This window comes from Larimichthys crocea, chromosome V, assembly GCF_000972845.2.
Source record: "Larimichthys crocea isolate SSNF chromosome V, L_crocea_2.0, whole genome shotgun sequence".
Taxonomy (NCBI): Eukaryota; Metazoa; Chordata; class Actinopteri; family Sciaenidae; genus Larimichthys; species Larimichthys crocea.
In genome coordinates this window covers 3462166-3732879 of record NC_040015.1, presented here as the reverse complement: position 1 = coordinate 3732879, position 270714 = coordinate 3462166, and the positions used below count along the sequence as shown (strand labels likewise).

The following is a 270714-nucleotide window of genomic DNA, read 5'->3' as shown; positions in this document are numbered from 1 at the left end:
ACCTTCAACCACACACTAATTGATGGGTGTGGTTTCTGTGGGGCCCACAAGAGAGTGGGGAGCTAATAGGGGACTAAAGGACCGCGGCGCAAGGGCAGACACTGGGTCCTAAATGAGTAGGGGCCTTGATAAAGAGATTTTATGGAAAGGGCAGAGCAGAATGGCCAACATGTATATGGACCGTTATCTACATCAAGCCTGCAACCTTTCCCCTCTGTACATCCATATACTAAGAAATAGACTGTCCACAGCACTTAGACGATGTTTGAAGCTCTTTATTAAAAACAGCACAGTCATATGATCTGTACCTGGATGCCCACGTTCCTAAGTAACTGTACTGGGTTTGTTTCTGTCTAATAACTATTTCCTTGTTTCATATTATGCTTATTTTCATTTTGCCTTTATAGCACAAAGGAAAGGCACCTTCTTCCCTAATTACTTCTTCCTCCTGAATTAAGAGCACTAGGTCAGTATGTGATTGGCTACAGTTATTAGTGTACAGAGTGGCACCAGTGTCAGGAGTAATAAAGAATTGGTTCACTTATTAGCTTAAAGCTTTAAAATCAAGCGGCTTCTGATGCAACACAATCCCTGGAGGTAAACCAAATCGTTTCCCTCCATTGCAAACGTCAGTCTGTTTCCAAGCATAGTGTCAATGACTGTTACACAGTACAACAGGGTCTTACTAAAAAAAATGAAAGAATACTATCTGTAACAAAACCTTTCCAGATAAAGGCCTATTTTCTCTGCAGTTGAGGTAAATAAAGGTCACAATCTGAGGATCAAAAGATCATAATAATCATTTCCAAAACCCACAACAATGTGTTTATCTAATTCAGATTAAAATATTACACACTGTATTAACAAGGCGGTCATAAAATATATAATATATTAATTCAAGAAATTAAAATTCAGATATTACTGTATTAGTGTATTTATAATATGTATGTTATGTTATTTCAGGGTGTGCAGAGTAATATTTTGGTGATGAGTCAGGTGTGCTGTCAGGCTGATTGTAGCACATTCAAACGTCTAGTTGACCATCAGATTCTTGTGGAATTACTTGTTGTATAAACACTAAAAATTCCCCCAGTGTGTGGGAATAACAAGACAACCATTCACCTCATTACAAACGATTTGAAGTCTGTTAGTTATGCCAGGTAAATGACACATTGTTCTCTTAAATCATTGCACATCGTCAGTTTTTCAGTTGATTTGGTGTGTTATTGTGACATGACAAATCTAAATCCCGTTCAATTGAATTATTCACATTATACCCACATGTACACTCTGTGAATTTCTTTTGCCCCTTCACTTGTACAGTATCTAATAATAGCTCGTAAATACAGTTGATCAGATGATGAGTACGCTTCTCTTCCACTCCCAACTCCACACCCCTTTCCCCACCACCTTCTTTATCATTCTCTCTCCCTCATTTACCCTTGTTTACCCTCTCCCTCTCTTCCTATCTCTCTCCTGCAGCCGTCAGAGTTATTTGTCTCCTGAGGAGAAGCCTCAGGGCGCGCTCTTTAGCCAGGTCCACAAGGCGGTGGCTGCATGACGGGAGACAGTGGCCGTCAAAGTCCAACACCCAAATCAGAGGCAGAGCTCCAAGGACATAATGGTGATGGAGGTGAGTCTGTCGTTTAAAATGTACACAGCTACACACACACACACACACACACACACACACACACACACACACACACCGAAGCCTGTAGATACGAATCAAGTCTAGGCAAAACCAAGTCATGAATTAGGACCTCCGACCACATCCGACTTGGACAGAGAAGACAAGAATTATGTTGTAAAGGTGAGAAATGTGAGAAAAAGGCATCAAATGTAACTCTGAGATTGTTGGTTGGGTCTATGTCAGGGGTCGGCAACCTCGGACCATGCGGCCTTTCATCCTTACATGCGGCGCTCGAGTGGCTTGGAAAATAAATTACTTTAAAAAATATTTACCGTATTTTCACGACCATAAGGCGCATATAAACGTCTTATATTTTTTACAAAATGTGCGCGCGCCCTTAGTGCAGGGCGCCCTATGTGTGTTGTTAAACTGTGTTGAGAACAACGTGCCCATCTACGCCGATGGTGAAAAAGAAGTGAAACAAATGAACGCTGCACTTGCTGTTATCCGGGAGGTCTGACAAAGGAACTCCGCTGGACATCGGTGTGAACCGGCCGTTCAAAGTAAGGCTGCGAGCGGCGGGGGAGCGATGGATGACCGATGGAGACCACAGTTTCACAAAGAGTGGCAGGCAGCGCCGGGCAATGTACCACACGGTTTGCGGATGGATTGTAGATGCGTGATAACGTGCTACTGGCACTGTTGTTCGAGCTTTCGCAAAAGCCGCATCATCGAGGGGCCGCACGGAAAGTGACTCTGACAGCGAAGAAAGTGGAACTGGCAATTTGATTAGCGCAGCTGTTTAACTCAGAAAGGAGGATGAGGACTTCGATGGGTTTGATTAATGAACGATTAATGCGGTAATGTGTATTTTGGTAATGTGTTAAAAGATGTTAGCATTTGTATACAAGACTTAAATAAAGCACAATCAAACCTCGTTTTGCTCGCCCTCTCTTATGCGTAAAATACGCACACTTGTATGCTTGTGTGTGTGTTTTGTTTAAGGCGTGCGCCATATGTGTGTGTAGGACTGCGCCTTTTCGTACGGTGCGCCTATGTCGTGAAAAGACGGTATGTGTTTTTTATTTTTGTGTTGTTATTGTTTTAGTGTTTTAGTTCTAAAGGGGAAGATCTTGATGCGATCTTGATATTAAATATTAAATATTAATAAAATAAGTATTTTATGTTTTTTGGCGCATCATAAACGTCATACGCACGAAGCCGGTATTCCCGCCCGAACGCATCCCAACTTTCAACCCCAACAAGGCCAGATATGAGAAATCTAAAAAGAAATATCAGAGGAAAATAGATCTTCATGATGTCTGGGCAGACTCATTTGCTTTTCAAGAACTCAGAATGTTCAAAATGTGTTCATTAGAATTAAATTTAATTTTCTCTGTAGCATCTTTGTGGATTTCATAAGTAACACTTTATAGCCCATCTTCAAAGGGTAGTCAAAGCACTAATAAGTGTATGTTTATTTTTTACTTTCTAATAAATGCGTTTTTTCTCCATTTTAGATCTCAAAAAGTATTTGCGGCTCTCAGTGTTTTTTTTTGTGGAAACCGGGTTCAAATGGCTCTTTTGGTGTTAAAGGTTGCCGACCCCTGGTCTAGAAGCTGTCAAGAGTTACTGATCAAACTGGTGTTAATCCTGAGCAGTGCCACTGACTAGCATCTAAGTTTTATTTAAAATGTAGGAGCAGGAAATCATGTGACATGTGACTGCGATCTGCAGCAGGGTTGTGCGGGGGGGGGGGGGGGGGGGGGGGCTGAGGTAGGCTGCTGGTGCTGCTGCTGTGTCTATATGTGCTGAATGTAACGGCTGTGAAACAATCAGGAAACAACTTTTTATTTCTCTGATTAATCCAAGCTTTATCGAGGCTGGCGCTCGCTCACTCTCATTCACTGTCTGTGTTGCGCAACCAAAGCGGTCTCTATTTCTCTCCCTCTTTCTCAAACCATCAGAAACGAACCAAATTAAACTTCTTCATGTCACTATTCCGCATCACTATTTAGAAGCTGGTACATGAAATAAACAAAATCAGAAGACAAGAGGAAGAGTATCAGAGATTGCTGATCTGTCTTTTAACCACACTGTGGTTTGATACAAAATCAAATCTGAACCTTTGCCGTCATCCAATATCCGAGGCATTGTTTAAGATGAACCTGAAGACCTCCTTTGCTTTGACAGACTGAGCTGTACTAACTATGACTGATAGTGCCTACTAGGTGCCTCTTCCATAGCTAATGACATACATCGACATACATATACATATACTGTCAGCCTTCAAGAGGAGGTCTATGTGCATGTCTGTTTTATTGTACTCGACAGCTAGGCTAGTTGTGATTTGTCACTTGAAGGTATTGGTGAGGGCGGTGCATTGGCTTTTCCCGGATTTTGCCTTCATGTGGTTGGTGGAGGAGGCCAAGAAGAACATGCCCCTGGAGCTCGACTTCCTTAATGAGGGACACAACGCTGAGAGGGTGGCCAAAATGTTGTCCCACTTCCCCTTCCTCAAGGTAAAATTTGTCTTTTCCTTCCCACTCTGCAGACTTCTTTTTGGACCCTGTTCTGGTCTCATGTGAGCACAGCTAGTAAAAATCTGAGGTGGTCTCTTTCAATTGAATATCCGAGCATTTAAAACTGTGCTCTGGTAATAGAGGTCACTGTTTCCACTGTGTGTGTGACAGCTTCCTCTGTGCTGCCTGTTGGCTCTTCCTAAAGTCTATCAGAGCAGCGTTAGCAGAACCCTGCAAATCATATTCTTGTTAGACAGAGTTGGACTTCATGTCCATTATCATTTAATTTCCTGGTGTCCTTTTTCTTAATACGTCTGTTTGAGAACTTTTATTAGCTCTGGTGAATGTGAATGAAACTACTTTTCCAAGCTGCCTGTCTTTGTTCGATGCTCAAACCCAGAGAGCTTAAACTTCTCTTGGTTTTGTGTTCTTTTGTGTCATTTGCTTCTCTCCATTCAGCATTTTTTAATTGTATAAGTTGGCATGTGATACAGACAGAAACATAAAACAGAATGAAAGATAATTGTGTGCAAACGCCATCCAATACATCCAGTGAAGCTTCAGTTGGCTAGAATGGTTTCTAAAATGAGCATAATAATTAAAAAGTCAAATTTCTAAAGTTTTGACAGGCCATAACTCCTGCTGGCAAAACCATATATTCCATATATTCTATTAGGATTTAATAAACTCAGATTTAGGGATGAGCAAGTGCACCATTATCTGTATCTGTCCAACCATCTAAATACTGTATGTGCTCATGTACTCTGAATCGGGGACTTGAACCACGCTTGTATGAAACTAACTATTGGTAATTCAAGCCTGAAATTTGACGGGATCATCAGAGGTTGCTTTATTTATTAGAAAATAATTTACAGGACAGTCTCTGAGGTGAGCTTCAAAGCATTGTTTTTTTCTCTTTATTTTCTATAAAAGTTGCTATATTCATTGTTTATTTGAAATCTATAGTCAAGTACCTGCTCAAGTAAACTGCAGTCAGGATCCTGTAACTTGCACTCCCTAGGCATGAGGGAGAATCCACCTGATAACTGTCAAAAGTAGCATACAAGAGACAGAAAGCTGTAAAATACTACAGTCAAATTAGTTCTATTTTATTTGGACCACTGGCTTTAGTTAAGTATTCAGCACTGGCATTATGGATGTTGCCATCTTGGTCTTTTGGAGCCAGACATGACCATATTTGGACAAGAGTGCAGAGCCAATGGGTGCGCTTAGCTTTCAAGCAAGAAAGAAGGGTTGCCTGAACATGAAAACATTTGTGCAGAGATATAGGAATAGAGTCTTGACATCATATTTGATCAGCACTGATCTGAGTTCCGTGAGCACAGTGTTGCACTCTCTGAGAATGACTAACCCAAACCTCTAAAGCTAACCCAGTCAAAAGTAGCTACGCTCTAATGCATACTCTGCTTTATCAGCTTTCTTACTCTGAATGGAACCATGATTTACAAGATGAACATCAGACTAAAATGAGACTTTGAGACCTTAAACTTACGAGGAAACTGTTCAGAGGTCATAAATTAACTGAGAAACAGGGTCTTTTTATTTTACATAACAATCAGACTTGTTTGCAGCCAAATGTACTGCCCCCTGCTGGCATTTAAAAAGAGGTTTCTGCACTGGCTTCACTTTTCAGACCTGGAATCTCTGTCCACTGGAATTAATCTTATTGTGTGACGAACACCGTTGATGTACTCCACAGACACTCAGCTCATCTGGAATGAACATTGTTGCAGGTCCTCTGAAAAATTACATCAGCTGTATTCTGCCATATTAAACAGGTGCATATGTGAAACTTTCATGCTTCAAGAGGTTCATTTATTTATTTGTCACAACACAAGTTTTCATTTTGAATGTTACACTCATCATGACTGTACATCCTATTGATGTACACACAGAGAAGAAGTAGCCTTGAAACCATAACACAAGACAAAATGCAGAGCTAAAATTAGAACGTGGAAGGCTTTGTTTTACACCAAAAGGAAATCTTGAATGCATGATAATCTGGCTGCTGCCACACACACATGCACACACACACACACACACAGTTATCTGAGAGTTGTGGATAAAAACTAATCAGAGTCCCAGAGAGAGAGGAGGATTGTCTGAAGGCCAGGACTCAGGTTATCTGACAGGCTTCTCCACAGGCTGCAGACATATTGATTTAAAGCACCTTCACTACATTTACATTTTACTCACAAGAAGTCACTGCGACATCATCTGCCTGGCCTGGGTGACTGATAAGTTATCATGGAGCCACTGTAGGTTTTCTTATATTGATACAAATGCAACATGTATTTCTAGAACTTTTCTGTTTACAATCTAATGAGGTCGGGTCTAATTTATAATATGATATAATAATTATCATTTTATTGAGTCAATACCTGTATCCACCTGTCAATCAAGAGACTGAAATGTGGTGGAAAAGCAGTGGACTCTCTGAAATTGTCAGCAGAGAGTCCAATAAAAATAAACACAAAACATATGGAGAGAACAACTATATTCTGGTCTCTGCCTTACCTTCTCTGTCCCTGTGTCTCTGCAGGTTCCCATCATCCACTGGCACCTGTCCACAAAGAGAATCCTGACCATGGAGTTTGCTGAGGGGGGCCAGGTCAACGACAGAGACTACATGAAGAAACACGGCATCAATGTCAACGAGGTACTGCCTGCTGCTCGGCCTGCTGCTCTGCAGGCTGTGGGTTACAGAAGCTAATAGTTTACTGACTGATAATCCAGGTGCTATCACACATGCATGAACAGCTTGTCTAGACAGGCCGTGTAGTGAAAGCAGCAGGTTAACTGCAGCAGCTTCAGTCCTCTCTCTGCACAAGATGCGTTTAGGTACAGCACTGAGTGTACAATACACTTAGACTGCTGGAATGAATTTCTGAAGTCAAATGTCAATGTTAGTTTATTGGTAAAAACTGCAATTCCTCAAACGTCCACTTGAGGCTGGCTCCAGAAGTGAGTCAGTCTCCATAAGTCCCTATGTTGAAATGTCCAACTTCACAGCAGAAATAAACATGTTTACAGCCTGGTACAAAAAACACATCAAAATGTCAAAATGAATCAGGAAACAAGACACACAGACAGAAATCTTGAGAATGTAGACTTTAGTGTTTTGTATCTCTAAACCACAATTTCTGAAGTTGTACTGGCCATGTTTCATTATGTAAAAATGTAGGTGAAGTAAATATTCCATGGCTGGATTTGGGATTTAGATTTGAAGAAGTTGCTAAACGATAATAGCACAAAAAAACATTTTTAAATGTTGACAACTGACTTAAGTAAACAAATTAGTTTGTTCTAAAAAAAAATCTGAAAATAGTACGGAAGAAAAAAGAGAATTTAAAAGAAGCTCATCACAATTTGATAGAGCCAAAGCCAACTGCATACTGATCTAAAATACTCTGATTGTTCATCATTATTTATTCATAAAACTGATGAACTTGTATAGTTGTTGACAAATGTGGTCATGGTCATCTGAAGATGGCTTGTTTTGCTAAAGTAGACTGTTCAAAGACAGTTTAAAGACCCAGCCAAGAACCAGGAACACACCACCAACAACGTATTTGGTGTGGTAGTTACTTTAAGAACACACACAATTGCATACACACACACACACGCACATAGAGAACAGATTGAGTAAATGATGACAAATACCCAACACACAATAAAAAAAGTATTGGGCTTTTCATGTGCACATGGACACATACTACCTGAGCATTAGTCAGTGACGATAAGTGTTATAAGACAGCTGATTAGATAGATAGAGGACATAATAAAACACGCACACAGAACGACAGGATGGATAGAATTATTAGGTGGCAGTAGTGCATGCTGGACTCTGGTGTCTGTGTGTAATCACAAGATGGATGAGGGCCTACATTGACTTTCCTCTGAGCTCGGCCCTTTGACGTGACCAGAATGGACGAATGCTTTGTTTTAAACACATTCTTTGAGCTGGTGGAAATATTTCTGTTGTGGTGTTAATGCAACAAATCACACTCCTTTTGTTTTTGAGTCAGCTACAAATAAAATCAACATGTTATGAGGTTATGGCTATATACCAACTTTTGTGGATCGATCTCAGTGATAACCACATTTCAGTGCTTCTACTGGTTTGTGAGGAGATAGTTCTGTTATTTTGCAAGCAAAGATGTTGATAGTGTACTTGTGGTATAGAATGGGGACCCAAGTGCAGAAACAGACAAGGTAGAATCTCTTTAAAGCATTACTTTGCTCAGTAGGAAGGAGGAATAAAAAAATACAGCAAAGGCAATCCAAGACAAAAACTCTAGCAGGCACTCTGTGTCAAAGTCATTACAGTCAAGCAGAGACTGAAGGAGAGAAGGGTCAGATAAACTCCCACTGGCTGATGAGCTGATTGAGCAGGGATGGGTGAGTAGCTGATTGCAGGTTGCTGCAAAGAGACAGTGACAGGAAGAGGCCTCTGGTGGATCTGGAAGATAGGTTTTTAGTACAAGCAGACATGTGAAAGACCATCTACCTGCGTGAAAGGATCTCTTAGGAACAACTCGTGACGTAATTCCTTGGTCGATCAGCAATGACTGGACATCTAGGAAAACCCTGACCATATAGGTATCAGAACCATCAACTAGACGAGGAGGTGGTGGCAGATGAGCAACAGGAGGAAAGGGGTTAATAACAACAGAGATGTGGAAGGTGGGGTGGACCTTAAGAGAATGAGGAAGTTGCGGGTGGACTGTTGAAGAGTCGATTATCTTTGACAGCAGGCTCAGCAGTCTCCTTGACAGAGAGCAACTTGGTTAGCACAACGCAATAGGCATACTTAGAAAACCAATAAACAATGGTTAGAATCGCAGTCTGACTGTCTGATAGAGGCAGGCAAGTCACCAAGTCCAATGATATGAGACGAAGGATGGTGTGGAACAGGTAGGGGAAGAAGAAGACTTGATAGGTTGTGTCTGGAGGTTTTACTTGGTTACTTGGCTGGTACAGGCAACGACCGAACTGAAGCCATGGATAAAACACAGCTAAAAGTTAGCAAAGCCCAGTAACTGTTGGAGCAGTTTGCGCAAACTGCTTTGACTGTGGCAGAATCCATCCGACACAGTAAAAATCAGGAAAGAGGGTGTGGAGACATGGATTGCACATTTCACACATCCAGCTGATTCTCTAATAATCTGACAAGCACCTACGTAGATGACATGATCCTGAGGAGATTTGGAGAAAATAAGGATTTCATCATAGACAATAGTAAAGTAGTTCAAGATGTCTCTCTGTACATAATTCACAGAAGCTTGCAAGACAGCTGGGACATTGAAAAGACCAAAAGGTGCTCACTCCCTCCAAATGCGTATGAAATGATAAGCATGCAGATTAAGTTTTTGACCTGGCCTTTCACCTGATTTAGAGTTCTTAAGCACAAGCATTTGAAGTATACCGAACCTTGAAGAATCTTGACCTGAGTGCTTTTGTGGGTTTTTGGGATGTGAGCACAGTTGCACCCTCTACTGTATTTGGGCAGTGATGGCAGAGTTGGAAAGTCATCTGGGTTGAGAATGTTGAAGGAAACGCTTAGCCCTCAATCATTGAGGTGCCCTTAAGCAAGGCCCTTAACCCAAGCTGCTCCAGTGCATATCCGACCCCTTTCTATGTACTGTACAGATATGTATGTATGTATGTATGTATATATGTTTAACCTGTGCTAACCAACATTCCAGATAAAAAGAAGACAATACATGTTGTGTTTGTGAAGCTGAGAGATGTTTGGAAAAACACATTTGTGAAGCAGACAAAATCAGGATACTGCAAATAAACGGGGAAATTAATGGCAGTGCTTCTCACTCGTTCCTTTGTTTGCAGTCCACCGTGTGTGTGTGTGTGTGTGTGTGTGTGTGTGTGTGTGTGTGTGAGAGAGAGAACACTTTCTAGTGACAATCTGAAGAGCTCTAATTAATGGCAATTAGTGTCTGCCTATTCCTCTCTGAAACAATTTGTTGGCTATTTGCTTTCTTGCAAAATAGATGTGTGAGTGTGGAAGGTTTGTATTGCTATCTCTGTGAAGACCAATTTACTCCTTACTACTGAAAGAACTGTTTGAACATTATAGGTTCTATTTACTGTCAGTCATAGATCGTAGATCAATTAAAACATCTCTCTGCAGACAGCTGCCTCAGAAGCACCTGATATTTGCCAGTCCTTCCTCAACTGGGGCAAAGGTTGCAACGTTGTTCTGTTTCACCTTGAGCTCAACGACATTCAGAGTTAACAGACCAATCTCTGAACTAGGCATAGCCAAGATCCATGAGAATCTGCGAGATGAGAAAGCAGAAAAACTCTGGGGAAGAAGTTAGTTAGTAGTGATGCCGTAAGTGTTTGGTTCTGCAAAGAATCATTTACCTCTTGGTTCTTCAAAGATCCAGTTGCTGCAAGAGAGACTTAAAGTCAATCAGTATAACAAAGAACAATGTAAAAGGAACAGCGATTATTAAACAAAAAGCGCTGCAACTGTCAGTTTTGAATGAAAAAAGAACCATAAACAGCAAGCATTCTTAAGGATGTAAATATTCACCAGTGAACACTGAAAATAGAGTTTGAACCTAAAGCGGTTCTTCATAGTGATGCCATAGGGGAACCTCTTTCAGTTCTCAAAAGAACCTTTTATTTACCGGCTCTTCAAAGAACCATTTATAATCAGAATCACTTTATTCTCCAGGTGTGTGTACACATACAAGGAATGTGACTCCGGTTACACTTTTCTCTCGTAGTACAAACAGATATAGACAACCTGTTACTAGAATTTGGTGTAAATAGTGTTTTTCCCAGAGTTAATTTAAAGTGCAATGTGTAAGAATTTGTATTCATTTATTCATGTATTTAAATTTAAATGCAACATCGGGTACATTGTTACCCAGCTGAACTTAGCATTTAGTGTTACAATCTCTAATGTGGCCACTGATATAGGATTATTTATTCTTTCTCATCCCACATCCCACAAACCACAAGCACATTCGGCACACGTCCAACACACTGGTCAGGGATCTGCACCAAGCTTAAAAAAAAAGCCCCAAATTCTGAGGGTTTTTAAGTGTACGTGTAAACGTTAGCTTTGGACTAGGACATTTTGTTAGTGTTGGCCATATTTAGGACTCTCTGCATTCAGCACTCATCCTTAATAAAGCAATATTGTCACCCTTTCTAAAGGAAAGCAATTAAAAGAACCATTCTAAATGTGTGGTGATATTTATATTTGTAAGCGCCTTCTAAATGTTCTTTTTTTTGTATTTACATGTACCCTGTTGTGTACTACACAGATCTCAGAGAACCTGGGTAAGATGTACAGTGAAATGATCTTCATCCACGGCTTTGTTCACTGCGACCCGCACCCGGGCAACGTGTTGGTCCGAAAGTGTCCCCAGAGCAACAAGACCGAGATTGTCCTGCTCGATCACGGCCTTTATCAGGTGGGACATCTCCAGGCTGCCCGCACACACAGAAAATACCATTTGTTCTAATATTGCAGTCCATTTTTCATGCGGAGGCTGAGGCCTTGAGTAAATAGGTAGAGCTGCAAACACACAGTCAAGATGCACATGAAAAAAACCATGGAAGCCACACACACACTCTCACAGGCAGACACACTTTTATTACAGCTACAGCAGGATAAAAGCTTTTTGATAAACAACTCATTTGATGCAGAGTGCAGTGTGCTTGGTTTGAATTAATGCATCGCAGCCTAAATCATATGTGCACTTTCATGTTTTTCACACACACACACACACACACACACACACACACACACACACACACACACACACACACACATACGCACTGTCTGATTGTTAACACACTCACTCCCACAAACACTGGCAGGCTGACGCAGACATCCACATGTCTGACATGACTTTGTTTACGGCTTGTTCCTGTAATTATGAAGAGAATTTAGTGATAACTCCTTCATCTTTCACACACACAAACACACACACACACACACACACACACACACAAACTTCCCTCAGACCATAATGGCACCAATTTATTCCTAATGAATCATATTGGAGTAGAATATTAACAGACTCCTCATATACACACATACACACACATTAACCTCACCGTCATTACCACTTGGTCATGTGTGTGTGTGTATTAAGAGCTGCATTTAGTCTGGGAATGCAGAGCAGCCCTTAGCCGAGGGACTGAGCGTGTCTGAAGTCTGAAATGTCAAAAGAGAAATGGCACACTGTTAAATAGTGATACATGCCCGGTGAAGAAATAATACATGAAAAGACTTTTTGGAAACATGCTTGTGCTTGCACTTAATTTGTACAGCAGGTATATGAATATGTATAACACTCAAAAGACACTTAACCATCCATTCTCCCCTGTAGACCCTGCAGCCAGACTTCAGGCTGGACTACTGTCGGCTGTGGCAGGCTCTCATTAAAGGCGACATGTCCGGGGTGGAGCGTTACAGCCGCAGACTGGGAGCTGGAGCTCTGTACCCGCTGTTTGCCTGCGTGCTCACCGCTCGCTCCTGGACCGCCGTCAACGCCGGTATCAGTTCTGTGCCTGTCACACAATCTGAGGTATAACCTCTGACACACACACACACATTTGCATCGTTATTCAAATGTGAGAATGATTAACTTAATTAATAGTTACCTTTTAAATATAACCAAGCAGTATAAAACTCCTCCAGTCAAATGATACCTGCTAAGGTAACTACAGCTAGCAGCTACATACAGTCTGTGGGGGTGGAGTCAAGCATGCAGCATTAGACAAATGTCAAGAGCCCAGAAATGTAGAGTCTGGAATGATAAAATAATATCTGAATGGATCAAAGAACAAACGATCGAGGTATTCGAGGTGTACTCTCATGATGGAACACGTCAGCAGCAGCACAGCTTTCAACACAGCGGATGTAGTTACAGTATGTGCACATGTTGCATGCAAACAGACTTGAAGAGTAAAAATACACTTTGCACTGCAGTTCCGCTCGCAAAGCAAAGTGACAGCTGTACGGATTCAAACTGAAGCGCTTCAGTTCGATCAGACACGCAGGAGATGACAACTGAAGCACAGGGGACGGGCTGTCTGCGGGAGGTTGACCAACGTCTGCGAGGAAAACTAAAATCTGCATGGCATGACAGCAAAGCACTATGGGAAAAACAAATATTTGTGTTTGAACATGTTGGCAGCTTAATGTGATCAGCAGCTGTGGCTGTACTTAGCTTTTATTAATTATTACATTTATTGATTTTATATTTTCAAACAAACAAACAAACAAAAATAAAACACAAAAATTACACACGTTAGTACATAAAAATTCAACCATACATGGGTCATTCCACAAAAGCGATATGATTTGGACCAACTTCCAGAAAAACATAAATTCCCATCTCAGGCATCAGATCTCTATTTTATTGGTCATTATTTTATGGTATGGGCACTATTAATTTTCAGTCCCGTTATGGTCACTAATGTAAGTATCTGAATATGATTCTAAAATGTATTTGTAATTAAACCAACATTTTTCTAATCAGATGTCCCTCACACTAATTCAGTAATGGCAGATATAAAGATGATGTCAAATCTCACACTTTTGCTTCATAGGAAACTGAAATGGGCATTTTTTGTGACAGCGACATCATCATTTTGATCATAGATGTGTTCTAACTTCAGAATTTGAACTAAACTGTATATTCTTATGATTGCTCTAAACATTTCAGACATTTCAACAAATATTAAGTTACTTTTTCATAAACCTAAAAAATAATTAATAAAAGTGTAGGTGTGAAGGGGTTGAGACTAGGGTAACTAGGGTATTAGCACATCGTTACGGACACATTACCTCCTGTATCTGTAAGCCTGTATCTTGTCAGTAACCTCCCACCTGCTTTCAAAGTCCCTGTTCTCAAAGTCAAGTCGACATTTTCTGGAGGACTTTAACGTCGCAGTGCATTCATCCGCTGATCAGTGTGTAAATAGACAACCAAAGCAGCAGGGGAAGGGGTGCACAGGTGACTTGACCAATGACAGCATCTTGACCTGCGTGGTGGCTGTTGCAGTGCATTGTGGGACTTGTAGTATGAGCAGTGGGAGTGTGATTTACCACCAGCAGGGCGCTGAGTTTGACATGTCTGGTATAAAGATCTTTAGCGGACCTGAGGCGGGCTGAATGACACCTGGGTGCTCAAATGAGCCATCTGTAACGACACCCACCTGTCAATCAAAGCATCCACGCTGTAATTCTGCATAACTTTAAGCCTTAATATAAACTTAATATAATTTGAACAGGTAAGTTAAAAAAAATCAGCAGGTTGGCACTTGTTGCTGACAAATTACCAACACACTAACATTCACATTTGGTGTAGACTGAGCAGTACCTCCCGTGGCTGTAAAGTGCCAGAAGCTGCAGTTCCTCAAACGTCCACTTGAGGCTGGCTCCAGAAGTGAGTCAGTCTCCATAAGTCCCCATGTAAAAACTTCACAGCAGAAATAAACATGTTTACAGCCTGGTACAAAAAACAGTTTCCCCATTCATGACAACTGTACTGAGTGTGAATTTATATACAACTCACTAAATTTTGTGCGTTGTCATCCAGTTACACCTGGAAATATAGAACCGAAACAGTTTTGGCTTTATTTTTTACACCTGGAAATATAGAACCGAAACAGTTTTGGCTTTATTTTTTTTCTCTCATACTGTATTAAACACATATAGTGGTGTGGATAGTGAATTCTTAAATCACATGAGGTTTACAGGTACTGTGTGGTGAGGTGAGGCAATTAAAAACACACTTTGGTCCACGCCCTTTAGTGTCCTTTTGGTTTGGTTATGTTTTTTCACAACTGTGAAGTGATTTTGGTGTACAGGCTGCACTCTGTAACTTCCATGTGATGCACACAGACCACAAAATTCCTCTTTCTTATGCAAATATAATCCACTCATTTGGAAAGTCTAGGTCTAAGAGCCATATGATTTAATTATTTTATCCCATTTATGTGTGCAAGGAGCCAACAGGAAGTTGGCCAACACAGCCAGTGTAAGTCTCAAACATGCACTCCCTCACGTGGCTCAGCTGGATAAGGACTCTCCTGAGCATGCTCTGTGGGTCCAAATAAGCGGAAGCAATCAGCTGGCAAATGCACCCACTGAACATTACAGTGTCCCTGTGCACACAGCTATGTCCGTAAAGAAATGTTTTCCCAGTTTGGTGTGGAAGAACTTAACAGATGTCCACTGACTGGGAGACAGAGCTGATCACATCAGTGTTGGACCTCACTAATGCTTTTGTGATTAAACATCTGGGGCAAAGACTGAAACCTGGAGAGTGGAAGCTGTCGTAGCAGCATGTAGCGGTGAGGGTTTGGAACGTCCACATATTTTTGGCCATGTACTTTTTTGTGCTTAAGTTATTTTAGCAAATATTCCCAACACTCATTAAATTTACTGTAATTGGGGTTATTAGGTTTTTTCTTCAAGATAAGATTGTTTTTAGAATCCACCAGCATAAAACTGGTTTATGTGTGTTTGTAAGTGTCCCATTACCCACAGGGGTTCCACAAAGCCATCTGTGCTCGAGGGAGTTTATTTATACCTCTCTTATGCAACATTTTGAAGCTGGCAAAAGTACTACACAACAGTCTGCTACAGTGTGCCACCCCCTCACACATGATGGGCAACACAGGACAGAGTTTAACAGGGAGCAATACACTAATAACTGCCTGTGTCTTATTTGGTATTTCTGAAAATGAAATATTTTTGGAGATTCTCTCAGATTGAATGTGTCTGAAACTGGCTCAGAATTCAACAGTAACCCATATAGTATCACACTTTGTAACCTAAGATGTAAATTCTAAATATGTACATGACTTCCAAGTTTAGCGTCCCCCTGCGGAACAAAGAACAGAATGATGTAGAGATTCTTCAGCCTGATTCAGAAAGCAAAAGTTTTTTTCCATCCATTTGAGTCAGGGTGTGTGTTTTGTCTGCAGCGGTTTGCCGGGAAAAAAAAAACAGCGATGTGCGGCGGAGATGTTGAGCCAGATTCAACTTTTGGAAAAACGCAACTTGATGTCACACTGTGGTGTCCAATCTGTAGATCAGATTATCAAATCCGCAACAGTCAGCCTGAAATGTGACTGAAGCTGAGGCTGTCCAGGTGGAATCATGGACTAAACTCTACCTGTTGTGTTCTGGCTTGGTTTATTTCACGTAGCCAGCTTTTCTGTCTGTGTCTGACTCACAGTCTGCGCTACAAAATAAAGAGCCAAAGAAGTTTTCTTTGGTTAAATGCAGAGAGAGTGAGCATTGGTGGAGCGATATTCACAGACAGTGAATGAGAGTGAGGGAGCACTGGTATCAAGAAAGGCCTGTTATTTTGGTTATGTTCAGCGCAAATAAACAAAACTCCCTAACCTCTCCACCACCACACACTGTGGTGATTCATTCACCGCAATCACTGATTTGCCGTATATTTCTGAGTATTATTATACATTAAATGTGAAGTTTGTCCTGAGGTCGTGGAGTCATCTTTTGGGGAGCAGGAATGTTCTCACCATTTTATGACTACCTGCCAATGACATTTGTTAGTTCTGTGTGACCAATGTTTTTTTTTTCATCTTCATGTCTGAAACCAAAGTGAAAAGTCAAGATGACAATCCGTGTTCTCTGAAGCATGACACTGCCATTATGTTCATGAAATTGAATTTGCAACTTTTCATAGCAGTATTGTGAGGACTAAGCACTCTTCATCACCCCACCAGGTATCAATAGCGAGGATGAATGATTAATGAGGACCCAAAGTGTGTCTTAGTTGATTAATGGGACTGCTCATTAAGCATGAAAGTGTATAGAAGTGCCTTCTATATTCTTTTGGTGTTGGCAATATACAGAGGACGTTTTTACGACTAGTCAGTCCATTGATGATCTCAATGAATTTTGCTGTGATTACTGTTGTGACTGGTTTTGCTTATTATTCACACGTTTTGTTTGATTGTTGATAAATTGTTATGACTAAAATTACGACTTCAAATTGCAAATCAGCAGGAAAAGTTTGTGACTCACAGACAAGATAAAGGACAAAGGATAAAGACACTACATTATATCAAAGAGTACCTGTCTCCAGACTAATCACTGCAGCAACTGCAGTATATTATACTATATTGATTTATATGAAAATAAGAATTGTCATGTTTTATTACCATAGAATGAGCCTTTTATATCTGTAAAGTTTGTGGATCCTTTTCCATGGAGTCCAGACAAATCAGCAGATGAATCAAACACTGGCTCCAGAGAGGACCTTTTGTATTTTTTGTGGGTTTTATGTCCACCTTAGCTTCTCCTTCATGCAGCCTCACCACTAGCTATTAATGGCATCTAGTGGTGAAGTTGCATGATTCTACACACGGCACTTTTCAAACAACTGACCATGAAGGTTCATCAGAATAATTGTGCTTTGTAACAGCTTTGGAGGGCTCTTATGAAGGATGTCCTCCTGCTGATGACACCAGATTAACAAAAACAGCTTAGCGTCGCTCTGAATCTCATGGACAAACCATTTCTTGGCCATTTTCAAGCTTTGTTTTGACAGAGACAGCTGGAGAGTGACAGGAATGTGGAGAGGTAGAGATGGGGAATGACATGCAGCAAAGGTCCACAGGTTGGAATCGAAACCTGGGCCGCTGCTGAGCCTTCGTATATGGGGCTGGTGCTCTACCAACTAAGCTAATCGACACCCCATGAAGTTCTATTTTTGTTGGTGAGTTTTTGAAGTAGAGCAAGGCTTGTAATGCCATGAACTCCATCTGTGCTATCTTACTTAGTTTTCTGCTATCGCAGACCTGGACCAAGATGATCTGCGGACAACAAATAAATGGACTGGATGGCACTTGTAAATCTAAACCAAGCCAATAAATTGAGGACTTATGAAGTTAGAGATGCCAGAAGGTTAAAATATACCCACCAAGATGAGCCACTATTGCAGTCATGACCACATAAACTGAGACTAAGTCATGACTGTGACCATCGAGACAAGACCAAGACTAAAGACCAAAGCACTGCAGGAACAAGTCAAGACCAGGAGCAGACAGTATATTCCCTACTTAGGTAGCTAATATGTAGCTAATATTTGCCAAATGTCTTTTTCTTTTGGACACCGTTTGGCAGATAGACTCTTTGGGGTTTAGGAAGACAAATTTTATGACAGGTGTGTCTGAAATCTTCTCACAAACAGCTTCTTCTAATGTCTCCCTCGTTCACTCTCCTGGAGTGCATGTGAACAGGTGTAGAGATGTCACAGCAGTGATGTTTAGGAATAAATCCAACAGCCAGTTTAGTGATATATTGAAATAAAGTGTCTTTGTCTGAGACCAAGACAAGGCCATTAAATTGTGGTCAATTCTGAGATGAGACCTTAAAACAGTGGATGTGAGAAAGCTCTTAAGACCAATCCAACTCCGAGATTAGCTGAACAACCACAGCCATTTAAGCTGTGCTATACCACTCAAAAGTTTTCCAAATGACGTCACATTGAGGGAGACAGACTTCTTCATGGAACACATCACTGAGTAAGTCTGTGGACTAATTGCTTTAGAGGATGGCATCAGGTGGAAAGAAGTTAGATCATGTCTTTGTAAAGGAGCGGGTTTGTTTTAAGGATTTAGATTGACGGTTAGGTTTGTGTTCATTTGGTCATTGATATTTAGGGGAACAGACTGAACTTGTGTGTGTATTTTTACACATTTTTGACCATAATTAGTGTGTGTGTGTGTGTGTCTAAGATGTGCTCTTCCACTTGAGATGAAAGCACTCCCTTCAATGTAGGACATCTGTCTTTGCCATTTCTATTCCGTTTCTAACACGCACACACACACACACACACACACACACACACACACACACACACACACACACACACACACACAGTAGCCAGACTCCACTCTAGTGTCCTCTACTTGAACACACTTGTCGATTGTGTAGCACTCCGGAGTTAAGAAGACATTTTGAGACATTTCTGCAGCAACGGTTACTCATCAGCTTTGCTTTGTCTTTGTTATCTGTGCTGACGTCTCCTCTCTCCTACCCTGTGTTGTTCTCTGTCTCCTCTTTCTTTCCTCCCCTCTCCATCCACTCTCTTATGCATGCATCATTTTTTAAGTCCTGCTTTTAACAACTGATGATGCATTCCATTAGTGTTAATGCAATCATATGCACGAAGAAAATTTTGAGTGCTTTTAGGGGCTGTGGCTTTTTGCTGCCTTTCTTTCACATGCAGGAATATTTATCTTTTTGAATGAATGTTTCTCTTGGAAACATTGAAAACAAAGTAATTATAGTCAAAAATAGAACCAGTTGGTGGTTCAACAAGTCAAGTATATTTTGTCATGTTTTTTTTTTCGCCCCGATGTGCTCATTTGTTGTGAATCCAAACTCAACAGTTCCTCCATGTTTACCTGTTGAATTGATAAATGTACATTTCCTCAGCACTAATCAGTTTAGTGTCATCAGCGCTCTGCTGATCTCTTTTCAGAACAAATACTCTTCTCATTCACAAATTCTAGTCACTGTTAAACTGCCATCAACACGAAATGACTGAGATTAATTACTGTCAGACTCAGTGTAGCACAGTGATGAGCAGACTGTACAGTACTGTTGGAGTTAATGCTGCATTCATGTCATGTCAGAGTTAGAGTAATGATCAGTTTCCAAAAGCAAAAGTGTAAATAATATTCTTGTCATGACGTGATAATGCTGGTAATACCAGTCTGCAAGCTGTCTTACTGTCTTTCTATACTACAGGTTGAGCTCAATAGAGTGAGTAACGCTGAAACCCCACTGGGCATGTCTCTGTCACATCACAACGGGATGCTATCATGGTCCATTCTGCACACGACTTCAAAATGCATCAGGAGTGTTTCAGAAGCATTTAGAAGCACCAGACTTTGTTGACTTGATCAAATTTAGTAATTTTCCTGGTTTATGTGCTTTTAAAAGTGTAAATATGCTACGTAGTTAGTTCATTTTGGATTCTCAGTGGAGCTTAATGAGCAGCGGGGTATCCTGTTGTTTAAGCTCTTGAATTTCCGGTAATTTATTTTATTGTGATATATGTAATTATCATGACATTGCATGTGTCATGACAAAAAATATCCAGATTGGCAACTACTGGGATGGTAAATGGTCAGAATTTTAGTCTTTAGTGTTTATGGAACACTTGAGTGTTTCTACTCTTTGATAAATGATTTCGTACAGAATGTGTTTGACCATGTCTGAAGGCCGTTCATATTCCTGCCCCAAAAGCCTCATGGCTGCATCCTGTGACTTCTGTGTGTCCTTGTAGTCTCAATTCAATAAACTCTGCAAATGTGGAGAATGGCGCACATTTTCAGAAAGTCTCCTTAAAAACCTGTTTGGTTTGACACACACAGATGTACACACAAAATGTAACACAAGTATCGTCTGATGAGTTTGTGATGAGTTCAACCCTGCCTACTGTCACACCTCCACCCACCTGGCCAATCACTGTGTAAATCACTTGCTGACATCATCTCACAGCATTTCTGATTGACGCAAATCCTCAAAATTGACTACTTAATGGTAAAAATTTTCATTTGTTCAGTATAACTCATTTACTGTACATCTGCATTTTCCTACTGTGCAGAGTAAAAACGGCGTTGGTAATAGCAGATCTTACAGTAGATTCTGACATTCTTCCTCTCTCCCTCTGTCGCTGCCCGCCATTTTCTAATGTCTGCTGTCTGAAATCATCCTGCCTACTCTCAAATACACTGGGCAAAAAAGAAAAATCACCGGCACAGATTCCACCTCCCCCCGACTACATTCCCTTTGCCTTTTGCACCGCTTATTATCGCACCACTCACAATACAATATGTCCTTATTGAAGCTTTCAGATGCAAATGAGAGCACTGTCGCCTTCTCTGTGTCCTGCTGACAGCTGTGAGGCCTGCTAACCAACCTCCTATAATTGCTACTAATTGTTATTCCCCAAGCAGGACTCAGCAGAGCACTTCAGAACACCCAGCCCCCTGTTATTTGGACTGGGGCGTTCTCGGGGGGTTTGTGATGGAGTATTATTTTGTGGGTTTATGTCTTTACTCTGGTGACTCTTGGATTAGATTTTTTCAGTAAATAAATAAGAAATGAAGAGGTGGAAAGTAATTGAAGTGGGAAGCTAGGAAGAGGTTGTAGTGATTCAGGGAAAATTAAGTTTGAAGAATTTATGCTACAACCCAACCTCGATGTTGTTCTGCATTAGTATTTTGTTCAATGGTCACTGTCACTACAGGAAGCAGGTTCACATCTGTACTGAGTAGTTTAGTGTGCCATTGACTCTGCCTTTAAAATCTTTTATATATACTTAGTACCGTGGTTGCCTTTAGTTCGCATGAGGAATCTGTTTCTCTGAAATATGCGTTCGATTGGCCAACGACCTCTAACCAGTAACTAACCAGATTCTTTTTTTTTTACAAAGAAAGCAAAATGAAGTGGACTATGAGAGGTGCTATTTACATAGTTTCAAACTATAACTAGGTTATCTCAGGACACTTTCTAGCAGGTCTAGGCCGTACTCTTTCGATTATTATTTACACAGACGCAACAAGTCCCACTCTGACACAGCATGCTAGTCTTAATCATTATCTGGTTGAAGGCCTTAAACCATATTCTCCTCACATTTAGCTAGTAGCTAAAGTTTCATTTGTGCTCTTCAACTTGTACTGCAGCTGTGTCTGTGAAGTGCTGATTCCACAACAGTAATGATACTGTACGTCAGCTCACCGTCACACAGTCGAAGTTTGCTGGTACACTACAAATGTACTAAATGCACTGAAAGCTTGTGTTGCACGTGGTTTGAGGTATGCCCGTTGTTTTAAATGGCCCAACACACAACAAAAGCATTAGGGCGCATTAATGACAAGCTAAGCAACGCACTGCTGTGGACAGGGACAGCAACAACATGTATTTTTGCTACATAAAAAATACACCACCAAAACCCCTTTTCCACACCTTTTGTACCTCAAATACTGTCCAATAATCATGTGACACGGAAACATAATAATACACTCCAATTTTCTTTAATTAGTGAATGCACTGCAGACTGAATATGGTGTAGATATTTAAACCATACTTCTTTGACAAAAACAGGAATGTTACCTGGTAGAACTTTTTGTTTTGTTTGTTAGATTGTGTGACTGTGATATTTTTTAACATGATAGTTCATATCAGAACTAATGTTAGTTGCTATGGTTTAATATGCTTACTATGAATAAGTACCTTATTTAATTCCACTTCAAAAAACAAAAAAAATCAGCCTTACAGACTGTGTAACAGGAATATTGGTACAAATGTCTGTTATATGATTCATCTGAAACCATTTATTAATGAAATCAGATGAAACCTATGGCTGCCTCAGAGACAGAGTCATAGATGAATGAAGCTTAAAAACAGTTGGTATTGACTTCTAGAATCCATATCAGCTGACTCATTCATACTTCCATGTTAATAAGTGATGTTATAAGTGTGTATCTTACAGTATGTCCTCATGAGAAACACATCCTTTGTCCTTTTTTTTTTTTAATCAAACCACAACACGGCCCCTTTGGGCCTCAATAGAGTGTGTGTGTGTGTGTGTGTGTGTGTGTGAGAATCTCTTTGTTTGCTGCATCAGTGTTGTTGTTCACATCACTTCCTGTGGACATGAGACAGAGACAGACGGACGCAGAGCAGAGACAGAGTTTATCCGTGTCAGAATGTTGACTAACTGTCTGTCTCTCTCTGTGCCTGTCAGCTGCCTGTTTATCTGCACTGACAGCTCTGACAACAGACGCTGTCCTAAACACACACACGCACACATCCACACGCACACACACAGGATTCATAATTCATATACAGTGCTGTCTTTGTACACCTCCTGTTTCCACACAGTTTACTGCATCACAAAATAAAATCATTGGATTTTCTAAATAAAATGACGTCTTTAGGGGCAAATGTATGTCATGACTGACCACTGACAGGTGAAGTGAATAACATTGATTAACTTGTTGTCATGGCACCTGTCAGTGGCGGGATATATAAGGCAGGAAGTCAACATTTTGTTCTCAAAGTTAATGTTTGAAGCAGGAAAAACAATCTGAGACACTTTAACATGGACCAAGGTGATGGCTAGACAGCTGAGTCAGAGCATCTCCAAAACTCCAGTTCTGGGCTGTTGCAGTCTGCAGTGATCAGTACCTATCAAAAGTGGTCCAAGGAAAAAGGTGTACCAGTGACGGGCTCATGGGCGGCCAAAGCTCATTGATGATGTGGGGAGAGAAGGCTGGCCTGTGTGGTCCAATCTGACAGAAGACAACAACTGCTGTAGCTCATATTGCTGAAACAGTTAATGCTGGTTCTGACAGAAAAGAGCAAAGTTCTGTTAGGCTGCCATTCATGTGGATACTACTTTGACATGTAACATCTACCTAAGCATTGTTGCAGACCAGGTACACCTGGATAATGCGCTCTGCCTATTGCAAATATGGTTCGGGAATGAGTTCAAGGTTGACCTGGCCTCTAAATTCCCCAGATCTCAGTCCAGTCAAGCAGGATGTGTTGGGCAAACAAGTCCGATCCATAGAGGTCCCACCTCGCAGCTTACAGAACTTAAGGGATCTGACGCTAGAGTCTTGGTGCCAGATGTGACAGCACTCCTTCAGAGGTGTAGAAGAGTCCGTACCTTGATGGGTCAGGGCTGTTTTGGAGGCAAAAGGGGGGGACCTAAACAATATTAGACAGGTGGTCTTAATGCTATAGCTGATCTATGTAAATTTAAATGTAATATTAATGTGAGCTGGAAACTAGCACACTGTGTTTACATTCAGGGCTTTGGATGATATTAAAGGGTGTTTCTTCACTTGTGTTTCTGATCAGCTTGTAAGTCACGATTATCCGGTCCACTGCTGTAACATCCTGTAGACACTGTGCAGCTCCTGATTTTACTTTGGCTCTAAAGAATGCTAAACAAGTGTTTGTAAGCTTGCAGTCCACTTTGTTCCATGACTAATAGTGTAATTTAGGCCCGATGATGTGCAGCAGAGAGGCGCCTTTGAAGTAGAGAAGAGCAGGACACTGACGCTCAAACAGTCGTCTTCACTATCAAAGAGAGCAAATGTCTCTCTCCTTCTTCTGTGCTCTGTCATTTACTGTATGTTGTCAGTTGTGCTGAGGACAATCTCTTTCGTCCCCTCATCCTTCCCTTCCATGTCTTTATTTGAGTTTTTTTCTCTCCCCACTCCCTCCCTTCACCTCTCCTTTCCATCCTGTTTGTGCTCAACCTTATCATTTCTTCTGTCTGTCTATGTATACTCTATGTATAATTCTCTCATTGTCTGTAATTAAAAGACACAAAAACAAAAATATTCTTCAGAAAGTATTTGTCCAAAACAACTTTTAAAGCTCCTTTAGTCCTCATCTCACCCTCCCCTCCAAATGTGTAGGAGAAACTAGGTTGCCAGCAAAACGTAATTAAGTCCTTATATAGAGACGGTGAGAGATAGTGTTTGGTTTGTCCATTCTGGGCTACTGTAGAAACATGGTGGACTCCGTGGAAGAGGACCCGGTTCCTCTCTAGACATAAAGGGTTCGATCTAAGGTCATTCTTATTTTCAGGTGATTATGCACTAATTAAAACAGAGTATTCAATTTCTGTCATATTCTGCCAATAAATAAAGCCTCAATCTTACACCGTCTGAAGACTGAACTGTCAGTAATGCTCCATCAACTCTGACCTGTTGATCTGTTATTCCTCCACCTGCGCTTATTTAGAGACTGACTAACATGCACAAGTGCTCAAATCCTGTGGCGTTATTCTCTGGACTGACCGTAGCCACACATTCACAGAGATAAACACTCCGATATCATTAGTTATCTCTCTGGTCCAAAACTGTGGTGGGAGTCTGGAGAGGAAGACTCACCCTCAGCACACTCACCACTTGGCACATTCTGGGACAAACCAAACTTAAGCTAAACAATGTCGGCACACAGTTTGACACTAATTATGATCCATTTTCTCATACAGTGAAACGGCAAGCTATCAGTTTAGCCAACTAGCATGCTGCCGCAGATACAACTGGTGTACTACCAAAATGTTCTGAGTCTCTAGAATTTCTGGCTCATGCGTGCGACTGTCTGTGTGTACACCTGGTTCTTCACGGTCATGCAACCTTTTTCAGTTCTGCTAGAGAAAATAAATGAATGTCAAAAACTATAATTTTACTGAAATTTTCAGTCAAGACTTTGCAGAGAAACTGTTATTTCTCAGATGTTTCTGGAAGCTCAAAATATGTGGTGCTGGTTGCTGCCTCTACCACCTCCCAGCTAAACTAAAATCCATTTCCATTTGACCTCTTTTCAGGTCAAATGTATGCATACAATTTGCTAGATGAGTAAACTCCTCATATACTAATAAAGATCATGGACTTAGTGAATCAAAACTAGTGAAAATATCACTGTTGCTGCACAGGCCATTTGACTTGTACATAAATTGACCAATAAAGACTTTTTTTTCTGTCTTGTCTCTCTTGGCAGGATGTTGAGATACGGACCAATGCAGCTCTCTATCTGCCCCAGATCAGCGAGCTGTTGAACCGAGTGCCCCGGCAGATGCTGCTGCTCCTGAAGACCAATGACTTGCTGAGGGGCATTGAAACCACCTTACAGACCAGAGCCTCCTCCTCATCCTTCATCAACATGTCTCGCTGCTGCATACGCGCCATGGCCAGGTCAGAAAGATTGTACACTTTCTGTCATAGTGTCTTTTAGGTCTAACTTCATAAGACAAATTTTTTAGTTTACAGTGAAAAGGCGGTGTGAGGAAAAACTACAGTATATATTTTTTTGTACTGTGGTAAATATGGACAGCTCTTCACGTGTGTTTGTTCTGATTACATTACGTATGATCAAAAACTAGCAAGTCGACAGCTTTGCTAACAGCCAAACATCAACCAGGTCACCAGCAGCAGCTGATATCACTGCCTAGTCCAGCAGCAGTCAGCCCAGCTCGGCGTCTGTCTTTCAGCCTTTTATTTCACCAAGCTCTCACCAACCACTAAAAGTCAGTCCTACATTTACTCTCTTTACTATTCAGTCCTCTTCAGTCTTTTAATCTCTGCTATGATCCGTAGAGTCTGCTGAGCCCGGTTACATTGTCAGCCTGCCGGCTCTGGTTCTGGCACCACGCTGGTACCGCAATTCCGGGCCTCAAAACCTCATCCTCCAAGTTATCCAACGTTTCCCAAGTGCTCTTAACAACAATCAACTTAACGCAACCCAGCAGCTTCCTCTGCCACCATTTCCACAATGCTGTTGGTCCCTCTACTTCCACTGCAAAGCTAAAGCTAGGCGACCATTGAGGGCAAAAAGTGTCCAGTGTTCCACACTCAACTTTTGACCGTTATGTGTGCACCATCCGTGAACTCACTGTACACATTTTGACCAGTGACAGTAACAGGAATGGATAGAGCACGAGTGACGTCACCCACAGGTTTTCAGAGCTGAAAATATGCAGTACCATGTTGGCCGTACTGCCTCTTCCGCTTCCCGGCTAATCGAAAAATCAGAAAAGATGTGGATCATCGGTGAACCTTTGAGGCAGGCCAAATGATGCCTAGGTGCTCAAACATATTACATCGGTAACAGCACCCACATGCAGTTTTTAGCACGTCCTCATTGGCTTCATTTCCCAGCCACGGCGGCCGACGCTTTATTTTGACATAATTGACAGTGTGTATGCACTTATGGACTCAAAATATCAAGTGTAAGTATGGAAGTATGCAAATTGGGTCACAGCAGTTAAGACACTTTACCCTTCATTCTATGTTTAGAATTTTAAAATGTCTCTAATAGGCAAATAACACAGGCACAGACAGGAATAAAGACAGTAGTTTTGTCTCAACATTCTCTTTGGACCATTGTCAGGTGATTATTCTCCTACAGTCAGAGACATTCCATCATGCCCCAGTAAATAAAATAAAAAATGACTATCAGTAAAACATGAAAACAGTACATGCGACTCCTCGAGTATCCGTGAATAATATCCTTCACTTTCTGAGATGTATACAAGTGGAATGGTGAGACAGGAAACGTGTCAGGACTAAAGACAAACTAAGCTGACAGGTAAGTGGCTTTGGAAGAGAAATTGAATTTTACCACTATAGTCTGGGAGAGGAGAGATGTGGGCTGTCACTTCAGCTCTCAGCTGATGGCTGAAGGACAGGAGTCTGGACACACTGGGTCTCTTGCCTTGCCTGGCGATGTACTGCGGACAGTGGTAGAGCTTGTCTGAATAAGCACATCTTATAAAATATTAACCAACTGTAGTAATGTAATACAGGTACCAGGGGGATCCTGCGGTGCCACCTCATTCCCACACCTCGACTCCAGCATTCTGTGCTCACAGCAGCTCTGTTACACTGTGTTCATGTGCTGTCAGCAGCCAAAACCAGCCCCTCTCAGGCATGTAGCCCACATTCCGAAATATGAAGGCATGCCTTCATATTTCTGAATACAAAATAAATAGATGAAGGTGGTTATCTGTGTGAATGGCTGGTGTGCACATGCTCATGGAGAATGCAGAATCTGCGGTGGGGTTAATGGTGTGTTTTGTGCCCCATCGCCTTGCTGAAATGAATAGGGTGTAAACTGTGGGAGAAAGAAAGCCCCTAAATAAGAAGAGAGCTTATGAGTGCTTGAGCAGAACTAGTGTACGTTTAAATGTATAGCAGAAAATGAGCTGCTGTAATGAAGATTATAACCAGCACCATCAATTTTGATGAGCTTCTCAACAGCTCCCCATGTACTCGTAGCATGGTTGCAAACTTGGCTACCTCTCTGGAGTCAGACTTTGATACCACCATGTGCATATATTTAGACTCAATTTCATGTTTAGTCTTTCTATTTAGACATTTCTGTTTATGTGCTCTGATGTGTGGTTTGATACTGAATCAATGAGGAATTAAAACATTGTGTGTGGCTCTCATAATTCTTTGACTTTTTTGTTTGTTTGTTTTTCTTTGTGTTTCTAATAATTTCATCCCATTATTTGCACCATTTTCCGGTTTGCTCATTATGGGGAATGGGTATGTTGGTAGCTGAAAAGTTAATGTTCAAGTTCTTGTTGTATGTCTTCTTCCTTTTTCTTTCTTGTGTATGAAATATAAGTTGCCCTTTCTTTCCCAAAGCACTGATGCCGACATTTCTGGGGAATCATTCAATTCAATGATTATCAACTCTCTAGAAAGGAAATTGCTACAGTCTTTGATTTAATTTTTAATTTTTAATTGATGAATCAACCCTTAAATGAAATAGAGCTGAGGAAATAAAGAACTTGAATATAGAATACTGCTATCTTGTAGATGAGATTGGCTGGAGGTGTATATTTGGCACATGTGTAACAATCAAACGGGTTTCATCATGGTTTGTGCAGTGCTTCTCTATGTGTGTACACTCCAGCCTGTTCACTGATTGGCACTCCTGCAGCCACTGAAGAGGAACTAATCAGCAGTTTCTCTTCAAGCTTTAACTTGTCAGAGCAGGAAAAGTGCAGGTGTAACCAATGACTTTGTCCATTTAGGTGTACAGTGGCAGACCTCTTCAACTGAAATACCTAAATGCATCGCAGCCTTCATTCCTGGTATTAGTTATAGTGTACCTCTACTGCACAGAAATAATCGCATGACGCATCAGTCCATGACATTATTTCATTATCTCTGCTGTTTTCTATTATTTTAATACATTGTCATGGAATTTTTGTGCATATGCATAATTGATTCATACTAGATGATGAAGGTCAACCCCGATCAGCATATCGGTCCATTAAAAGAGACAACTCAGTCAAAGTTCTTGTAAACTCAGGGCAATCACACACTTCTCTTGTATATCTAACCTCCTCCTCTATAGAGTGTTGATGTTGTACTGTCCAAAACTCTTTTTTTGTACCAGGCTGTAAACATGTTTATTTCTGTTATGAAGTTTGACATTTTAACATTGGGACTTGTAGGTGGGTTGTAATGTTCTGTAGCCCACCTTAAATGGCCGCTTATCTTAAAGGAACTGAATTTTTGGCACTTCCGCATTGGCTTGGAATCTCCAGCCACGGGGACTAGCTCTTGGTGTAGACTATAGAATTTGTTTTAGTCTAGTGAATGGAAAAGTCAGAAACATTTGTGCTGTAAGTGCTGTAAAACAAAAAGTACCTCATGCTTAGAGGTAAAAAGTTTGAAATTTCAACTGGGAAATTCCCACCTCCAACTATGACAGCTTCTGTGAGAACCCAAATGTGAAATCTGATGAAGAAACGTGTGGACCTAATGATGTCTCAACAATCAGAGCAAAGTTAGAGGACCACCAAAGTTTTTACAATTCATCCTGAGGGCAACATCAATGTCTGAACCAAATTTCATGACAAAGCAGTGTTTCTGGTAGCGCTGGAGGAGAAGCCAGTCCTCTGAGTTCAGCTTGAAATAAAGCCTTGCTGGAATCAATGAACTTCTCATGCTTTTGTCTTGTAGATAAAATTGCCAAAGAAGTGATTCTGTGGGTAACTGTTGCTGCCTGCTGATGTATTTCACCAGGCTCTATCAAAATAATCTGGCAGGCCAGATATTATTGCTGACTATTGCTGTAGGGGCTGTTAATGGAGCTTTATAGTTCTTTTTAAAATCGTGACACTACAAAAGTTTTCTCAGCTTTTCCATAATGATGAAAATGTCATTTGTTCAAACTCTTGGCTGACCATGCATCAATATTGTACTGTAGCTGAAGAACATTTGTAGAAATCTTGATGGTTGAACTCAATGCCTTCACTCTGTACCTGATACTGATTCTTTTCTTCTGCTGCTTCAGGCACAAGAGGAGTAAGGCTCAGTCCAGGAGGAGGCGTCTGCAGATCACACTGGCAGAGTCTCTCAGCCTGTGGAGACTCTCAATGTATGAGCTGCTCCTGTGGGCGAAGGGCTGCATGTTGGGACACTGGTTCACTGCTCTGCTGTCATTTCTGCACTGAGGCACATCTGGACATGACATACTGGAACATGAACGGCAGGCTGCAACTGTTGGCTCCTCGAAGGATTTATAAACCACTAACACATTTCGAATATGTGCTCAAACACACACATGAACAAGATACATACAAGGACACAAGATGTTGATGCCTTTGGATGCCAGGAGCGGATATGAGTGCTGATAATTTTATTGACCGGTTACCTCAAGATCACAACGTTTACTGTTTGTGAAGTTGGCAGTGCTGAAATGAACTGTTTGAAGTTTTTGTCAGATGAGTTCTCATAAACTTGAGATTGACCTAACCCACCATAACAGTAGTACCTACTGTTGGATTGTTTTTTTACTGACTAGGTGTACTGACTACTGATAGGCTAGCTGTTTCCTCAGCTGATCTCATCCCACTTTCAGGAAAAAATGTGCACAATTCCCCAAATCCTGAACTATGCCTCTTCAGCCCGCTCCCACTCATGAAATGATATGACATGTTTGAGATACAACCATCTTAAATTCAGTTATTTCTTCTTCTTCTTCTTCTTCTTATTATTATTACTACATGAGCTACAGGGTGTTTAAAAACAAGTATAAGCAAGTATCAGTTCTTTATGATGAAGTTATGGGAATCAGTAGTCCTGAACCTGGGGGTTCAGGAAGTTGCAGTACCAATCAAGTTTAAAAACACACTTCTCATTCAATGTTGAGTTCAGCATTGTAGATCAACACTGAAGACATCAAAAGCAAAAGATGATTCTTTTGATGATTTCCATTTGTGTTCCTTCATAGTTTTGATGTTTTCAGTATTTATGTACAATGTAGGAAGTCACAAAAAAATCAAAAAATAAAACACTTGTCTGGTACTGTATGTGTCCTCTAAAACATAATGCTATGTGCAATGCCAACATACAATTACAACCGAATACCAGATCAGATAGTAAACAGACATTTATAGCCAGACAGGTGAACTCACACACAAAGACAGGCATCCAGTCAAAGGGGCAGGTACGAGCACCCAACACATGCAGTTGGCCAAACCCACCTTCCCCTCCATCTCACAACCAAAGACTGACTCAAGCTCTCTACGTAAAAGGTGATGAATGCTGCCGAAACCCAGATCAGATCCTGCCCTCATATAAAGAAATATGGGAGGACGTTTTTAGTTACTGCAGAGATAATCTGTAGTGGAGTCCTGACTGTATTCTTGTCTTGATGATGATGATGATGGACTACGGATTCATTCCTCAACCACTTACCTCAGGACATGGTTTGTCTCAGTTAAATGTAAATGTGTTTGTTTGCATCATTTCAAAACTATGTCATAAGGCTTGTGGGGATGTTGACAGCCAAAAGTCTTTTTACAGTCATAGTAGGCAGCTCATGAAAACTTGAAGGGTTGATCACGGTGTGATGAATACAGCACAGCAAAGTGACTAATCCGCATGCAGCATTACATTGAAGTGTTCTTGTTTTCTCTGTGTAAAGCTGCCTCAAGTCCATTCCATCAGTCAGTTATGCCGTGCGCCTCGCCTCTAGACGGAAGCAGTGTTGTAGCAGTAATGTCAAAAGAATGTGCTGATGGGTCTAAATTCACTCTCTTTTTGCTCCCTGATGCCCCCCGCCATTTCATTTGTGCCATAAAGTGTATGCACTGTACAGTACAGTGCTTTACAAATCCCCACAAAGGAAGAGAACATGTGCGGCCCATAGCATTTACACACACAATCCCACAATGCAGCGCTTCACCTTCAATCCTAATCTATTGTTATGTGACTCCACACCTGTCTGCAATGGTGTAAAATGATTTATAGAGATGGAGTAAACTATTAAGTGTTAATTATGCAGGGCATTGAAATCAAGTGAACCAGGGAGCTATTTCAGATGCAGCACCAGAGTCTGTTTTAACCAAGCAGGCAGGATATGACAGAAGACTCTTCATCACTCCCCTTTAGCTTGGACACTTCTGTTTATTCAATGTTCTCTCTTTGAATTAGGTGTTCTGTGTGAAACACATTGAAGTACAATTATATTTCAGAATAAAAAGACAAAAAGAAGAGGGGCATTGTGGTTTGTCAGAAGTTCCATGTTGAAGCCGATTGTTGACCATCGTGTTGCATTTTTCTTCTGCTTCCAGTTTCTAGCCAAGCTGAGCTAAACACATTTTTTTGTGATTGTGTGCAATTCAAATACAAAACACACAACTGTTCTGATAGATGACATTGAAAATGAATGGTCGTACCTGATAGGTCAACACATCCACCTTACCTCTGAGGCCATATCTCAGTGATACCGCTGAACTATAAATGCTGTATGGGCTGTATCAATAGACATGCCCTGAAAGACTACCATGATATCAGTACTGAGTCAAATTTTTTATTTATTTTCTTTTTTCTGTTTTGTTTCTGTCACATGGTACTATTTCTTTTGTTATCATATTAGTGGCAGCAGAACCAGCCACTTCCTGTGAGTTGTAATAAGCAGGTAGAAATAAAAATATTTGGATGTTTCGTCATAATTAAAAAGAAGTAAAAATGTCACAAATTGTGTCATTTATTTTCCTCTGCAAACATGTAAGAAGGGTCAAAGGCACAATCACACTGCTGTTTCTAACATCCTATTTGTAATTAATGACAGTATGATGAATGGAAAGTGTATCCATAGATTACATCTACTGGTATGAAGCTTAAATTAAGAATGACGTCTCTGTGCTCAAAAAAACAGGCTGTAAACATCCAAAACACAATGATAAATAAAGAGATGAGTTGCATTCACTGGCCAACCAGGTGCTGCCAGTCCATGGAGCAGGTTTGACTGAATATATGTTTTAATGCTCTTCTTGTCATGCTCAGATCTTCCATTCCATTGAACTCATTTTCCCCCCTCCTACTTCAATCAATTCATACCATTAATTGCTACATTTGTATAATATTTATTGTATATCTGTTGTTAATAGAGCAGACTCTGAAATGCTTTCTTACAAAATTACAGACATACACTTTAAATTGAGTACCAGGCTGAACAGTCAAATAATCGGCTACTCAGAGTCACTTATCAAATATTTGGCTACTCACTCGGCAACTCGATGATACTTTTTTTGTTGCATTAAGTCATTCGAAAGGTTAGTGGCACCTATGACAGTGATGCCATGTATCATGATTAAAACAAGAAAGAAGCTGGAGATAGAAAGATAAAGAATAGATAAAGAATCTTAATTTTAATTAAGAAAAGATAAAAATTTGGATGATGGCATAAAGGAGAAAAATTATCACCAAAGTTTTTAAAAGTACTCTTTAGTAATGGTAAATGTTAATACCAAATGTATTGTTGAGAAGGCCTAAATTGTAGTTTTGTATAGTTTTTTTTTACTTACCACCTGGACAAGAAAGATGTGTATATGTGTGTCTTTTGCACACTGATTGTACTAAATGTCGTAGTGGGACATGGGACCAACTGACCGAAATCTCCATCCCAAGATTTTCCAAACTTTGACTGATTAAGAAGCTCAGGGATAGGCCAAGGTAGAACATGCCATCAGTTTGTCTCAACCTCTGCACAGTTCAAACATAGACAAAATAAAATAAATGGCTTTTAACCGCTTTTAATTTATTTTTTCTGAAATTCAGCCAAGACCAGGAATGCGCTTTCACTTCCAGTCTCACATGCTATAATCCCTGCAGCAGCCAATCTCACAGACACACTCGCTAGTGAGCCGGTTGATAATTTGCCTCTCTGTGCAGTTCATCCAGCCAGGGTGCATAATTGCAAAAATGTCCAAAAGGAGTAGTATTTCTCAACCCCAAGTTGCACGTCCAAGCCAGTATAATAGGTGTTTTAACAGGCTAGTGTCTGTGCTTATTTCCAATGCCCTGTCAGGTGAACTGAAATTAGTTTCACTTTTTTTGGCATATCATCAACATTTCAGAGACACATTTTCTATGGCCCTGCTGTGAATTTGGCAATCTGGATTTGACCACAGTCACACAGACTACATGTGCAACCACAATACACACTGTTGTCACACTGTTTACACCTGTTTTGGTGATAAAATGCACATTTCCACCATCATCAACACAACCTGCTTCCACTTTTTCCCAGAGTACTAAGTGTTTTCTCACCACAGTGTGTGTGTTTGTGTGTGTATCTGATAAACAGTGTAATAGCAGTAGATGTGTAGAAAAGTCTGGGTGTGTATGCCTGTGTGTGTGTGTATGTGTGTTAGCCACAGGAGGACCATCCATCTTTATCACACAGGGCCACCCAGGGCTGCCATGGCTAATAAGAGCAGCTCTCTCTTTCAGGCTCTCTCTCCTTCTCTCTGAGAAAGAGAACACGCCCTCTCTTCACCCCTCCCTCTGTGGAAGTGGTCTGGAGGAGGATGAAAGGTCACACACTCGCATGGTAAAGTCAAAGTATCCTCAGAAAATCTGTTATAGTCCCCGTATGCACAACAATGAGTTAAGTAAGTTGGACACTTACTATATGTCCAAACCAAACTATTGCCATTGATGGGCAGCTAATGCACAGAGTGGATTTATAATATACAACTGCCTCTCTCAGTTAATAAAGCCTATTCACTTGAACTAAAATGGCCAACAATAAATAATAAGTTGCAGGAAACATGCATTATTCTTATAAACTTCTCTGATCATGTTGCCTTGGTTGCCTGGTCGTGCCACTTCGCATTTCACACCGTAAGAGAAATCAGGCCTCTAGCTAAACGTACCCAACTCCTGATCCAGGCTGTGGTCATCTCACGACTAGATTACTCTAATGCCCATCTGACGGGCCTCCCATCCTACACAGTGAAAGCTTCTCAGATGATCCAGAACGCAGCGGCGTGCCTGGTTTTCAATCAACCCAAAAGGACACGTTACCCTGCTGCTCATCGAGCTCCATTGGCTACTTTTAGCAGTCCACAATAAATCAAATTGCTAATGCTTGCCCAGTCCTACTCGAATGCCCTCTCCTGTTAGACCATTGGTGGAACGTCCTACTAGTTCCTACCAGATCAGGGGCGTCCCTCTTTACCTTTAAAAACCTCCTGAAGACCTCCAGCTCTTCAGAGAGGACCTACTTATTGCTGCACTAACATGTTGATCGCACTGTAACTTGATTGTTTCCCTTGTAAGTAGTACTAATGTTACTGGAAGTAACATGGTTTCATAATGTAATAACGTGTCCATAGGAAACAATTCTAAATACTGAAGACACAAGCACTGTGGCCCAGTATCTCAACATGTTCACAATAAATTAGTTTAGTTAAAAAAAAAACAGCTAACAAGTCTATTTTTATAACGAACATTGAAACACTGTTGTGACGTTCAGGTAGTAGCTGGATAAATCTGGTTGTGGTGAAAGATGTGGTGAAAGTTCTAGTATGTTCAAAGTAAAAAATGAGGTGTCACAGTCGACTGGCCCACGTTGTTCACAACACAGCACGGACCACACTCTGCCTCACTCTGCGCTGAGCTGAGTACAGTGTAAATGTTTCCATCCCTCTTTTATTCTATCTCCCTTTGGCTTTCTCTGTTTTATTCACCGGACAGCCAGCTCACTCACTTAGGTCTTGATAATGTAATGTTTTCTTAGTTACACTGACGTTGATATTTTCCTCTAATTAAAAATCCAGTACTGCAGGCACTGTGGCCCGCCCACAGCGTGATAGATGTGATGCAGTTTGTTTGATTTGAAATTTATAGTAGAATTAATCAATAAGACACTTACTGTCTATCAGAGGAAGCTGGTTGAATTGATTCCAAAGCCACATTTCAGCACACTTATGTCTTCTCGTTTAAAATCCAAAGCTTTCATCAATGTTCATTACCGTTTGCCGTGCAAGCAGCAGTGTGTGTGGCTCCCTGTGTCTCTGTCCGTCCAACACTTTGCCCACAGCAAGAAAGCTTGCTGACCTGCCGACCTTTCCTCTGGCACCAGGTTAAAAACTTCTCTTCTCCAGCACTTTGGCCCATGACAGGCCATCTGTCATGCCTCGATTTAGATGAAAATCTCCTGTTAAGTTAAATGAAAAGTTCAAATGAACTGAAATTCACTATTTGCAAAAAATGTTAGTGTAATTTACTCAAATAAAATCTAAAAACTGTTGATAACTGTATGCAACAACTCCCTACAGTACTTTAAGTTCTGTAATTTGGAAAAGAAACTCACCATATCTAAAAAATATCCTTTAAACTGTCTTCACGTTTCAATATACGTGCTGACTTGCCTTGACTCGGTTGGACTCAGCATGTCAGCCCAGCGTGGCAGGGATTTGCATGTCTACTACATCAGGGATAGACAAGAAGGTTTGTATTTAACGACAGCCAAGTGTTAGGGAGAAGAACAAAAACACATCAAGCAAACAGAATTGTATAAACAGTTTCTCCATCCAATCATCATCATCCAGTTGCTCTTTTGACACAAACCTCCTGTAGTTTCTCTGTTCACTATTTGGGTTGATTGTTTGCTTTGTTCTGTTCCTACTGCACTGAATGTGATATTAATATTAATAATGATGTCAATAAAATATGTCACTTTACAGGAGTCGTCGGTTTAGTTAATCATAGAAAAGGCGTCCTGTGACACAAAAAAATTAAACCTTCAAAACCTTATTCCTCAATGAGGATAATAATAATAATAATAATAATAATAACTTTATTTATATAGCATGTTTTAAAAACAGTGTTTACAAAGTGCTTTGACAGACAAGCATGAACAAGATACTGCAGAAGAACCAACAACATTTAAAAGACAATCTCAAACTGTTTAAAAAAAATTTAAAAAGTTAAGTAATGCATAAAAAACATAATGATAAATGACATAAAACAACAGTAAAATATATAAAATATAAAATAAAATAAAATTAAATAATTAAAATTAAAACATTAAAAAGATGACGTCACATAAAAACAAGTCTATAAAAGAACTCAGGTAAGTTCCAAAGTGGAGAGGCCCTGATAGCAAACGCCCGGTCACCTTTAGTTTTGAGCCTTGACTTTGGAACAGCCAGAGGAGATCCACCTGAGGACCTAAGGCTGCGGGCCGGCTCATAAGGTGTCAACATGTGTGCTATCCAACATGGAGCCAGACCCTGACATGCTTTAAAAGTGATCAGTAAAATCTTAAAATCAATTCTAAACTGAACAGGGAGCCAGTGAAGAGAAGCTCAAATCTGTGTAATGTGCTGTCGCCTGTTAAAACCAGTAAGAAGCCTAGCTGCCGCATTTTGGACAAGTTGACGGCGAGAGAGTGAATGACGAGAGTGACCATGTTCCTGTTTTTGAACTGATATATAACTGATGATGGCCTGTGTGTGGTTGATTTGTCAGACAGTTGCTCTGTAGCACCTACCAGAGGGGAGAGGAACAGGTTTGGAACAGGTTGTTTCCAGGGTGTGACGTTTCCTGACTCTGGACAGGTACAGGTCCTGAATGGAGGGCAGGTGGGCACCAGTCCTGGGTGTCCGTTGTAGTCTGTTCTGTTTGGTGGCTGATCCAAACCAGACAGTGATGGATGAACAGAGAACTGGCTGGATTATTGCAGTGTAGAGAAGGCAGGTTAGAATTCCTGAAGTACATCCTCTGCTGGTTCTTTTTGATTATGGAGTCTACAGGAGCCTTGAAGAACCAACAGGTAAAAGGGTTCATGCAGAACCAAAAAAGCTTCCCCCATGGCATCACAACCACTTTAGGTTCTAACAGGAACCTTTATTTTTAGGCTGCAGAGGACCACCTCCCATTAGTATACAGACGCATCACTGCCTTGGATGAGGCAGTTGACTGTTGTGTCATCTGCAAACTTCAGGAGTGTAACAGATGTGTCTCCTGAAGTAGAATTGTTGGTGTAGAAGGAGGAGAGAGGTGGGGAAAGCACACATCCTTGGGGTTGTTGTATCCATGGTGACTGTCGGTGGTTTACCCCAGCCACACCTGGCAGGGCTCGCATCTGGTTGAGACATCAAACCGTGCTGTTGACTCAGTGTGGTCATTAAAGATTCCATTGCAGTTTCTGATGTCCTGGCAATATATTCAACCTGTCTCCTTCTGGCCACCTCATCATCCCTCAGTGTAATTGGCTTTGTTTCCATAATGGCTGCCACACATCACCCAGGTGGTTGGTGGTGGTTGAGCTGAGTTTTTCTTTATTCTGAAGCAATTTGAGTATCAATGACAAAACACTATAAAAATACAGTCCATCATTATTATTCTGATGTCTGAGTCAGTGCTGATGAGGCGTGTGAATGGCTTATCATCAAACCTACAGTAGAATAGATTGAGGTTGTTGGCCAGTTGATAGTTCTCAACAGTGTGGGGGTGGATGGACTGTCAACATGTGGAAATCTACCTTCATCATCTTTCTGAAAAGGTCAAAAGAACCAGCGAGAGCTTTTAATCATAGCTTGATGTTGCCATTGTGAGGGTCAGGGGTGGTGTTAGGGTTAACCTGCTCTGACCTCAGAGGAAAACTGGGTTGTGTTTAGGATCTATTCAATTTGAAAACCAACCCCCCCTTGCTGTGTAAACAAGCTTTGATTCTGGTTTTACATACAGTTCTTTAAAAGAAGTTATTTTATGTAAGTGTCGATAATGAATCAAGGAAAATGTCATTATACTTTAGTATAATTCCTTAATTGAAGGGAAAGAACTTTAAAAAGTCACGGACAAGTTGTAAAGTTGATTTTCCTCTGAGCAGGGTTGTTACAGCAGCAGCAGGGGAGTGTGCCGGGCCTCCTTCTGTGCCTCTTGACATTTTGAGGCTATCCATAAAAGAAGAATTTGTTCTAGAGCTTCAGAAGAAAAGAGAGGGTGAAAAAGCATTTCTCCAATCTGATCATGGAAAAAAATCACATTATTCTTTAAATTGCAGCTTTCAGCACAGTTTAAAATTACAGGGAATGCACCACAGGCTGAGAATGGTAGTGCTGTATATACATACTGTATGTACGCTATAAGGAGACACTGAAGCCTGAAACATTTCTCCACAGTCACTTTGGCCTTTTTGGCTCGACAACATAGGGTGAGCAGACTTAAAATCAAAATGAATCCACACTTAATGATTTCTAATGCTGCTTATTATCAAACTACAATAATACATCATACATATTGTGATTTTAGTTGCTTATCAGGATTCAAGCAATCAACGTTCTGATTAAAACAAGTATCTTGGCAAATTGATAAAAGATAATAATCCAACCTGAAGAATTTTAGATTTATTCAGACATGTCTGAAAACAGGCCCTGCTGAAATGTCATTGTATGCAGCTGATCACCAGTTGAACAAATACACAGGACATAGAAATAAAATTTAAAAAATGTAAAATCCTATTTTTATTATTATTGGTCCAAACACTTCACTGTTTTCTTTACAGGGAGTGTGTAACACCGATAAAGAATGTCTGTGAATAGATATGAGTTTATAATTAATTACAGTTCTTCCTCAGCTTTGAGGAGCTGTATAGCAGAGTCTCCCTGAGGACTGTATGGAGACTGTCCGTGTCTATTAATTTTGAAAGAGCGACGGCCAATAGGGAAACTCACTCAACACTTCAATAATGTTGTAACTTTATCATAAGAGACGGACAGACTTCCATGTTTAAAGGGCTGATCCCACTCTGCTGCGTCCAGCCTGAAATTGTGTCTGGATGTAATAAACTTGCAAATGTTGCCTGCTTAGCTGGGAGGTGTTATTAAAATGAACAATGTTCAATATACAGATATTTGCATTATTTCAGACCTCCCACACATTTATGATTCAGAAAAATGTCAAGGACCAATCAGATTTACAATAAGCGGTGATGGTCATGGTCATCACCGCTGGTGGTCAGGTCAGGTCTGGTCATGAATGAGCACTGGAACATCAACAGTAATGTTGAGCAAAGTGGATTGTGCCAGGTAAAGTGTTTTCAGACAGTATTCATTATTAAAATATCAAGGCAAACTTTGTATCATCAACAAACTATTCTATTTGCTATTTTTTGTCCATCACTTACCTGATCTACCTGTCACCTGTCTGTCGTCTGGGTAAGTGGCTGTGAGTGTGAGTTCATGTAATCTAGTTTGGTTGATCTGAGTCAACAGTTTCTTTTGGTTTTGGTTGGTAGAAATCTATCTGTGTGTCAGAATTCTGTAGGACCTTCCATGCCTATGTTGCATCAACATTCTAGAACCTTGTTAGAACGTTACATCACAGACTGCGCACAGCTTCAGAAGTGAAATGCAGTTGGACTGGACAGGACTCATTTAGAAGGAAATGACAGTCAGGGATTAACTAAGGATTACTTTCAAGGAGGAGAGGAGTGTTTGCTGTGAAATGGAGAGTAAACAATGAGACAAGAGACAAGCCCTCCAGAATCACTGGTAGGTTTTTGTTTATCAGAGTTTATTTTGTGGGATGTTTTTTTCCAGATGTTAAAAAATATTTAAGATTGGCATGAGTTGTGATCACATAGCAATTAACTCCATAACTCTATATTCATCCCATTACCACCAATATGACATATTTTTGGCAACAAACAGGATTTTGGTTTCGCTGTTGTCCCTAGATAAATGTAAGGACACCCTGTCCTCATTCAGTGTAACTTTATTGTCATTAATACAGTGTACAGGCGCGTTTCATGTTTGAGTGATGGACAGCAGCAGCACAGACATTTGTACAGTACGCTATTTTCAAATCATCCTGTCATATTTGTGGGTTCATTCATTGGTTTTAAGAAAGTAGTGTAATTTTAATCTACATTAAGTAAATAAATCCTGAAATTAAAAAAATCAAGCAATAATTACATAAATATGTAGCGCTCCCCTTAATAGATATATTGATTAGGGAAGGGCTTTTGGGTTCTTTATCAAATGTTGTTAACCCTGATTAACTCAGTTTTAATAATTATCTTGGATCTTGTTTTACATTAAACACATGAAATTATTTAAACTCACCTCTGATGAATTCACCTTTTAGAGCTTTAGTTTCAATACTGATTTTAAACCAAAGGTGTCTATGTATCTCTTTAAATATGAAATTATTCTCTACTATCAAGTAAATGCAATAAAATCACACCACTCAGATTTTAGAAAAATAATACTCAATTATTTACTTATCAAAAGGATGAGTTTTGGAAACAAAAACATTAAATAAAATTATAGGAATGTCTTTCAACCCTAAGTAGATTCAGTTATAAAACCTTAATTAACCCTCTTCTAGGCAAACATAAACACAACACACTCAGGTTCAGTGGGCCCACTCACACACACCTTAGCATAACTGTCCCCTCAAGCAAAACTCAGGTGACTTAAAACTAAATAAAACGTCGCAGGCCTGGATCGATGCTCGTGATCGTGGCAGCCCAAACAGAATGGCCGTTTCGCTCTCCAACGAGCAAAATAAAACCTTGGTACCTTAGCGATAACTCCTGGCTTGTCTGTGATCCAAACGGCACAGGTACAGGTTCAGCAGCAGGTCCAGGTCTCACCACAGTCACCTCAGCGTGTCTTTCCTCCTCGGCCGTCACCAAAAGCATGCACCGATGAAGTCCACGTCCAAGTCCAAGTCACTCTGTATCCGGGTATCGGGTCCGTCTTCAGGTCGAAAGCAGCCTTCCCGCTCTTAATCAGTTAAACTGGGTTAGTTAACTACATCTGGAGACATCGGTACACGGACTGAATAAAAGCTACTTCAGGTTAGCCTAGCCGCAGCACTAGCGATAGCATTAACATTAGCATTAGCACAAACATACACAGTCTCTAAACTTCGTGTCGAAATTTCTCCTGTGCTCTTAATGCAAACTTGTCCTTTCACACATCGACCGTTTGGCAAACAATCGAAGAAAAAACAAGCTTCACAAAGCTTTGTGCGCTCTACAGTTACTATTTAACTCGTTAGCCTGCTCCTCTGTTGCTTTCGGCTCGTGGCTCGTCTCTCACCAGCAAACACACCTTCACTGTCCGAGCTGAAAACCTGAGAACCTGAGAACACCTGACGCTCCTGCAGCGTGTTATTAACCCCATAACCGCTGGTCTAGACATTTGCCAGGAAAACATTGCATTTCCCATAACCGCTGGTCTAGACATTTGCCAGGAAAACATTGCATTTTTTCACAAACACCGAGCACATCATACATGTTAAATGCTTTTTATCCATTTTACAACTCTTCTTAAATGTTTTTTTAACCTTTTTTAAACTAAAACATATCTAAATGATTTTAATAGTATTTATACTACTATTTATTACATAGCTTCAACAACCTTTTACTGACAGTTTTAACCGGGTTACAAATAAATATATAATTTAGTCAGTATAGTAACATAGGTTGTTTTTAGCCAAAGTCTAAGCTGAGTCTGTCCCCAGGTTTTCCTGTTTTGAGTTTGCTGATGGACAAATAGCTTACTTGCTGCCAAAGTGACCAACTGCTGCTAATGGCAGCTGATGTTAGCTCAGCCCGATTCCATTGTCCGCTTGCTGGACTCCGAGTCAGGTGCCCATTTTAACAGCACTGACCACGAGTATTGCCCACTGGGTAACCCCCATCTCAGGCCTGAAAACCCAGCAATGAAAGCTTTAGTGTTCGAAACAAGGCCGGCGTCATGGGCGGGCTTTGGGGTGCCGTGCCCGCCCTCAGACTCACTTGTGCCCGCCCTGGAAATGAGCTCCAAGAACTCGATGGCATGAGAGCCTGTAGTGCAGAAGTGCGTGTTGAAGCAGTAGGCTTACTTCGGACCATATCTGAGCCCAGCTTTAGGTTCATCGCTGAGATGGTGCACAGAATACTGTCATACCTTGATCCCCCCAATACCATGCTACAGGCTGAGGACATTGATCTTTTCACTGGTGCACAACTCGTCAATTCTGCGTGTGCATGCATCGAAAACTTGCGCTCTGAGACAGAATTCATGACCCTCTTTGAGCGCTGCCAGGGAACAGAGCCCATAGCAAAAAGAAGGCGCACAATTAACTCCGCTTTTGCAATGTATGTTGTAGAAGGCAGAATTACACAAGATGACCCTAACAGCAAGACTGAACTGCGGAGGCTATACTTCAGTTGCATCGATGCTGTTTGTGGGGAAATTAGGGAGCGTTTCGGGGAGCGCAACTGCACACTGATGCATGCGCTCAAAGCTTTGGACCCGAATGATCCCGCTTTTCTTGATGTATCCAAAATACAACCCCTACTTCAGCTCACCAATACAACTGCTGTGGATACAGAGTACGCAGTAGCTCGACAGTTCTTACATGCTCGAATGAAAGATACGACTCCACCCGATGGGGGTGAATGGACAACAAGAAAAGTTCTACAGCATCTTCATCGACCCCTTGAGGCAATGCCAAGCGTAATAACTGCACTGAAACACGCATTGACCTTTGGCGCAAGCACTGCGCTCTGCGAGAACTCTTTTTCCACTTTGAAGAACGTTTTCACTGATCACCGACAAAGCATGTTGCACCAGCGTAAGGCCAATTTAATTAAGTTGGCATTTGAAAAGGACTTAACAAAAAAATTCAGAGAAGAGTGGAGGGACATGGTGTTGCGAAGATTTCACGTAGGCCTAGAGGGTAGACGTCGACTACCACTTTATTAATGGTGAGCATGAATTATTTTATTCTTGCTAGGCGCTCCAAGCGATGTGGTGAAAAATGCCAAATACAACAAAAATACAGTGTGGTGCTATAGCAGGCTATAATAACATATAGACTAATTCAAACACCTGTATGCACGTTACGTTATGAGTTCATTAAAAAAATGATTTTGTTATTCAGGGCTTTGTGTTGGAGGCTTAGTAGACCTATACAACTTTGCCGATATGTCGCGCCTGGTTTAATAGATGTGTTTGTTCTGTTAGCCTAAGCAATAGGCTACAACAGCATTTGTATCATTGTTATGGTATACACAATCGTTTTGTAGCTTTTTCTGTTGTAAATAAAACCAACAATTGCTGCAATGGTTACATGTCTATTCAGTGTTTATTTAAAAGAGACACCTATGTTGTTATACATAAATAGCTTATAAAATGTGTGCCCCCCCCAATCCAACGCAATGCCCGTCCGCAAATCCTTGTCTGGCGCCGGCTCTGGTTCGAAACACTCCCCTGGTGCTTAAAGTTGTTTTTTGTCTGGGAGAAGCAGACAGACGTTGATGAATTGAACTATCTGCTGGGGCTTACGTATGATTATACAGTGAATTCAAATGAAAAGCTGGATCACAGTTGTACCCCTTCTCTCCTATTTTCTGTCGATCTCCTCCTTCTTGTCATGTTAAGTGAAACCTCTAATACACCATTAGTTTAAACTGTGTTCCTGTTCTGTTAAAATCACTTTACTGCCAGTGTGCAGCTGTGCAACACACACACACACACACACACACACACACACACACACACAGTCCAGGTTCATACAGTGAATTGTTTGGAGTAAAACCGTTGTCCTCCTGATAAAACCTGAGCTCCATCAGAGCTATCTGAAAACATTTATTTCAGAGGCTAAAAGATTAATTCTGTTTCCTCTGGAGAGTTTCTTCTGTCTTGTCAACTTTAGCACTATAACAGTTTTTAGTTTTGCTGCTTAAATATTAACGAGATTTGCTGCTGTGACTCTCGCCAATGACTAAAAGTCAGTCCCAGATTCACTCTTACCCGGCAGCGTCTTGCTCGCTCACTCTCACCTTTTCTTCTTAGCTTCCTTCATAAACGTCCTCTATGCCATTTTGTCCATACATCATGCAGATCACATTTAGAACAGGACAATATACAGCAGGTGGTTGGACTGACTCATTCTCATTCCTTCGTGGGAAGTATTCTCGATCACCTCTCTGACTTTCAGTAGAGATTGTTGATATTATGGCTGTGTGGGCCATCTCTACCTCTCTGGCACAATAGACAATGTTTAATCAATATGCTGAGACAGCGGTCTTTGGCACAAAGACTGATAAAAGGGGACAAAAGAAAACGATCGAACCTGAAACTCTATCATCTCATTTGGTCTTCCTTTCTTTTTTCCCCCATTTTGAGTCCACCTCAGCTCACAGGCAGACAGACAATATCAAAATATCTCCTGCATGGCCCCTGCTAATTGTGAACAGGCCCGCTTCCAAAGTAGGTGTCAACGTTTACATCTTCGATGAGAGGATGAAGGATTAGGATGAGGATGAAGTAAAGTGGAACCCGCCACTAACTTCTTCATCTATAAAGTGTACTTCCTACATTTCCCTACATCAGCTGCTCAATCTCTTGACAACCATAGGAAGATACCAAACATATGAAAGACTACACCGGCATACTGGCCCCAAAGTGCTGTCAGACCTGGCAAGTTCAAAATTTAGAGAATCAAAGATGTCCTGATAAATTTCAGCAGACTATTGTCAGTCACCCTTGGGAAATGCTGGATGTAGACATTATGGGACCCTTCCCAAGGAGTTCAGCTGGCAACATCTACTTACTTCTTTTTGCAGACTACTGCTCTGACTGGGTGGAGTTTGCTTTATGCCAGGCTACTGCCAAATCTGTTCCCTGAGTGCCCAACAGCATTTGGGGAGTGCCAGACTACATTCTTCAGAGTAAGACTCCCAATTTGTCTTGCTTGTATTTGGAGAAACGTGCAAGAAGTAGAACTCAGGCCATGATTGTTTTGGACATGGACGACAAAAACCTGGGATAAGTAATTACCATGGTTTCAGTTTGCTCTCAACACAGCTGTCAATTAGTCCATAGGAATGACCCTGGCAGAACGCATTGTTAGTCTGATGCTTACGGGCCCAGTGGACGCCGAGCTGGAACCAAAGTGTATGCTGGATGGCATACAGACTCCGGCCTTCACTGGGCAGGCTCCCATCATTGTTTTGTAAAGCTCTGTTTACCCCATGTATACTGAAACACCAAGATAGCGTTTTAAGATTTACACACTCCAGAGGCCACTTTGGAAAAGCTTCATTTTGGGAAGGAAAATACTCGATAATGGGCTGAAATGGAAAGATAAAGATTTACAGTACTCAGTACTGTATGTCCTTTGATGAACACAACACTTAAATGCCCCAGATAAAGTTCTCACTCCCCACTGCAGAGAGACAGGAAAGAGTTTGTATTCTTATGGTTACACTACCAACTCCTATTGGTTAGTTTGTGTGTCTGCACACTGAGGTGCAAATTGAAGGAGGGAGCATAAACACAGAAACCAAAAGAGTACAGGTAACCACAGAGGGCAACACTAATGTGTATGCTTTGTCTCCAATTGAATTTTTACTGTTAAAATGATCCACACATAGAATCAAAGCACAAGTTATCAGCTTTATGTAGTCTATGACTTATTATCTTGGAAAAATCCTTCAGCTTAACAACCTCTTTCACTACTGGAATCCACTGATGGGTTCAGGCCCGCCAACCGTCTGAACAATTGAGACTTTGAACTTGCCCCAATCTGATTACAGCCGAGGATACATAAGAAATTCTTCCCGAGGTGGGAGTTAAGTGTCTCAGAGGGACAGAGGGCTTAGTTCTCTGTTTACCCTCACTACAGGTTTGGCTTCACCAGGATGCCTGGCAGTTTACCCTGCCACTTGATCCAACTTACTATCAGGTGACCATCAGATGACAGCTCTAGAACTCTCTACACCTGAGTGTTCAAAACATACAACAGCAGATATGAAGACAAAAAAATTGGTCATTGATCTTTGGCCCAAGGTGTTTTGGTACTGAACTTGATCATATAAATGTCAAATGAAAAAGCACCACTTATGTTCAGATTGGAGAGGTCCAATCAACCCTGCCATCATTCTCCCTGTTAGCGTTAAATTTCCCCCCAGAGAACTATAGAGTCTCTAGGTGGTATATCCAGCAGACCAGATACTCTGTTTTTTAGTACATAGACACAAACAACAGTTCATGAGTATCCACACCTGCAGACCCAGTGCTTGCATAGAAGTGAGGCTAACTATATCTAGTTAGTACACCTCCCACATTACCTCTTGTTCCTTCCAGAGGGGTAACACTCCACATCCCTAGAACAAGTTTGCAAGACCTGAGACCCTGGTCTTTGCCTGTGGCCTGGCTGGCAGCGACCCAGGTCCAATGTCCATCTCTGTGGGTGGTGAACCCATGCTTGATGGAACCAAACAGTTCTTTCCAGCTATGCTCAACCAAGGCCAGTAGATCAAGACCTGGCCAATAGAGGCTCACCTCCAAGGTATGCTCCAGCAGTGCCCCAGTTTTCCTGTTCCAGGCAAAATGCTACAGCTCTTTCTTAGATGATTCATGTGTGGTCTGTGTGATTCATAGTCTGCCCCTCACCTCGGTGTAATTTGTCTTAAGAGGTCCAGGAGCTATTTCCACACATGGTGATTCTCAGAGGTTTTATAGTTAACAATGGTAACTTACGGTTACCATAAGGTTATTTCTGTAACTAGGCTAAACATAACTTGTAAAGTGTTGTAACTTAATATGAACCCACGTGCTATACTTCATTATACTTACTGTCTGTATAGATCTCTTTGATGGAGCATGATGGATAATAGAGTAGTAATCCAGCTGCAGGTGTCTGCACTGCTTACCTCTCCTCAGAGTTCATCAACACACTGACACTGTGTCTTGTATAAAGAAATGCTCATTCTCAGCAGGGTTCAGTGTTTGTCTGACTTGAGTAAGCTCAGAGCCTTTGTAAGGTTGTGTGTGTGTCCAGGGTAACACTTAGTGTTGGACTTACTGGAGTGAATCAACATTGCTGCGTAATCACTCTGCATTATGGACTAGCTCAATAACTTGACACTGCAGGTCATTGGCATGTCAAGCTGCTTCTGTCGATATGTGCTTCAACACACACACACACACACACACACACACACACACACACACACACACACACACACACACAAGTAGCTGATACCCGTCGCAACACCCACACATCTAAACACACACTCTAATACTTCCTGCAGGCAGGCATGACTTATATACTCTGAGGTGGAGAAGATAACACAGTGATGTGATCAATAGCACTTTGGTGGCAAACACTCCCTGCCCCTGTGCCCTTAGGATATAATCTGTTTGAGGGCAGTAAAAATCCTAATGGATTCACCCACTCCCTTCCTCTCTCTTTATTTCACGTTATCTTTATTACCATCGCTGTCCCTCAGTGCTCCATCCCCTGCTGTAAAATATCTGTCTCTCTAAGGGCAACTATTCTTTAGCAAAGATGTTTCTATCCTCCAGAAAGATCCACTCAGAGCCCTGAGTTTATGTAACGGCTCAGTTTGTAGCTATAGATGTGTCAGCATGTAGATGTACAACATGTGGTTAGATAATTGAAATAGGAGATAGGACTGGAAAGGGAGTGAGAGAGAGAGAGACAAATCTATATGAAGACATTTTCACTGCAATAAATTGAATCAACTTAAACGTTTGCAGTAGGGTAGCACTTGAACAGCAGACTGAATCCATCATCTGTCCATTTTCACTATTCGCTCATTTCTATTCATGATTTATGTCCAGAAAACTTGAACAGGCTGTCAGTCCATCACAGGACTAAAACAAACATATTCACATTCTGTGTGTTGTGTTGGATGGAATAAACAATATTCTGGTCATTTTGCTACTCTAAGAGCCTCATGAGTAGCAATTCAGATCTTATATTTGTCCTGCCGGTGGTGCAAGTGGAAGGGGCACTGGGTCACAGAATAGCTTGTTCATCTACTGCGGCCGTGTTTGCTTACATTTAGCCATCATTATGAATATGAAGTGAGGAGAGACGACTGCCGAAAAGCTTGGAGCAAGGAACCACATATATACTGTATCTTACAAAGAAGTCTTTTGCTACCAGCCAATTATAACATTATTTAAAAGGCCAGTGACAACAGGAACAAATGAGTTTTTAAGTCTACCAGTCCATTGTCCAGATCAGGGGTCGGGAACCTTTTTTGGCTGAGAGAGCCATGAAAGCCACATATTTTAAAATGTATTTCCGTGAGAGCCATATAATATTTTTTAACACACTACAAATAATGCGTGCATTTTTAAGTAAGACCAACAATTTATGATAAGTATAATAAGTCTCTGAATGTATTCTTTTTTAATAATGTTGTTATACTGAAGCTAACCAATTATAAATAAAATACTTTTAGGCGGAACATTTAGGCGACTTCTGGTGCTGCGTGGTCCTGATCATGCACCCATCCACATAGCAACCGCTGTGTTTCGGATGTAGACGTGCATGCGCACTCACGTCCTGCTGAGTGAACTCTCCGGTCGTTAACTCATAAGCAGTTTCTTTTCCAAGCTTTCTGTATCGTTAAACACAATCTACTACTGATTTTACTTGAAATATTTTGCAACTAACGTAAAGACATTAAACGTGTGGTACAAGTGTCGCTGGGCACAGAGGAAACCACTGGGCTCTCTCTGAGGGGAGGAGGACAGAGGGAGATGCCCGGCCAAGGCTCCGTCCAGCACGGCCTAAAACACAGCACGGACAGTTCAGAAACTATTAGGAATCAGTTAAAAGGAATTTTTAAACAGACAAAGTAGTTTTCAAGACTGCATATTGCTTGCGGGTCTATTTTCTGACCCAGAGTGCGACCGTGACTGGTTCTGAATGAGGGCTTTATAGCAGGCAGTCGTTCTCCCATCTTCCTGGTACTGCATACTGCCACTGAATCTTTTAGTGGTACGCAGTACCGGACCGTACCGGCTTACTTTCTCCCCTGTCTGCGAGTTGCATGCAGTCATCAAAAGAGCCACATCTGGCTTGCGAACCATAGGTTGCAGACCCCTGGTCCAGATCATATCTGAGGCCCGATGTAAGCAACTTGATCCACACAAACAGGAGTTAGCTGGGCCAGACTAGACTGGGCCTTCTTCAAAGACCTCACCTTTCACAGCTATGAAAGGTCATCGAGGGTTGTGCCTTTAGTAATACGCTGTAAACTGTTCCTCTTTCTGAGGATGAGCACCTGTACCAGCTCACGAGGAATGTCAGGACTCATTGACACAGGAGCAAAACATTTTCATGAAGGCTTTTATTAAAAATACATGCCCTGATCTTATACACAACATCTATATGAATCTGGAGGTCAGCTTCAACATCACTGTACTGCTGCACAAACTCAACAACCTAATCATTAATCACAACAAGGGAGATGATCATAGGATTGTCTCTAAAAATCTATTGTCATCTCTTCATTTTGGACACATTAATGTCCAAGAAAGACATCTTGACCCCATACATCAATTCCACCACTAGAGTCATGATCAGGGTCATGAGAAGAAACACAATGACAGAATCGCTGTCGAACTTAAGAGTATAACAGTATAACACATGTTGGCTTTGGCACCATTAGTATATCAAATAGCTAAAAGAGGTGAGAGAATGCACCGTTGGGGTAATCCAGTGGAGAATAAAAGAACATCTGATAAAACTTCCTTCACACGTTGTGACCTTTCCGTGAGGAAGTCCATTAGCCAGCATATCAGACCAGGATCAATGTTGTGAATGCTCTCTCACCTGTCTGCTAAAATATGAGTCTGAATACAATAGGCTGAAGAAAAAAAAAAGTCTTACTGCCTTCTACATGCGCCAAAATTGTATTTAAAAGAGTGGCTGTTGGATCATCAAACCCCCTGCTTGAACTGTTAAGCAACTGAAGCAAGTCTATATTTGCCTGTGGCCAAAAACATCTGAAAAGATTTCATGATAGGAGAGTCAAACATCAGGCCTGTAGTCATTAAGTGACAGGAGATGTATTTTTTGGCACAGGTACAATTATGAAATCTTTCCAAAGACAAGGGACCCTATGGAGCTGTAGTGACCATGTGCAAATAATACAGAATATGTCTGACAACTGTTGAAGTATATGGCCTCCAATGTCATCAGGGCCAAGACTTTTACTTTCATTTACTCCCTGGCAAAGTTTGGCTATCTTGCTCAGTATCTGAATGTTCTATGAATTTTATATTTCAATTCTTTTTTTCTTTCTTCTTTTTTTAAGTTTGGTTAAATGTTTTATTAAATTAAACGTGTTCAATTTTGCAATACACAACACTGGAAAACAAGCACCTGGCTGGGCAGTCTAAAAATTTAATTTTTCCTCATATTCATGTGTTTACTTTTCATTTGTAGGATAGTGCGGTGGCTGGTAAGTACGAAACCAAATTACAAAAATTGAAACACTTTTACAAATGCTCAAACAAATTTACAATGCTATATATATGTGTGTGAGATAAATTACGTCTTTCTGTTTTTTTACTAAATAAACAAAGGATTGATGGTGCCACACAGAAAGGATTTAAAACCTTTAAGGGGGAAAACACTCCCATTATTTACAGACCCAGAAGTAGCAGGTGATCTGCTGAAACAAGCTGTGCAGGAAATGACGACATTTAATAAGGACATGGAATGGAAGGACCATACGTCCTTTTGTATCCTGACTGCTCGGAGGTGGTCCATGTTCCTGGGACAGAAAGGTCATTCAAACTGGCTGAATATAAAAAGAAAATTGGGAAGGCATATTCCAGGATCACATTTTTCCTTTGCCTAGAAACACACTTTAAAGGAGGTTCATGGATCTCATAATTCAATATTACAACACACACCAATGTAAACTGAGGTATAACCTGCAGCATTCCATTTTTTTCTCTGTACAATATTTATGGTGTTTAAATATTTTTTGTAAAAGTAGCAAATCCACTAATTAGGTCACTTTTTTTGTCATTACAGGGAGGAGATGAACATTACACTACCTGACATTATTGCCAACCTATCACATCCCATTGATCATGGAAGAGTTAGCAGGTTCAACATCTCAAGGGCTAATGTTTGGGATGGAGCAGTCAGAGGTTTTAAGTGTACAACTTAAACTCTGAAACCTGTGACATGCTGGTCAAATTTACTGATGATGCTGGTGTTTTAGAAGAAGGAATTGACACAGGTGGTCCAAGGCGAGAGTTTTTAACTCTGCAAATGAAACATCTGAAAGACCGGCCCATTTTTGATGGACCAGAAGGACATCGGTTCTTGGTCTACAATGCAACTGGTATCCAAAGGGTTAGATGTGTACTATACTAATCGTTAATTAACAATAACCATATATATCACATGACATATACTTTGTTGCTTTGTTGCAGATTTCAGGGCTCTGAAAAAAAAAACAAGAAGAAAAGAAAAGCCTCAATGTGGAAACACTTTGGCTACTAACCTTTTGATTGTTTTATAGCTGAGCAATTTCTTTTAGCTTCATGTACAGTCCTGTTGCAGACTCCAGCTTTCTGGCTTCTGTAGTTGACTGCGCTCCATAGCAAAGTCCAAGTACTCCTGCATGTTTGGTCCCCACATGTAGCTATTGATAGGCTTGCCTCAGGAAAGTCATCCAGTTCAGAGTGTTCAATTTCAAATCCACAGTCTCTGGAGCCAAATCTATAACAGCATTTACTTACATTTAAGTTAAAAATAAGACAGAAACAAGGAAGTCTCAATCTATCATCAAAGTTTTACCTGTGTGGTAAGTAGTACAGTTAATTGGGCACTCCTCCTGGACACGACGCTGTTCTGGAAGAGTGAATCCTGTGACTGTTCCACAGTCTCACACACTCATCCAAGTCCTTCTGAAGAACATCACCATAGCAAAATCTCAATAGGCACTGATGCTCATGACTCCCATTGAAGTATCCTGCATCTCGGAGGTCTGCAAATAACTCCATCCAGAACTGGGATCTATAGACATGGATATATAATATAATGATATATCTGTGTGTGTACATATATTTGAATATAAAATTACTTCATGATGGCCACTTACCTTCCCTTTCTGAATGTGGACCACCAGGACTCAATGCTTAGTGGATGAGCCATACATGTGGCTGGACGCTCCAGAGTAGTAGTCATGGTGATGGTGACATAGGGTACACTGAATCGCAGCCATAATGCCGTTCTCCATGCCGCAATCAGTTCTCAGTCTCATGGGGATGACACCAAGGTTTCGTACACATGACAGGAAATAACCTTTGGGTTATTATTTGTTGGTCCACATTCAAGCCACAGTACTTTACGTGAAAATCCATCTATGCATCCTGAAAGGGCCAGGCCAAATGGTTTAAGTTTACTATAACCATCAGCATGCCACATATAGTTCAGTCCCATTGAATGGTAGGTTCTTCTAATGAACCTTCTGCGTGCTCTCCTCTCGCACCCTTGAGGGTTAAGCTCCCAGAGCAAATTCATCACATCATCTCTCCTCACTCGAAGGTTGTACTTTTGTTTACCTGCCACATTGTTCGGTAGCCAAACAGTTGTCCAGGTCCACAAAGTTCCAACCTGATGGCATTAATTATGGCATTTGGAGAGGAATAATGATTTCTCCGGTACAACCCTGCCTGACTGAGAATACTTTTTAAAGTCCACAAGCTGATGTTTATACCACGTAACTTTGACATCATGTCCACGATTATATTATACGAGTGTCCCTTATTAAAATACTGTGTGCAATAATGCAGCATATCTGGTCCTTCCGTCTGGTCCGTGTCCTTTTAAAACACTAGAGACCGTCCACACGAAATGCAAAACCGCGGTAACAGGCTCAAATGGTTTCCACAAAACGGGCAAAACATCATTAACCTCCATACAAATCACACAACACTACTCAATCCATACAGTATTTTCAAAACGCTCACATAATCACTTCCCGGGTCAGATCCAGCTTTTGGTAAATCCGTTAGGATTTTGTCTTTGTAAATTTGTTTCAGAGTTTGTAAAAGTGTTTCAGAGTTTGTAAAAGTGTTTTGCACTTACCAGCCAAAGCTGAGCAAAAAGCTGAAAAAATCATCCCATTATGTGCCCTGTAAATAATAGTTAATTATAGAGGCTGAGATGCCCTGTCTTTCCTGTAAAGGACTCACTGTTTTAGCATACTCAATTAAGAATTTGTCACATCAATATCTCTGATGCATGTAACATAGATCTTTGTGTCGTTTGCATGTGACAGTGTGGGTATAGTACAGCCGTTACTCTCACACCATAGCCATGTTGTTAAAACATGGCCTCTGAGTGTCACACTGTAATGAGGTCACAGAAAACACGTCCATTTTTATTACCTTGGAAACCTGCTTCCTGCTTTATCGTGACTGCTCTCTACAGGTGTCAGGAAAGCTATAAAGCTGTAGATCCAATAGATGGAAATGGCTTTTGAGATGCACATACTTTGGGAAGTGTAAGGGTCATTGGTTTCTCTTTCCTTTGCAGTGACAGAATAATCTGTGTATGGCAACCACTTAAACACTACCAGGGATAGATTTAGTAGTGCTGAGATCCTTTATAGGCCTCATATACTATAAATGTATGTAAAATGTTATGTGCAGCACTGTGAAAACCCCCCAAAATGAATTGTGTTTTTTAGGGTGTGATAAGCTATATTGTGGAACACAAAACTGCTTATTTTTTACCCCCGAGGCATTGTTTAAAGGAAGGTTCCATCTTTAGACTATAGAGAGAAATTGTATCATACGGTTCAACACAGTCAGTAATTTTATACCCACAACAGCATCTTTTCATCATATGCCCCAAAATGTTGCCATTTAAGTCATGCTTATTATGACCAACGCCAACCAAGGTGACACCCTCCTGTGGCTGTAGTAATTATTATGGGAACAGAGAAGGAGTCAGGTGTCGTTAGTACAAAAAAGTCTGTGTATGGAGGAGGTTGGGATGGATAGATAGGTCAAACCACTGCACACATTTTCACCTTGGAGACTGTTCCTGTTCTATATGTATCAGGTCAACAGGCTAAAGTCAAGTTATTCTAATCTACATCATAAATAACATACTGACATCACCTAAGGTTATGTATGTTACCCTACATAAATTATATTACATACAAATGTTAACAATTCCTAAACCTGGTAGTTTTTGGTCCCTAAACCTGATCAAATTGTGACTTTCACAGTGTTAACCACATGACTATAATGGTCTGGTCTTGTAAGTTGTTTTGGAAGTCATTGGCAATTAATGTTTTATGTCATTTAGGTATAACATAAGATAAGATAAGATAAGATAGACTTTAATGATCCCACACTGGGGAAATTCACCTGTCACAGTAACTCATATACACAAGGTTGATAATAAATGATTCACAAGTTAGAATTACATCGAAAAAATCATGAATGGAGGACCCGCAGTAGTGTTCCTTCTTACATGGTGGGAGTAGCAGTCTGTTTCTGAAGGAACTGTTTAAGGCCTCCACAGTCTCATGCAGGAGGTGAGAGGAGCTGCTCATGATGGATGTCAGCTTTGCTAGCATGTTGTCTACTGATGTTATGTTGACAAAGCTTGATACAGTGCATTTCTTTTAATCTATCTCTTCCTGTTTATCTCACTAGAAAATATTGGTCAATTGTATCTGTTTGTTTGCATCTGGTTATCATAAAACGGTACTGTTGTATTTCCAGTTACTCAGCTGTTGCTTACTCTCAGGCTAATTGATTTCATTACTACTGTCCTTGGACCATTTGTCCAATGGATTCATTTTGTGGAGCTACCATGAGTCTTTCTTTGATGCAGACAGACCTTTGTGAGAAATATTAATGGCCTCTACATTATTGACCTAACTGAAGGTAAATAAATATAAATATTATTCATCTGAATATCATCAAGTCTTTTACTACATGCATTGGTAGTCCAACATAATCCAAATATTACATTGTCTGAAGCACGGCTTGGTATCTGGTATCTGATCTAATTACCCCTAATGTTAAACCAACACATTATGAATGCCTTTTGTTAAAATAACATTTAATCAGAGTTAATATGACTATTGGAATCATATACAGACCTCCCTCTGTCCTTGGGTCTAACAGTGGCTGCATACAGTTGGGACAGGGACTGAAGGAAGAAAATTACCTCACAAACGTGATTGGTGATCGGTTTTAGTGGGTTTGAGTGTTCAGACTTTATTTGGTTACGGCCAAAGAAGCTGCACTTCATTTGTAGAGACTTTTTTGTTGGTCAGGCACCTGAGTCTGGGATGGAGGTCTAACACAATTGTAGGGTAATCCTATGTGGTGTAGTGGCATGTCTTAAAATTTATAAGAAGAAGAGTGAAATGCAGAAAGCTTAAGAAGGAAAGGTTGACAGACAATTACTTAGGACTTAGGTTTGTAGGCGTAGGTTAGAAAATACCTTTGAGTACCTGTCCCAGGTGCATAGCTGGTAGCATAGTATGTCTGGGATCTGACTATGGAGCTCTGGAAGAAGACAGTGGCCAGGACAGTTTGGAAAGACAGATCTGGCTAAAAATGAGAAGATAACCAAAAACTGAAAATAAATTTGAATTTAAAATTGTGTAGACAATATACAAGATATGTACAAAGTGCAACAAGATGGATTCTTGATGGGAAAAACAAATCTCATCAGTCACCATCTGAGGTCTAACTAACCACAGAGAAGTCTCCTGTTTCAACTACAAGAATGAATGACATCCAAGGATATTTTTCCTAAAACCCTGTGGTAAAGACCTGTTTGGGGTAAGGTCTGGAAGCAGAGGCGTGAGACGGTAATATGGAAGGAAAAGAGAAATCCACTTGAGAAATGGATCCAATCATGATTAAGCAGGCTTATCAATCCATATGGGAAGAGAATGACATATTCAAGGACCTAGGGCAATCGGAATCCCTACCTGGAGTGGACAGTGACCCTTTCTGTTGTTCAATAACACCAGATACTAGATAATTGGGAATAATCACAAAGATGACCTGGGTGAGTGCCCCAGAATGATCTTCTTGAATAGGAATCTAGGTTTTTAATACAATTTTGTATTGTGCTAAGTGCCTCAAGGGAAGTCGAATAACATTGATCATGACTGATCAGAAGTTGCTATCCATTTTAAAAGGGCCAAAGGGCTTTCTTGGGTGTTTTGAATTGACTGAGGCTTGTCAAGTGCATAAGTGACAAAATAGAAAAAAAGGCACTAAGTGTGGTGTTTATTGACTTTCCAAAGGCCTTCAATACTGTGTCTCATAAACACACTTTGGAAGTGCTTGAAAGGAAGGGTTGATGAGCTGGTACTCACCGAGGACTCCTACAACAACCGTTAAACCTGTGTGAGAACCAAGGCAAGCAAGGTTGAAAGGATCCTCTTGCAAAACGTATGTGTCTCACAGAGTTCTGTAGGACCTTTCAAGGATTTGTTACATCACCTTTCGAGAACCTTGTTAGAACCTTACATCACAGGCTGCACTTGGTGAACATAGAGAAATCAGAAGACAGATCCTATGCTCAACTACACATTTTGAAAGTACGTGAGAGGAAGGAAGTTCTGATACAAGTACTCACCAAGGAGTCTTACAAGGCTGTTACAAGTGTGAAAAGCAAGGCAGGTAGAACTGGAAGCATCAGGCGGCAAAGAGTGGGTGTGTCTCAGAGAGTTCTGTAGAACCTTCCATACCTTTGTTGCATCACTGTTCTAGAACCCTGTTAGAACCTTACATCACAGGCTGCACTTGGTGAACACACAGACAGACACAGCTTCAGAAATGACCTGGTTGTCATTTAGAAAAGACATTTCAGCAAGATTATTTTCAAGGGAGAGAAGAGGACATGCTGTAAAAAGAGATGAAGATTTACAAGAAGAAAGTCCAAATCACTGGTTTTCAGTAAGTCAAAACGTTAGTAGCATTCATTTTGTGGAATGATTTTTCAGGAATATTTTCTCAAATAATACTGTGTATGTTGTCTCTAATTATTTATATTGCAATTGCTTTAAGAAGCAATGTCTTGGCATTCAGTAAGGACAGGAGGAACAAAGTGCTGTAGAGCTGAGTGTAATGGTGAGCATTGTGTATAAAATTGTATAGAATAAAGTATGTGTGTAATAAAGTATGTGTGCATAGTTGTATAAAATGATATGATCCTAAAAGTCTGTATGGAAATATGTGAGCATAGAGGTATATATAAAGGTATGTGTGCATAAAAGTATGCATAAAGGTTTCTATGTATAAAGGTATGTATAAAGTATATGTGTATTAAAAGTAAATATGGAAATGTTTGTGCATAAAAGTCCAAAATCTATTTAAACCTGTATATGTATTTATATAAAATTATGTGTTAATAAAAGTGTGTGTAAGAAAGTATGTATCAAAGTGCATTTATACCAGTATGTATCAAAGTATGCCTTCAATAAAGTATGGATAAAAATATGTGCATACAAATGTGTAAATTATTTTTGTGGACAAATGTATGTATAAAAGTTTGTGTTCCTGGAGTATGTATGAAAATATCTGTGCATAAAAGTCCAAAATCTATTAAAACCTGTATGTGTGTATATAAAATGTTGGTATTAAATTAAACGCTATACGTACAAATGTATGAAAGTATGTAAAATATGTCTTCATTAAAGTATGTATCAAAATATATGCATAAAGTATGTGTTATGAAAGTATGTATGTTTAAAAGTATGTATCAAAGTATGTTTGTGTAAAAGCATGTATAAAAGTATATGTTCCTCAAGTATGTATGAAAATATTTGTGCATAAAAGTCCAAAATCTACTAAGAAGTGAAAAAAAGTCTATATAAGAGTGTGCAGTAAGTGTAAATGTATGAAAGTCGTATTACGTATGTCCATCAAAATATGTTTCAAAAGTATTTATAATAGTATTTGTTCCTGAATGTATGTATGAAAATATGTGAGCACGTATAAAAGCATGTGTATACAATTGTATTTAAAAGTATGTGTGTATTAAAGTCTATATACTGTATAAAAGTGGACAAGAGTATGTATGTATGTAAAAAAGTATGTGTGCATAAAAGTATGTGTAAAAGCAAGAGTACAAAAGTATGTATTAGAGTATGCATGTATTTATGAAAATATGTGTATAAAAGTATGTGTATGAAATAATATATAAAGCTATGCATGTATTAAAGTATGTATGAAAATATGTCTGTGTAAAAGTAGGTATGAATGTATAAGATGGAACGATATACTGTTGCAAACTGGAGGCAACAGCAAAAGCATTTTAGTTATCTAAAAAAAAAGTGTACATTATATTTAGAATATTTTCACTGCTGTACTTTGCTGGCAAACAGGGAACTGAAACTGTTATTTACACTCTCCTCAAAGTCACCAGACATAACAAAAACAGTGTTTTTATCAGAATATTTTCACATCTAACTTGATGAATTGAGGATTTATATTGACCAGACCAGAGTTAGTCATTGTTGGAACAATGGAAAGACTAACCAACAATTTAGTGAGTTTTATATTTTTATTCTTTCATTCTTTTACTCTACTTTTACTTTTATACTTTTATATTTTTATTAATGCGTTTGATTGAAGTGTGTTTTATGATGAGTTAACAAGGCAATTAAACTAATCGGAGTTAGGTAAAAGAGAACGTTGACTTCATTAAGGTCTATTAAGGTGTTTTTTCTATTGTTAAGAAGGAAAACAGAAAATGTTTTTTTTCTCCACAGTTATTGCTAAATATGGTGATGTCTTTTCTTCATTTCTGTGGGTTTTTTATTATTAGTTCACAAAATTAATTTCATAATAAATGTCCCAGCATAACCACACCCATTTTAAACAAAATTTCCAGCATACTATTGAGTACATAAGACCCCAAATTACAGATGTAGAAAGCATTTGGATTTTGGGTTACTTTTTTAATTATGGTTGCAATTCATCTCATAATGTAGAATATTACATCTATTTAGGTAATCCTGAAGGTGTGGAATTTAGATATAAAAGTTTCAACATTTCAAATGATGAAACATGGATACTTAAATATTTAATTTGGTATAAATGTTTCTGTTCAGAGCATTTCAGTGTTCAAGAGGTTGAATTTCTGACATGTCCAGTTTTTAGAACAAGCTGAAGTGGTTCATCAGAAAATAAGACAGGACGTGGCTAAGATGTGTGTGTGCTGCACAGTGGTTCTTTCTGATGCTGAGTCCGGTTTGTTTATCCCCTGAATGACTTAGATACAGTTTTGGAAATGTCTAGAAAGTTCTGCTTCCTCGGCTCCATGTGCTGTGATGAAAAATGGTCCCATTTATTAAGTGAAAATTTTTCCATTAGCATTTCCAGTTGAAATGTAAATGTTGGCTTTTAAAAACTTTTCCCAAATACACTTTTTTGAGTTACTTTCATAATTAACAAAAAACACTATGCCTTGAACAAAATGTAACTTGTGAAGCAGACAAAATGACATCCCAGAGCTTTAATAAATTACCCAGTGGAAGAAGAGTGAGAAACCTGGAAGTGTTTGAGGAGAGATAAAGGCCATAAAAGCAGAGAGGAAGTGCCACAACAAGCTTATTAGCAGGCGTATCAGCCTGGAAGATAACAGGAGACAGCGCTCACTGGAAGGCTACAGTGTGCTCATGGTGACAGAGCAAATAATGAGCTAATCACACAAGATTTGAGATATACATGAATGAGGTGAAGAGACGTGTGTGTGTGTGTGTGTGTGTGTGTGTGTGTGTGTGTGTGTTATGAGGAGAAAAGGCATTATTGGAGAGGGAGATACTGTAGATTTCAGCATTTAGCATTTTTTTAGTTAATGAGCTGCAAGAATCCATATTTTTGTATGGACATTAGATCTAGCTGCAATAATATGGAATGTTATTTTAAATATAAAAAGCAATTCAATGTATACCTCAATGAACTACTTTTTCAGTCCACAGTACTGTAATGTAATGTAGATTCAGTGCACTGGGGGAGTACCCGTGTTTTACCACAGGTGTGTTGGACCACCAGGAAGAGGAGGGATTCATAGCTGTGGCATGCTGACGATGAGCAGAGTCAGTGTTGTGCCAGAACAGGAGCTGGACAAGCAGGCAATGCAAAGTCCTTGGCAGCCTTTATGTCAAAGAAGGATTGATGGAGGAAACTGAAAAGAGAAAAAGAAAGAGTGATCGAGCAAGAAGCTGCTGGACAAGAGTAAATCTGGGACTGACTTTTAGTGTTTGGCGAGAGCTTAAGTAATTAATAATAGTCAGTGAGTAATATTAGCTGGCTGCTATGTCTATGGCTGTTGCACTTGCTTGATGTTTGGCTGTTAGCAAAGTTGTCAAATTTTTGATCAGAAGTGTGTCAGTGATCAACATTGGATGTTGAATACAGTTCAATACATTTCACAGAAATACACAAGGGCCTTCTTCATAAGGGCCATCTGCTGATGACAGTGCTCACCCACCACCAAGCGTGTGTCACAACACAACACAGCGATTACCTCTGGTTAGTTCATGGCAACAGAGTTTAATAAACAACAGATCCAGTTTTCAAGACAAATGAGTAGACATGTGGGTGTAGACCAGATCTGGGTGGAGGACACATGACAGATCAAAAACACTGGCATGCCCTTCTAAGCTACACACAGCTGTTGTGTTCACTGTTGCATGTTGACATGAACACCAACATGAAACAGGAGATGCTCATGAGTTGGTTTAACACCGGGAACATATGAGCTTTCTTTCAGCTCTTGGAGGGATCTGATCTGATGACGTGTCTGGTTAATTAAAAATATTGGCTCCTGGCTCTGAACACCTGTCTGCATCACCAATGCAGTATATCTACCCCTGCTCTTAAACCATTCTTGGCCAGATTGCTGTTTCATCCTCAGTGGTGCTCTCCAAGGACAATCTCGGAACACATCGCCTATCGTCTGATGGCAATTTAGCCTCTGGGGGCAACTGCCAATGTTTCTGGGCTTCTGGTGCAGCTGGCGATTATTCAGAAAACAAATAACAGATACGTAAGACTTCCTCTGCAGGCTGATTAGCAACTTGATATGAAAGAATGATGAGAAAAAACTCATTTCTGCTAATCTCTATAAACAGATATCTGGAAATATGGAAAAGCAAATGTTTTAAAAAAGCTAAGAAAAAAGTTAAATCGTTGTCAGACAACGGCTGATGTGTTCAGAAATTCCACTTGGGCCAATGTGTTCTACCTTTACCCCTTCTAACCTTTTTGCTTGTGTTGCAAACAACGCCCACTCATAATGCAGTTGGTCAATATTGCCTGGAACGAAACAATCTTCAGAATCAGAAGGCAAGATATCTGCTTATAGAGCTCACTCAGTCTAAAATCCTGGTGCTTTTGTACCTCCGTACCTGTACCTGTTTTGTGATATTAAGCTCTCAGGATCATCACCTGCATGCCAGCCCTTCTGCTTGTCATCCAGCCTCCCGGATACTCCTGCCATCCCACTCTTCCTCTCATTCTTACCAGCTAACGCCGGTCACCCTTCTCCATTACAAACACTCACTCCTGCTGCTGCCACTGGATCCCCATACCCTGCCTTCAGTCCCCCATCCATATCCTCCTCTACAATATCTGGCCATTTGTATATACGTATGAACAAAATAAACTTAACAGCGGCTGCAGCCACAAACACTCAGATTAAAGCTAAGAGAACTGTACAAGTTTTACAGACTGTGTAGCTTGGAAACACAGTGGTTGTTGAAGCTAAGCTCTCTGTAGCTATTGTACTCACATGTCTGAATGTTATTCTCTGAGCCTTGTGTACCACAAAGTCCTCAACAATCTGCTCCTGGTTCACCTTCTTTGCTTGACCATTCTCTATGTGTATTAAAACCAGTCCTGTCAGCCTCTCTGTTTTACTGCACTCTTCAAAGCTCTCAAACAATTTGCACTGAAAGTGGCTTTGCAGTCACTGTGACAGAAATAGTCAAAAACAGGCCTCACACACCCCACCAAAGGTAGAAGTTTGTCCACAGTGTAACAAATGTAGAAATTACCGCTGGTCAACTGTGAACATTTTAACATTTAACATTTTGCCTGACCCAGTAAAGGTCGATGCAGCCTTTTTACAACTCTGTCAAGGCAAAATAATGTTAACCTATACCTGTAATGACATCCATCCAAGTGTAACTGCACCTGGATAACTGTCTGTGGGTTGAGGGGGCAGTGCTTGGAATCATCAGATGAAAGGATGCAGTTCAGAGGTGCTTTTGTAGCTGTCAGAAGTACAAGTGTGAATAACTGCATCAAAACTTGTATGGCAGCCTTAACCATTAGTATATGAAGATGTGTGTGAATGGGTGAATTTGACATGTCTAAAATACATAAACAGTATAAAGAATATAAGTCATATCCATAACGTCCCTCACAGGTTTCTGAAGAGCAAATGTAAAGCTCAGTGTGTGGTGGCTCTGGTCACCGCCAGCTTGGCAGTCCTGCCTCTACAAATGGGCAAAGACGGATTGTTGGTGGACCTGAGGCAATCTGAATGAAGTCTGGGTGCCAAAACAAGCTGTCACTTACAGCGGCCACACTGTTACTTCTTCATAACTTTAAGCCTTAATATAACATGAACAGGTGAGTTGTATATAAATTCACCCTCAGTACAGTTGTCATGAACGGGGAAATTAGCTACAGAGACCAAAACTGTTTTTTGTACCAGGCTGTAAACATGTTTCTGCTGTGAAGTTGGACATTTGGACATGGGGACTTATGGAGATACTGATGACATCATCTGGGTTGCCCTCTTGCCCTCTTTACTGCAGTATGACAAAGAAATCTCATCACACAGTCAAGCACTCTAGCTAGGAAATGACGCCAACACAGAAGTTCCAAAAACTGTAATTCCTTGAACAGCCACCGGAGTCTGGCTACACATAATTCCAACCTCCATATTCCCCATGTTGAAATGTCCAACTTCACAGCAGAAATAAACATGTTTACAGCCTGGTACAAAAAACTGTTTTGGTCTCTGTAGCTAATTTCCCATTTGTAGTGGTCAGACTATACTGATGGTGAACTCACCTGTTCAAATTATATTAAGGTTTAATATTATGCTGAATTAAAAGCACAGACACTTTGATTGACAGGTTGGGACTGTTACAGAAAGCTTGTTTAAACAGGCGTCATTCGTCCCACCTCAGGTCCATTGATGATCCACGTCTTTGCTGATTTTTAGATTAGCCGAGGCAGTACAGCCAACATGGTGGTGGCCAGAGTCACAGATTTTGAGCTTCAAAACTGTTCTTTGGAAACCTGTGGGTGACGTCACTCGTATGCCCACATTGTTCTTTTAGCCAAATTTTGTGGCCTTTGTTGGTTAGCTACCATGAGGCTCAGCAGAAGTTCAGGAATCTCCATGTTTACTCTATCAACATTATAGCTTTCCCTTTCTCTCTCTGTACCTTCAACTCAGTCAGCTGACTGCAGGCTTTTACTCTTTTAGTTAAACCAATCAGAAGCTAATCATATCGCTGCTGTCAGACTTTAAAAGTGTTTCTTTCTCTGCTGCTGTCAGCTGTCATTTCAGTGTCCGATCATTGCACCTCTCCTTTTCATCATATCCAGCACACATGGGCGCTTCCACCAAGTGTGTGTGTGTAATATATGAAATACATATATAAAAAGTCACACACTGTCAATCTTTTATTAAGATCACTGTAAATTTATATCAGCTTTTTTCTTTTTTTTATGGGAAAAGTTCATCAAACTTTTATTTCTTCAGTCTCTCCCTTCAAACATCAAACATCAAACCTGAAGCTATTTCACGTCTGTGACACAGACAGAGAAAGATCTGACCTCACATCCTGTATACTGTGACTGGCTGGAGGAAACATCCCAAACACAACAAAATGAGGAAATGCAGGCAAAGGGGCTGCAGGGCATCTGTGGATGGAGACACTACCACACACTTCTAGTGAGACATTTCTCTTCTTTGGTTTCCATCTTCATGTCAGACAAAAAACATTTTGAGGTTGTGTTGGTGGTTAAATCTACAAATAGAGTTCATGTGCTGCATCCCAAGTGTTGGTATATTTCTGACTACAACACTTTTCTCAACAGAACCATGTGATGAACCAGCATGTTGACATATGATGTAGGAACAGAAATTAAATGCCTTGTTACTGAAGTTCAATGTTTCTTTCTTAGTTAGGAATTCTGTTTTAAGGACATGAGTCTGGATTCTTCTGGTTCTTGGTGTTATTACCACAGTTTAATTTTGTAAGTCTCATATTTATGATAAAAACACAACAAAGTAAAAGTTTGTCTCCTAAAAAAGAAGTGAACCAAATACAGTTTAAGAAGCGATTTAATATTATGACAGATGGTTTCAGAAGCTACAGTGTGACAAAAACTCATTAAATGATGAAGTGCATGGTCAAATCTTCATTTTAATAGCAGATTTATGTTTACTCATGCTAAAATAATCATGTTAATTCCCAGATGATTTGATTCTTTGAAAGCAGTATGGTTTGTTAATGAATTTATGTTCAATAACAGTGTGCTCTTATTTTGAAATAAACACAAAATGATGAGAGTTCAAACCATGATCATCATTCATATGATTATACGTATATGATGATCATGTGATTGCAATCACATGCAGTACTATAGGTGCTTTAGGTATTCACCAAGCTTCTAAATGAAGTGAGGGTATGAAGAGCAAAAGGGACCTTTTTATTGTAATGATGATGTTTCCTACAATAATAATTATATATTATGTGAGATATAATATAATATAATATAATATTTGAAGCAGGAAGACCCTGACTTGTTTTCGACTGTACCATTTTCATTCATGACAGTTTGCTCTTCATGAAATGAGCCTCAGGATTACGTAAAGATGAAGGTGTGTCATTCACTCTCCAGGGTCTAATGCCTGTTTCCATCTGAAAGCTGAAACGTGTGGAACTGATACGGGAACACATGACTGAGCTGTTGTGAAATAGATTATACTGTAGACAGTTTTAACATTGTCCCCAGCTGTAATAAAGATATCAAAGTAACTTTAGATGACAGCAGCTGTGCTATTGAAATGGAAGTGTCGCGTGAAGGAGGACGGGTGGAGACAACGTGAAAGAAGAAGGACGTTCAAACAAACATGCTCATCATCACTTCTAACACTCTGACTGGTCAATGGTCAGTTATCATACAGTCAAAGATGACAGCAATCCTATTATTACACTGGGCTCTCCATGTGGCAACCTCTGCGGCTGTGAAGTGAAGCCAGTGTGGCTACAGCTTTGAAGTTGGACATTTTAACATGGGGACTTATGGAGACTGACTCATTCTGTAGCCAAGTGGACGTTTGAGGAACTGCAGTTTTGGGGAGTTTTTTTTTTTTTTGAGCTCACAGGTTCGCCTCAGCTCCACCCAAGCTCCACATCTTTGCACAATCCTGGATTAGTTAGGAGGAGACGACCAGAGCGACCACACTGAACTTCAGAAACCTGTGGGTGACGTCATGGAGACCACGTCCATGTTTCATAAGTCTGTTTGTTCTGCATTCAGTTAGCACAACACAGTTTTTAAATCTTTGTCTGTCTCACTGTGGATCATAAAGTGTTTCTTTTACTAGATGTCAATGACAGTTTCTTATAACCATGATCATGATCATTCAGTGTTTTTAGTCATCTAAACATCACCAAACCTGAAATAGGTAAAAAAAAAAAAGTCTCCAGGATGGAGAGCTGTCGTCGTGGTCGAGGGGGCCTTTGAGCTCCACGCACTCCACATTTCCTTTCTCCTTCCTCAGACTTCTCCTTGATCCCAATCCATGTAAGGCTGAACCTTGTCTGTACTGAGCCCTGTGCTGTACATTAATTAGATTATGTGTGAAATGTCATCTCCATTGTACACAGATCACATGTGTCTGTGTGAAGAAGCTGATTGGGAGAAAGGACAGAGGATGACGTGATGCTTCTCTTCCATTCCACAACTCATCAGACAACTGAAAGTGATGAGGTCCCTGCATCTCCATCCTCCATTGCTATTATTATAATTAGTAGTAGTATTATTGCTATAGTTAGTATCCTGGTGGCCTTTTTATCCAATTGGCTTCATACAAAAAACACTAACACACTTCAGTGGACTGCAGCTTTGGCCACATAATCATGTTTAAACTTCACAAACAGTCTGAGGATGTGAGGATGAACTGAGTCACGGTGATAGATGATGGTGCCAAACCACCGAACCTGCTGATCCTCACGTGCAAACCGCGGGAACCCCTTTTATTTATTTTAATAAGAGCCTGAAGGGCACTGAAGCATACATGCAGCCACGCGCGCCCGTGTGTGTGTGTGTGTGTCGACCCCTCTTTCGAGCCTGTACGCCTTTAAATGTCGTGCGCTGGTGCTGAGTAGAGGGCGGACCCGAGTGGCGCGCGCGCGTGTGTGTGTGTGTGCGTGCGCCTTTGCGCGCATGGATGGGTGTGTGTGTGTGTGTGTGGGTACGTGTGTGCGCGCGCGTGCGCCTCTTGCCTGCAGCCGCTGCAAGTCGCACCGAGCTTTAACAGCGGTTTTTCTACGTATGATGCACCGTGCTCGACGCACCTGTGAGGAGCGATAAACCCCTCAGCCCGGTACCGCCTGGTGGCTCACCAACCCCGCCGCGCCAGCACCGACAGCAAAACGGAAACACTGCTGCTGCTTTGAACAGAAAGGCTGGATTTAAAAGAGAACTGCGCCTGTGTGGAGTTTACAGCTGGATTTTAGCAGTTGGATACTTGGTGGTCTGTTTAACTAAGGTCAGTAGCGTCGTCTTTTTTTTTTTTTTATTCCAACCTGTTCACGGTGCTTGTGAGCGTAGAAAACCCTCCTGAATTTATGGTGATGGGGCAGAAACAGGAGAAGCTTCCAGAGGAAATATGAGGCAGAAAGAGTTTGGACTCCTGACGCACAGGTATTTTGGAACTTGCTACTTTTTTTTCTGACTTTTTCCAGTTTGTGCGCACCGGAACTGTGAATATGGCGAGCCCAGAGGCAGGTGAGAGGCTCGGCGGTTTGTGGGATTCAAAAAATGGGAATTTCTCCCATGTTGGCCTCTAAATTCCCCCGGTGGAGACAGAGACACGGTGACAGGCGGGTGTAGAATTACAAACGTCCTGCCCGCTCCCCTGAGGCGATGTTTACTATATGAAATATCATTTTTATTATCATTATTATTATTATTACACCTCACTAATGCAGCCTTAAACCTGCGTGCGCATCAAACATGAAGAGCGTCGACCCTTAAAAACAGACTTAAACCTGCAGGATTTCCTGCCTCTTGTTTTTTTATGCTGATGAATAATAAATTACGTGAACGCCAGGTGTCCGGTGTCCACGCATTGTTCTCGTCTGCGGCTTCATGTTAAAATGTCAAACAAATGCGCCCTGACACGCCGCGCACGCCCCCACCCCCCTTCTGTCCACCACCCTCCACCCTCTCCGCCCAACACACGCGCTTAATAAACTCTTTAAATATAAATGCATATATATTTATATATATATATATATTTTTCTTTTTTTTTTGATGTAACTCGAGCGTTGTGTGTGACACGCAGTTTGATGCGTGACCTTCTTGCGTTCACAGAGACGGAGAGAGCGCGCGCCGGCGGGCTGCACACCTCGACAACATTCCTCCATTATCCCCCTACATCCCTGTGTTTATATCCAAAAATAATAAAATGATAAATCCAGCTGGTTTTTACGCGCGGGTTGGAGTGATTTCTGTTCCACATGAATGCGTGATATTAAAAGATTTGCGTGTTTTTTTTTTTTTTTTAATGATTAAGCATCAAAATATGATTTTTTTCATTTTAGAAATATCAAAATGAATAAAATCAGACTGTTAGCTCTTTTTTAAACGTGATGTTTGAATGGTTTTTCTACGTGAGGAGGGAATAAAATCATATTTTAGTGATTTGGATTATTCCGGTTCCCTCGTGGATCAAATGGCGTCCGCAGGGAGCGTTGACTGCTCCGCTGCTGATAAACTGCATTTCATGCTGACAACTTTTTTCCCTCTCTCCTCCATGAATCCATATTTTTTTTAAAAAAAGCAAGAGAGTCCGGGCCTGCTTTTGTGTCCGCAGTCTGAAAATCTTCATCCTCTAATATCAGAGAGGATTGTTTTAATTGGACTTCACTGCGACGATGCAGGATGTCCCATTTCTACTGCACGTTTTCTCAATTTTCATTGCGGGGAAAGAAGAAAAAAAGATGTATAGGAGGCCTTGTGCAGTGCGCCATCAAAACCCACAACCTGCTGCAAAAAGAAGCAGCCAGGCCTCAGCGTGGTGTGTGAAGCTTCACTGCAGGCCCGAGTGTGAAATATGAAAATAAACACAAGTGATGTGAAGTGTGAGCTGCTGCGGAAAAGCAAAAAAAAAAAAAAAAGAAAAAAAAGAAAGAAAAAGACAAGACTATTGTGTGTTTTCTCTTCGAGTCTGCTGCAGCGCACGTTTCTATGTGTCGGATTTGAAGAGTTAATAGGATTATATGATTCTTCTCTTATGCGGAGGGAATTCCTAATCAGGCTTTTAAAAAAATATTTATTAATATATAAAAAAGGAAAAAAATGGAGCTTGAGAAATGGGCGTGACCCAGCCGACTACTGCGTCTCTTTTCCCTGCAAAGGGCCCAAAGGTGCTACATCACCTGCTTCACCCACATCAACGTGGAAACACCACAGAGATCATCTGATGTTTGATTTGTCCTCTCGACTATTGCGATCATTTTCTATTTGATTTGTTTTTGTTGCATTCAGTAAATCTAAAGATAAATATTATTTTACAGATAAAATCCTTCTTTCGCCTCCATGAACGAAAACAAACAAAAAAAACCTCTGGATTGAATTTTCCTTCCCCTTCCGTCCCCCCAGTTTTTCAGACTGTGTTGGGGGGTTTGTCGTGGGGGGAGGATGGAGGCTGTTTTGGGTAATTTGGCTGTCCTGCTTTTTTTTTTTTTCTGGTTGGCAGCCGATTAACTGCGCTGACAAATCAGGCGCAAAAAGCCAAGGGCTCTCAAGGTAACACTAATCCCTCTGGGCGGGGAGAGTCAAATATTACGCAGGATTGTAGAGAATGCTCTTTTTTTTTTTTTTTTTTGATTTGGTCTTCAGACGGAGCTCACACCCCCTCCCCCCCTCCTCCTCCACCTTCTTCTTCTTCTTTTTTTCTTCTTTATTTTTTAAAAGGTGTGTGTCATTACTGAGCCATAAACTCCACGCTGTCTGATCTATAAACGATCTGATAAATAAGAGACTGAAATAAAAATGCTGCTTTTTGTTGTAATAAATCCGATGTATTCAGGCCTTAGAACGCACGTGCAGGCTCCTATTTTTTTACGTTTAATTTCTGCTGATGGACCAATCAGAGTCGAGAGAAAAAAAAAACGCGCAAATCACGTTAAAATCAACAAAAGTGAACGCACCATGAGAGACAGGTGTTATATAAACTGCTGCTGGTGATGATGATGATGATGATGATGATGGAGGGGAAAGGCGAGGTATTTGTGGGTGTGTTCGCTGGAGGATTGTGTAGTGGTGTGTGTGTGTGTGGACAGAGGAGAGGTGTGTATTCAGGCTGAGCCATGTGTAATATTTCTGTGTGTATCTGCAGTAATTTGTGTGCAGGCCTACAGTCATCCATTATCTGTTACTCGTAAGGTGTGTATCTATATGTCTGTATGGTGCAGGCATCGTGTGTGTGTATGTGTGTGTGTGTGGTGTGTATATGCAGGCGTTTGTGGGGTGCTGGGTGCTTTCTAACGGGGTGATGTAATGCCGTGAAGGGTGCTGCAGCAGAACCACAGAGCCCAGAGAAGGCGTGTCCTGCCTGCAGAGTAGCTGGATAACAACACGGTGCCCACGCTGCACCCGCCGCCAAGCCAACGCCAAAATAACACACGCTCCCACCCACCCACAAACACACACACACACACACACACACACACACACACACCCCCTCCATCCTCACTAACTCATCCTCCCTTTTTACATTTTGCTGCTTTTTATTCGTCTGTTTAAAATGAAAGAAAACAGATTTTTTTAAAAGAGGTCTGATTTAGAAATGACAAGAATTCCTGAAATATTTTTAAGATCTAAATTTGACTTTTTACATTGATTTAAATGAGCTCCTGATTTGAATCGATAAGTCGGCCTCTGCAGTGTTCTGTCTGTCTGCTGATGAATGTCATGCTGTCTTTAGAATCCACCGCGTTCAGTGAAAAGAGAGACGGTGAAGGTAGTGAAGATTTCAACATCGAGACTGATCGACTAAATATGTTTCAGTGAGCAGCTCGGATGAAACACATTCTGCAGAATCCGTTCTTCCTTTTGATCATTGCTGAAGTGATTTTGTCCTCACGAACTAACCATGTGTCCTTTCATGAGACAATATATATTTGTACAGTCACACACTGTGGCATCTGTCTCTTAAATGAAATGTCTGTGGGTCAGGTTGGATATCATCAGATTTTTATTGATCAATGACACAAACCCTTCCAATGCTCTTATTGATATACTCACCATAGTGTGCAAAAAAAACGAAGACATGGCCTGAAAAGATGTGAAAAGATTTCAGTTATTTTATTTGTTTTTTTTAAGAAATAACAAGCTCTTAATTTTGCTGCATTTTCGTTTAATATATAAAAATGATATGAATGTTTTTTAGCTGTTTCTGTAGTGTTACATAAACGTAACATTTGTCCAACAGTCATGAAGTGGTACCAGTGTAGCACTGTTTCTCTGTGGACGAGGCCATTGTTGGCATTGTTACAAATCAGCTTGACATTCCTGTCTGTAATTTATCTCATAGCTCACACACACTGCGTGTGGATAAAATGATAGAAATACATAAAGTGCATGATGAGACTGTTGTTCTGAGGTTCTTTAGATGGAATCAGCTCAAACAGATGATATCAGCCTAAGATGGAGGGTGAATGCTGATCCTAGAAAGCTTCACGGCTGTCTCGCAGAGTGTGTGTGTGTGTGTTTGCAACGTGATGAAGAGAGAGGAAGAAGAGTAGTGTCAGGGTGTTTCATGAGATGCATGAGTGGGAGTGGATGAGGTGGAACATCGCTCCCTCTGTCTCTGCCGCTCTCTTCCTCTCCTCCATCTCTGTTTCCACTCATCTTTCCCTCCGCCGTCTCCTCCTCCTCTGTCAGGCTGCTCGGTCGTGGTCAAATGATTTTGGATTGTACCACTGCAGCGGCGAAGACGGGAGAAAAAAGAAAATGGCACCTCTTTGAGTGTATTGTGAGGTTTAAACGCCGGCTTCAGTGTGTGTGTGTGTGTGTGTGTGTGTGTGTGTGTTGTGTGTGTGTGTGTGTGTGTGTGTGTGTGTGCATGTTTGGAAGGCCTCACGCTGAGCGATACCAAAAGAAAAAATGCAGCCTGTCCTTTGAGATATTATCTGCGAGCTGTAGAGGACATTTTGTCACCATGTCTGGACAACGATATTGTGTGTGTGTGTGTGTGTGTGTGTTTGTGTTTGTGTTTGTGCGATGAGTGTGCGATCAGGGCACCTGCTGTAAAATTACTGGCAAGTGACATCCATTTAAACCCAAGGGGCCTACCAGTGGGCTGCTTTTATTTGCATTTACACACACACACACACACACACACACACACGCACACACACACACACACACACACACACCCTCCATCTCAGTCCATGTGGTTGTTAATAGGATCCAGAGTGCCGCTGCCTTTTGTCAGTGTGTGTATGTGGACTCGTCCCTGTGGGGTTCGTCAAAGGAGCCTTTCACAGAGAACAATGATCCATGCCGTTTAGCCTTTTAACCCCTGACGCTCCCCGCACTGCAACAAAAGACAAACACACACACACACACACACACACACACACACACACACACACGTTGTAGAAAACTGAAAATTATGTCAGAACAAGTCCACATTACACAGTGTGCAGAATTTATGCTCTTCAGTGTGAAGGTACTGTAACAACTGAACGCTGTGAAGCAGCAAATTCACAAAAATACTGATTATTATTTTTAAGGCAGGATTTAAAATAGATCACCACAGACAGCTGAGAGAAAAAGGAAACAAAAAAAATTAAAGGATCAACTTCTTTTAAATAATAACTGACAATAAATAAATGACAGATAATATTTAGAACATTATGGAGCGTCAGGAAGTTTCTAAAGACGAGTATTTTAAGAAATAGCACTAAATGAATCAAATATAAAACACAGTATTTATACAAAAATCGATAAATAATATATATATATATATATATCTATATATTATACATATTATAATCATACATAATTCTGTATGACAGGAAGAGGCTCTGTGATGTCAGAGCTGAACAGCACTGATTAGCTGATATCTCTTGTTTAATGGGAGCTGGTTAAGCAGCTCAGTGAGGCCCTGCTGAGCTCTGTAACAGCTCAGCATAAAGAAAGCTCATGGCTGCTGGAGGGAATATATGTGACATAATTACGACAAAATAAAATAAATTAAAGCTCTTTTTGCATTTTCTTATTTTGTTGAGATTTCAGATTCTACTGCTGTATCCTGTTATAGACAACCCCACATGAAGGAGTCACATCATTTTATCAATAATAATAATCATAATAATAATAATTAATAATAATAATAATAATACTAAAGCTGTCTGTAGCTGTCAGTTAATGGCTGTTTAAAATCATTCATATCTACAGCCTGTGCTGTGCTATCTGAATTGAATGTAATTATTAGATAGTATGTAATAATAGTTAGATTCAGTGCTCAGCATGTTGCAGGTATTTAGTTTGGAATAAGGCAGACAGAGTGATGACTGAATGATGTGTCATCAGGACTTTTTCATTTTCAAGCTGGTTTCTTTCCGACTGGTGACGCCTTATGTTTGAACCAGGCCTGTGAAGCGTATGTGCCTGTATCATGTGAATTAATGACTGAGTTCTTATATATTCAACATAACAACAATTATATAATATTACAAATACAATGTCTTTAACTTTAAAGTATACCTGGTATTGTAGCTATAGAATAAAATGCAACTTTATTGTCCATCCATTGGAAAAAAAATAAAATCATTCTCTGTAATTATAGATTAATATTCTAAAATCATCACAGGACACTTGTGATAACAAGTTCTACAGTTTAAGGTGATGCCTTGAACTAGAAGGACAGCCTAAAACCTTCTTAGATGTTTTGATATTTTTCATGCTGCAGAAACATTTAGGCAGATCACCCCTAACCCTGACCGTTATGTACTACATACAAAGTGTGCTACCCCTCAGTCAGTTCACGCCTACAGGGAGTCCAGCTCTTTGCAGTATGGAAACAGGACAGTACCAAAATGCTTCACGTCATTGCACCGACCTGTAACACACCCAGAGGGACGACAGGTTTTTTTTAAAGTCATCATTCGTCACCTCTGTGATGAGATGCGAGTACACAGCAACTTTTTTTTTCTGCTGATGTTGCTGGAGAGCTCTGCAGTAACAGTGAAGCTGTGTTCACGAGTTGAATGTAAAACTACTGAGAACAACAGATGTTGAGTCTGGTCAGCAAAGAGAACTTATCATTCTCATGTGCGGATGCTATTTAAGGTGGCATTCATTGTGCTCGTCATTTTAAGGTGGCATTCACTGTGTGCATCTGGAGAAGCTCTTAATACCAGTGGATTATCTGTCTTGATGTCGATGATCCATGTTCTCATGGAAGAGCATCAGTCTGTTAGTCTGTTCTCTCCCACTCTGACCACATCATATCTAAACAACATGCTGCTGATGGCAGTCAGAATGTCACATATAGTGAGAGCCGGCACTGTAAGCCTTTTGTTAAGCAGTTCTTATCTCTAGTAATGGACAATACATTGTGTTTGCTCCATAGTCACAACCTTGTCTTGATTATGTCATTCTTCTGACATTTTTATTCGTCCAGACACGGCAGCAGTGTGTTCCAGCCGCTGCAGCTGATTGCAGCCTCTCTAGACAATGCTTGTGACTCCAGCAGAAGTGCTGTAGCACGTTTCGGAAGCGGCTGTCGGAAGCCACAGCCAGTCACGCCAAGCATCTCAGAGCAGATCAAGCTGGCAGGAAGTCAGACACAGCACAGAGAATCTGGGCAGTTTTCAAAATAAAATTATGGGTTAGGGTTAGGGTTAACCCTAACTATGAAGACTACCACCTGTGGAAGAAAACACATAAATCATGAGGCAGGAACTCTGAAGAGGATCACACCAGCTGTTTACAAGTGGTGTGTGGGGGATGACCCTGTGTGACTAATGCTGATATTAAAACATGTTCTCAGGCTATCCTAATTCATGGACGTTGAACTCCAAACAACATTTCTAAATCATATAAAATGTTATTGCATGAAAGTTTTAGGTTGTAGGTTGCTTGGGTTACACTGCAGTTGCATTTAATTGGAATAAATAAATATCTGATAAAAAAACAACAACATATATTTGTATTTAAACATTTTTCAAGAGGGACCTAGGAAACTCCAAACTTTCATAATCATTGCTACTCGTCACTTTGATCATGAAGGAGACACTGCTCTATAAAATATATAGACTATGATAGAGTATAGAACGGAGCATTTATAGTATTAAGTTTAGAGAATTATGTAGATTCAAGACAAAACTGTCAGAAGAGTGGAACTGAAAGAAAAAAAAAAGGCTCAAATCTGTCTGTTACTTCAGCACCACGGACAGCAGCATGGATTCATCAATACAGTCAGGTTAGCTTCAGAGCTGTTTAAAAGATGCATTATGTCAGTATGTGCATATGGTAGAACAAGTTATTGAAATGTAGACTGAGAAGACCTAAATCAGACAATAAATAGTAGACTGGACTTTTTAACAGTAGAGCTTGTTGTAAGGTATTCCATCCAATTTGTCATTAGTGTTGAAGCGTGATATATATTATGATAAACAGGGTTTAGCTGATGTAATGATAATGACAGGGAGTGTGACAGTCCAGGATAACTCTGCAATCGAGATAAAAGTTGAGCAAACAATAGTTTTATAAAATTAACTTATTGGGTCTATGTTAGTACTTAAAGTATGTCCTAGAACTGTTTATATAAACTTCTGTTATGATTTGGTGCTACATAAATAAAATGTAATCGTTTTAATTATGTGTTAAATGACATTCTGCAGTCAAATCAGATCTCTGTATTTATATGACAGCAGAATAGTCAGAAAATAATGTTCTTTGTTTTATTATTTATATATAATGTCAATAGTAACGGACCAAGAATAGATCCCTGTGGCATCCCATTACTGGTTTTAACAGGGCTTGACATCCTAATAACAGTCTGAGTTAATTGTTTTGTCACTGTAACTGATTTTTCCTGTGGGTTCGACCACCTGACCATTCTCTCTCATCTCAATGATTCATTCATGGTTTTGATTATGAGGCTCTTAACGTAGCAGTGAACAGCTTGCCCTTTTCTGCTTGTAGCTGGAAACCACAGTGTTAACAGAAATAGGTGATAACTAGCTTTATGATAGTGTACTGATACTATACTATTATTAAGGATCACTAATATTAGTTTTAGTGAAGAAACCCACAGAGAGGCAGAGGCATCCCGACATGGAGGCTGGCTACTAGCCACCCTCTTTTTGGCAAGCCAACTTTTTTTCTCATCATGGACAAACTCTAAAACAATCGACTTCAATACGACACGCAACATTCTGCCAACAATGTTATGTGTGTTGCTTCACTTTAAACCTGGATCTGTCTGCTTTCTGTCTGCCTCTTTGCCTCCAGCACTACCCTGGTGCAATAAATGCTGCCTCAAGTGAGCAAGTTCAATTAAACACAGAAAAGTATTAGCTTGTACCTATAATGATTCTGACAGCATTGGGGGGCGGGGTCCTTGGTTCCCATGTGGAGATTAGCCCAATGTAAACACGATGTTGTATTAAAGCATCTTTTCACAAACGTTACAATATTGGCAACAACTTCCAGTCTGTGTCCAGATGTTTTACTCTTGCTTTCTAAAAAATCGTGCACTGTACACTGTAAGTGTATATTAGTAATTTAGAAGGGTGTGTTTCAGTAGCAGTCAGTGCTGATCCAGCATGTTGTAGCCCCTCACAACACTTTGTCTTTGACAGCAGTAGATTATTGACTCCTCAGAACATGTACTGTATCCCCACAGGAACATCCACCTCCCTGATATGCTTTCACCAGCAGCTGCTACAGGTTTCTCCTGGTGACTGGTCTTGGTGACTGCCAATATATAACATAATGAACTAATGAACTGATCCCTCTGATTTTCAAGTATGATCATTATTCTTAAAATATTATTTTTCCTTGACACTGTCACCAAGAGCTTGCCGTGGTGGGAATTGTTGGGTCTCTGTAAATAATATTAGAGTGCAGTCTATACCTACTCTATGGTAAGCATCATGTCTGTTATGATTTGGTGCTATATAAATAAAATTTTATTTAAAAAATGTAACGGTAATGATACTCTGGGACATCTAGCTTGCATGGCTAGCTTGGCATGGTCCCACTGAAACATTGTACTGTAAACACATGATACTAAGTTCTTTCACTGCGCTGGCTAATACATTTTGTCATTTCAATTAAAAAAAAACTAACTCTGCTGGATGTAGTGGAACCTCTGCAACATGTAAAAATGAATCACTTTCTTATTTTGGAAAGTTTTTTTCAGAATCAAAGGTTAAATTACTTTTATATTCTATTAATTTGATTCTGAGCTAGAACATGGCAGAAATGTGTATGTTTAGCTTATTATACATTAACGAAAACATACTTATGGATATTATATTTTGTGTCTGCCTTATTCTGTAAATTGAGCCTCCTAAATCTGACACACTGAACCTTCATGTTCATGTCATGCCTTCACAGTCATCATCACACACGCTTCAATATTTGAACAAGGCGGCCATCGTTCTTTAGTATGCTTAGCAGTTTTTAGTTTTGTGGAGAGGATATGAAAGGAATGATTTAATGATATGCTTACAAAGAACATTTTGCACTCAAATATGAAACTTGAAATATTTACTAACTAGATATAGCAGCAGTACCTTCTTGTGTTTGTATGCAGAAAGCTGTCTCTTCAGTCTGGTCATCAGATAAAGGCCGTCTGCCTGGCTGACTGATAGTCATGCACTGCCATGAGAATAATGAGGCTAATTTACGCAGCAGATGACTGATAACTCTCAACAACCTTTGTGGAGGAGGCGAGAATGCATCAATATCACACACACTTTTAATTAGGATTGGTGGCTGCCAACAGTAACACATGTGAACAGTCCACTAAAATAAGGTCAAACTGCTCCTCTTTGGAAGAAATGGTGTGTGTTTTGTGGGCAAGTTTTTCCTCACTGGAACCGAGGGTCTAAGGACAGAGGGTGTCACTCCCTGTACAGATTGTAAAGCCCTCAGAGGCAAATGTACTTTGTGACTTTGGGCTATACAAATAAAATTTGATTAGATTTGTCACATATTGTCTTCATTACAATGAAGGCCCACATGTATTTTGTGTGAACTGGACCTCGCTGCCTTTGTCATGTTTTCTGGTAAATCTGGGGTGTTTGGAACCTGTGGACAGTTTTCTTTTCACACTGATGGATACGTGGCAGTACAATTAATACAGCAATACTGCCATAGTTGACTGACTCAAAGGTCCAGTGTGTAAGATTTATGGAATCTATTGGCTAACTAACGTTTTATTCCCTTAAGCTTCTCTAAATATTGTTTGTAGTTTGATCTCAGTGGTTGGTTTAATAGTTTTGGGTCCCTCTGCAAACTCAGTTATTGGATTTTCACGGTACCATAGTTTTACTCTAAGAATGTTGGTGTTGTTGGCAGTGGTATTATAATAATAATAATAATAATAATAATAATAATAATAATAATACAACTCTTAAACTGGTTAAAGGGATAGCTCTTTTTTTTGTTTTTTTCTTTAGGGGTTTGTATGGTGGACTTTGCTTAGCGTCAGTATGTTTGAGTTTGGGACAGCAGACAGAAGTCCTAACAGAAATAGAGGTATGCACTGAAGTGGACAGGGTCACGCAGAACACCTGGAAAAAAATAATCAGTGTCAGTCTACGTGTAGGACTATATATAGAATATTTTCACCACTTTACCTGTTAGACAGCCCTTTTCCTTTTACACTAGCCATAAAAATGTTCTTAATATAGTGTACTCCTCTGTCTGCTTCTGCAAACTGACCACTGTCTACTGCAAGTTACACACAGACTGTGGATAAGGACCTCATACAACTACCAAGAAACCTGAATTAGTTCTACTACTTTAAGTTTCTTTATTTTCTTGACAGACTGCTGGTTAATTATACATAATTTTTTATTTGTTGATCATATTTACAAGGTACTTGTACTTTCTCTGAATATTTACTTCATATTTCTACTCTACTACATCTGCAGATTAATATATTTTTTTAACACTAAGATACACATATACATTGAACTGATTAACGTGCCTGGCAGTGTGAAGTAACATTAAAACAACAGGAGTGACACCTCTTTCTTTCTGATGACTTCTCTTCTCTCAGGGTGCCTTCTTGATTTATGAAATGTGTTTTTTCGGTTGTACACATACTGTACGTGTCACGTGTCATCTTTACAGTTTCCAGGATGTGTGCTGTTGTATTAGCTGTAGTGAAATCAGTGCTGACAGACTTGTTGTAACTCTCTGAATCTCGTCTTTCCTGACAGTGATGGAACCGAGAGTGGCCGGCGGATCCCTTGTCAGCTCTGTTTCACAGTGGACAACATGAAGGAGGAAAATCTACTCGCCCTGATAGCCAGAGAAGTCCATTCCATCAGACCGAACTCCACGAGTCTTGATAGCATCTGTTCTGAAGTGTAAAAAAAAACACATTAAAACCTCCGAACCCTCCTCCTCCTCTGTCCCTCTGTCGGTCCTCTCTTTAACCCTTTAGAGGAAGACATTTCCTCCATTCCAACTGGACAATTCACTCATGTGATCGACCTTAAGACTGTTAACCACAACGACTGTTCTCCCACTGCTGCCCTTCCCCCTTTTAAAAAACATATTTTTATAAGAAATATTTATCTTAATATATACATTATTATATACATATTGTGGATAAATTGTGGATCGTTTCAGTTCCACTTAAGCACTCTAAAGATTTACATCCTATTGATTTCCCCTCACACACCTTGTTGGATTAATACATTTTTTCGCAGCTATGGATCTTGTAGGTTTTTCTATCAGGCTGCAAATGTTCCTCAGCACATGTCTGGGACTGGAATTTTTAGGCACGTCAGGTCAGTGGGCACGCTACCTCCGCTGGGACGCCAGCACCCGCGGTGACCTCAGCTTCCAGTTCAAGACAGGCGCCTCGGAGGCGCTGCTGCTGTACTTCGACGATGGAGGCTACTGTGACTTTCTGCAGCTGGCGGTGGTGGAGGGCCGACTGCAGCTGCGCTTCAGCATCGACTGCGCCGAGACCACAGTGGTGTCCGACAGACGGGTGGATGACAGCCGCTGGCACTTTGCCACCCTGAGCAGGTATAACCTGCGCACTGTGCTCATACTGGACGGTCAGGCCAAAGCAGATGAGGTGCGGCCTCAGCGTCTGTTCATGAAAATAGTCAGCGACCTGTTCCTGGGTGGAGTGCCTCAGGATATCCACAGCAGTGCGCTCACACTTCCTACGGTGCGAAACATGCAGCCCTTAAGGGGCACAATTACAGACCTCAAATATGGCATCTCCCAGCCCCTGTTCCTGGGAAGCCTTAAGGTGCCCCTGGAGTCAGAAGGGTGGTGCACCGTGAACCCGTGTGAGAATGGCGGTACATGCTCAGTGGTGGATGGAGAACCGGTCTGTGACTGCTCCAAAACAGAATACAAGGGCCGCTTCTGCAGTGAAGGTAACAGCAGCTGTGTCTTACTTACTTTAAGTTTGAATTTCTTTTGGGATTCTGACCATTGAAAATGTTTGATTTATTGTAATTCCAACTGAAGCCATGATGCCAAAAATGCCTCAGAGCCCACTGCTGTTCCTGGGGGGGGGGACCAACAACTAAGGTCTGGGACCAACAACTAAATCAATCAATCAAGATGGCTTCAATAGGTGGTGTTCCACAATGAGCTGCAGCGGTGTGTCATGTGACCTTACAGAAATGTTATCATGACCTTGAGGGTTTCAGTGTTCTTTACAAGCCTTTTTAACTCTGCTCTCAGGATTGTTTCTGTTATTCCATCAGGCATTATGGGCTCTGAGGCTGTTTGACTTTGTGGGCTTTCTCGGCTTTCCAAGTGATTGCTATTATCCTTATACATGTGTGTGTGTGTGAGAGAGAGTGGTTAAAATCAGAAAGCTAATCTAAGCGCGGTTATCCAGTGAGGCGCAGGTTAATGGCATCAGTCCTGCAGGCAGTGATAAGGGCGCCTATAGAGAGAATAGGGCCTCCTGAGCCCCCTTTTTCCTCACCCAAACACAAGATGGCAGGTGTTTATATCATGTCCTTTTGTACTGACAATTTTGCCAGAGCTGTGTCTCAGTCGCTCTACAGCTGGCTGTCCCCACACCAAAACTGATTCCTATTAAAAGAAAGCCCTTTACTCATTTCCCCCCCGCCAAAATAAAAGCCACTTGGATTTCCTGCGAGTGCGGAACATTCTGCGGTAATGCCTGTTTTTCTTCTGGTAATTGGTGAACATGCAGTCAGCGCAGGAAATGGATGCAGGCACCTTGATTTTTTTTCTCTGTGCTCTGAGAGAGAGAGAGAAAAACCTCTTGTCATGCATGTAATTATTCACAATCAATGCACATTCTTTAGGCTTTCCAAAGCAGCAGCTCCAGCTGAGGAGCACACAATAATGTGACTGCTCATGAGTTAATCAATAACACTTAGATAAGAAACTCTTTTTTCCCCCTTTAATTCATTCAGATCAGGTAGTTTGTTTTAATATGTTTGTTCTGCTGTTTTTTTTTCTCTGCTCTAACTTTGACTCGTCTTTACCTCTCTGCAAATCTAGAATTTACATCCCATTTGGCCAGACTCCAAACCCCCTCTGTACGCAGACAAAAGGCCAGGGGAATCTGGAATTCAAAGATTAGCTTTTTCATCTATCTCTGGTGGCGTTTGAAATAAAGGAGCTGATGGGGTTGGGCGGGGTGTGTGGAGTGGGGCTGGGGGGGTTGGTGTTGCTGCTCAGCTGATTGACCGGGCGGCATTTTACCTGACGCAGACCGCTCAGAGGGTTCGGGCTTCAGTTCCTCTGTTTTTTAGTCGTTTTTTCCAGCACAGAACAGTGAAGACTTGCCGATGTGTAAAGTATGAAAGAAAGCGTGCGAGCACGGCTGGTGTTTTGTCACGACATCAGGTGGGTGGAGGACTGGCTGCAGCTGTGAGGAGGAGCCACACTTCCTCTATACTGACCTCTGAGCATTAGTCATACAGAGTTGTGTTTGAAGCATCACATGGTCTGAGGTCTGGTTACTAATCACCTGCTTTTATCCTGTCCATCAGTTCGTCTCTCATCAGTCCTCTGTTTCCCGTCTGCAGATTTGTTATTTTATTTAACCTGCACGATGTGTCTCATTCTTTCTCTTTATTTCTTGTTACTCTTCATGAACAACATCACAAGTCTAATTTAGCTTCATAACCTTTTGTATGTACGACACCAGAGAAGCAGAACAAGCCTTCTACTTTCACAGTAGTGTGTGTCTGCAGGCAGACGAGGCATGGCAATCCTGAAACGGGTGTGTCAGGAACAGGGCTGCAACTCATTTCTCATTATTTTGACATGTGGCCACTCAAGGAATTACAGTTTTTTTTTTGTTTTTTTTTGGCACTTCCGCATTGGCTTCGCTTCTCAGAGGTTGCAGCTTGGATTTAATCAGCTCTTTTCAGCGTCGTTGCTCCTGCTCTTCCTGCCACCACATGACACCGCACCACTGTGAAGGCCTGAAAGTCTAAAACTGTTACGAAAGTGTTCGACAGAGTGCCATACTGATGGTTTTGCTTTGCTTGGTCTCACCATTACTGGGGCTAAAAATGTCAAGTCTATCCTGAAGGTGTTGTGAATGAAAACACAACCAGAGCCACTGCAATCCAACAAAGTTCATCTTCTGCAGTGATCAAATGTGATATCAGTGTCGTCAGTACATTTTGGCAGGTGGTTATTTAAGTGGAAAGTTTGACTCCAGGAAGGCGAGTCATTGACATACAAATGCTTTGTACTCCCAGACGCATGTATATGTCCAGGAACGTTCCTGTCAGACCACACATTTCATTTTTTTTAACTCTTACTAAAAGCATTAAATTCATCCCATGTGGGGCGTGAGTCATCTATGTTCAAGCTATGTTGGGGCTGTACAGTTTGCTGCAAGCTGCGAAGAAATTTGTGGCCTTTGCTGCATCATGTGGGGCTGCTGCTTCTTTCCCCTGACACTTAACAGCCTAATATCATAGAGCAGAAGGATTTTTGACCTCAGGGCCACAAAATTATTAGGGATCATCTTCTGGGGACCATGAATATCCACAGGAAATAATGGGAAAAAATTAATAAAACACCAAAAATAAAGTTTGTAATATGGCAGACATTCATTTCATATATTTGTTACACAGGCCTTTAATTGTACACATCTATAGGCATCTCTACATACAATATCTTCTCACTCTTTGCATCCTTTGTCATTCTCTCCCCAAAACACACACACACACACACACACACACACACACACACACACACACACACACACAGTCTCACCATCCTCCAGCATCCCCGGCGCTGTGATGCGTGACTCAGTGAGGCACCGGCGACCCTTGTAGGTTGATAGGCCGCCTTTTTCCCAACCTTGATTTACAGCCTCCATGTTGGGACCAGTTCCCAGTGTTGATTTACGTCTGGCTCTCCCTATCTCGCCTGTCTGCCCGGGCTGCCTCCTGCGAGGCAGAGATAGGTGAGCAGAAGTGGGGAAGTCGAGCAGCACTGAGAGAATTTGGATTGTTGATTGTTAAGGGATAAATAACACTTAATGAGGCTGGCAGAGGCGGATAGGCTGAATACATTATGTACATGAACCTACGACTCCACGTGTATATTTCAGGATACATATGGCCAGACAAAAAATAGCTCTCAGTCTGTCTGTCTGGATTTATTTGGCAGTATATTTAGCATAAGAATTTTATATAAGCACACACTACTGCTACTAATACTACTACTCTCCTGTTAACACTTGTACTACTGTTTTCATCCATTAATTAACTCCAATCACTTCTACTTTGCCTTTTTTAGTAACCTTCAATTAAACTCAGCACTTCCTACAGATATTTCAAATTAAAAGACATAAACACAGCGGGGGTGCCGAGGCAAATGACTCTGATGACAATGGAACGTCATCCGGCAAAAGCAGTCACATGCATGCTCTTGCATATTCCTGATGGTAATGTGAATATAATGTGAATGGTGTACTTCTACTGCTGAAGATGAAATGGTTACCACCATGGTGACTTTCCAGAGTTGTTAACTCCTGTATAACAAAGCATTGTACACAGTTCTTTAAACACATTTAAATGTGTGTTCTTAGAGAAGTGTTAACATGAAGCAGATCAAACAAAGAGACATCTTAATAAAGTATGATCAGATCTGTATGAATAAATCCTGGTTCTCTGTGTAGTTCATATTAATAAAATGCTATTAACTATTTTTCTGAAAATGTAGAATTATGTTTCAGTGTTGTCCCGCAGAGAGCAGCTTCAATTATAATTTCAGACACAATTTAATGGCAGCCATGACAGACAGTTCACACTGACACTACTAATGATTGTACATTTACTTTCATTTGTGATTGACTGTGTGCACTTTGAAGTGATTGTACAAAGAAAGAGCCATTTTGGCGCAATTTCTCCAAAGTGTTGACAGCTAATAAATAGCATTAGCTTCCAGGGAACCCTAACTGGTTTAATGGAGGTGGATAAGTCAATGCTAATGGATGTCCATTAGATTTATAGGTGGAGCTATGATGTCTCAATATGAGACCACAGGACAAATTAATTTTGCAGTGCGTAATGAAAGTCAGCTGTCATTTTTCTTCAGACAGAAGAAGAAGAAACGTCATTTTAGTCTTGGTCTTTTTGTCCCTGTAAATTAGAGTGCTCTTTGTCGGGTATACTGCTGTATATGTTAGCAGTTTATTGATATCTGATTAACACCACTGCAAACGAGATGGTGAACTCCTGCTTTCTTTAATCAATGATTCATTGATGAGATCGGAAGGAGTTCAATAAGTAGAATTGATGATGTGAGGAAAAGCCAGTGACAAAGCTCCAGATTAGGCTGTTTACCTTAAAGCAGTTTAATGAACATTTAAATCCAGACCGGCACAGCCCGAACTGAATGGTAGCTTTTGTCTTTCTCTTATGATGTTATGTACAGAAATATAATAATAAGACTATTTTCTGTTATGATGAGAAATAATTTGATCCTATGATCAATGCATGTGCCTCAGGTAAATTGTTGCTAGTTAATAGGAACAAACATTGTTGAATAAAAATCTTCTTTAAAAAAAAGAATTTATTAAAGTATGGTTGTAGGTATTTATGTAGTCCACAGGTTGCTGACAGTAGATAGCTGTCAAATGGCCCTTTGCGACAGGAAGCTGAAGCCTCGCAGCCAAATTCCACCGGGCACGGATGCAATGCATTCCATGTTCTAGTCAATGTTTCAAACCCCTCCAGTCGGGTTCAGAAGTGTCCCAGAAGCGTCTCCCCACTTAGCTCCACGGAGAATACACAACAACTGTTCTATTTTTGATGGACGCCGCGAGAAGCCTGTGTCAATCTGCACAGAGCAGCTTCAGCTAGCAGACACACGAACGACATAGAGATTTTCAAAATAAAACACCCTGTGCAAGCTTTTGATGGTGAAGACAGCGCTGACTGCTTAGCATATTTGCATGCAAGTCTATCCACATAAATGTGTGGCGGGCTAAATGTTTCTGAAGCACTCCTGGTGGGGTTTGAGGTCGTGTGGAGATCGGACCAAAACAGCATCATGGCACCATGGCTGTGGCATGGTGAGGAAAAACAGTGGTTTTACACTGCAGAACATGGGAGTCGCTGCTCTATCACTGCCTCGATCTACAGCAAGTAATGCCAAAGTCACACAACACAACACAAAGTAACTAACCGGCACCTATCCCGGTGTAACCCCACTTCCTTAAAGCCAGATTTTTTAACTCCTTTCATTTTCACAGCACCTCTGTCTGTCATGCAGAAACTACCCAACAACATGACCTCTTTCAATCTGTGCTTCCCACTCTAACAAGTCTCAGCACCGTGCTGCTGTCACTCAGTCTACCAGCTGTATGCTGGTGACACCCCAACATGAGCAGATGGCCTCAGCAGCCCTCCCTGGTAGTTTCTCCAGCCGCCCGTATGTTCATATCAACATGAAACATGGCTGCTGGGGAAATCGGTCAGCAAGGAGGTTATGGCTCTTACAGTGATGATGATGAAAACAGTAATAATCAAGCACTCGGCACTGTAATGACTCAATCCTTTATCCTGTGGGAATTATGCGTGTGTGTGTGTGTGTGTATGTATGTACTTTCCATGTACTGGTTTACCTTCCATGTTAATAACATGCAGAAAACAATCAGTTTTAAGCCGGCAGTGATGAAAGAAGGCAGTATTTGAAATTCCTCATTAATCGCCACGCTCTCCCACTTTATCCAACACATCATGAATCATCCCTTTAAGTAATCCACTTTGAGCTCTAATCCCCCCCGCTATCCTCACCTCACCTTTGGGGTATTGAATTAAAAAAGAGTCATACTCTCATACCCTACTACTCATATCCTACATTATGTGTCCACTGGTGAATGAATAAGTTTTGTCAAAGCGCCGGTGAGTCACCTCCTGTTTGGATTGTATTTTTAGTCTGAGGAGAGCTGGAGGACATAGATTTGTTTCACTCATGACACAGACAAAAAATGTTTCGAGCCCCCTGATACAGTAATTGGATTGAGTTAAATGCTTGCAAGCCTGCCACTGGGAATTGTACCTGTGAGTGTTTGATTGGTTTGTTGACTGGTACCTTATTAAATATGTATGTGTTTGCTTGCCTCTCTCTCTCACACACAGTCTCTGTCCACACACACACACATACACGCACAAAAGCCTCATGGCACAACACGAGGGAAGTCAGTTGTCAAAGGAAGTAGGTCAAGATAGAGAACAAAATAATGATAGAGCAGGAGGGAGGCAACTGAATACAGCTGATCATCAGCAGAGAGAGACTGAGCTTTGAATGATAGATTAGTGAGAAAGCCAAACTGGAGCAGGAGAGAGAACTGAAAGATGAATCTGTTAATCTGTTCTCTCCCTGTTCTTTTCATCCACGCTCTCTTAAGTTATTAGAAGTACGCATCCCTTCTGTCGCTCCATCATAAAGGGCATTTGGTCTGAACATGGCAACTTGACCTCAGCAGAAAAATGATAGCAAATACATTTACATTTAGGCATTCAGCCGACACTTCTATCCAAAGGGACTTACAAAAAAAGAGAAACAATCAAGGTACAGTGTGACAAGGACATGTTAGTGCAGCAATAAATACTACTCACAGAGAACCAAGGGACAGTTGTAGAGGGTGATAGATTTATCATGTCCAGTTGTTGGTAGTGTTGGAGAGGAGGTCCTCTGTGAAGACCTGGTTCTTCAGGAGGTTTTTAAAAGTGGAATATAGGAGTATATAGACATGAACATATGTTTCAAGTGTCGTGCCTTTGTCATACTTGAGAAGAGGTAAATCTGGGGTAAGTGGACTTGGTTGTAGATCCGTCAGGTCGTTTCTCTTCTCATCCAAGAGGCACCTTCAGTTCTTCAAACATTTTTATTCATAGAACCTTAATTACACTGACTTAATCCCACTCTGGACAGCATGATCCTCACATGTTGGTTGCTGCTGTGAAGAACCAATCAGAAATGATCTGAAAGAGTCCATGAATTCATGCTCAAGGATGAAGACACTATGTTGAGATAGAAATATATAAAGGAGAATGCTCTTACTAAAAAATACCTTTTGAAAAATGTTGGATACAGAGCCTGATATAGCCTGGTACAGAAAGAAATATGTGGTTGCATAGATGATTGCAGTGTTAGGAAGGAAAATTGAGGCTCAGAACTCTTGGATGAGAGGTGAAATGCCTTCATGGATCAATAACCACGTCCAGTTGCCCCAGATTTAACCCTTCTAAAGAAAGATCACCTGGAAGATTGAGAACCTTCACAAGACCGCCTTTGTCATAGTGCTGCAAGATCTCTTGGGGGAAAGGCAGAGGTGCAACAGTCAATGTACTTTGTTTCAACTACTATCACGATCTTCCCATAACCTCAAACAAGTACTTTTATTTTCTCAAACTCAGTTTAAAAGCCCAGTATATGAGTACCTGAATTTGACCATACTTTGATTGTCTTGACAATGAACATTTTTTTGCATCGACCATTAATCCTGTTAATCCTGGATTGTGCAGAATCTTCCAGTCATCCAATATTTCCAGAACATAACTCTCCCTTAAACCTCTAAAAGAAAGAAAGACAGTAGAGGAAACGTTGAAAGAAAGAAAGACGTGAATCCGAGAAATAAAATGTTATTTTCTTCACACACTGCTGCACAACCCTAAACTAATCACCATGACGACTGATTTGGTCTGATTACGACCTCAGAAGGTCTGAGAGATAGGATGGCTGTTCTCCCCCTACCTCCGGTCTTTATGATAAACTAGACCAGCCATGTCATAACTCCCCCCAGAAAAACACACATTTGTCTCTCTAATCTTGTGTATACACTGACTGACATAATGCATAGCTCTTAGCCCTAACCGTCACAACTAAACCTAAACCTGGACTATAACCTGAACCTCAAATCCCAGTCTGAATCTGCAAATAGTCCTTTGAATGCAGAAATGTTGTCACTGAAAGTTTAAAACTGAAAGACAGCAATACAGGCCTGTGTGTGTGTGTGTGTGTGTGTGTGTGTGTGTGTGTGTGTGTGCATACAGACTTAATCTGCCCTGATCTTCCATCAATAGTGTTTCTTTTCTGTTGGCATTTGAGTGTCGAGTTCAACACTATGGAAATCTCAATGAATCAACAGCTTCAGAAAGGACACAGAGGAATTGAGGCTTTAGCAGGATTATCCTAACAAGCACACACACACACACACACACACACACACACACCTACACACACATAGCAGGCTTCCTCGCCCAGATGACCATTTGACCAACTCATTCCAGCACAGCTGACACAAGTCCTTAGTTTAAACTGAATTAATATCTAATGCATATCTGATTGACTTCCATCTGCTTGTGTTCACATTAAACGCTAACATGTCCAATTAGTCTCCGCTAAGAACATTTAATGCGTCTCAAGTCAATTACCTTTTACTTCATTTTGCAGCCACTTCACCTCTGTGAGTGGCCTGACCAAATAAGGCTACATATGTTCCAATAATCAAAGAAGGCCAATGATGAATGTTGTGGAAAATTCTATTCATCAATGGTCAGTCCAGTCAGTTCAGGAAAAGTGCACAGGAGTCCAGGGTGTCTTATGCTGAAAGGTTTCTTGAGGCTCGGCCATGGAGAATGGAGGATTTATCAGTACACTGCCCTCAGGACAGTGACACAACTACTCTGTCCATTAATGTTCATTAGTCTACAGACAAGGAGATATGTTTACCATTAGTTGTCTGACATTGTTCTCTGACTCTGTAGAGGCTTCTATGTTTTGAGAGTTTGTGAGACAGTCTTATTCTCTGACCTCAGTTACCATAGTAATGACCAGAAACACAACGTTCCTAAACACATACATACAGCTGCTCTGTGTCGAGGACAGAGAAGTCAGTGTCTCCAAAACAATCTAAGGTTTAACAATGTTCCTACAGTGACCTCAATACATTTGCTTGACCCTGTGTAACCGGAGATATGCTGGAATAGAAAATTCCCTCACAAATAACACACGTAATAGCCATAATTCGTGATCATTATTCATGGTTCCCAGAAGATGAGTCCTGACTGTCTTTTTCAGTCCCCTGCCACCCCCACAGGACAAATGTGTTTTTGCTTTGGTTGAAAGTGGAGGGTGAAATTTGTAGTCTAATAACTATCTTTGTAGGAGCGTTTTTTTGACACCGGACCTTTTATCTTGTGCCTCCCTCGGGTCACAATTTCCACTTGACTACCACTAAAAAGGTGTTCCAAGAGTTTTGCTGTGGATGTTCATTGTTCCCAGGGTTAGTATGGAGTTTTATTAAACTTTAGACATTTGCCCCATTACACAGTGGGTCTAAGAAAAGCAAAATCATCAGTATGGTAACAACATTTCAGCCTCTAGGGAGTGGAAGGCTGAGCTTTGAACCTGTCTGCTTGTCATTTCTGTCCTCCCTCTGGACTTCAGCAAAGGTCACAAGTCACTTAAAGGATGAACTTCATCTTATTTTATTCTGTGTTTTCAGTTGTATTTGTATGTGTCTCTATGATTTCACAACATCACCTGCCAACGTGATGAAAAGACTAAAAGTTTGTGTGGAGGGAAGAGCTGTCTTTTTTCTCACACTGGACAGTTCTCTCTGAATGTCGTCTCAAAGGTCTGACTGATGGTTGAACTCTTCTGTGTTGTAAAGGACATACACATGGCTGTGCCCACTGCCGGCCCTCTGTATGGACCATGACGTGTATTATCATTTGCATGACAGTCAACATGCAAGAAGTAAGAGTGTTTCTAATGCTGCCTTTGTTTGCTTGTCTTCTTTGTTTCCTTCTGTTCCAGAGGTCATCAACAATATGCCAGGTGAGTCTGAATGAAACAGAAAATGACTGTTAAATATGACAACAGTTATTTGTATAGCTGCAGATTTTACAGACAGGCTAGGGCAAAACAAATATGAGCTTGCTGATTCTGCAAGGCGAAGCTGCTGGTGAACTGTTCCAGCTTCAACATAGCTTACTGAATGACTATATTGGTAATATTAAACTTTATTAATACTGATAATAATATATATTTTTTAAAACTGCTAATAAAGAAAGACCAGTAAAGTATTGTGCTAAAGCAAATATACTGTAGACGTAACAAGAAACAGGCTGTAGCTACAGTATATATACTAGATATTGACACGGTGTATATGTGCAGAATAATGTAGATTGACCATTAAATTAAAGAACTATAATTAAGCTTACGCTGCTTGTAACTGAAACACTACATTACCATGACGTAACTATGACAAAAGTGAAGACAGCATCTTGTTCACTGTAATAGATTACTAAGAAACAGATATTCTTTTCTCGCAGTTTGATTTTCAGAGAAATATTAACATAAAATCTGACAGCTGGTGAGCAACTATTAAAGCCACTGTAACTATAATATAAATAAATAGATATGAATTCAGCAGATCATATGAATTATTTGCTGTTGTTAAAGGAAAATACAAATAAATGCATATCGTTCTCTTAATATTAGTGGTTAGTTCCAGTATGTATGTTCCATTAATATACATTGGTACAGCTCAACTCTCCCACCTCGGTCAAGTGTAAAAGAGTTTTTTCTATTCTGATTTGATTAGTTGCTGTAATTAAAAATATCAGCTTTAACACCTGTTACAGCTGGACACCTGATTGAAATGTATTATAAATTAAACATTTAACACCATTTTATGAGCATGTTTTACTAAATGAGTCAGGAAATAAAATTTACAGTTGATACTGTTGCAATAATGTAGCCATCTCGAAACACAGCAGCTATCATCACATCAGCTCAGCCTCTGGGGGTGACAGCCCATGTTTAAGGCTTCTGGTGCTGCCAGCAGATATTCAGATGGATAATGGCATCCATAACGTGATGCACGAGCTTAGATTATAAACAGAAACTGCTGCAAACATCAGACATTTGATCCATTTGTTCTGAAAACATTCAGAAAGTATAGACAAGCTTTAAATCCTAAAAGTTTGCTGCTTGGCCAGTAAAAATCTCTAGCGAGCATGCCCTATGGGCGCCACAATGTGGTATAATTCAGATGACTCAGCTCATTTTATGCCAGAAAATGAAACTTTTTTGGCTTCATGCATCACTGAGGCTTTTATAAGAATGAACAGAGCCCTGCCACCAACACTGTAACTAGTTCTCTTTATAGATCCATGGCTTCCATGGTCAAAACAACGTCCCTCGCCAGTGCAGATATCTGTTAATAGAGATTAACAATGTGTCAAATGACAAATCAAACCTGCAGAGTGCTATCACCTGAATCTGCAGTTTGTTTAGCTTACTGGTTATGGTTTGAGACAGACACAATTAGAGACGAGCTAGTGAACATAGTGGAGCATGTAACAGACAGAGTTGGTAGAGATCAAAACTTAAATGTGTTCTATCACTTTTACTTCTTCTAAAGAAGCCTCCTGCTCAGGCACAGGAAGCTTTGTGTGACCTGTTAGTGTGTTCTGATGTCATGCTTTCCCCCCTCGGAAAAAACATGTATCATCACAATACCAAAGAGTATTGAAACAAGTGTTCTTCTTCACTCTGTCCCTTCCCTTTCTTTGATCCCTCTTCTTCTCAAGGCCTTGCACATATGATGGCAGAACAAGGTACGCTTCTGTTTTCCTCTTCCTCATCACATCTTTGCTTGGTTTGGGATTTCAGTGTGGTGTTGCTGTGGAATATATATGAAAGTGCATGGTTTTATATACATTGTGATCTTATTGTCCTGATTTCAGCACAAAGCCAAAACGCAGTAACTACACATTTGATCAAAGCAGCGTGAAGATGATCTGACGTGTTGACCTGATGAAGCAGGAGATCTGTTTTGAATTAAAGCTAGCCAGGGACATACCAGCATTTCGCTGTGCTAAAGCTTCATTTATCTCTGTTTACCATATAAATTAAAAATATACATTTGATAAAGCAACGTGGTAATTTATTCAAAAAATAAAGAAGAACAGAACAGGTAGGTCAAATGCAGCCATAGAGAATAAGTGCTGTCTGCTACAGTATTAACAGGTAACTAGCTTAACCTTATGTAGTGTAGAATTGCAGCACATTATTGACATAATGTGTACGTTATGTAATTATGGTAATTATGACTTAGTTTTCATTTTGTGATACATCACTACTGTTTGGTTACATGTCAAATTAAAATTGCACATAAACAAGCAAACAACCTTTTACCTCCTTTATCTTCTGTCATTTCAGCAAAATGTGTGCTTTCAACATTTAATGTCAGTGTAGCTCACCATTCTTATTTGTTTCAATATATTTTTTTGTATGATGAAAAAATAACCACAAGATATTAAAAGGAGCAGTGTGTGTGTAGATTAAGGTGGCTCTAGCAGTACAGTTGCTGATTTCAACACCTCACCTCACCCAGCCCTTCTAGAAGGAGAAACTACGGTGGTTATGAAACATGTACAAAAAAACTAACCAAAAAAAACAGTCCCTGTGTAGATGATGAAGATAACAAAAACATAATTACTCTTATTTTCAAGTGATTATACACTAAAATATACTTAGTATATTTACCTAGTATAGTATAGTATAGTATAGTATATTCTGTAAATAGAGCCTCTCTGGATATTTAAATGCAGGAGTTTATATGTAGTAAATAAGTAATAACTTATTAACTTAGCAAGTTTATATAACTAAAGATCGATATGACCAATGCTGTTCTTCCCATTATATTGATGATGCATGAATGCAGCATGAGATTCCTTTAATATATAAAGTAATATTAGAAATATATAGAGAAATAGAAATAGAAATATTTAAAGTCCAGTGTGCAACAAAAAGGCAGAATATGAAATAATGAAATGAAATCCATTAGTATGTTTTCATGAGTGTATAACCTTCTGAAAATAAGAATTCTGTTACTTCACAATGAGCCTTTTGTATCTGATGATGCTGCAGGGTGGAAGCCATGTTTACAGTAGTCCAGAAGAGACAAACAGGAAGGCTCCAGATAGGACCTTTCATGTTTCTTTGTGAATTTTGCTGCCGCCATAGTCCTCCCTTCATTCTAGGAAGGAGAGGGTGAGGTGAGGGGGTCGCCACTAAATCCTACACACTGCTCCTTTAAAACTAATAGAACAGTAGTTGGTGCTCTCTGGCTTTGTGTGTGGTTCTTTGTGTGTAGTGTTGCTGTGGCATTCAGAGGTCTTTTTATACCTGATGTGGTCGCATGTTTTAAATGTTTTGTGATGTACAGTTACATTATAGTTTCCTGCTGTACATTGATTTATCCTCATGACATGTATTCATTTAGAAAGTATACATTGATATGTTTGCTGTCTGCTAGAATTTGAACTTACGTCTCCTCTTCTTCTTCCTCCTCCTCCCTGTCCGGCTCTCTCGGCTGTGGGTCCTCTGTTCTGTCTGCGCCTCCTCCTGCTCCTCTAGCTAAAAGCAAAGGTACAGCTTTTTCGAAATCTTTCCTTTTCCGCCTCTATGAAAAGCGACGCTCGCTCTGTGAGTGTTTGAGAGCTCTAATGTGTTTACTTGTCTGTGTTCACTGTCTCTTCTGTAATGGTTTCTCACCAAGGGGGCTGGATTAAGCAAGTAATTAAGCCAACCTTAATTGAAGGAGAAAGAAAAAAAGAGTGTTGCTTTGTGTTTTCTTACTGTGTGTGTGTGTGTGTGTGCTGTAATTTGTTGTACAGTGTATACAGGGACGCTGTGAGACAGTCTTGAGGATCAGTTTTCAGAAGAAGAAGCCTCTCCACCGTGTTTCACAGTAAATCAGGGTTTCCACTCGTGGCTTACATAAACTCAGTTCACATGACAGCATTTAATTCATTGTTGCTACAGGCTGATGGAAGCCGGGACAGGACGGGATCTCTTTTGGCAAAAGAACTGACAAGCATTGTTTTAAACTCTATAATCCATAAACTAAAGCCTGTTTATTCTCAGTACAACTCAATTTAAGTTCACTTATATATCAGCAGGACCACAACAGCGGGTGGAACCACAATCCCTGATCTAGACGTACCCGTGATCCATGAGAGCATCATGTTTTGTGTGATGAAACGTAGAAAAAAAAAAGTTAGGGCATTTAGCCAATCATTGAAAGTTAATTAATCAAACCAAATAACTGCCCTGAGACTGAAACTGATGAAACAGACTTGAAGGTAGATGAAAATTAGGTAGAGTCACAAGACTCAGTGTTACTGTAATGTGTGGTCTGGGGTCCTGGGTCTTGCTGATGAGGTCAGTGGCAGTCGGGGAGAAAAAACGTTCTTGTGGCGTGAGGCTTTGGTCCTGATGTTCCGCAGGAAGTGTCTCTAAATTTTTATTTCTGGGTGGGAGGGGTCAGATGTCACACTGTTAATTCAGCAGCATAACTTTAAGCCTTAATATAATGTGAACAGGTGAGTTGTATATAAATTCACCCTCAGTACAGTTGTCATGAACGGGGAAATTAGCTACAGAGACCAAAACCGTTTTTTGTACCAGGCTGTAAACATGTTTATTTCTGCTGTGAAGTTGGACATTTGGACATGGGGACTTATGGAGACTGACTCACTTCTGGAACCAGTCTCAAGTGGACGTTTGAGGAACTGCAGTTTTTGGTACTTCTGTGTTGCCTTTATTTCAGCTCTCTCATCTCATCTCTTTGATTAACAATTGAAACTATATTTGTGATCTACCTGATCAAGTGTAGACTCATATAAAGAGAAATATAAGTGTTGACATTACATTGGAAGATGTCCACATTGTGGTTATGAATACAAACATGAATCAGTATGACAGTGTGAAATTTAAAGGTCCTCTGCGGGTGCTAGTAGAATTACGTCTTTGGGTGTTTGCCTTAAGAAGCTGCAGCCTGCTGTGTACACCTGTAATGGCTTCCCCCATTCAGAGAACAAAGCTCTTAAAAGCTCCTGGAGATTCCTCTCCCCTCACCACCTGTCTCTCTTGTTGCTGTGTCTAATCCCTGAGCGAGATGGACATTATTAGGCATCATTCTCCCTGTCGTCTCCTGTTAGGCAGACAAGAAGCTCCATTCTGGCTCTATTTGCATGGCGGCTCACTGGTGGCAGGGCGGCAGATAGAGAGAGAAGTAGATAATAGGAAACTGTGTCTGTGTCGTCGAGGAGTTGCTTTTCACTGTCATGGGCTCAAACAGAAAGCTTCTCTCCCCATTTACATTTTTTTTATTTCTCTCTCTTAATATTTTCCTGCTCCACCTGCCGCTCTGCTTCTGTTATCTCTGTCAGCGCTCTGACTTCCCCTGCCGTCTCTGTTGTCTTCTTCATTTTTCACTCCTCATTCACTCTCTAATTACTCATTTTCTGCCTTTACCTGATCTCTCTCCTCTTTCTAAGATCATCTTATCCATTTTTCATTACCTTCACTCAGTTCATACTCGCTGGCTTAATGTGATCTTGTCCACCTCCCCTTTACTTTAAATACACCTATGATTTGCATTTGTCATGGCATTGCAGATCTAAATGTTCATCTCGCCTCACCACCTCAAAGACCTCCCGTACATGTTGGCTCAAGAATTGAATTTTAAACTCAGCAATGTGTTTTTTTTAACAAATGTGAATGTATTTGTTTGAATGGAGATAAATAAATGTGTGTGCTAAATCCTTACAGCAGCCAACAATGGCTTTAGTTAGAGAAGGGCTCTTATTTCTTTCTTCTTCTTTTTTAGGTAGGAGAAATGATCAAAACATAAAGGAATGATGAAATATATAACCTTATTTTTCATGCTTTAAACTCAAATTAACATCCCTGTACTATGTATTTTATTTCATTCTATTCTTTAAACCCTACTGCTAGAGGTCCATCCAATAGTGACAGAAATTGGCCTGTAAAGCAAACCAGAAAATCCAGTGAACCTTCTCATGACTGGATCAGTCATGTCATGATGGTTTTAGGGTGGAGGAGTAAACAGACATGTTGGGGGTTGGTGGTCAGGTTGCTTGGACAGTTGTGTTTTCTCCGCTTGACTGAGTGCTGGTAAGTGAGCCAGACATGGAGGGGCGGGGATAGCCCAGCATCAGTGACAGAGGGGGGTGGTGGGTGGATGGGTGTGCCTCGGAGGCATGTCGAATCAAGGTGAAATGCAGTTCTCGCGAACCCTGGAGAGGCTTTGCCCTCATTGGTTTGATCAGGTGCATGAGAACAAAGCCAGGCTGCTACAAATGACTGTTTTGTTGTTGGAAGATGGTTGTTTGCTTTGAAGGAATAGAATGTGGGATATTAGGATCAGTTATCACATTTAGCACTTAAGTAGGGAAAGAAACAGGAGTTAGATTTATTTCATGTATTTGATAGCTAGGTATTTACTGATATTTTGTTTCCTCTATGATTGTGTTACAAGCCCTGAGGTATTTTAGTCTAGTTCTGTTGCTGCATGAAAAGGTTTTAGGAGTTAAGCTGATGAGCAAAATATTATATTATTATGCCACCATTGCCAAAGAAAATAAAGGTGTGTCTGTATTTGGATTATATTGTAAAAAAAAAAAAACACCCATAAAACAATGGATTTAAAAGACTTTATTGCAATAGACTCTTCTAAATCTACAAGTCTGTTTGCCACAAGTTATTATAAATTATCTTATCTTTATTTATGTATTTTTATTATTTATTTTTCTGACATCGGTACTCTTCATACAAACATTTATAAGTTTAGCTCACTACAAAATAACATAATATTGTGAGCATGTACCTGAATTCATCAAAGAACTCCACATGATTTGTGTTTGGACCCACCTACAAATTAGAAAAAATAGGTCAGAAGTCCAAACAAAAGCTGTTTGTTAACAGTAAATTAAAGGGGTTAGTGCTAGATGCTAAATGGACTTGTATCTATATAGTGCCTTCTTGATCCACTCACTCATTCACACACTCATTCACACACACATTCACACACTGATGGCAGAGGCTGACGTGCGAGGTGCCAAACGCTCATCAGGATACATTGCTTCCTGTCCAAAGTGCTCACACTGAAGATCACACATTTACGTCACAGCTATCAGGAGCAATTTGGGGTTCATTCAGTATCTTGCCTAACACACCACCACCAATAAGCCATGGTCAGAAGATCTATGTGACCTACTTGTACAGTTGGACCAGATCAGAGATATATGTTGGTGTCGCTGCACAGCTCTATATGTGATGCCAATGAATCCTGAACTCAATGGGAAGCCAGTGTATTGTAGACGGTCCAGAGACGCCTTCCTGAGGCAGGTGCACTAATCCAGCCAGGGTGAATAATTAGTTGCAGTTCAGGTTGGGATACAACAGCTCTGAGTTTAACATCAGATTTTCCCATACAGTGTGTACTGTAACATATGATGTCATCCACCCCTCGACCCAGTCTCTACACTTGACTACCATCTGGTCACAGAAACAGATCACCATGCTCAGTCGAAGCTTAGTACTCTCTGTCCCAATAACTGTTGGGTGTGAAAAATGATCATGATAGACATAAAAAAAAAAATGTATTTGCATCAGTGGATGTTTACATAGACAGCTAACTTTCTATATGTGATACACTGTGAGCGGCATAAAGTATGAATATACAATCTAAATATAACAGGAGGGAAGCAAAAAATACAACAGACTAACACCTCGTCATGTGATTCAGACCAAACCACTCTTGGCAAGCGGTGCTGTTCATGCAGTCCCATACTATGCTATGCCCCGTGCTGGCAGACATCATATGCCAAAAAACAGCAAGGGCAACAAAAACAACAGACCCAGACAAAACAGAGAGAGCGGAGCACTGACAAATCACACTCATTTGTTTCCACGTCCTCCCGGGACGGCTGCTCTTCTGCTTCCTCCTTCATTTTTTTTGTCTTAGCTCCAGAATTTTAAGGTTTACGAATAGAACTTCACTGACAGTGCCTCTGAACGCAGAGGGACGTTGACATTAATACATATCCTGGGCTGATTTAATTGTTTAATTTATCTATCATTTTTATGAAACAAATACATGACAATGACAAAGGTACAATGTGCCCAACAACCAGATCTTGTTATTTTTACTTTGCTGCATTTTCAAAACAGAGCACCACAGATGGACTGGACAGAGATCTCTGCTTGCATGTTTCATAATGCTGCTATGATTCATCCCACATCCAACACAGTTTGCCTCTAAACGGATATTGTGCACTCTGACGCAGGTTAAGATGACGTTTTTTAACAGAGGGTCATGCCACCAACTGATTCGGCTGTTGTGTGCAGAATACACATCTGGCAGCCTCTCATGTTGTCCTCTCACTCGAGTGACTTCAAATGAAACATGAACGTTAAGAATAACATTTGATTATTCAGTAATAGTGCACTAAACAAGACGCGTGAACCCACAATACATCTTGTGTTGTGCAACCCCATGTTTTTAACAGTTTTTCCAGGTTTCCTACTGACAGGGTGTCAAGAAGGCATTTCCTGAGAAATCAATGTGTATCCTTGAACTCTGACTGAACAAATGTGGTGGTTAGAGACTATGATGCTTACCATGAAGCCTGTGAGATGTCCTCCACAGCCTTAAGCAATTCAGTCAATGATATTTGCCAAAACATTTAGAAAGAATTTGCAATGAATATGATTTGGTCATGATGACTATTGAAGAGGACGAAGCTGGAACGGGTCTGTTCCAATCTTTGTCCATTTGTGTTGACAGTTGGCAAACATTCATATAGTGTCTGATATGTAAATCTACAAATCATGTTACTGCCAGTCCTCATGAAGATCAGATTGTGTTTAATGTTGACAGTGACTGATCCTTTATGTTATCTGTGTATCACCCTGGAGAGGCGTACGAAACAAGCAGCTGAGTTGTACGAAGTTTCCTCACCTCTGATTTATTCTGTAGACTTTAACATTGTCTCTCCACAGAGGATTTTAACAAAACCCCGTGCATTTTCTCGTGAGTTCTTGTGAGCAGAGCCAGGTTGCTGGTTCCCACGTCGAGAAAAAAGCACCCTGATGTGGCCAAGTGTGTAACCCCCGGTGTCAACAGTAATCCCACTCTGTTGGGTTTTTTTCAATAAGGCGCTTTGCCAGGTGAAGTTCAGCAGACGGATTATCGTCACTTCCTCCATCATGTTTTCACATCCACAAAATTCCTCTTCGTTCCTGCCTCTCCTCATGCCTCCATGATGTGAAGTAGCAGTTGTGTGCACATGCACATTGCATACATCCAAACACAACACACACGCGTGTGTGTGTGTGTGTGTGTGTGTGTGTGTGTGTGTGTGTGGAGGGAAGGATCAATGTTTCCTGTGGAGAGACGATGAACTCACTCAATGGGTAATGAATTGTGGTGACATTATGGAAGTAGTATGCTAATCAGCTAATCAGGTTTCATTGCTCTACAGAGGTGTGGATTCTCGCTAACCTTGAGGAGACATTGATAATCAGGAGATGATGAGCCCTGGGAATTCTCTGCTTCTAACCACCAACAACCTCTCTCACACACACACACACACACACACACACACACACACACACACACACACACACACACACACGCTGACACATACTGCTGATAACGCAGGTGTGTGTTGTTCATGGAGATTTAGAACTTTTTTGTCGTAGATTTCACCATTGTTTGACTTTGTTGCTCCTCCAGTTGCTTTTGGATGCATGAATCAATCAGGTGAAGCGAGCTCAGTGGTAAAGTTCATTTCATTTAGGGTATTTTTAGGCTGTTTTCTATTGATTTACATATTGTCAGATAGATTATTACAAATAGATGGTTACAGCGCCTTGTTGTGATGGAAATAAATTCATTTAAACATATCTTTGACTCTTCTAACATCTTGACATCATCTCTACTCATCAACCAACAAATTGTTGCTGTCAGATAAAAAAACATGTATGTCCAATTCATATTTTTCAGGAGTTTGATAAAATTCTCACAGAATGCACCTAACACTCTGTAATGAAAATGTTTATACAGTAATCAGTGAACCATTTAATATTTGAAATGGATTTATGTGGATTGAAAGTGGATATGGGATATGCATGTTTTTTTTTAAAATAAATGGCTCACTCGACGTGAAGCTGGTTCTGAGCGACCTTGGTTGGTACAAACATCTTTTCATTGGTCAAATGAGATTCTAAATGCTGAGTGTAGATGCAAGAGGACATGCACGTTCTGTACTTAGAAAGAAAAGTCACAGTAATTGTCAAAGTTGGAGATATGTGGTTTTCATTGGACAGCTAATTATTGTAATATTTTAGGTACATGCGATTTTTGAATTGTGTGTGTGTATCTGATACATCTTTCCAGTCCATCTGTGCCACCTCTGCCATATCACGAGTCATTTGCTTCACTTTGCATTTAGCTTTTGGCTAACATTCCAGCTTGGCAGAGTCAGTGATGGAGAGGGCAGCATGCAGATGTAATTGATCCAAAGTTGACTCTGGCTGTGTAAACACCAGGTATGATGATCTCCACACGCCTGGTTATTTATTTTCATTTAGAGTTTGACAGCTTTGGGATCATCTGCCAACACCGTCCACTGGAAGAAACGTACAGTGCTGAGAGTTTTGAAGCAGTTAGCGTTGCAAGGTTGGAAGGTTGGAAGTATTGAAGTGAAGAATGTTGTGGTGTTCAGATTGTCCCGTTGACTTTCCCAGAAATATTTTTAACTAAAAATAGCATAATTTCAGCTAATGATCATTTCATTAATATTCTATCAAAAATATAAATGACAAGATCAGTAGCTCATCCAAAACTTCAACTTGCACATCTTCCTAATCTCTGTGATTTAGAGTTTCCTGATGGGCAGTAAACCGCTGCTCCGTCAGGTAAGAAGCAGGTACCAGAATTAATCTTAGACTGGCTTTTAGTGGCTTGCAAGGCTTCATGAAGCCAATAGTTTTTAGATCATAAGTAATGTAATCATAACAAATACACATGCACAGCTGTCCATATTTACCACAGCTGGGTACATGAAATAAACAAAGCCCGAACACAAGGTAGATTATCAGAGTTGAGTCCATGAATCCACCTGGATAGTCTCAGCTTCAGAGACACGGTTGCAGCATGATGTCAGGCTGCGTTTTTTCCAAACGTTGGATCCGGCTCAACTTCTCTACCGCAGCCCAAAACGGACGACTCTCACTCAAAAGAATATATAAAACAGAATTTTCACCTCGGTGCTGGATCCTGTCTGATTAGCCTCATGAGTTCAAATCTACCTAACACAACTGTAATCCCCTCAGAAAATATGACCACACTGAAAAGAAACATTAACATTTGTTGATTTCCCCATTTTATAAAATAATAGTATGTTATATTTCAGTTATATTTAGCTCCACATAAGGCATTTTCCAAGGAAAATTATTTATTAACAGAATTGTTGGTCTAAACGTGGTCAGTCCTGTTTACACTAAAGAGTCCAGTAAATCACTCACCATGGCTTTTCTCCTTTAACTTTAATTAGACGTGAACACAATAAAGAGTGAAACGACCTCATTATTGATTTACAATTCATCACTGACACATGCAGGACTGTTTTCTCCTCGGCAGCACTGTTGAAACTACACTTACAATGGTTCTATGTTTAAACACACACAGTGTGTGTGTATTTGTGTGTGTGTGTGTGTGTGTGGCAACCAGGCCATGATCAAAGCAATGACTTTTCAAAAGGCTGGAGAATTACACCATCTATCAGCTGTAACATGTGTGTGTGCGTGTGTGTGTGTGTGTGTGTGTGTGTACGTGTCCTTACCTGGGAGTATCTAATTTTGGAGCCTGCTGTATACACTTTACCTGGGAATGTACTCCTGTGGTGTGTGTGTGTGTGTTATCCCGTGGGCCTAAAGTGCTTCTTTAGCAGGGTCTACTCCATCTCTTCAACAAGGTGCCACCAGAAATAACATGACCCACATTGAAGTCCACACAGAGCCACATCCAGAAACATAACAAGAGACTCTGAATCTCATAAAACAACTGCAGGGAAACGATTTGTGCCTCCTCAAAAGTTCAAATACTAGTTTGTTATTCTTTCTAGAGGGCTGCATTACGAGAAAGCTGGTGGTAGTCACATGACCTCAAAGCCAGCTTACAGCCTAATACATGTTTATGATTATATACATTTAGATGTATCTGCAGTTGTGAAACCATCTCGCTCTCAGATAGATAGTGCAGAAGCCCAGATGTTTAGCAGCTAAAGAGATGTGGTCTCTTTTTTCTCAGGTGTTAGCTCAACAAAAGTACAGAATAATATTGAAGTCCATCAGGATGATGTCACTGCTCTGTGCCTCAAGTGACACATGAGGCCTTCTGCTGGGTTGTTTTGTACACTGATGGAGAGATCAGGTAATACTGTAGCGGAGCTGTAGATGGGCTCATTTTTCTCGTAACAATGATTCATTATTTGATTCGCTGACTGTTTAAACAGGCAAGAGATCCTCTGTTTGCAAACTCTGCTAAAGTCCAAAGGATAATACTATCAGCATGTCCAACATGTCTTCACTGGAAAATGCTACATTTATCTAACTATGGAATATAAAAACAGGATATGCTGTTTACATGAACAGTATGAAATTATAAATATCATATGAATATTGTCAATGTTATTTTAAAATTGTATCCTAAAATAAAATACATTATCTGTAAATTAATAACCAAATTAATTATTATATCAATAATGACATATTACAGCTATTTCATTTTGTATAAAATTACTGTTATGTATAATATTTTAGTTTTTTGTTTTTTATTATGTTTTCCTGCTTTCTTATATATGTACACATTCATGTAAAATTACAATAATGATCTGCAATTAAATGTGTGGCTTATTATATTCAAGTTTATGTCCATACAAATAACATAGTTTTTCCTTAATATTAATTAATATTAATGAATGTGTACTTTTACATTCAAACTCATAACATGTTGAGGAAAATTAAAAAACAGCATTTTTCTGTAAAACCTAGACTAAAAATCAAATCTAAAGTGAATTTATAGTTTTGTAACATTTGAACTGTGATATTTTACTTTTACAGTTTATGCATATAAATGCACATTATAATGCATTTCATAAACTAAATCTAACAATTTTGGTGTAACTTTCAGCTGGCTGAATGACTTCAGTCTGATGTGTTTTTATATTGTTACTTCTGAACATGTCTCAACTAAAAAAGAACGAAAACTGTAAAATTATTATTTTTTTCAATGTCCAGTTTGAATTGGCTCAGGCATTAGTAAGACGACATGCTACCCATAGAGCTCGTAATGCAACTGAAAAAATAATTCAAAAAACAAAAACATAGACATGTCTGGAATCAGTTAAAATAACACTTTCATTTCAATTCACTCATTCTGGAAAACAAATGAATGCAGATTAATCACGCTCCATGATTCCAGCCACTGAACATTGCACACTACACAACAGCTTTGTATTCAGTCGGACTAATCACAAAGGATGTAATTAATTCGATTTTTTTGTTAATTGTGTGGACACATCTTCAACAGCAAAAAAAAAAAACGTGGTCTGCACATGCTCTGTTTGAACTATTTTAATTTAAACGTAACATAACGTTCTGAGGAGCTGAATTAACGGCCACAAAGAAAAAGATCTCTCACAGCAGTTGATAGACGTTAAAACTCCAAATTGCATCAACAGCAAGCTATAAAGAATCATTTTATTTTTAAAAATACATCCTGCTTCATCCATAGCATGATGTTCAAACCACAGTCTGCAGCAGCACTCTGAGCTAGTGGCTCCAAAACGTAGCTGAACGAGTCCACGAGAGCACTGCTGCATTGTCGCACACACACCCTGTGCGATGAATAGTAACCCGTTCGGCTGGAGACGTCAACCCCAATAGTCCAATTGCCCAAGAGCAAACACATTTCAGCTGCAGAACACTCCCTAGACGACATTTGAAAGAGGAGGTTGTGTGTGTGTGTGTGTGTGGTGTGTGTGTGTGTGGGGGGGGGGGGGGGGGGGGGGGGGGGGGTGAGAACACGCCTTGGGGGAAGAAAAACATGGCGTCGATCTGGGAAACGATTAAATCCAGATTCCAACCGACAACATTTCTCACCATCCCCAGAGGGGAGTGACACGGGTAGCAGCACAGAAAGAAAGACGGAGAGAGAGAGAGAGAGAGAGAGATGGAGGAAAGAGAGAGAGATTATGAGTGAGAATGTGCTGGTTATCTTAATTAAATGGAAGTGCATTTTATCCTCCTCCTATTGATTTCTGCCAGGGGCAGTGTGTGTTTCAAAGAGTGCACTCTGTGTCGCTGGTTCAGAGGCTGTATTGTTGTTTTTTTTCACTCGTGGTGGATGTGACTATTGCAGTCAAGAAACTATTGAGATGGTCGTTAAAAGGCATCACAAACACTGTACAGCTGCTGGACATTTAGCTGCAGAGCCACGTGTACAAACAGATGATATATGATATGCATGAGAGAGAGCATATTTGCAAAGGTGTCTGTTTGCATGGATGCTTTTTTTGATTGTGTGCGTGTGTGTGTGGTGCCCATAAGCGCTCTATTTGCCAGTGCTGACACCATCCAGGGGACGGTGGCCAGCAGTCTGCACAGGTCGCAGACGGAAAGCAATGCATTTTTATTTCCCTCTCCTCCCCTCCTGCCCTCCCCTCCATTCATTTTGATTTTTGGAAAGTTAATGTTAACAGTTTTGTCAAAGCGCACTGTGCTCCAGGCAACACTGCTTAAGTATATCTTTTGCTATTTAAGTGACCTGCTTTCTGCCGGGGACTTTTTCCCATTACTGGGAATGACATTTCATTTATACTCCATCATTCATCTTTCCCACTTTGGGATACAGCTCTCTCTCTCTCTCTCTCTCTCTCTCTCTCTCTCTCTCTCCCTATATTTATTCATCTTTTATCCTCTGTTAATTCTATTTTACACCTTGTTTATTCTGCAATCTTTCTTCTATTTATCTCAGATTCTCCATGTTCAAATGGTAGCCATGTTTGATCAACACAATAATAGAAACATCTGTCAATATAATGCAAGACAGATTGACAGCACTCCAGTGAGCTTGGTAACTTTTTCTTGATTGACAGCTGTGTCAGCCAATAACAGGCAGAGTGCTAAAGGGGAAGGAGCTATTTATGGTCACTGGCTCCAGAATCAAAAGTCCCATTCATCCTCATGGTCAATGTTGTGTGACTCACAGTTGGTGCCATTCAGCAATATTACACATGTGCACCACTAAAGCTAAAAAGAAATGATTAAAATTTCAATTTTGGGTTAATTCTGCAACTATGGTGCCATGTTTTGTTCTAAACAGCGATGTCATGGGTTTAAAATTCACTACTACTCTGATTAATACTATGAAGTGTAGTAGACCCATCCACTATGCCAAAATGGTGATGGCAAAACATGATTTCTTGCCAATGAAGTTAAAACAGGAGTTATGTAATGACACTTTCCATATACATATATATTCATCGAGGCTTTAAAAACCAGCAGTCAAATATGAGAATCATTTCAAAACCCACAACTAACCAGTTTGATGATGAAAAAACTAAAGTCTGGCTTTTTTCATATTGAAATTGAATTGTCCTGAAGTATTCCCTCATCTTCCCTTTCTTGTTGAAAATGTGATCAGCGTATGTTAGAAACGTGACTGAAAATGACAAATAACAGAATAACAGAAGTCATTTGCTGAGGAGGGCCAAAAGAACATGGCCGTTGGAGAAATGACATCACCACAAGTCACAGGATCTTTATCAGCAATAATAATCACTAGTGAGCGTGAAATGGTTGCAGTTTGGTTAGGTTGAAGTTCAAATAAGTCAGTGTTGACTTTTGGTTTCATTGGACACCGACCAATTGTACTGGATGTTTTTCAGCCCATCCATGTTCCAACCCTCATACCCTCATATATGGTCATGAGCTTTGTGTAGTGACTGAAAGAATGAGATCAGAACGCAAACAGTCAAATGAAGTTTCCATTGTAGGGTGGCTGGGCTTTGTTAGGATGAGGAGCTTAGATATCCAAAGTAAGCTTGGAGTAGAGCCATGGATGCACAGATGGATGGATGGATGGATGGATTGATGGAACACAAAAAGTGGCCTCCTGGGTGAAAGTCCTAGATATTTGACCCATCGACTTTGACCTCCACCTATGCAGATTGCCTATCTTTATAGTGCTCCCTACTAGAGGTCAGTACAATAAATGTAAATATTTGTCTGTGCATGTACATTCTGCATTAAATGGAACACAGTATTTTTAAAACAAAAAAACAGTGCTGTACTGATGATGCGTGTTGATGATCCGTCTCTGTTTACATTTCGTTTTTGTGTACTTCATAATGCTACAATATACCAGACAGTCACTGCATCGAACAACCCACCCTGCGATGACCACTCTATCTGTTGACATACAGCCCTACTGAGACTATTTTATCATTATTCTGCTCTATGCCGGAGCAGGAGGGTTGCTGCATACAGCACAGTAAAAATCTAGACATCCAAACATCCCTTTAGAAAAGTTGTCCCTCATCATACAGGGGTGATGGCACTCATGATAGGTTCACTGATTTCCTGCTCCACACAAACTCTGGTTCAGCTCCGATGCAGATGCTGATGAGCATTGTGTTCCTCTCAGGCTGCAGGTGTGGACAGAAGATGAAATTTAAAAGATAAAATTACAAGCATATTCTCAACTTCCTCGAATCCCAAATCACACTCAAAGGTGGACGCATTGTGCTGAATCCCTAAAGGGCCAGTATGGGAGCCACATGAACACAAACCCAATGGAGCACAACCATCCAAGGGAGGAGGTGAAAAAACAAGCACCTCTTCTTCCCTGCCAGTCTGGAAAACAAAATATCTGAGTAATTTAGAGGATGACTCACGTTCCATCACACTGTGGGATCCCTCAGAAACCTGTGCTTAATCTTCTGTCTGGCTGAGCTGCATGGTGCGTTTGGGTTGGTGTGTTCTTTTGAGTTGATATTTCATGGTGTGTGTTCATTCATACTTTGAAAGCCTAATAGAAAAATAGACAGACATCAACAAAAGACCTGCCCCATTTAAAATAACCATGCCTGTGTATGTACATTATCTTCAGTTTCTCCAACATTCTGTTCACACACACCTTTGCCTTTATGTGTGTGACAGCGGTGCTCTGTTTAACCATGTGTCTATGTATAGCCAATGTATTCTTCAGAATAAAATGGTGTTTTAATGGGCTTTTAATGGCCTTCAGTCAGTGAGGACTACACAGCACTGAATCCTGCTGGCTACACTTGAAGGAAACGGTCTTTCATGAGTGTTTGGGGAGCAGCCGTAAAGAAATAAAGAGCTCACTGGGCAGCAGCTGAAACTAAAGCTGCCTTTCTGTCTGTCAACTGACTGCATGCATTTTTAAGTTTGACGTGTAGCGGTGTGCTCTGCTAACAAACTAAAATGCCAAAGTGCTAGTATAGAGTCCAGAGGTGCATCAAGCTTTGCTGTAGGGTATAAGGCTACAGCATACCTATGCCATACCGATAGCATCAATTCAATGCAGAAGTATAAATCAGACTTAAGATCTGTGGTCAGACCAGCAGTGGGTCCCCTGCTGTTTGCCTACCAGGAAAACATCGGAGTGAATCACTGTCCTCCCCCACTTCCTGCTTATCACCTCTAACTTCAGCTACAACATGAAGTTCTCTTGGTGACTCACAGCAAGAGGTGGAATACAGAGGCCCGGTGAATGACTTTGTTGGGTGTTGCAGATTGAACTGTCTGCAGATAAACATAAACCAGAGCAAAGTAACTACGCATGTAGAATCAAAGATTGATAGATTGTCTTTGGCACTCTATAGATGACAGAGTTTGACTGATACATTGGTCAGCCAATCACAGATATATAAGTATCAGTGTATATGATGTTTGTTCACAGAACATATTGCAAATGCTCTGGATAATTTAGATCTGTTAAGTTATAGTTGGTCCAGAATGCAGCAGTGCATCTGGTTTTCAGTCAAACCAAAATTTCACGTGTACCCCGCTGCTCATTGAGCTCCACTAGCTACCTGTAGCAGCCCACATTAAACCCAAATTGCTAATGCTTGTTTACAAAGTAGTCCCTGGTTCTGCACCCACCTACCTGCATGCCCGTATACAGTTATAGCTATGAGCTATGTTCCCTCCTCCAATGAACGATGCCTGGCCACCTATACGCTCAGGGCAATCCAAACTTTCTTCATCTGTTGTTCCCCGTTGGTGGAAGGTCCTATCAGTTCCTACCAGATCAGGGTGTCCCTTGCTACCTTTACCTCCTGAAGACCTCCAGCTCTTGACAAAGGACCTCCTCTACAACAATACCAACAACAAAAACCGAACAACCGGACATGCTAAATAACAAGTAACGAGTTTGATGACATGAAAACTGTCACTTGATTCTCTGTAAGTAGTACTTATTACTGCACTAACATGTCCTTGTCGCACTGTACACTGATTGTTTCCCTTTTTTGTAAGTCACTTTGGATCAAAGTGTCAGCTGAGTAAATCAAAATATAAATGTTAAGTTAAATAGTGAAGTTTCCTGCCACCATTACAGAGCTTTGTCAAGTGTTTGATAACCAAGTTTGGGGCATTATTACAAATGGGGGTTTATATATAAACAATATCAGGTGATGTATCAGTATGGGAATCTTTCAATACATTTTCAGTTATCTAATATTGACATTGGCCCCAAAAATCCAGCATTGGTCAGGATCGAGACAAAGTTGCTTGATCAATCAGTCCAACTTATAAGTCAGAATATACAACCAGTTTGCAATTTGCTTATGAATCCCTTTGACTTCAACCACCATCTAAACCACCATCTTTTCCTGAACACTGCAGGTTCACCATGACCAGTATACCCCCCAACCCCATGGCATGTGTTCACATCTAAATTTGCTGGCTGTAACAGCTCCACTTGGAAAGGCTTTGATGTGCTCTAAGAAATGCATTCATTTTCATCCCATAGTTGATCCACATATTTGCTCTGCACCTATTATATATCTGCCAAGAGGCTCGTTGGTTAAGCAGTGTAGAATTATGTAACACTCCCCAGTTTGATGAGTGCTATATTGGAACTCAATATATTCTGCACAAAATGTGCCCCAGTGTATTCACAAGTTTATAACAGACTTTTTAAACATACCTTGTCTGGATAGAGATCTATGAATATGTTATTGAGGGGATTATGATTGTATCAGTGGAGAGATGAAGAACTGAATCGAATCTTGGAGTGTCTTCAGTTCTCAGTGAGAGTGAAAAAGGAACATTTGCTGTCTTGATGTCTTTCAGCTATAGTTCATTTCCACTGAGGGTGTGGTCAGCAGACAGTGAAAGCTGCCTCAGTCACTGCCGATGCACCAAAGTTAGGTCTGCATACATTTTCTTCTTTGCTCAATACTTGACAGTCAGAGTGTGCCTTCCTCATCTTTTTCAGCTTTCGCATTGTTCCACATGGCTGAGTTCCAATGATCAGCCGATCGCATTTGCCCGACTATAACTGCAGCAATCATAAAGTCATGACGGAGAAATACTGGTCTTTTTGAAGAGAGAAATGCTTTAGTGTTTCCCTGCTCTTTGATATTCTTAAAGTATGACTGGCCGCTATCAAAACCATTCTCCCCTGGAGAGGAATTATCAGTTTCGTAAATGTGAAATGAAGAGAGAAACTGGGAAAGCAATGTTTCAGTTTTGAAGGTGACCTCCTCCGATCTTTCAGCATTATGGCCCCGGCAAATTAAAACGTTGGTGCTATCAGATGGAGGGAGGCTAAGCGGATATACACACCACGTCTGGCTGGCTGAACATACTGTTTGTAGGAGGTGAATGCCTATCACTGATTGATCTCACTCCTCGATTACCCCGTCTCATGTAATTCCCCGTCAGCATAATTCATACTACTAAATGTTCCTCTCAGCCTTTAAGTTAATGCAAATTCCCAGAGAGGAAGATGAGTGGAAAATATTTGCACTGTGTGCTGTTATAGGAAATAAGATTGCTTTTTTCCCCCTAACATACCTCAGGGCTTTGCACCAGGCCCACTAAGCTTTTTAACATTTATAGGCTCAGATAAGAGAAGTCCATTATGTCTCATGCAGAATGCTTATTGCAGTGAGACACTGGCTCTGATGCTTCAAAAGCTGTGAAGGCTTTATTTTCTCAGAGGTCAGCCTAGAATGAGAGTGTGATCTGTATCTCTGTGTCCTTTGACTTGGAGAAAACTTCTCACACATTTTGCAGTACTGTACATTACTGTATATCAGTCTGGTCTTCCACACATATACAAGAGAGTAATTCATTTGTTCAAACATTTTAAACAACCTATCTTTACATATTCCTGACAGATGACCTTTTTTAGTTAAGAGTATCACCACGTGGCAATGGTCATCACTGAGCATCAAAGGCTGCTTGAAGCTTTTGCATCTCATCACCCGTGTCACCAAGTGCTTGCTCATGGTTGCTATTGTTGGGTCTCTGTATATGATATTATAAAATATCATGGTGGTTTCTACTTATAACAATTAGCAGTTTATGTTTTAGCAAAGATCTGTCCTGTCACACACCAACAGGTGCTGGGCATATAGTTTGCAGTAGGTTTATCAAAGCCTTTTCAAGAAAAACAGCTGCCTGTATGGGCTACGAGAAACTGAATTTCAATCATTTATATTTGAAATAGAATCATTGCATTGAAAAACTGAACCTGAATTGTAATCTGAAATTTAATTTATTAGTTTGGAACTGAACATTCAGTTCTCAGAATTTAAATTCAAATCTAAATTATTCAAATTCAGTTTCTGGTGGGACATATTTTAGCCCATATGCCTGCTGCTTCTGGAAACAGGGTTGATAATAATTGATACCGCAAAACCAAAACAGTTATCCTGCGTGCCTTCATCACTACAAATGACCTCACACATACTCATGTGATCATTGTTTATATAAAGTTATTGATCAGAGCAACTCTAGCCATAGAGGTGAAAGGTCAGGAAAATGTCTACTTATCGCACTAGATATTGTAATTTTGGAGGACCACTAAAAATGAAACCTGTTACATAATGACATAAAAACAAAGCTTTTCAAAATTATATTTTTTTTATCTACCACCACTTAGGCTCTAAGGCCACAGTGCCTTCAACATGATTGTTCAATTCAGCACTTTTACTTTGTAATCAACATAGCAGCCTCTAAGTGGTGCCAACGGGTTTTCGAATTTCCCATCTGCGAAGATTATTTATTATAAAAGAAGCTGCTATAATGTGCTGAAAACATGCTGCATATTTCTTGCTTTCTTTCAGGGAGTGAGAACAAATGGCTCATCTAATGCCCTTATGTTTCCTCCCCTACATCATTGCCAGTATCTTCCACCCATTTGAGTGAAAAGCTTTCCTGAGGGGCTGAGATTTCTGCACTCTCCTGAGTACAATAACAACACTCATTTGCAGACTGAGGCGAGTGATGGATAGGCTCTCCATGTCTGGTTGCGCTATGTTTGCTGGCTTCTAATAGAGTTGCTTTTTTCCCTGATAGAGGTGTGATGCTGTATCCGTGAGCATTGGCATGAGTTCAATGTGAAAAAGTCACATGGCTGTGCAAAGTGCACGTGTTTGTGCAGTTAATGTGTTTTTCATAGATTAGTTCCTCGATATTATAGTGACAGTGTTATTTCTCGATAAGATTACCATTATCTACTAATTACTCTGGGTTAAAAAGGCAACATTGAACTGCCAGCAGTGATTAGATAATAAAGAAATGCTCATTCTTTTGATTGAAATCTGTAATGACATACAGTACATCATTTATATGTGGTCTGATTTTAATCTTAATTCGCACATGATTGGTATTATGGCGCTCTTCTAGTACTCCTGCTGTATCTCTGCAGTCTTGCTAATGTTTCTTCAAGATACATAGTGGACCGTGTCCTTCCCTGTTGGGGCACTGGCAGGTGATTTTTGGCTGTGAAAGAGACACACTTGACATTGATTATAGCAGTTTGTCAGTATGAAGTAAACATCCTGACAGATGTAGTATAACTTAAGAAGAGATCAGGCAAAACTGTTTTTAATTGTATTTCTAGATGTATTCAACACTTTTAACTGTAAAGGTGAATGCTGTGGAACCAGCAGCATGATATTCATCTGGATGATATGTCAAAATGATGGTTCTGTAATTGCTTAACACGATTATATCAGAGTACTGATGAGGTTTTAATAATACATATTAGTAAATATTTAGACTACTAGTATTATTAGATAACACTTTTTTTGGGTGGTGTGCCTACAGTTTAGAGTAACTGTCAAGAACAGCTGTTTTCTGATATTATAGCATAGTATGTTGACGAATATGCTCTATAGAAAATCTACAAACAAAGAAGAAGAGTTGAAATGTCATAATATGTCCTCCACTGTTGTGCACTGGGAAATGATTTTTGGCTGTAAAAGACAGACATTTCTCATCCATAATGACACTGATTATAGCAGTTTGTCAGTATGATAAGCATCCTGACAGATGTGTACAATAAATAAATAACTAAATCTATTGACTCCAAAAAAAAACACTGACATCAGTAACAACACCACTATATGCCACCAAGTGAAATGGCCCTTCTCTGTCATTATTTATTTTGATCTGATTCTTTTCTAGTTAGGTTCCCTCTGTGGTGGGAAAAACCAGGCTTCACCCTCTAGTGTATTCTGGACTCGCATTGTATGTGACAGACAGGTAACTTCAGCCATTGTCATCACAGAACAAGCCCACTTCATTGTACTCCCATTATTCTGTCCTCAGTGGGACCTCTCTTGACTGTATCAGTGTCTTCATCTTGTGTCAAGGCCCGCGGTCAGGGATCAGTGGCGGGGGCGACACTGTCCAGACATTATCTGCATGTCACAAAGCTGCAGGACTGACTGTACTTTTGTAATGTAGTGTGTGTGTGTAGTGAAGGAGGTCTGGGGTAACTCGTGATGTCTGTTCAGTTGTGCTACCATTGTCTTCATGTATACGCTGCTGGGAACATAGTAGGCGTGTGTGTGTGTGTGTGTGTGTGTGTGTGTGTGTGTGTGTTGTTGGGTTGATTGGGTTGCTAAGGTTGATGAAAGCATGCAGGCCAAGCCAAATAAGCCCAATTGTAATCAGTGCTAACCCCCGTCACCCACCACCACCACCCCCCCACTCCTAGGCTGATGCAATTATGAGCCTGATGAAGCTCTGAGTATGTGTGTGTGTGTGTATGTTTGGGAGTGTTCCCATACTTGCAGTGGCAGTATTCCCAGTCATTTTAAAGAAGTCCATCAATCCTAGTCCGACTTCATTACTGTTACCTCTCTTCAGTAGGAATCACACATCACTCTATTTCCATCTAATCTATTCTACTTTACTGTAGTCTGGAGTCCTGTCTGATGACTGTATTTCTTAGTGGTTCATCATGCAACCAGGGTTTGCATAAATTCTGAGACATGTTCTTCAAATTACCAAATTTATAATGACATTCTGTTATTTTGAAAAATAATGTTAACTCAAGGTCACCAGGTTTTTGTTGTTGTTTGTCTTCTGAGATTTCAGCCACATCTTATGGTCTCCATCAGCAACTGGAGCTGCCTTGGATATTATCAAATTTTCCAAGAAATTGTTTTTTGTACTTCTAACTCCCATCCAAAAAACAACAATAAGACACACTATAGTTCTTGAGTCAACGTTATTTTGTCAAACTAAACACTCAAGAATGAACTTTAACTATATGTGGAACACTTATTTTTCCTTAACTTGTGTATTTAAAGAAATGTATTTGTTATTTTTGATACCCATGATGAAGACAGTTCTTTCCCATGACTTAATCTTTCAAGCTATATGGACATTCAGACATTACATCTACAATTGAGTTGTATCACAGAGTTGCATATTTAATATCAGTCAAAATAACACATTCATTTCTTTTCAAAAAGTCAATAATTATAATCATGTAGTCAAAGCAAGCGCAACACTGAGAGTTTATAATCCCTAAAGGCTGAAATATTTGTGACCAAAGTCACAAAGTCAACTGATCCAAGTACAGCTGAACATGTGATTGACCTCATGAACATATTGTGACAGCATCATTGTGTGATGTCATTTTATTTTATAGCATGTATACCAAGCTACAAAATTATTTATAAAAAAAAAAAGTTCAGCAATAGCATTAAAACCACATGCCTAATATTGTGTAGATCCCCTTTTGCTGCTAAAACAGTCCTGACCTGTCAAGGCATGGACTCCACTGGACCTCTGAAGGTGTATTGTCCACTGCTATAAGGGAATAACATTTCCATGGGTGTACATAGTCTGCAACAATGCTTTGGTAGGTGGTAAATGTCAAAGTAACATCAACATGAATGGCAGAACCCAAGATTTCCTAAAGCAACCATAGTGCATCCTGGTGCCATGTGTTCTCCAAGTAACACACACACACACACACACACACACGCCTGGCCGTCTTCTTCTATTGCTCCATGGTCCAGTTCAGATGCTCACATGCCCGTTGTTGGTGCTTTCAGCAGTGGACAGGGGTCAGCATGGATACCCTGACTGGTCTGCGGCCAGGCAGCCACATATGCAACAAACTGCGATGCACTGTGTGTTCTGATACCTTTCTATCAGAACCAGCATGGACTTTTTCAGCTGGTCTTTTGGATTGGACCACACAGACCAGCCTTTACTCCACACATGCATCAATGAGCCTTGTCTGTCAATGACACTGTCGTCGGTTTACTGCTTTTCCTTCCTTGGACCACTGTGACAAGTACTGACCACTGCAGACCAGGAACACCCCACAAGAGCTACAGTTTTAGAGATGTTATCTAGCCATTACAATTGTCTCTCTTGGTGTTGTTGTTGTGACATGTCACAGTGTATTGTTATGGATTCTAAATAATCTTATGAACAATTTCAAGGGTGGTTAAGATCTAGAGCGGATTCTCAGAATAGGAATTGTGGATGTGGACACTTACAAGTACAAATCTGTAAAATCCACAGACTAGTATGTAAAACATTTCAATACAGATCTTACTCCCTGAAACAAGCAAGAACCACTGAATAAAAACTCATTTATTATTTCCAGGCCCTGCTGCTAGTGTGGCAAAAATGCACACCATTCTTCGCACCAGACTTTGTACCATCATTCTATGATAATATGATCTAGAAGTCAGTTTTGATGTCCCACCAGGAAGGTGTTGATGAGAAGCAGCCTCTAAGATGAAGTAGCATAGGTCCCCTGTGTTCACCCTCATCCTTGCAGGTAACAGCCATGTGGCTGTGGCTCAGGAAGAAGATCAGGTTGTGCATTAATCACAGTGGTCAGTTGTTGCTTTTCTGGTGCCTTCTGTCCACATGTGGATGAGCAAGAACCTGCATCCTGAAATGCTTCAGATGGGTAGACCAGCACCTTGGCACCACGGCAACGCTTTCAATGTCAGTGTAGTGTAAGAAATTACAAGGACCACAATCTGCACAGTCATGTGACGTTGGTTTTATAGGAGGAGACGAGGAAGGAGGATTGATTGGTGATGAAAGCTGTCACCATATACTTCCCCTTTCTCCAAAATCAGGTGTTTTGTGGCATGCAGAATCAACCCTGACCTTACAGTATCAAGATTTGGACCTGGATCGATCACCAACAATACTAAATACACACTTACATTGTTTTTTTTTAGCTGAAAAAAGTAGTAGAAGGTAAAAGGTAGAAGGCGCTCAACACAAACAGTCACACATACAGCTGCAGAGCTCATTTCTCAACTGGTGCTTTGTTGGATTAATAGTGGAAGTTTACTGAACCCGCAGGTTCTGATGAACACCTCGGCTGAGTAAATTCGATCATTGATAAGGTCTGTTTTTGTGGATATCAGGGTATGCGTGTGTGTGTGTGCGTGCGTGTGTGTGTGCGTGCGTGTGTGTGTGTTTGCAGAGCAGATTACTGTGGTGGGCTCTCGCCCTATCTCCGTTGGCCAGTCGCACACTGTGACACGCCACTCACATGACAACTCAGAGAGAGACAGAGAGGGAGGGAGGGAGAGGGAGCTGTTATCTCTGTCCCTCCAGATCCTGCACTCTCACCTCCCCCCAACCCCCGTCCCCCCGCCTCCCGCCCCTTCAGATTACTTCCTTTTCCTCTGTCTCACCACTTTTATTCAATCAGGATTCATCTTACTATTCATGTGCAGGGCTCTGTGTTTTAATGATGTGAAATATATAAAATAATCAAATGAAATAACTTCAAATGGCACTTTAAGCTACAGTGATTCACACTGTGTCATCACATTTACCACTTCACATGTCATTACTAGTCATCCTGATTCACATTTTGTCATCTAGTGTGTCTTGTTTTGTCTTTTGTTTTCGTTTTCATAAAAAATGACCAGCTCCTTTCACTCCTCCTCCTCGTGTTTTTCGTCCCTCTCTTCTCTCTGAGTGAAAGGACAGACAGCAGAGGCGTGAAATAAAAGCAGGAAAATAGAGAGGGAAAAAAAAAAAGATGCCCGGGGTGGGGTGGTGCGGGTGAAAACCAAGCCAATCAAGGAGGAGCGTGTGTGCCGTTACACACCAGTGATTCCCACTTCAATACCGCCCCCACCCTCAGCTGTTCAGTGGCCTTCTGTACACACACACACACACACACACACACACACACACACACACAGTAGGCTTCATATATCATCATGCTATATCATATTGTTTGTGAGTATCTCTCTCTCTCACACACACACACACACGGTACAGGTGATAAATATGTGTCTGTGTGTCTTAATGAAGATCAGGTTGGTTGAGTCAAACCTCCTGTGGTGATGTGGAGGTCTGTCCTGTTTCAGTAGCAGAGGGGAGGACAGGAAGTCTCTCTGACCATTAACCATGTCATTTTAGTTGCTCTGTGATATTAAATTCCACATTCCCCATAAAACAGGGGGAGCCGGGGAAATACAAAATGGCAGCTCACCCCTACAGCTTCATTTACACACATACAGAGTGCCGGCCTGACTGAATCTCACAGAGCGACAGCGATCTAAGAAACACACAGAGGATAACGCTTTGCAGGTCAGACTGCTGGAATCTTTTAAACAGGAGGATGTGACGTAGGAACCAATCAACTGACAGCAGACACTGCCAGCCAGTCAGAGAGGGACACATGAAGTGACACTCAGAGACCTTTGCATGTACAAGGCACACTGACTTCCATTTTCTGTTCTTATGTCCAGATCATTGAGTGTTGTTCTTTCACCAGTTTGAAATTAAGATTTTCAATTTGAACCAAACTTACCAAATAGTTACATTTGTCAACGTCATTTTTAAGTTTATTTAACACTTGATCTAGATCCAACCTTATTTCACCACATCTGTTGTTAGAAATCTAATTTTTACCTCACAGATTTCCAAAGCAGCTTCTAATTATTTTTTCAACGAAAGAACGTGAGGTTGTGTTGTGTTGTGATAACATTTTGTGAGGACGTTTCCTCATTTGACACTGTACCACTGTGGAGCCCGGTCATGACGGCTGGAGCCAACGTGTTGTGAGGGAGGGGGAGGGGCCGATATAGAGGTGATTATTAGCGCTCCTCTGGGGCTTTTGTCTGGGCCCCATGAGAGAAAGAGGTTAACGCCACTTAGCCTCAGGAAGGCCCATTGTGTGTGTGTGTGTGTGTGTGTGTGTGTGTGTGTGTGTGTGAGTGTGCAGCTCCCATGTGTGTGTGACTGATGGGCTTCCCTGCTACAATCCAAAATCACTTACTATTTTCCTCAACCCATCATACCCCCCCTCCAACCCTCCGGCCTCTGTCAGCTTCCTGCTGACACAAAGGCCTACGTGTGTGTGTGTGTGTGTGTGTGTGTGTGTCTACATAAACAAGGTAATAAAAAAGCAAATGTTTGCAGTTGTGTTTTTGCTCTTCATGTCCTAATCTCATCACAGCAACATTGTCTCAAACTGGACTCAGTTCTTCACTGCAAGTTCAAAAATAAAATAAATCAAAATGTTTTTTTAGTCGCCTTAGAAATCACAAAGAAACTCTGAGTGGACATGGAAACGTTAATCATTTGTGCATTTTAATAAATGAAAGCAGATCAGATTATTTTTTTCAGGCTTTGAGACTTTATCTTGGCAGCACACACACACATACACACACACACACACACACACACACACACACACACACACACACACACACACTGACAGAGCCTGTTGCTGCTCAGAAGAAGCTGCACTTCTAATGTGGAGGCTGACAGGCATCTCATCACCCCGACCCGAGCACCGTCTCCTCATTAGGTCACAGTGTGCATGCGGTATTAGCCCTGCCACATCTCATTGCTGGAGACGTACACTCCTGCTCGGAGACGGTGTGTGGAATCATTGCCCACCACCTTACAACTGTCCTTCAGAAATGAGTTTAGTGTTGTGATTAATTTGGCCTTGTGTCGTCTGTCCCTCTCAAAACGCAATTATGTCTTTGAGGTAAAGGACAAAGCATCCATCAGAGGAAAATGATTAGGAATCAAAAAGAAATGGTGAGTGACAGTGGAAAAGGAGCTGGAGAGAAATGTTTACTGTACAAGAGAGACAAAGAGGAACATGTCAGAGAGACGAACAGAAAAAAAGTGAGAGAAAAGAGTTAGAGGCAAATAAATCTTTTCAATAACTGCAGAGAAGAAAACAAGCGCGGAAGTGCCACAGATGTTCAAGAACAAATAGAAAGTAAAGGGGATTTCCCAAAAAAACAACAGACGACAAATCAATCAGTAAAATATCATAATTCAAATACTTTATTCATACAGTTATTTTCTTTTTTTTGCGATCAAATTTTAGTTTTAATTTTCATTAGGTCCAACAGAAATATTCCAGGGAATACACTATACAAAATTATTAGGGTAGATTCTCAAAGAAAGACAGTTGGCCCAAGACATAAGAACATGTCATGGGAAAGAACGCAGTAAAACTATTGATGACAATACAATTATTTTCTGTAAAAAAACAAAAACAAAAACAAAAAAAAAACAGAAATCTAATGTAAAAAGTAAAATTACAATTTCCTTTTACAGCATAAAAAGAAGAGTATAGAAAAGTAAAAGTATGATGAATTGGTTAATGGCTCTGTTTAGCCAACTTAAATCCCTGGTTTGGGTTAAAGGGCTGATGTGTAGGATGTAGTGGCTTCTAACGTTGTTGTTAATTCCAATCCCCTTGTTTCACTTTTGCGTTTCTAGCATGAAGAGAAAACTACGACAGTAAACGAGACAAAAGGCCCAATATATAGCCAATGTTGAGTTTGTCTTCTTCTGGGCATGGTGGTTCAACATGGTGGACCCACTGTGTCTGTAGATATAAACGTCTTATTCTAATGTAGCAGAAACTCTTATTATTTAGGTGATTATACAATAATGAAAACATAGTTATAATTATTATATTCCATTTCTGTTATATTCCTAAATCTTCAGAGTGTGGATCTTTTAGATAAGATAGCAATGTCTGAAAATTGGAAGTTGTAATTAAATTGTAATCAATCGTCAAAGTAAATGATCTTATAAAGCGAGGCAATGTGAATGTGAAGATATGTGAAGGACATTGTTTGGATTATTATTTAAGATATAAACTCACAGGATAAAGTGATCTGGAAACAAGCCGTATTGATAATCTTGGCTAAATAGCCTAATATTGCATCGAAAAGTACACAGTAAAAATAACTGAGAGCTCATAGAACACAAAATCTGTCCAAAAAGACAGCTTATTAAGTATTTATGATTGTTACAAATTAAAAAAATTATATTCATGTGTCTAATGTCTGAAAACCCATATTGCATATATTGTTTAATATCTTAAATACTATAAATGCTAAAGCCATCATACCTGGAGATGTGCTGAGCTGTGTTGAATGATGCCATGTGGTTGGTTATTAACATTTTTGTTCCATGAACCACAGAAGTAGTAGAAGAAATGCTTTTATACAGTGAGTTCCATTTATTAGCAGATTTGACACCCATGCCACGCCCACTGGTGGCTATAAAAACTTTACGCAGAGTTTTATGAATCTGCTTTTTGATGTCATTTTTTTAACACATTTGGAGACGTGGCCTAATGAACTTAATGTTAGTCCTCAATGCAATATTTAATTGCAACCAAACTTGCTAATGTTCTACATACAAACATATATGTGGCATTTGCTACACGTCTACAAACAGATGCTGCTGCAGTTACAATATAACTTGGTCAATCTCCATTTGTCTGTAACTAGATGAAACTTGGTACATAGCTTGAGCGTAGGCATGATATCTTGAAGCATGGCACCAATAGCTTCACCATGTGGCCTTCTTTTAAACACCAGCCTTTATCATTTATTTCATCTGGGTGGTAATTGGTGGTTCAGACATGAATCAGCAGCACTTCTTCAGGAAAAGTCATTTCAAGAAAATGTTTTTGTTTTCTTTTTAACAGTCAAATCTGATTTTGCATTCAACCGCCTCTCACCCTCCGCTCTCGTTCTCTCCATCAGATTTCACTTTTTTTCTCCTTTAAATACACTCGTTCCCTCCTCCTTTCCCTCTTTCCTCCTCCTCCTCCTCCTCCTCCTCCTCCTCCTCTGTTCTCCGGTAACCATGGTGACCGTCAGCTGAGAAATGGCAAGCGTGGCCCTTCATTAGGTATCAACACAGGCTCCGACAGCCCAGATAATAGCCAATAAGGGTGTGTGTGTGTGTGTGTGTGTGTGTATGTCTGGGATGGGGATAGGGGGGTTTGGGGATGTGGCATTATGTTGGGCAGTAAATGAAAAAAGCCCCCAGGGACGAAGCCAACCTCGCTGTCATGCTTCAAAGAATTATGGCCGTCTGTGTGTGTGCGTGTGTGAGTGAATGGGATCATCCTTCACTTCTGCATATGTGGGAAGACGTGCACATGTGAATGTACAGACACAGTGTACACATGGATGCCTCATGTGCACATGCAGGCACTCGCACATCCTGCCACACACAAACACACACACACATGATTCATTTAGGCTAAGGCTTATGCACTGTAGATGTTTACACTGACTTGTTTTGATTTAAGATCCAGAGATGTTTTTGTAACATATGCACAGGACACCTTGCAGTGAATGAATCAAATAAAAATACACACAAAATTAGACAAATAACATAAGAAAGAACATCAGAATAACAAGCAAAAGTAAATTTAGTGAAGCCAGTGCAGAAGTGCCAAAAACTGCAGTTCCTCTTCTCGTCCACTTGAGGCTGGCTCCAGAAGTGAGTCAGTCTCCATAAGTCCCCATGTTCAAATGTCCAACTTCACAGCATGTTGAAATAAACATGTTTACAGCCTGGTACAAAAAACTGTTTTGGTCTCTGTAGCTAATTTCCCTGTTCATGACAACTGTACTGAGGGTGAATTTATATACAACTCACCTGTTCAAATGATATTAGTTCAAATTATTTTTATACAGGCTTAAAGTTATGCAGAATGAGGAGCGTGGCCACTTGGATTGACAGGTGGGCGCATATTTTGAGCTTCAGAATGGCGCTCCGGAAATCTCTGTGTGATGGGATAAGCTGTGATGTAGTTATTGTTTGACCTGTAGGTGTCAGGAATGTGCAGAGGTGTTGAGTTCTGCTAGGTTGGCTAAACCCTCCAAATTCCTCTGCATATAGAGCAGGGATGGTACATGGTAAATGGACTCCTTATATAGTGCCTTTCTAGTCTTCTGACCACTTCAAGTGCTTTTACACTACATATCTCATTCACTCTTTCAGACACATTCATACATTGATGGCAATGGCTGCCATGCAAGGTGCCAACATCATCAGACAGAAGAGAATCACACTCACACACACTCACACACCTTTGGCAGCAATTTAGGGTTTAGTATCTGGCCCATGCAGACTCGAGGCCAGTGGGTCGAACCACTGATCATCTGATTTGTAGAGAACCCAGACTACCGTCTGAGCCACAGATGGGTCATACAAAATGTGTGTCCCATATGAAACCAAAACTCAGTGTTGACTTCTTTTAAGTTACGTGGCTATGTTAGTTATGTTGTCTGTGTTGTGAATAGTTAGCACTCACTGAGAGATCTCTTGTGGATGAAATGATGCTGTCAGTGTTGGTATTTTTGCTGAGCAGGACATGGACCCTCTCAGAGACCGCTGACATCCAGTATCAGTGGACACTGATCTCAAACTCTGTCTATCAGTCGTTATCTGCGTGTGCGTGTGAAGAAGGCATTGTCTGAAAAGCTCAGCCTCCACTTTCTCGATGCCGACAAAATGGCACCTCTTCCTGTTCTCTCGCAGAGCTAATGCCTCAGCGGCTCCATCCCCCCCTCTGTTTCCACACCACCGTTCGGTGCAGACATCTCAACGCACCATTGGTCAAGCCACCAAACAAATGGAAATCCGCTAGCTCGCTGAAATTACTGATGATTATCTTTCCTAGTCCCCCCTCACCACCACCACCATATCTTACTCACTCCCTCCCTTCATCCCCTTTCCTTGTGCTTCTGTCTCCTTCAGCCATCCTCCAGCAACCTGCCTTCTTTTAGATTACAGTCTATTCAGTGCAGAGAGGCCTGAGGATTTATTCTTTTTTACTTCCTCCTTTTTTTTTATTCCCTCACATTCTATCTGTTTATTTCCCCATCCAGATGCTGATAGTCGGATCACCCATTATGTTGATTCACAGGTGTTCACAGTAGAGATGCTTGGTCTATACCACAGAACATCACACTATGATCATCAACAGCCTTTCCAGACTAAAAGTCTAAGGCCCCGCTAGCAGGCACAATGTACTGCAGCGTTTACATGATGATTTAACAGCAATGTATGAAAGTCAAGAGCTTCACTAACATTAAAGCTGAAAAAGTAATGACTATACTAAACTAAATAACCAAAAGGTCAAAAAAGGTCCAAAGTGCTCTTTGTGCAAAAAGCTAAAAACCTCTTCAAACACTTCAGTCAATTCAAATTAATCGTGTTTTCACATTGTGTGTTTATTCTGGCATGTGATCTACCAACCATCACTTATGTACTTAGTGAGATTTTTTTTTAATTATTTAACTTATTCCTATGGAATGAGTCCCACTTAAATAATGCTGGCCGCGAGTTGTTGAGTTGTTGAAGCGAATCCAAAATCTAAAATGTAAAGTTTGTACAGAAGCACAGTTTATGGATTATATTGATGCTGAGTTGACAATAGAACTGTCGACATATGACCCATATCCTTTATATGGTGTTTGTAGAGTGATGTGTTTTTACTTAAATGTAAGGAATCGTTCAAATGTCATATTTCTGAAAGGGAGTTTGGTGTTTGGAGCTTTAGAATCCAAACTGCTAAAACGTTTATTTTGGAACGTTTTATCAACGCTACAGAAACATGGTAAGTATGTGAGGTATGATAAGGTTGTCTGATGTTGACTGCTGTTAGTTATTGCCTTGAGTAAAACAGTTGTTAGAACACATGTAAAGTGATACATGTAGTTAGTTGCGGAACTATCAGTTGTTTAAACCATATTTTCTGACTTTCTATAATCCCTGTGTGTGTGTGTGTGTGTGTCTGCACATTATGCACGAGGCATCACTGTCTACGCTGAGATCTCAGGCTTAATTTGGCGCATGCAGTTATCTCCTACATCTTCTGCTTTGTAGCATCTTTTCTTTTTTGCCATATGACCACCATGTAGTAGGTGTGAGATCATAATGCACTCACTGGGGCGTGTAATAACTTCTTTGGTGTGTGTCCACACCTGTGTGTGTGTGTGTGTGTGTGTGTGTACAGAATGCTGGTCACATTGCTGATCTACATCAACATCATCTGTTGCAGAGCTGAGTAAAGCTGTAGTTCTCTCTGGATGAGGAATGTTCCTCAGCTCCTTGTGTTGATGTGTGTGACTGCTCCAACTTTGTCCATGCGCCTTATTAGTGTCTCAAATTGACTTTCCAACTAACGACAATCCCACAGACAAATATAATTATATCCTTTTAAAGATATAATAGTGTATTTAAATGTGTGCATCAAAATGTCTCAATGAACTTTGTTTTTGTCATTATAACAAAGCTCAAACACTGAAAAATCTGTAATTGTATTCTGTGGTTCATGTAGTTTGGCTTCTTGTTTCTAGTTGCTGTATCTTCTGAGTTACATGAGATACATCAGAGGGTTAAGAAGGAAATCAATAAACATTATTAAACATAGTGTGCATAAAACTTCTTAACACTAATCAGACCCTGACTAATATGTTGTTTTCTAGACCAATACTGATACTGATTTTAGAGCAGAAAAAAATTGGCACTACCAATATGATAGACCATAAAGTGACCTTTTCAGCAAATGCAAATGAAAGTTAACCTTCTGGCTTATAAGCCAACCAGTATATGTTCACTATCAGTCGGTCCTCATCAGACCTGCTGTAAATCAAGTCTCTGCACTGGATTCCCTATCATAAAAACTGTCCTCTGTCGGTTTTGGAGGTCATGCTTCAGTGTAAGCAGCACCCAGTTTTCATTTGGCCCACCCTCAGTGCCACCCACGCTCCATGTCCTTGCCCATTTTTGGATTAGTAACGAGGCCGCAGAGTACTGAGGACTGCCAAGATGGAGACAACCAGGGCCATCACACTGAGCTTCACAACAGTTCTTCAGAAACCTGTGGGTGACGTCATGAAGACTACAACCATTTTTAGTTTATATTTGGTTTGGTACTGGTCCAGCAGTGTTCACTGGGATTAGCGAGTATCCTAACACACTCTGCTCTCGCCTTTAGGCACAAAATTGATCATGTGACCTCACCTTTGGAAAGAGTCATCCATTTTACTCATCCTGTGACAGAGGCCTGTGGAATAGGTTTGCATGGTTCTAACAATGTGTGGGTGTTTCCGACTTTCCTGTTTCTGTCCACCTCAGTTGGTATCTCTCAACTATCAATATCAAGGCTGTCTTACATGTTCCTCCTCCACACACCAAAAATAAAAACCTAATAAGAAGTCATTTGGTATTGACATCTTTCTTTCTTGTTATCTGAGGTGAAAATGTTTGCTTTAGTTCAACATAATCAGTGACTTGTGTAGTTTAACCACTCACTCATCTAGGGTAAGATCCAGGGACTAAAAACTAGGCTCTCCCCGAACCATGAAATTACATTATTAGACTGTGATTGTTGTTTTCTTTTCATATCTTCTATGTTCTCATACTGTGAAAATAGAAGATATGTGAGGTCAAAAAAGGCCAAAAGTTGTCTACAGCTCCAGATCACTTTTCAAGATTCTTCATGGAGGACCTCTGCATGATCACCTTGTGTGTTGGTCTTCATATTCAAGAAAATAGTCAAATGATTTATTTTATTTACTCTGTCCCACATACATGGCCATTATATGCAATAGAGAACAACATGTGTATTAATCCACCAATTAAAATAGACCCTAACAAATCTACAGATATATTTTTAAAATATTTACATCTTTAGTAGTCTCAGACCGAGTATGGGAAGGAGAAAGTACTGATAGGATGACTAACGCATCATAGGTTTTGGTTTTTCTAATCTGCAGGATAGATTTCTGGAGATTTGTCCACAGCACAAACTGCAGTGCTACAGGTTCAAGCTTCAAGTCAAGCTTCAAAAACACTGGATACGATCATTCCCATCATGTAATCTTCCCTGAAATGCAATCATTTCTTTCAACTCAGATATTTGCATTTTTTAATGGAGTCTCAAACAAAATAACATAATTATGGTAATTTAGTCATAAAAGACTGTCCAACTATTCATCAGCTGGATAGCACATGTGTAAAACCAGTGCAGTGCCATTTTAACAGAACCATCTGCTGCAATAGCATATGATGTGGCTATGTCTTATGTAATAAAAACACATAGAAGGCCATCACCGTCTGAACAGTTTCATTAGATTCCACACAAACGTCAGAGCAGAAATCACATCAGCTATAGTCTCGAAAACTACAAATGGATGAACAAGGAAGCCATTTTGTGCCTTTCCAGTCTGTCCACTCCGACTGGCTGCCTGAGTCCTCTTCTTTGATGGTGTGGGCGAACGGCACCATTCAATATGCCGATGGTGTCTCACTCAGTGTCTCACTCTGTTCTAATTTACAGTCCCTACCCTGAGAGAAAGGGATAATCCAGCAATCACATTCATATTCAACACCACCCAGGATAATGCATCCTCACTCTGCTGCTCTTTCTCCCCCCTCCTCCACCAGAGTATTCACCAACACTTTAGCTTTTTAACAATGCAGCAGTTTCACCTCGGTTAACCGATTTCATAGATAGATAGATAGATAGATAGATAGATAGATAGATAGATTGATAGATTGATAGATAGATTGATTGATTGATTGATTGATTTTGGGGTTGAATATGAATATTGCCTTGCTCTCTGTCGATTGAATGAAGCCAACAGATGGTCTACCCAGGAGTTTCTAAATGCTTTCACCTGAGCTCATGCCAGATCACGCCTCCGTCAGGTGCATGTATGCATGTGTGTGTGCATGTGTTCTTCCTTCATTTGTTCAGGTTTTATAAGTCATTATCAGAAGTGTGAGGTGAGGTGGCAAAGTCCTCTTCTTAAGACTGTCTTAAACGCGCCAAAGTGAACAGATTTAAAGCAATGGGAGATGAAGATCATCTAAACTATTTTAAAGATGAAACATATTGATACACTGACTTGTTAATCCTATCCTATCACCACTGTCCAATGGAAAGACGTCTGTCCCATCATGTATGTAGGATAGATAGAAGGAGGAGAGCTTTGGATGAATAACACTTTGGGTTTTGATTCAAAGATAGACGACGAGCTCTGTGAACCAGAACCTGAATTCTGCTCATTTAAATGCAAAATAGTAAAATGCTTTGATTAGACCAGTGTGTAATCAAACATGTAGGACAGCCTGATACTGATACTGACCAACTGAGGTGTACAGAAACAGGAGAGCCGAGGCTCAGAACCACCCGCATGTCGTCAGAAGCGTTTATAAAGCCATGCTAAATGTGTCACTACTGTGTTTTAGGTTGATTTTGTAAGAGATAAAAAGTGGGGTCTGATTTGATTCATATTAATTCATATTTCTTATATTCATCTATTAATATTTTAGCTTCATGAAAGTAACTCAGTCTTGCCTGCAGGTAGTTTAGAATGCAGGAAAAAAGGCGATGCTATATTTGATCAATAAAATATAGAATTTAATTTTAAGATTTGTTTGAATATGTTGAATGTCTAGACTCCTCAGATCTTCTTATCAGAGCCCCACCCCTCAATTAAGAGACATAATGTAGAAGGAAAATCACTTAAAGTAATGATTAATTTGTGTTTTTATTTGGCTCAGATAGACCATGTATGTAAGAAGCCATCATAACTGGTCATTTTGAAGCCAGTGAATGTTTGCAGTCATAATGACTCAGTTTTTTACCCAGAATGCCATTGTTCTCCCTCTGTTTCTTGCTGCAGAACTTCTCGACATAAAGTAATGGCTCTAAAATGCGTCATTCTTCTCTCTTAAATTGCCGCTCCACTGAACGTCCCACTGTTGTGCAGGGCCCGCCGATCTATTGCATCATCATAAATCATGATGTCACTCAGTTATGCATGAGCCAATGACTTATTTATTGTGGATTCATATTCAGACTACAACCATTACACAGGTGCCACTGAGGCCTGTCATAACATTAATGATTTAGACAAAACAATCCATATTATTCATTTATCATAGCCACACTTAATAGTCACTTAAGGTTGTCAGACCTGAAACAGCCTGTGAAGCCAACACGTCTGGGCTGGAGGAGTTCTAAAGTATTTGAACTAACAGGGAACATTGGCCAAACTGTAAAGAAGTCTAATGACAAAATAAGCAAAGATCAAGTGCAGAATTATTAATTTCTCACTAGTCATAAGCCTTACAGTCACTGCAAGATATTGAACACAATTAGATTACACACACACAAATGTTTGAACCCTCATCCTACCACTGATGAGAATAAACTACTGTAAGAAACAATCATCAGAACACAATGTCAACGTATTTCTTCTCAACATATTATTAGTTACATAATTCATGGCAGTTTTACTTTACACCAACAATAAAATGTTATGATGAAGCATGAATTAAGGCGTCATGGTGATGCAGCGGTTAGCACTGTCACCTCACAGCAAGAAGTTTGCATGTTCTCCCTGTGTCTGCATGGGTTCTCTCCAGGTACTCCAGCTTCCTCCCACAGTCAAACACATGAACCTTAACAGGTTCATCTGTGACTCTAAATTGTCTGTAGGTGTGAATGTGAGTGTGGATTGTTGTTTGTCTCTATGATGAGCTGGTGACTTGTCCACGGTGTACAACCCCAGCATCAGAAAGCATTATGTGTGTTGATGAGTCATAAACCGATATGACTGCATTATTATCACTATGAATGCCCCCATAACACTCTATAGATGTGGTCTTCATTATGCTCTGGCTGCCTGTCAGTCATATACATGACACTATTTTTTTAACATAAAATATACATTTACTTTGATAGATATTATGAAATGATATCTTTCAGGGTGACCTTACCCCCCTCATAGTGCCAGAGTTGGGCATAATCTAATCAGCTTTCTAGATACGTACGCAGCTGGTGCTGTTGTTGCTGCACAATGTGTTTATTACTCATAAGGCCTGACCCCTCTCCCTCACTTCTTGAGGTAAGGGGCCTGGGCACAGAAAGAGAATTATCATAGTTTCAAAAATCCATGCAGCATACTGCGGACACAGCCATCTTCCTGCCTAGACTTCTGTAACGCAGACTTACCGATGTGCACTCAGCTCTGTATTGGACACATATGAGTACATTTGAGTCAGTGTCACTCTCCAGCAGCAAGTGTGGAGAGGTCTGGTTATACTGTTGCCATAACTGATAAAGCAGTGACATGAGCTTAGAAAGTTTTCGTATCAAGTCCTCTCTCAGGAGAGAAGAGTACAGCAGTGTGTTGTAATTGACATACTCGTCTTTTTTGGTGAAACAGAGAACTGGACGTATCTGTTTGCAATTTTTGAATGAGTTAAAACCTGTATGAAACATGAATGTAGTATCTGCAATGTCACCGGCAGGTTTCTAAAGAGCTGTGGTGAAGTTCAGTGTGGTCACTCTGACCATTCATTCCTAATTCAAAAATGGGCAAATTCATGGAGCTGCTTGGTTAAAAATAAATTATAAAAATAACAGAAAGTTGCACACATTGGGAAGAAAGGTAACAATGTCAGGCAGAACTTAAGTTGCACCTTCATTTTTTGATGGAGCTGTGAAGTTCCTCCACCCAAGTCAAACTCCCTGTATTTTGTTTGGCAGCTCATTAAAAAAAATAGAAGACATGAAGGTGAATGAGTCATGTGTTGGAACTCAGTTCAGGATTTTAAACAACAACTATGAGTCATAGTCGACACGTCATTTTAATCTGTGTAAAATGAACGACACTACAGAACGTTTAAACGTGATTCAGTTAATCTCCGTATTTCAGAGGAAGCTCTGCTCTAGTTGTACAATCCAGAATCAACATGCACTGTATGTATCACACAAACTGTACAGCAGTTACCTTAAGAACAGTGCTGTAGTCAAGACATAAACTGAGAGCAAGTCAAGACCAAGACCAGAGTTCATCGAGACCGACACTTCTGGACACTGTTTTACTTTGTGGTTTAGGAAATCTGATTTTTATTCCAGTAGGTTTGGCTGACGTCTCTTCCTGAAAACACACAGCACACATCACTTTCTAGTGTGTGTGAAGGATGGCTGGCAGCTGTTAACAGTGACATATTTCAAATTAGAAATGAGTCAAGTTAGTTTCACTTAAAGCAGGAATTTTTACCTCCAGTCACAGTAATGATGTTAAGAAATCAATCAATGCAGAGGCACATTTAGTCATTCACTTTTTATTAATTCTCCTTCTTATTTTAACAAACAACTTAAGTTGATGATCACCTTTTTGGTTTATTATGAAGTTGTGGTGGGACAAATTAGACATTGTAAGGTGGTTAATGGTAACACTTGTGATATCAGCACAGCTGTGGTCTTGACCGGTCTGGAAATAAAATCCGGAGTCCTTTTTGTCTGGGACCGAGATAAGTTAAGTAAAAATGCCATTGATTCTGAGACTGAGACCTTCAAAAAGTGGTCTTGAGACTGGTCCGAATTCTACAACACTGTTTATGAACTCCCTCCAGGGGGTCTGTCTGACCGGGTAATTTGTAGAATAACCTTCTGTGAATATTCTGGAAAATGAGACAAACCAGAATATTTAGAAGAAAAAAATAACAACAGCTTAGTTTTAAGTGGGGAAAGATACTCATAGTAGCTGCTGAGAAGTTGTAGAAACGTGCACGGGTTCAGTTCTCTCCCACGCCAAGCAAACAGCATCCCCTCACCTTCCAAATATGAGGGAGATTTACTGCGGCCATAACTTTTCCTTATGCCACGTCTCCCTGTGACATTTTTATGGATGACCCCTCGCAGGACTCATCCAAGCTCATCCATCAAACCCAGGCCTCCAAACGGAGCGGCTTACGGATGCCATTAAAACCATTATGGCTTGATAACCATCTCCTCGCTTCATCCTCGTTTCGGTCATAAAGAAGTTCTATTCATTCTCAATTCATTACCATTCCACATTTCAACTGAATGGCTCTGTCTACCTCTCTGGGTGATTGTAATCTTGTATTGGATTTTTCTTTCTGTATATCACAGCTCATCATATAATACAGAAGTGTTATATTCTCATATTGCATGTTTGGATTTAGTTTATAGAGCAGAACAAAGACTAATTAAAACCGATGATATTACTATGAAATGTTTTTTCTACTGAATTTCTGCCTTTTCGTAGTTTATCTTCTCTCCATACGTCTGCCATCTGAAGCAGGCCAGTGTTCTTATTGCAGCCCTGCAGGTAGACTTCCTCATGGATGAACTAGCGTGATTCCTCTTGCACACAGATAAAGCTGCTTTTTCCTCACAGTGGGCTGTAGATGGAGAGAGAGGCAGGGATGCTCACTCACATTAGGGAAGCCATGTTGGAGACAAAATGCGGTTTGACTCTGACAGCCCAAAAGATGAGAGGGAAATATATTTATTTCTCTGTAGTCGTGCTGTATGTCGATGTTGTCCAGTGGATGTGACTTCATTGACAATGTCATGGTACAGTAATATTTATTACTTTAGCTCCAACACCACATTGAAATAAGCAGACTTTTGAACTGCTCGTTTGTGGAACTGAGATCCCAGGACCACAGGTGCTCCTTTGAGTGGGTCCCAATAATACAGTATTTGTGTACTTTATGGATGTAATTAATTACATATTTTATTTTATTTCCCAGATATCCAAACAAATCTCCATCTCCTCTTTGGCTGTGTTCAGCTAAACGTTCTTATTCTTTCACCTCAACACCAGACTTCTTTCTCAGATTTTTTTTTTTTTTTTTTTAAGATTATTTTTTTGGCCTTTTATGCCTTTATTGATAGTACAGCTGAAGATAGACAGGAAGCAGAGAGAGGGGGAATGACATGCAGTAAATTAGCCGTTCGATGCGGGATTCGAACTGGGGCCAGCTGCGAGGACTATAGCCTCCACACACGGGGCGGCTGCTTAGCCCACTACGCTACCGACCGCCCCTCCTTTCTCAGATTTAACACTTTAAAGTTTCTTTGCTTACAGGCCAATGTACACGCACCAAAGAATATTTATCAGTTACTTTTCCACATGAAATACTCTTGGCGAGGAGCCACACCAGCTTGGGCGCCAGAACCAGAGCCGGGCGAGCAGGTGACATAGCCGGGCTCAGCAGAGACAGAACGTTACTTTAAACCCATTAAAATTAGTTTATCCCATGACTATCAGAGCATTAATGTATTTTATTATATCAGGCTTGCAATCTAGAGCTCTGGCTTCAAAAATGTAGTTTTTATGATTTTCCAGCAGATTGAGTCATTTCCTCGTGTTTGCCCTGTGGGCCAAAAACATGCTATTTTCCTGCTTTCACTACGTGCTTTGCTGCTCTGTTATGAAGCACTGCAGGCCAATGTATGCGACTAAAATGGCGTGAGTGTGTTGATATGGATGTAAGGGAGTAGTGTGTGTGTGTGTGTGTGTGTGTGTGTGTGTGTGCATGTGTGTGAAGAGATAGAAATTATAAAGTGCTGCAGGTCACAATCCCTCCCTCCCTGTATTTCTCTCTCACACACAGAGGGGAATAAGTGAGTCAGAGAAAAGTGTGCTCCAAAAAGTAAAAACAAGACATGAAAACAGGAAACATGGACTCTTCAGCAAACCAAACAATGTTTCCAACATAAAAAAAAATACTGATGGAGGAGTCGTCAAGGAGTGTATGATAGTGTTAGCTTAAACTTTACTTGTAGGAAAGCTCACAAAAGGTTGTGTGCGACTACAGCATCATCAGCCACAAAGAGAACAGAGACATGAGAAGAACAAAAGAAGGAGAGAAGACTTTTGCATTTGTTGTCTGCTCCATTTCATTTTTTTTTTAAAGAACCCTTCTTTAGCTGTTTAAAGGAGCAGTGGGGAGGATTTAGAGACATCTAGTGGTGTAGTTGCTGACTGAAACCACCTCGGGTTGAAGGGTGAAGGACAAACTTTGTTAATTGCGAAACTGATCTCAAACTTGAGGCCCTATTTCAAGCTAGTGTTTGGTTTGTCTGTTCTGGGCTACTGAAGGAACATGACAGTTCAACATGGTGATTCTAAACTATTGAGAACAGAGTTATCCCCATATAACTTTCCAAACCAGGAAAGTAGCATGCTTTTAGCTCTCAATGAGAAAAAGTCTTTCGTTGATGTTGTTTTAGAAATGTGGTAAATGAATAGATTGAATAAATTATTATTATCAAACTTGTCAATAGGCTGTGCAATATGACATTCTATAGCCACTGGAGATGACAGCGTGTCTCTCGGCTGTCACTAAACCAGTGTCAGTGGAAACGGTCTCCATGCTTTAGACACTACCTCCGCAATCATCAAACAGTCTTATCGTCTTTTGAAAAGGATGCTCAATAGTTGCAGTAAGAATGATACGTTTAACCAAACAGCCAGCACTCAGCCCCCAACCCCATGCTGGGCCGGACTGGGACCATACATCAGCTCAGGAAAATATTTTTTTCACAAACACTGCTTCACAAAATCTAAAATAGTTTATAAATATTCAGAATATATTGTTTTGCACATGGCATTTCCTCACAACTCTGATATCCCTAATATCTGCTTCCAGCTACACATCTCCTGCTTTCCAACACAGCATCATGAAGTGTCCATGGCATTTATTTTTTAAATCACAGAATGAAGTCAGGAAGGGGAGTTGTGATGTGACACGCTGATAGTAAAAGACCACGTCTTGCTTGTGTCATTTTGAAGCATTTAGCTGCACTTCCTTGTCTGTATTTTGGGCCTATGTGGGTGTAAAGTGTATAATGGAGTCCTCTTCTTCTTCTTCACTTTCCTTTCAGGATTTTCTCCTTTTAATGTCCTCCCACTTAGCTCAGCCTTTCCTCTTGTACGATTTCTGAACATTGTATTATCCTTTGTAACCAATCACATGCAAAGACAGGTACAGACCATCTTGTTCTAAGCTGATGGTGTACAGTTCTGAGGGACTGCAGCTGCCCTGTGTTGCTTTCACTTGGACTAACCTACTTATTTTGCATTTACGGAGTCTTCTCCAGGCCACCGGGATATCCTTCCAACCCAAGTGTGTTGCTCAATTCATTATGTATTAAAGAGCTGGTGAGAAAAAAGTAACATCCCTGGTAATTAATAATTGATCATTGTCCTATCACTGGAGGTGTTTGGAGACTTAGACCGCCTGCATGTCAGGTTGCCATACCAACAGTGAGATAAGATGTCAGGGTGTTGTTCGAAGGAGTGTGGACACTCTCCGTAGGGAGTTTGGCTGAGATCTGGTTTCTGAGATACGTAGCCTTTAATTGAAATCTGCAGTTCTACACAACCATGGGCAAAAACTGCTTAGCTTTGGTCAGCACATGCTTCGAAAGTACCTGTACCAATTGTTTTTGATTAAACTGTTACTGGTACCTTTAGTCCACCATTGTTGAAGATTTAGACCTGGACACTGGTCTCTCACCCTGGCCTATGTTGTACTTTTAGGGAGGTGTGTTTGCTCATTCGCAATGTGACTAATAACAAAAGATAAGAGCATGTGACTTCATTTTCAGATTTTACTTTCAAAGGCTCCAGAACAACTCCCACATGACATGTTGGAGTGGTCTGCTGTGTGGGATGAGTCTTCTTTGAGGAAATGATGCCCGAGGTGTCTGTGTTAAGGAGATGAAAGCCGTGGCCATTTTGTTTCATTATTTTTTCCTCTTTTGCAGCGGTGGGTGGGGGTGGGGCTCCGTTGCAGAGCACATGAAAGCTGCACTCATGCAGATCCTTGTAAGCGTCTTGGTGGCTGACACATCGTGCCGTGTTGTGGCTGAGCCGCCAGTCGAGCTTTTTTTTTTTGGCTGTGACATTGAGTTAATTGAAGATGATCTCGCAGATAACGACTCAGCTGACTCTGCTGGGCCTTTCCCTCTCTTTCTGTCAGGGCTTCCTTGTTTCTACCCTCTCTCTCTTCCACCAAGAAGACATATCCACTCCGTGTTGGCTTCTCTCCCCCAGGCTTCCCTCTAATTTTTGCTCCTCTCTGTCTCATCACGAGCATAACCCCTGTCACAAGCCGGCTATTTGACAGGAAATGGCAATTTCACTGGCAAGATTAGGCCTTTGATGTTGTTAGATGATAGCTATCTGTGCTCCCCTTTACTTCTCCCTTTTGCTTGAATTCCTCTCTGTCACATGTTGAATACATCTGAAGCTTCTTATTTTCTGGACAGGGTGACTCTATTTATTTGTCAGTCAGGGACGTCTTAAATTATATAGCGATTATCACTTGGTTAATACTTATGTTACTCAACTAAAAGTATGCTTTCAATCTTGATCATAAGTGGTCTTATTTGACCTCATGAACCTTTTTTTCCACCCAGTATACAATATAGACCTGGTTCAACCACAGTAACGGAACCAGAGTCTTAGACTGCCTAAAGACTTGAAATGTCAAAAGCAAAACAGTGTCAATTTAGGAATGATATTAAATACATATTGAAAGATACTGAACCCCAAATTGCTCCTGAAGGCTGTGTCATCGGTCTGTGAATGGTTAGCTCCTCAAACTGATGAGCAGTTGGCATCTTGCATGGCAGCCAATGCCATGTGTATGAATGTGTGTGAATGGATGAATGAGATATGTAGTGTAAAAGCACTTTGAGTGGTTGGAAGGCTAAAAAGGTGTTATGTAAGTAAGTATAGTCCATTTACCATTTACGTTTAAAAGTCAGCATTCACAGACCCTACTTGAGACTGCATTTTAGACTTAAACTTGACCTGACTTTGAGCTACACCAAAAAGATTGAAGAGGAGACGGAAACCTATGGACTTTTATCGGTAATTTAAATCATGACTGAAGAACTGTTCCCAACACCTTTTCCTCTTCTTTTTTTCTCACCACAGCAAGGGAAGAGAATGTGGCCACTTTCCGTGGCTCTGAGTATTTCTGCTACGATCTCTCCCAGAACCCCATCCAGAGCAGCAGCGACGAGATCACGCTCTCCTTCAAGACGTGGCAGCGCAATGGCCTTATCCTTCACACCGGCAAGTCAGCTGACTACGTCAACCTGGCGCTGAAGGACGGTGCTGTTTCCCTCGTCATCAACCTGGGATCTGGAGCCTTTGAGGCCATCGTGGAACCGGTTAATGGAAAGTTTAATGATAACACTTGGCATGATGTCAAAGTGACCCGCAACCTTCGGCAGGTAAGGCACAGAGAGTGTATTATATGAAAATCTTAATAAATGGCATTGATGTCGATGTATAGCAGTTGGGTTGCAACATGCTAGATAGCCAATAGCATGCTGTTAGCCAGCCACTACAGCCTGCTAAAGTTGCTGGCTTGCCATATGATAGCTTCCTTTGTTTTGGATAACCTTTCCTCAAAGATCAACACAACATTGTTGGTTGGTCAGTAGTGCAAATTTGTGCATCATCAACTTAACGCTCGAAGCCAGGTGGAGATTTACTTTGCAAACATTAGTGAATTCACCGACTGACTTCCAATGAATTGTAGCAATTTTAGTCTGACAGATATTTGAAGCCACCATTGTTCAAAGCAGTTCATTGCAGCTGAAGCCACAGAAAAATGTTTCTTGTATGATACGGTTTCCTTTAAACTTGATTTGTCTTTTGGAAAATTAACTTTAGTATATGTGTATTTATTTTAACTGGAGGAACACCAATTTCCAGGTCTTCTCATTGCTTCTTTGCTCTTTTTCCGTTATCTCTTCCTCCCCCCATATCTGTCTGTGGACGGACATTTTAGGGGTGATCAGAGGGTGAGGCTCCAGTCATCCAAGACCTCTGTTGATTACCCAAGACTGATCTCAATTCAGCTGTACAATTTCTCACCAGCCTGCATGTCTAGATATGTAAATACGCAAACAGTTACACCAACCCTCTTTGAGTAGAACCCTGTGGTTTACAGGTTTTATATGTGCAAATTAAAAATCAGAAAATATACAAGGTAAAGTTAAACTTAAAGTTGACTATAATACCTAACATTTCAGTCCTGGTTGATTTGGTAATACCTGTTAGTTACAGAAAGTGGTTAAACAGTGAACTGCTATTTTGTCCAGATTACAATAGAGGAGCTGCTGGTGTATCTGCTTACAGTGCAGCCAAACAAACTCACGTTTTAATAAAAAGTCATTAAAAAATTATTGTAATGCAATCTGATCTTATGCTGCACATGACGCAAGTACTTTTCCACAGAAGAGCTGGTCACAGTAAAAGCAATAGGTGCTGAGGAGTTGGAGGTGTACAGCCTCTTGTTTGCAGCTCTTCATCTAACAGCTAACTGTTACTGTTTTGCCTTTTCTCTTCCATTCGGCATTGCAGTGATTAGCGACAGGGTTGAGAGGCAGTATGGGTTTTTATTTCTTCATGATGAATGTAACGACTGAGAAACAGTCAATTTACTGATGCTGCTTCTCTCTCATTGACTGTCTATATCACTTGACCATTACTGTCTCTCTTTCCCAAAGTATCGGCCACAAACCAAAAGAACCCACTATTTTGCAAACCAATCCAGAACACAACAGGGAGAGTATCGTTTAGTCATTGAACTCCACCTGGATAGCCTCAGTTTCAGTGACATTTCAGGCTGACAGTTGAGGCCACCACAGCGTGAGGTAGGGTTACGTCTCTCTAGAAGTTTCAACTTCTCCATCACTGCAATTTTTCCAGCATATCCTTTAGCCCACCCTATTGAAATGAATGGCTACAGTTTGTCTGCAGCACCTGGTTTGGTCTGAATCGTCCCTTATTCACAGAACAACACTGTTTATTGTCAGATGAGTGCTGTCAATGTGAAGCCACAGCAAAGCAGCAAAAATATTAACACTGTAGTGTGAAAAAACTTGTCTTTCTGGTTGAACTGTGGTGGTTGGTTGGCACTCACACACATCAGCCAGGAGCATGTTGCAGTAGTCTAAGCATGAGATGACAAGAAACTGGAGAACCTGCACCATTTTTTGTGTAAGGAACGGAAGTATTCTCCTGATGATGTGAATGGGAATGAATCTACAGAACAGGTGGACATCCACTAAGAGTTTTGTAACCAGATTCTCAGAGATTCAAAGGCAAGGAATACAGTATTTAAGAGTCATCTGCATAGCTGTGGTAGAAAAGGTTATGAGTCAATGATATTTTGTGTAAAGAGAAAAAGTAGGGGGCCCAAAACAGAACCCCTTTAGTAAGCCCATGAGGCTCATTAGTATTTTCAGCTGAGCATCTTAGTGAATACGTAAAATAGTTTGCTGGAGCATATTCTCAGTGACAAACAGATACACATTCTATTTAGTATTTCTGGCAGCCGTGTAGTGTAGATGGAACTGAGTCAAAATCAACTCCAGTGTGTGTGTTCAAGGTAATGAAAGGAGCATGCACCAGTGCAACAGTGTGGGCTCATTGATGTCGGTTTTGGACAACAATGGAGCTCTGCACTGAGCTCTCATAGGATTCATAGGATTAGGTGACTGTAGGCTAAGTAAAACTACTGATCTGATGATGAAAGTTTAACATGGAGAATGAGACCCATGAAGTAGATGTGATGTGATCCTGTGAGTGTACAGCAGTGTTACAGAAGTACAGACACAGAAACCTGGCAGGCAAGTTTCATTTTGGCCTGCTATCAGGTTAGTCACAGAGTAATTAGAGACTGCAGACGTGACCTGCTGCCAGCAACGTTTGTCATTTTAACTGGTGAAATCGGTGATCAGAGTTGAACAAATCCCACACTGTTGCTCCTAAAGAAGTTTTTACATCTACACTGCACTGTGGACATCAACTGGTTTTAATAAATGCAGCTTTGCAAGCCATGGGCAAAAAACAGAAGATTAAAAAGTAGAGTTGTATTTTATCTGGTTTATTTTACCTGGTAAGAATCCATTTAATATTTCTTGATTGTCCCAGTACTTCTCTACAGCAGAACTTTTAAATCTTTTTTAAATGATTCTCAGAGTTATAACACATTTCATTTGGGATGCTTTTGGGAAACAAAGACAAGTCTGTCCTGATTTATTTTAAAATACTTAACTCTGTTAACACTGTTGACGTCTACCTTTATCTGTCTTGGAACCTTTCTTAGAAATTATGACTTATGGAATTAAATTAAATCATTCAATTATCATTAAATAATTTTTTTTTACTAACATGTATACAAACTCCATTACTTTTCATCATTTGCTTTTCATTTGATTTACTCCCGTTCACTTCTGTAAATTAGTTTTTTCACCTACTCCATCTTTCTTCAAAGCAAACAGGCAATGGATTCGCTATGGTAAACACACTCCATTGTATGGTAGATATCATTTTCATTGTCATTTTTTTATTTTTTTTATTTTTTGGTTTGCTGTGTACTTCTCCTCATCCTCTTTATGTTTTACTTTTCGTTCTAACATTCACCTGGTTCATTCACTGATGTTGCTTTTCGGCTTTCCGCTTTAACCTCCTTTTATTCTGTTGCCATAACTTTTGCTTCTTGAGGGTTTTACAAAATCTGCTTCAGTCCAGAATTTCCTGTTAAATGTTGTTTGGTGATGATACTGTGGAAACTGGTAAAGGTGTACTACAACCAGAGGAGAAAGATACAATCCTGACTGGAAGTAATTGTGTCCACTAAACTATCATACAAAATATGAGGCAAGCCACATTGGAGGAGAACACTGGATGGGAAAATAAGCTTATGAAAAGATGCTTGTGTAACTTGTAAAACAAGAAAAATAAAATGACTAAAGGTTAAGAGAGGTCCTGGTCTGGTTTTGCCTGCAGACCTGTGATGCTGAAACATGAAGAGGGCTCGGGTATGTGGTTTCAGCTCAGCTCTTAGTTAAGCGAAGCAGCTTTAGCTGAGCCTTCTCACCCACTTGTCTGTTTCTTGGCCTCTCATGGCACAAACTGCAAAGAAACAGGATTCTAACTGATATAGGAAGTCCTGGAATCTTATCTTGAATACTTGTTCAATATTTAAACATAGAAGTTTAAGTTCCATTACAACATGCGCCAGAGTACAAACACTTCACCACAAGCATTCAAACTAATACAAGCATGAGCAGCATTATTAAAAAGCAAAAGTACTTAGTAGTACATGCAGTACGGCATGTTGCATCAGTGTTAGTGGATATTTATTACTGTTGCATCAAACTTCAACGTTTTAACTCCTAAGGCTCCACAGTCCACAGCAGAATTGATTTAATGTATTTATTATATGCTAAGGACAAATCCCTTAAAATGTTTGATTTGGTCAAAGCATGAGGCTGTGTTAATCTTAGCATCCTTTTTTCAGTTGTTAGTCACAAGGGATAGCCAGTTTGTCAAGTTTCCAGGAAGGCACCTCTACAGAAGGTTAGAAATTTAAGATCTCCATTTTTGATACAGACACATTCTGAACTGGAAATTTAATTAATGGTTATGAAAAGTAATCAAATTTAAAAATAAACCATAAACTGTCTACAGCAGGGGTCTTCAACCTTTTCCAGCCTAAGGACCCCTTGGACGAGAGACAAACCCCCACATGTAATTCATTTTTTACAATGTTTCACATTTTTAGCCTGGCTTATAATAACTTTTATATTTACTTTATTCAACTTTTATTTTACCTTATTACCGTATTTATATACTGGTTTATTAGCCTATATGTGTTTATGACTAATAAAAAAGTTCATGCATAATTATTATTGATTATTCAGTGCCAGGAGCTGTGCGTTTTTGGACATGTCCACTGATATTTGGAGTGCAAATGCCTCCACTGTTTGTAGTTTCTCAATTATCTGCACGAACCCCCGGCAGTACCTCTGTGGACCCCCTAAGGGTCATGGACCCCTGGTTGAAAACCAAAACAAATAGAAACCTGGCTGCGCCCTTTTATTTGTTTTATATATTGAGAGTTGGCAGTAGACAAAATGAGACAAAAGGTAGAAGTCAAAATTCACAAATTGTTGTTATACAAAATAAATTGTTACAATAACAAAGTTGATGAAAGGAAAAACAGAAGCTGAATTGATCAGTACAGACAAAAAAATGAAAACAATATCAACAGGGTCATCCAAACATAGACGGCAGAGCCAGTGTATAAACAGTACTATAACCAATTAAAATAAACAGTTTAAGTGATTATATTTCAAATAGATAGAAATACTAAGAGGTTACACTCAGTTACTTAGAAAACACACACACATTAGTTATTAATTAGTAAATGTTTACAGGTAAGAAGTTACTTTACATTAAAACATTTGGGAAATGTTTAATACAACGGCAAATTCAAATCAAGAAAATCTTTCAGATAATCAGCAGAAGATTGGAAAGACTTGTATATGATATCAATCAATTTATGTAGTATAGAAAATGCTAGCCTTTAGCATTGACTATTTGATGGAAAGTATTCTTTATGTGTTTGTCCACTTAGTAAGTCATGCCATTGATTTTGTTGTGTAGCCACGTCTTCCCGGTTTCCACAGTAAATTTTGTGTTTGTGTGTTTTCATCTGTAAAGTAACCACTCAGTGTAGGCGTCAGAAAAAGCACAAAGTACAGTGCTTGAATAAATGTATAAAAATGTCAAAGACATTCCCTGCAGTGTGCTTCTGTACTCCGTGTCCTGTGTGTTTGCATTCTGTTCTGTGTGGTGTGACAGCAACTCCTCCTCCCTCTTCTCTCATGGTTTGTGGGTGTTTTTTTGTCTGCTCCAGCATGCTACATGTTACAGTATTTATTAGTTCACTCACTTATTTAGCCACAAAATATGTTCAGATAAAACTGAAGATGGTTTGTGCATTACTAGTGTTTTATGTTTGTCAGTTTCTGGATTTTAATTCACATTGTTTTGACATTTTACTAACCACACATACCTCTCAATAGACTCCCACAAATAGAATCTACTAACTCACGTCGCAAGTAAAGAAAATTGTGGGCTGGCAGATTTTCTTTCTATCTGTGCTGTCTCATTCCTAACACTGTTAAACCATCACCAGGTCTCAGATTTATAGCTCACACAGACAGAGTAAGTTCTAAAACGACACTGTAGGTCACCTTCTATTCTTCAAGTGTAAGAAAAACACATTTTATTTCCACCCCTCACTGTTCACTCCTCATTGTCAGGTGACAATATCAGTGGATGGGATTCTGACCACCACCGGCTACACCCAGGAAGACTACACCATGCTGGGCTCTGATGACTTCTTCTATGTTGGTGGAAGCCCCAGCACTGCTGACCTGCCTGGATCTCCAGTCAGCAACAACTTCATGGGCTGTCTCAAGGAGGTAAAGTACCTGTTTACTGTTTGTCTGAGTGACATGTGGTCCTGCACTGATCGCACCAGTTATTAACATGGATCGCAAGTGAGTGGACCTGAATACAAGTTTAAACGACCACCAAGATGAACTGTGACCAGATCACTCAAACTAAGGCCAAGGTGACAGAGATGTCCTGTAAGAACACACGGTCTGACTTCTATTTGGTTCACTGAATTACCATGGTTACTCTGAGTTTGAACAGTCAAAGTCTTTGTGACGTCCCCCACATGTTGTGAAGAGTTGTGGCTCTTGGCATCTCCCTCATGGCAGTAATGCCTCCATCACCTCCCAACTTATCTGAAAAAATGGGCAAAGACAGGGAGCATGGGTAGAGCTGAGGAGGGCTGAAATGAATTCAGTTCAATTTTATTTATATAGCGCAATATCATAACAAAAGTTATCTCACGAATGAAGTCTGATTGCACACAAGCCACTTATGATGACACCTAGCTGTCAATCAAAGCGACCACACTGTTACTTCTTCATAACTTTAAGTTTTAATATCATTTGAACAGGTGAGTTGTATATAAATCCACCCTCAGTACAGTTGTCATGAAATTAGCTACAGAGACCAAAACTGTTTTTTGTACCAGGCTGTAAACATGTTTATTTCTGCTGTGAAGTTGGACATTTGAACATGGGGACTTATGGAGACTGACTCACTTCTGGAACCAGCCTCAAGTGGATGTTTGAGGAACTGCAGTTTTTGGTACTTTGTGTTGGCTTCGCTTCACAGCCACGGTGGTTGTGCTTGGTTTAAACACACAGTTTCAACACCATTTACACTAAATTTACAAAAGAGGACAATGTTCTATTGATGGTAAACATGTCAAATTTTACAAATACAGTAAACAGTAACAAATATCAGCTACTTTTAATCCAATTTGAATTAAATCTTATTTATATAGTGTCAATTAATAAGCAAGCACTTGGTAAAGGTGGCAAGGAAAAACTTCCTTTTAACAGGCAGAAACCTTGAGTAGAGCCAAGCTCATTGGTGGATGGCTGGGACCGGTTACAGTTATTTATTGGTGGAGAAAGTCCCCAGACTCCATCAAAAAGTCTCACCATTTTGTGAGTTGTTGGGTAAATGAGTTAAGATTAACTTCATGAACATTATGAAACACTGTCTATGACAAATTTGGCAAAGACATTATACATTATATTCTTGGACTTTGCAAATGGAAATGATTTATGTGTTTATTTGTATATAGAGCGGAGAAGTGAGATCCGATCAGGGAAGTAGTCACTGGAGACACATTCTAATGCCAAGTGTAAACTGAAATCCTTAGAACTGTAAACTTGTGGTCGTATCACCCAAGAGGCACGAAGGTGTAAGCAGGCTCCAGGGGTCAAAAGAACTCCAAAACAAGCTGTCAGACACTCACTGCCTACCAAACAGGCAGACACATTATCATCGCACAGGAGTCGTGTTTCTGTACACCAGACAACGTGGGTGTCCTCAGTCTAATCACTTAGCTTGCCTGTCGGCCTATTGGTGCTGGGCTGGGCAGGTACTGCACAGTGGTTTGTCATGAAAACAAAGCAGTGACTTAGAAGTTGTAAAATTTGGCTTCCTTACATAAGAGTTGAAATGTTATAGTGCTCCCCGTGCCACTCTGTGCTCGTGGCCACCAATCACGTTCTCTCTTACATCACAATTGGCAGGCTGCATACACCTTGCTTACCTGGGGAGCACATGACACCAGAATGCATTATGGGAAGAAGGCAGGCCAGCAGATGCATACAAATTTCATATGTTCAGAGGTGCAGATGTTTAGTGGTGACAGATGTGAGCTGCTCTGAGGATTGTCACATGTGTCCCAGCGCCTCCATTGCCAACACTTCAGTTGACACTTCAACTCTTTTCAGTGGTTGACACTTAACCCCTTACTTTGTTCTAGCTTGAAATTACACACCAACTACTTTAAATACATCAGTGGTTCAACTGTTCCCATGCACCATCTCACAAGCAAAGAACGTCACTTATAATTCAGAATAATAAATACTTTATTTTTCATGTATTTGCAGTCAGGAAGGGTCAGTGAGTATTAACTGCTGTTTGCTTCAGCGACAAATGTGTCATTACATTTAAGTGCAGCCTCAACAAAACAATTCTCAGGGTGTGAAAGCAAACCCATGCAGACACACACACACATAATTCCCTCAAGCTGATGATGTCATATCTTAGCACCTGACTGGAGCCAGTTACAAATACACACACACACACACACACACACACACACACACACACACACACACACACACAAACACACACACACACACAGTACACACAGTGTCATATGGGCTGCAGGGCGAGGGAGGAAGTGGCAAAGTGGCCATTCAATCTCCTTCTGGCCCACTTCCTGCTCTGTGTTATGCTGGGCAGGTTTGCGATTCCCTGTACAACCCACCCCTAGTACAAAACTGTGATTTATTGTTGTTATTTATTTTTAACTCTGTAATCTGCAAATCAAGCAGCACGGCACATGGAAATGAAAACAAGGAAATGAAAACAGCAGCGCTGCTGCAGCATATGTCACACATGCATTTATCATTTTTTTAAAAACATAAATGTATGCTGCTCATTTATTAACAGCACATACTGAACATATAACAGTGAGTTTGTGTAAAGAGCAGGATTTCATCAGCAGTTCATATTTGACTTGACTGAGAATACATGTTTACCCCACAATAATTAATCAATGATTACGGCTGGATAGAGTTTTTGTGTTTTTTTCATCAGCGGTGAAAATACATTTTCTGACAAAGGCATTTTTTACTCAGCAGTTTTAAAAAGTTTTCAGAATCATTATGGACAGTTGGATCAAACCTGATCAGAAGAACCACAGACGTCATCTTTTTTCTTCATTCTCTCTTGACAAACGTCACGTCTACATTAGCCACAATGTCACGTGAAAAACATAGGAAACATATCAAAATCTCTATTATCTAACTCTTCTACTATAGAATAACTAAAATAAGTTAAATTATTTGAAATCCTGTTGATGCTACACTGACCTGTAATCAGGTGAATGGTGTCTCTGTCATTTGTACATCTGTTCTCACACTATGTAACTTTGGGCTCTGGGACTGATCACCCATGTTACAGTGAGAAGTCACACACCACCAACTATTTGACTGATGTTGGTGAAACTGGATCATACTTTATGGAGAAAATGTTTTCTGGTTATCTTTCCAGTGAAGTAAACAGCTACGTTTATATCAAGCTTTTATCCATTCACCCTATTCACCTTTCATCAACACACTCACACACCGTTGATAAGTGAATGCAGAGAGCTTATTTGTAAGCAGAGTTATGGAATAGAGAGATTCACATTCACATTTAGTCATTTAGTTGATGCTTTTATCCAAAGTGACTTATAAAAAAGGGAAACAATCAGTGTACAGTGTGAGACACAGACATGTTAGTACAGTATGACTCACATGGAATCGAGGGGCAGTTGTGGAAGGGGGTAGATTTAGCATGTCCAGTTGTTGGTATGGAGATATCTCTGAGATCATCTTCATCATCTTTTTACATTCATTTCACTCACATGTGTCACAAAACACATCGAATAGCATCAAATAAAACACTCACACATTCATATATGCGCACTTGTTGCAAACCCATCATACCTTCTTCCTCATACAGTCACACACACTCACACACATATTCTGCCCACCTCCTAGTCACAGACCCACCCACAGATCTGCAGCACCCACCAGCTCTCCCGCCGTCTGCTCTGCTGTCCAGCACCCTCTCATCCTCCACTCCCTGCCATTAGGGCTAATTTGCCTGTTGCCAGTGCTCTTGTCCTCACCATCCACAGAGCAACATTATGGATAAATGTTTTGTTGCCATGGCACCAAGTACTGGTCGCCCTTGGTAGCCCCTGTGACTGGCTGGCCCATGATTATTATGCCTTTCATAAGCCAGCAATTACAGAAAAAAGCCTACATCTCAGAACCTACAAAATACATAATGGCCTACAATAACACATAATTGCTATAATTGTCATTGTCATTACACCTCCATCAGCCACTAATATGGAGCCTTCTTGCTGTGCCTGTAAGATATACAGGACAGCTTCACAATGATGAGCATTTGTGCTACATGTTAGTATTCTTTCTGATTTAGCTTCCACAACATTTTAAAAAGGTTTGCCAGACGTTATTTGCTGCGACAATTGACTTTCATGAACATTAATTGATCCTAATGTCATAATCCTACTACTGTATATACTGTCCAGGGAAATATTGTGTTTTTAACTCTCCTATATTTATTTTACAGCTACATTATATTCACCAAACATATGCACATGTTAAATGTTGTTGTAGACTAAACAATCTAACAGTATAAGTATTTCAGTCCTGCTTCATTTTGACTGCCAGCAACAGCTGAAACTGCCTACACAGTCATCGATCAGTAGAAATAATTTCTCCCATTCCTTTTCCATTATTCTAATCAGGGCTGTGGTGGGCTGGAGCCGATCCCAGCTGTCGTTGGGTGAGAGGTGGGGTACACCTGGACAGGTCACCACTTCATCACAGGGCACACAGAAATAACCATTCACACTCACATTCACACCTACAGACAATTTAGAGTCACAGATTAACGTCACACAGACACAGGTTTGCAAACTCCACACAGAAAGGCAAAGTAAAGTGAAGTTTACTGATCATACTTCTGTAGCTATCCTTAAAAATCTATTAACATTCCATTTATACATGTGGCAGACAAAGAGCAACATTGTTCTCCCACTGATGAGTCCACTTGATGAAATAACAGGATAATTTTCTCGAGACCTCAAGATTCTCGAAATAAAAACATAATTAATATGAGATCTGGAAAAAAACAGTAGTATAGTAAGTATGTCTAGTTTCACTACAGCTCCTTGTAGTGAATATTTATGTTTATATTATTAATACCTTGCAACATTCTCCTGCTCCTCTGACTCTGATGATGTTTCCTGCAATAATTAAACTAAACTAAGAGAAATGAGGCAGATACATATCATATTAATCTAAAACAGTAAACTAGCTTTGATGAGGCTGCTGTGCTCTGTGGAAGACAATTTGCCATGAAGGCCAAATCACAATGGCAAATCAGAAACCACAACAGCAAATCAGAAAACACAACGTCAAATCAAAAAACACAACAAAACAGAAAACACAACAGCAAATCAGAAAACACAACAACAAAAAAGAAAACACAACAGCAAAACAGAAAACACAACATCAAATCGGAAAACACAAAAGCAAATCAAAAAACACAACAAAACAGAAAACACAACAGCAAATCAGAAAGCACAACATCAAATCAGAAAACACAACAGCAAATCAGAAAACACAACAACAAAACATAAAACACAACAGCAAATCAGAAAACACAAAAACAAATCAAAAAACACAACAAAACATAAAACACAACATCAAATTGGAAAACACAAAAGCAAATCAAAAAACACAACAACAAATCAGAAAACACAACAGCAAATCAGAAAACACAACATCAAATCAGAAAACACAACATCAAATCAGAAAACACAACAACAAAACAGAAAACACAACAACAAATCAAAAAACACAACAAAACAGAAAACAACAGCAAATCAGAAAACACAAAGGACAAATCAGAAAACACAACAACAAAACAGAAAACACAACAGGAAATCAGAAAACACAACATCAAATCGGAAAACACAACAGCGAATCAGAAAACACAACAACAAATCAAAAAACACAACAAAACATAAAACACAACATCAAATCGGAAAACACAAAAGCAAATCAAAAAACACAACAACAAAACAGAAAACACAACAGCAAATCAGAAAACACAACATCAAATCAGAAAACACAACAGCAAATCAGAAAATACAACAACAAAACAGAAAACACAACAACAAAACAGAAAACACAACAAATTAGAAAACACAAAAAAACGAAAACACAACAACAACAAAAAAACATAACAAAACAGAAAACACAACAACAAATTAGAAAATAAAACATCAAATCAGAAAACACAAAAGGAAATCAAAAAACACAACAGCAAATCAAAAAACACAACATCAAATCAGAAAACACAACAGCAAATCAGAAAACACAACAAAACCAAAAACACAACAGCAAATCAGAAAACACAACAACAAATCAAAAAACACAACAAAACCGAAAACACAACAAAACCGAAAAACACAAAAAAAACCCAAGAAACACAACAACAAAACAGAAAACACAACAACAAATTAGAAAATAAAACATCAAATCGGAAAACACAACAACAAATCAAAAAACACAACAACAAAACAGAAAACACAACAGCAAATCAGAAAACACAACAAAAAATCAAGAAACACAACAACAAAGCAGAAAACACAATGGCAAATCAGAAAACACACAAAAGAGAAATGACAACGACATTAACCAAACCGGAAAAAATTGATACCCTCAGGCGACATGAAAAGCGACCGGAGAAACATAAATCTAGCAACAATTCACATATTTATTCTTTAAATGAACAATGTGTTTCACACTTTATTTAGTTGCCTACCTCACACACACACACACACATGCACAGCATACATACATACTGGCGGCGCTCATATTTTGAAAACATGTAAACCATGTGCTTATAAGTTCAAAGTTTAAAAGACGGAGCAGTCCAATCAGCAACTATTCATGTCTCCCGAGTGTACCTATCTTTTCTGGTTTGGTTGATGTCATTTCTCCTTTGTTGTTGTGTTTTTTTATTTATTGTTATGTTTTTTGATTTGTTGTTGTGTTTTTTTTATTTATTATGTTTTTTGATTTGTTGTTGTGTTTTCTGATTTGTTGTTGTGTTTTCTGATTTGCCGTTGTGATTTGCACTTCAGGGCCACCGTAGTGGAAACATAGGACAGACTTGATCTCGATCGTTGAAGTCATAAGCAGTCCTGAGCTGTCTGTCATTAGCATCTTAGCATTAGCGAGAGTATTACATGAGGATCAGTCCAACACTTACACTGTGCCTGCTTAATTAAAAGATTTCCCAAAAATATAGGGCCCCTCAGCACACCATTGCCTACACACACACACATCATTCACCAACATGCCTTTATACCTCACCAAATTAAAGCTTGTCTTCATCTAATTAATCAAATCAGTGTATAAAAGCACTATCAGGCTTAGTCAGAGGATCCCTTCACAGATTTCATTAGACTTGACTGAAGGAGGAGCCGTGCCGTGTGTGTTCTGAGGGAATGATGCCACCCTGTGGGCAAAACTATGCACTGCAAAAGCCTCACAAAACACCGCCTCATGGCGAGACCATGTGACTGATAATACTACAACACCAACATGTCAGTGAAGTGCTCATTGCTTGTGTGTCTACACGAGGGCTAAAGCATGTTTTTTCCTTTGATTGACAATATTTCCACCCTGCAACCTTGTTTAATTTAAATATATGTTGTATGACACATAGTGTGTGTGTTTGCGTGTTGCCAGAGTGAAAAGTCTCACACACACAGTCTGTGGTGTTAGTGGCATCCTTTTGTTGTGTTCAGAATTTGGTCAATTCTTCTTTGTGACCTGGTTGACAGTCACTTTAGAACAGCCATACATGCAGCATCCACCCACACACACACACACACACACTCTATACATTGTCACTGACACTGAGATTTATGGGCAAGACAGACATCTAGGGATGATAAATGTTTGTGTCCGCCAGTGCCTAAACACACACACACACACACACACACACACACACACACACACACTGATGCATTCAGGCAAACGCTCATGTATCCTTTACAGCAGGGGTCGGCAAATAAGTTTGGACCCGGGCCAATTTTGTTCACGTTGTGCGTTACAAGAGGGACACAGGACACTTTGATTTTCCACAGGTTACAGCGCACGCACGTGCCAATTAGTGTTCCAACCTGTGCGTCAAGTAAAGAGGCTGCAAGGATGTTCTGGCTGCTGTCACGTTACTTATCAGCTACTTTTCAATAAATGTTGTGAAATCTGTGGAATTGTTGTATTTTTGACAGGAAACATGAGGTTTAAAATATATATTTAAAAAAATATATATAATATTTTAAAATAAATCAACGTCATCTAGCGGGCCAGATATAATTGATGGCGGGCCAGTTTTGGCCCGCGGGCCGCTAATTGCCGACCCCTGCTTTACAGTATGATTCTAGGCTCCGTGCTAACACTTTAGCACATGCTGGATGGTACGTATTATGCAGTTCAATGAAAACTTCACATTAGACTTTTCTGGAATAAGATGGTGGCAGACTGCAGTGAGTCATTCGCTCTGTTGACAGGGTGATTGGCTTCCATCTCTTCAGGACCTGTAGTCCTTTTTTTTATATATACTTTATTGTGTCAAGCAATGATTACATTTAACAGTTACTTTCCCAGTCATCAAACTTTTTTGTGGATGACTGTGCCTCCCACCCAAAGACAAACTCTCTAAACCCTCCGGAGGCTGCAGTCCACCACAACCAGAACCGATTTTTCCCCCCTCCCACTGACCTAATCGACAAGGCCTTTAGATTTTTCATCTAATGTAAAACACCACAGCACAGTTCTTTTATGGGAAATCCTGTTTGGCAATAAACCTGATCAATCTGATCAACAGACTTTTATGAATCAAACAGAGACCACCATGTGTCCCTGACCGCAGCTATGCTCTGCCAGTGCCTAAACATGCATCCTTCTTCTGTAACTACTTCTCATCACACCTAAACATAAAAATGATAACAATCATGTAGTGTAAGGTTGTATATTGAAATTAATCCTTTATATTTCATAAGCTTTCCTCTGACATAAGAAAAGGACAGCAGTCTCAACATGGACACATGGACGCTCACAGCATTGCCTTTCCTGCATCATCGCCACCATCAGGACAAACTTTGCATTATAGCCTGGCACCAAGAATACAAAGGTCTCTGCCGCTTATGTCCGCTGCTTCAGGTGAAGCTAAATCACTTTGATGGTGTCTCGAGTGGACGGTAACATTAAAATCTAGCAGCTCTGTTGGCCCACAATCTAAAAAAAGGTAATTTCAAGCCTGCATCATATTTTGTTACATTACTCATTCTCACACACTGATAAGAGTGTGTGTGTGTGTGCGTGTGTGTGTGATGTTGTGTGTCGTGGAGGCCTGGCTGAGGAGATAATACAGTGATGGATTTCTATCATCTAGCCATTGTCAGACATTTTCAGTTGCTCTCTGTTGCTTAAACTGGCAGTCAGCAGTGTGGTGCAGGGTGTGCGCACACTGTAAAACATAACTCATAACAAAAAACATTTTAAAAATGGCATCAGTTGATAAACAGGAATTATAACATTTGAAGTAAGTAATTTATATTAATATCAAAAACCATAAATTTACAGAAATTTTCAGTCAAGGCTTTGCAGAGAAATACTATTATTTTACTGTAATGTGTAAAATTATCTGTAAAGTGGCTTACATATAGTACATAAGCACACATGTAAAACTAATAACAATAATGGAATACAAAGGAAACATTCAATTGTTAGACTTACATTTTTATATAACGAGTCGATGTATGATATATGCATGTAGAAATAACTGTAATTTGTAATTACTGGCAAAATAGTGACAATAATTTACAAAATAATTTACAGATAATGTGACATAATTTTACAGATTGGTGCACTATTCAAAAACAAACAAACAAAACAAAACAGAAATGCACTGTTTTTTCCCCCCTGTAAATTCATGATTTCTTTTTACAGTGCATTCAGTAGTTTGCAAACAGAGTGTAAGGAATCAGTGATAACACTTAAATTGCAGACTTGTGTTTGTCTTACTCATCTGTGGGTCAATAATTATTACGAAATCCACACTCTAATGTTGATTTCATGAAGACGTTTACTCCTGAAGTCGAGCAGCAGAAAGTAATTGACCATTTGCAAATAGGACCGGTCCATTTTAGTCTGAGCTGAATGTGTCAGAGCAGTCTGACATGTCACCGTTAAGAACACAGGCTGCTTTAAAGACATTTCTAAAAAAAGGCATAAATTAGGAGTATACACACTCCTCCAGGCACCATCACTCACACACACACACACACACACACACACACACACACACACACACACACACACACACACAAACACATTTGTGTGTCTGCATGTATGGATATTCCATGTGTGTGTTAGGTATCCCTCAGCCTCTATCAGTCTCTGCTGAAGCTTCATTCTCATGTTAACCTGCAGCCTGCGTCTGCAGCGTGCTGATAAAGCTCCCTTTGCATGTTGAAAGGCCCTTTTGCTGTTATTGTTCAGAGGTGGCAGGGACCTGAAAGTGACTTGTCAAGATGTCAGCTACACCCTCCGTTTTCTGCTCCACACCCCCACCCTCCCCATGCCATACCCCCACTCTGCCTTCTCCTTCCAGTCTAAAGCTACAGTTTATATGATTTATGCTCTCTTTTATCAACAAGCATGTAACAGGGGGAGACATGTACAGTGTCCGCATCAAATGCTTTTGTGTGTGTGTGTCTGTGTGTGTGTGTGTGTGTGTGTGTGTGTGTGTGTGTGCGTCCTGGCAGCATATTCTCATAGTCATACTCTATGAAAGGGACCAGCCTGTTTTTAGTAACAATGCTGCCTTATTTCAAGTAATTGTCAAGAAAACAAAAACAGCATACAGTCCTCATCATCCTGTTTACTTTAGGTTTGGCTCCATTTTTGGGATAAAATAGATATTTTCTTTTTGTGTTTTCAGCTTATTATTATTATATTTCTTTATTTTTGTTATCGTCAGTTGCAAAGGGATGTGTTTCATTTGGTTTTAGGCCAACATTTTCAGATTATCATTTTTGCTACACACATGTCCTGGACTCTTAGAATACACAGACTAACAGATTTTTGCGTTTTCTCGCTCCAGTATTGACAAAGAAACAATTCATATAGTATAATGACTAAACATACCATGATACAGAAACCTCAAAAAATAAGACTTCAATCAAATTTTGACTTTTGCTACGATCCAGTATAGATCTGATATTTAAATTAAAATTATTATAATTATTAGGATCAGCTTTGTTGACTAACTAAGGCATGATATATGAAATATGAAACAAAACGAAAAAATGGACATTGCCACGTGTAGCCATGTCTGGACACTTACCACAGTAAATGTTGTTTCCACCTCTAACAGAAGCTGTATAGTTATAATCGTTAATCATAAATATATCAAATCCTGATTAAAAATCCTGAATTATTGATGCATATGTGCGTGAGCTGTCACTTTTTGGTTCATCACAGTGTAATTACTTCTCCTCATGTCGACCATACACTAGAAAACTTTGAAAATACTTTATTATTATAGATTTTAGACAGTGTGTCTACAGTCACAGGGTTTTAAGAAGACTACAACTACATCCATGTCCCATCATGCACCTGGTGGAGGTTTACAAGAAGAATGACTGTTAAAGAATGGAGCAGAAACAAGCAGCTGTCCTTGTGAGAGCGTTTTCAAGGTCTGCAGTCATTTCTGTTCTTTTTTTTTTACTTCTCCACTCGATCGGGATACAAATGTGAGGACACTCACTCCACAACTCCACCACCTTCTCCTCCTTTCCTACAGTCCAAGAGAACCTCTGATAATGTTAAACATGTTTGAATTTATCAGAACATCAAGACGAGAAAAAGAGTTTTCTGACCACCTTACACCAAACAATCAAGAGGACAGGAGCGTGCAGCAACTGAAACACATTTGCCTGCAGTGGTGAAATCATTTAAAAGGTTGTTTGACATTAGACAGACTCTGGTATTAAATCTAGCTAAAAAGGAGCTTGGTGATTGGATAAAACCAGGCACAGGTTTTGTTTTGCTGTTCTGGGTTCCACCATCGAGTGCAAAGAACAAAAGCTTCTCAGCTTTGAAACAGAAACTGAGCTGAAGATTTTTCAGCCCCCAATAACTTGACTACATCATAAAATGTCATTTACTATATCGCCATCTTTGCTGAAATGGTTCTGATTAGTAGTAGTAGTCATATTATTACTATTATTATTAGTTATTTGAAAAGTTGCAGGTTTTTACTGTTTCACTTCTACATCGGCCTTTGGGGACAAGTGAAATTCAAGCCTTCTCTGCTGTTGTCTTTTATTTAGGCTTTTATTTTGGAAGAAAGAGCAGTGGGGGTGCTGGAGAGGCTCAGGGTATTTATGTTCAGTCACAGCATGAGAAGGAGCAGCAGCTTCTTTTAGAGAGGTGGGGGGAAAGTGATAGATGGAGGGAGAATGGAGGATGGATGTAACACAAGGAGAAGGAAAGGCAACAAAGAAAGGAGGAGTGAGAGCAGAGAGGAGAGCAGAGAAGAGGAAAAGACAATTTTCCGTCCAATCCCCGAGCACCTTGAGGGATGAGTTGATTTACTGTCAAATCTGCTGGTGGATTATCGATAATCTCAGCCAGGCCCCTCAATCTAGCAGCCCAGCCATCGCTGCACACTCAGACAGAACCCCAGGCGGAGCGAGAGAGAGCCCAGACATTAATATAAGAGAGTGAAATGGAGGAGAGGGTGTGTTTGTTTTGTGTATGTATGTGCCCAAAATATAGCCAGACAGAGGGTGTTTTTCTGCCCAGAGAATTAGAGGTAAAAAAAAAAGAAAAGGAAAAAAAAAGGCCCTTCAATTTTCCACTTGAGCAGATTTCAATTTACACACACATCCCCCTCCGTGACTCGTCCTCCCGCCGTTATTGATAGCATTTAGGGCTGCTGTGATAAAAGATTGGCCACTTAGTGTTTTTCATTCCTTTGTTTTCCATCATTACTGTGGCCCAACATAACTCACTTTATTATTATTGCTATTATTTTCAAAATGCTTTATCGGACAGAGCGACAGCTTCATCACGTCTGAAAGTAGAACTGAAAAATGTACACAGCCAGCATTCACCCATGTTAAATATCAGCTATATTTACTTCAACTCTACTTTTTACTAACTCGCCCTGATATAAAAATTGATATGTATTACATAAATGAAATATATAAAAACAACAAGTGTGTTTCAGTAAGAAGCCGTCCTGTTGTCTGATCTGCTTCTGTTTTAAAGCACCTACGAAGAATCTTCATTTCCTGCTGTTTCTGGTGCCCCCTTGTGGCCAAACAGACCGAATCAGACCCAGTGACCAGAAGTAATAGCTAATATATAGTAGCTTAAAAGCTACTTTTCTTGCTGATGGTCTTGTTTGTTTATGCAGGTCATAGAAGTTAGATTAAGAACAAATATTCATCAAGCCGAAAATGCATATCATGCATATCATGATGGTTTCCCGTGCAGCCCACTGATCCGTGATGATGGGTTTACAGGCGTGTTGTGGTTTTTTGTGCAAAAACACCAGATGTGATGAGATGGAGCACTTTCAAAACTGGACAGACGGACGCCATGTGGTTAGCAAAATGTATTGAGATAAAAAGTGCACCGGGCACAGGCAGTGAGACATTTGCTCTGTCTCGTTTCTGTGAGGTGTGGGGACGGGCCTCAATGGAAATTATTCATAACCAAAAAGAGTTTGTTAGGACTCAGGTGTGAATCAGGGATTTGACTGTAAAAATGCTGTGCTCCTGTCCTGAGGATGGCGAGACGGACGTGCACAGGTCACTAACTCTCTTAGTCGATGTCAGATCTAGGTGGAGCGCTGTTTTAAGGGATAACATCCTGAGTGAGATTTGGATTATCGGCCCAAAAGCTTCCACTTCCGCTTCCTGTTCAGGCTTAGAAGAAATCGCCTTAATCCTTGTGATCTTTCCAGGTTCTTTTGAGATGTTGACATCTCTGGTTCTATTGCCCCACACTTTTGTTTCTTCTCTCTCTGCTGATGTCTCTACTGTTCTTATTAAAGGCATTTAATTGTTTTTCACTGTCCTGTATTAGCAAACCAAGATCAATGAAATCCAACTAAGTTGTAATTTAAATTTATAAAAAGGTAAAAAAGAAAACAAAAAGGAAAACATATATATTCACAATGAAAGGACAGCTAGCCACACAATTATTCTTACTGTTCATAGTGACTCTTCTCAAATCTTCTTAACAAGATCTTCTTAAAACAGTTTCAATGTCTGGATGAATAAACAGGATAATCTGAATAATGTTCAGATTCTTGTTCCTGTGTGATCACACCGCATGCTCATTTAACCAACTGAAATAACTGTTACTGTTAGACTTACTGTCAGAGTTTAGACGTTCTTGTAACTGTCATTGTTAATTTTTGCAAGCTGTGTCTGTCTGTGTTCACCAACTGCAGCCTGTGATGTCAGGTTCTAACAAGTTCTGGAATGGTGATGCAACAAAGACATGTTTGTGTTCCAGAAGTCATCACCGGGATCAATGAGTGTGTCCAGTTACCATTTCATTGATGGTATACACAGGTGTTTTAGTGTTTTGTCAGATTATGGTATTACTCTATGTACTTTTGAGTTTTTTCAAGGAAGGAATGTTAATGAACTCTGAACCTGATGGTGGAACATTATGGTAGGCGGTCATAATGTTAAGCTTTGTTTGGATGAATGATTTGAGATGCAGGCATTCCAAAGATGCAATGTACAATATCTTTTTTCAATGAATGTGTGGAAGGTAAGCGTTTCCTTGTGAGTTGTAAAATTGGGGTTGTTCCAGATGAAAGTAAAGTTGGATAGTGGTGTTTTGTGGATTTCCCACTGAACTTTCACAGAGTAGCAGAGGTGCTGGTCTTGTTATGTCTGGAAACAAGGACACCATTTAATGTCTGACAGAGCAATAGTAGATCTGAAATCTGATGGTTTGGCATTCTCGGGTTCCTGATAGCAGCCTTCTAAATTAACTGAAGGAAAACATACAGAGTCACTTCTCATTTTTCTTTTGTGTTGGTTTTCATTTGAGGCGTGAGAGCAGCCAGTTCAACACTTTCAGTCTGTCAGCCTGTCTGACCAAGGCAGGTTGTGCTTCTTCTAGAGAGTGTATTTTTCAGTTTACATTTTATTTTATATATTTTGGTGAGTATTATCACTAGTGTTACAGTGACAGCACCATAATCAACATTTTTTATAACACTGTATCAGTTTGATGATATGGAAGGGCACGATCATAGTGAAACCAACAGAGTATTATCAGCTGCATCTCTGGCTCCCCCCAATAGAGCTTTATAGCGAGTTACAGCTCATTGTTTAGTTGTCTGGCCAGTAACTTAACAGTTTTGACTGCTCTCACAATGTTGTTTTAAGAGTTAGTGAAGTCCAGTAGCCAGCAGCATTCAAAGAGTACTGTTAATTTAACCTAGATGTGATAGTGATCACAGTGATTGTTGGTTGTTTCAGATGGTTTCTGTTGGCTTCATCACAAAATCACATTCTGAATTGTCTCTAAACCAAACAAACTTCCCTTCCAGTCCTTCAGCACGGTTGATGCACTCAGAGAGTGACACTGTGTGGAAACTCTGAATGGCTAAAACACTCAAACCATTTCCGTATGAAGGAAAATCGGAACTTGTTTGTCTGCAGGGACTGTGACCTTAAGCCCTACTTTCGGAAAACTCAAGCAAGTACTTCTACTAATATTACTTTGAGTAACATAAAATTTTCCCTTATTGGGACCATCTGCAGTTTCCCTGTATTCACTTAGGGGAATGTCGTGCTTGGCACACACCAGTACAATATCCCAAACTACTTTTAGATGGTCCCAATTCCTCTCAATAAAGGAATAGCATGGCAAACATTGCATCACGCTTCATTCGGTTTAACACATTTCCCTGGCCTGCGGTTTGGCTGGCCCTCTAGCCTTGAAACTCATCCAGTGAAACAGAGTGGGGCTTGCTCATCTGCTGTTTTTTCACACGCTTATCATAGGTGCTTCCAGTCTGAAAACCCATCTCTAGCAAATGGGCCATCAGCTTCGCTGGGGAAATGTCTGCACAAAACACTGCATCCTTAGTTATGCTGTCTTCCAACCAAGAAAAGTGAAAAGTCCACACAACTTTGACAAGAAGTACCATAATTTTCCATTCTTGGCTGTGCACAGAAATATCTTTTGGCAGTGAAGTTACATCAATTGCAGATAAATCACAGAGTAAACCAGGAGAGTGGTGTGTCTTGCTATTTAAAGATAACACATTAAATAAGCCATTTATTGAGCATGTTATTTTGCCTGAACAAACCACTAACTGGCTAGATATAGAGAGGTCACAAAGAATGGTGTCAGCACTATAAAAGACAACTATTCATTTTTATTCATTTCATTGTTATTCAGTTTATATTGATCAAATCTGTGTTTCCTTTACACCTAGGTGGTACACACAATAACTCCAGGGTATTAGAATTAAAAGGAAAACCAACCTAGGAGCCCCCTGCTAGTTCCAAGTAATAATGTCATCCAGGGCCATTGCTAAGTAGAAGAATAAAATTTGTATTTCTTTCTTTTATTTACACTGCCTTGTGTTGTGGGTATATGTGGGCTTGATTTAAAGTTCATATTCACAGATACACATTGCATTCATCTTGAAAAGCCTGAGCATTTTCAGGGCTTTGACTGTTTCAGGAGAAAAAAATTATTTTTACATTTAAATACTTATAAATATTTACGAGTAAATATCTTCTTTGACATTTCCTAAATTGATGAATAACTTAATCGCCATCTCTGTCTGTGTATCACAGGTGGTGTATAAGAACAATGACATCCGTCTTGAGTTGTCCCGCCTGGCTCGCATTGTGGACCCTAAGATGAAAATCCAGGGTGAGGTGTCCTACAAGTGTGAGAATGTGGCCACCTTGGATCCCATTTCTTTTGAGACTCCCGAAGCTTACATCAGCCTCCCCAAGTGGAACACCAAGCGGATGGGATCCATCTCTTTCGATTTCCGTACGACAGAGCCCAACGGCCTTATTCTCTTCACTCATGGCAAACCACAAGAGCGCAAAGACGCTGCACGCAGCCAGAAGAACACCAAGGTCTGTCTATCTATCCAGTGATATATGCAAATATGAGGTCAAAGGCAACTGGGTTCATGTAGTAGTTTCCTAATAACTTTGTGTATCAAAGTGTTTCTTTGTTGTCTTTTCTTGTTAATCAACTTGTAATCCATTCAGATTGATCTTGTGACCACTCCATTGGTTATGTTCCCCAGGTGTTCTCACTGGTCTAATACCTTTTGTTTTGATAATCACATGCAACTTTACCAGAAATCAAAGAAACACATCTCGTTTTCCTTTTTTCAGAAAAAAAGGACTGAATAATAATTCCTGCTGATGTGTACTCTTGCCCTCATCCAGGTGGATTTCTTTGCAGTAGAGCTGCTGGATGGCAGCCTGTATCTGCTGTTGGACATGGGCTCAGGGACCATCAAGGTGAAGGCCACTCAGACAAAGGTCAATGATGGTGCCTGGTATCATGTGGATATTCAGAGAGATGGACGCTCAGGTCAGTTGCGTTAGTGAAGTTAAAGACAGCCAATTGTATTAGCTCTAATATAATTTAAATACCCCTTTTCCATAAGTCCACTTCCAATTAAATTTTGAAGTACTTCAGGACCATATCAATTTTGTGGATAACTTGTTATGAAGTTTTTGCAAAGTACACCAAAAAGTTTCTTATCTGATCAGGATGAATAATAGTGAGTATGATTTCTTCCTGACTTCACTATTTCGTCTTCTATCAGTGCAGCTCTATACCTTGTCTCTATTCCCTCAATCTCCACTACAGGCACCATCTCTGTAAACAGCCGAAGGACCCCGTTCACAGCCAGTGGTGAGAGTGAGATTCTGGACCTGGAGGGTGACATGTACTTGGGTGGGCTTCCCACTGACCGGACCAACCTCATCTTGCCGACCGAGCTCTGGACAGCGATGCTTAACTACGGTTATGTGGGCTGTATTCGTGACCTTTTCATTGATGGTCGAAGTAAGGACATCCGTCAGATTGCTGAGGCACAAAATGGCGCTGGCATCAAACCATCGTGCAACAAGCAACCTGGCAAGCAATGTGAAAGCTACCCGTGTAAGAACCGAGGTGTCTGCAAAGAAGGCTGGAATCGATTCATATGTGACTGCACTGGCACTGGCTACTGGTCACGCACCTGTGAGAGAGGTAATTGTGTGTCTTTGGATGTGCCCATGCTTTGTTTTCTTGCATAAACTATAAAACATACTGAAACTATGTCCAAGGCAAAGACAGTGATATCAAAGAATACAGACAGAGGACTGTAAGAAACAGTCGTCACAGCAATAGTAAAGGATGCTCTGACTGCAGGCTTTGTAATGACTGAATATAGCAGGAGACAGACAGACAGACAGACAGACAGACAGACAGACAGACTCCTATGTCTCCTATGTCTACTCAGAAAAGTTTAGCATCATGTCATTGTGAGATCCCATCAGTTTCAGAGTGCCATTCGCTCTTACACTACTGTCATAAACTTATAATCAAAAGCTAGTTGACTAGTCAACAACTATGCTAACAGCCAAACATCAGTGCAACAACACACAAAATAGCAGCCAGCTAATACTAACAACAGCAAGAAGCCCAGCTGTATATATATATTATATATATGGACATGTTGTAGGGACTGGTGCATACTCTCCGCAAGTCTATGCCACCTATGCTAGTGTCTTAAACCAGTATCTTCTCAACAGAGGAAAAGTCCCAGTTCAGCCAGAGAGTCATAGATTAGCTTGCAAACCCAAAAGCCAACCACTCTGTTATTCATAGTTCAGCCGTTCTTCAGAATCGACTTATTCTCCAACTCCGTCCTCTAGCTTAATTACTCTGTGGATCTACCATCGAAGTGTCTGGTTCCCAGGCTGGCCATTCCCTGAAGCCAACAGCAGCACACTGACTGGACTACAGGAGATAAAACTCCACAGATTGCTGAGAATCATTAAGTTTGTCTATTAGACACAAGAGGTCACTGGGGTTAACAGTAGTATTGAGCCTCAAACTGAGACTTTTTGTTTGCTTCCTAAGATCCCTGAGAGGAGTTTTTTTTTTGATAAGGACTCTTTTATTGTTAGTTGAACTGTGGGTTTTGTATTGAGCTCTGACTGTATAATACATTGTGGTGGACAGGTATCCACCCCTATTTAGTACTGCTAAGACATATTAACAGTTTTGTCTACTAAATCCAACCATAGAACTCTTTGCAATAGTCAGTGCGTCGACATGTTGTGTCCAGAGGTGTCTGGAAGAACATCAGGACAAGTTTTAATCAAACTTCCAAATGTGGTTTATTTTTAAAGAGAGACTGAAGAATATACTGATTCATAGTAAATGTGTGCAGAGAGGTAATGGCAGAGACGGCAGTTTTTGTGAGGATCACAGTTATGTTGTTCTATTGACTTTGGCTGTGACATATTGTTCTTTCACCTTCAAGTCCTCCAGATGCCTCAAGGTAAAAAATTCCAACAAAGGTTTGAGCTAAGCAATGAGATGTCAGAGAGTAGAAAAGATGTCTAACCTGACATTGCAAGGTTTCTTTGGAGCTCGCCTGTTTCCAGGCCAGAGATGCTGCAGTGTGGATGAGATTTATGCAGCTACGCAGTTAAACATTAACTGATAACAATGACATGACGTCAGACTCCATAATGAAGTGAAAACAGAATGGCAATGGAGTCAGACTATCAGGCTACTTCCAACCAGGAGTGGATACTGAACTTGCCAAATCTGGCTGACATATCCAATTAGTTTAACAACCCGACGTATCGATCCGAGGAGGCTACACATCTATCCTGACATCTCTCCTCAGATTCTTCACACAAACAAACTGCTTGTGAATGCAATGAGAGAGCCACCTTTCCCCTCACTGCACCGAGTGAGCAGTTACTACACTGATGTTGTCACTGACCCTGCTGAATGATCATTATGCACCAGCTGCAACAACTGCAAGTGGATTTAGTGGTGAGGGAGAAGAGCAGCTGTTGGAGTTATGCTCTGACATACAATGTCATATTCCACCAGGTGCATTATGCAGGCCATCTTTCCTGACTCTGACTGAACTGTGCACCAAAAATAGGTATTGTTATCTCAAGAAAATGAGACGTTAAGTTGTGAAAGTTAGGAGGATTCACGATTAGATTAGGTCTCACAAGGGATGAGGTAACCGGATCAGAAGCATTAAAAATGTCAATCAGACACACAGACAGAGACAGAAAGCATGAAAAGAAGAAACAAATACAAACTCTGAGTGTCCAAGTTTAGTTTCAAGATCATTTTGTTATCATTTGTTGTCTTATCATTTCGTCCAAGATCTTTTTTTGTCATCTACTTAAAGAGAAAAAACAGAGAGAGGTAACAGTGAGTTACTGGAAGGAAACAAGATAAAACAGAGAATAAGAGTAAGCTTGTTTCTATACAGAGAGAGCTAGTCATGTCCTTATTTGTGAGTTGTCCAAATCCATTATCTTCTACTGCCAGCAAGGCAGCCCACAGGACACACACATCCACACACATCCACCCACACACACACACATCCATCCACACACACACACACATACACCTAATTCTCCCTATTTCCTGCTTGATATTGTCAATGTACAGTAGGAGCCTAGACTGCTGTGTGACTCTCCAGCAGTGTGTTATGCGTATTGTACGTACAATGCAGTTGTTCTGTACCATAACATGGTTAGGCAGGCATGACTAATGTATCGCATACACAGTTTTTACACATAATCAGCGTAGACAAAGAGACAGTGTCATGAGATAATGTGTTTTCTGAGCACATTCTGAGTAACTTACAGCTGTTCAAGCTATACTGCAAAAGATGGCTCTTCCTCAGCGTGAAAAATATTTTGATATTGAACGATATTAAACATAAAGCAGAGTCAATACAAACAGGCCTTGTGCATGTGCATCCCTTTGTTATTTATTTATTTTTTTCTTTTGAAAGTAGTAGTAGTATAGCTGATACTGAGATTGATATGCATTATTGTAGATGATACATCTTGGGCACTGTGATGGATTTTGACACTCACTGGCAAAGAACAGACCCCAGACCTTGTAGTAAGGGACAATCCTCTTATCATCTTCATAGCTGCCTGCCAGATCTACAGCCTACATCCCACTGCCACTCACTTCTGACCAGTTTTCAGTCCATGTTTCCAGCTTATTAAAGACTGATCAGAGTTGAAGAAATGATGACCACATCCCCGATCCCATCAAACCCCCTTACTGCCTTTGAGCTTTTTAGCATATCAGATATCAGCTTCCTGATCATATCTTCATAGCAGTTGTTCCCCTTCTTCATCCAGTGTGCTGCTGGGTAATAATTTATCCTGAATCTCATTTTTGCTTTTGAAAGGAAAAGTTGTAGGGCATCAGTGGGTCAATCTGATATGAGGTGCACATTTCACCTTAAATTATTTTGAAAGGGATATTTTATTGAAATATTGCAATATAATTATCAGGAGCCAAAGACAGTCAGGGTTGTGTAATATCTTTTTAATTAACACTATTATTTGGATTTATATATTTAGATATATATTTGTGTATATTGCTCCTTTATGCAATGTTACCCTTACCTTTAGACCATTTTTTGAATCATATGAAAATGAAGACAATTTAAGGACCAGGCAAAAAAGAAAAACTACCTGTATGTGTGTGTGTGTGTGTGTGTGTGTGTGTGTGTGTGTGTGTGTGTGTGTGTGAAGGTGAGTGCATGTTTGACATAGCAGCCATTATATCTTGGCGCCGGTGTTGTTTACTCAGTGGTTGTTTGCTGTTCTGCATGGAGTTACCTGCCATTTGTCTTTGGCTCTGACTTCAGCCAATTTGTCCAGCAGGATAAAGTGCCATGGTACTGAGACATCACTAGTTATGTAATGGAGTGGAGGATATATTGGGTGTACAGGAATATATCACACCTCTTACTCTTGGCTTGAGCACAGTCACCTGTTGGTCTACTTACTATTGATTCATAGGGGAGTGAAGGGCACGCTTATACTGTAAATAATCACTGGAACTTGGCTCAAACAGCAGAGGTGTCAGGAAATCTGAACCGTTCTTACCAGCTTCAAAAATACAATATAGACAATAGAACAATAACAAAGACATGGGTAGGCAAATCAAAGCCAAATGTGTCATGATTACAGCATAATAATGGAATTCTTCAAAAACATATTTTGGGCAAGAAAAGACAATTCATGGGCAGCACAGTGGTACAATGGTTAGCACTGTCGCCCCCAATTTACTTATTTAATGACTGTAATGAACTGAAGACATTTTATTGGTCATCTATTGATTGATGTCCAGGAAACATGTTTTTACTTTTTCTTTGGATTAGTGATGCTGTTATTAGCTCTGTCCTGAACACTACAGTGTCAGTTCTAGCATTATTTCATTCAGATCAGGTGATCCAATCTCAAAAAGTTTCCAGTGACGGGTTGTGTCCGTCTGAACACAGAAGGAAACTGACATGGCTGTAGTTCTGCTGATGGAATTAGCACTGTGGAAATGTACATTGATCTGGATTTCTTAAGACAACAGGCAAACATGAAGTGTTGAGTTTGAATTAACAACTTCTAATTGCCGTGGATCAATTCTACAAAGATACAAACAGAGTATTAAAATAAAGGCCTATGTCCAATAGAAGCCTGTTTGAGGTTTTTGGTTCACATATACATAGGTAGGTATCACAGTTTTGCCTGATCTTCAATGTAAAGGTGTAAAAAGACTTAGTCACAAAAAATCAAAGCAGGAAAAGTGAACAGCTCTCACGTCTGGAGTATCTTCATACCAAACAAAATGCATTCAAGTCCTCTGGGGTGGTGTTAATGTGGCAAGGTCAGCCAGTTAAAAGCGTATCAATCCTTTGGACACACTTTATTGAGACCATCTCACATGCACATCATTACACACACACACACACACACACACACACACACACACACACACAGATACATCCAAGAAATATGACATGTTAGAATTAATCTGACAGCCTAGCTCAGAGCTGTAATGAGAATTTAAATTGTGTATATCTCACCGGGCTGTAATCTGACACCTTGTCAATTAAACGTGAGACCCGGGCATCCCTGTGACCAAACATGGCCGTTTATTTCATGTTGAGCTGAGCATGGACCCAGACACACAACAGCATGTGAGCCCACAGGTAAACCAAAAACATATGCTCATATTGATTTTGTCACATCATCATGGATATTACATCTCATGGGGCATTAAGTCATAGATTGGAATATATATATATATATTTTATTTTGACTTTTTCTAAATTGAGTTTTCTTTCCCATGCAGCTTAGAACACACCTTGAAATCAAATAAAGCAAGCAACAAAAAAAGGAACACATCTTAGACTCAACTCACATGTTGAAATATATCATGTATCACTATATTTTTCTTTAAACGTCCAGTGTGTAGGATTTAGTTGCATCTAGTGGTGTAATTGCTGCATTGCAATCTCCTCACATCACCCTCGCCTCCCTAGTGTAAAGGAGAAACAACACTTAAAAGGCCTGTCTAGAGTCAGTGTTTAGTTTACACCCGCAAAGTTAGAAGCTGTGGATCTTCAAAGTGATCCTGAGTGGAACCTTTTTTAGCTTCTCTAAGAATTTGTTTGTTCTTCAAAAAACTATTTAGTATCATGTTCCCAGGATGTAGTGTACATAGTATTTGTCCCTGAGTCCCTGTCATTAACGTGCATTATAAAATAATTTCCATTAAAATATTTTATTCTAAATGCATTGAGTGAATTACTTTACCAATAATAATTGCTCTCTCCTCAAAAGTAGTTATAGAATATTAGCCTTTATAATAAGTAATTCATTAGAAATAGCACCACAACAATCATTTCTACACACAGCCACAGCCAGGACGTGGAATACAAGCTTAATAAAAGTTTTGTGATGGTTGTAGATGAATGCTGTCATTGTAGAACTTCACAGTGAAGTAGGTCTGAAAAGGATTCACTGAGCTGCACTATGTGTGAGGGTATGCATGTGTATGTCTGTCTCTGTGTGAGTGTTTGTCAAACTGCACTAATTAGCAAATCTCAATCAGTTATGTTTCCCCATGCTGCAATCAAAGGTTGCCGTGGTGATTGGAAGTGCTGTCTCAGTGCTAGCTCAGAGAGTTCATTCCACAGAGACGAAGCTGAGGCCCATGTCTCAAACTCCTGCGCAGCACTGTGTCACATCTGTATGTGTTGTGGCAGGTTAGAAAAGTCTGTATCAGCACTCACAAGACAGATAGCAACCAGTGTGCCTTACGCACACCAAACAATAATAACTAACTCTGTTATGTTTCTCTGTCTTCCTCAGTTTCTATCAGCACACATCTATTTTCAATATCACTCCTCAGGCACCAGTCACATCATACCCTCCTTTTACTTTCTCCGACTCCTGGGTCCATCCATCATTCCTCTTTTCCCTCCCTCCTGCTCTGCCTACACGCAGATGTTTCCCAGCGGACAGATGGGCTGTGTCTCCACTCTGTGGACACTTGGCAGAACTGCAGCTTCCTATTTATGCAGTAAAACTGAACAAAGGGCGTTTAGAGGACACGTAATGTCTCAGCACATTATTGGCTCATTTATCATATTAAGTTATTGTGACAGGGCAAATAATCACCTCAGAATGATACCAAGAGAGTGCAAAGTAACAGCAAGCAGCTCTGCTTTTCAGCTATGGATGAAAGTAAGATGAAGTGGAACAGAGGCTGGGCAGTAACAGGAATGATAACAGAAGTAGAAATAACTGCTGGTGAGGAATAGCGTCTTACTCTTGAAACATCCTATGCTCAAAGATCAAGACCAGGGGCTTGTTTTTTTATGCTTCTAAAGCTCTACATGAAACGTGGAATCCATATACTAACTGCAACTAACCCAAGTCCCAATATTTGACCTGCTGATATCCCAGAATTCTAAAAAATAAATAATACAGCTGGTTGGCAACACCTTCCATAAGTTATTACAAAGCTTATGGACTGAAAGGGCTTGGTCTTAGTTATGTTTAAAACATTACACAGGTAATAACAGGAGATAGTATCATGACTGGGCTCCATTATTCTCAAGCAAGGCTGACTGCAAAAAGTCAAACAATCAAACAATTGTTCTTAACACACAATGTGTGGCTAATTCAAGAATTTCACCATCTACAATTCGATTCAAGGAATTCAGAGAAATCTCTGCATGTAAGGGGGAAAAGAAAAAAAAACAACAACATTGAATGCTCTCAGGCAACACAGCATTAAAACATAAATGAACTGACATAAATGTACAAAGGAGATAATTACAGGGCTGTGGAAGACCATGGCTGGTAAACACAGTTCATCACAGCAAATGCAAGTTGCAGTCATACTGGAGAAGGAGAGCTGACTGTGTCTCAGTTCCAGCATAAACGGCCACTTTGAAGTATTTGATTCATAGCAGCATTTTAGGACGTTGGAATAAGGCTCAACAATCAACTATCTTTCTATATGATTGACTCCACCCTTAATACTGAAAGGTACATACTGGACTTGGAGCACCATGTGCTACCATCCAGAGAGGATGGTATTGCTTATTTCAGCAAGACGATTTCAAAACACATTCTGTAGAGTTGAAAACAGTGTGGCTAAGTAGTAAAAGAGTGCAGGCACTAGACTGGCCACCTGCAGTCCACACATACCTCCCATTAAAAATATGTACTACATTATTAAGTCCAAAACATGACAATGGAGACCATGGACTGATGAGCAACTATCATTGTATATGGTTATATTTTACCCAGCATTCCAAAAAGAAAAAGAAAAAAGAAAAATCTTAATTAATCTGAATAAACCATGTATATATATCGATGCAAATCAACCTCAGTAACACTTATTTACTTATTTACTCTAACTACTCCTGTCCTACTCAGTACACGTAGACTACAAGAAGCCTCCTTTCATCAGGTCTCTTCACGTCCTCTCCTCTACTTACTGGTCTAATACTACTTATAATGCACATAATCAAAGAATATACACATTAGAAGCATTAAAGTGTTGCATAAACTTCTCTTAGTCACTGGAATTTGATTTCACCATGTGAGTCCTGATGATGCACCATGACACCAACCTAATCAGTGTATAACTTTATACTCATCTTGGTTTGCTTCTAAAAACACTTCGAACAGGAATCAAGCGGTAACTGAATGCATGAAACTTGAGATAACTTCTGTTATGATATAGTGCTATAAATGCAATTAAACAGAAGTGAAATCAGAAAACATGCTTTGAGGTCTATACCCCACTATAGCCCCTAAAGATTTCAGTGTTGATTATAGTCCCTATGCAAACGTAGTACAGAGCAAACAATGTACTGATGTTTCACAAAAACAATCCAAAGTCAAGGTGTGGTTAGCATTTCCTGGAGCTTTTAACTGCGTCACAGGGTCTTCATCAGTGGATAGAGTCTACTCAGTTGTCATGGAGATGAATGCATTCACATGGAAGCTCAGTGGCTGTTTGATCCACAGCACACGTTAGAAACTGTCACAGGCTGTGTGTTTTGCGTGTGTGTGTTCTTTGTGTGTGTGTGTGTCAGTTTGTGCACTCTATGATTTCCTCACTCTCAGCACTATTAACAGATCCAAATATGTTTGAAAAGGCCAGGGCAGAATCAGAGCGCAGCATGGTGTAAGAGCCAATCTTAAGTACAGACAAAGTGTGTCGAGAGTTCGCAGTCAGACGAGGACACGGACTGAACACAGCTATGAGGGATGGCGTTCACAACTCCTGGAACCAAATATAATTTCATGTTTTGGCAGGGATTAGCTGTTTGGCAGTGGAAGCAGCCTTTTTTAGGAGTACCTCGCTCCTTCTTCTACTGCTAGCTTTATTCGGTTGCGTTTGCTTGTATGCACAAAAGCAACCCTGCATGAGTTTGAAGTCACAACCTCCTTGGATTGCAACCATCCTGTTTCACCCTCTCTTTCCTGGCATGAAGGAGAAATCATGGCTGTGAATCTTGAAAGGGCCATCTAGAGCTGGTGCTTAGTTTGTTTAATCTGGGCTACTGTAGAAACATGGCAGTTGAACATGATGGACTCCATGAAAGAGGTCTGCAGATGTAAAAGGCTCATTCTAAGGTAACAAAAACATGATTCTTATTTTCTGCTGTTTATACACTAACTATTACCCTTAATTACTAATGAAATAAACTAATGTAAACACAGTTATGAATATTATATTTAGTTTGTGACATATTCTGTAAGAGACCCATAAATTTGAAACTTTTGGCTTATAAAGGACCACTATGTAGGATTCAGTGGCATCTAGCGGTAGTAGTTTATGATTGCCTCACCCTCTCCCCTACTTAGCATGTAGGACAAACTGGTCGGGAAACCTGTTCTTTCGATTGGTTGCAAAGCTTTAAGAAGGCAGTTCTTTCCTTCAGTAAGCCTGTTTGTGGTAAAGATATGAACGTAGTATTCATTCTGTGTGTTCATTCTTATTTATCAATATTATATTCCATTTCTGTCAACAGAGCCTCCTAAATTTTATACATTGGGTCAAAAGCCTGTGTCGCCTGACCCCAGCCCAACAAAGTATGCAATTTTTCAGTTTCACCAAGACCAACACCCGCAAATGTAGCCGCTGCCAACACCATCATTATGCACTTTGACTGATCTCCGATGCAAAACATTGCTTGAACTGAACTCGCATTCAGTGTTACATGCCAAAATGTATCATGTGTATAGTTTAAATCTATTAAAGGTGATGCATTCCCTTCCTCATGAAACATTTGCTGTGACTCCCCATGCCTGATACATAGTGAAAGTCCAAGCGGTATTATGGAACTAATGTTCACCACACCACTGTGAAGCAAATCAGATGCAGAGAAATACAGCTTTGTCATTTTTGTTGATCAAAATCATGTTATTTATAGACACATGGGAGCTGAATCCAAGGTGCTTAAAACAAACTACACAAAGTAGTCTGCGATGCATAAAGAGTTTTTGCAAGATACACATTTCATGAGCTAGATGAGTCTAGCTTGTTTTTGTTGATTAATGAGATGTACAAGGACCATAATGGTGCAGCAGCTGTTGTTGATGACGGTAACCTGAAGGCCACACTGGTGAGAGAACAAGGGAGAGAGGATTAAAACTCAACCCAGAGAAAGTGTGATTTGTATTTCAGAGGTCAGGTTGCGATACTGATCTGTGATGGCATTAAACTAATCACATGTTTAGTGTTGACCGAGGCTGGGTTACATCATGGGCAAAGGGGCCTCTAAAGATGCTTTGTTTTCATTAGAGGGTTGCACACTAAAATGTGTTGGGAATAAGGTATTCACGAATCACAACTTTAATACTAGTATTAAAAAACAAATACTCAGGGCGGTGTTTAGCTCAGCTGGTAAAGCAGCCGCCGCATGTACAAAGGCTCAGTCCTTGCTGTGGAAGCCCAGGGTTTGAATCCGACCTGTGGCTCTTTGCTGCATGTCATTCCCCATCTCTCTCTCCACACCTTACTGTCACTCTTCAGCTGTCTTTATCAAATAATATATATATATATATACCATATTTTCCGCACTATAAGGCGCACCTTGAATGAATGGCCTATTTTAAAACAGTTTTCATATATAGGGTGCACCGCATTATAAGGCGCATAGAATAGAAGCTACAGTAGTGGCTGGGGTTGCGTTATGCATCCACTAGATGGAGCTGCGCTAAAGGGAATGTCAACAAAACAGTCAGATAAGTCAGTCAAACTTCATTAATAGAAAATGAAAAAACAGCTGTTTTATTATTTTTCCCGAGGTAATGTCAGTGACGTAGTATTTTCGCGACACAAATGGTGTTGGATTGGAATTCCTCTTTACCGTTCTTACCGCTGTTACTTCCATAGACATATATACATAGACGCCTCATTGACAAGGTTGGTCCGTTACTGCGATACGTTAACGCGTTCGCCATATTGGATGTGGCAGATCTGTCTGTAAACTAATACAAGGAAAAGGACTGCGCTCTACTTTGCCACATCCAAAATGGCGGCGACGTCGACGTACGATTCAGCCCCCTGACTACGGTAGCCGTGACTAACCAATATTGATCCATATATAAGGCGCATCGGATTATAAGGCGCACTGTAGGCTTTTGAGAAAATCGAAAAGGCTTTTAGGTGCGCCTTATAGTGCGGAAAATACGGTACTGTATATATATTATGGCATACCGTTCAGGAAATTAAACCTTTGAATATATTGAATGAAACTGAATATAGGATTGAACCTTGAATATATGGAATGAAACTTTGAATATATGGAGTGAACCTTTATATATATATATATATATATACTTGGGAAGGCCAGAACTTTGGATAACATCAAAAGTACACAGCAGAATGGTGGAATGGTGGATCCAAGACCTCTTGTCTTGAAGGGACCTATGACCAAGTAGTCCTGTATTCCAGCCACAAACTGACCTGACTGACAATATTTGCATTGACTCCGACCTTATTTAAAATCTGGCTAACATCTCTCTATGCTCCCGACTTTCCCTACACAGAGGCGTCCATCCTCTCCTATGATGGCAGCATGTACATGAAGGTGGTGATGCCAACCATCATGCACACTGAGGCCGAGGACGTCTCCCTGCGATTTCGTTCCCAGCGGGCGTATGGCCTCCTCATGGCCACCACCTCCCGAGATTCAGCCGACACACTCAGGCTGGAGTTGGATGGGAGTCGCGTTAAACTCACGGTCAACCTAGGTATCGTATGCCCATCATCCCCCTCACCCCCTCACCCATCTGCCTCCACACCTTCACCGTGAGACGGTTTACCGTTGAGCAGCGACCTCTTCTCTCACCCTCTTTCCTCTCTACCTTTTTGTCTACAGTTTTTTCATCAGTTACTCATCACTAATATTTTTTTTTTCGATTTCTATCTGCTTAAGAACATAGATAAGACAGTTATCTCTTTTTCTTTTGCATGGGTGTTAATCTGATATATGCACACATATAACCATGGACTGTTTACTGAATACAACTATTTAATGGATAACATCTTAACTTATCATAACTTTATTTCAGTGGTTAACATTTTGGCCCATCTTTGAAACAGACAAACCATAGTCATATCCATATTCTTGTTTATGGAACTTTTGAGACAGTCACAGCACAATACGCAAAATACACATTATGATGTAGAGGTACTGGGCTTTAAAAGTCTACTCTCTAATGAAGTTTTTTTTTTTATGAACAAAAGTGTGCTGAGACTTTCTAAGAGGTGATCTCCACCAAGTATGCCCACTGACCTTCAGGCCATCCCTCAACAGGACATTAGAAGAAACGTTTCTTGTCTTTCTCAGTGACCTAATATTTCTGTCTGACATCAAGTCATTTCTCTGTCACCTTCTTGTTCTTCTGGGTGGTTGTTTTTGTTGCTAATGATGGTGTCTTTTTATGGAAGTCTATGCTTTTTTTAGTGTTTTTTTGTTTCCTCCCTGTCAATTCCATCATTCCATCATGCTTTGTCAAAAGATGGTATTCACCCCTTCAAAGGCCTTAAGCCTGCGGCCCGTCAGGCGAACAGCCCGAGAACAGAGCCCAGCAAAACCTACAGCTGGCTGCGACCCCAAATATTTTAACACTTCCAATTATAACATGTAAAGAATACCACAATGACAAATGTGTCACACACCTCAATTTATATTTCCCATATACAGTATGTTAAAAATCATGAACAATGTTAGCATAAGGTAGTCACATTTAGAAAAGTATTTCACTGGTTGTGTTAATTCATGTAAATAACACCCTAGAATTCAGTCAAAATGCAGCTCAAATTGGTCAGCTCTCTTATGATTTCTCAGCTTTTGTTAATCTGTGTCATTTTCCACAGAATGTTTGTAAAAGTGTACATGGTCACAGATCTAGCCTCTGATCTAGTTTAGTGACACATGTAGGTGTAGTATAGTACTCCAGATGTGGTGGTTGGGGTTCCTGTGCCTCTGCATGGTGCTGGTGCTGATTGGATCGTGGCTGTTTGCTCCCACTTTTCTGTTGCGGTTGACGACACATGAAACCACCAGCCACATGGTGACCAACCCTCACTGTCTTTCCAGCTGCATACAGCGGTTATTCGGCCTCAGATACATCCTATTCTCATTGTCTGTCACACTACTGTCTTACAAATTCAACTTTGCTTATTTTAAGAGCAAATCAAAGCATAGCAGTCTGTATTTTAAGACTTTTCAAAGATCAGTGGCTCTAAAATGGATGGCTGCACCTACCATGTTGGTGTGGAGACTTTGGAGCCAGAGACTTTGACTTTTCGAATCTGAATCTTTACACCTAAAGTCAAACAGTCAGTGTTGGGTTGGAAAACTCATGTAGCTGGTACTACAAGTGGCCATTTTACTGTAAATACTGTGTATTAACAATTAATACAATTTAAACTCTGGTTCTGTGGGTAACTAAGGAGCACAAGCTCGAGAAAAACAGGTTTTTATAAATCAGCACCTTTCTATGACTGATAAACCCATGCATCATTTTATTTACTATTTAAATAATGTTTCTGTAAATCTGTCATTTATTTCATGCTAATTTGGCATAATGTTAAATGTAAATACCAAAGGAATAAAATGGCTGCCTTCCTGCATGTGTGCGTCCCCGGAAGGGTGGACTTTTTGTTTTTGGATGTCTGCAGCAGTAACCTTGAAGGATGCAATTTCATCTGTCATTTATTCTTCCCCATCTAGACTGTATCAGGATAAACTGTAACTCCAGTAAGTTAACACTCAAGTTTCATTTTGCTCTCTATGTTGATGGTATGTTGATGTTGTTTCTTTTTAAAAGGAAGTGTGTTTTAAACCTATCATGTGGAGTTTGCTCAGTTGGTCGGGACCAACAGAAATAGCCTCAATCAATGGACAATGGTTGATTTATTTAATTATTAGACATAACTAACTTCTTTTTAAGTCTACCACTTTGCTCTATTTTCTACTGAAGGGCCTGCTCTCTCAAAGTTTCGACTATTCTCACACCTTTTTGCACTGTATACAGAAGAAATGGCATGCATTTAAAATACAAATCAAAGTAAATGACTCTTGCAATAAATACAAAAGTGTAGTTTTAGCGTTTTAGAGTTTTACTTTGACGCAACAACAAGTGCAAAAAAAGAGAGAGCAATTCTAAAATCTAAAATATCTTTAATGTTGTAAATGAGGCACTTCTTTTGGACACTTTTACTTCCCTAGATGTTTGACATGGTCTGCCCAATATGGTCGATCTCCTCAGGTTTTATGACCTTGACCTTGAACCCTTTTTTCAAATACAAATGTTTAACACAGTTCCTTCCATTCATTAATGTTAAAGATAATAAATAATTGGTATGGATAACAGCTAAATTCCATTATAGGATGCCAATAAAAATGGTGAGTAGTGCATGAGACAGTACAGTACTTCATGCTTCAAGAGCCCACATTCCATTAGACCAAAACATCTACCACAGCGTAAAAGTATGGGACAGTATTTGATAAGGTGGCTGTTACACTGAGGAGAAAAGGCAACATACAGTATTGAGAGCGATGTTAGAGAATGTTAAAATCCTCTTCAAAACTTTGTCGCACTTCACTAGTACCCATTAACCCATTAACCTGAAGGTAACACCCATGTAGCCCCAACAGAGAAGTTCCACATTGTTTTATATCACCATGAAAATGTTTCCATATTTACATTGAATAATGCTGTCAGATTTGAACAGTAGTGCAATGGTGGTGCCACAAAAATGTGTCATTTTGAAGTGGGAACATGGTGATACACATTTATTATGTGGCACTGTGATTTTTTTTGCATTTATTCATTTGTTTTTACATTTAAAAAAATGTACCCACTATTTGAAGAGATTAAATGCTTTCACATAGTGTGTAGTGTCTCAGCTGTGCAGCAGTTGTCAGGTGTTCATAAAATAACAATATTTGCTTTTACTCTTAATGAGGCTACAGAGATCTTTTCATTTCAGTGTAATTTCTTTATAAACAGAATATATAATAAATAATTATGGATCAAAAGGCTGAAAATCCCAAAAGACTAATTTTGTGTCTTTCGCCATTAGCGATATTTCTGTAGTTTGATGCAGGGAAAAGAGATGCAAAGGGAAAAGAGATCAAGTGTTTGTTCAGTTCAGTTCAGTTTATATGCTCACAGATACAGAAAGGACAAGGACACATACTGTAGAGACCAAGTAAATAAATAACAGAGATCCTAAGAATATCTCAAATCCCCAATTTTTTCAAGACTCGTGACTCTTCAAATGTACCATGGAGGAAGCACTTTTGTGAAAAAACACTGAAATTCCTTCCCTGTCCTCAAAGTCAGGACATTTTAATAAGCGCGTCAAAGTTAAGTGCAGCATAGGTTTTATTCTCTAAACAGAAAACACAACCGGTTTTTGTTCATGAAGGAAAGTGTTTTTTCAGCTCAAAACATCATCTATATATATAGTATAATCGCAACTTTGGTACCACCCATTTTTATTTCCCTCCAAAAAAATAGTATCAAAATCACATACTCTACTACTAAAAGGTTAATAGTCCTAGCCTAAAATGCTACTAAATAAAAAATGTACTATTGTATGTTCTTAAACATGCAATTATAAGTTTAAAAAAACAAACACTGCAACCAGTAGCCCCATATGATCTGCCCTAATGACCCCACCAAGACAGTCAAACATATTGGCACTACAAATCTGCTGACACTGTCCAAACTTGACCGAAGCTGACAATGTGACCTCGACACAAAGTCCCACTGCACTTCGTCTCATACCAACCATCAAAGTTGGTGTACTTTGACCATGACTATTTGTTTCCCAATCTAAAAAATTGTTTTAGTGTTTAAATCCACACCAGCCAGATTGGTGGTCATTCATACTGGTTTTCAAAATCACTGACAAACAATGTCCTTCCGCTAATAGAGGCAAAAAGATCAGATTTCATCTGGTTGAAAGAGAAACCTTTGGACATGTATCCATATAAATATGTGGATATGTGTGATTTTCATGCACGTACACATACGAATTTCCTATCAGCAAATCTGTTTCGTCACAACATGGATCAAGAAGATTAGGGATACATTAGAAAGAAGGGCTAATGCCATTTTATATTGGACTGTATTATATTGGATTGAAGCTACTGGTGATGTTTTTGGTTTGTATTTCATGGTATGAAAAAGCAATGAAGAGAGACGGACAGGAAGAAGTGGAAGGAAATGATTTCTATATGCTTATGATGAGTAAAAGCAAATCTCCTACTGTAGTTGTCCTTTCTCTGTTCAAATTGTTGAGATTCTGCAATTTTGCAGCCCAGTGGTCAGGTGTACTCTATGATAATTACATATATGAAGTATTTTGTATATTTTCTGTCTATTTCACTGACTAAACCAAACCTTTGTTTCCCAAAGGTATAAGAAATAGTCTGAAAACTACATTTAAAGCAATTCTGAATTTTAAACTACTCAGTTGAACCGTTGCCAATCATTTCAGGCTGACTGGTGGGAAAACAAAGGTTTGGTTTTAGCTTCAGGATGTTTTTAACTTTGTGATTGACCATTGTTCTCAGGCAAGGGACCGGAGACCCTGTATGCCGGGCAAAAGCTCAATGATAATGAATGGCATACAGTGCGTGTGGTGCGCCGCGGCAAAACCTACAAGCTAACGGTTGACGATGATGTAGCAGAAGGTACTTACCTGCATCAACTCGGTTTATGCTTGAAGAAAATGTTCGTAGCGTTGCCTTGTCACTGGTTTTACACCATGCTGCAGTGTTGCCTTAGAGAATGACAGTATCAGTAATTCTGCTCCAAAGAAAGCATGTAGATATATAACCATTAGACACAGTTTGCATCCATCTAATACTGTTAATGTAATTTTCTCCTTAAATCAGCCCTTTTGTGTTAGTGTCAGACAGTGTTCTCTTTTCTTTTCGTTTTTTGTCTTTCTTTTCAACCCATCCCCTGCACCCTCCCCGTCTTCAGGACAAATGGTGGGTGACCACACTCGTCTGGAGTTCCACAACATCGAAACAGGCATCATGACAGAGCGTCGATTTGTTTCCAGCATCCCATCCAGCTTCATTGGTCATCTTCAGAGCCTTAGGTACTCAGCACACTTCACTTTATTCATTTATATACAGAATGTTTAAAGTTTCACTGATCACTTTCTGTCATAAAAACTATAAAATAAAGGACAAGGTAACAATTTCACACATAATTATTACCAACTACAGAACCTCTACCTCTAAATTAAGTGGGCAGCTGGTGAAGAGTCTTTAACTGTTCAGAAACACTGAACAGCTAAAGAGGCAGACATACTTCTCAGGAGGTGGTGGAGACCAATACAAGTCCGTATTGGACTGATGTTTGTCCAAACACAAGACACAAGACAGACTTTGTCCTCATGTTGTTTTGTATATACATACAAATTTATACACACTATGTATATACATACATACATACATACATACATACATACATACATACATTCTTCTGCCAGATTTATTCTCTCAAGAACGGTTAGGGTTATGGTCTCCCATATCCAGTCATACTTATGACTTCTTTTCTATTAGTTCTTGTTATACAACAATCTTCTCAATTGCCTGTTTCTTTCCCTTCCACAGATTTAATGGCATGCTCTACATAGACCTCTGCAAGAATGGTGATATTGATTACTGCGAGCTTAATGCCCGCTTTGGGGTTCGCTCCATTATCGCCGACCCTGTCACCTTCAAATCCAAGAGCAGCTATCTGAGCCTGGCCACCCTACAGGCCTATACGTCCATGCACCTCTTCTTCCAGTTCAAGACCACCTCCCCAGATGGCTTTATACTCTTCAACTCTGGAGACGGCAATGATTTTATCGCTGTGGAACTGGTTAAAGGGTATGTTTTATTTTAAAAGGATGCTTGTTAAGTTTTTGCATATTGAGACATCAAAGGTCTTCTCCAAAATGCTTGTGCTAATGTTTGCACTGTCATTAAATAAACCCCTAAGTATAATTATCTAAGAAATATACATATATGGTATGAATTTTATTATACTATCAGGTGAGATTGTTTGACTATTGTTGTATGGTAGACATTTCCACCTGCAGGAAATGATGGATATACAAAGTCATCAAATGATAATGTGTCTGCAGTGACTGGATACATTACGTTGGCACAGTATGTCAGCATTATCAACATAACTCATACTTTGGTTCATAAACTGATTATGAACATTTGAAAGAATAGCTTTGAAGGCAGAAAGCTGAAGATTTCTGAAACGTTCTGTAACTTCTCATAACTTCTTCTCTTGCAGATACATCCACTATGTTTTTGACCTTGGAAATGGGCCCAACCTAATCAAGGGCAAAAGTGAAAGGGCACTGAATGACAACCAGTGGCACAATGTGGCTATCACCCGAGACAACAGCAACACCCACACACTGAAAGTAGATGCTACAGCCACAAGTCAGAGCATCAATGGGGCCAAGAACCTGGACTTGAAAGGTATGCAAATGACATGACACTAAAACTCTGAGTGATTTCCCTTGTTACAGTTACAGACAGTCTTCTTACAATGTCATTTAACATCAGACATCTTGGTATACTATTGTGGTACATTATTGAGATTGATTCGGAGGTTATTGAGGGAAAACTCTCTGTTAATGGCCTGGTGGTTGTAGGCTGTCGTTGTGGCATTAATAAGTACTTTACATTGACTAATAAACAGCCAATACGCTGCTAATATGCATGCTAATAAGCAACTTTTTGGATGGTTAATATGTGTACCTAAATGAAGTGTTATGGAAATAATTTATAACAAATTCCTATTGAGAAGATGAAAAGCAGAACTTGCCCCATTACTACCACTGATTTGCCTTTAAGGCCCCAACTGCACCAGTGGAGCTGCTCAGTGGCCAGCAGATCTGTGGTTGCTCCCAGGTGTAAACATGTTTAGTACTTTCCTGAAAAAGATCTTCCTCATCCTACAGTCTCTGTGTTTTCCACATCCCAGGTGATCTCTTCATCGCAGGACTGGGTCCAGGCATGTATGGCAATCTGCCTAAACTGGTGGCTTCCCGAGAAGGCTTCCAGGGCTGCTTGGCGTCGGTGGACCTCAACGGTCGCCTACCAGATCTCCTCAACGACGCCTTGTTTCGCAGCGGGCAGATTGAGCGTGGATGCGAAGGTACACCGTCCCTCAAATCCCAGCCTGATTTAGACTACTACTACACAAACTTCAACTCCAACTCCAGCTCCAGCAGCCCTTTCTTTCTGCTGAATGCAAACAGTAGTTCCACAGCTCTGCATCAATATGGAAGTCCCTTTATCCTAATAACTGTATTTGTTACTTCACTTACACACTGAGTCAGGCCAAACATCAGACACCTTCTCACCCACACAACCACACGTTATCGGCCACATTGGTCGCCCACTGACAGTGCCGTCACAATCACCATTAGAGCAGTTTTTGCCAGTGCAGTGACAAAGAATACTGCCAGGTGCTCCATTTTTATTTCTTACACTTTTGTAAAGTTCATTTTTTTTCTGAATTTTTGTGACAATTTTATCATGAAGGTACAACAGAGTTATTTATGTCTGGGTCAGGTATGTTAGGTAGAAAGACATGCATCCGTTTGATTGTACAGAGATACATTCACATTTGGGGCAAAAGTCTAACTCTATTAATTGACCCTTCACTAAGTCCTACCCAACCTTAGTTACTGTTACTATGCTTGTCAAGCTATCCATTGCAGCAATGCACATATGTTCATGTTCATAAAGTCATGTTAATTAAGGGATAATGTACAGCGAGCCAGTAATTGCAAAATAAACCCAGACAGGTTAATAGATGAGAGACCTAGGCTAATGCTAACCAATCCCTGATTAATAAAATCTGCATCAAAACCTTACTCATGACTAGCTCTTAAAGGCCAGTATTATATGAAACAATTTCTTTGTAACATAGCACTATTCTTCCACATGAAACCTCTAATCTTTAACTGTTTACAGTTGAAATACACAATACTTTTGCTAAGTATTTTTAAGGCTGTATGTTTCACTTTCATACACAGACTTTGGGGATGAGGACTAACCTCTGAGTGTGGCAAAAGTTGTCTCAGGTAAACTTTGCCTATCCCAATACAAAGCAACAAACAAACAAAATAATATTATAATAATAAATCATAAACATATGCTAACATAATGTCTACACAGCATGCAACAGTTTCAGTCATTGTGTTCAGGTACAACGTTGAGTCTAGGTCACAATCATGTTGGCAGCAGTCAGATTTCATGTTTACATGTCGAATAGTGTGCGCTAAATGCAGTCTGTGTAGACAGTTCATTAAAATACAAACATAACTTTTCTGTCATATGCACTGGGCTGGATAACTGGCTAAAACACCTTAACTAACGGCCTAACTTTTTGCCTTCAGAGAGAGGTTACTACTGTGGGTAGAGAGGCGTGCAAAGTTGTGGCTGTTAAGCTGTTATTGGACAATCGCTGTTTGGGGTTGGGCTTTAGTGAATGGTCAATTACTGTAGGAGTGCAAAGAAAAATACAAAACCTTTACAAAACACCTGACCATGACATCACAGCACAGTGCAAATCTGTATCAGGCCATACACACTCCAGACTCCAACTTGCCTAAGTTTCCATTTGTTATTAGTTGATTTATTCATGCACATAGCTACATCAAAATGGGAAGTTGAAACATTTTGCACGAGCGAGCAAATGTCACTGTGGACAAAATGTTTCCATCTTCCTGTGCAAGTCGTGCATTCTTTTGTGGTTGTTTTTTGTCATCCTCTTTAAGGTTCTGGGCCAGCTTCCACAACCTGTTATTGTTTGCATGGAAGTCATTTTCTGTACAGCTGTTTTTTCTTATGCCTGCCATATCATTCAGTTGGACATAGAGTGTACTGTATGTTTTTTTGTTGTTGTTGTTTTTTAAACCTTAATTTACAGAGCCCCATGTTAGATGAATAAAAGTGGTAGAACAAAACTATGTGTACTGTATGTCCTCCTCGCTGTGACAATCTGAATGGGGTCAATAAAAATGTTCTTCACTGTGCTGAATGTACTGCAAGAAAGTAATGGTTGATTAATTTATTTTTCAAAATAAAATCTCATCAATCACAGTCTGTTGGTTGTGTCCATGGCATTCTAATGTCTCATTTTTATGTGTGCTTATATTTTTTTCTTACCTTTTTTTTCATTTGCAGATGTATCATGATCAGTTAGTCATTATGTCAGCAATAACCATGTACCGTCTGCATTCCATTACAAGCTTTCATCACATAAACTGGATTTCTCCTATCAAAGCCCATTAATGATTCTGTAGCTGAGTGGCTCAGGTTGCTGTAACGCTCTGTGCCGCCACTAGATGGAGACCCTAGACCGCTGGCAAACATTTAACAGAACAGAAGTAACATGATACAAACCTGATAACTCATCAGAAATAGAATGAGTTCCCACTGCAGGATATTCCTGCACTGTAAGTCCATTCCCTCCTCCAACTCATCATCAGTTCACTTGGTCCTGAACAGCTCCTTTAACAGAACAGCTTGCAACATGTTTACCAGGTAAGTCTCCACTCAGCACATTCACCTGATTTCAGTCAAAGTAGTTTATTTTGACGGCAGATTCATATAAAAAACAAAAACAAAGTGTGCAGGAATAATAATAATAATAATAAAAAAACCTAATTCCACATAACCACAACTGAAAACTGTGATTATTGAGTCTGAAAGAAAAAAAAATCACTATTTAGGTATGAAGACAATACTGTGACAATGTTGTTGACTGAAGTCACACGAAACATTTGCTACTGTTCAGCTTACAGGCCTATTTCACAGAGTAAAGCAGTAGCAATTGGTCTTCACTGTAGGAGAATTGAGAATTAAAATGTCAACATGAATGTCTCATTCATTCCTTCAGCCTCATGTTATGCAGCATGTTATCCTCCACCGCTCATCCTAACATTTCAGTTTGTTCCAGATGTTAAATTCTAGCCTAAATATGGATAAATTCAGTTTGATATGTCGAGCTGTCAAGTCTATATTATACATGGAGCGTTCACTTTGATGTGGCAAAATTCAAAAATGTCTCTGTACTTTTCTCAAAGCTATTCATTGTGAACACATGGTTATTCTAGACAGAGTTTATTAAAGTAATGTCAACTTTTGCCATCAAACATCAAATAATAATGAAGATGTTAGCTTTGGGGACAGTCGAATAATTGTGCCACAGTAACATTTATTAGGTTTGATAACATAATTTTACCACTATCATATAACACAACAGATGAATTATGTTGTTTTATTTTTCTGTGTATTTTTATTGGTGAGCAGATAATACCACTGCATGAAAACACAATAGTCTATTCACACATTTTTCTCATAGCATACAGTACATAACTGGAGAAATACAGGATGTGATATTTTAAGATTTGTATTAAGAATTCAGCATCAACAAATCATTCTTCCAAACATACAGTCCAACCTCTGCTTTCCTCATTAGAAAAAAACTGCTCTCTCACTGTTGTGTTTTCAAGTGTGAGGCCCATTCTCTACATGAATGATAAAAATATATATTCATTTATAACAACTACTAGTCACAGTTAAACACATTCATCCGTTTAGAGGAAAAAAACATTTTAGAATCAGTCAAGAGGAAATGTGGTCAGTTCTACACCCTTTAACGTAGGTTTGGATTCACTTTAGTTATTTACTGATTCCGGTTAAACCATAAGTAAGTTTGCTTAGTGTTAAACACAGTCTTCTGTTTGTGTGTGTGCTTTGGATGGATGTCTGGATGTGTTGTATGGACTTCTGCAGGTCCTAGCACCACATGTCAGGAGGACTCCTGTGCCAACATGGGCATCTGTATCCAGCAGTGGGAGAACTACACCTGCGACTGCTCCATGACCTCCTACACCGGCACACAGTGCAACGACCGTGAGTACTAATGCCACTATAAAATACATGATGCTGCACACAGCGTGCACAACATCATCTCAGTGCCAGTGGTGAGTGCTTCAAATGAAAATGAAGATATTTAATGTTTAGAGAGAATATATATGTTAGGATTCCATAAAGTTTTGAAATCGTATTTGTTGGGAGCCTACACCGCACCCATGAATGATGTGTGTTGGTGAAGTCTTAGACCTAGCATCAAAAACACATTTGTGAGCACTTACAAGAAACTGTTGATTTACTGATTTACTCATGGAGAACATCAACAAAATGATCATTTCCTACCATTGTTAATAACTACATTATAAATGATTTATTAGGCTTAATAAGCATTGTTCCCACTTTAGATCTGGAAAGTCCGAAAATCTAAATAACTGATAATAAGTGAATTAGTATAAAGTATAAGAGAAAAGTTAGTAAAGGTTGAACATAAATGTGTTTGTGACACTTCAAATAATTATAAGACATTCTAAAGATTTTGACCTTTTTTTAATAAACTGTTAACACGTTTCTCAGAAGAGTTGTATACTCTCACAATAAGCATGTTGACAATGTTATTATTAACACTAATAAATTCGGCAAGATGCTTATCAACATATTACAAATGTTAATAAGCGTCTCATAAGGCCCTTATTACCTGTTATTACTAATGCTTATTGCAAACATCACAATATAACCTTATCCACAAGATTCTCCAATGACATAACATACAAACTGGTTATTCTGATGTGTTCATCAAAGGTAAGTGCTGTGTGTGAATGAGAGCTTCATCATGTTTAAAGGTTTCACGGCCTTCGTACAGCCGTACACTAAGGCCTCATCACCTTTAGTAATAGCTCCTCCTCAGGGTGTAGCTCACACTAACAGGTAGTATAAGGTATGATGCAGAGTTGCAGCATCAAAGCCAACCATCAGCTGGATTGTTTGGACTGATTACGAAAATACAGTTTATAAGAGGAAGAACTACCTTTTCTTTCTCAGACTCGGCGTTGACGGTAACTCTCCTTGACGTTACTCCTCTGTCATACGTCCACACATTGAAGAACTGACTTGAAAAGTCTGTTAGTGTAGACACAATGCCCTCATTCAATGAATTAATGAGAGCCTCAGTCAGCCCTACAATACACAGTATACCTGTGTGGCTTGCCTGAGCCCAAAACAAATCCACCCGGACAGACAAAGGACAGCTGTGGCTCAGGTGGTGGAGTAATTGAAGGTCACTGGTTCAGTTCCCAATGAGCTTCACATTACCATGAGTGCTTTGGTTATGAAGTGTAACAATGTGAAATGTGTTGTGGGTAGACCGGAGAAACATGATATAAAGACAAATACACTTATCATAGATCCAACGTTTAAACTGAAAGGCTGGGATAGCATACACAGTATATGACGTTACAATGGTGAGAAGGTGCCACACTGAAGAACATCTTTAGCTTCCCACTCGCCCCTCTCCACACTACCTTTCTGCATCATGAAACACATTATCCGAAGATAAAAACTAAACATTCTAGACAAAGTGACAAAGGTAGTATTGAGATTTCAATGTATACACACTATTCACCACTAGAGGGCAGAGCAGCATTAATATCTCATGCCCAGAGGGAGCACTTCAGGACAAAAATTAACTGCATGCTGACACACACACACACACACACACACACACACACACACACACGTATGCAGTTTAAGAAACTTAATCATTTTGTTCCAGGAGGCCTGATGTTGATGTACAGCATGATTTCATTCAATAGTCCTGCAGAGCTGCTCCACACGATCACCAGCATCTACTGCACTCATCAACCTGAAGCAGCTCCAAGTGTTTAATTAGAAAGAGGGCGATGATTGGACTAGTTTGTAGCAAGTCCAAGAGAATGAAGGCTAAACTGAAAGATTAGTGAAGCAGATCTGAGGCTTGAGGCCGGTGCAGAGTGACCGCAGGTGACGAAAAGCCAGATGCTGCAGGACAGTCTGTACACATGCAAGCTCCTTTCAGTACACACGATCCTACATATAACATTCATACACTTCATAAATACACTGCCTCCTTCATCTCCTGTATTTCTGCGTGCCTTTGTAGTTTCACACCATGCATCGGTCAAACAGAGAGAACGGCACACACAGGCTTTCATGTCGCTGCACTCGTTTGTTCACACTAAACGGATAAAAGTAGTTGTGGGAATAACGACAGTGAGCCAATCCCACAAATAAAAAACATTTTTCATACGCTGTGACGATCTGAAGAGTAGAAAGAGTAGAAAGTTCAAACTTCAGTTAACCATCCATTCCACACTTGGAGAGCAGGGGCGTCAAGCAGAGTTCAAAGCATTTCTTCTTTTCTTTTCTTTTTCTTTTTGAAAAAAAAAAGCATTTCTTTGAGACTTCATTAACTCTTCATTTGTCTACTTTTAGATCAGCACAGGCTTTGAACAGTTATTCTCGAATTCTGCTTAAAGATCAAGTTGTTTCCATTTAAAGTATCTGCAAGCAGAGGCACACAGCCACTGTAACACACACATGTACACAGACATGTAGCAGACATGCAGCAGACATGTACACAGACATGTACACAGACATGTAGTAGACATGTACACAGACATGTAGTAGACGTGTAGCAGACATGTAGTAGACAGGCCCTCTCAGACCTTCCTTTGAAAGAGGCAGCTCTCTGTCTGTTGACACAGTGTTGCATCATTGCAATGGCCCAATGTGTCTGGGCCCTGCAGTAAACTATCATCCAGGGATATTTGATTAACTATACCAATAAATGTCTCATTAGCAGGCCCATTGCCTGGTCAATGATCTCACTTCAGATGAATGCAGGATATTTAGAGAAGCTGGGGAAAAGACAGTCTGTTCACATTCAGCATAAAAAAATGTCACAATATACTCACTTTTTTTCATTAGTGGTAGTTGGTGTTTAACTTCATTATAACTTAGTCCTTAGAGGTGTTTGAGATGTTTTTGCTGGTGCTAGTTTGATTTTCTGTCTGCAGGATTATGCATGGGTCAAGGAAGAGCCCATTATGTTGGCGCAGATTTAAATTACAGGAGAGATACATACAAATATTTTTTTATAGGGCGTCTATGGAAAAATGAACTGGATTCACCATGCATATGTGAAATCCATCATAATTAAAGTGAAAGAAACACAACATAGACCTCTCTTAACGATAAGTGCACACTGTACACACTGCACTATTTGTCCCAGACAGCACTGGCATGTAGTTGTGATGTAACATACGTTTGTGGAAGTTGTCCAGCAGTCGGTGGTCAAAGCTAGCTGGTCTTGCCTGCTGTAGCTTGACTTTTGGCTCATCCTTCATCTCATCTCAAGTGTTTTTCTATGAAGTCTAATTTCTGACATAATCTTGCCATACATCAGGACACAGACACTATATATTACGTGTTTCATACTGCAAGGTACAAATTGTCTCACGGCTGCAAAGTGGCAGAATGAAATGAGCGACTAAAGTGATATCGTTTTTTTTTTTTTACCTCGTCATCCACTGCACTGGTCTCCTGAGCAGCCTCTGCTCAGTAGTGGGAAGCTGATGGAAAGTCTGAAGGAATGAGTGTGCTGAAGGTGAATATCTCTTGGAGCTTGAAGTCATATCCATCATGAATCTGTCACGGGGCTTATGATGAGGAGACTGACAAAAGATGGAGTGGTGCAATAAGAGAGTAAATAACCTCCCATGAGAGACAGGCAGCTGCTGAAAAATGAATTTGAATATGACACAGGAAATACGACATGTTCTGAGTGTTCTGGGTCCCATCCATGTGGGACTGGACTGGAATCGTTTGTTATTTGTCTTTGGCATTGTGAATGGAAAGTGAAGTGGAGGATCCATCATGGCCATGCACAGGGAAAGAGAAATAGCGCACTTAAGATATATGACCCAATTGATTGAAACGATTGAATGCCCTCTGTCAGTGCAGTAGTGTGTAGTATATTTAAGTGCACAAGTACTACTCAAGATGTTTTCTTATACCGTTCATATTTTCCAGATGTTCTAGGGATCATACAAAATACATACATAAGTAATGACGTCTTTACTCAGTACTCTTCTTTTTGTAGAATGAAAGCTATGTCATCAAAATAACAACTTGAGTCAGAACATATCATGTAGGAATATAATAAGTAATATTAATAATATTTTTGTCAGCTTCAGGCAAAAACAATTATTAATAACTGTTTCTTAGGTTTCTTAGGATTCAGCCTATTGAGAAAATGGCCAACGTTTCCAGAGGAAGGATAATGAATATCCGGGCCAAGGCTTCCTCTGCAGTCTGTCCGATTATTGATACATGAGAATGATGACAAAAACACATTTGTGTTGATATCTTTGAGAAAAGGATAATGCAAAGTTGAATTTCCGTCCAGTGATGTTAGTAACAGATACTTTTAGTCCTGTAAGTTGCGAGGTGATAGAGCGTTGATAGCCAATGGGTTATGAGAATGTATTTCTGCTGATGTGTTCTGTCCCTTTTGCACCCAAATCTTGCTCAAATCTGACTGTCAATACTACACCCATGATCAATTATCGGATCCACTTCCTCAATAAGTTAGCTGTTGTTGTTGCTGCACAACACATTTATCATTGTACCAGTGGAGGATAAGGATGCTGATTTTCAATCTTACCTTTGCTAGATCTCTCGGAACCACTGTTAGGAAACCTCTGGTTTTGCACTATTTTAATTGACTTGCTCGTATCTGGTTGACAGCTGCACAAAGCCCATGAAAACATCACATTTCCACAGACTCAGTGAAGTAAAAAGTGTGTGTCATAGGTCAGTTATAAAATCCTTGCACAGCACGGTGCATCACTCTTACTGCTAACAGCCATATCTCCAGAAAAGTCAATAACCCTGGATAGCAGTAGAGAAGGGTTTACCAGCATTTGGTTCAAAAGTAAAGTCGACCTCAGCATGAGTGTCAGGCAACAGAAACAAGACTTTTCTGCATTGCACTGCCCTTTGTCTCTTTTGTTCCCTCACAGCTTGTTACGTGAGGTCATTTTGAGACTCGATTTACAAAGGTTTATAGTCAGCCATGCGTCAATCCTGTGCTGTGTCTACATGACTGACAGTGTTCATCTTTACTTGCAACCAAACACAGCTGACAAGCTGATGCCATCTATACACAAGACACAAGTGCAGTGAGCACAATGCCAAACAATCTGTTTATTGAGCATACATGATCAGAAAAGTGATATTTTCAGCTGTCTTGTACAAAATCTCTCAATGTGTTTTAGCTATAGTGCACTTGTTAAGCTAATAGCACATTGTTGTGAACAAGCTAACATAAAAGCTGACTGAATGTGAATGTTCAGCCACAGATCTTAAAATGGATTAAATACTTTTTGACTTCTTGACAGCTCGAACTCCTAAAACATCTCTATCAGTGCTACCAAAACAGCAGTCAATTCACATAAACATTATTTTTCTGAGATTGTTAGATTTTATATTTGTATCTTCATTATTCATTTAAAACCCTCACTTCAACCTCACCTCAACTTCAAGCATAAATCTAAAAAAATAATAAATAAATCATCTAATAATAAATTACTTAATCCTGGTATGAGTTTATTGATTTGAGGTTAACCCTGCACCTCTCTTCTCCTGAGTTAGAGGTATCTTGCTATGGAACTTTATATGTGTTGGCTTTATGTGGAGCACCTTAATAGCTTTGGAGTTTAAGCTTTGACTATGAACTCCAACATTCCTGCTTCAAATCCACTTCGTTAACCATCGGGTTGTTGAATGTACCACAATAAGTCAAATTTTATGTTGGAGGTCGGATTTCAGAGGTTTTAGAGTACTCCTTCTTCCACCCCGACCTTCTTTTTCTTCTTCTCTTACCACTTTTCTCCTTCCACTGCCATACCAGAATGTTTCCGTGCACTTTAGAGAGCGATAAGAGGCAGAGCCCTGACAGATGGTGTCTTTAATGCATGGGCCACTGCTAAATTAAATGTGTTTTGAAAAGGTGAGGCAGGTACTCTAGTAAATTGTCCAAGGTCCTGAACCAAGACACTGTGACAAGTGACATTCCACAGCCTGAAGCAATAACACACAGGAAGGAGTGCTTTTGTACTGGATATCAGCACAGGTGTGATGTGATTGTAGACCTATGAAACACAGACATTCTGATTGTTACAGCAGCACAACCTCAACTGAAATGTGTATTTTTTATAAATATTTGTTTAGTTTATTGAATCATTTATTTTGCTCTGATAATACAAATAGTTCCACAACTGGACTGGGACTGTACAATTGCCTAGCAACACATAAATATTTTCCTGAACACTAGCTTGTTATCTACTTTGTGTAGCCACTGACTGTAGCTTTGGTGGAAATATGTGGGCTCACTCTCTTCAGCACCAAACAGGAAGCAGCAAACTGAGCAATTCCTCGAGTTGTGGCCAAAGGCCAAAAAAACTGGCGGCTACAGTCCTCGCTGCAGCTTGCCCCGGTTCAAATCCCGCATCGGACAGCCATTTAGTGCGTGTCATTCCCCCTCTCTCTGCTTCCTGTCTATCTTCAGCTGTACATCATTAAAGGCCAAAAAAAAATCTTTAAAAAAAAGAAACGTAATGAAGTGTTCAAATGTCATATTTCTTAAAGGGAGTTTGGTGTTTGAAGCTTCAGTTGAATTCAGACTGCTAAAATGTTCATTTTTTAACGTTTTGTCAACGCTACAAAAACACTAGATAAGTATTATAATGTTGTCTAGCGTTTACTGCTGTTAGTTATTGGTTTGAGAAATGTTTCTGTATTGATTACTGGCAGTGGCTGATCAGATTTTATTCAGTTTCTAGCAGCAGTGTGCAGTAAATAGTTGTCCTTTTGTGTGTTTTTGAATTACTTAGATTCCGTAGAAATATGTTAATTTTTGTGTTACAAACTTTCTAAAATAGATGACAACCTTTAATGTAACTTTAATGTAACAATTATTGGAACACCTGTAAAGGGGGGGGGGAGTACATGTACAGTAAGTCCCAATACTGTTTGGCTCTATATCAGTACTACTGGAGTGTCTCTTGTCCAATCAAATTACTTGGTTGAAACTAACTGTTCTACAACAATCTGCCACTTGACATGACTTGATGCATAAAGCAGCATACAGCAGAGGCCAGTTAATAAAATCAGAAAATAGCAATGTTTAGGGTCCACCATCACCGGCAGCATTGCTGATCTGTCTAATCGGGGATGTCGAGCAGATTATTCTTCAAAAGGTGATTTGTGCTAATTTCACCTAAATCTAATATCTTTGGTTCAGACATATCCCATCAATGGGCGCTCATCTTTCTTTTTACTTACGATACTACACTAGATTAATGGATCAGAGACTACTTCATGGCTTAATGTGCAGAGGGAATGAAGAGTGAAATGGGAGGGAGCAGGGAAATGAGACTGAAGAGGGATGATTGAAGTTTGAGATCTCTGCCTAAGCCGACCGTCCATCAAACAATGATGATTTGGTATGCCACAAAATGTTTTAAGAACTTTAATTTGTGGTTCAGCAGACAGCGCAATATTTACAATAAACCTGACCTATTGCATATCCTATTGTATATCCTATTAGTAAACTAAGCTAGTGAACAGAACTTGAGCAAGTAAGCATAAAACCTATGGAGGTTCAGACTTGTTACCTAAGTGAGTCAAACACTTCATAACTCTCAAATGAGATAAAAATGCTTCACTGAGAAATATTTAGATACTCAAATACTGTACACTTCGGTCTAATGCTGGCAGTGTGTATGGGAATCAGAGTCTGGGAGTAGATGTTAAAGCCTCATTCAGCAATGCAGTTGACATTCTGAGTCTCTGTGCTCCGGGATGCTGTTTTATTTAAGTCTGTGTAAGAAGTAAGAATAAATATGAGTTCTGAGTTTGTCAGGCCAAAGAAGAAAGTGTTGTTAACCACCCAGCCAAACTTGAATGATTAAAATATCAACAAGTTGATGAAATTAGGTGTCCAAATCAGGTAAAAATGAATTCACAGCTCCAGAACTGTGGGGGCGTGTCCTCTGAATGTGCTGAAGCCACGCCCACTCATGGGAGCAGTCAAGCAGCCATTTTGAAGCGACTGAAACGTGTCAGATGAGTTCAGAAAATGACATGACTAACTAATACTGAGCAAGATAAATTTATCTCTATCTCTCTGCTAGAGGGTGGAGGGGTATGCTCAGGGTGGCCTCAGCGTGTCATCAAGCCACCCTTTAAGGACCGCCCACAAAATCCTGGACTGAAAACTGGTTAAAAACTGTTTGAACCTCCTGTGAAGTCTTTTCATGTGTTTTTAGCAACTATTTTCCAACATATTTAGTATTTTGAAAGAAATCTCAGAATTAGCCATTTTTTTAGTGCACAAGAGCACTGTAGTTAGTTTTACAGTTTTTAAAATGATCACAGTTAAAGTTTAAGTTCTTTCTTAACCCTTTATAGGGTGAGGAACCATATATGATCACTTCCACAGGCTTGAAAAATGGTGCCCCATGTCTCTCAATGAAGGAGCAGAATCATGTGACTTTCTCCAGCCAATCAGTGAATGTCAGGTTACGTCACAGGTAGTGTTGCTATGGCCTTTAATGAATCCCACTCTAACTCTAACCCTAATATTTTTTGCACTGCGTGAGTGTCCTATAAAGGGTTAATAGCTTCTCTGTGTAAATAATGGGTGTATATGGACTGGTTGCAGAACGGGCATATTGACATGTCATAGCAGGAAACTCACAGGTATATTACTGATAGCTGGCGTGTGTGCTGGTTCCATCGACTGTCCCTTAGACTTCAACTCTTAACTTTCAGAACTTTCTCTTGTCATGCACAATTCATACATTCAAATCTAGACAACATCTTCTCATGTACGCAGTATAATATAAGCAGTAGAACTTAGTTTTTGAATCGTTGCCTCAATTTGAGTATCTTAATACCTTTTACTGTATGATAAAAACACAACTGTAGGGACTATGTGATATTATTTTGAACTTAACCAACTACATGTTGACATCTTCAGCAAAGTCTTCAAAAGGTTTCACCAATGCCACCTACAGTTTTTGAGTTTTGGTGTTTTGATGGTTTTAATAGAGAGATTTTTACAGGGGGTCTTACAGGTATTTGCTGGGCATTGATGGGGACAGGCCATCTGGTCACAAGTGAGCAGGCTGGCAGGCAATCAGAGCAATCGGCGGGGTGACAGAGAGTCTATTTTCCCCTTCACTGATCTTTATATCTGTCCTGCTGTGTGCTAGATCATTCCCATCGATCCCTCAACCTCCACACCCCTACCCTGACCATTAGCTCCAAGTGCATGCCGTAAAGCCGTGTCTTTATGCACAGCAGCCCCCCAACTTTAATCCAGGCCAAGCTCTCCCTCCAGTCCCGCTCCTTGTGATTGGACGGGTAGGACAGGAGATAAAGCTTTATGTCATTATATCGTTCTCAGGTTCTTCCTCCCTGGGTAGTGCAGATAGGTGAGGTCGGAGAAGGAAAGGCTGATACGAACCGGGTCGTCTATGTGTAATGCAAGACGGGAATGAGCTGCGTTGTTTGTGAAAGCTTTGCACCTCATTGCTCCGCCTTGCATAAATCTGGTGCAAGAGGTAAAAAAGCCAGAGAGCGGGAAATAAAAAAAAGTAGCGGGTGTCAGGGGTGGGGGCAGCAGAAGAAGCTGGCGTTCTTCAGTAGGTGAGGCAGAAAAACAGCCATGCATCACGCTGGACAGGTCATTTGAACAGTGCAATGCTGCATCTGAGTGTTCCTGAGATTACGGAGGCTAATAATTTCCAAGGACCATGCTTTATGTTAATGTGACAGGCCTCGCTGTATATTTCTGCTGAGGCGCCGTCTTTGTGGTGCTTAATTTTGCTTTAATGGAACTGTTGTGTTAGTATCAACAGCCACCTCAGAGATTTAGACCGGTCCTGAATTAACTTGTTTTTATAGCAGAGGACGTCCTCTTATTATTTCTCACATGTGTGCAGACACATCCAAGGACATTCCAGACAAACCAACTTTTCTTCACCAAAAACAGAGCATATAATTTCAAGATGTGGAATGCCTTTGACAGGAACAGTTGGGCGTTTGTTCTTTATTTTTCCAGGAAGGTTTTAAAAGCCGTTCCTTTTTAGTTTAGGGTGTTTTTCTTTAAAGAACAGATTTTCAATCGCTCATTTTTTCCTTACTACTGTCATGGTCTTTTTCTTTATGATGCTTACTCCTCAGCCTGGTCTGATTCCATAAGCTCTAAAAATAAATCACTGCAGAGAGACAATCATGAAGTCAATGCGTACAGAAAAGTGAATTCTTCCACTTGGCCACAGACTGCAGATGGAAATTAGCTCACAGCTCAATCTGGTATGATACTTCTCTATATAATCTTTCTATGAGAATCATATTTTTTTATACATACATGTAATAAGATAAACATCTTTAATTGGTAGTGAGTTCTGTTCCAAGAAAGCATATCGCGGTGCCTATTCTCAGCTGAAAATTTCAATAAAGGCAGAAGAATGCGAGAACAACAGCTGCGTGTTTTCAAATGAGTCATTTTATGTTCGTCATTATCACAGTGTGCACCTGTTTCACTGGCAGCCACCACTTTCTGAAAACCCAGATGTTCAGCCGACTGCTTGAACTACTCAAAAATTCAAAGTGAACTGAACATTAGTCTGATTAGACTGTACAAACTGTAAGGCAAAATGAAAATCTAATAGAGACCATAAATGGTAACGGTTTGAATTTGATTAATGTAATTCTTGGTATGATTAAACCAAGTCTTTCCTCATTTGTTGCTTCATCTTATGGCTAAACTTACTGCATTCATGATAGATCCAGTCTTCAAAAGTCAAGGTGTAAGACTCAGATCGTCCTTCACCCTGTTTCAGTAAAAAAAAAAGAAGCCAAATGTAAGAACAAAGCCTGCAACATTCAGTACATATTACACATGTCATATGAAAAAAAGAAACCTCAGAGCAAAAAAAAAAAAAAAAAAATCTCTTTGATGAACAAAGCCAGAGACCTTTAGATAGTGGTGAGCTCAGACTCACAAGTAGAGATGATCTGAACTCCTCTGTTCACTTAATTTAAAACATGTATGCCATGAAACTCAACATGCAGTTAAATAACTTGAAAATATGATTTCATGACATATGACTGCATAATTAGCTTTTCTAAAAACTAAGGTTTACTACTTGATTTGTACAATCGAGATCATGAATACATTCAGATTGGCTCTTTGTTATGTTTCCATTTTCAATGGACACATTCATGGCATGTCTGTCATTTGAATTGCAGAAGTGCAATGAAAAGCACATGTCCATTGGAATACTGTGCAGATACTTAAAAATGAATAAGGTTGTGAATTTGAATATGCCGCCAAAATGTATTAAATCTGATATGCACTGTGAATGTTGAGTATGCAGCAATAACGGGAATAAACAGACTGATATATTAGTGACTAGAATAATTTATTTCAACTTCTAGCTTCTATCCCATTTCTCTCTTGGCTTGATGTGATGGTTCTATTACTATACATAAATAAATCATCACACATTGGAAATGCAGCAATACATGATCAGGAATGCAGACTGTTCCTCAATGATCACTCATAAACACTCATAATGCTTTCTGATGCACTATATGAAGTCATAAAACATGTTCAGTAGACCAGAATGTTCCATTCCGAAAGCAGGAAAACTTTACTTTTAATTCTCTGTCATAATAATCAATCAGTTATGATGCAGCATAATTTTTTTTTAAATGCATGGAGATGCATCACACTTAACTTAACACCAAGAACGAAAAATTGTGATGATGCAATATTATAGATGCATCAAAATGTACTTACACATGCAATAATAACTTAATAATAACCTCATACTATGAGTTCAGGTGATTATAGGTAGTCATAATGTGTCAACCTTGAGTTTATAACTATGCAAGAGCATCCATAAGACACTTCAAGTTATAATTCATTATAAGTCACATCTATGTTGTTTTTTCAGGATTGTCATGAAGCATTATGAATTTATTATAATCTATTTTGAAAGCCTCCACTACAGAGGTGGTCTTTGTAGAAAGTGTTACTGTTAAATCAATGAGTTTTTTTTTCAAAATGTATCCTATTTAAAATGAATAATCCAGATAAACTCTACATCAAGGGTTGAATTGTTGACGGTGAATAAATATGAGTAAGCATGATCAATTTAGCTGTTGAAGCTGCATCCAGAGACCGATTTGAACAATGAATTATACATAATTATAGAGGCCACATCAAGTTTTTCGTGTAGTGCCATTTATTGCAATGAGGTGCAAATGCACTTCCATAGGAACAGAAAACATCCAACACTGACTGAATGCAAAGTGGTAGCCATTTCTTGTCTGTAAAGTCAGTACAGTGTGTTGTATTTTTTTCTTTCATGGTTAGTCTGATTACTGACAACTTGCTTTAGATGCTTAGATGCAATGCTAGTGCCATAACTGTAGGGATATAAATGTCACTGTTAGATGGTCCATTGACCAAAATGGTGGATGGATTGACATGAAATCTTTACAGAGTTGCATGATCTGCATATGATGAAACCTCCTGACTCTGTTGACTCTCTGACAATGATATGGATTTTTGTCTTTATTTTTAGGAGATTAAAAGCTCCACATCTGATTCTTACTGCAAAGCTTTTAAGATTTGTGAATCTTTGATTATATCAGACACCAGACATATTTAAATGCATTTAAATGGGTAGCATTTATGTCCAGTTTCAACCTGTATGGACATTTTTGTCACATTGGCTATTGATATTGGAAGATACAGCATATCTGGGCCTGGATGTACAACTGGTACTTTGTTTTTTGTTGGGCTTGTCTTTAATTTACTCTTCTACTTGTACAAATAAATATTTGCAATATTTTATTTGAGAAATTATCACTTGATGCTGCTTTTACTGTATGTCGCCATGCCATTCTTCTAAAAAGTGTCCCACTGGACCAAAAGTTGATTTGTCCAACAGTGTGGTATCCCAAAACACTGCTTAGACTTATCTTAAAGTGACCAATGTTCTGATTTTACCCCAAATTTTTCTATAACCTAACTCTGGTTCATTCCTCTGCTCCATGAAAGCACCACCTACAGCATTTACGTCTGCCTGCTATAGCTTCACTGCCAGGATGTGTTTATGTGGAGTTCTATGTAGAACAAAAGGTAGACGACAATGTTAACAGGATACAATAGTGCAAATGTGAGGATCCATATCTCCAGAAAACAAAACAAACGGTCTTTGAATTTACAAAGAAAATGTGTTTTAGTATGCTAGTGGTATGTCTGTACAGTTTCATCTGATATTTTAACCAACCTCTTTGTGTATACAGAACACAGCTCACAGTATCCTCTCTACATACAGGTTCACCACCATAGAAATCATGCTCCATTACACACCATTTCTCTGTTACTCTCACAACACAGTACAAAGACCTTGTGAGCAATAGTACAAGCACTGAGTATAAAATAGAGTGTGTGAATCCATTTTCTGTTAGCTTTCGTGCAACACAGCTTTAATGCAGTTTGTCCTCTGCTCTCAGGTTTTTATCTTGAATCACTGTGGTCAATTCCCAGGGCTCACGGAGAGGCTGAATCAGGCCTCCACGGTTCGGTGGCCCAAATCAATTTCCACAGCACTTGTTTGGATAATCCTGTGCTTCTTCACAGCCTTTGTTTGCCAGAGACACTGTGGTGATGCAGCAAAAGATTCTCAGTACAGAGAGGCCTTGTGGGTACCACGAGGGCACCATGATCAGAAAGTTACAACAAAGTTACAGCAATGCAAAGGCTGAAGAGAGGGAGAGCAGTGACCCAGAGATTGCACACTTTAAAGAAACTTCTGGAGCAATGGATAAGATGAAAAGTAGCCTTTGAAGAAGTTCTTACTAATTTATTCCTCTTGCTATGAATGATTGTGGGATGTACATCTTGGCAGGTTCTATTCTCCTCAGTATGAGTGACACAGGGCCTGGGAGATGCATGTGTCCACTTGGCTATAATTTGCCACCTCCTCTTATGATGTCTCTGGTACATCTACAAGTACAAAAGAACAAAAAACTTTTTCAACTCACCCGCTCACCCGATCCAATCACTGTGGTATTTAACTAAATGTTCTGTGCTGTCCAGAACTTCGGATTGAACACAAAGGCAACAATTAGTTTGACCCGCTGCAATTAGAAGTTGATAAAAGCTCAAATTATGGCTCCACAAATGAGTTGTCAATCAATGTGAAGCTTCACCATAGATGATTCAATTTCTTTAAGTCTGCCTTAACAAGCCTTCACAAGACTTCTTGTGGCAAGCCACAGAAGACATAATTGCATTGTAGAGCAGTGACAGCACTTTGAGTTAATGCAACAGCATGAACACCTGTGCATACAGGTGAGATTCTAAATGTTACATGTCATAAGGCAATCTACAATGAAATGAAAGATGGGGACAACAGCACGTCCGTTCATATCTCTTAGGATGACTGTGAGTCAGTTAGTCAGTGCAACATTTTGAATAGGGCTAAACTATCTTCACAGCGATTGGATGGATCGCCATGTTTGTGTGTGTGTGCCGAGAGAGGATCAGTTTATGACAGTCAATACTGATACATTTTACAGATTTCCAGACTGGATGTAAAATCGATCCTGAGAGTCAGTTCTGGATGTCTCTATTAACCATGTAAACAGTTTTTAAATATTATGCTTTACATTACATATAAAAAGATGGTCATATGAACGGTGATTTATAGTCTCAGTTACTGAGCCAAGTTTATGATGTGGAGAAAGTTCAACTTGAAAACGTTCAGACATGTTGAGACTCAGCTTCAGTTCTCCAAGTCTAGTCAGAAATAACTTCAATCCCTGACCTCCTAAATTTCCTCTACTTACCAAAGTATTTTCTGGAAGCGGTTTTTTATCATATTTCTATTTTGGTAGGTAACCAATTGCAGCAAAAAACTATGTGTGTTTTAAATACTGTATGGCATGTACCAGCTCTGGTGAACATTTTACAGTTTTACAGTTTACTAAATGGACAGAGTGAGAAAGGGACTTCCTGTTGACCCACAACTCCCATTACTGGAGAAGTTGTACCACAGTGCTACCTCTAGTACAGTAGATATTGGATATTATTAAATGCAGCACCCCAAATGGACAGAAAATGTCCTGTGTTTTTGGGGGTTGCTGGGTTTCCCATTCGGACAGCACAGACACATTTCGGGCAACTGAGTGTATTGAATCCACATGAGTAGTTACGTCTGGATTAAAGCAGACCCTTCTTGGCTCATTTAAAACAACTTATTCCCTCTGGACAAATAACAAACACTAGATCTGAACAAGAAGGCTCCTGTCTGGATTCAATCTGGGCAATATACGCCACATGGAGAAACATTGTGTTCCATATGTACAAAAAGGCTTCTATCTATATGAGAAGGGTATTGGTGGCTGAGCTCAGTCAATTCACAAGTGGACAGAAACTGTGCCAATAAAGTTCAAACTTGAACACTTGAATGCAATCAATACAGTTTAGCCGAGATTAAAGAAGAGAACCCTTCCCAGTCATTTTCATACAAACTCACTGGTTGAGTCAAGTGTCACGTGACCCCAGTGTGACTTCAACAAACTTGTCAGGGATCCTGCTCTTGACTATGAAGTTCATTGTTGTTATAAATTGCAGCAGCACCAACACCATGTACAGTACTTGAAAGAGGTTTTATGTCAAAATAAGAATGTGATGACGCAGTGTAACTGCTAATCTTCAAATGTATCTTAGATTTCTCTACAAAACTATAATCCCCAGCCCTCACTGAGATTCTTTCATCCAAACCTGCAGAACATGGGATTTGTTTGCCTTTTGGCCAAAACCTCTAAAAGCTATTGTTGTGATTTGTTTTTCTTTCATGAAATATGTGATGAAGGACAATCTCTGCTTTATAAACTATCCAGGTAAAGCATAAACTGTCAGACTTATCAGACATCTTTCTCATTACCCGGCAGAGTTAAAACCGTCCTCTCTGATGTGTGCAGAGGTGTGTGGGGTTACTTTGTAGCAGCCTTGTGTCATTTGCACATGATTTAATGAGGTGAATCAGAGGCTGCAGATTTATTTCATGACATGGTTCCAGATGAGTTTCACCTTTGATTAGGAATAAATTTATTCAATTTATTTCAGCTTCAGAAGTCAGCTGGTCAGTTGAGGCAATGCACCTATGATGAGTGTGTTAGAACCATGGACACTGTCGGGGGTAGAGAGATGAAGAGAGGCAGGTGACGGTGCTATACTAAGAAGTTATTTCGCTCTAGCTGGCTATAACATGATGGCAGATAGAAAGCAATTTAATAGAAATGGTATATTTCTTGTCATACATCAGGGAGAAGGTTGTTTAAGGTTTTTCAGAGATGTCCTCAAACAAGTTAAAGTATTGGTATTGGGGTCAATCCAGAGGTATTCTAATGAATTGATTGTTATTTTTTAGCCAAAAGGCGACCCAAATTTGGTCTTGTCATGTCTCAGTTACATATTTAATCAGGATTGCATCTGCGGCTATGCAAATATAAGGATTACACTGTATCAGAGCCTTAAGGACTTGTGATCTGGGCCAAAAGACCTTGATTTAACATGTATTGTTTTATTTTTCCTTTTTTATGTTTAACAAAACCTGACAGAAAGAAGAGGAGGAAAGTAAGAGCTCAGTCAAATTTACTACCTCTGCCAGCCTGTTCGACATCTGTCTATGTAGGAACTGACACTCAGGACAGTTTACTTTCATAATATACGCCATGGTGGATGTCAGACTGGTTCAGATTTATCTTTTAACTGGACTCTTCTGGCCCCTTTGTGTCTGTATTGATCTCAGCTGGCCCGTCTCTGTGAGAACATAGAGTGATTTGCCCAGACTGTCAATGTAGACATGCAAACGTAAGCAGACGTCCCATAACTCCCTTTGAATTCATTATAAAAGACATATGGAGATTAAACCCAGTGAACCTGTTAATGTTCATCCTGTTTTGTGTGTTAGGCAGAAAAGATCTTCACATGCTTGTCCATGCGTGGGTACAGGCACGTGTGTGTTGTGTTTAAATAGACATCAGATACATTGGAGGCTTGCCTACTCACTATCCGTTTTTTAATCTTATTACTTGTAGTGCTGAATCTGTTTCACACTTTGATTTTCATATTACACGAATGGATAGAGAAAATGTCATAATAGGACAATAACTGCAAGATGGGAGAAAACTGTAATAAAGGAGCTTCTATTCTGGAAGAAAATGACATTTTCAAGGGCAAACTAGCAAACACAGCAATGGCATGCAATAAACAACAATATTAAGATTACAGCACCATCATCTTTTTCCCATAAACGTTGCCTTTATGTTGTAGGTGTTAAGGCAGTTAAAAGTCCAGCACCATCGCTGCTGTGGCCACCACCTTTACACCTTATCCCCACGCTGATCTGACAGCTTCTGTTTCAAGCTGCGAATAGGAGCACCAATTAACGCAACATGAGTTAAATTAAATCTACTTGCAATAACAAGCCACATATCCATACTTAATATTAAAATAACATTATGTAACTACCCTGGTCAGGAGCTTTTCAGGGCATAGTTAAAGACAGAGACAAAGAGGACAACCGAAGAGCAAGAGCCTGCCAGACAAGAGCAAATCTTGGACTGACCTTCAGACGCTAGTGAGAGCTTTGCATAGACAGACGTTGGCGTGGACAGACGCTGGGGTTCTTGCTTGGACCAGTCTGTATTATGAGTATTAGCAAAATGGCCTTGCTAGTTTCTGATCAAAAGTAATACAATCATAACAAAGGCATGTGCACAACTAGCAGGACCAAACACAACAAATACCTTACATAATTTTTGCTTTAATTATTATTTAGTTAGTTAGTTTCCAAAGCTCAGGGGGAGCTGGGAGTAGAGCCGCTGTTCCTTCACATTAAAAGGAGCCAGCGGAGGTGGTTTGGGCGCCTCCCTTTGGAAGTATTCCGGGCACGTCCAACTGGGAGGAGACCCCGGGGCAGACTCAGAACCTGCTGGAGGGACTACATACAGTAGCCCATCTAGCCTGGGAACGCCTCAGGATCCCCCAGGAGGAGCTGGAATGTGTTGCTCGGGAGAAGGACGTCTGGAGGTCGTCTAAACCTGCTGCCATTGTAACCTGATCCCGGATAAGCACAACAGAATGAATGGATGGATAGTTTCTGTTCTTTCTGCATCAGTCCTGTGTTGGAAGATAGTGGGGACATTTGTCTGTCTCTCTGTCCCAAACATCACTAGCAGCTCATTTATAAATACCACAGCTCATACTGCACAAAGCACAGGTGTGAAAGCTGCTTTTAGGTCAGTACAAAGAAGCACTTTAGCCAACCACCAGAAGAAAAAAGTAATGCTTAACTCTGCTCCAGGTGACTGGCACCTGTGTCTGTTGTACATAGAACATGTCAATTTTAGAATAGTGGTTCCCTGCACATATAGCATTAACTTAATACATGACACCTGTGACTGTGATTTCAGGTGCAAACATGAAATAAAATTAAGGCAACAACATCACATAGAGCATAGAGAAATAAATCTTTTATCCAGGCAATAAGCTCAACAAGGCTCAGTGCCCATAAGCATTTTCCCTGTGTGGAACCTGCCCCTATTGACAAAAAATCCATTTGTGTTTAGATGAAGAGGATTTATTCATTATTCAAGATGTGAAGACCTGAACCAGACATAAAAATGGAGCACAAAGCTGTTAAAGCATTTTGATGTTTTTTTCCTTTAAAGTTAGATTTTAATTAATAATCAATATCACTAATTAAGTCAAGCACATATAATCCATGCAGAAGATGGAGTTCTTATCTGGCTGCAGCGATGTACAGGTGTACCCCAGGTGACATCATCACTGGTGGGTGTGTTTACAGGTGACAGTGACCACGCCCACTCATTACCCACCAGTGACGTTGGGTGTGGTCAGGCTGAAATAAGGCAGTAAAACAAGACGTTCCAGCTGCTCTTAATGGTTTTACCAGTTCTTATTTAAACTGTGAGGCGCATTTGGAGCTCTGACCATTGCACTGGTCTTTGTAGAGAATAGACACAGCGAAGCCAAAACAGATCCAAATGTCTCTTCCATAACGTGCTCAGGTGAATTACATTTATTCTTGTCTCTCACTCATTCAGGTCAAGCATCTCACCTCATTTCAGGCACAGCATGACAGTGGCACCCCGCAGGGATCAAATTAGGTTCAGTCAGAACGGATAAGACTCGGGCAGACAAGACAGGCTAACAGACAGCAGAAATAGTGCACATTCATTGTAAATTAAATTTCAGTGATGATCTTAAAAATCACAGAAACAAACCAAGAAACAGATGTATAGAGTATTCTGCATAGATATGGATATCCTAAGCTGGTAATGAGTTTGAAGGGTGAATTACTGTTGTGAGAATTCACATATTTAGCATGTCCCCTGTCTCTTACTTTGAAAAAAACAGTCAGTAGAGGTTTTTTATTTATTTATTAGGGTGTCAAAATTTCTATTTTGACATTTTACAAGAGAAACAGAAAAAGTACTGCATATAGACACATTCTCACTTCCAACTCAAAAATGGCAGCTTAGTCAGTGTGTAGGAACGCCTCAGGCATCAGTCATACATATGGATGTCATATCTGTGACGTCACCCACAGGTTTCTGAAGAGCTGTCGTGAAGCTTAGAGTGTGGAGGCCTCTGCCGCCTCCTGGATAATCTAAAAATGTGCAACGACATGAAGTGGGGGTGGAGCTCAGGGAAGCTGAATGAAATCTGGTTGCTAAAAAAAACACTGGCACTAGTACCAGGCTGTAAACATGTTTATTTCTGCTGTGAAGTTCAATGTTTTAACATGGGGGCTTATGGAGAGTAACTCTTTCTGTTCCTAGCCTTAAGTGGACATTTGAGGAACTGCAGTTTTTTTCACAAGAGACACAATCACCCGTGCTCTGGTAAAATGTGGGCATTCGGGATGTCGATTAGCTCAGTTGGTAGAGCATCCACCCCAGGGTTCGAATCCAACCTGCGGCCCTTTGCTGCATGTCATTCCCCATCTCTCTCCCCACATTCTTGTCACTCTTCAGCTGTCTCCATCAAAAATAAAGCTTGAAAAGGCAAAAAAAAAATGTGGGCATGTGGGTTTAGGCTCTGGCTAACAATTTTAGAAACCTTAAAAAGGTCCACCTAAAAAAAAATCAGTAAGTTTAAAGGAGGATTTAGTGGCAGCGGGCGGTGTAATTTTCTCGATCTGTGTGAAGGAAAAACTATGATGGCTGCAAAACCCACAAAAAATGAGAACCACTTATTGACAGCCAATGTTTGGTTTGTCCATTTTGGGCTACTGTAGAAACATGATGTCCGTGGAAGACATCCCGTGGCTTCCGTAGACATGAAAGGTTCATTCTAAAGCATCAAAATGCGACTGTACACTACTGAAATCATAGTTCTGAATATCACATTCCATATCTGCATATTCTTTAAATAGATCAGCCTAAATCTGACACACTGGACCAACAAATCACATGAGCATTCATGCAGATACACACACTATAGTAATAAAGATGTATTAATATAAAAACACATGCATATGCCTGGATGTATACTTCCTGTCATGGAATGACTTCAACCACTCTGCGGCAAAGTGAGTTGACCAAAGTGAAAACGAGTGATGCAATATCTTGCAATGGTGCTGAACAATTTCTTTCTTTATTTAATTCCCATTGATTCTCACATTGCCAACTTCCATGTGCAATTTTTTGCAGAAAAAAGTGGATTTACTACAACAGATGCTGATAAAAAAAACAAGCAGTGAAGAATGTACAGCAGCATTTGTTATGCTGCAGCAGGAGTGTGTATGACATGGTGGTTTTCACATGATTGTGTAGCCTATATATTCAGCTTCCTCACTTTATCCCCTCAGGTTGTACAAGAGTCAGAGGTATTCCATGCTGCAGCCAGGGAAGTTGAGCAACTCCTCAGAAATCAGAATAGATTTAGATGTGGAGTCATGTCACAGCGACTGAAGAGATCATACACCCAACATCCAGATGAAGGTCATCTTCAAAAAGCCCACCAGTTAAATTAGTCTTTGATATTCATAGAAGGTGATGCAAACTGCATCAACATTATTATGCCATAAAATGTTGTATAGACAGCAGCTGGGACTGGTTCCTACCATGGGAATACCTCCGTTGCTGTGAAGTCAAACCAGTGCTAAAGTTTCAAACGCTGCAGTCCTTAAAATGGCCACTTGAGGCTGGCTACACAACATGCCGACCTCCATAAGTCCCCATGTTCAAATGTCCAACTTCACAGCAGAAATAAACATGTTTACAGCCTGGTACAAAAAACAGTTTTGGTCTCTGTAGCTAATTTCCCTGTTCAAGACAACTGTACTGAGGGTGAATTTTTATGTTTCTACAGACTTGAAATTGTTAGCTTCAGCTCACCGTCAGTGGCCAGCAGAATATATAAATCTGTGTGATTTGATGTGTATTTTAGTCAGAGCTGACTTCACGTTCACGTTTACACCCACAGGTTTGTAACTTAGAGATCTCACCTCACATTTCAGGAACCTTGGACTCCTAGAATTACTCCACCAACTTCACTCCTATACAGCTGACATAATCAGTGGTTGCCGAGCAACCATTTACAAAATATTTTGACATTTGTATGGTGAATAAAAGAGGTTATAGTTCAATTCGCAGCTATTACAATTTTACAATCAATCAAACCACCATTTTAAAAGGAAATATTAACACTGATGGAACAGTGACAAATTTACATAACTTAATCAGGAATCAAGTCATTTCAGATGCAACAGTCTGTTACACAAGCATTTGTTAAAATGATGTTCCACAACCTTGATTGCAAAAGAGTTGGGACGACACTCTGTAAAACATAAATGAAATCAGGATCTTTTCAACCTTTATTCAGTTAAAGACAGCGCAAAGACAAATATTAAGTTCAAACCATTCAACTTTTTGATTTATTTTTCTTTTGAAATATAACATCTTTTATTACTTTCTTAAAAACAACTGAATATGTTACAGTTTATAATGTAACTGCATAACATAACATTTGTGATACTGATGAAAGAGTTGAAAGTCAGTTTCATCATTCAAAACTCATGCCCTGTTCTCCCATTCTCCATCTCCACATATTTATATACTTTTAACTAACCCCGACATGGTTATAGATGTAGACAGGTATACTGCATTTGGTGGATGAAGGTGAATCAACATAATGTACTGTAGGATGAATGAGGGTTAAGAGACAAAGGGATGGCAGTCGAGGGATGAGCATGAGTAGATGGATGGAGGAGTTTGGAGATGGGCCGGTGTCGGCTGGTGGTGGGAGGACAGGAGGGAGTTGAGACTCTGAGTTGGGGAGCAGTCGCTTCATCACTTTATGGGATTAGAGCATCCCCTAATCAGATGATCAGCAGTGTGATCCCAGGCTCCAGTCTGCATGTCCAAGTGTCCTTGGGCAAAATACTGAACCACAATTTGCTCCTGAAGGCTGAGCCATCAGTGTGTGAATGTGTGTGAATGGGTGAATGAGATATATAGTGTAAAAGCACTTATAAAATGTATTAATACATATTATGATAACAGACATCTTCATAGTGTAGAGTTTGAATTCAGGTGTGTTGCAGTTGTTTTTTGAGGGATTAAAGAAACAAAAAAAAACAAGCATGTTGATAAATGAGCATATTTTGCTCTCTGTTGGGTTACTTAACTTCAGAACTTATTGGCTTTGCACTCTGCGTAGATGTGCTATTTTTCTTTGCTTCTCAATCTGCCCATGTTGTGGCACTGCACAGTTTATTGTTATTACCAGCATTAATGCTAAGAATCTCTCTGGGTGAAGGAATGTTTAATTTCTTCTCCAACAGGCCAGTCTAACGGTGCTAAAAAAACCTATAATATAACATATGTTAGACGACTAATTACAGTTTCACCATGAATGTTTACTGAGAAGGTTTGTATTAAAGAAATAATCAAAAAGAATCCAAATGCTGGAAGTAATTATAGTGAGGTCATTTGCATGCTGCTCATCTGAGCAAGCTCTTCCTCCACTGAGAGGATGCTGAGACCTGTTTTTATCTTACATACTGCAAGAAAAGACGTGTTGAATATTTGTAAAAAGACAAACATCAGACCTGAAATGAATTCTGGTCCGCTCTGCCTTATTTGGTGGCTGCTGCTCTGTTGGCAACAGTCACAAAAGCTTCCTCAAAATAGCAACAGAAACACTGTCCCAATTTAATTTTCAGTCCTTGTTCTATTACTGGCAGGAATATCAGCAGCCATTAAGCTTTTTAGCTTTGGTAATTTACTATTTTTGGAGCCTCTGAGGCACACTGGTGTCCACAGGCAATGTATGATTTGACTAAAGTGACTGTAGGCAGACAAGCAAGAATCAGAAGAAGTTCCATTTAGATCACTGTGCCATCAGCTCCCTGGTGATCTCTGGATGTCACTGATGTTTCTCAGTTTTTTTCTGTTTTTTTACCACGTCTCTGTGCTTGTCAAATTCAAATTGAAAACGAGCTTTATTGACATGAACAGAATTAGGTCCAGTATTGCCAAAGCAAGTTGCACAAGGTTTACAGTGTACAGTTGCTTTTTTATTAAGTCCTATTTAAGGGATTGGCAGAAGGCGTTGCAGCCGTGATGTGACAAAGATATGCCCAGTGGGGTTTTGGGGTAGTTTCTATGGGATCTATCTATGGGATATGCTGGGCGAACAGGTCCCATCAATGGAGGTCCCACCTCGCAAGTTAAGTATTTACTTAAAGGATCTGATGCTAACGTCTTGGTGCCACATGCCACAGCACACCTTCAGAGGTCCATATGGGTCCGGACTGTTTCACATTTACATTTAGCTGTACGTCACTAAAGTGACGTACAAAAAAAGAGAAACAATCAGTGTACAGTGCGACAAGGACATGTTAGTGCAGCAATAAGTACTACTCACATAGAATCAAGGGACAAGTCTGTTAGAGTATTCCAGTTGCGAGATGACCACAGCCTGTATCAGGAGTTGGTGGCATTTTTGGCGGGTATTTGGCAGGTAGTCATATCGTTGTAGCTGATTTGTATATATTTGTTAAATAGTTTCATACAACCTTCCTGTTTTTAACATCTCTTTAAAACACATTTTAACATCTGTGTGTTTTTAAACACATTTAAATACATTTAAACACGTTTTTGTTCACTTTTCAACTTCACACTATTTAACTTTTCAGCTGATTTTTTAAAACATGTTCACGCATCCGACGTTTGCAGGCCGAGTCGCCCCAAAAGTTATCGCGCCTTATTGGCAGGACCCAAGCCTGGCCCCATCTCTGCCAGACTAATAATGAACATGTCTTCACCAGTGTGGTCAGAAGATAACAACAGCATTGCTGTTTGCAAAAGTTGTTCAGCGACGATTCCGAGAGGAGGAAAGAAGACTTCGAGTTTTAATACGACGCGATGTTTGAAACAAGCGGTATTAAAAGAATATGAAGCAGCAGGTAGCAGCTAGCAGTGCTGCTAAGGCTAAAACGACACAGACTGTGGATGTCCTGATTGGTGGATTTTGATGATTGACACCTATCGACTAATCAGAGTCAGGAGAATCGATTAGTACCGCCCACATTCACCTTTGACCCACCAATGACGATCCAGAATGAAGCAAACCCAAAGGTAGTATATCGCACCAAGAGGTCACACTTCACTGTCAAAGCCTCTTTGTCTTTATGTAACAACCAGGAGCTTCATGACTGATTCAAACTAAAGCAGAGACAGAGCAGGAGACATTAACAGGAGACATTTTGACATTTTGAACTTTTGAAACGAAACAGCAAAGATAAGACATACTGCATCGTTTTGTGGGTTTTGTTGCTACTCTTTGGGGGCTAGCTCGCCGAGTTTTCATCGCACAGTGATGAGACACATATCTTTGTAAGATTTTTTTTTTTTTTTCCCCGCCACGCACCCCCTGAAGTCCTCTGGTGCCCCCCAAGGGAGGCGCGCCTCACACTTTGAAAACCGCTGGTCTAAAACATTTCTCAGTTTTTAGAAAAGTAACCTGCAACATTCTCCACTCTTGGATGCACATCCTTTTTAGAACATTCCACATCTTTCGCACGCTTATTTATGAACCCAACATTTTGGGAACTCGAGGACTTATATTGACTCAACTAATGTGTTGCCAGAATTATCTTGGCTCATGTATGGAAATATATCCACCATAGTTTTCGTCTCAGGCAGTGACATGCTCTGTCAGATTCTGTTACTCGTCCAATGTAAGTTTATTTTTTGCAAAGTAAATTTTGTTTTGGACTGAGTGTGTGTGAGAGTTCCTGAGTAAATGCACGGGTGTAGGCTGGCATATGGACCCCTACCAACATTTTTGGAGAACAGAATTGTGATAATCTGTTCCTCTCTTCATCCGCTCTGTCAGTCTAAACCAACATCATGGCAAAGCACGCTTGCACTGAACAGTGTAAAAGTAAAAGTGAAAGCACTCTCACTTCTTTCATTTACATTCTCCCTCTTTGCAATCGTGTCCTCACTCTTCCAGCTCATCCATCTATTCTTTCAGCCTGCTTATTTCTATCCTCCTGTCTGCCTCCACATCCCCCACCACCGATGTTTCACCTTTCTTTTACCTTGCTATCTCTCTCCTCCCCTCTCTCCCTCCCTCCCTTTCCCTTCCTTTCTCTCACTCTCTCTGGCTGCTCTGGGATCCAGATCATTGCTGCTGTCTTCAGTTGAAGTGTGGTGTGGTAAAAAAAGAAAAAAAATGTTTGCGCACATCAAAAGGATGGTCTGTCACCGAACCACAGACCTGAGGCGAAGCAGGGAGAGAGGATCTTTCTTGTTGCTGTGATTTTAAATTGGATACTTCTAAAACATGCAAGAAGTGAAACTGAAAGAAACACAAGAGGAGCGTGCAGAAGTGGACAGAAAGAGCTCCTCGTGGATATACACAGCATTCTGTTCCAGGACTTCTCTGCAAGTTTGACGAGATCAGACAGTCAACTTCTCTCATCTTTGTGAGATTGCCTAGAAGTCCCTTTTTCATGAGAGAAAACAGCGATAGGCAGAGAGACAGAGGAGTGAGTGGAGTGGAGTGCATGAGGAGCTGCCAGTGAGCTGGCAAATGGCTGCACAAGCTGAGCCACGAGTCCTGCACAGAGGGGGAGGCAGGAGGAGTCCGTTCGTTACCTGCAGACCATGTTTGATTTTCAATTAGACCTCGTTTTTTCTCCAACACTTTCAGTTTTTTCTCCTATGGTTGACTAATCGCAACCCACTGAGCGGCATGTGTAGGAGGGGTTTGAAAACATCAGGGACTGACAGCCTGCTGGTCTGGGCTTTTCTCAGTCATGAGACTGTTTCTCAGTAGAACAGGTGCATCTGTTCCAATCCTTTCCATCATGTGCCCTATGGGTGTTTCACCTTCACGGGGTCTCATGAAAGGGGGTTCCTGCCAAGCGTTCGGTCTTATTGTCCTCTATCAGACCGCCTGGATGGGGTGGCTGATCCTGGGATGCATCGCTGCGCCCCCGTCAGGGAGGTCACTGAACTCTGTGAGACCTCAGGTGGGAGCAGCAGCAGCAGCAGCAGCAGCAGCAGCGTCGTACGCTCGCCCTGAGCAGCATCACCTGCGTGTGACTAGGCACCGCTCCTCTCCACCCATCTCTATATACAGGTCTCCAGCGTCACTGAGGGGGGGTCATGGTAAGTGGAGGTCAGATAATCATCCAGTAGTCTGTGTTCCAGTACCTGCTCTGTAGGAGATTGAAATGAGGAAGACGATCTCCTCTTTGTTTGTGCCTCAGTCTAATTGTGTTTATTCATACAGACTTTTGTACAAAGCTGTAAAATAGCTGTGTACTGCCATCAGGGAGCTGGTGTAAGTGGTGTATTCTCTGAAAGCAGGTCTGGGCTTCAGAGTTTTTTGGGAAAGAGGGGGTAAGGTGTAATATTAAATAGCCTCATTTATTGCTTCATACAGAGGGATGCTTACACACGGAAATGACAATAAGGCATCACAATGTAACTGTGAGGGCGTTCACATTGTCTTCATCACTGCACACCAGTGCAGGCAGGCGTGCAGCAGACGTGATGATCTTACCCAGCAAAGTTTAAAGTCAAATAAGAAGAATGACTGAATGAACGGCAAAACCAATGATTTGACTTTTTTCTATATATAGAATGTGCATGTTCTCTTCTGTCTATGGTCAGTATTTACAATCTTCTTGACCACTGAAAAGATGTTTTGTTCCATCACGTATGCAGCACAGATAGAAGGAGCTTTGTGTGAATAACTCTACAATAGTAAAATAGCTTGGAATAGGGCAGTGTGCTCTGTGGAAGCATGTAGGACAGTTGCTGGTGCTAAATGTGTCTCATTACAGTATTTAGGTTGATTCTGTTGAACTTCTCTTCTGTAAATCATGTTTTTAGGGAAACTATAGGATGAGGCTGTGGCTCAGGTGGTACAGCGGGTCACCTTCTGATCACAGGGTTGATGGTTTGATCTCCACCTCGACTGGTTCCTGGCAGGCGGCATCCTCTGTGGCTGCGAAATGAAGCCAATTCATATAGTGACAGTAAAAGGCATTCATCATTCTAGTGCTAAATAAATGCAGTTCCTCGAGCGGCCACTTGAGGCTGGTTGCAGAACATTTCAACCTCCATAAGCCTCCATGTTAAAATGTCCACACAGTGAGACTCAAAACTGTAAAGTAACTTCAGAGTATTCTTTTTAAATTTCTGATTAATTGTTTAACTTTGTCAACTAACTGTTAATTTAGTCTACAACAGAGAATATTTTTACTCTGCCTGCCAGTGGATTAATCAGCTCATAGTTTCAGCACTGACACATCCTGCATACACAGCATGGAGGAACATTATTCATGTGCTGTGTCTGTCTGTATGAATATTATAAACTAGCCTGACAAACCCCTTCAGTTTAAACATGCTCTACATGAGCACATTACTTATGAGTACATAGTATCATTATGTACAGATTTAAACTACAAATCAGGGCAGGTGGTAGGTTTGCATTTGTCTCATTACAGAGTTCAACAGTTTGAGATTATGGTGTCAAAACAGGTGAACGGGTGAGTTCAGACAACCATGCACCTTACTACCATAGCAGTATCCGCCTGACTTGCACTTACTGTATTTACAGTACTATACTGTAGCATATTAACAATGAAACTGTATATATTCATATTTTTATATATTCTATAGTCATGGTTATGATTCTCTGGTCTCTATTATAGTTTTGGCTGTTCTATCTTTGTTAGTCTATGTAGTTGCTGTCTATAACTGAGCTAATCATGTTTGCTGGTCACTTTACATGTAGGTTACTGTATTTGCTTTATTTATGAACTTTCTGCTAACATTCAGTCAAAGGACTGTAGCAAGCTAGTGATTAGCTGTAGATTTGCAGACTCTGACTACTGAATAGTAAAGGTTAGTTTGGCTGTCGATGGCTGTATTTGGGAATGAATGTGTTGTTCATGAAAGTTGAGAGCTCAAGTGAACCCCTGCAGCAGGGACTCGTAGGCATCAGCCCATGGTTTGGTGAATGATGTCACCATCATCATATGGAAGTGCTTCCTTGTTCTACATATAAGGCAGTGTGGTGTGACTTACTTTTCCTTAACAGTTCTATTTCAGACAAAATGTCGCTTGTGTGCACCAACGACAAAATGGATGATGTATGTGTGACGTCACCCATGGGTTTCTGTAGCGCCCTTTTAAAGCTCAAACTATGTGGCATTGGCCACCACCATGTTTTTTGTCCTATGCTGTTAAAAAATACATTCAGTACAGCTGGGAAATTAACTATAGAGACAAAAACTATTTTTGTACCGGATGTAAACATGTTTATTTCTGGACATCTTATTACAGTCGTTTATGATGGTTGAAATGTTCTGTAACCAGCCTCAAGTGGCTGCTTGAGGAATTACAGTTTTTTGGCACGTCTACATTTGCATCATTTCCCAGCCACAAAGGTTGGTCCTTGCCAGAAACCAGTCGCAGTGGGAATCAACCCTGTGATCAGAAGATGCCACACCATGCCACTTGGTGTGGAAACTACGACACCCCAAGATCACAACAAGAATGAATCTACTGAAAACACTGCGTCAGAAAAGTAGGCCCAGTACTCTAAAACAGGTATAAAATGCTGGACATTTAGATATGACTTTGACTTGTATGGCTCAGTTTTACATAGATAACATTGTAGGATTAATTTATATATTTATTTAGAATTAGTAATAATTAAATAACAACATTTGACCTTCTAACAATGAAGAGGACTTAAACAAGGGCAAGGCAAGGACAGAGGCTGTCCACATAAGAATCTAGTTCAAGATATTTTAAAAGCTTTGTTTGAATATTCTTATAATGGCCTCATGAAAACACATTGTGTCCTTGTACACTGTAGAATTAAGACAAACTTACTACAAGTCCAAACTCTGCAGCCAACTCCATTAATATTTCTTGTCACATTTCAAGCAGGGAAACAGGGAATACACGGGCCTGGACCCAAATACAGACTCTGAGACAGAAGTGGGGCAGTTCACTTATTTAATAATCAAACAATGGGTACAAGGGCACAGACCAAAACCAAAAGAGAAATCCAAGTAACACTGGGAAACAAAACTAGGAATGGCTGAAATACTTGAACATAGAACAAATACGAACTGGCAGCTGAAACAACGGGACACAAACTACAGAGGGAAGGATAGTTGGACATGTGAACATAATGAGGGTGGGACAGACAATCAGAACTGGCAGGGAGTGGTTACAGACATGTGGAGAGGAAACAAAATGAAACAGAAAACAGCAACACAAACACAAAACCAAACATTTCTACTGTTGCCATTGTAATTATTTCACTGCTCACTCACATGCTGCCTGTAATGGAGATCTCTGTTACCCTTCCAGATGTAAAACACCTGGACGTTTGTGTGCTTTTATTTTGGTAACTGCTGCATTAACTTCTTGATCTGTCATTTTGAGGACAGTTTGTTTGTTTCAGGGTTGCTGTCGAGTGTTTGTGATTTCCAGGACTTTTTAATCTTTTAATCTCCTCGGAGAGAATTTTACTTTGCTGCCATACTCGTACATGTGTGGGCGGAGGTCACACGGTAATGCTGAATCTGTTTCTAGAAATCTCTCTGGTTGCTTTTGCAGTGCAGTGTGTGTGTGTGTGTGTGTGTGTGTGTGTGTGTGTGTGTGTCTGTGTGATGACGTGCTGTGGAGAGATTAGCATTTCGGTGATTGCAGTCGGACACCATATGATCCTCACTGTGATGTGATTATTGCAATTATGATTCTTCTCCGGGAAACTTGGAGTTGCCAGGTGTGTGTGTGTGTTTGTGTGTGTGTGTGTGTGTGTGTGTGTGTGTGTGTGTGTGTGTGTGTGTCTCACTCCTAAAAATTCAAATGAAACATGAAAAATATCGAAAGTGAAATTTCAGTGATGTGTGTGGTGTGGTATCGTCATCGCAGTACATATAGACAGACTCCGTTTTTCACAAACATATATTCTTATTAAGATCAAGTTTATTGTTATATACATTGAAAGAATAATTGTATATTTGAATGCAATAAAAATGCATGTCCCCTGGCTCTCTTAGCTCTTAAAATTAAACTATATATAAATAAATATATAAATGACAATACATAAGAAAAAAAAAGTCAAACTACTGCAGCTGCCAAACAAAAAACTGTAAAAATTAGATAACATTAAGTAAAATATCATAATTCAAATTACAGTCAAAAACTATAAAAACTTTAAATCAAGGTTTTGTGGCATTTTACATTTTACAATCATACACCTTCAACAAAGTGGCAATGCAACAGAGAGAAGTCTGTGCATGCTGTTTGATGTAAAGAACAAAGTTTGATGAATTTGAATGTGACAGTACAAATAATATTTACCTTAAAATGACAAAAAAAAACATGAAATTGCTATTGATATGTTGTGAACAGTCAGCAGCAATCCATAGCAAAATGATGTGACGTATGATCAGTCATTTATGACATTCATTACTCCCAACTGGACATTAAATTCTTAATTTTCATTAAAAAGAAGAGAGCACTGATGGAGCAGAAAACACTTTTGACGAGGATCTCTAAAAACTTGTGACTTGACTTTCTGTGAAGCCTCTCAGAATCATCCCCCGGGTAGTCAGCTGATTAAGATGAATTTGAATGAAATGAGATGGCAGTAATATGCACGAGTGAAGTAGTGCAATGACCTGTTTTTACGTGACATGTTTTGGAGCCGCAGTTGTTAGGTTACTATTCAGTCAGCATGAACAGTGTAGAAGGTGACGCAGAATCTTCAAATCAGCCGTTAAAAATGAATATGGAAGGATGGACACACAGACATTACAACACTAGGAATGAAAACAAAGATAAAGTTGGCAAAAGTCCGTAAATCACATAAAATAATGTCAGTAATTTTAGAAATACTGTAACACTATATGATACTATAATAATACTACTAATATAGAAGTATTACATTGAAGCATTTTGAAGTTGCTGTCTATGGACATGATTATACTGGGCTTCAAGTTGCTGACATTGTTGCATTGTGCTCCACGTCATCAGGGACATGACATGCTTTTTCAGGTGGGCACACAGTTGGTGAATAGTGAGTTTGGGGACATGCAGCTGAAATCGGTACGCCCACACAGTATTGGCATTTTGTATCAGAACATGAATGAACAGATTTCCAGCAGGCTCAAAGGGGGAGGCAGCGTTCTCACGAGGACCTGTACTAATCTGTACAGGCTTATTAGCATGAGCTAGCCCGTTTGTGTCAGATATATGCAAACTTAGTGTGTGTGTGTGTGTGTGTGTGTGTGTGGTACAATAGAATAACTTCCATGTGCACACACACATCAACATGCATTCATCAGCGCCTCCTAGCGTAGCATCAGTCATACGGAGCAGCATATGGTGACACAGCCAACACGTGACGAGCTCCATGACTCACTCGCTGAGCTGTGGGAGTGGATGAGGCAGCGTACTGCAACTTCAAATGAAGAAACGCTGTCACGTCATACACTGTGTGTCTCTTTGGAGCCACGTGTGTCTTCTGTTAGTCTTCTGTTCATTTCCTGACCAGACAAACGTGTACGTCGTCGTCATTATTATTTGACTTTTTTAAGAAAGAAAGTTGAATTCTTCTTCTGCGTTGAGAACTGTTGCAGACAATACACAGCTTAGCTGTAAGTAAGAAGTTTTCTTTTTCCTAAAGGTAGATTGTTTGTCCGTAAAAGAACATACAGGCAAAATACAATGTAACCGACGCCCCCGATTCACCATCCAGCCCAGCCACCCAGCCTTGTTTTACTGTGTGCAATGTGCACTTCATGTGGTAGATAAAAGGGAAAATAGAATAATTATAATAATAAAAACACACACAAGAACAAAAACAGAAAGGAGAGAAACGTTTTTGAGTCTATCAAAGTTAGAGTTGACATAGGAGAGAAAGAGGTCCCATGATCTGTGAAATCTGTTCATAAATCGTTTAACCAAGAGGTTGTACCAGGGGGGTTAGGACTCTTCCAACAATATGCATTGTCAAATGTTGCTGTGATAATGCTCTGTTCTAATTCAACACCATGTAAGTCAAACACACATTTGTCTCCTGGATCAATGTGTGGTCTGACTGAACATGCTGCCAGACACTCCGAGCAATACAGATGTTGTTTTTGTACACACACACACACACACACACACACACACACACACACACACACACAGCGCTGTAGGTGAGGGTTTGGTTCTGGTTCAGCTGACATTTGGGATTAGTCAGATCGACAGTGAGCGGTGACAGTGAAGCTGTAGCCATGCTGAGAAAAGCAAAGTCATTGTGAAGAAAGGTTTTTCACATGGACAAAGAAAAGATGTTCCTGTTACAGCACGACATCTGGAGGCATTTAGTCAAAGAGGCAGAATATTTTCAGAACCAAAAAGCTCTTTTTGTCACTGAATGGCAGATGCGTTTAATTTAGTTGCGTCTATTTACGGCTCACTGTGGAATAGTGCTCACAGTTATTAAGAACAGGAGTGTACCGTATCATATAATTCACAACAGATCAGAGAGGTTCTTTAATGAAGAGCACACTAATCTTTTCACAAATTCTTATAAATTTTCATCCATCCATCCATTTTCTCTGGCTTACCCGGGGTTGGAAACGTAGATGGACTAAAAAATGGAAAGTGTCGTCTTCCAGCTCAGCTCCGTCTCTCCTCGTCCAACAGAATCTCAGGTCTTAAACACAGAGCTTTATTTGTGATCTCTTACTGACATCCTTGCAGTGTTAGTACCAACATGGATTACGACATTGGTAAAGCTGTTGGTGTATGTGTCCCTGATTCTCCTTACATTACACCACTACTCACAGGCCTGTCTCTGTGTCAGAGGTTCTGGCCCTGCATAAACAGTAATCAGTGGCTGGTGATGGCAACCCAACATTTTGGGTAATGGACTTCATACTAACGTGCAATAAACTTTAATGACATATCAATATCAACATACAGTACTTCCTGCTGTCACTGAGAGACAATTCATATTCATATGTTTTACTGGGTTGAAGTTATGAATAACGAATCCCTACATTTCTGCTGAATAAAAATGTGTTTTCATTCTTTCCTGGATCACATTTAAAGGTGTTGTTCATAGTGATGAACCTACAACCTTAAAGATAAACAAGTGTTGTATTCATAACTTCATATGACCTTCATATGTTCATGTATGTATGTTGGAGTTCTGTGGTCCTGAGCTTGTTTTTGTATTCCATGTCCTGTTCAGCTGGAACAACGTACATCTTTGGCAAAGGAGGAGGCCTCATCACGTTCAAGTGGCCAGCCAATGAGAGGCCGAGCACCAGGACGGACAGGCTGACCGTAGGCTTCAGCACCTCCCTGAAAGACGGCATCCTGGTCAGGATTGACAGCGCGCCTGGTCTGGGTGACTACCTCATGCTGCACATAGTAAGCTGCTTTTTTTTCACTCAGTTTGATGTGAGGAGATGTTTCACATTCTGTTACTACTTTGTTGTTTGTTGTTATAATGTTACTACTTTAATATAATTATGCATTTAATTCATTTACTTGTTGGGGCATCACCCAATAATCCAAGATCACAGAATAAATCTGTTTAAAAACCAGTCTAAAGATCTGAGTCATGAACTCTCAGTACATCCATCCCAGACGCGACAAAGGATGAGATGTGCACAGACTAAAGTCAAACATTTAGAGAAAAACTGTCTCCATGAGGAAACCAGCATGCGTCAATTTACACAGAGCACCTCGAGCGGGCGGAAGCCAGACAAAGAAAAAGCAAAGAGAATCCAGTGGATTTTCAAAATAAAATACCCCGTGCAAACTGCCCGTCGTAAAAACAGACAAAAGCTAAACTAATTAACTATGTAGCATATTTACACATGTAGACGCATGTAGAAGAACATGCACCAGGAAAATGGCCAAATCTGAGCAAGTAAACAAAGTCTGGCAGGCTAAACTTAAAGCTTACTGCACCCACAATATGTGATACATTTTCAAACTTTTACAGAATTTTATATGCAGGGCATACACCTTTAGAGCTGCTAGAGTTGACTGATTTCAGAAATTTTGAGAAGATATGGCAACAAATGTAAATGTCACCAACATGTTACAGTGAAGCAACGTTTGTTGCAAAAATACTGAATTCTCAAGGACTGGTGAGAACATTTCTCAGTGTGCGCACACAGTCACTTTGTTTTATTTTTGCACACAATCATTTTCATCGATACACATTCAATTTAGCACGTTTACTGACATCTCACATGATAATAACATCAGCTTTCCATGCAGTCACTATGCATTCTAATCATAGTTCAATGATGACATTACTACACACTGTGGGTTTTTTAACCAGAGGATACAAACAGTGAAAGTGAGGTGTGGTTAGCTGCCAAATGTTAATTTAAATAAACTAAACAGTTTTATTATTTAACAGTCATTTTACAGACAGCAGTCCTTGCTGTGGAAGCCCAGGGTTGGAATCCGACCTGTGGCTCTTTCCCGCATGTCATTCCTCATCTCTCTCTCCCCACATTCATATCACTCTTCAGCTGTCTCTGTCAAAATAAAGCTTGAAAAGGCCAAAAAAAAAAATCTTTAAAAAAATCATCAGTTCACTGCTTCTCCAGTGAATTGCTAATGAGATTGCACGTGGGCACTGCAATTGACTGCCAAAATATAAATATATGTGACAGGGCCAAATAATGAGACTGGTAAGACTGAATGATGAATGATGATGAGTTGGATTCAAAGTTCCCCACATATGATGGTAAAAATAATACAGAGGCATGAACTTTGACTCTAGATGGACAAATTTAATTCACATAAATTAAAACAAAATCGAGTTCAAAGCAATCGATTATTTCAAATATAATAAAAGCTCAAGGAGTTAATACAAAAAAAAAATGTTGATACCAATTAGTCAACAACGCTAAGACAGGATGGCAAAATATAAAAACCAGCTCAGTTTATGGTGGCACTTTAGGGATACTGACACACCACCACCACTCACAGGCTGTTACCTGAACACAAAAAGCACAGTAAAACCACAAGAGTAAAATCAGTAACCTACAGCACAGCCCCTATCTGTCAAAGAGCAGTTAGTGCATGTAGTAGGAAACGTCCCACATAAGCTTCATAATTTAGCTAATTTTACCAACGTATGGCTGCCCATACATCTATAAAATGAAAGTGTCTTTGGTGTTATATTGCCTGATAAAACGGGCAGTCATACATTTAGCAGCACGGAGCCTGGAGTAAAACAAAGTACAGTGGTCCCTCGTTTATCACGGGGGATACGTTCTAAAAATAACCCGCAATAGACGAAATCCGCGAAGTAATCAGCTTTATTTTTTACAATTATTATACATGTTTTAAAGCCGTAAAACCCCTAACCACACACTTTTATACACTTTTCTCAGACAGGCATTAACATTTTCTCACATTTCTCTCTTATTTAAACACTCTCAAAGTTCAAACTTTCGCAGATTTAACAAAAATAAGTACAATGGGGCAGTCGGTAGTGTGGTGGGTTGTGCGGCCGCCCCGTGTGTAGAGGCTACAGTCCTCGCTGCAGCTGGCCCTGGTTCGAATCCCGCATCGGACGGCCCTTTACTGTGTGTCATTCCCCCTTTCTCTGCCCCCTGCTTCCTGTCTATCTTCAGCTGTCCTATCATTAAAGGCCAAAAAAATTATCTTAAAAAAAATAAATAAATAAGTACAATACTGTATTAGTAAATGAAACCGTATTTCACAGTTCCTCTGACGGTGCCGCTCCGCTGTAACAGCTTTTTCCTCTGAAGGCCTTGGTGCAGGTGTTTTTTTCCGAGTGCAGAACATACAACGCATTTTATACAGTACTCCCTTACCCAATCAGGACGCAGAACACAATGCACGTTCATACTGTACAGTACACTGTAAAAAAAAAGCATGCAAAATTACACTAAAAAAATTTGCGAAACAACGAGGCCGCAAAAGGTGAACCGCGTTATAGCGAGGGACAACTGTACACAGATTAACACAAAAAAGAGTGAATGGAGATAAAAAACACACCTTGGAGATGTACTCACTGGACACAGGCCTCAAGACTGAGCTACTGAGTCTTTCTGCTATATGTTATCTCTAAATGGGCAAATGTTTCCCAGATGTGTGTCTCTGCCAGTAAGAAGGGCAAAAAGGCAGAGCTTTCTGGAAATGGGACAGCTGAGATTGTAGCATATTGTTTTAAGGCCAACCTATATATAAAACATATGTACAACTTGCATTTGTATAATGCTGTGTTCACCCAACTGGTTCAGCTCCAGTAGCTTCTTCAGCCAGCATTTTACCAATGCTGGTCATCTTATGTATATAGTGACCATTGAGGGCGGGAAGTGTTCAGCCTTCCACACTCAACTTTTGACTGCAGAGACTCACTTTATGTTGCATTTTGAGTGACTGTGTGAACGTGCTTATAGAATCAAAACACCAAGTCTAAGTATGGAAGTAGAACAATTAAGACACAGTGAGTTTAGCAAACCTCAGTCAGATAAAAGAGCAGTGAGTCAGGCAGACTAAACTAACATATTTAACTAGCCTCTGCTCAGGCACTTTGCATTAGGAGATAGAGAGGAGGAAGGCATCACCCCACCACCACAAAACACTCTGATTCCATGGGGGGAAAACTTGTACATACGCAATCACAGAAGTATCATTATGATGTATTATATCTAGTATAAGTATAGCATTATTCCACCAGAAATGAATCCAAGCAGACAAATGTTTTAGTGTTTCAAACGAAGAATTGTGTGTCTCATTTCAGCAACAAGGCAAAATTGGAGTGACTTTTAACATCGGCACAGTGGATATCAGTGTGGAGGAGAGCAGTACCCCAGTGAATGATGGGAAGTATCACGTTGTCCGCTTCACCAGGAATGGTGGCAACGCTACGCTGCAGGTGGATAACTGGTCCATCAATGAACACTTCCCAACAGGTATGACACTCAGTCGATCAACTCTAAAACTAATCATCTTTGTTTGACATCATTACTGTGCGAACATGTTGGTAATCACAACTGTTAGCAGATCTGACATGATCAGATAAGGTGGAATCACGCCATTATGAGACAACTGTGAAAATCACCGGGCAGCATCTGCCTCCAACAGAAGAGGATCGTTGTTGAGTTCTCTGTCAACTCCTGCTTTTGTTCTCACCTTTTGTCTAACTAATGTTTTAACAGAAGCAAGATTACATACATCGAGGTAGCACACAATGCAGTGTATCTGTCAGGGAAGACTGACAGAGTAAAAACCTAGACAGTCCTTAAGTAATTTTCACTCATTTAAATATGAAGTGCACTTATAACTCTCAATTTAACAACTGAAGGGTTAAGTTATACAGTTTGGTGATGTTGAGGCACTGGTTTGAACGTCAATGTGGCTGATGCACACAGACTCTCTGATTCATACATTTGGCATCATCTTAAGTAATCTATCGGAGCATCATCAGAGTTTTGTGATATTCAACCAGCAATAAAGACTGCATTAGACTATGAAGTATTGGCTGATGATAGAATCTTGAGTAATAGGTCGGTGGTCATATCTGTTCATCAGTAAATTACAGGTCATTGCATGGGTCCTGATAGTTAACCGTGTTTTACCGGCACTGCTGCCCTACCTTTCTCATGACTAGTAATTGTTGACTGTGACAAACCAGACCTCATTCTTATGAGTAGAAGCATTTAGAAACAGCACAGCTTGTCAGATACTCTCCCAAACCCCCACACTCTCCTGTTTCACGCTTTTCAAGCCACACTGTAACCTCCAAATGTTTCTGTTGCGTAGCTTCTACCTTTGCCTTAAGGGTCCAGTGTGTAGGATTTAGTGGCACCTAAAGGTAAAGTTGCAGATTGCAACCAAATAAATACTCTCCCACACCTCAGCCTCTCCTTTCAAGCATGCAAGAAACACCCTAAAACTAATACATTTCGTTCCTGCCAATAAATACTCCTAAATCTTACACACTGGACTTTAAAGTCCTGGAGATGAGAAGTACAATATAAGAGGAGTCACAAATGAATTTCTAAAGAGGACCTGACCTTCCTTGTTGATTTGAGATGGGATTGGTGGATAGCTCAATTTATGACAGTCCAGCTTCTGTCAGAAGTTAATGAAACATAAGGCATTAAGGGGCAGCCATTTCACGAAAAAAAGTTATGGATAAGACGTGGGCAAATTTGTTTTTGCAGAGTAAAAGTGAGGTTTGGGAGAGAACATAAAATGTGCATGGAAATAATACAAGAGACTGTAGGATAGAGTGTGGGTAACTTGGGCACAATTAGAATTGAGGATTGACTGTGACACCTGACATACCTCAACAGGAGAAACACAATTACTGCTATCAGACACAATCTTGACGCTGTATAAAACCCGAGTGGAGTTCATGCTCAGTGCTGTGTCTGCATGTTAGGAGGTGGGAAGGAGACAGATAAGCGGAGACTTCGCCATCTAATCCCCTGTGTTTAAATGAAAACATGGTGAACGGTTTGATAAAGTCACATCGTCGTCATACTGACACAGTGAACAAGAGTCTGTAGACAGCAGAGAGGGGAGGGAAGCAGGAGGACATGTCCTTGAACCACGGCGATGATCCTAACACAGCTGTGTGTTAACATGAAGTCATTCAAAGTCTTTGAGCAGTGTTTCCTCCAACCTGTCCGCTTCAGAATAGTAGTTTGATTACAATGATTGAACAATATCCTATGTATCATGAAAACATAATGAACCCAATGTATAACTTATCTAAGCACAAAAATAGTTCTTGTACAAGTCAAATATATATAAGTCAAAATGGCATAGCAATAATAATATATGTTTGCACAATTAAACTTGCTAAATTTGGCTGAAAATGATGTGTGGCAATAAACCTTTGACAACTGAAAATGCCTCCATGTCCTATGACAGACAGGAGAAATGAAGAATAGATACAGAAGAAAAGGGGCATTCAGAGAGTGTTGCAAAACTAAGGACAACTTCTTATCTTGTCTTGTGGTTCTGTATCTTTTTGTTCCAAGACGAATCATCTACAACATGCACAGTGTAACCTCAGGAATCCGTCTGAGATGCCTTAATAACACGGTTTTCACAGTTTGGTTAAGATTACACAACCAAACTACGTGTTTAAGCTTAGGAGAAGATTATGATTTGGGTCAAAATAAGTTGAGTTAAATGTGTTATGTTTCTTAAAACTTTAAACTAACAGACTGCTGAAGTTAAAACTGAATAGAAGAAAAATAAAAAGTAAATTTTCAAAGAGCTGTTTCAATCTGGAATATTACAAAAAGAATGTAACAAGTATAACATAATAACAACAATATACAGTCACTACATTTGGTACAAAAAACTCTTTGTACATAGTCCTCACACTAACAGATCAATTGTGACATTAAATGTTGCATTAGTGCATACGTTATATACACAGTGAAGAGGAGAAATGGCGGGAACACATACCTGATGCTATTTTGTTGTTTGTGTTTCTACAAAAAAAAAACTAAAGTTCACGAGCATGCAACTAAAACACATTTTCTAATCTTCAGATAAAATCATTTAAACATGTTGTAAATGCTAGGAGGACAGTGGTATTTGCTCCAGGTGACATGATGCTGATGATCAATAAATGTCTTTATAAATGTCTTCTTAAACTTTAAAGGGAACAGCGACGTTGAACGCTATCAAATGGCCAATAAGAAAATTCCTTTCAAATATGCCAGACCAGTAGAAGAGTGGCTACAAGAGAAAGGTAACTTCAAACAAACATGTTTCTTTGCTTATGTGTTCACTCTACTGATACAGTTTGCCATTCTATGATGAAAAGAGATGAATTATGTGATTTTAAAGTAGCATGAATATAAATGTTAACTCATGCATGCAACATTCTATGCAACTTTATGTGGGCTAAAAATGCAAAATGTACAACTAATTAAGGAACTAAATAACTATAAATAAATTAGCCAATAAATTGTGAAATAAAATGAAAGTGAGATTGGAGAGAAGATCTCAGATTGTAGACACTAGAATGGCTCTAGACTGTAAGGGTTCTTTTATAACCCCAACGACCAGCACAAACTAGTGTGTGCTATTCCAGTTCATATATGTCAAACAGCGCAGAACACAAAAAAAGTCTGTGTGGTGATACCAATACTCTCCATCAACCTAATCACTGAATCAACAAATGATTCCAGGAAATCATAATTCAATTTGATGGTGTTTTCTTAGTAACACTTTCTATGAAGACCACATATATAGTGCGTTATAGTCAATTATAATGTAATGTAGTAAGAGCTCATAGTATGCTATAACAGACTGTACAGTGTCATTAGTTATCATTGTATGTGCTCAGTAAAGCAAAATATATATTTATACATATCTATAAGGTACAGTTGATTGTTGAGTTGTGAGTGTACAGGTGAGTATAGGTAGTCGAATGGGTTATAAGCTCTATCAGTCAACCTTAAGTTTATAAAGTCTGATCTATAATGTTTTATAACTGTTAAAGTGCATGGGTGGCACAGTGGTGCAGTAGTTAGCACTGTTGCCTCATAGCAAGAAAATTCCTGGTTTGAACCTCGGCTGGGTCTTACTGTGTGGAGTTCATGTGCATGTTCTCCCTGTGCCTGCATGGGTTCTCTCCAGGTACTCCAGCTTCCTCCCACAGTCCAAAGACATGAAGCTTAACAGATTAATCGGTGACTCTAAATTGTCTGTAGGTGTGAATGTGAGTGTGAATGGTTGTTTGTCTCTATGTGCCCTGTGATGAGCTAGTGACTTGTCCATAGTGTATCCCGCCTCTCACCCAAAGTCAGCTGGGATAGGCTCCAGCCACCCATGACCCTGATGAGGATAAGTGGTTACAGATAATGGATGGATGGATATAGTGCACCAGAAAGCATTATTTATGTTTATGAGTCATAAAGCATTATGACGGCAATATTATTTGCTGAATTATGAATGAATGGCCCAATAATGCAGATGTGGTCTTCATAGAAAGGGTTTCTAATACAATGTTATTTTAGTTATAATTCTACTGTAATTTATTTCTGTAAATGGTCACACTAAATCATCACTGATGTGACACATCACTGAGCTTCACTGTGTCGAGGTATCATCATTTTTTTAGCAGCCTGGTCTCATTTGATGGTGATTAAATTGCGGTGGATGACTGTGTGTAATGGCATTGCTATACAAATTGATGGCGGAGGAATTATTTATATATATTCTGCTGTCTACATATGGCTGTCGTCCACAGCTGCTTAAATTCCTGCAAATATTGTAATAAGCACAGATTGTGTTAATAGATCAATGCAAACTGTTTTTACCACATGAGCCATGCTAGACACCAAATTTCCACATGGACAGGTGAAAAACATTTTCAAGATCAGAGAGTGGAACTATTGAAGCATTGCTTGCGCTGGTCGTTGTGCCACAACAAAACTAAAACCCTTTGTCTTGTTGTGAATGAATAATGCAGCCATGGAAGTATTAAAGTATTAAAGGTGTTTTTCGCTGTTGAAAATATCTTACATCTGGATGTCTCCTCTAGGACGGCAGCTAACAATTTTCAACACCCAAGCGACAGTCACAATCGGTGGTAGTGATCGCAGCCGGCCCTTTCAGGGTCAACTGTCTGGCCTTTATTACAATGGTCTCAAGGTGTTGAACATGGCTGCTGAGGGCAACCCTAACATCAAGATTAATGGCAGTGTGAGGTTGGTAGGTGATGTGCCTAGTGCGCCAGGCTCAGCCAGGACCACGGCCATGTCTCCAGAGATGTCTACTACCTTCATAGAGACTACCACCATGATGTCCACCACTACCACACGGAAACACAGATCCTCCTCAACTGTACAGGTATGGAGAAACCTCTATTATAAGCATATGGGAAAGGCAAAACACTCCATGGATCAATAATTTGTAAAAACCAAAAGGCTTGTGGTAATGACACATGTAAACAAAGAAACACTATGGGACTTGTTATTCAAGTTCACTCGATTCAGTAGAAACTTGGTTTGACTTCATTCTTATTAGCACTGGCAGAGACTCAAATGCGTCAGCTTGAAGTTGATTGGAATGTTGAACTAAGCAACCAGGCAGCAGTTAGATCAACCATGCATGCGGCCTGTCCAAGAAGTGGATCAGGACAGAGTGCCTGTGGGAGTGTAGGCCTTCGCTTCGTGCATAACGTTGGATTCCCCTCCGGCCCAATTTATTTTGTTTTGTAAAATGTCAACCACACATCAGTCAGTCAGTTACTGTAAAGTCTGTCTGTTTTGTACTGTTGTGACCAGGAAAGGCTGTCCTCATTAAAGCCTCGTATTTACGAGTGGAATCTCAGAAACATTTTTGATTGATGGCCAGTTTCTACATCATACACACAGCAATGACCCAATTTGTGTTTGTGTTGCATTTGCAAGATGGTAAAATGATAAAAAAGAATTAAACACAAAGGATAGTTTCATATTTTTCCAGTTTGTCTGCAACAATAGTCAGGTGCGAACATTGAACCAGGTTTTGTTTGCTCACAGTGAATATTTTCCAATGTTAATAACTACTATCTTATCTATAATACTATCTTATAATACTTTAATCATTAAAGTCTATCTTATCTTATCTTATTTTATCTTATCTGGTCTGACATCACGGTAAAAAGACAGCATGTCTTCTTAATATTGTTGATATCTTAACGGACTTAAAGCATTGGCATTGTTAGTATTACTTAACATTGGTGTCAAATAGAAATGATTTCAGATTCAGGTGGATACATTGGTCTATAATGATTGGTTAGGGGGAAACTACATTGCCCTCCCCAATGGAAATCAGTTAACATGGAGACAATGTCACATTGAAGCTGGATATGAAGGGTAACAAGCTGCCTGATATCAGAAAATGAGGACACCAACACAACAACAAAAAACGTAAACCTATGCTTAATTTACATTGATGGGGTCTATTTTCTTTGGCTTACAGAGAGAGTGCTGCTTCCCAAATCTTCCAATTACTCAATTTATTTTAGTTGAATTATTCATTTTTACACTTAGATTCTACAGTGTCTTGAATGACAGGACGCAGACAGGGAACTTTCAGACATCAGTCTGATTGCTGCTTACTCATCGCTCTCACAGCTGTACTAAAGTTGCATTTGAGCTAGTTAAATGCTAATGCAAGCTGAACACTTTAAAAACTTTCCACTAATAAACCAAATTCATTCTTAGGCAGCTGTAGAGAATGCATGCTCTACTAGAACTGCTATTCTACAGGTTTGCTTGTTGTTTAAATTTTGAATTTTCTGGGTCAAACTTTCAGCACTTTTTATGTGAGGCGCTGATTGGAGAACACATGAAACCCACATACGTATTACCTCAGTTTAAACTCACAAAACAAAGATCAGTAGTGAAGATGTGAAGATCTATGCAGAGCAAATATCCATCATCCAACATTTTAAGACCAGGACAGGACATTGTTAAATGAGGGTGGAACTTCCTCACATGTCAGAACATCCATCAAGAGACTTCAAGTCACAAGCAATCAGCAGCAAAGTAGGATTGGATATCTTCAATTAATACACAGTTACCAGAAAAAACTGAAACACTTCGAATGCCTCAGGGATTTTCTATTGTCTTTATTGTGGCAAACAAAAAACCCCCCAAAAAAGTAACGGATTGCTTACTTGAAAATTTAACTAAACAACTGATTACTTGAATTGCAAAATGAATGGGATCAGATTAAACTAATCTGATACCTTGTTTTAGACTGAGATTAGACATTACCTGTCTTCACGGGTTGTATGTTTTGGTCTGAACCAAATCAAGTTAGGGGAAAAAAAATACATGAATACCGACTGAACACCAGAAACAGACATCAGTCAGCGAATATCATCATCATCAGACAGACAGAAGTTTGCATCTCCACTCATATTACTACCTGAGATCATGTGATTGAACTTCCATACCTAGGTAACCCAGGTGATAACAGCTGAGCCATCTCCATGAAAACTGAGCAAACACTCTTCAAATATGAGGTTGAATGAGATGCAACTGAAAGCTGGAAAAATCGAACAAGTTCACTGTCATGCTCACCTTCTAACTTGTTTTCTATATTCTCCCTTGTCTTTGTGTGTCCTCTTTGTTGTTTGCTGGTGGCTCTTGTCTGGATATCTTTTCTGTGGCGGTGGCCTCCGATGACCAATGTTGTGGCCACAAAGCATTCGTCAGATGACCTTGTGTCATCTGCAGAGTGTTCGAGTGACGACGAAGACCTGGAGGAGTGTGAAACTAGCCATGCAGGTGGGCTAGGTTAGTTTGCATTTGCTTGCTTTCTTTGTGCTTTCACTCATCTGCACCAGAGGATCGAGGTATCCTCAAAGCATCACACCCCCATGGTTAGACAAAGTGTAACTTCATAAAACAGGTGTAGTGACAGTAAGCACAGCGAGTTGCACCACACATAACCCAATCCAAGGAAAGCTGGATTGTTCAAAGTTCAAATCCAAAACTGAAAATATTTGAACTGGTACATCAGTCACACAGAGAGTTCATTCAGGGTGTTGCTAGTTGAGTGTAACATAGAAGCCCATTAATATCATGAGCTACACTTGCACATGGGGTCTTTCAAAGTGGTTAACATGGTCACCAATATGCATACAAATTTTGTCTGGTCAGAGGAAAAATAAGGGTTAGTACATGTCATCACAAATGTGCAAAATTTGTATGAGGGGGAACCATGTTCTCTGCACTGATGCTACAAAATGTCTCATTGTGTTTGAGTCCACCGCTCCTGCCACTCACCGCTCACTGACTTTCAGTTTGAACAACACATTTTGACAGTCTTTTGTTTTCTGATAAAATGCAGTGTGTCGTCCTGACTACAGTGATGTATTTTACTTTCTGTCTTCATTTGTGTGTTTTTTCCATATTTAGATGCTTGCATTGTACTAGAGAACAGATATCATTGAATTTCTGTGTACAAGTTTTTCCTTTTTTTGGGTCATTCTTTTGCTTTTAGGTGTACTTGTTATTCTGTCTTTTTTGTATCTAAGTATTACAAAAATCTTAAAAAATGTTTAAGAACTGTGAGAACTAAGAGAATCAGTTTGAAAGAATTTGGGAATTTCCATATTTTTTTTATTTTTTGAAACACATTGTCAGTTTTCATACTGAATAATCAAACTGTCACACAGACACTTAGGTCATATATCTAACATGTTCACAACATGTTTTAGTTTCTACAGATTAGTTCAAAATACAAAATAACTTTTCAGAATAACGCTCATTTGAATCCTCTCATATGCGATTGAATCTATTCACCCAGTCAGCAAACACAACACCTGTAAATGGCTGCTGTTGGTTGAAACAGTATAAAGACAAGCTGTCCAATACCTGTCAAAAATGACAGGTATTGTCAAGTGTGTAAATCCACACACTCCTCTTCCCAGTCAGTTACAGATTATAGAAACAATTATCTAACTTTTAAAACTGAAGCAAAGCTGTGATTTATTGAGATCAATGAATTTGTTTTAATTTGTTAGTTAGTCAACTTGTTGGAAGTAAAGGAAAAGTAATTAAAAGCTTTTTGCTCTTTAATCAACTGATCAGAGATTAAAGGTACAGTGTGTACCTTTTAGGAGAACCTATTAAAAAAAAAGTGGAATATAATATGCATCTGCTGTGGTTTTGCTACCTCACAATGAGACTTTTATATCTAGAGTTTTAGAGCCACTGTAGTTTCTCCTACACGCTTGGAAGATAGAGCGAGCAGTTATTTATTTGGTTGTGATCCTCAACCTTGTATTACATTATGTAAGTTTCTGAGCTCCATGGACATCTTTGAACAAATACAAATTCAGTGTAAATCCCCCAATAACAGCCCACAAGCCAAACCATTATATTGTTTTTTCAGTAAGACCCTATTCACCATAAACCCAGACCTTCAGCTCAACAATATGTTGAGCTATTCTGCAAACAAAAAGCTGAGTGAACTGTCCCGATACTCCCAACTCTTCAAATACTGCCACTTGGTCAGAACATGATGAACAAGAGATTTCATTCAAAACACATTGAATATGTTGGAAAATAGTTGCTGAAAACATGTAAAAATACATACTTACTGAAATGTGGAGTTAGAGGTTCAAACAGTTTTTCACCAGTTTTCAGTCCAGGATTTTGTGGGCGGTCCTTAAAGGGTGGCTCGATGACACGCTGAGGCCACCCTGAGCATACCCCTCCACCCCTAGCAGAGAGATAGAGATAAATTTATCTTGCTCAGTATTAGTTAGTCATGTCATTTTCTGAACTCATCTGACACGTTTCAGTCGCTTCAAAATGGCTGCTTGACTGCTCCCATGAGTGGGTGTGGCTTCAACACATTCAGAGGACACGCCCCCACAGTCCTGGAGCTGAGAATTCATTTTTACCTGATTTGGACACCTAATTTCATAAACTTGTCGATATTTTTAATCATTCAAATTTGGCTGGGTGGTTAACAACACTTTCCTCTTTGGTCTGACAAACTCAGAACTCATATTTATCTTTACTTTACATGGACTTTAAAAAGAAATGCTTGCACTATGGTTTGCCACAAAAAGATACTTCAGGTCAGCACTAGGCAATTAGTTCCACAAAGGGCCAGTGTGGCTGCAGGTTTTTGTTCCAACCAACCAAGAGCACACAGTTTGACCAATCAACTCTGTGAAGACTCAGATCAGTTGATTAAATAAGTCAAGTCTGATTGCTGCTGCATGGTTGGAAAGGAAACCTGCAGCCACACCGGCCCTTTGTGGAACAGATTGCCCAGGTCTGCTTCAGGTACAGGTGTAATTTAAATATGTTATGTAAGCTTCTCTTTATACTATGTCATCTGACTAACAGCACATCAAATCATTAAGCTAAAATCATCTTAACTTGAATTGTAGGGTCATTGACCAAGCAGCAGTATTTGTCAAGTTAAACTGAATATTTTACAGGAAAATAGATTTTTGCCTCATGTCATCAATGTCACTTTAGTAACATTCAGACACATGGTTGGTGAGGATTTCAATGCTATTTTGCTGAACAGCAGTATGTTCTCCCTCTTCAAGGTCATTCCCAAATTTTTTCAAAGAGTATGTGAAAGGCTGTGGTGTAAATGGGTTTAAAGCTGTGCTGTGTAGCCTGAGATTCATGGGGATTCATGTGAAGAAAGACAAAGACAGGGCCCCAGTCATCCAGTCATGTGTTTACACAGAAATTCACGACATTCTAACCCTAACATCCCTTTGACGTTGACAGCGGCATGCTTTGATTTTAAATTTCCTTTTTTTCTTTTCTTTTTTTATCATTATGGGAGTCAATGCTATTTCCTGTTTTGTTTTGTCTTCTCAAAATGTTGTTATTGAGACATCATCCCCGTCTATTCGCCAATTATCCAAAAACACATACTTGTATTTTGGCGTCATCATGTGTGGCATGACGTTTTGATGGGTGATAATTGTTTCAGCTTTATGTTCTGGGGTACCTTGCGGCTTTGAACCATGCGGCTTTCAATGAAACATTCCTATTTCTGTTTTCAAAGCAAATAAAAAGACAAAAGAAAATCTTTTTCTTGCAATCAACAGTTTTTTTGCCCTGAAGAAAAAGTTCCACATGTAACTGACACTATTGTTCCCTCCTAATTCGGTCATTTTTCACTAACTCTACAGTGCATTTGAACACAATTTGATCAAGATGGCATGAAAAAGATTTCTTTTGTCACAAATTCTGGTATTTCCCAATTAAATTTCTTTGCATGCTTTTTGTTTGATCCTTGACTCCATGTTCCAGTATTTGGACTAACTGGATTGCTTTATCTGCATTCCTGTTTAAGTTGGAACATTAACAAAACATTTTTTTTGCGGTCGAAGCAACGTTGAATGTCGTCTATTTTACCGCACATTGTCTTCATTTTATCAGAGTGGCTGTTGTCTGTTTGGTTTGTCTGGAGAAGTTATCAAGTGATTCTGTTCTCTGTTGTAAATCTGTCGTGTTCTCCTCTCATTTTAATTAATTTCATAAGATGGCACCAAAGGAAGGTTCTTAAATAACCGAGCAAGTAAACATCTTAAACAGGTTTATTTCTGAGAACATAAATATTCTGATACCAGTGATAAATAATATTTTTTTCAACCAATAATGCTCAGTTTCATTTCTTTAAGCTGTCCTGTCAAGTTGTCAATTTTAAAGCAGATAGGTAGCCAGTGCAAAGGTTTTTGACCCACAGGTTTACGGAGCATCGTCCAATCTAATGTGAAAAAAGAAATCCTTGTGGTCTTCTCGTTTGTATCAAATATAACAGTGTAAAGACAGTGTGGATAGAGATCATTATCTGCTCCCCCTTGGCTTTAGAGTTCTAGCTTTATACTGACTTTGGCTCAATTAGCTGCTGGCTGCAGTTGTACTGTTTTTGGTTCACTCTCATTGCTCATAAGGTTGATTTGGACTCTAGCAGACAGAGTGTAGAAGCTCTGATAAACTCTCTGTAGCAACACCAGCAGACAAACACAGTCAGAGCCTGTCTGGCTAAAGAGTCAAAAATGTTTGTCAGGAAGTGGAGGACCTTTATTTTGAGAACTTAAAGTCTAGCTCTGGTGAAAGAGAAGTAATGGGATAGGACACTGGATAAGAGGAGAGGGATGAAGGGATCTGTATTCTGTCCTCATAAAGCACATAAGGTATCAAATGTGTCACCATCATTAATTATGAAGCCTAATTAAAGTACACATGAAGACAGCATTTTATAGTAAATGTTTACAATATGAAAGTTTAGTATGAGATTTTCTGGGAAAATCATTTTGCTGCTTCGCCATCTGGTGTGCAATGACTTGTGAAAATGCTGCTGGTGTGTGAGTTTATAGAGAAAACAATGAGTTGACCAGTTGCAGTTGTTTTTGGTACTCGATGTAATATTCATCAATCAGCAAACATGACTTGAAACAGACCTATAGCTGCAGCTGAAGAGAGATTCAAACAGATTCATTGAAATGTGGCAGTGCTAAGCAGCGCGTTAACAGTGTTTTTGCTCGAAATGAGGGTTTTTATACAGACGTCTCAGAACCACATATTTTTCTGGCACGTACTCTGCTGCCAAAACAGCAAAGTCAATACTTTCAGCAAATGCACAATAATAACCAACAAATTTAAATGAACCCTCTTCAACCAGTAGATGTGTCACAATAAAAGAAACTCATAAAAACACGTCCACATCATTCACTAGTGCTGAAGTTCAGGAAACATCACACAGCCTGTTTCATTAAGTCAACATCATAATTCCACGGTTAATAACATTAAAAATGATTAAAAGGGAATCATTCTCAAATTATTGAGATGGCATAATGTAAAAATAATAAGTGATGATGCACTATGATAAAAGTCATAGTGGTAGATAAGTGATGTCAAAGGGTTTTACAGGCAAATATGTGACTGAATAGTGTTTTAAATCACAGTTAGTGAACAGAACCTTTAATGAGACATTGAATCACAAAGTCAGTGCCAATAGATCACAAATCTCATCAATAGCAGTGTCAATCTGTTGATTTTTACTTGAGGATAGACTAGATAGATCAGACGTGTGCCATCTTATGGAATTCCTCTCTGATTATATTTTTACCCACATGGAAAAACCATGTGCATCACAATAGGCAAAATATTAAATAATGTCAAAAGACAGTGCAGGGTTAAAGCTGGTATTCGTGATATGTTTTGATTTCCTTCTGAGTTATTGTCAGTTTTCAGTCCAGGTTTGTTTGCTCGATTCTACCTGCCAATGCTTCTCCAGGCCAGCTGCTGCTCTCACATGGGTTAGCTGTTGTGCTGATGGCACATCTGTGCAGTCTACTCCTCATTTGACTGCTAGGAAAAAAATTGTCGCAGGGCAATGTGTGCACGACTTGCCCCTCGGTTTAATTACTGCCTTCCTATAGGTAAAAAAATAAACAAAGTATTGTGCCATCAAGCTGGGCTCAGTCTTGGTGTCAGCATCAAATTCAACATCTAATTGGCTGGAACAAGTTTTGTTCATTGAGCACAGCTTCATACACACACAGTGTCATGGATATCAGCTTTAAACTCGTCTTTTGACTTCTTATAGTTCCTGAATTCTGAATAAATTGCATTGCACATATAGTACATGAAATAATTTTATTAATATATAGAGATATATATGTGTTTTGTGTTTTTATTTCTTTCCTCTTCCCAACTGCTATGAGTTCAACTTGAGCTGTGTCCCAGTTGCATACTGTGACTTTTTTTTGTTATTATTTCTTCTGGGTGGGGTTGGGTGGAGGGTATGGGGGGTACACACTGGAAAAGTGACAAAATGTATACTCAAACACTGAATTTAATTAATGTCGACTGTGGTGATAACAGTTGTTGTGTCAACAGAAACAGAGCAGAATTGGCTGCAGCTTTAAGTCGCACTTTGACCGATCATGAGTATCACATCTTGTTTCTTGCCAGTACAAACTGTTAGAGAAACTCAGTGAACTCTTTGTTCATAGTAAGTGACTGGGACACTGTGTCCGTCTCCTATTTTTCTAACATTGGTCAGTTTTACCTTTCCCCCAGTTTGCTGTGTTTTTTTTTTCTACTTTCCCTAAATGCAACTTACTTTAAGCATGCATCAACACCCTGCAGTACGACTAAAACTAAACCAAAAAATAACATAATAAATAAGAAAGAATAACCCATTCTCAGCCAGTACCGTCTCTCTCTGATGTACACCCAGACTGCACGGCCGCTTCATGTTTAAAGACTAACATTACTGATAGATTTGTCATGGAGGAACACATGAGAGAGGAGCCCGTCCTCCAGTCGAGTGCCTCTCTCAGCAGTGTCTGTTTTCTATTGTGTGCATCTGGTTGCAGTGTGTGCAAAATTTTAAATGGCTTTGTTCTTTCATCTTAACATTTTTCATTTGGTAGTTTTGACTGGTCATATTTTTTGTATTTATCCAATTGATCACTGGCATTTTGGTTCTGATTATGGTTTTTGGCTTATTAAGTATGTTTGGTTTGTTTTTTTGTCAATCAGATAATCTTTAGATCACAGTGTGAACTATTTTTTATATAATTTGACTTTTTTGGGATTTGGAACTACTTCAGTGACTAACTTGTGTGATTTATTTCCCTCTGTTATGGTTTCCCGACAAATATTGAATTGAAAAAGCTCAAAGAGCAGAGCAGTCGTACAATCAGCTTAACTTCAGGCATTTTGTAAACAGACGCACAGAAAACCCACAAATTAGTAGGTGAAGCAGTTCCAGATTCACTTCTCACATATCTTCCATTTTTCAGATTTTTTTAAATCTATTTTGACAAAACAAATTAATCTCTGCTGAATAATATTTTGACTGTAAGACAAAAAACAAATGAATTGCATGGCTAAGAAGTTGCAGTTTAGGGTTTGTCAGACTTTGTCAGTGTTAGAGTTCTTCTGTTCTTTTCTGTAGATGGGCATGTATATTGCTCATTGTTTGTATATCCCCATCCCTTCCTTACAGCCAAAAGCTCTAATGCCGCCCGACCGCTTCGTACTGCCTTTACATGGACATGGCAACTGACTTACACTGTCACCCTCATCACCCTCATTTCCTATGTAGTATGTTCATAGGCCCCACCCCTTCTTCACCTTCCCCCTTGTCTTTAGAGATATTAAAATATAAAGTCATCCATCCATTCTACACTAAAGAACAAATTACAATTTAAGCAAAAAACTGTAACATGAATAGATTTTAGATACTATTGAGGTCTATTGCAATGAAAAGAAAAATGTAGATACACATTTTTTTGTAAAAACAAATTATTTACCAGGAAAAAGCAAAACATAAAAAAACAGAATTATGGTGTTTATTTTTTATGTTATGTGGTGTGGATGTATGTGTTGTTGCCTCCCTGTACCATCGTGTTATAAGATAGAACACAGCCTACAATGGATAAAAATGATCTTTAACGGTACCAAGCGGCTATCCAACATTCTTACACAACTTTTCCTTTGTAAATTCTTTTCTTCATGCCTAAATCATGCGGGCAATTTGTTGATGTAAGTTGACAATATACACACTATGTATCACTCTCTCTGAATTGTTTTTTTTAAAGATGCAGTTTGTCAAATGAATTAGTTCTTGAGTATCTCACGTTAAAAACAAAGTGGCTAATGAACACGGTAGGTGTTACATGTAGCATTGCAACTGTACTATTGAAGCCAAGGGAAACCAAGGGAAGGATCTCATGCCCAACTCATCGTCAACAGCAGCTTGGTCAGTGTTCTACATTATTGCTTTCGTACATGCTGGGTTATTTGATGACTCGAGAGTGACAATGGGCTGCAATAACATGCAGTTAACAGTTATTGCTATTTAACAAGTAAATAATAAATAAATAAATAATAAATAAATATTATTGGTTATTTGTCTTTGCTGGGCTTCTGGCGCTTTTAGGTATCTGTGCATTAAACTGATTTATTTATTACTCAGCCACGGACGCTCAATCTACAAACTAGCCCTTCCTCATATTCCAAATTCACACAGCACACAAATTTGACCTGAAAATGAAAACATCTTCATAAACTGCATATAGTCTGACCTACTATTCAGTACAAACACAAAATGCTACATGTACTACCTGTAAAAGATCTTAACTTCAGAGACAATATGCAAACATCTGTTTTATTTAAAAGCATGCAAACTGCATCTCTGATGAAGCTGTCAACATGAATAACTGAATGAGTCTTTAATAGTGTTTTATTGTTTGAAATGATAGAATAAAATGGCCTTTGTTTGATCTACAGAGTTGTGTGCTTGTGGATGTATATGTTGTTTGTGGTAATTTGTGAGTTGGTTTGCTTTAATATTTGAGATAGAATGTGCATCACAGATCCAGTATGCACATGCTTGATGGCAGTGGATACTTTTCATGTCAATGGAACTGAATGTTCACTCCAATGATGTCTCCATGTCTGTTTGAGATTACATTTAGTAAATGTTTCTAACAAATGTAGAAAAGACAGTGAAACTTTGTTAAACAAGCAGCCAGTTAACAATTTAAAAGTACTTGAAAGTTAAAAGTTTAAACTTTAAAAGTTACTTACTGCCAGCAGCTAGCATTGCCACAGTGGCCATGTGCTGCTAGACAAATGGAATACCTCAACAATGAAACTATGCCATGAGTCATGGCTGTTCCTCAAAAAAAATTGATAAGGTGACTCTTCTTCCATCCAAAACCACCATATCAATGGGTTACAGGTTCTAACTGACTTGACCGACTGAACTCACTACAATCTGTTGAAACAGGTGATGTGCCTTAATTCCACCAGGTACAACCAACATGTGTGCCAGATGCGACATGTGCCAGACCTGATCACAACCGTTCTAGACAAGCCACATCAATCAAGAAAGAGTACGTTAAGTACGTTAAGGAAGTCAGACACAGAAACATCTTTCAATTTTAGAATCACACCTTGTGCAATTTAACTAAGTAGCCTTCTTACTCATGGTAGAAAAAAAGGATGACCAAATCTGAGCAAGACAAAATCTGTCAGATAAAACTTTCCACTTCTGGAGGTGCTCCTATTAGGATATGAAGTCACATGGAGAATTGGAGACTAAAACCATGGCAACATGTAGAATCAAAGTGTAACACTAAAACCAGCTATTAGAGATTTGACAAGTTACAGGCAACACCATCACCTGGCTTTAGTTGAGCTGGTGGACCAGTTCACACCGCTAAAACTTTACCCTGAAACGTTCTAAAGCGGTTTTATCTTATTGTGAATCTTTGGTATGTGTTATGGAATTTTCTATCCTTAGGTTACACGAGGTCACGTGTGGGCCTTGAGGTCCTCGGGAGTATTAATTGTTTGGCTTTGGTTGAGAACAGTAGGTGCCACTCTATCTCAACACTGTGGTGGCCAGGGTCAAAGAGACAGATTAGACATGATATATAACTTGCCGTTGACGTTCCAATCTGCGTAAACAGACATCTGTGTCTCCAGACTAGAATGTGTTGACAATAACATCTCCATGGGTAAAGACATTCTTTTTGACTAATTCTGGGCATATAGTTTTTGTGCTGTTATCTTGGGGTTTAAAGTCGATCCACCAGCATGAGTTGGGCAGAATGTGAGACGACTCAGGCACTTCTGATGAACTTTGAAAGTGTCTCTAATTCTTCTTGGCCAAGCATCAATAAATAATACAGCATAAGACATCAGAGGCTCCTGAACACTTTCTCCCCTCCTGACCTCACCATTGACCTTTGACTTCAGCAATTTCTCCACAACAGTATGGACTGGCCTTTACACCTCAGTGTTGAATGGTTTGCCATTTGTTGGCGCTTAGGGAGTACCAACAGATATTGTTGTATTGTGTACAGCAGTTTTAATAACTGCATTTTCAGGTTTAAAAAAAGGCTGTTTTTCCTAACCATGAGTTAAAACACTTAAAAAGGTGTGTTGCTCTGTAGTCACTCTTATCAAGACTGTCAAATGGAACAGAATTTAACGTATGTTTAGGGACATAAACAGATCTCTAGCAAGCCTTGTTATTAGCAAGCCGGACGGAAAGTAACATGGAAAACCAACAGAAGAAATTTAAGAAGAATGTTTATAAAATAAAATGTTTTTAATTGTAATATAAAGTAAGAACATGGGCATATTAAAAGTGATTTTTTTAGAGGACCTGGACCTTCTGCTCTCGGTAGTTAACGACAGAACACAGACTGGATGAAAGTCATGACATCTTTCTCGCAGGCCAGTATTTCACAAAGGGTGAACATTCAGTTGACTTTGCTCTGCCATTGACATTGTATGAACTTAAAATGAATCAAATTATAGTTCAACAGCTTTTTCTTGGTCACAGAGCTGCTTTTTATAAAGGATCATTGTGACTTTTTCTAATGAAAAGTAAATGGGCCATGAAGAAACAGTACAGTGAAGGCTTGCAAAAAAGCAATAGAGGAGACAGGAGGTTTGTAATGTCATCAAACAGCATAACAAACATGATCAGTGTTCTCTGTTATGTCACAAAGTCTCTCTGTAATCCAAACTTCCACTATCTGGCATCCCAGATTGGTTGTGAATGCATGAAAAGTCACTGGGTCTTATTCATAAGGTTTGCAGATTTGTTCCTGACTTTTGCAAATTAGCTAACTAATAAGCACAAATTAGTTGGTAGTAAACTCTAGATCAGGTTAGACTTTTTTTTCTTACTTACATCCAAGTCAATGATGGAGGAGTTTTTTATTTTTCTCTGAATCGATTGCATCTTCAGTATTGAGGATACAGCTCTGCATCTGAGAAATATTTGTAGAACTATAATTACAATTACATTTTTCTACATTACAAAATCAAGAGGTTTAAGATTCTTGGAGAGCCCTGAAGCAGCGATACTGTTGTCAGTCTGTTGTTTCTGTTATAGTAGCAATCAATATCTAGCAATACCTTTTTATTTTATCCAAAATAATGTTACTGCCTGTGTTGCAGTATATTTTGATCCAAACTAGTCTAAACTACTATATTTTATTCATCACATAGCTTCTTAAATGATATTGAGAAAGAACTAAGTAGACCTAACTCTATTCACACTGAACTTTAAGCAAGCTTGATTTTTCTGGCTCATCATTGCACACCTCTTAAACCTTTTGATTAGAAGTATACCAATTTTATTTTAAACTGTTTATATCATTATTAGCACTCTAAACTGGTATGCCAAGTTTATTTTCATGGATTTGGATTTAGTTGTTATTCTGTCCAGATAAATCAATTTATTGTATTCCATAAAACCTCTATGCTGCTCTCTAACATTACCACCTGTTTGTCTCTAACCCCAGGAGCTGAGTTAGTCATCCCAGTACTTGAGGATCCATTAGCGCACCCCTCTGTAGCTCCTCGTGCACCCTTCATTCCCACTCCCTCAACCCACCACCCACTCCTCACCATTATTGAGACCACCAAAGAGTCCCTGTCCAAGGCCACTGAGGCGGGGGTACCTTGCTTGTCGGACCGAGGCAGCGATGATTGTGATGATGATGGCTTGGTGATATCGGGGTATGGCTCTGGGGAAGCGTTCAAGTCTAACCTGCCCCCTACTGATGATGAAGATTTTTACACGACCTTCTCCTTGGTAACAGATAAGACCTTTTCCACGTCAAGCTTTGAAGGTGGCTACAAAGCTCACGCGCCCAAGACTTTTAGACCTAACAAACCTTCAATCTCCAGACGCGGTAGGGCTACCACTACCGCCATACCACTAACCGCCGACCAGAGCCGCACCACCGCCACCTCTGCCTCCACCGCAACCCTCCACAATGCTCCGGCCAAACAGCCAGCTGGCAAAATGAATAACCGCGAGCTAAAACCCCAGCCCGACCTAGTGTTGCTTCCATTGCCCACATCCTTTGAGGTAGACAGCACCAAGCTGAGGGGCCCATTAATAACCTCCCCAATGTTCCGTAATATACCCACAGCACTCCCCACAGAGCCGGGCGTCAGGCGAGTTCCAGGGCCCTCGGAAGTGGTCCGTGAATCTAGCAGCACCACCGGGATGGTCATCGGAATAGTGGCGGCCGCTGCCCTGTGCATCCTCATCCTTCTGTATGCCATGTATAAGTACAGGAACAGGGATGAAGGCTCCTACCAGGTGGACGAAAGCAGGAACTACATAACCAACTCAGCTGTGCAGAGCAATGGCGCTGTCATGAAAGACAAACAGCAGAGCTTGAAAGGCAGCAACAAGAAACAGAAAAATAAGGATAAGGAGTATTACGTGTGACTGTGAGACTTTCGTGAACACGAGAGAGTGAAGAAAGAAAGCACTAAGAGAACATTTACTTATCAGTTTCCTTGTGAGGAGCTATGACAAATGATGGTATAATGTGGAACTTGAATAATCCTATACTGTGCTGAGTAGTTGAACTGATGATATGTACTGTAATATAAAGCACACTTACTATTGTAAGCATAATGACAAGGCTAAATAGCAACTTTAGAGACCTTACTCTTCTATCTGGTCAGAGACGTTATCAGTATAGAAATATTTCACAGCTACATCATTCTCCTAAGTGACTTTTAGAGCTATGTGATCCTTGGCATTGAACAAAAAACTTTTTTGTAAAATTGTTAATTACAAAAGGCTCATAATCTTCTACATTTTCAGCATGTAAGCAACATGTAGTGCTTAACAAGAGGGGGTCAGGCACACCATCATTGTAAAACTAAAAAAGGACTCTTGTTATATCAGAATATGACAGATTTCTATGGTTTATACATAATACAAGTGTGGTGTCTAACTTATTTTTGCTTTAAGCAAAAGAAACAAAATGACAAAAAGAAAAGCAAGAAAAGAAAACTATTTCTGTGTATAAAATGATATCAAGTGAGCACATTGCCATGAGCAGAATCTGAATCTGTTCCCTGTGGCATCTTGAATCACCACGACTATTCTCATCGTCTGACAGACAGAGTGGCTCACTCTGTGGAAAGAAGTGGCCGTTTCTCTTGGTAAAATGCAACTGATTGTGAAATGCATGCCATCCTGATTCTACAGTAAAGTACAGTACAGTAAAAGTCCAGTATACAGTGTTCAACTTGGACCATGTTCTCTTTGATGCCAAAACGATTCTTCATCATCAGATCAGAACTTAGCCCCTGTCCTCTTTTTGAAGCTCTCAAAAATGTTACCCATGGAAAAAAAACAATCTCTTAAAGAAAAAGGTCTATTATCGATGCACAGCCAGTGGTGGTTTTATCTTTTTGCAAAACTGTATGTTGGTTCATTGCCTATCATTCTCTTTTTTTATGGAGGTGTCAGGAAACAAATGCAGTACTACAACACTGTTAACAAATGTGTATACAGAAATAAATCAAATGTTGAAAGTGTGAATTCTATCTGCTGTCACAGTCAACTGTGTCAAAAAACAAGAAATTTGTTTACATATTTTATTACATGCTAGCTGTTGTACTTTGTAGGTAGGAAATTGTACATATACCATGACAGTTGTAATTTTTAGTACCTCTATTGTACAGACTGAACATATGGTTTATCAGCGTATTTCATGACAAAATCTATTAACTGTTAATTTACATGGAGAAAAACTTTAATCAGAATGTGGAGCATCATATTGATATTTCATAAAGAATAAAAATGTATTGTTAGCCTAGAGATCTAACCAGAGATGTTTCTAAAGTTGCATGAATATTTAACTACTTGCAGTTGTCCAACAAATACAAGGTGCCCTTCCTTCTGTATCATGGCTTTTTTGTTCTGGGTTACACTAGTGTTCTATATTTTTGAAAGAGAAAACTGAGTTATGACAAAGAGGGAAATACAGAGGTTATATTATTGATGGGGGTTCTTAGTTTTAAATAGCTAAAGAGCTGTTTTTTGTTTGGCTCTAAGTGGGACTGGTCACCTCAAATCATTGTCTCGTCACCTCTTATCATGAATATTTTACTATTTTTATGTTTCCATTATCTGCCATTGCCATTTGACGATGTGGAGGTACGGTATTTTTCTTGCCTGAAAATCATATTTTTTTGTTATAATTGTTATTTTTCATAACCCTTTTTTTCATCAGTTTGATAACAAATAAAATGTTCTTTTTTTCTCTAAAATTAAATTGTAGTCCTTCGATAAATTCAATTATCATTCTCAGAATCATCTAGACAATAAAAGTCAGGCAGCTTTAAAGTTTCTGAAAACTTGGTTTCAAATATTTAGTTTTTCTTTATATTTTCCAAAGATTTTTTAAATTATTAATGACAAAATAAGCACATAAACAATCAACCTTCAGATTTATAAGGACTGTGTGGCTGTGGTTTAATCAGATTTCAATTACAGTAGCCCAGCTGGCAACATGAGCAAATAACCCCAAAACTGTCATAAAATTTGTACTTGAATGTTGCTAAATTCTGATCAGTTTATCAACACCATTTTCCAACCGGAAAACTTTGTCTTCATGTAGGAGCCCAGCAATCAGTGTAAGAAGACAACCTTTTAAAGGAGTTTGAAAGATTATAGAATTAGGCAAGAAGCTCAACAGAGAATATTTATTTTTAATTTATGGGAGAACGGAAGTCAAAGAAGCAGCCATCCATTTATTTATTTTTTTGATAACTTTTCACTGATTTATTTATTTTTTATTTCTTTCAGTGTCAGTGGTTTTCTTTGGTCACAATTTTGGGGTATAGAGGAGAGGTTTGATAAGGTTTGAGTGTGATTTATCTATAACCTCAATACTAAGGAGGGAACATAAGTATGAAATGACCATACATTTAGCATACAGCAATAGTGTCCATGATTTCAAACCGCAACATTCAGTCTTTCTGCTGTTATTATGTCACATAGAACCAAAAGACAAGCGCACAGTGTTTGCTGAGGCCAGAACAGTGCAGTCAGCAAAAAATAATTATTCTTCAACAAAAACTAATCAGAATATCTATGCAACAACATGATGGGACACCATTGCTAAGCTAACACACACACACACACACACACACACACACACACATATATATATATATATAGATAATATATATAGTATAAGATATATATATATAGATATATATATATATATATATATATATATATATATACACATACATGTGTTATATGAAGTGTACCCCTGTGTATGTTTAGCTATATGTATGCATAGCTACATAAACAGCTAAGTTAACGGCCCATTCACAAAACTGGTTGCCCACATTGCACCGTGCAGTACTTCTCCCGGATCAAGGTATGTTTTCAATGCTGTAATGATTTTGAGAGTTCAGTTTCTTCCATCACTCTCTGCTCTTTACTTCGGCTTATCTATTTGGTTTCACTTCACAAAAGGTCAGCAGTCCCTGGGGTCAAAGTTCAAATAATATGACCATAGTGCTCTCAGGTCATTTTGAGCCATGTGCCTCACAAAGAGCAGCACTTAGCCTAGTTGACCATCACTCTCCAGAAAGAAAAACAATAGCATAGCCAGCAAAGAGCAGTTTCACCGCTGATCATGTGTGAAGACGTTTAAAGTTAACTGACTTTATGTTGGTCTGGCAGAGATCACTGGAGCAGACCTTAACTAATATGTGACAGCCAGCTAATTTGCTCATTTGTTTTGATGTGATAAAACAACATCTGAGAGAAACAGACTAACTTGCAGGTCAGGAGTTCCCGATAAACGCCTAAAGTCATTGCTGTAGATGTACAGTCATCTGGATCAGATCCCTGACCCAACGTAACTGGGTTCCTTCAACACAAACTCTGACCAACTTTGGTCAACTTTGACCAGTCTGTAGATGTGCAACCTTGTTATAATAAATGGTGAGCCCTCTCACCCTGTGAAGGAAACTCATATTGGCTGCTTGTATCACTGATCTAATTTTTTACAAACATTACCCAAAGCTCATGATTATGTATGAGGATTTGGATTAACATGAATTTGTAAACTTGGAGCTTTGCCTTAAAGCACAGCTCTGTCTTAATCATGACAGGGAGAGCATCCACAATGTTTCCTGCATTTCACCAGTGCCTGTGTCAAGCTCAACCTCCCATCATACCCTTGGTTGTGGACAAAAGCACAAGATACTGAATTCCTTTACTTGGCAGCAACTCATGCCAATCCACTGTGTTAGGAAGTGCACTATAGCCTCAAACCTCAGAACTGTTCCATACTGAAGTGCAAACTGTGGCTTTGCAGCCTACGGTTACAGACTTCCTGTGTGGCTCTTTGGAACACAGTGATACAACATAACATTTTGTTACATGCCATCATCCTATAACACACTAACATTCTAGAACATGCCAGCATTCTTACACATGCCAGTATGGATGAGCGAGTACAGCATTATCTGTATCTATTAACCATATGAATTATCTGTATCTGTATCGGTACTCGGAGTGGGTGGGATTTAACCCGGAAGTGGGCCGAGTTGTCTTGAAATGGATGGGGCTTTAACCAGTATGTTATTTTAAGCATGTAATTGATATGGGTTGATCAGAAATTGTTATATTTATTGCTGATTAGAAAACTATTTACAGGACAGCATCAGCTTTGAGCTTCAGATCAATGGTTTTATTCATGATAGCAAACAAACTATTTACAGAACAAGTTTTTAATTATTTTTTTTTTAATTTCCACACCAGGTATGTGTGTGTGAGAGAGAGAGAGTGAGTGAGCAAGAGAGAGACAGAGCGAGAGAGTGTGTTTGTGTTGTGTGTAGCTTCATTTGTAATATTTATATTTATACCACTACCTTTATTTTTTTATGAAATACAGCAATAAGTGTCAGATACTCAGTGCATGAAGTCAAAAAAACTGGTTAAAGTCAGCTGACGGTTTAAAAAAGAAAAAACAGGCAGAGACGCAAAAAAACAAACCTGAAGTTGAAGAAACCTTAAACGTTAACGGAAAAGAGCCGTGAACCTGAGTGACTGAGGGAGAGACAGAGAGCTGTTCTCTGAGTGTGAGTGAGCAGAGTGGAAACAGCAACACAATACATCTGTATGTGTGTAGAACGCACACACAGTCAGCTACCCAATGAGGATTTTCATTCAATCCCAGCACAGATAGTGACTCGTGTTACTCGTATAATACTCGTACTCGGCAGAAGTGCTTTATCCGTACACTGTAAAAATGGTAACTCAACACTGTTGATCTCATTAGAGTTTTCTAATTAAACTGACTCAGAAATAAGGCTTTGCAATATGCAATCTATAAAATTTTATATGTTTTGTCCGTTCAGCAATTTTCTCTCATTGTTGTCCTAATTACTATTTTAGATTTGTAAATCTTTGAGCAGATTTTTGAGTTAAGTTGGGCCAACTCCGTAGATACCAGTTTGAACAGGTTTTAACGGCTCTCTGCTGAACCTCAGCGCACATCGGACATTTTCTTGATAGACAACTACGTGGCGCCCACAACCATTTTGCTCAAGCAGGTAAGGTAAGTGTGTTTTTATTTTCATCATGTTACATTATGTTGGCATGTTTACAGAACTTTTGCTGTGGCTAAATTTGTTAAGAGAACTAATTTTGTAATCCACCATGGACCAAATCATCATGCAGACGCTTTCATGGGGCAGACATATATATGTTTTAATTGTAGCTAGTAGTGGAGTATGAATCGCGATTCATCCGGATCATTAACCCGGATCCTCTAACTGACTCGGGATAGTCTCCGCCTACATTTGCGGGCCACATATGCAAATTAAAATGCACCATTCACTCTTCTCCTTTTACCTGTACAATCTCATTACAACATGTCCCAGTCCCTAAAGGGCTGCCAGAAATTCTGCTAATATTGTGGACAATAAGCTCGTTTCCACCACTAGCATAGCTTCGGTAGCCCGCACTCAGGTGAGATGACCGTGGGTCAGCGTAACTTCCTGCAGAGCAGACTCAGTAGCACAGATCCGGATTCAGATTCAGATACATCCTGCACGAGTAAATCCATACAGAGCCGGAAACACGCGAGACTCAGAAGACCCACAATTGCTCCAGCAGACCCAGATGATTCACTGATGGAACCGAGTCGACTGCATCTTTTCCTCTGGAAAGGTACTGGTGAGCAACGTGTGATGATCAAGTAGTTTGCAAGATAGTTTTTCCTCAGAGAGCCTGTTTGACACAACAATGTCAACAATTTCCGTGAAGTCCATTAAAGTCTCCCTAGCAGGCTCCTGTTCTAGTATCTTTATGTCCAATTTAAAAAGAAAGAAACGAGGCAGATTCAGACTCGGATGGACTTCACAGAGTTGTGTCGTCAAAAAGACTTCCTCTAGTCAAATGTAAGAAGATAAACAGCAATGAACAAGATGATGGAAACTTTATGTCACAGTCTGCCTCTCAGTACTTTTCCATTCACTCTCCACTTACCTGCCAGCCACACCCCCGATTAGACCAACTCCCCTCACCTGCTTGACTCACCTGCTTCCCATCACCAATCAAGCCAGTATTTAAGCCCTCTCTGCGCACTCATTCCCTGTCGGATAGTTCTACATGCTCACGCTAGACTCTCCAGCACTTTTCTCCGGGACTGATCTCTCGTTACTGACTCTGCCTGCCTTGGACTAACCTGTTTCGCTGTAATCCCGGAAACCGACCCTGCCTTCTGTTCCCGACCACGAGTTCAGATTCTGGCCCCTCTGGATTCCGCCAGCTGGTGATGGCTCGACTACCGGCAGCTCGTTCCTGGTTAGTCTGCTTCATCGTCTGTTTACCTGCTTGCCGGACTGGTTTCCCCAGCCAGAGCCCCCGGACATTCCCCGTGCCCACAGAGACTATTTCAGCTCATGTTTAGAACTGTGCTATTTCTTGACCACCAGCCAAGTGTAATAAAAGTGACTTTCATTTATTACCTTCATCTAGTGTTCTGCGTTTGGGTTCTTGCTACACCCGTCACACTTTATTTAAAACACAAACACTCGTTTTATGGAGCTGAGGCTAATATAGCTGAGGCAGTCAATATAATGCAGCTAAATTAAAAACATTATGAACTAGTTACAATCTCATAGTTAATATTAGAATTTTTAATAAGATGAAATTGTAAAGTTTTATTTCCTGCATCAAAATTTCAAATGTACGAACAGTAGACTGCCCTCCTCCACAAATCCATTGAATTTAGCCTATTTGTAGTCCAAGACAGGTGGGCTTGTGTTCCACTGGTAGAATTTATATGCTAGTGGACAAATGACCTGGATCTGTTAAGTGACTCAGAAAGATTCGAATCCCTAAAAGGATTAGACTTTGACGTCTCTAGTTGTGTTAGAAATTACAGAGACTGTTCTGAAAGTGCTTCAAAACTGACTTTGTGCTATATGTGTCTCTTGTGTTTCAGGGTGGATTTCATGCAGTGTAAATTTTGCAAAGTCACAACCTGCAGTCAAGAGACCCTTCTCAAACATTTTCGACTTCATCACGGACAGGGTGCACACTGGCCTTGCATTCATACAGACTGTGTTTGTGTATTTAAAACACCTGGAGCGTTACGATCACACTCAACAGTGAAATCCCATGAACCATTTCGGACATCGTTCAAAGAAATGAGAAATTGTACAATGTTCCTTTCTAAGGTGTACCTTTTTTAAAACAAACACTGCCCAACCTTCAGTTCTCACAAAAGTCGAAACCATAAAAATTGTACACTTAAGGATTTCCGAACAATAGCAAGAACTGTTACTGAAGCTGAGATAATTAATGGTGAACAATCTGATAGTGAAGCAGGGACATCAGCTCATAATACTATGAGACTGTTGCATGTTTCTTGAGGTGCAACACAAAGGATTGTAGAATATTTGCATAATCTGCTGTCTTTAACATTCAAACTTTCAACAGAGTCAAAGAGATCCTTTCAAAACATAAAATCGAAGAATGAACAGAAGAATGATTCTGTTTTGCAAGAAATTTCTAGTGCTATAGATCAAACTAATCCATTCATTGTAACAACATCAGAGAAAGGTTACCTATCTACAAATCACTAAAGGAATATATATTTCAAAGAGCACTTTCCTGTTATTGAACCAACAGAATATCTGTACAACACAGCCCATTAAAAACTACTCATTTGTGTATATATATCAGTCACGAAAGTACTTGAAACTATATTTGGATGTTCAGATTTTTTTGACAAAACAGTATTTGATCAAAAAGACTTATCTGGTAACTTTAAGTCTTTTCAGGACGGCAAGTACTACAAGGAGAACATGTTACTGGGACAACAAAACATCTGTATCAGTTTCGCATTATATATTTATGATTTTCAACTTTGTAACCCACTGGGCACCTCTAGAAAACTTTAAGATTACTGCAGTATATTGGGTAGTTCTAAATTTACCAGGTTTTGATCGAGTCTCACTTCAATTCAGCTAGCTCTCTTGGGTAAAAGTGGGGATGTCAAACAATATGGTTATGAAAAGTTTCTTGAGCCATTGCTTAAAGACAAAGTGTCTAGAACAAGAGGGAATGGTCTTGTTGTGGGGCAAGTTTAATAAAAGCACTGTATATTGTTTCTGTGCTGATAACCTTGGTGCACATGGTCTTGCAGGCTTTTATGAAAGTTTTATTGTTGAAAAGTTCTGTCGCTTTTGTTTGATAAGTCAGGACCAAATTGCAACCACTAAAAGTAAATGATTTCCAACTGAGAAGTGTTGATCAACATAACTTGTTTCTGGAGGAGCTTAGGCAGATGTCACAATGCCACACCCCTCATCAGCTGAACTGCTTCCACCTGCTGCTCTCACCTGCTCTCAATCTCCAATCAAGCCAGTATATATGCACCACTCTCAGTCTTTGCCAGATTGTCTTTGCTTCCATGCCTGACTCTCCAGCACTTGTTCCTGGACTGCTTACCTGACATCGACCCCCTTGCTTCCAGCCTTTGTTACACGTCTCAGCTCCGGTAAATCCACCAGCCTTCTGTTCCTGACTACGAGTATTGCCTGCCTGTTTTCCTGTTCCTTTCCTGCCTGTGGCTGGGTGGCATTCATCCTGTTCTACTGTCGCTGACTCCGTCTCAAGGTCCGGATCCTCACCCAGTCCTCATCTGAACCATAGTCCAGCCAGAGTTCCACCAGCAGTGAGTTTGCTCCATTTCCCCCTCATCACTCATTTAGCCTGTTGAGAACTTTTGGACTATTGTCTGCTCACGAGTTCCATGCATCCATTACCTGCCATATTCACCTGGCTCTACTTCTGTCACCATCTTCTGGTTTGCTGTATACCTGTGATAGCTGAATAAAGACTTTTGGGTTTGTTCCATACCTCTGCAGGCAGAAGGGCATTAATAGGGTCAAAAGTGAATGTGTCCTGGGCAAACATCTCCTGTTTAACCCAATAACTGGATCTCCAGATGTTTTGCATGACCTTCTTGAAGGAGTCATCCCTCTGGGATTGTCGTTATGTTTGATCTCAAAAGGCTTTATGACATTTGATGCATTGAATGACTGCATACAATCATTTCCCTACAAGTATTCAAAGTAAACAAGCCTCAAAATTCCAAAACAAGCTTTGAAAAAGGAACGATTGCAGCTAATGGGCATGAAAATTAGACACTGCTGCACTTACTTTTTAAATTGGACATAAAGATACCAGAACAGGAGCCTGCTAGGGGGACTTTAATGGACTTCATGGAAATTGTTGACATTGTTGTGTCAAACGGCTCTCTGAGGAAAAACTATCTTGCAAACTACTTGATCATCACAAGTTGCTCACCAGTACCTTCCCAGAGTTCAGACTGAGGCTAAAACACCATTTCATTGACCACTACCCACAACTTATTCACTGCTATTGGCTTTTAGTGGAATTGTGGACAATCAGATTAGAGGCAAAACATAGCTTCTTTAAAAAGGTTGTCATGACACAACTGGGAAAAATGTGTTGCTCACTCTCTCATTGCATACCATCTGGATCCTTTTCAAGCCAAAACTGTATGTTGAAAATGTGAAAGTGGTCAGGGTTTCAGAATTGGATCCATCACTCAAGTGTGAAATACAGAAGTACCCACATCTAGACAGTGTCTCTGTCTAAAACGATTCACCTGCATGGGATACAGTATGCAGCGGGCTTGATTTCATCTGCTAGGCAGGGCAGTGGCAGATGACAGTCCGTTTTCCATGAAGAAGCCCAAACGTGGAGAGGTCAATCATGTGCCAGATCATCCACAACACCATGATGATTCTACCCTTGAAGATGAAAGAGTTGCTCTGGTCATTGGAATGAAGAGGAAAAGGAACATGACATTGATACAGCAGAAGATGGAGCTGATGTTTTCCCTCAGGTGGAGAGAAGTTGTGGAGTGTCAGCCTATGGTATCTGAGGTCCAAGAGAGGTGGCCTGCACTGTTCTCTTCTGAGGAGGTAAGGATGTCCTAATTTATTTAGCAATACTCTTATATAAATTGGGCATGGCTTATACTACTACATTGACTATAATGGAAAAAATACAGTATCTACTGGGAAATGTGTCGGCAAACTTTGTTACCACTCCACTTAAGGCCCCTCCTACACACTGCACCCACTACACTATCAGTCTCAAAATTATAATACCCATTTTTTTTTTTTTTTTTTTTTTTTTTTTGTCCTCCATGGAGTACATCACTTTCTGCAACTGTTATGGATGTAGTATAGTCACCTTTTTATTGAAATTTTAAATCTTCAAAATCCAGTGTTTGAATTTGATTCTGTGACCTGTCCTACATTTCTTACCCCAATTATCTCACTCCTATAGAAGTTAAAAAATCCCTATGCTTAATTGAAATTGTGAGATTAAAAACTCATAATGAGAGATGCAGATGAGTTCTACTTTAAAGTAGACTACTAGATATTGTGCACGTTGAGTGTAGCTTTTTGAAATGCATTTTGCTGTTAATATGGTGCAGCATCACAACAAGTTACCCAGGAATTTCCTGTACAGGGAAATCCTGACATTATGGTTATGAACAAATGACAATATTTTGTTGAGCTTGTCTAGATATCTGAATAATTTCATTGAATCACAGGCAAAGACCTCCTTGGGACTTTCAATGCGTCCCTTGACAAATTGGACCTGGCCTGCTGAAACTGTACCGTCTAAGAGGGGAGCTTTTGGTCAAGAGATGGAAGACCTCCTGGATAAACGTGATCAGGTGAGTGAAGTGCTCCTTGCCTGGCATTTTTAGAACAACATGAATATACTTAACACAAAAATGTTTGCTGCAGTAAAAACTACCTAGTGGACATGATTCAATAAAAATGGATGTCAGCAGTCCTTACTTTCTTTTTTATTTGGTGGCATTTGGTTTAACAATATTTTAATTTGCTGAAGTTCTGTGTGTGCGTCATCTTCATTATTATGAAAGATTTCTGATTTAACATTATAAGTATTGAAATGCATGTGTTTTCCACTGAATACTCTTTAGACATTGTGTCCCACCAAAAGACAGCAGCACTGAGAGACATGCCCATTTTCCTCCGAGAAGATGCAACAAAGTGTTTTTTTTTTTTTTTTTTTTTTTTTTTTTATGCTTGGTAAGTAATAGTAACTGAAAAATAAATAATTCAGGTCATGTAGCTAATGCCTCATTCACATGAGATGTTTTAAGGAGTAGTTCATCCACAATGGTAATATACACCTCCCCAGTGCAGTTTTCCACTTTAGCTCCTTTTTTTCTGCTGAGGGGAAGCAGCTGGTCATTGGGTGGTGTTCCTTCTTTAAAGAAAGATGCTTTTTATTCTGGTTAAGTTGAATGACATGTCAGTAATGTGGTATAAATGTTTAAGTTCAAAATCAATAGAAATGTATTTAGCCTGAAAGCGCTTGTTCGTCAAATTTCTTAAACAAACTATTAGTGTGAATGCTGAAAGCAGAGAGACCTACAACATTTAAAGGATGATCCTCTAAGATTTCCCTCCCTGCTGCCTGTAGACTCCAACAGAAACGAGCAGATGGGGCTTCAGTTTGAAACTCTATTTCTTAAAATACTTACTCTAAAATGACCAAAAAATACTCAGACTCCTACTTGGTTTTGTAATGAGAAATCCAAACAAGACCAGTGAGGACAGCAAACTGCACTGCCCTCTCCTGGATGTCACAACAAACGGCAGCCCTGAGCTTCGCAATGTTTAGACCCGAGTTTTCTACGTATCCAGGCAAAGAGAAATGAGACAATGTTATTTTGCTCTCTGCTACTTCACCCGTTACTATTCAGTGATTTCATACATTTGAGGGGAATTTTGAAGCATCTTCAACAATGTCTTTATATTCAATACATTTGAGTTTGTTCACAAAATGACACCTCCATGTCATGACGTTGGCTTATGCACCCCTGTCCAACAGTTCCAGCCCTTTTCTCACTCTTCACATTATATATTTCTGAATTTGTTTTCATACATTGTGCACACCAGCTTTTTTTTTTTTACAGTTTATGTAAATCACCCTCCTTTTCACAAGTTCTACTTCTAAACTACTAAATCTATTCTCAGCTATTACTTCAGCTATGTTACCACTGCTTCATCAGTTTTATTTGGCTGTCAGGTTCCAGTGTATAGCTGGCCATTTTCTTCTGCCTTTTTAACATTTCAGCAGTTATGAAGCCAATCAGATCTCAGCCTACAAGTTATACTTTTCTGCTTTAGCATGGAACTTTTCAACATACACACTTTCTTCTGAAAATGCTCTTTCTAGTTTATCTTTGTTTTTCTAACCTCTTAATAATGCATCTGTTTATCCTCAGGACCCTGACACTTTTGGCACCAGTGCCAAAAGTACCAGTGTGGCGGCTGTGGCTAACAGGGAGAGTGGGTCGTCCACTAATCAGATGATCGGCGGTTCGATCCCCGGCTTCTGCGGTCTGCATGTCGAAGTGTCCTTGGGCAAGACCCTCAACATGAATTACCCTAAACCAGGGGTGTCAAACTGGTCCACAAAGGGGCTGTGTGGCTGCAGGTTTTAGTTCCAACCTAGAGCACACAGTTTGACCAATCAACTCTCTGAAGACTGAGATCAGTTGATTAAATGAGTCAAGTGTGCTGCTGTTTGGTTGGTAGGAAAACCTGCAGCCACACGGCCCCTTTGTGGACCAGTTTGACACCCCTGCCCTAAACAGATGTGGTACACCTTCGAAGCGATCCAGACCATCTTTTGAGCTTGGTGGCTCTCGATGCACACAAGAGCTCTGAAAATGAAGCTTTTACTTTGACTGTTGGAAGACATGACTTTAGCCTGTTCTAGTGTATTGTGGTCAACGCTCATGTAAAAAGTTACCAAGAAGTTCATGTTTCAATTGTTAAATTCATTATTGCTCAAGTGAAACTTTAATGTCTATGCAGAAAATGGTCAAATGGCACAGACCAGTCATTAAATACTGACTAATTTTATCTTAGAAGTTCTTGTTCACATGTAAATTCGGAAGCCATCCAACATAGAGGGAAAATAACGGCTATCTACATGTTCAGTAAGCCTATTGGTGATTTCAAATTCTCTTGTCTTTGCATATACTTTTTTTTTCTTGCTATTTGGGATCAAAGAGACCCAAGTAGCCTAAAAATAAAATTGTAGCTTTCTACAATAAGTGGTTATCTCTCTTACTGTATGACAATGATGCTTCACTCAATGCTATTATTTACACCTGTGTTTCACAGTATGTACACCTACACTGCTTTCTGTCCAGGCTTTCTCTACAGTATGACATGAAGACACCATTGCTTAAAGTACAAAAGTTTTTTTTTAAATGTCAAACACAAAAGTGCAGATAAGAGTGTAGCTTTTGCATGGAAAAAGTGCAACGTCCAAATGAACATAGCGAACTTGTCGTTTATTCAAGTACTCCTACTGGCCTTTGTGAAAGGCTTTGGAAAAGTGCAAAGTTTAGGAACATCATTATGAATGTGTCATTCAAATAGTTCTACTAGCCACTGTGAAAGGCTTAATAGCAGTTGCGGCTACTTTGCAGGCAGAGGAACACATTGCATGTCGTACAGTGCAAACAGGATTTCCCAGTGCAGCCTTGTTGTTTGCAACGCATCGGCTTCTTGAGATCAACAACTTCCGGCAGATGAGCAGCAGAGGTTGTGCGCGCTGAGATGTGGGGGACTGGAGTGACCAGGAATCTTTGGCCGGGTTGTGGACAGCATGCACTCTCTTCCTCTGCATGCGTGACATCACACTTGTTGGGGAACACCTGAGCCACGTCCATGCGGAACGTCATGATAGCCTTTCTTGGGGTACCATGTTCTTGATGATCTCTGCGATACAGCAGCCAGCTGTTGGCCAGAACAAGACCCATAACGTGCATAAGCATGCGAATGGTCCACTTCTTTGTTCGCACACTCATTCTGTAGTAGCTCATCATTCTGTCTGATAAGTCTACCCCACCCATCTTTGTGTTGTACTGTACTATATTTGGTTGTCTGACGGTTATGTAGCATTTGTCTTTCTTGGACCAATGCTGACAGGTATCCTCTGGCTCCTTAGCGTGGACAGCAGAGAGCATCAGGACTGGCTTGTTGTCAAACCATTTCACAACACTCAGTTTCCCATCTCCCCTGACAACTGATGCATAGGTACCTCTGCCTTCCTGCTTCATGATCTTGTCACTTGGCAGCTTGAGATAATCTCAAAGTAATGTAGCAAGGACAATTTTTCATAGCAGCCATCTTGACAGAAAACAGGGTAAACCTGCACCCTGAGCCAGGACGACACAACAATTGACCAACAGATGGACACAGATTGATGAATGTTATTTGTTGCTGTGAAACCAAAAAAGCAAAACATAATAGCTGAATAGTACCTGGGAAACTATATAAAATATATACCTGCTTCTCCAGCATCGAGTCCACAGCTGATGTGGTGGTGAAGAACCTTTCGCAGTACACCTTTGTACCAGGATGCACTGTTTTTGTCAGGCGTTTGAGGACCAGGGCTCCCAGACCCAATCCTTCTGCGTCCGGAACCTGTGCAGCCAGTGACTTTGAACCTTGGTACACTTAAAAGTCCAGAACAATGCCATCTGCTGATGCCAGGACAAAGTTTTTTATGCCAACTGGATTTGGCTTTAGCGGCACATATTGGCGGAACGGACAGGTTCCAATAAATGGTATCATCTGCTCAACTATTGAGACGGATTGTGGTCAAGCCTGAGTGTGGCAGCCTTTGAGTATACGATTCATGAAAGGCCTCACCTTCCAGAATTTGTCTGTTTTCCTGTCTTCAGGAACATCGTCATCAATTACTACCTTCAGGTGGATCCTCAGCTTGAAGAAACAGTCACGTCTCATTGTGTCACGAATGGCAGGGATGCTCAGGCTAGTGGACGAGAACATGCGGGTTTGTGGGTAAGGGATGCAGGACATCAAGTGGCACATCTCTTTAACTGATGTGTTGAGAGATCTCCCACTTTTAGCTAATGACATAGAATTTGTACAGTCGGCAAGGAGTTTAATCAGTTCTATGTCAATGTACTGCTCCATGTACTACACCGGCGACCAATCTGCTCTCTCATCTTGTTCTTTATCAGCTCCCTGAAATGGAACTAAGATAGGGTTGAATGGAGCAGACTTCCAGTTCTCTCTATTCCCATTTCTTGGTCCTGCCTTGCGTCCTCGCACATCCTGGTCAGGTTCTAATAAAAAAATATATAATACATTTTATTTGCAATATACTCACCATTTGAACAAAATAAAGTGCTACAGAGTAAAAAACATGGGAACTAGGTCATGTCTCACCATCATTCTCAAGATGCTATCATTTATGTTGTGGCTCACTTGTATCGCTGTCAGTATCTTCACTTATGTGAGCAGCATCAGGCTGATAATCTGAATCGGAATCAGAATCATCAGGTTGCTCCACAGCTGCTTCACATGGAACAATTTCACCCACAGCAGGATCATTCTCTTCACCATCTGACAAATCTTCAATCTCAGAGTCATCTGCGATTGCATTCAGCAATTGTTCAGCTCTCGAAAAGAACATTCTCCCTGTAATGATAAAAATGCACAAAAAATACATAAAAATGCATCTATCAGTCCCTTCAGTTTTTTGTGATTTTGCGATCATGTGGATGACCACGTAATCAGCAATATGCCGCATATTTTTGCGAGGCCGCATATTTCCTACTATGCCGCATAATTATTGCAAAATAACCAAACATGCTGCCCCTTCCCCACGACACATATGTTTTCCACCATAGATCAAATAAATGGCTCTGCCATAGATGTGTCCTGGCAGTGCATTTTGCGTACACACCAAGTCTGACACACACCACGCACGCGCAGCCATTTTCACACACCCCCATGGCGACAACTCCCACCTGCTGTCATATATATCGCCAAATGACCGAGCAAAACAATATTGATTAATTATCTCGCCTCACTCAGTACTGGGGTAAATGCGTTTTTACACTCCAGTACTAATGTTAAGATTCTTAAAGAAAATAAAAAGGAAACAGTGTTTCTCAATCTGTCTGCCTTGTTTTTGTCTTATTAAACCTGTTTAGACTTTTTGATGCAGTTTAAAAGTAAAGAAAACAACAAAAAAGGGGCACACAATTCTTCACAAAAAATGAGAAAATGCCGCTGCAAAATCAGTCATTTTTATTACAAAAAAAAAAAAATCGTGAAATCCTGGTGGGACTGATCTATTTCCTTGTAATAGGAAGTACAAACTTGCTCCACTTGCAGATTAGGCCTATTCTACTTCTTTCTAGTGAAGATTAGCTTGAAACAAGTGGTAACTGTCTAAAAACAAGTTACTTTTTGGAGGATGTGTAGTAAGACTTATTTTGACTAGAAATTAGACATTTTGACTCAAACTTTTGACTGAAAATAAAGAAAATAAAATTAATGTTCTTGGCAAAATTTTACGTTTTTGCAGTGAACCTAGGCCTGATGTCCTCAAAGAAGTACGTCATGTCTACAGACATTGTAGCTTCCTAATATTACTCAAATGTATAAAATAAGCATGCCAAGTGAAGCTACAGATGTTATTGTGCATAAATATACTAGTTTCAATCATAAAATTCAAGAAGGATCTAGACCACTAGATGGTGCAGGCAGGGCCCCCGGATGAGGACAATGGGTCAACATTCTTACAAATGAAGTATCATGGTGCAGAACAGCAAAAATGTAATGTCTTCATATGAGGATGCGGGGTTTGAAGAGACTATAGCACAGCATGAATGTTTCATGTATGTTTTTACTCATTCTCATGCCATTTGGAACAGAGGTGAATATAAAACACACAGGGATTTACGGGACTTACGTACTTCAGTTGTATTCTATTCTGTATTCTGACGACATTGTTTTTGAATAAGTGTTACAGCTAAAAAAGAAAATGCTTTTATTTTGTTTGGGGTGGTCTTAAAAGATTTGAGGTGGTTGAGTCCCAGTATGTTCAATAGCTGTGTTCAGACATGAAAAGAGAAACACTGAGTAGAATGTTGACATTCCAGGAGGCTGACCCATTCATTATCTACTATTGAAAACAGCTTACCTTTTGTAGTGTGTGCTTCATCAGAGACCTCCCCAACCAGTGGCATGTTTTCATGTGACCTGCCTTGTTTCTTCTTTAGTGCCTTTACCGTAGCAGAACTTTTAGATGGACTTTCTTCATCATTTGCAGCCAGGGAACAAGAAGGTGCCATACGTCTTGTCTTACGTGGTTGGACATGTGCTCCCTGAGAGTTGGCTGAAGTCGTTTGCTGTACTTTTCTCTTCTTACCCTTGTGCTGTTTGACTTCTTCTGCTGGACTGTCACTTTCTGTCTCTCCATCAGATTCAGGAACATACTCATCCTCGCTGACATCAGAGCGAGAGCTAAAAAAAATAAAAAGCTTATTGTTAGAGGAAAGAAAAAGGCTACACATAAACTGTCATGGGGACCAGACATTGGTCCCCATGGGTTCTCCAAACTCCACCACCACCCACATCATGTCTATAAGCCTCACAGAGGTGGAGAAAAGCTGCTTCTGCCCTTCAAAAATCAGCAACTCTACTTAACTTTAAATAAATGTTATCTGACAAAAGACAGGCTTTTTGAAGTTAATTTTACATGATTTTATTAACCATGTTACTCACACTTAACCAAAGTGCAGCCAACATCTGGTCACATGACAAAAAGAGAATGTGTGTACAGAGGTAGGTATATGGCTAGTTGAACTGTACTGTAACTGCTCAAAAATGTTTCAAGTACTAAATGTGCAAGAATGCATTCACAGCTTAGAATACTGAGCTTCTGATAAATACATCATTAAATCATATCATTAAAACATGTGCGTAACAAAACAAAACAAGAATAAGTGCTCTTGTTTTCAATACATTCTTTTTGCACTTTCACGCGTGATCCGGTTTTTAACATAGAACTTTACCGCAGTCCAGCTTCTATTTTTCAGTGCCTCTGATGAAGCCTTAATGCAGGCATTGCTGTCTAATTTTCCTGGTACTTTACCAGATTCGATGAAAGTTTCAAGTGTCTTTTCCACAGCTTGGATTTCACTGACGAGCTCCTCTTCTTTGAGGTTTCTATGAAAGAAAAGGAAGGAGAATCAGGAATGGAGACAAGCGATTGCATTGGCAATTCATTAGCTGTTCAGTTATTATATATACGTTTTTCCTTGCCACTGTCACCAAGTGCAGCTCATCGTGCGATTTTTCGGAATGACAAAGAATTTGTTCTCAACCTGCCCTATATGAAAAATGACTTTAGGTAACTTCATTGTAATTGTAACTTGCTGTGCTTTAGCTACAGCAGGTTCACTGCTGTGTTTATTAAATGCCTTGAGATATTGTGGCAGTGCATGGGTCAGTACAAACAATAATGTGTCTTGCTGTAAACTCTAGCACCATTTGCCTTTTTTTGCAGCTTCATTACCGACACCTTTTCCAGGGTCGTGTCGTCACAGTTTTCACTTGCTGGTCTCTTCTTGTCTTCATTTGAAGACCTTTTGGACCATTTCTTTCTTGTGTATTTCCTCTGTGACGTCTTCTGTTCCTCCACTGGAATCTTGCTGATAGGACTGCCAGGTTCTTCTGCACTGCCTTCACACACAGAGGCTTTTGATGGGATGTATTCATCACCACTGGTTTCGATACAGCTTATAAAGGGTGCCAGATGCATGGGATACTGTGGAGATCCATTCAAGGTATTCTTTGGTAAGCTGAAAATGAAATGAACAAGAAGCTTATAGTTAAAAGAAGAAACACTATCCTGATTTAGAAATCTTAAATTGTCTGAACCATGGCAACTTAACATGACAATCAGCCCTGTGTCATATACAGGATTAGAGTTAGGGTACAGCTATGCATTTTCAGTTATGTTAAGAGATACAAGATTAATAGAGAGACAGAAGAACAGGGGGATTCATTTTAGATCACTGTTAACTTTGTTTTCCCTTGTAAGAGTTAGGTGTCCTACTGATTTCAGAATGCAAGCTTACAAATACACTGTCAGTTCTTGTCAGGGGGGGCACATCTGCATCATCAGCATCAGAGGTATCTAGGACACATGTTTCCGCTGATTCAGAGCTTGATTCCTAGGAGAAGAAACACAACATCTCTCAAAGAGTATTTCCAAATATCACCCCCTACTTCCACAGTAATGTAAGGTCGTATTCACACCTAAAGGTCAGTTTTCTGATTCACCCTCTGCATTAAGACAGTCACACAGAAGACGACAGACACTACTGAGAGTCGACTTTTTTTCTGTTGCTACACAAGCGGGATCAGTAAGGTAATTAGAATTAGTTCACAATCACAAACATGTAAAAATCATAAAGTTGGCTCATCATAAAAGCAGCTCTTGTTTACAGAATCCATGCATCTCTTTGAATGAATGAATGAACACCCCAATACTGCAGACTGCAGACACAAAAAATAACTTTTTTTTAAATATATAAATAGTTGCGACCCTTCCATCAAGAATAGATATTACCCTGCATATAAATATGAAATATTGTGGGCTAAATAACAACATTTAATAACAAAATAGTGAATTAATGCACTAACGACGAGTCAAAAGGTGCACTTCCTGGGATTGGTATGAATGGGGTTCACACCAGAAATAAACTACTCCAGAGTTCACTTGATAACAGACTTTTTATTATTGATAATTAAAAGATGCAAGGGAATTCTAAAAAGAGGAAACAAGATTATATTAGTAATTAGTAATGACAAATAAAGTATATGCCCTAATAGGCAATTTCTAATCCAAATAACAGTACTGTAAATTCAATGAATATAAATATATAAATTATATATTGCAGCCATATATTTGCAGATGTAAATTGCAGCTCAGATTTGGGCATTCACAATTCCTGCTATTCTTATCACAACTTGTAATACCTCTGTTTGGGATTGTATGTCATCCATGTCCTTGGAAGTGCATTGATCGTGATCCCCTCTCAGGCGATGTAAGCCTGTCTTTAACCTAGTGAGTTGTCTACTCCGTCTGCATGACATGAAACACAAACAAGTTCACCTAACTGATGTAATATTTGACCTATGAATGCATGACTTTCAAGAATTTATCAAAGATGTCTATCATTTCTTGACTAAACATTGTTATAGGTAGTCAATAAAATCTCATGTTATGTCTTTTAGGAAAATCAAGTCCATGCTTAAACTAAAAAAAAAAAATCTGTTACTTATAAATGTGTAACAGAGATGATGAAAAGGCTTAAATCATGAAGCTTTTACATGGCTGAACAACGATAATTAAGATGTTGTCACTCATTCCAACTAGCTGCTTTTTCAGGTGTGTTAAGCTTTCAGGCTCCTAGTTAACTGAAGAACATGATAGCAGCGGAATATTACATTAACATGCAGCACATCTGGAGAAGCCTCTGGAAGCGTATAGTGGACTTAATTTAAATGAAAGTGAGAAAATGAGAGAAATGAATGAAAGAAAATGAGAATGTAATTCCACAATAGCATTATAATTTTCCACATGTTTGTCTTATTTGAGTCAAAATGAAAATGCAATGTTATAATACATTTTCATATACTTGTATGGGCATATTAAAATCAAAATGAAAACAGCATTGGACATTACATTTTCATGACTAACTGCTCTGAAGTTATTTTAATTTTGTCACCAAAATAACATGATGACATGCACATGTAATTGAATTAAATGTGAAATGCTGTTTTCATTTTCATTTTGACTCAAAATAACACATACACAAAAATTATAATACTATTGTGGAATTAAATTCTCATTTTTAAGTTTACATTTTCATTTGAATTAAGTCCACTATACACTTCCATTCCTGAACATCAGCATTATGGAAAGCCGTTTGAGCATTTATTCAATATCCTTGATATCGGACTTAAGGTCCATGTACTAGTAAGCTTTTTGTCCTCACTAGTAAGACGATATTTCGCACTAGTAGAACTACTAGAGCACACTAGTAGAACGACTGTGTCTTACTAGTAACGTTTTTTACACTACTAGTGCCACTTTTGGCCTACTAGTTCGCAATCAAACCCTACTTGTAAACTACTGTGCTGCACTAGTAACACTACTACGCCCTACTAGTAGGCATGTGTCATGCACTAGTAGCCTCCTGGACCCTACTAGTAGCACCAAAATGCCCACTAGTACTACTAGTAAGTACAAAAATGCCCACTAGTAGTACTAGTAACATATATTTTACCTTATTAGTACTAATAGTAACAGTGAGAATGCCCAGTAACATCAAAAATGCTCACTAGTGACAGATATTTTTTTCTTACTAGTGAGCCTCCGAACCCAACATGTAAGGAGTTTGGCTGCACTAGTATGACACAATACACTACTAGTGCGCAACTAGCCCGCTACTAGTGCGCAATTGCACACTACTGGTGCGCAACTTCATTCAACTAGTAAGACATTCTGTAACATGTAAGACATTTCTGCACACTAGTAGGACAACTTTGGCGTACTAGTAGGACAACTACATCTTACTAGTGAAGCAAAACTGTGCACTAGTTGGCAACTGTGCGCTACTAGTACTACTAGTATCACGGATATCCGTGCAAAGTGTCTACTAGTAGTACTAGTAATGGCCAAAATGTCTACTAGTAGCACTAGTAAGGGCCAAGATGCGTACTAGTAGCACTAGTAAGTGGCAAAATATCCACTAGTAGCACTAGTGGGACTTTTGCACCTTACTAGTAGTACTAGTGACATCATAAATGCTTGATATCCGTGATATCCGTGATATCAGTGATATCCGTGATATCACGGATATCCGTGATATCACGGATATCACTGATATCAAGGATATCACGGATATCACAGATATCACAGATATGCATATCCAGGACATCAGATATCTGACATCCTTGATATCATTATAACATTATAACATCATTATTGTTCTTCTTATTACCATCAACAACAGTAAAAGCTCATCAGGCTTTATGGGGTTAAGTTTTTGCTGGGTGGAATCCTTTCAGAAGAGCCAATAGGAAACCTCAATGCATGTGCTGTCCCCACCTCCCAATTAGCATTTTATTCCACCAGTTCTACTAGTGAACATTTAGACCCTTACTAGTACTACTAGTAGGCCAAAAACACCTTACTAGTACTACTAGTGGACACTTTTGCCCTTTCTAGGACTACTAGTAAGGAACAAAATAACCCAACTAGTGCAACTAGTGGTTGCTGTGGCTCTTACTAGTAGTACTAGTAGACAATTTGGGCCTTACTAGTACTACTAGTAACAATAAGAATGCCCACTAGTAGTATTAGTGAGAGCCACAATGTCCACTAGTAGTACTAGTAATGTCGAAAGAGACATACTAGTATTACTAGTAGACATTTTGGCCCTCACTAGTAGTACTAGTAATGTCAAAAACATCTTACTAGTGCTACTAGTGGACATTTTGGCTCTCACTAGTACTACTAGTAGGCATTCTTGCTGTTACTAGTAGTACTAGTAAGGTAAAATATACCTCACTAGTACTACAAGTGGACATTTTTGTATGTACTAGTAGTACTAGTGAGGTCAAAAATGCCTCACTATTGCTACTAGTGGGCATTTTGGTGCTACTAGTAGGGTCCAGGAGGCGACTAGTGCATGACACATGCCTACTAGTAGGGCGTAGTAGTGTTACTAGTGCAGCACAGTAGTTTACAAGTAGGGTTTGATTGCGAACTAGTAGGCCAAAAGTGGCACTAGTAGTGTAAAAAACGTTACTAGTAAGACACAGTCGTTCTACTAGTGTGCTCTAGTAGTTCTACTAGTGCGAAATATCGTCTTACTAGTGAGGACAAAAAGCTTACTAGTACATGGACCTTAAGTCCGATATCAAGGATATTGAATAAATGCTCAAACGGCTTTCCATACAGCATCACTTTCTAACTTCTGCAACAGGTCAGTGGTTAGTGGCTCCCATCACCACCATCCCCTCCCCCACCTTGTGACAGCGTTCAGATGTGAGGCAGATACACACCTTTCCTGACTTTAGTGGCCCCCACCACTCCCATCTCTGTCCCCCACCCTGACATCTTTTAGTGTTTGTCAGACGTAACAAAGCCAGTTCCCGTTGATGTTCCTTCACAATAAAAGTATTCCTTTCATGAATTAACAAGATGCTTTTAAGTGAAGAAGACTTTAGGAAATCCAACTGTTACGAATGAACACCCAGTAGGCAGTTATAGCCTACAGATGTTATCCAGTTAATCAACTGATTGATTTCAGGTACCACCCTTTCCCTCTCCTCCTCAAAGAACACAAGAGACAACAAGACAGACACACCACAGCACGTAACACCCGCACCAATAAGAATGAACCCCACCCACAGGTTGACACAACTACAAGTGTGACACAACACACTATACAGACATCCCAAGTCTCCCGGAAGTTCCGGGAGTCTCCCTGATATTAACAGTGGCTCCCTGATGCCGGATTTTGGATTACGCGAGAGAGATTAAAAAAAATGCGAGTGCGACCATAAAGAAAAGATAGTACCTCGCGCATCATGCTCGGATTACTTTCAGTTGCATTGCGCAGGTATAGGCGAGAGGAGGGGAGGGGGGTGAGCGCGTGAGACTGAGATACAATGAGCTACATGAAGCACCCGTGCATGCATTCAAGCGAAAACTCTGTTCAGCGTGTTCTCGTGTTCAGGGCGACTGGTTGCGAGAGAGAGCACGCCGATTGGTTTGGTCAGCAAAATACACCAATAAGCTTTCGTTGTGGGAGGGACTTCGATGTACTCTCTCCGACTTATTATTTATCGCCACAGGTTTAAAAATTCTGTGTTCACTCCTTCAATCAATGCAGCTCGCGAAATGGCAGAGGGCGAATCCTCCAGTAAGAAAAAAAAAATACAAAACTCATTTTACAGCAGAGTATACGAAAGTATGTCCTTGTCTTGTTAAAGTGAGGAATGATGACACCATGGCAAGGTGCACTGTGTGCAACAGTGATTTCACATTTCCCACTGCGGACTTAATGATTGCAAACGACATGTCGAGGTATGCCAAGTTCATCACGCCCCCCCCCCCATCTCCCGGAAATGACTTTTTGGAACTTGGGATGTCTGCACTATATAACCAAAGCCGCACACCACCGGTCGAAGAGAGTGCCCTTTTCTCTGGCTAAATCGATGTGGGTCTCACTTTACGCAGATTGCGAAAACGCTGTCTGTACGGTACACAGGGACCAAAGAAATGTGTTTACTCCACATCAAAAGTGTTGGATGGACACGCCGCAGACTGAACCTCACCCGCATGATTTGTGCGTGCCTGTAGCTCCACTTGATGCAGCCTAACAGCTGTGCCTGCCTCTAACTTCTTCAATTCCATCTCCCTGCGAAACTAAAACTCACGCTCCCTCTCCTCTTTTTCTAATTGAAAGGGAGTTAAACGCATCGCTTTTAGTGTTAGAAACAGGAACACCATAATACTCCGCAACCACACATAGATCATTTTTCGTCTATTTATCAAACACAATTAATGATGGATCAGACACAAATGCTTCGAAGTCAAACGCTGCCATCATCAAACACTTCTGCCTCACCTCATTATCCACCTTGTAGTCGTAGCTTGCCCTTCCTTGCCTCAGCAGAGCAAGGTCATCCTCAAGAGTGCATCCTTTAAGCCTGTTCTTGCGTATGGTTCCCAGATTTCGCAAACCAAACTCCTTCAGATGCACTATGAGTGGGAGGGAGGTAAAAAAAATTGTCAAAGTAGACAACACACTCTGACGGATTCTTAATAGTCTTGCAGAGTTGAATGACAACATTGGCTCCAACTCCAAGTTCTTTGGCTGGACCCTGGCCTGTGCCAAATTTGCTCTTTCCCGTGTATGTCAGGAAGTCATACACAATCCCAGAAACGCCTGCTTGAACGAAGATCTTGAAGCCCCAGTGGTGAGGTTTGCTTGGGAGATACTGTCGGAGAGACCCAGCCTTTGTTCCCTTATAAGGGACCATCATTTCATCTATTGTTCTCACTACTTCTACTTGTTCTCACTATCAATTTCCAGACACTTCTTTCTTATGTGCTCCAGCACTGGTGTCACTTTGCAGAGCTGATCTTGGGTTGGGTCTGATGTCTGATTGTCTTGAAAGTGGATGAATCGTGAGAGGCATTTAAACCTTTTTACTGACATCACATTGGCTATTTTGGTATAACGTGTGTCTTCTGCCCATAATCATCCATAGATGGCATTCTCACCACTCCCATGATTAGCCTAACACTAACAAATGACTTGTTTGTTCAGCAATATGTTGAAAAAAAATTGTGCACGTGGAGAAGACAGCCCATCAGGTGTGCTGAATTCACTGGCAGCTGCTGTTGACGTGTGCTTAAACTGTTTCTTACGCCAGCTGTAAAAACAAACAAAAATATTTACAAAAATACATAACTGTGCTATGTTATTTGTACAGAATGGTATTATTAGCAAGTATGCACTGAATTTAGCTGGTTAGTTGCATGCTACTTTCAGTAACTATCACAAGCATACCTCAAGTTTGTGTTTTTTCACCTTACATAAACTACAACATAGATACATTTGTATGGATTGCACATATAAGTGTCCCTAAATAAGACTACTGTTACCTGAATCCCCTGGCTCGTTTGGACTTTGCACTACAGTCGTCCCTCACTATAACGCGGTTCACTTTTCGCGGACTCGCTGTTTTGCGGATTTTTATCAGTGTAATTTTGCATGCTTTTTTTTTTACAGCGTACTGTACAGTATGAATGCACATTGTGTTCTGTGTCCTGATTAACTAAGGGAGTACTGTACAAAATGTGTGTAAAAAGGTGTATAAAAGTGTGTGGTTAGGGGGTTTACGGCCTTAAAACATGTATAATAATTGTAAAACTTACTTCGCGGATTTCATTACATTACATTACATTGCATTTAGCAGACGCTTTTATCCAAAGCAACTTACAGAGGAGGACATAAGCTGCCAAAGGTGTAAAGGAGCACAGAGTAGTTGTTAGTTTTGTTAGGCAGGGAAGCATTCTCGAAACAGAAAGGTTTTTACAAGTTTTTTAAAGGTAGAAAGGGATGTTGCTGTTCTAGTAGTCGTTGGTAGGTCATTCCACCATTTGGGGACGACCACAGAGAAGAGTTTAGAGTGACCTCGCTTTGCGAGAGGCGAGGGTACAACTAGACGGTTTGTATGAGCGGAGCGTAACGCCCTGGTCAGGACGTGAGCCTTTAGTAAGACGCTGAGATAGGCAGGGGCAGATCCTGAGATGGTTTTGTAGGCTAGCGTCAGAGCTTTGTGTTTAGTTCTGGCAGCTACAGGCAGCCAGTGCAGGTCGCTGAAGAGTGGGGTGACATGTGACCTTTTAGGTTGATTGAAAACCAGTCGCGCTGCGGCATTCTGGACCATTTGCAATGGTTTGATCGCGCAAGCAGGTAGGCCAGCCAAGAGGGAGTTGCAGTAATCGAGGCGGGAGCTGACTGTAGCCGTTTATTGCAGGTTATTTTTAAACGTATCCCCCGCGATAAACGGGGGACCACTGTACTGTCTTCATCCTCTTCCTCATAACTTTCATCCTCCTCTCTCGCTGGCTGAAAATTACTTCCTGATCTTCATCACTGTTTGACTCAGAGTCAGAAGAACTTGCAGGGATCTCCTCTATCACTCTCATTCCTGTGCTTTCCTTTCTTTCACCATAAAAGGACCTAGCCGAGGTCCCCTGCTGGAAAATAAATTGCTTTTTTAAAGTAAAATACAGTTATACTGTTGTAATGGGCACAGCTGTTCATGATAATATCTGGTATTGCAGTAATTATTAACATGCCTTCCAGTTTGAAACAAAATTTTGAATAATGCACATTGACCAAATTTCTACCCCTAATCTGGCAACGTATCTCAGGGGATACATACATTTCAAAAGCTGCTTTTTTCATCAGAATGTTAAGACAAATGTCCTAATTAATTTTAGGAATTTATATTGTTGTTTTATTGAAAATAAGTATGACTAATATATGATTACTGTTGCTGAAATTTCTGGGAAGCAATTCACCGACACAAAATAAGGATCTTGAATCAATCAATTGGTCTTTAAAGGTTTTGTCATTTTATTCTTGCAAGAGGAACAGTTCTACAAATGCACAAGACAGTCTGCAGAAAATGTTCAGGGTGGGGCAGTCCCACACTGATTCTTATACATTTCTAAGGAGTATTCGTCATTATTATGATTTACTTATCTAACTGTACCAGGTGGTTACAATGGAGTGTGTTCATCACTATCAAACCTCACTAACAAGCTCTGCTGGACCGTGAGAACCAAGGTCAGGTTTATACATCAAAAAACTACTGCTACAAACAACCTGCATAAATGAGAGAAAGATTTCTAAGTGCAAGGTACTGAGTGAAACCAAACAAGATTATAAGGCACACAGTGTTATACTTAAAAACTTTTTGGAATATTACTGAGATCAAACGTGGCTATATATGGTTATAAAAGAACACACAATCATGTAATATACATTTTCCATTACATTTCCCTCCTTTTGATTATTAAAAAAAAAAAATCACACTATAAGCAAAGAATATATATAAAATTCAATTTCTCAACAACATCAAATGTGTTAATTCACGAGGATTCAAAACACATCATCATACTGAGAAACTGATCAACTTCATTTACAAATTGGTTTTGTCATCAAGAGGGTCAAGGTCTGAGTGCAAGTTCAGTCAGCAGATTCAGTTCAGCAGTTCTCTTTTCCCACCACAGAATGGGACCTGTGAAAAGAAAGGTTAACAGTATTATTATGCTCACAGTTCCTCTGATGCCACAGAAGCCTGGATGTCTGAATGGATGCCATGGGCGTGGTCTTTCCATTTTCTGGGTTTGAAGTCAGCTTCTTCTCGCCGTGTGTGTGAATGTATGTGCGGCCTTGGCACGTCTGTATGCCTAGTCTACAGTGAGAGGTTACTAGCACATCACTGATTATTCTCCTACTGTCACTGTGGTTGTACCCCCAGGGGGTGGAACTCTTCTGCAGTGTGTTGCGTGAATCCAAGTAGCACATTCTGCAACCTTCACAGCGGTGTGAGTGACCAGGAGGACTTGGAACGGTCCCAACCAGCGATGATGTCTCCAAGACTTTCTCCTGAAGTTCTTTACCACCACAAAATCTCCAGGCTTAATGTCATGTAGAGGACCTGAGGCAGCTGAGGGCTGTGCACTGGCAACCTGTTGTCTGATGTCCTCGCAGAGAGTGGTGTCCATCTGTCGTCCAGGTGGATCTTACGGTGGCCCTGAAGTGCAAAACACAACAGCAAATTCAAAAACACAATAGCAAATCAAATAACACAACAGCAAATCGAATAACACAACAGCAAATTCAAAAACACAATAGCAAATCAAATAATACAGCAGCAAATTCAAAAACACAATAGCAAATCAAATAACACAACAGCGCAGCAAAATTCAAAAACACAATAGCAAAATCAAACAACACAATAGCAAATAAAATAACACATTAGCAAATTCATGTGTTATTTGACTTGTTTATTGTGTTGTTTGATTTGCTATTGTGTTTTTGAATTTTGTGCTGTGTTATTTGATTTGCTATTGTGTTTTTGAATTTGCTGTGTGTTTATTCGATTTGCTGTTGTGTTATTTGATTTGCTATTGGGTTTTGTGAATTTGCTGTTGTGTTATTCGATTTGCTGTTGTGTTATTTGATTTGCTATTTGTGTTTTTGAATTTGCTGTTGTGTTTTGCACTTCAGGGCCACCGTAGGATCTGTTCCCTCGAGGTGGGACTGCAAACAGAATCCAAAAGGGGAACAGGTTAAGTCGCTCGGCTTGTGCATTCTCATGTACATCAAAACAATAGGAGTGCTTTAGGCCATGACAAACCTGTTTCCTCGCAGCATTTTCAATTTTGTCTTGAGGGTCTGATTTTGGCGTTCAATGGCACCACCTGCTTGTGGATAGTAAGAACAGTGAGTTTTGAGGTCAAAACCTAAACACTCAGAGAGTTGTGCCATTGCTTCGTTCACGAAATGGGCACATTGTGCTGATGAAATTTTCTCTGGAATTCCCCATCTAGGAATTATCTCTGTAAGTAATGCTTTTGCCACAACTGATGCTGTGGCATGTTTTGACGGAAACACTTCAACCCATTTAGAAAACATATCAGCCAAGTTAGACAATATTCTTCCCTCAGCTGGGCTGAGTTCAATGAAATCCATCATCAGATGTTGGAATGGTCTGATTGTAGGTGGGTGTGCTGCATTTTGTGACAGTGGTTTTGTTTTGCCCCAATTTTTGGCACAGAGGGGCAACTTCTGCAAAAATCTGCTGCAAAGGTGGAAAAACCTTTTTGTGTACCACCAGCCTGCACACATACCTGTTTTTTGAGACAGATCCAAACCGTGTGAGAGTTTGCAAAGCATGGATAAC

The 270714-nt window shown here is 39.9% G+C and overlaps 2 protein-coding genes across 16 annotated transcripts in view; both read left to right on the top strand.

Moving 5' to 3' along the window:
• Positions 1 to 32749, top strand: part of adck1 (aarF domain containing kinase 1) — a 78997-nt gene extending 46248 nt beyond the window's left edge. For all 3 annotated transcript variants that reach the window (XM_010748292.3, XM_027278733.1, XM_027278732.1), the window contains 6 exons: positions 3997 to 4155; positions 6719 to 6835; positions 11478 to 11627; positions 12552 to 12749; positions 25751 to 25944; positions 30065 to 32749. In XM_010748292.3, the coding sequence (XP_010746594.2) occupies positions 3997 to 4155; positions 6719 to 6835; positions 11478 to 11627; positions 12552 to 12749; positions 25751 to 25944; positions 30065 to 30224 (978 nt within the window). In that variant the 3' untranslated portion in view covers positions 30225 to 32749. The remainder of the gene's footprint in view (positions 1 to 3996; positions 4156 to 6718; positions 6836 to 11477; positions 11628 to 12551; positions 12750 to 25750; positions 25945 to 30064) is intronic.
• A 34563-nt stretch (positions 32750 to 67312) lies between these two features.
• Positions 67313 to 242640, top strand: nrxn3a (neurexin 3a). 13 transcript variants are annotated; one of them, XR_002042442.2, is made up of 25 exons: positions 67313 to 67662; positions 79595 to 80776; positions 90687 to 90707; positions 92468 to 92494; positions 94299 to 94310; positions 136391 to 136692; positions 142588 to 142749; positions 159444 to 159737; positions 160059 to 160206; positions 160489 to 160872; positions 172257 to 172460; positions 174449 to 174475; positions 177305 to 177424; positions 177720 to 177840; positions 178361 to 178621; positions 179040 to 179230; positions 179739 to 179912; positions 183566 to 183685; positions 217611 to 217792; positions 221163 to 221334; positions 224049 to 224138; positions 225939 to 226246; positions 228597 to 228678; positions 235901 to 236439; positions 240225 to 240306. XR_002042442.2 is itself a non-coding variant. In XM_019266795.2 (24 exons), exons 2-24 carry the CDS (start codon positions 80092 to 80094, stop codon positions 241163 to 241165), a joined length of 4392 nt encoding a protein of 1463 aa, XP_019122340.1. In that variant the 5' UTR covers positions 67313 to 67662; positions 79595 to 80091; the 3' UTR covers positions 241166 to 242640. The 13 variants fall into 13 exon arrangements, 11 of the variants coding, with proteins under 11 accessions (XP_019122340.1, XP_019122339.1, XP_019122337.1 ...); XR_002042441.2 differs by having other exon boundaries at positions 228597 to 228687; XM_019266795.2 differs by lacking the exons at positions 235901 to 236439; positions 240225 to 240306 and adding an exon at positions 240861 to 242640.
• Positions 242641 to 270714: the final 28074 nt, after the last annotated feature.

Coding starts and splice junctions, on each gene's coding strand:
- nrxn3a (XM_019266788.2), top strand. CDS start 80,092: ATGGATCTTGTAGGTTTTTCTATCAGGCTGCAAATGTTCCTCAGCACA. Junction 217,793..221,162: donor ACTACCTCATGCTGCACATA/GTAAGCTGCTTT, acceptor GTCTCATTTCAG/CAACAAGGCAAAATTGGAGT. Junction 228,688..240,224: donor TAGCCATGCAGGTGGGCTAG/GTTAGTTTGCAT, acceptor CTCTAACCCCAG/GAGCTGAGTTAGTCATCCCA.